Here is a 239,550-nt window from a genome sequence, read left to right as displayed (position 1 = left end):
CCCCTCCATGCTTCTTATTCCCAAGCACTCCAGATTGCTCTTGGGGCATGCCTGCGCATAAACCAGGGCTGCAGGGGGATGGGGGGACAGACGGATGGATGGACATTTTCAGCCCAGGGGCCAAATTGGTTCGAGGCAAGCACATTCCGAGCTGTGTGCCAGCAGCAGCGAGGCTACACCTCAAAGTGGGTGGGGCCACCCCAGTGCTGGCGTGCCACCCCCCTCCCCCGTGTGTAACTGCCCAGATCCCATTCGCTCTCAAAACATATTCATACCCAAATACACTTTCCCCACTGCATTCAGGCTTTTAAAAAGCCTCCGGTGCCAATAGAGGAGGGGGTGTCGCAGCATTGAGAAAGGGAGCCCTTTCCTCTCCAGCAGTCCTCCCCCCAAAAAACACCCCCACCCATTCTCCAATAAGGCTTTTAAAACCCTCCATCGGCACTAATGGAGGCTTTTAAAAAGTCTGATTGCTGCCTGGGGGGCAGGGCAGGGAAATACTTCATCCCCAGAGGGAGAGATTAGACAGTCTGCATGACAGTATCTGCGGAGATGTAACAACTTCTTTTCTTTCTTTTTTTTAATTATCATGATTTGTTAACAACTAGCAAAGCACAAGCTCCAAACAGGAGAGACAGACACAGACGTAGACGCTGAAGGGGAACGAGAGGCTTTGATTTCGTTTGGCAGAATCCAGTCGGCAATAGTTCTTAGTGGGTTTCTGGGCGTCAGCGTTTCCAGCTTCATTTCTTCTTGCCAAAGCGCTGCGGAGCGGCCATGCTCAGAAACTGCGGTGCCATGGAGTCCCACGCCCGGGGGTTGATCCGGCCACTGCTGCTGGAACTGGCCCGGGCATCACGGCCGAACCTACAGAGAAGGACAGAGGCAGAGGGCAACACGTGGCAGAAAGACGTTTGGCGCTGAAAAAGGCGGCTCACAAGGAGAGTAACTGGCATAATTTGCCCCTCGCACCTGGCCAGGTGAACCAGACTGTAGCCTTGGATGTACATTAGTCTTTCAAACAAATGAAAAGGTCAAAGCACGAGCCCCATTCATTGCTACAGGGCTTCAGTAAATGGGAATTCGAGCAGGTGATAATGGAAGAAGAAATGAAAATCCAGTTGTTTATTCATTAATCCATGGATTCCTTTCAAAAAAATTTAATAGATTGCATTGGGCTAGTTGCTTTCGCACCTAACACTAAGCCAGGATTTATCATGATTGGAAAGAAGCCTGGGCAAAGTGCTGGCCTCCTTCCCTCTCCTGCACAGCTGAGAGGAGGAATAAACCAAGATTCAGCTTCACTTTGTTCAATTCCTGGCTTGCTATGTGTGAATCAGAAACCATGACTTAAAATAAACTCCAGTCAATTGCTAAGCTAAACAAGCCAACAACAACCCCTGGCTTGTTTAACAAACTAGAGTTTATTTTAAACCTAGTTTATTCTACCTCCCAGCTACATGGGGGGAAAAGCTAGCAATCTGTGTACAGTTCACAGAACGGTCACAAGGAGTGTGGAGGGAGTAAAATTGATGGATTGGAAAGCTCTGTTTAGATAGCAATGATGCCGTAGCTGTGAGTCCGTTTAAAGACTTCTAAAATAAGAGCGCTTTGTCTCATCAGCCTGAGATTTTGTTAAGATCATATATACAAGGGGGCAGCGGTGGGGTACTAGTAGAATGCCTACAAATGCCATTTGGATGAAAAAATACAGAGGTTGCAGTCAGCAAAGAGGGGGTGTGGCTCAGTGGCAGAGCAGCTGTTTGGCATGCAGAAGGTTCCAGGTTCGATCTCTGGGCTCTCCAGGTGGGGCTGGAAAAATGACTGCCTGAAAGCCTGGGGGGAGTCTACACAATGTTCCGAAGGCGCCCCGAAGCCACTTGAGGGCGCCCCGAAAACACTTGTGTAGTACATACCTTAATCGTCCCCAGAAGAGGCGGAGGAGGAGGCGTCCTTCGGCATGGCAGACTGCGGGCAGTCTGCTCCAGGCTCCGTTTCCCTTTAGCCAGCAGGCCCTGCGAGAGCTCCCAGCAGCGGGGCTGGGTCGTGGGAGGGAAGAGAGCGGACGGGCGAGGAAAGGGGAGGGCGCCTCCCACGCCCCCGGGACCGCGCAGGGGCCTCCGCCACTGCCGCCGCCCCTTTCCTCCACCGTGCCTGGGTCCCGCTCCAGCTGAGAGCCCCCTCCCTCCTGCTACCAACTGTCACTGCAGAGGACACCAGTGAGGGAGGAAGCAGCAGGCAGGCACCTCTCCACCGTGCCTGGGTCCCGCTCCAGCTGAGAGCCCCCTCCCTCCTGCTGTCAACTGTCACTGCTGAACTTTGCAACTAAGATTGTAGTGCCTGAATTTGCTTTCCTTTCCCCCCTCTTCCTCCTCCTCCCTCCCAATCCCCTTTCCTTTTGTGTCATGTCTTTTAGATTGTAAGCCTGTGGGCAGGGACTGTCAAGAAATACTTTTGTAAGCCGCCATGAGAGCCTTTTTTGGCCGAATGGCGGCATAAAAATGCTTAAATAAATAAATAAATAAATAAATAAAACTTTGGAACGCACGCAGTTCCAACAACTGGAAAGTCAAGCAAATGAAAATTTGAAGACGAATGGAAAGGTGAAATGAACCAATTCCCCCTTGTCTGCTCCTGCTGTAGCCTGAGCACCTCGTTCAGCCTGGCCTCATCGATCCATACATCATAGCTCACCCTACCTTTGGGGCTGGAACAGAAAGGAAGGGCTGCGGCCGGGTCTCTGCACAGCATGGAGGAAGGAGCGGAGAAGGATGCCCAGCGGATGCTCCTCAGGGGGGCTCTGGGCAGCCCGTTCCTCGTTTTCTTGCTGCTGTGGGAATCAAGATAAAGCCAGGCACTCATCAGGACAAGGCCGTGGGACAGGGAGAGATAAGAAGAAGCCTAAGAAACTTGCTTAGAAAATAAAAGGAAAGAAAACTGAGATTCTTAGGCGGCTGCGTACAGGTACACGTATGTGTCGCATTGTCACAGAATACACACGACCCTGTATAAAACCTGTGAGCCCTGGCTAACCGTCAGCACGATTCAAAGCACTTTGCAGATGTTCATGGGAACCTTTTACAACAACGCTGTATGGTAGGCCTGCGTTATTACCCCCCCTAATTGCAGGTGGAGGCTGAGAGAAAAATGGCTTGCCTAAGGCCACCTACTGGGTGGAGCCTCATAGAGATTAGACTGATGCCACCCCCATGTCATCCTGTCTACTTTCGGGAGATTTCCCAGATCCTAGCAAATGTCTAGGAGAGAAAAATGAGGAAAGGCGTTTGGTTATGGATTTTCCTGGAACTTCCCAAGCTTTTCAGGTGTACCATCTAGCCAGACTTTTTACCTCACTGCTCTCAGCTAGAAATTGCCCATCACCATGAGTCAGTGTAGCATAACAGTGCGAATGTCAGGCTAGGATCATGTTAAATAGTGAAACAAAAAGTCTTGCTGCACCATTCAGACATGAATTCCTGCCTTCATCTATGCCCCCCCCTCCCCATCCCACCATAGCTCCGTGGTAGAGCAGCTGCTTTGCATGCCAGAGAAGGTCCCAGGTTCAATCTCCGGCATCTCCAGGTAGGGCTGGAAAAACTCTTGCCTGAAGTCCTGGAAAGCCATTGCTGGCTGCCAGTCAGTGTTGACAATACTGGGCTTAATGGACCAAGGCTCTGGGTCAGTCTAAGGCAGCTTCCTATGCCATGATCTGGCAGGCCAGGGTTCAACTCCCCACTCTGCTCATGGTATGACTTTGAGCCTCTCTCTCTCTCTCTCTCTCTCTCTCTCAATCTCTCTCTCTCAATCTCAATCTCAATCTCAATCTCAATCTCTCTCTCTCCCTATTATACCTCACAGAGTTGCAGTAAGGATAAAATGTGTGGGTGAGGACAATCACATATGCTATCTGAGCTTTTTGAAGGCTGGGTGGAATAAAAATGTAACAAACGGAATCAAAACCCAGTGCTGCTGCCAGATCTTTATTAGGCCAAACGAAAGATCACCCCAAATTGCGTAAGCTTTTGAGATTCTTGGATCTCTTCTTCAGGCAAGACATTTATAAACATTTTGCCTGAAGAAGGGATCTGATAACTTATACAATTTTGCATGATCTTTTGGCTGACCCAATCAAGGTCTTAGAGCAGCATGGATTTGGGGAAATTTCTTATGGTCGAGTTGGCTACCTCGGCTGCTGCTTCGTGTGTGTGTGTGTGTGTGTGTGTGTGAGAGAGAGAGAGAGAGAGAGAGAGAGAGAGAGAGAGAGAATCAAAAGACCTGCTATTTTGTACTTTGTGGCGAGGTCAAACCATGAGCCTCAAGTAACGGCAGGACACAGACAAATCAAACAACCAAATAAGAATACCTCACATTCCCCCCCCCCTCCCGGTTGCAGCCTCGGAGGTCCCAAGACCACTTACCATCCAGTCGAAGAGTCTCTCTGGGTACGGATTGGGCTCTTCAGCTAAGAGCTCCTTGTTGCTGAGTCCCTCTTCCTCCAGGCCTTGGCCTGACCTCAGGCATCCTGAGAGCAAGGCCAGCACCAGCAAGATGTGGGCGGCTTCCATGTCTGAGGCCTGGCCTGCTGTGCTCTGCGCTCCACTCCGCCGTCCCGCGTCCCTTCTCCTGGCAGTGCCTTTATATCTCCACACCGGAGCTGGGGGGACATGGGGCGGGATTGATGGCGGAGGAGGCAGTGATTTGTAAGGCAGCGCGTACGGCGAGGGCCCCTGCGGCCCCCGCCAGTGATGAGCAGAGAGGGACCGCCACGGCCCCCGACAGAAATGTCGTTGTCGTCGTCAGGGCCTGAGAGCATCTTATTGCGAGGATAAATCCACCAAAATGGTTCTTTAAGCCCTGTTGGGACCCGGCGGCTAATTGCTTGTTTATCACGGTTTGCGAGCCCACCGGGAAAATTGAGCCCAGGCCTTTCGGACGCTGACCCCCGGCCTCTCCCGCCGCGGTCTTAACTCGAACCAGATTGATGGGTCTCGGAAGCCCTGATGGTGCCAGGGATCATGGATTTGTCACGCTGCTCCCGGAGCGCCTTTCCAAGGCGCCCCCCCCCCGATCCCTGAGGCATTCACGTCGACAAAGCTGCACCGCTTACAGCTTAATGAAAACAATTTACAAAGAAGCGGAGCGGTGACGGGACAGGGGAGGGAAGCTGTCGCTGCGTGGGGAGCTTGGCAGGCTGAAATGATGTAATCCCAGGCACCTGGAGGTGGGGTGTGAGAGGGGACTCCATTTTAGGGTGGGGGAAGCTCAGGGCAATCGGAATGGCCTTGCCCCATTTGCAATTGAGAGGGCTGCCCATCCTTAAAAAAAGACAACGCCAAAAGGCCTGAGCTCTTTATAGCAGCACAACAGACACAGACAGAAATCCAAGGGGCTGGCAGCAGGAATAGCTTTGCCTGTTGGATAACTGCCCATCACAGAGCAGTTGAGAGGCACAGCATCTGTTTTTAATAACAGTGGGCAACCATACAGTATTGGGGGAGGCAAGGCTTAAGGCAGGGAAAACCGCTGGCCAAATGCGTCTTCCCCCAATTTAATGCCTTTGTGGAAATTGTGGCCTAATCAAATGAGTGGGAGAACGTGAGTCGTATCACCAGTTTGTAATGTTCCAGACGTAACACCCAGAATTTGCTTTTTGGTGCAGATTTTGAGCATCTCAGCTTTAATTTAGGAATCTCTCCGGCTCTAGGGCAGGATCTACACTAGGGTGACCATATGAAAAGGAGGACAGGGCTCCTGTATCTTTAACAGTTGCATTGAAAAGGGAATTTCAGCAGGTGTCATTTGTATATATGGGGAACCTGGTAAAATTTCCTCTTCATCACAACAGTTAAAGCTGCAGGTGCCCTGCCCTCTTTTAAATCTGGTCACTCTAGTATAGCTCCTGCACCTTTAACTCTTGTGATGAAGAGGGAATTTCACCAGGTTCCCCATATATACAAATGACACCTGCTGAAATTCCCTTTTCTATGCAACTGTTAAAGATACAGAAGCCCTGCCCTCCTTTTCATAGGGTCACCCTAATCTACACTCTCGTCTTATAACTGTTTAAAACGGTATTGACAAACATTGGGGCCCAAGACACATTCCGTATACTGTTTTCAAACCCTTTTCAAAGTGTTATACCCGGCTTGCTGTAGATCTGGCTAGGTCTCGGCCTAACAGCAAAAGCCAGAGCTGGCAACACACAGAAAGCTGACGAGGCTTTGCCAGGTCATGATAACGTTGTCCTAATATAGCATTTTAGCGAACCCTGTAAATTTATCATTTTTCTCTGCTGGGGTGTAGGGTTATTGTGTTGATGGTGGTGGGGTTGACAACACCGAGTGTTCATTACCACTCTTGGTGACTTTTTAAGCAGCACAACAGCTGTGATGAAGAAACTAGAGAAAGGAGCTTGTTGGGGAACGAGGGAGGCACGCAGTGCAGTGCAAACAATCCTAGCAACAGAGGAGCTCACACGGAAAAGGGGTCAGTGCGAATTCACCCAAGGTGTTAAAACTCATTCCGCTGCCTGGGCTGAGTGCGAGAAGCAGGTTGGCTGAACTAGAGCCAATAGCATCCCTAAAGCAACTGTACCTTCGATTGTAAGACGCCATCGATTGTAAGATGCACACTAATTTCAGTACCACCAACAGAAAAAAAAACCCTAAGACACACCCGCGATTCTAAGACGCACCCTGGTTTTAGAGATGTTTATATGGGGAAAAAAGTGGGTCTTAGAATCGAAGAAATAGGGAAATTGCGCCACCTGCTGACCGTAGGGGAATAGCCACACGATAGACTAGTGCTCTTCCTTTTACTCGAATACTTTGTTCAAAAAGCCGGTGAGTGGCACAATTGCTTCCTGCCAAGCGTTTAAGAAAAAAAGAAGAACCCCGAGGCAAGTAGAGAAAGCAAGATATCAGCAGGACTGCGTATTAATCCCCTTGTGTTCATTTCCTGGAGGCCCAGAAGGAACCATCTGATCAGCACCTGATTGATGCCCCCAATAAGAGCCAACGCCTTTCGGGCACTGGAGCCGGGGACAGGCTTGTATCCATCAGCGCATCAGCGCCTGGCAACAGGACCCATTCGTCAGCAACACGTCTCCTGGTGGGGAAGATGAGCAACTTGCATTGGGGTGAAAAAGAGGCTACGTAGCAAGCCAAGCCCTAATCCTGACAGAAGGAGAGGCCAGAATCCTTCACATTAGTGTGCATTAGCTCAAATCCTCCCCCCGCCCCATGTGAAAAACTGCTCTGCAAGCCTGCAGAATCCACATGACTTGGAAATCCACATGTCAGATTCATAGAAATCTGAACTCATTTGAATACGTTACAGATTTCTTCGATATCCCCTTGCAATGGGACAGCGTCCTCCACCATTCCTGAGGGTAGCAGGCTAGCTTATGGGGGAGATGCACAGGGCAGGCTACCCGGCACGCAGAGCTCTGTGCCCCAGTGGCTGTCTGCTGCTTCCCATTGTCCAGCATGTGCTGCCTGAGGACACCACCTCACTCTGAGCATCATCAGATGGGGGGGGGGGGGAATCACGTTTCTTTACTGTAGCTCCCCCCCCCCGCTTCTGTCCCATGATACTTCCTCTTTCTTTACACAAGAAAAGAAAGAGGAATTAAACAATGACCATGTGGCCCCTGCAGTGCCCGTTTTTGTCATGCTTTTCCTGTACACAGCAGGAAATTGCGGAACATTTTGTTTTTTTTAAAAAAAATGGGTTTACTGAGGTCTATTTTGTGACGGGAAAAAGGCCAGAAGGAGCGGGAGACATGCAGAAGGTGGACGTTGTCATCAAAAGGACCCGCAAACACCCTTAAGTAGGCAATAATGAGCATGTGATAAAATGCTCATCTGAGGATGCTCTCTGCCTAATGGGAGCCCCAGCGCTGAGTGAAGAAAGGGCCAGGAAGCAACTGGTGTAGAGTTGAGGAAGAAGGGGGCTTGCCTGCGGCCACCTGCATAACAAGAAAACTGAGCAATTGGGATAGATGTAAGAGGACTGATGGGTGAGAAATGAAGGCCAGGGACTCATTACTCCAAAATGCACACTGCTGCAAGAATCAAAGAATGAGATTTATCAGTTCATCCTCCAGAGCGGCTTTTCCCAACTAGGTGCCTGCCAGATGTATTGGATTGCAATTCCCACCATCCCCAGCCAGCATGAGGGGAATTGCAGTCCAACACATCTAGCAGGCACCCAGTTGGGAAAGGCTGCTGCAGAGCTTTTGAGACCAGTGCACGTGCACTGGGACTCTGGACAAAAGTGGCACTCCAATGCAGGCAATAGGGATATGTTAGGCTTTTCACTTTTTTGAATTACACGCCATTCCGGTGCACACTGGGGGGCAAAGTAACGTTACTGGGCCGCGGTGTGTGTACTTTGCAACTGATTGGTCCCCGCGCTCGGTAAAATGGAGAAGGACTGGCTGCCTGTTTTAGAAGGAATCTTTCTATTGGAACCGTTTTCGTTGCTCTGAATACCGGTGGAGCAATGCTGCCATCCTGTGGCTGACGGCGCAAAACGCAGGTTAAGGCAGGTGACTGAAAAGATTCCCTGCCTGACAGATCTTGAAGAGCCACACCGCCAGGCAGAGTCATCCATCCTGAGCTAGGTGAGGAAATCATCTCACCTGCTATAAGGCAGCTTCTTCTGTTCCTACCTGGCTGGACCAGATCAGGAGGCCATTTTGTTCCGCAACACCAGCCAGCCTGATGCTCGGAGAAGCTTAGAGACAGCCATGACGGCCAACTTCCTTCCTGGCTGTCAGCCTCCGAGGTCTGTCAGTGTTACTTCTGAACGTGGCCACGGACAGACATCTCCTTCAGGAGTTCTAATCCATCAGTTCTCAGACTCGGTTTTTTGCAGACCACTTGAAAATCGTTGTGGGGTCTTGGCGGGCTAAACTAGTCCGTGTTATTCTGCAAATCAAAGCACATACGTGACCCAAATATTTTTAATAACATTTCCCCCTTTAGCATTTGCATTAAAACCAGCCCCCCCCCCCACAAGCCAGCCTGCAGAGAAGGTTCGCTTTAACGCAGGGGTCTTCAACATGGCAAGCCTTCTGCATGGACCTCCAGTGGCGTCCACAAAGGTCTCCAGTCCCCGACTCCAACAATTCCGCTTCCAACCCAATAATTTGAAAATGTTAGGGTAGATGTCCTCTCCCTGCCTAGCCTTCCTCTTTCTCTCCTCTCTACTCCTTTGCCTGCCTGTTTTCCTGTCCCTCCCAGCCTCTAGCCTTGCTATTTCTCTCCCCACCCCCTCTTGAGCTCACTTTTCACTAGCCAGGTCACCATGGCAGCCATTATGTGACTTCACAGGAGCCATTTTGTGGTGGTGCCCACAGCAATCTTGCAAATTGCCAAATGTGCTCACGGATCCAGAAAGGTTGGGGACCCCCCTTTTTTTTAATGGATACATTTTAAAGGGAGAAATAGTAGAGAGTGTGAGGAAGGGGTTAAATCATACTAGGAATGGCTGTTTTAAAATGTTAAAATGTTTTATTGTTATGGTTTTTAGGAGCGGAACAGATAAGCGCCAGCTGCATGGGGGCGTTCTGGTACATCCTGGAACCGCTTGGGGCAAGGCCAACAGGCCTTGAGCGAAAATTAACATCTCAGGGGAAGGTGTGAAAGATCTTCGAAGGAAGGGGGGAAGGAGCAGGGAAAAAGTATCTATAAAGAGTATGCTTTTGAAAAGGGCTTTTGTCCTGAGCTGGATGACCGCATGGCTGGGTGAAGTATAGTTTGCAACTTAGTTATTTAGTTTGCTTGGACTGGGTTCTTATTTGTATCTGCATGTTTTATCAGTTGAATGCTAATCCTGTATTTCCTACCCCTATCCTGAATAAATTTGGGCTTAACCCTCCAAACTGGGAGCTGTGTGCGTTTGTTCTGGGGATCTGTGCAAAATCCAGTGGAAAAGCCAGCTTTGCTGGGCGTGCTTCCTTTACACAGAGCACCATTGCCATATTATGAAAATCATAGGCCCTAGGCTTCATTAGCCAGCCAGCCTTGGTCAAAGCCTTGATCTCTCAACAGAAAAACATAGTGTTAAGTGCAGGACCAATCATAGATATTCTTGACTGTTCCACAACCTTCCTGCAGATCACTTGAATGTAAGCTGCAGGAGCCCTGCCCTCTTGACCAGATAAAAAAGAGGGTAGGGCTCCTGCAGCTTTAAATGTTGTGTTGAAGAGGGAATTTCATCAGGTGCTGCATGCATACAAATGGCACCTGCTGAAATTCCCTTTTCTATACAGCTGTTAAAGATACAGGAGCCCTGTCCTCCTTTCCATATGGTCGCCCTACTTGAATGGAGCTTGTGGATACAGTTTGGTAACCTTTCCCAGGCTAATCTCATCCCAGCCTTCCCCCGACAACACCCAGGACCTGATTTTCTCAGGGTACATCACCTCTTATATGAGGCTCTCTCCATTCCCCACCCCCCACCCCCAGTGAGCACTTCAGATCTCCTGATGAGGTCCGTCCTGATCCACATTCCATCCTAGAGGGAAGAGGGGCTAGGGTAGCCACACAGAGGGCTATCTGAGGACTGACCTCTGTTTTAAAGGCATCCTTTTTAACCTGTCTTGTCCAAGTCCGGTGTAAAAGTAAAAAAACACACCAGAAAGAAGAGCTGATCTTTGAAGTTGTCCGTCAGAAGCCCCTGGATGGTGGACTGGGCAAGACACATCGGCCACCTGCTTATGTTTTTCCATGCTATTGTGAGATTATAATGATAATTATTTCTAAATTTGCATTTATACATTTAAATTACCATATGCATATTTTATGTAAATTGGTGTCCTCTTGTATCCTTCTTTTTGCCAATCCACAAGAGGCCATCCAAGGCTGGAAAAGACTTTCAATTAAGGGCAGGGCCTTCTCAGGGGCAGGCCCAGGGCTCGGGAATTCGCTGCCAAGAGAAGCAGGCAGAGCTGCCTCCTTCCACTTTTCAACTGTTTTGGCCGGCGTCCTTATTTTGCTTTCAACTTGTTTTTTGGGGTATGGCTCTTAAAGTGTTTTTGCACTCAGCTATGATTTGTGTGTGCATGCGTGTGCATCTGTCTGTTTGTGTGTACACAAACATAAAAAAGAAATATATATATAAATGTATAAAGTTATTATAAACCAGCCTTCAGCTCTTTCTCCTGTTCCACTCTTTGCCTTAAGGGCAGCTTCACTTTAGCATCTCCCACAAGGGGTGTGTGTGTGTGTGTGTGTGTGTGTGTGTGTGTGTGTATGAGAGAGAGAGAGAGAGAGAGAGAGAGAGAGAGAGAGAGAGAGAGAGTCTACCCATGGGTTATGGCAGAGATCACCTGCAGACAAGGAAACCATGGCCAATTCATCGTAGCTTTCCAGCTTCTGGCTTGGAGGCAGCTGCCTAGTAAGCTGCAGCAGAAGTGTGGCAGCTGCATGCCTGAAATGACGCTGACACCGATTTACTTTCAGGCCATCACGTGTCTCTGAAGTGCACACCAGCAGAAACACCTGGGTAACTAGATTGGCTTCTGGGGTAGGAGCAGGGACCCCTCTTCATCTGGAGAGCCACACTCGCTCATCGATAACATACCAAGGAACAGGGCAAAAGCAACGTTCCCTATTGCCCCTTCTTTCTGCCACCCCATCTCCCCCTCCCTGCCTCTCTCTCACACACACCTGGTAACCATTTACATGAATGGAACCTTTCCCCCGCCCCTAATGTGAATTGCTGTGGTGGCCTTGGCAGGGAGATCATGGGCCAGCTCTGAAGGCTCTACAGGCCACATCCAGCCCAGGGCCCTGAGGTTCCCCACCCCTGCTCTACGGCACGCAGAAACCCATACAGGCTTCACTGGGGCAAGCTCCTTGGAAGCAGCCCAGAAAGGTGCCGCATTGCTTTCCACCTGCCCAATGGGCTCTGTGGAGGTCTTTGGGGAGCTGCTCCCATCAAAGACATTAGAGGCCACATGTTGACATAGCCCTAAGGAAGCACCCCTTCATCCCATGAGGAACAGCAGGCTCCTGCAGCAGTCGCGCCGGGGTTGCGGCCCTGAGGTGTGAAGGAGGCCGTAAGGGTGCGTTTAGGAGCCCTTCCCATGTTATTTAGGCATATCTGTGACCGTCAATAATGAGGAAGCAAGAGAGCCATTTTAAATGTTCCAGCCCAGCCTTCCCCAAATTGGCACCCTCCAGATGCTCTGGGCTATGATTCCCATCACCCCATTTGCCTGTCCACTGGCTGGGGATGATGGGAGCCCTATTTGAATGCATTTGGAGGGCACCAGGTTGGGGAAGGCAGGTCCACTATTTACTTTTCAGACTTGGGAAAATGTAAAAATAATAATGAAATCCACCCGTCATGTGAGGAAACAGCCTTGGCCAAGGTCTAGGCACCAAGCCCTCTGCCTTCTGTCTCTGTGGTAAGCAATAGTCTCACCATCCAGTTGTTGTTTTTGCTAGCTTTGTGATGCTAAGGGGCAGAACATGCAACTTCTCCAGTACCTTCCCCACCTAGCTTCCAATATATAGACCACCCTTCGCTGCAGGGGAACTGCTCACATTGTTCAGTGAAACATTTCATATAAAATCAAGCCTATTCTCTCTCCCCCGCCACACACTTCAGTTGCCTTGTGTCTTTTTAAGAAGTGACCAAATGGGTTGGCTGGTGAAGGTGGCTCAGCCAGTTCTCCATTCCAGGATCCCTTCTACATTTGTTCCCCCCGCCAACAAACCCCTATGCATTTGCCACGGAACCCTTATGAAAGGCAGAGGATTCCAGGGAGTGCTTTTAGAACACACACTTTGTCTGTGCATGGGTCCGCCCTTGCCGCCCCCAGTATGAATGTGCCACGTTCCAGCATTCGTGGCACCTGTGCATTGAAGGAGAAGATCAGCAGCAGTGGGTGGACAAGGTTTCTGTGAGGGAAAAGCACTTGCCATTCCCGATCTTCTCATTACGAAACGCTTAATAAACCTCAGAGGAAGCCCAAGTGTCCCCAAAGCTTACTTGCATAGATACATGCTTGGTAGCAGACGGAAGATGTCCTGTTCAGAGATCCATGCTGATGTTTTATTTTAGTTATTAACAGCCTGGTTTGAGGGTTATCAGTTCATTTGGCCTTGGGCAATTTGTTATCCTAGTGGGGGAAAGGGCAGACCGAGTGATCTCCTTCAATTTACTTTACCAAGAGGATCTGCACTTTTTATATTTGTATTTATGTATTCACAATATTTGTACGCTGCACCACATCCAAGATTTCAGAGCGGTGAACACAATAATAATAATAATAATAATAATAATAATAATAATAATAATAATAATAATAATGTTAAAATTACTATTTTTAAAAGAAACTTGGAAATGTTTCAGCCAATAGCTATGGTCACTCCTGGGTGAAGGACTGTAGTTCAGCGGTGAGAGAGACCCCCTGCCCCACAGCAGACAATATCAGACTGGATGAATAGTCTGACCTGGTACACAGCCAGCGTGGTGAAGTGGTCAGTATTGCACTGGGAGTCGGGGGACCTGGGTTATAGTTCCCACTTGGCCATGAAGCTCACTGACTTTTGGGTCAGTCATTGGCTCTCAGCCTGACCTACCTCACTGGATTGTTGTGAGGATAAAATGGAGAGGAGGATCGTGCACGCTGCCTTGGGCTCCTTGGAGGAAAGGCTGGACATAAATGTAACCAATAAATAAATCCATAGTATAAGATAGCTGCCTATGTTATCTGTGCAATGAAAGGAGGAATAATACACAATTGAGAAAACGCATCAAGCAGGAGAGGGGAGGGTATCTCTATATTAAGAAAAACTCTGCATTCTTCTCCTGACGTCTGTCTGACTTTACAATGGGCTCTTTTAGATGCCGACCATGTAGTTTGGAATTGAAAACTTCCCTTCTCAACAATGCTCTATATGTTCAATGAAACAGTGCCATATAGTGGTGCAATGCCAGTGTTACACACGATTGTTTTAATTACTGCATTATCTCTGATCTTTTTAAAAGCGAGATTATGGGGGAAAGGCACGAGAGACGCCTGGAGGCTGATAACGTCATGTAAAGGACCCACAAATTTCTGTGAGTGGCCAATCACCAGCGTGCAATAAATCGCTCATGTAGAGAAGCTCGGAGAAAGCAGAATGTAGTAGGCGCCCTAACCTTCTGCTGTAGAGACATTCCACAAACCATACCCAGCAAAAAGAGATAGGATGCCATCAAGCTTATTCTTGTTAATATTTTAATGTTACATTTGCAGCATAAATAAAAAGGCACATTATATGTTTGGTAAGAACAGTGGCTGAAAGAACAAGTTGATAAGTGCCAGGGTTTTAATGTATTTATTCTTTTTTTTTTTAATTTTAAAAATAGCAGAATACAAAGATGAAATGCCACAGCTCACCCAGGCCCATGGTAACAAACACAGGGCCACGGGAACCACGGGACAGGCAAAATGCTAGCTTGTGAGGACCTGCTCACAGGAGCACTTAGGTGAATTATTGGTTGGCTTACCAGTTAAGAAGACACATCTCTCTCCCTTTCTCCCCCTCTCCCCTCCACTTAGCTATCAAAAGGCAGAAGAACCTAAAACAAAGTCCCTGTCGGGAGAGGGAGGAGTCTGAGACCCCTGATCTGTATACATTTCAGGAAGTGACATGTCAACAACGTCATTGCATAAGGAAAGGCAGCCATTGAGGAGAAAAGAGCTGATATATGCCTATATATTTCTATATATATTCATAGATAAGTATTTCATTTTATGAGATACTAAACCCCCTTTGTGGTTAAGCGTTCAGGGATCTCTCTCCCCCACCCTCCTCCCCTCAAATTTATTGATCGTAAAAGCTCTCCATATAATATATCTATATTTGAAACATATCCCAAAAAAACAAAAACAAAAACCAGGTGGCAACCTGTGGAAAAGGAAGGCATCACGCGGGTTCCTGCATAGCTGCAGATTTGCAACAATGGAAGGCTTTGAGAACACCGAAGGGGGCGGAGGAGAGGGTCTGCAGGAGAGAGAGATTTAGGCCATGGGGCTGGGAGGTGGAGCTACTTCAGGAAATCAGGAACGATCATACATGAGGCCTACAACCTTGGATGATTTGAGGACCACCATGGGGGCTACGAGCAAAGGGGCTGGCTCTCTTCCATAAAAAACAAGGGTGCTATGATGCTTGCCCAACATTTCTCAGATAGTGATGGGGTTTTCTCTCTCCCAGCAACATGAAGAAGGGACCCCAGACCAGACAGAGCACCTGCCTTTGGCAAAGCGGCAACAAGACACAACACCACCCCCTTTTTCTAAGGAGAGGTGGAGAAGAAAGAGGGAGAGCAGATGCGATTAGAAACATTTCAAAGATTGTCTCTGCTCTGAGGCGAGCTTATATTGGGGTCGGGAAATCAACAAACCCGCTTTTTCAGTTGTTGCAATTGGAGTTCAGCTGGCTGGACTCAAAACATGAACAATGGCTTAGCATGGGTCAAAACGGGAGAGAAGAACGAACTGGCCTCCTTCAGGGAGCCTCTTGGCCACTCTCCTGCCCTCCGTTCATTGCTAGGCCACCCCAAAATCTCAGGAGTGGGTTTCCTCCCAATATTGTCGTAGAAGGACTCCTTCCCCAAGAGAATCCAGCCCGGTTACATAACCGGCACCGCTCAACATGCAGACTTCGTGTGTACTTCAAGTATCGCCAAGTTTCCTGAGCCATCTATTTGCACTGTGGTTCTCCCTACCAATGTGTGTGCACTTGTTCAGAAACAAAGGCGGTCCCTTCAAATAATTTGACAAGGAAGTGCCTCCGTCCTGTCGTTCTAAGTGTCTCCCTCCCTAAGGCGTCAGCTCCGACTCCTCACAGAATTTAGTAGCATGTGCCAGGCCTGCAGCAAGAGGGGAAGCAAAGAAGCGGCCCTCATTCGTGGCGGCCGCTGCAAAGCCATTGGAAGGGCCACTGGACCTCATATTGCTCAGCAAGGACAATCAGCACAGTGCATCTGGATCCCTTCCCTCAGCTCCTCCTCAGAGCTCTGGTGCAGTTTGGACTCCTCAGGGCAGCTGTGCAATTTCTCCAGCAACACTAAAGAAATTGCGACCGAGAACAGGGTGTGAAATTCGGGAAACCCTTTTTGCAACGGCACGAATCTCTCCAGCCTTACAACTCGAGGGCTCCTTCCGACGCAGCCGCTGGATACACCCCTTAGAATGGTTTCCACACACTGAGGCCCGACGGCTTTTCTTTTTCACCGGAATGCGTGCTTGCACCTTACACAAAGAGGGCCCGTGATTCCTCCTAAAATTCGTTGTCTAATCCCAGCCTCATTTCGAAAGGAAGTTGAGGTGAAACGTTCGGACAAAACCTATCTTCCTACACAGCCCTGGGAGCGATGTAAAACAGCTTCCTGGAGGGTAAAGCTTCCATTAAAGGGGTTATTGGGGATGCCCATTGCTCATTCACCTGCTGCACCCTGTCTCCACCAGAGCACAAACGGGAATGGGTGGGGGGAGTCAAGATGGATGCGATGCTTTCTGAAGCACGTAGCAAGGAGACCCACAGAATCATGGAATAGTAGAGTTGGAAGGGGCCTACAAGGCCATTGAGTCCAACCCCCTGCTCAACGCAGGAATCCACCCTAAAGCATCCCTGACAGGTGGTTGTCCAGCTGCCTCTTGAATGCCTCTAGTGTGGGAGAGCCCACAACCTCCCTAGGTAACTAGTTCCATTGTTGTACTGCTCTAACAGTCAGGAAGTTTTTCCTGATGTCCAGCTGGAATCTGGCTTCCTGTAACTTGAGCCCATTATTCCGTGTCCCAAGTGAGCATGTCATTAAATTTGAACCCTGGACATGCTTTTGCAGGTGGTTAGTCAATGATCAACATTTAGGAAAAACCAGAGGATGGCAAGTTTGCTCAGCTGGCTGTAGAATGTATTTTAAATGACGGACTCTTGGATCCAGAACAATACCAATCTGAAGCCCACTCCGCATGTTCACACTGTGACCTGGTCACTGCTTGAAATGTAAATCCTGCTGGTGTAGGTCCACAGAGCATGCTTTTCATTCAAGTGGGCTCCCCATGTACGTCTGGCATTTTTCATCCTGTCAACGTAATGCACCCCTGGGTTGGCACTGGCATGATGAACAAGCCCCAGGAAACAAGAGGAGTCCTTTTACACCGACAGCTGGCCCCGCCTCTACACAGCTGTGTTTCCCACTGCAGCTACACGGGTCGCACTTCTGAATTTGGCCAGAAGCCCAACATGGAATCGGACGAAAAGACAAGGTATGGCAGCTGTGCTCGAACAGTGGCAAGAAACCTAAACATGCGAACGATACATTCACATGCTGGTTTTGCCTGGCTTTTGCGCTGCTGCGGAGTGGAGGCCAAGAGGAACAAGGTCTTTGCTAAAGAGCTGGGAAACGTTCCTTGAGCTGGAAGATGTACATGCAACAAGGAAACAGATGTAGTCTTGCATCTCTGGGTTTAAATCCGCAGAGGTCATCTACACGTATGAAAGATCTATTGGCATGTGTTAAAGGAACAGTTTCATGAAATTAGCTGCAGGAACCCAAGACATTCTGAGTGGAAAACCCCAACCTTCAGGGGTTAACAATCTTTACATAATGAGGTGACCGAGTCCCTTAGCTAGAGCAGGCAAGTCAGCCTAGGAAGCTGGACAAGACACACCACTTTTGATGAGCACTGTATGAAGGCTGGTCCAGCAACTTCCTGAAATGCGTTGGGATTCAATAGCATATTTCAACAACCTGTTTGTAGCTGTCAGAATAATCTCCTCTCCTGTTTCTTCTGCTTTTTGGTGCTGCATCTCCCCCTTTCCCCCTTTTAGAATATGGAAAGTTGCCGTGCCTGCTTTTTGGAACAGAGCAAGAAAAACTAGCTTCTCCTCCTGGTTCGTTCTAATTCTACACCTAAAGGACCAGCAAGATGTAAGAACTGCCCTGCTGGATCAGACCAAAGGCCCTAGTCCGGCATCTCACCCACCCACCCTCACATCAGTGGCTGATCAGCATTTTACCACTTGGAAGCCCTTTAAATTAAAGGGAAATCATGTTTGCTTATCGTTGCTTTGCTTCCTGCTTCTCTTCTGCATTTGAAACGAGCTGAATTTCACAGGAGGAAAGCCACAACCACATGGTCTGTAAATTAAAACTTCCAAGCTCATATAGTTCAATGGGACAACGCCCCCCCCCCCCAAGTAGGTGTTTTGTAGCGCAACTCCGACTGCACACGGCAGGAAATCCCGATATATTTCAGAAGAATCGGGTTTTCCAAGGTTTATTTTTAAGCGGAATAACCGAGGGAAGGAGGGGGAGATGCACAGGAGGCTCACGACATCATCAAAATGGCCCGCGAACTTCCATGAGCGGCCAGTCATGAGCGTGCTATAAATCGCTCATGTAAAGACGCTCTTTGTATGTGGGGTGTCCATTCACACTGTTCTTGCTTGATGTAAAACGTTTGCTTTTTCTTTGGTTTATGCACCTCGTACTAGTGGGGAACGTGGGAGGGGAGGAGGAGTGTAAAAAAACAAAACAGAAAATGCCAAACTAGTCCAGTGGAAACCTAAAACAATGGTAGGAGCACTTCAATTAATAGTTTTAGTGGTAAAGTGCTAGACAAAAGCAATCTTCTGTCTCTAAATTTTGGGTCTGGAATTTCCCCCTTGAAGCTTCGCAAAAACAACCTGCATGCAGATTAAAAGATAAAGCTGACATTTTCCACCCCCTACCCCTTGCTGAGTTTTCAGCTTTATTAGGCCATCTGGCCTCCCACCCTGAATGCTATTAACATAATAAGGGCAGTCCTTTTCAACATGGCGCCCTCCAGATGTGTTGGACTGCAACTCCCATCGTCCCCAGCCAGCATGGCGCCAGGTTGGGGAAGGCTCTATTGGAGCCACACACACACACACACACACACACAAGATAGGCACAAGTGAAGCCATTCGATGAGATTTGAGAAGTGTGCTAGTCTCATCATAACTCACCCTCCATACTATCTGGGGCAACCATGGAGCTTTCCGACTATAAAGTGACGGCCGTTTAAGAAACAAAGAGCTGTGACTGAGACATGCAGCAACCTTATTGGCATCTGGAGATTATCGCTACCTAGGCAAATGAGGTCCAACATCAGAGCCGGGCCAGATTCAGGATTTGGGGGACAACATCCACCACTGGGCAAAGGAAGTGGATGCCCTCCCTGGCCTCCCCAGAAGACTGAAGCCTCCCAGCGAATTCTAACTACTCCGGAGCTTGCTGCTCAAAGCCTTCTCAGTCGAAAACATGGAGAACGCTGCTTGTGCATACGTGGATTCAGCTCTTGCTCTTCTGAACGTATCAGAAACGCAATCTAGCTCAGAAGGAAGAACATTCCGAGTCGTATTACATTATTTGCAAGAAATAAGCCAGAAAAGCAGAGCAGTTTCCCTCCCTGAAACACAGACCGAGCACAAGGGCCAAAAATCGCACGCGCGCGCCAAGACATTCCACATCCTATCAAGAAGGAAACAATTTTGTGGACAGGGCGTGGCACGGCTGTAAATTAGCAAAGTGGATATGCCACTAAGCAGGACCTGGAGTTCCTTTCCAAGTTGCTACTCGGGGGTTGCAATGCGTGAGTGTAACTATTCCCTTCAAATTAGAGAAAGGGATTTTGGCAGATAGCTAAGATGTGGGTGGGTGGTAAAGCAGGGTGGAGGTGGGAAAGGAAAGGAAGCAAAAATGTTTCTTAAAGCAGCTGAAGACTCTTTTAAGTTGGGAAAAGTACCCTGCACTGAGAGAGGACTACACGAATCACAGGAACAGAAGACAAAGAGAAGGAAATGACCATCTTAGATGTGAAAAGGAATAGCCGAATGGGTATTGATCTTCATCAGTAAGCAAGAATGCAAGAAAGAGGAAAACTTTCTTAATAGTGTGCAGACAAGAACAAAGGGAAGAAAGCTACTCCCTTTTTTAAAAAAACATGTATATAATACAAAATCTGGCTGCTTAAAAAATAGGCAAAAAAGCATTAGCAGTTCAGGCTGTATCAAATCTTTAAAATGCACATCTGTGGCTTGGCCCCCAAACATCTGATACCAGCAAATAAGGTTAATGGTGAGAAGCAGGCCTCCATCAGACCAGCCTGTCACAAGCCCCATTGTTGTGCCATCACCACGGGGACATTGGAAACAGGAGAACCTGCTGCAGCAATGCATTTAGTTGGTGGTTCTAGCAGCTCTCTTCCTGTTTCTATTTTCCAACCCAGGGGACGGTCATTCTTTAGTCTCCATTCACTGCAAACTCCATCTAGCGGGCACACATTCCTTAGCATAGGCCCAGAGTCTAGCAAACACAAAGGCACTTATTTTCCCTTTCTATTGGCATGGAAGAACAGATCATGGAGGCGTAAGCAGCAGGATGAACAAGAAGCCAAAGTAGCAAGGCGGTACCCTGTAGCAGGCTGCTCAGTGCAATGGGTGGGGCTGTTATCTAGGCATTTGTCCTGTGGGAGGGAAGGCAGGCAGGCCCTGACCAGCGGAAGAGTTGGTGTAGTAGTAGTCTTGGTTTAGAGACAATGGACAATTCTCCTACGGAAAGGGGAAAAAAAGCTTTTTATCTCTATTCTTGACCAGTGTTAAGAATGTGATTGTCACTGCCAGTACTTCCTACATCCAATTTCCTTCTGACCTCACTGTTTACAATCCCCCCCCCCCCGCCCATGTGAGTTTGTGAGTGTGATTGAGAACTTCACACCCTGAATCACACTTCATGTATCTGATGAAATGGAAATGCCAAAAATAACTAATGCCAAAAATAACTTTGTAAGTCTCTAAGGTGCTACAAGACTCTTTGTTGTCCATGACGAAAAAGATACAGTGAAATCTATGTAGCACAAAAGTCTGCCTTTGGCCAAAAGCATCTCCTCTAATGGTAAGCCCAACTCCGTAAGGTAAAGCTTGGTTTCCACAAAGTTCTTCACATTGAACCCCTGTGGAGATCTAATTGCAACGAGGAGGTTCACTTAGGACCTGGGTGGGTCTTCAATGCTGAGAAGCACAAACCTGGTTTGCATTTTAGGAGTCATTGATTTAAAACAGAATGGGGTATTCAACTTCTTTAGGGGGCTCGTATTTTCACCTTTTCAAGTAGATTGCTCCAAGAAGCAGCCAGAGAGATATCTATGATCTACTGGAGACATTGGTTGTTGTTTTTTAACTAGTTCCGTAACATTTTAAAAGGAAAAACGTTAGATCTTGGGGAATGCGGTATGATATAGGATGCCCTACCTCTGGCCTATGCAATCCTTGAAACATCCTAGAGTGACAGGTGGCAAGTACTCAGGTCAGTTGCACCCAAGAGTGCAGATTAGCAATGGCACTCCAGCACATATCCCACAACTGGCAAAGCCCTTGTTCCTGACTCTCCCCTGGACTACATTTATTTTATGGAAGATCCTTCCTTACCTCATTATTTGCAGAAGTTAGTGTATATCTCCCTAGAGTAAAAGCATCAGCTAACCTCTTGGTCTGGCAGCTGAGAGAGCTGCAAGAGAGACTCTTTGCCACTACATCCTTGCCATCGGTCCAATTTATAGATGGTCTAAGTTGTAGTAATGTACTCATCAGCACTTTCTGACTAGTGCTGCCTATTGCCAGCTGGGTTTAGAGTAGCAGGAGCTGTGCAAGGGTTCTCCCCTCTGCCTGTGAGAACACCGCGCCCTGGCAAAACCCATGGATCGGGCCCTACGTGACATGCTTCCTCAAAATCCGATACGCCCGCAGCGTCATGATCCCAGCCACATTGCCGAGATAGGTATGTGAATACGGGAACTATGCAGACAGAGAAAATTAGTGTAGGTCTGATGTTCTTCCCTCCCAACAGGGTGACGACTGGTTGGCGGAGACCCACGCAATGTCACTCCCACATTCCTCGGCAGCATGGGATCACACCAAGGGAAAGAGGCTCCCTGCTGTTGCTGCAGGTAAATAGGAAGGGGGACTATAAGGCAGCAATTCATTTTGCAACCACCATAAGAGAACGTACCTCCTGCAAACAAATTTGGAAACGCCGACAAGTATGTTGCGTATTTGTCATTTTGTTCTATTTCAACTAGGGTGCGTATATCTTGCTCAGGAATATGGCAGATGCCAAATGACAGGTGGCGGGTTTAGAAAATACTTTTGCCGAGCACATTTCTCCATCCATAAGAGCTAAACACTGGGGTGGGCCACTCATTTGCTGGCCAGGGCTGATAGGAGCTGTAGGCCAGAACGACAGGGGGGCCACAAGTTGCCCACACCAGCTGTAAAAGAAACAAGAGCCGGGTTTTTCCAAAGTTGCAGCAAGCCCTGCATAAAAGTATGTGCATAAAAAAAAAAAAAACATGTGAAAACTATGAGTCAAATACTGCAAATATGTAACGGGTACTATTCAGTACTCCAGTCCTGCCTCCCTTCCTTCTCTCCCCAACCCTTCTGTGCCCAATTCATGCCAGAGTCACCTTGATCATGGCGAGAAATCCACGAGCAACAGAATTAATTAATACCGGATGTACGGTAATTAGTTAACACTGCGCCCCCTCTTTTTTTTTTTACAGTGCCTGATGAACTCCAGCTTGGCACTCGCCACACTTTTCCCACTATGGTTTTGGAGGCCGCAGCTCCTGGGCTCCCAGGAAATGGGATGTTTGCCTTCTTCAGCCTGGTGCCTTACAGATTTGTAGGGCTACAACTCCTTTCACCTCCAGCCAGTGGCCCTGCTGTCTGTGGATGATGGGAGTTGGAGTCACACCTCTGGAAAGCACTAGGTTGAGGAAGGTTGCTCTAGAGCCAGGACTAAATCGACATTCAATCAGAATCTCTTCTGACTAGAAGGTCCTGACGAGAAGAAAGGCCACACTATTAGGGCGCAGAGCATTGCTTTACATGCAGAAGGCTCCAGGCTCGATCCCAGGATCTCCAGTTACAGGCAGCAGGGCTGCAGAAAGCCTCGGTGGAAAGCCTCTGGCCCTTGGGGCAAATGCAGGCCTCCAGGCCTCGACTTCCCTGGACTTCCGCCATCCCTCCAGGCTACTCCACCTCACCGGCCCCACTCCACGCTACTGACATGATTTACTCCACCCTGCTCTGTCCCCGCAACTATAGGGCTGATGGGGTGGAATTTTGCACAAGTCGGGGAATTAGAACGCCTGGGTGCAACTGTCCCTTTTTTGGCATACCAAGTGAGAGTCATAGCTGTGGCTTCACCCACTTTGGCCTCTAGCCACACCCACTGCTAGAATACAAACCCCAGCCAGTTTTGACTGAGGGACTGTGAACCATGCCAGGAAAATGTTTCCCACTAAGGCCCTGGAGAGCCACTGCCAGTCTGAGTTGACAGGCATGGGCTTGGTCATCCTTCCCCAACCTGGTGCCCTTGAGATGCGTGGGGCTCTAACTCCCAGAATCCTCCAGCCAGATCCCAGCGGTGTGATTCAGATTCCAGATACTCCCAGAATCCTCCAGCCAGATCCCAGCGGTGTGATTCACTACAATCAGCTTCATACATTCTCTCTCACAACAGTGCGGTGGCTGTTCATGAGAGATGTGGATCCTATTCAGATTTCTGACTCAACCTTACTTCGACCCTCTACCTTTTTTTTAAAGAACATTTTTATTTTATTTATAAATTTATTTTATTTATTTTGTAAAGAAAAAATAAAATTGCAATCTGTCCTCTAGCCAGCAAGCTCTTTTCCTGTTCTATTATCCTTAGAGGATCCTGGCCGCACCTGCTGTGTGCTGTTATCGGAGCTGTCACTACGGAAACAGATACCCTGTTGGGACAAATTATGTTTCAAAGTACTTGCCAATGTGCATTTTCGACGTATCAAATAGGCCTGGGGGGGGGGGGGGGGAGGAGAAGTGACCGGATGTCTGAAATGCCTGCTAAAAGGAAGTCTGCAGACATTCAGAATGTGTTTCTAGCTGCTTTTAAACAAAGGGGGAAGGAAAAGGACTCCGAGAGGAGAAAGGATTAAAAAAAAAAGCTGCAGAAGAATAGAATTGAAGCAAGATCAAGTAAGACAAGGAAACGGGTCAAGAAACAATGAGGTTGGAAGCCCTGAGAAGCTAGAAAGGTACCAAGGATGCCAAGAGAGCTCACCTATTAAGGGAAATCTGCACCAGGTCTGACATGCCCACATCACACAGTGGATACTGTGATCCCTGAATTAGAATTTGTGTTCTAACGGGTGAAAATTGCTAAAATTGGGGATAAGAAGTGAAGAATGATGAACCTCATATGGTTTGGCAGCATGGAGTACAAAGCCCCGTGAAGGAAGAGAAAGCTTCAAATAGAGGAGGGCAAGAGGAGAAACATATTTAGGAAGACAAAACAGAGGAAGAATTGACATTTGGAGTGGGGGGTGGGGTTGCATGATATAGCTGCAGCGTCTTCGGCACAACACATCTTCTCTCTTCACTAGAGATTCAAGCTAATAAAGTTGACAATTATCCAGCTAGCAAGCGGTCAAGGCCAACCTTAGGAAACCACACATGAACACACGCAAGCTTTGGCAATACGCAAAGGCAAATGGAAGAAATAATTCCAAGTGCCTTTCAAGGGTTGGGTTTTGCTGTTGATAAAATCTACCTTGTGACCCTGGTGCTCAAGGAGTCCTGCGTTTGTCCTGGAAGGGGTGCATGGGAGGAGAGGCGGCCCGTGCGTATCGCCACCCAGAGAGAATGCGTGGGGGTGGAGAACATGTGAAAGAAAAGGAAAAGAGGGAAGGCAGGGTTGGAACACTCATCCAGTCCTCTTGCCCCCGAAATAGACAGGCCAAGATTTAAGGCCACGGTCTTGAGAAGTTCACTAGGTTAAATAAGACAGGCGATCCTTTGAAATGTGCAAGGTTGAAAGGGGTTTTGAAGTTGTTCAAATTCATGATTTATTGAGGGCTATTTTTTTTTATTTTTTTTTTGGGGGGGGGGGGGAAGAAAGGTGACTCCTACTTTGTCCCAGCTCAGCTCTGTATGAACCACACACTGCAGCGCGGTGCAAAGCCAAGGCTGACTGTTGAGGGCAACCCTATCCTAAGGCAGGTGTTGTATATTCTGCACACACACACACACACACACACACCAATCATGTCGCTTATTCTGCTTCTGCTACGCACGGGGGCAAGAAGGTGCACAGAGTGCAAAAGCTCAGCCTTCCGGCCACTGGAAATACTGCTTATCCCTCTCCTCCTGGCGTCTCAATCACCAGGTACTTTCCATCATGTTTTGATGGTTCACTGGAAATGCTAAAAACTACGCTAGATAAAAAGGTGATGGAGAACACACCCATTCCCGATAAGATACAAGACTATAGACTATGCAGCCAGAGATGCTCACAACAGGTTCACCGTTTCCACTGCAGCAACTGCAAACACCCATCAATCACTGGAGCCAGGAATGAAATTTCTTACTTGCTTCGCAAAAGAAGTCGGAGATGGAAGGGTGGGGTGGGGAAAGAGATCAAACCCACAAAGTTATGGAGCTCTTACCACCTTCAGCTGGAATTCTGTGCGAATGTGCAGAATCGAAGGCCGGCTACAGTGGCGACGGATATACCAGAGAGGTCTGAAAGCAGCGGGGGTGCTAAAAAAAAAAATGATTTTGAAAAAAACGGGCAGCACCAGCAAAAAAGTCACCATCTCTCCCAAGAGCTGTTTTCCTTTGCTAAAGTGGCCGGCTCAAGAAAGCACCATGAGCAGCCGTGCTAAGGGAGGCTTAGTGTTAGCATAACTTTTACCTGAACATTAACCATTTAAGACCACACTGAGCAAAGGCTAACTGACAACTGACTCTATGCGACAACTGATTGTCCCTAAGGGCTGGCGAGGTCGCCCACGCCGAAGCCATCCTTTAGAAACAAAGACAGTTTCATACGACAACTACTTCGGGCCAGAATCTGTATGGGATATACTTTGTTAGAAGCTCCATAGCTGCCCTTAACTCACTTTAAGGAAACAAAAACGAAACAAACAAACAAAAATGTATCCACCCCATATTGATCAAGGGGCTTAGTTATGATCAGTCTCTCTGGTTGCAAGTTCTCATTGGTGAGTTCTACGTCACGGGGTTTGTGACATCATCTGCCAGCAGACTGAGAATGCGGAGCCATAATGACGTGCGACTGTATGGGCACGCTCAGTTCTGTCCTTTGGCTTGCCATCTGAGTGAGGACCGAAGTGGCGACGGCTTCAGCTGCGGAGCGGACGGTCAGGCCGTTGGGGGAGGCCGTCACAGAGCTGTGCTGGATGACAGGAGCTGGGGAACCTGTAGGCTCAGAACTCTCCTTTGGGCTTTCTGATGTTTCAAAGCAAAAAAGAAGAAAAAGGAAAAGTTATGAAAACCACTGCCCATCACATTCGAGGGTTGACAGATTCTAATTCAGAACACTGGATTCTAATTCAGAACACTCCTCAGCAGACATCTGGTCCCCTCCCACCACATATGTGTTCCCTGCTCCATTCCTTAATAGAAAAATAAAGCTGCAGCATAATTGCTTACTCAGCAAAAAGCAATGCATTTTGGTTTTGCCTAAGTAACTTGTCCAAATACCTAGAAAATCAGATGTGAGGTTGGAACAATCCACACCGTTTGTCATTGTTGTGGTTCCACCTCCTGGAGAGTTTGCAAGGAAAAGTTGACCCTCTTGAAGAGGTACAAAGCTATGGCAAGTTTCCAGCATGGTGCCAATCACCCTGTCACTGAAATTATTAATTCATTCATTCATTTTTTATCTGGTCTTGTTCTGACTCTATACTGTTTAGCTTCACCCTACCCAGTGCCTGTTTACACTTCCCTGTGCCTGTTTGCATTCTCTTTCCCTCCTTATTGTTTACTACAACTTTATTAGATTGTAAGCCTATGCGGCAGGGTCTTGTTATTTACTGTGTAATCTGTACAGCACCATGTACATTGATGGTGCTATATAAATAAATAAATAAATAAATAAATAAATAAATAATAATAATAATAATGCAAGGAACTCAAGGCAGGACGAACATAGCCTTCCTTTTCTCCATTTTATCCTGTGAGGAAGGTTAGGCTGAGAGTCAGTGACTGGCCCAAAGTCACCCAGTGAGCTACATGGCAGAGTGGGGATTAGAACCCGGATCTCCCAAGGGCCAGGCTGAGGTTCTTTATCTATTATTACATTTATATCCTGCCTTTTTTCCTTCAAGGAACCCAAAGCAGCATACATAATCCTCCTCCCCCTCCCCATTTTATCCTCACAACAACAACAACCCTGTGAGGTAGACTGGGCAGAGGGTCTGTGACTGGCCCAACGTCACCCAGTGGGTTTCCATGGCTGAGTCCAGTCCAACACTCTAACCACTACACCACACTGGCTCTTAGATGCCTTAAGGTTGCCTGTTAGTTTCTTAGAGCAGGAACTAAACATGGCTACGTCACCATCCTGGAAAGCAGCTACTTCCTCACCCCTTTCACAGCAAAATCATCAAGAGGCGTGTGAGCGTATTATTATTATTATTATTATTATTATTATTATTATTATTATTATTATTTAGAGTATTTTTATCCCACACCTCATCCAAAAAGGCTCCTGGAGCAGCTTACAATTGATCAGTAAAGAAGACAGTCCCTGCCCACAGGCTTACATTCTAAAAAAGACATGAAACACAAGGAAAAGGGGATGGAGAGGGAAGAGGGAGAAAATAAAAAGAAACTAAGGCGCCTGTTCAGGCTGGTGGGAAGGCCGTGCTCTATCCTCTCATCTCCCAATGGAGGGGCAGACCAACAGCTCCTTCTTCTTCCCCACAGGGTCAAGAAGACATTTAGTCCTGTTGGGGAGGGGGGGTCAGTTTCAGGCAAGATGCTACCCACAAATCACACAGCCCATGTGAAGCCGTAGATGTCATGTGGAACATCATACGAAAAGTCTGCTCCAGTTTAAAGAAGGACTTATTCTCCCTGGAGTGAACCTGAAAGTGGAGTGTTCCCATTAGATTCCACTTGGAATCTAATAGGAACAGCACAAGCGGATCTTCAGATATATTCCAGAAAACAAGCTTGTAGACTTAGTCATCCTGCTCAAGAACAATGCCTCAAGAGTGCATGTGTACAGCCAGAAACACAAGAGTAAAATTCAGCCTTGTCACAGGTACCTTACAGTCCCATTCTCATCCAATATTCACATGCCGTTCAGTACGATTCCCCCAAATTTAAAGTGGCTTCGATTTTCAGAGTGGATTGGAAAAACCTATAGCACGGTAGACTGCAAATTCAGTGTTGTTTTGGTTCAATACCTGCTTGCAGTTTAAGATATTCTGGCATACCAACACCCCTATCCCACCCACTACCTCCAGCAATAAAAATGATTTGCAAGGTATTGCAAATAAAATAAGTCAACTGTGCATGAGGAAGCTGTAATTCCATCCATGCTCTCTGCCATTTTTGTTTATGAAGCTGCTTAGTCACAAATCTCAATAATAAAAGTGTATGTGGTGTGTGTGTGTGTGTGTGTGTGTGTGTGTGAGAGAGAGAGAGAGAGAGAGAGAGAGAGAGAGAGAGAGAAAGCACATATTTCATTTTTATTATTCAGATGCAAACCGAATTTCTATTCCTGCAGCAAGTAGAAAGCAAAGACTAATAATATGAACTATAAACTCCAGAAGTTAACAGGGAAGAAAAATCATATTGCCTTTCTGCATTGTACACAAAGGAACAGCCTTTGGGGGAAGAAGAGGGAGGAGGAGGAGATGGCTTGGTTTCACTACCACATTTCTCAAGCTGTGAGTCACTGTAGTGAATCAAAATAAACTGCATATGCCAAGAGCCCTGCAAGGCATGAATGTATGTTCACTACATGCAAGTGGCATTTCTGAATACTCAAAGAGCAATGCCTTCTGCAATGTGAATGAGCTTTTCTGTAGTCTTGTGTGCGCTCTCTCTCTCTCTCAAACACACACACACACACACACACACACACACAGAGTATTTTGCATCTGTAATAGCTAAACAAAGTTATTCTGCCAAAATGACCCTGCAAATATTATGCAAGGATGGAGCCAGCCCAAAGTCTATCCTGCTCTGAATATTAAGGAGTGACACAGCTTCCAGACCTTACTAACAGAGTTGATGCAAGAGACAAGAACAACCCATGCTGGGAAAATGGGTGGTGGTAATTGGGGTGGAGAGAGAAATGGGACAAGGGAAAAAGAAGCCGTTGGAATGAAAGGAATGGGCAGAGAAGGAACTTTGGTGGACATGGCGCCTTTTCTGTTCTTTCCTTTAGCCACGGTTAATACAGCCCAGTCAAACTTGGAGATGCAGCTGGAAAACGGGAGGCTGGCAGTTCATGCTTGAGGAGCAAATCCAGCCCACTGGAGATCCTTTTCAAGCCCTATGACTCTCATTCCCACCCACACCCCAGCTGATGGGTGGAGCCAGTCCTTATAGAATAGTTCTTAAATCCCCACTGGCTTCCTAATGACAAAGGTCATTTTGTTAGGCAGCGGAGACAGAGAATAAGACCATCTTTACATGCCTCTGTATTGGCTCGACTGTTACTGTCTCCGAGGCTGGTCTCATGATGCTCTGGATAAGCGTATAGACTTTACACAAGTGTTCCCTCCTGACATCATGTATATATAACACAGGCGGTGGCTGGTTTGTGGAGAGACGTGTGCTGTGCAAACACGATGTCAGGACAAGCCACGTGGTCAGAGGTTTTGACAAATACTCCAACCGGCATGGGGTCAACTACAAAGGTGGTACAGGCACATGTTAGGGAATGCTGTACTGTAACCTTCCAGGATCCCTCCTAAGAATAGCTTTTGTACTTATTTTGGAACTGGAAACATCATATACTGCCTGCCATCAATCTGTCTGTGGTGAGCAAACTTGCTTCCGAAGCAGGCTGCTGGTTCACAGCCGATTCACCATCCAAATTGTAGCTGAGAGGTGAGCCCACAGAAACTTTCCTGATTGCTACAGTTACAGGGCTCTCCTGGGACTGCTTCGCACCTAGGTGGCAACAAACACATCTGCTCTCACGCGCACACATGGCCGGAGCCATGGCCAAACCCGGCTCTGTGATGCATGAACCTGGACGACAAATGTGCACATCTGGCAGAATTGTGCAGGTATAACACACCTGTGAAAAATGTCATATATAAAGTGACCTTCATCAGGAAGACCAAACCAGAAACTGACCCCTCCTAGATCTCCATCCTAGCAGATTTTTAGTGCTGTTAACCACACACACACACACACACACACGCGCGCACACACACACACACACACGATTTTTGTAGAACAAATGCCCACTAAATGAGTTCATGGATGAAATTTGAACCAGGGGCTTTCACTGCTCACCCTCTTAGACACTATAGTACACCAGTTATAGCTTCTATGGTAAAAGCTTATCTGTTTCCTCAGTTATATTTGGGCACTTTTTGTTGTGAATTCCGAATTACTCTAAAACACTTTTGTAGAGCATTGAGATTCCAAAAAAACCCTATATGCCTGATCCCTTATTTAACCTGCAGTACGTTCAAAGCGCTCTGCTTACCAAGATAACCTTGTGTTTTCTTCTGTAATGCAGTGACTGGGCAGTCCTTGTGAGCCAACAAGAGCTGTTTGAGTTGAGCAACTTCGTTCCTTAATAGTGTAACTTCATTCTGCGAGAAAGGAAACGACATTGATCTTCACTGTGTGTGTTCACATGTGCAGCTTTCAACTACTGAATAAGCATTCAGAACACTTCTACCCCAACCATAGAATCATAGAATAGCAGAATTGGAAGGGGCCTACAAGGCCATCGAGTCCAACCCCCTGCTCAATGCTTGCTGCATAAAACAAGGGGTCAAAGCACGACAAGTGTGACCCTGTCAATGAATGAGCCCCTTGCAGGTTACTGAGGTCAGGAAATGCTTCTTTTTTCATGTCTTGCTTTTTGGCGTTTAAATTGTGCTGATTGATGGCTTAAACCTAAATGGTGCTTTTTGCCACTGAGCAGGGCCAAGCCAGAAAAACAACAATTTTTTGTTGGGATTTTTTTTTAATAAGATAAAGTTGCTACCTAAGTAAGATTGAATATATCGATCGTATATATCTATATATTTAAAGGAACTATTATCCTCACTTCAAGCTTATGGAATAGGTTGAGCTAAAAGTTACGCACAAATACAGAGCTGGTAGAAGGTTTAGAGATTCGAATGTGTTTTCATCAATGAAATATAAAGAGGGCCAAACCTCCACCCACGGAACCGAGCCAGAAGGACTCTGTCCAAGCAACGGGGCAGAGGAAAAGCCCTGCGAAGGTATGCAGAATGCAACTGCTGAACAGCCACACAACCAAATAGCTGGACCCAAGACACCTCCCACGCCCAGCCTTTATTAATATAGTTGAATGGAATGCTGGAGCTATTCTTAGGTTCTAGTATGCAGGAGCGGCCTGCAGGGGTTACAGGTCACAGCCTGTTTCAACATCTGAGCAGAAGCTGCTTCAGCTTGTAGCCCTGCCACAGTGGATCTGCTAGTGGCATCCCAAAGGTGCTATTCAAGTCCCTTATAAAACAGGGGTGGGGTGGGGTGAGATTGTCAACACACACAAACACGCACCCCTGGAGAGTTTGTTTCGGTGAAAAGGAAGTCCTTACCTGGTGATGCAGGGTGAATGTACTGAATCCCAACACCAGGGTCCTGTGTGTGAGGACTGTCAAAGATGCTGTGGCAAATAGCTCAACCTGGCCACAGGAAGTGCCCCGATGGCACGATGAGTAAGGGGACGAGAGACTAATTCTAAGTCATGAACAACTTCTTGGCCAGGGGCGGGGAGGAATCCCGTTGCTTCCCGTGCCTCCGACGATGCTGGGAAGTGCTAAAAGCGATCTCTGCACATTGCTCACCAACCAGAATCCAAACCATTGTGAAGGAAAAAGCAAAGTGCCATTTCCTAAGCAGCTGCAGCATGCAACGAAGGCATTCCAAGCACTGTTGTCGGCAAAGATTGTGGAAGATTTACAGGAGGCCAGGAGAGTTAGGCTCCCTCTGAAGTGGCATCTTTTGACTAGCATGGTTTGCCCTTCAACCTCAGAGCAGTCAGTGTGAAAAGTGGTGGTTGCAGGTGAAGAGCAAGCAACCACCATGGAGCCTTGATGTAGAGTGCCACTCGATACAAAAACCAAACACCCAGAGCTAATTAATGATGGTGATGATGATGATGCTTTGCTCAAATTCCAGAATCCTCCTGATGGTCTTAGAGATCAAGGGAAGGCACGCAGAAGGCCTGGAAGCTAGCAAAGTTACAGGCGTGTACTTGGCTTCTCTCCTCTTTCTCTGTGCATGTCTAGATGGGGCGATATCCTGGGGATCGCCCCGAGATCATCCCTGTGCGTCTACATGATGCACAGGGGATCCCGGTCGCAGGGAGGGATGATCCCTCCCTTCCCCCGGGATATCGCCCTACCCTTCTATCCCAACTTTTCCCGTGGTCCTGGGATGATCCCAAGACTGCGGGACGTGTGGCCGGCCATCCCATTTTCGACCTGGCTCCTTGCGAGAAAACGCGAGTAGCCGGGAACCGGACACGGAGCTCTGCAAGTGCTCCGTGCTCATTGATGGTGGGAAGCGAGGTAGGGCCTTTTTAAAAAAAGTCTTGCTGTTGTGCTCCAGCTCCTGTTTCTTTAAAAAAAAATGGCAGGCGCAAAGTCCTCTTCCTCCTGGGACGTTGCATGCTGCATGTAGACGATCTCGCGATCATCATATCGTGAGATCCTCTCCCTCCACACCCCCTCGTCTAGCCATGCACTCTGTTTCCAAACCAAGCCACAGGACTGATTGTGGTAGTTGCAAAGAGGTTGACTTGGGGAACTCTGAACCTGGATGCTACCTGCTGAAACACCCTCCAGTACAGTCCATATTATGTCTGATCTGCCAACCTTCAACTCAAACAAGTGGGAGCTCCTTCGAACGAGTGCTGCCACAATGGTGGTTGACGAAGAACCGAGGATTGGGCAGGAGCTGTTAGGACACATGCAGTAGTGCTGGAGGCAGGAGGGCCCGTCAAATGTTTTCCCTTGCTAGTGGAAGTGTCCGAAACGAGATTCCACACAGGCGCAGAGCCCATACGTGTGATGCATAGAGACCACGATGAAGAAAAGATGCTTCTCTGCCCGTTGAAAGTGGCTGATCGCTTCCTTGAAGAGATACGGGGAACGAGGTACTACCCTGTCTGTTCAGATGTTGATGTTGTTGGCATGGAACAGTACATTTCACCTGGACAGCCAGGGGCTGAAAACCTTGAAAGCTAAGTAGATCGTCGTTTTTGCAAAATATGTATTATGTATTATTATTTTGTACTTTTTACAGAGACTTCAGGAAAGAGGTGATCACTCCACTACTGTTATCTATTCCAGGGCAGTCAGTTATAGCTTCTGTGTCTTTTCTTCTTACAGACCAAAATAAGCAGGTGACAGCAAAAGCTGCAAATTTTTTTGCAGGCGCTATCAAAATAAGATCTAACATTTTATCAGAGTCATAATTTCTCACAGCTCCTTTGACTGAACAGAAGTTTATTTGTTTTATTTACTTATTCTTATTTTATGTGTCAAGACTTGTATTCGTTTTGGAATTTGTATTTAATGTAATTTTTTAGACTGCAACTTGGGTAATTTTGGTCAAGTTCAATCTTGCTTTTATTTTTTTGTACATTTCATTTCAGGCTAAGGCCTGTGGCTGATGCAAATAAAGGACTTCTCTCTGCTGTAGGCGTGCTGACCGCACACTTACGCTTAGCTGGATGTTCTGTGTCGTGAGCTCCTCCGCCTTCTTCTCCAAGGATGACACCCAGAGCTTGCGTTTCTGGCGGCAGCGGGAGGCGGCAGCACGGTTCCGCTCCAAGAAACGCTGCCTGCGTTCATCGGGATCTTCATCTACTGTGCGTCTCCGCCTGCCTCCCGTGCTGGGCGTGGGCTGCGCTGGGGAGACCTGCGGTTGAAGGACAGCAGGACGACAGAAATTGATAAATAAAAATTAAGAAGGCAGCTCATGCCATCCCAGGGCATTCCATTAAGATCTCAGCGGCGACTTGCTATTAACATAGAAGAATTCCCCCGATTCTTGATCTCATAGCCTCGCTCGTTCCCAACAGGCTATTCGGGCAAAAGAGCAATGCAAGATTTGTGTGTGTGTGCCCGTGACGTAGAACACACTCAAACATCAACTGGGTTTACTTCTTTTTATCTGACTAAGTCACACTTAATTAAAAAAGGTTTTCACAAAGATGTAAACCCTTTGAGCTTCTACACCTTATTTACTTTGGGATCCTTATTGTGTGGAACCAACGGTGTTTCAAAGAGTCTGACGCCCTTTTGCCGTTTTTAAGGAACAAAGGAAATGAGCTGCCAAGATCAGAAACAGACCTGCAGTTTTCCCACCTTAGCTCAGCCCCACCAAATGGGCTCTATAATTATGCAGACGGGTTCACACTTCACTACGACTCACTGTCAGTCAGGCAGCATATGGATAGTAAACTTCTGGAAGCCTGTCTCACTGACGGAGCAGGTGGCAATTTTGATGGAAGGCTGGCATTTGGTGAGCTGGCAGGACCAAATGGGGTGCGTTTAAACCCAAGTAATTAAAACAGGGAGAGAGACAGAGGGAGCGAAGATCTTAAAACATTGCTTCTTTATGACAGACTGTATCCCTACTGCTCCTCATGTCTAAATGGTAAATGTCTGGTAGCAACGGTGGCAGAAGCAATAGAGCATCAGATAGATCTATATGCCCATACAGGGGGATCAAATATTCAGTGCCAAAACCTCCCACATTCTGCAAATAGAAACCCCCCCCCAAAACCCCACACCTCCTATGTAAATGAGGTAAATGCACATAACATTTCCATGCTTATTTATATTTGCAGAATCTAAGATTTTAGCAATGAATTTTTTTGAGGAGGGGCAAATAGGAAAAAGGAGGGTTGGTTCTTATGGGGAGAGGAAAGAGTGTAGAAAGACAAAGGTTTTGAGGGGACATAGGGGAAGAGATTGGGAGTTGTGCAAAGGGAAGTACCGGTTATTTCCTGACACCTGGAAGACTGACTGGAGTGGAGACCGATTGCAGATTTTTCAGACCTGATGATTTCATGATTTATAGAACAGGCACCATTGCCTCAGTGTGCACGTTCTTCACACAATTATCTCTAGTAAGCAGATTAGTCAGGTTTTTATAATGTTTCAAAAACCTGCAATACCTATTTCACCAGGGAGGACAGTGAAATAAGAAGTGCATTCAACATGGGAAACAACTTTATTTCATTTATTATCTTTCTGTACTGCCCCATAGCTGAAGCTCTCCATGTGGTTCACAGCAATGCCTTTTATGTTGCCATCCTTCAGCTTTTAGCAAAAGTTTTGTATCTGGCCCTGATCTAGAAGTCACCCACACAATGTCCCTTTTATTCCTCCACAATTATAAGGTCTTGTGATTTGCTCTTTTTACACAAAGGTTCCGATTATCTGAACTCAATAGCAGCCATTGGGGCTACTTGCACGTAATGGTGGCAAATCATGGGTTAATTAGCCAACAATTTGCTGCAATGTGTGCCAGGTGCATTCCACAGCCTTTTTGATTAGCATCCCCTAATCAAGCCGATGTTCAAAGACAGATACTACAGGTTAATTGTAGATCATACAACCCACAGTTAACCTAAATACTAATTGTAGGTTAACTGGGGGTTGCTTAACCCATGATTAACCTATAGTGTCCACGTTTGGACATCACTTAGCAACTCCCAATGAGCCCGACTGAGGGTTGAATATTCAAAATGGTTGCCGAATGTGCCTGGCACGCATAGCAGCAATTCGTGGGTTAAGTAATTAACCAACAATTTGCCACCATTAAATGCAAACTTGGTTAACAGATCTTACACTAGCTGTCATATTGTGCTCCAGGGCCTGATCTACACCAAGCAGGATATAACACTTTTAAAACGGTATATGTAATGTGTTTTGGGCCTGAACAGTTGTCATAACCCTGATAAACCGTTATAAGCAGTAGTGTAGATCCCGCCCAGGTGTACAACAAAGGCCATGTAGACTTTCCGAAGGTTAGGCCAGCCTTCCCCAACCTGGCGCCCTTCACATGTGTTGGACTACAGCTCCTAGCATCCCCCAAGCCAGTATGGCTTAGAGTATGCCCCTCCCTTCCTGGAACACTGCAGTTCCCCCAAATCCCTACTTTAATCCATTCTGGCTAAAAGCAGACCTGTGGTTGGGCTGGAGAAGGTGCGTCAGGGTGCTGGATGAGTATTTGACCTTGTTCAGGGTGAGACGTCACCATTGTGCTCGCTGATCCCACCACCATGCCACTGCCATTTAGTGAGGAAGTCACTCCTTGCGTCAGGCTGGCTTTTAGCCTCTGATAAGGGAAGAAAAACAACACAACATTGACAGAGGCCCCATAGCCGTTTTCTAATTCGCGTAGGGTTTTTACTCATCTTTTCTGTTTTGCCTTAGGGATGCCGGCTTTTGAGAATGGGGGCTGGTAACCCTTTAGGGCATGGGGTTGTATCCAGTGATGACCAGTGGTGTCAAATCATTACGAACGCGGAATAAAAAGCAGGAAATAACACTGTGGTATATGGAATCCACATTCCAGGTATATGGAATGTGGATTGTGCCCCAACAGTTATCAGAGCTCTTCAAGACCGCTATAAAGCAGTAGTGTGGATCTAGTCTTAGTGGAAAGTGCTTCTGCTTGCTTAAGTCAGGGCACCCAATGGTCACTGATCCTCTCGACTACTTTTGCTCCCACTTATGCAAAACCTATTTCTGAGGGTTGGGGGAATCCTCTGAAACAGAATTGGACGGGGCGTCGAAGGCTGCAATAGCTGGGGTGGGACTGATGTCAATTGAATGTGACAAGTAAACGGAAGAACTTTCTGCTAGGGCAGCAGGGTGCAGAACCTCAGGCCTGGGGTCCCAATCCAGCATTCAAGGGGTTCCCCAGAAGCCCCCCCTTTCCTTGGCTCTACCCCCTTTCTCCCAACCATCAACTGTTCGGTGGTTTCTTGCCTTTTGCAGTCCCCACCCCCACCCCCAATCCTAAGGCTTAGTGACTGGCAATAAGAGCTTTAAATGACAATACGCTGGCATTTTTGGTGTTTGGGCACAGCCTCTTTTGCCTTCGGAGTCCCCCCCGCCCCATCACTGGAATGTGGCCCCCAAGAGTTTCTCTCAAATGGAATTCAGCTCCCAGGCTGGAAGAGGTTATGAATCCCTGGGGTAGGGCAAAGCCACCATGGGATACAACCTATGCTGGCAGGCAGAGGTTCCTATTTCTGTTCCGAGGGGAGAAAGTAAAGGCTAGTTAAGCAAATGCCAAATCTTTGAAAATGTCTAGCAAAATCTTTGTTTAGCAAATCTTAGAATAGTAATGAATTATTACTATTATTTAAAAAAGGAAAACCACTCACATTAGCATGGAATATTTAAAAAGGATCTCTCTCTCTCTAGCCCCATTCAGAAGACAACTTAAACAACATTTTTAATCATGTTGGTTAAGCCAGAAGCCAGGCCGTGTTCAGAAGACACCTTAAACCATGGCTTTAACCACAGTGACTAAGGCTTTTTGCCCGGCTTTCTGGCTTAACCAACGTGGTTAAAATGTGGTTTAAGGTGTCTTCTGAATGGGGCCAATCTCCCTCTGGCCTGGTTCAGACAACATGCTAAACCATGCTGCTTAACCACAAAATGGTTAAGGGAATGCATTAAGGTGATTGCATTCCCTGAACCATTTTGTGGGTTAAGCAGCTTGGTGTAGCATGTTGTCTGAACCAGACCTCCCCCGCCCCCCCCCCCCCCGCTCTTTCACATGCACAGTTAAGACATATGCCACCAAAATATCAGGGAAATCTGTCTTCCCCCTGAAAAGCACCTGAAAAATTCCGCACCCTCTTTTCATGGAGGATGAATAGCTTTTGTGAAGATGGAACCCCCAAATCATCCCCACGAGGCGCAGGCTGCTGGTGCTACTGTTATGTTATGCCACTCACCATTTTTGCTTCTGAGTGCATTGGAAGGCCTGATGGCGAAATGGAGCCACTGCTGATAATGGGAGGACCGGGAATACCAGGAATGTTTGGCACCATAGTCATGGGCCTTGCCAGCTATAAATTGAAAAGGGAATGGAAAACACCTTGTGTAAGTTAAGCATTTTTTACGATAAGCTCCTTCCATGAAGGAAAGGAAAAGCTTGCCTTAAATAACTGAATGTATTAGAAACCTCATCCCCAAAGAGAAAACCAACAGACTGTACAGCTGCTTCAGGAGAGTAGAGCAGTACCAGGGGCAGTTGAGAAGAAGAAGAAGAAACTTGAGGCAAAGGAGAAAACTCAAACGTCTTTTTTCCTTTCCTCTAAGCCATTCCACACCTCACGTGACAGCAGACCTCGGGAGTGAGCCACTGTCAACTCTGGGTGGAGCCAGTGTGGTATAGTGGTTAGAGTGCCCAACTGGGATTTGAGCAATCCAGGTTCCCATCCCCACTCGGACATGAAGCTCACTGGGTGACTTTTGGCCAGTCATTAACTCTCAGTCTAACTTGCCTCGCAAGGTTGTTGTGAAGGTAAAATGCAGAGGAGGAGGACCATTTAAGCCACCTTGGGTTCTTTGCAAGAGAAAAAACAAAGGTGGGATACACACGTAATGTTAAATAAACAAACCAGTCCTGGCTTCGTTACAAATGTACCTGCATGATATACTTATTTGTTGTATTCCCTTGTGAGATTTTTAGACGTACATGTATAGCATCTTAAAGGTACACCTAAAATCTCCACTGTATACTGCAGTTCTCAGGAGGCTCTTACAGTCAAATCTGGTATTGCTGGCAGCGAGCAGGAAATTATGAAAAGAAAAAAAAAAAGAGAGATTTTGCCACTAAGCTGATGACATTGTTTTAGGAGTGCTGCATTTAGAGTGTAACTGAGCCTCATGGTTAGTATGTGGGGCTTGGACTGGGGAGATGCAGGTTCACATCCCCACTCAGCCACAAAGCTCACTGGCTGGCTGGCCTTGGGCTCATCATCCTCTCTCACCTTAACCTACCTTGCAGGGTTGTTGGGATAGAATGAGGTGGGGGAAGACCATGTACACAGCCTTGAGCTCTTTAGAGGACAGGCAGGATTTAAGAAGTGCCACTAGCTATTACAACAAGGAGACAAAGCTCCCGAGGACTTGCTTGTGATTTGTCTTCCTTCCTGCAATCCTTTCTTTTTGCATTTTTACAACAGGCACAGTTAACTTCCAGAGCAGTTGAGGACAGAACATGACGGATGGCTAACGAGAATTTGTGAAACGTTTTTGAGGTATCCAGAGGAAAAGGCAGTAGGTGTGCAAACTGCACTATCAGGCACACAAGGAGATGCATTAATTGTTACGTTTATAGCCCGCCTTTCTTCCGGGGAACTCGGAATAGCATTTATGATCCCCCTCCCCTCTATTTAATCCTCACGACAACCCTGTGAGGTAGGTTAGGCTGAGAGTCAGTGACCAGCCCAAAGTCAAGCTGGGAGCTTCATGGCAAAGTGGGGACTAGAACCTGGGTCTCCCCTGTCCTAGTCCAATACCCTAACCACTATACCACCCTGTCTCTCTGCTCCTTGCCTTTTGGATTTCATAGGGCTTCCCCATACTGACTCCCGTTTCCAACACGTGGCAGAAACTTTTGAACGCTTAAACCAGACGCAAAACACACTCACAAAAGAAATGGGCACTGGATTCGCACAGGCTGTGGAGTCGGCAGCAGGAGCAACGCAAACCGCACCAGAAGGTACCCGCGTTACTCAATCGCATATCCCGAGAAAATTCATATGCAGAAATAAAAGCTAAATAACCATTTCATGCCCTGAAGAAGCCAGGGAGGGAGGTTTTTCTGGCTTGGAAAGGCCAACATGTTCCGGGCAAGCTTGAATGATTTCAGCATAGAGCTAGCTAATCAGAGAGCCCGCGGTTCCCAGCCCTGGAACCCACAGTGTCAGCCATCTGCTCAGATGAGGATTCAGTTCTGAGCCTTATTGCCCAGCAATGTGGTTGGCAAGCGCGGCTACCTTGCAGGCAGTGGCGGCCTCCACCCCCGCATCCTCCCCCTCCAGGCCCAGGCTTATCTCACACAGAGGGGTAGAGGGAGGCGTCGATTTTGCAAATTAAAGTGCCCGCATATGCTCTGCGAAGGGAAAAGCTGTCCCTTCCTTTATCAAAAGCCACCGCGCAGGAAACTTCCATTACCGATATGACAGAAGGCATCTGAACGGGAGGGCCAGGAAGGACAGGCATGGTCTGTCCGTTCACAAGGTGCATGACAAGTGGTATAGAGCTGGTGGGAGACCTGGAAGAAAACAACAAGCAATCACACACGTCACAAAATATGCCGCAGCCCAGCTTGCATGTCTTGTCAGAAAACCCTGCCCCACATGTGTCAGATGCAGGGGTTCTACTGGACACCCAGAACTCACCCCCCCCCCAACTTCCAAGCTCCCTTTGGAACAGGCTTTGCACTGGCAAATGTGACCATTAGAGAAGTATCAGGTTTCCTAACTGAACTCTTTAATTACTAGCTAAATGGCTTCTTTGACAGAGTACACACAGGCTGCAAAGGCACAGATGCTCTCAGCTTATGTTTGATCTGCTCAAGTTTAGACAGGATGTGCAAGGATATCTCTCTTCCCTGCCATCTGACCTGCGAAGAGCAATTTTGGGATCGGCACCCAACATCTGGTCCTGAGATGGATTAGAGAGGTTCTTTCAGGAGAGAGGGCCTCTGGGAGTCCCGATCCAGCCAGGTACACAGGTATTATCCTGAGCGGATGTGCAAGTACAAGAGTCAATGGTCCAAGGGCCACGCAAGGCTGGCAGCAGCATTTTGAGCAACAACGAATTAGACTGAACTGAAGAGCAGTTTCACCAAGCAAAGCAAAGAACACCCTGAAGGTTTTCCTCCAAGCGGCTGCCCCACCTCGTGGTCCTCTGGCCGAGGCCAAATAGTGGAGAAATACGGAGTATCAAGTTGCAGGGAGGAAAACCCTCCAGAGCAAGAATGGGCAACTTTGGAGGAATCTCTGCCATTCCGTGGCTCAAAAAGAGAGCTGCCCGTGGCTGCTTCTTATATGCTTTAAAAAAAAAACCACCAGGTGACTGTTATGTGCATCTACTGTAATGTCTAGGTTGGTCTCTGGAGGAAAAAGAGGAGAAGTGTGCCTCCCCCACAGGACAGAGCTGTCCCTTGGATCCAGGATCTAGTCAGGAGACGGTTCTGGCGAGTTCTGGAAGCCTGAACATACCAAATATTCAGGGAAACACGAAACCTAAAGTGAGAGGGAGAGCAGTTCAAGCAAGCGTGATAGAAGCTAGAGGTCTCTGGAGGAGAAGACAGGAGGCTTTCATTGTCCACATGAAGGTAGTGCAACAGGGACACAGACACCCTTCGACTGGGGAAGTGCAGGAGATGGAGGTTGGAGCCTGAGTTTGTGGAAGACATAGCTCAAGACAGCTTCCTCTCCCTGTTCCTCTCCCTTCTCTGCCTTTAACTGTTATTCTCCATTATCTAACTCAGCCTTCCCAAACCGGATTCCCTCCAGTTGTGTTGTACTACAACCCCCATCACCCCCTGCTCATTGGTCACAGTGGCTGGGAATGATGGGAGTCATGCTCCAACATATTTGGGGGAGGCACCGGGTTGGGGGAGGCTGGTTTACTATAACGATCAATCCAGTCTTCAGGATTTCTAGCATCCTATTTAACCCCCTCCTGCTGGCTCTTGTGTGATTTGATAGACAGCTGCCATACCCTGCGAGATTTAAAATCATGAGATCTGCAGGAAAAACCGCTGACTGTTCGATAGTGAACCGAGTGCCCAACTCTATGCCTCTGAAGGCCCCTCCTCTTCCTCCTCCTTCCCACCATCCAGGCCCCCCCATCTCCTTACTTACCCAAGCTGTCTGTTGGAAGGTGGCGCTTGGGTGATGACAGAGGTTGGAGACGGGAGAGTAGGATGGAGAGGATCGTATCCCAAGTGCAGTGGCAGTGACCCGGGACGTACAATGGTTGGAGTAGGCGTAGAAATGATGACAGGCTTTGAAGCGCTTTCCTAAGGAACATGCACAACACTCAATGCCAGAGGTTTTCATCTCGTGGGTCTACTAATTTGCCCCTCTTCCTTAACCCACATAACCTTCAGGACCGCCTCTCGTGGGAAAGCTGAAGCCCAGAAACAGGGCAACACTGGGCAACTTGCGTCAATAATTAGAGAAAAGTCAACATCTAGGTTTATAATTGAATGGAAACCTCTTACTGGCTTTCTGCGGGAATTAGAAAATTTTTTTTTTGTTTATCTGTGGATTCAACGAATAAGAAGAAAACTTTAAGATAATAAAAAGAGAGGAACTTTTTTTTTGTAATTATAGAGTAAGAGAAAATATTGCTACATATCTTTGCTGTGGAAAAAATTGGAAACCCATTTTAAGTTTGTATGTTTTGTTGTTGTTGTTTTTGTGATGTTTGTTTGTTTGTTTTTAAACAATAAAACATTTAAAATGAAAAAAAAAGTTCATAATTCCTCTGTGGAGACTCTGAATATCAGATCGATGTGATGTTTGGAACAGCCAAAGAAACCTTGTCAACATACATTAACGTATTGCCAGGACGGCCCGCTTAATTCAAAAGGCCGCATTTCTCAAGCCAGGAACCCAAATTGTTCAATTTCACTGTGACCAGAATAAATTATGAAAGTGTAACTTGATTTGATAAATGGCTCAAAATGTATTCAAACTTTGCATCAAAAGGAAGATCATGCTGGTCCGATCTGATACTTTGTCCTAATTGCAAGTTGTGCTCTAATAGCAAGTAAGGATGGATAAGACATGCAGGGAGTTGGGATTGAGCTCCTGGGCAGAGTGGGGGGAGATGGGGGTCCTGAAGAGGTTTTTTGTTTTAAAAAAAGCTCTTTCCTTTCACCAAAGTTCCCCACTGATCCTCACAATCTTGAGCAGAGTCTGCCTTTTATCTTTCTTTCAAAAGCTCTTTTCCATGCCATGAGCTGCTTCAGGAGCATCTGGGCCCCAGACAATTGCCTGTGGAAGCACATGGGGGTTCTGGCAGGCTGTGTACCGAACTGGGATTATATAGAGGTAGATACACATTCTATGTATCTGGAGAAATGGATCTTGGAGAACTCTGCAATGCATTCAACGAGCTCAGATTTCTCTGAATCTGATCTGCAGATTCCACAGCTGACCATTTCTCCCCAAGTTATGTGGGTTCTGCAGATCAGCTTTTCACTTTTGCAGGGAGGATTTGTGCTAATCAGTATGTGCACATTAGTGCTAATCCGCATTCATTAATGCACATTGACAAATGCATGCAAGAGCGCATTAACAGCAATGCAAATTAGCAGTAGAGCAAAATTTTGGTTAAAAAAAAATCTGATTCCATCAGTGAGTGGATGATGGGAGTGAAAGAAACCGGACAATCTGTGAAACAGAGACAGAATGGATTTAACAAAAACTGTACATTCCTACATGAAGACACCAGATCTTTACAACTGACCCTTCCACATGAGTACAGGTGAGTAGAGTCCTGCATTAGCTTGCCTGTGGGCAATTTTTGTGTGTGGGTCCAGGTGGCCCATTCTCTTGAGCCTATTGGATTTCCTATAGTCAGATGCGTTAATGAACACATGCCTGTCTTTTTTGATACAAGAGGAAATTTAGGAAGAGGGATGCCATTAAAAGCAGATGAAAGGACAACTCACGAAAGCTCACCTTTTCATTGGCCAGGGGGGACCGTGGACTTGCTACTGGACTGTCTGGAGGGGAGGAGTCCACTTCAACTGGTTCTTCCTCTTTTATTTTTATGTCTGGGGTAGAGGGAAGAGACATATCCAGGGCTCCAGAACACTATGGAAACACAAATATTTGTTTTAGTGTTTGGCCACCAGGCTACTTTAAAAAAAAAGAAAGGAAAAAAAGACAGCGTGTTTGCAGGCGAGACATGACAGCACTCTTCAAATACTTAAAAGGTTGTCACACAGAGGAGGGCCAGGATCTCTTCTCAATCATCCCAGAGTGCAGGATACGGAATAATGGGCTGAAGTTACAGGAAGCCAGATTCTGGCTGGACATCAGGAAAAACTTCCTGACTGTTAGAGCAGAACGACAATGGAACCAGTTACCTAGGGAGGTTGTGGGCTCTCCCACACTAGAGGCATTCAAGAGGCAGCTGGACAACCATCTGTCATATATGCTTTAAGGTGGATTCCTGCATTGAGCAGGGGGTTGGACTCGATGGCCTTGTAGGCCCCTTCCAACTCTGCTATTCTATGATTCTATGTTGCACACCACCCTCTCACACAGCCTAGAAAATAATCAGGTGTGGTCACCCATCCCTTTGCGGTGTTTGCTGTTTACATGGGTCTCCTCCACCTGCACAAATCCATCCCAGCTGTGTGTAGCAGGGGAGAAGCCATAGCTCAGGGGCAGAGCACCTGCTCTGCATGTGGAAGGTCCCAGGTTCAATTCCTGGGATCTCTAGGTAGGGCAGGAAAACCCGTGCCTGAAACGCTGGAGATTCGCTGCCAGTCATTTGCAAGAATAATGAGTTAGATGAACCAATGGTTAGCGTAGAAGGCTCTATGTTCGTACTTGTTCACACTCCCCAGCCTCAGAAGTGCCAGTACTAACTCTTCCAGGCCAGGAGAGCAAGCGTATAAAACAGTGCAATTGGGGCTGCACTGACGGCAGTCTCTGGACAGGGAGAGAGCATACGGAGTAGGGTGTAGGAGCAGTTTGCCCCTCACCAAAGCATATTGCTACTCACCCCAGTTGAACATTAGGCTACCTGGCTGTTCTAGTAGCAAATACCAAAAATGCTTATTAACTCAGGATTTTTAAATTTTTCTTTGCAAGCAATACCTACATGAACAATTCTCTTTTCTTCTTCTTTTCTTTCCTTAAAAACACACACACACACCTTTGTGAAAATAAAAAGAAAGCTGAAATGCCTGCAGGTCACAAAAGGCAGTTCCATTCATAGAAGCACTGTAATCCACTATATAAGTCATTTTTGAATTATTGCTTGATCTATCAAAAGCCAACAAGAGAGCCATACGAGTTATTACAAATCTATGACCAGCCCATTGTAATAAAACCTAACCATATGCCTGAACCTGGCAGCACGCCACCACACCTATTTTCATTTCAACTGCGCTGCGTGGCCTTTTCCAATTTGGTTAACAGCAGCTTGTTGCCTCTGTAGAGCGATGGGTCCGAGCGGCAGCAAAAGGAAGTGGCAAAACGAGGGGTACGGGGTAGTCGAAGCAAAGCAGGAAAGAGAAGGAGCCCAGAAGCAATCGGAAGCAGCAGCAGCAGCAGCACAGGGCCTCCTCAAGTCCTCGGATGGAGTTTGCCAAAATGATCAAAACGAGGCCTAATGAGCCGCTGAGAAGGAATAGGCAAAAGTCAGCATGAGCAAGCCATTCCAGGCAGGAAATTGCTGAGTGGCTATCTAGAAAAACCACGGAGGCAACACTTAACTAGATCATACATCTCTTCTCGTTTCTTATTCCTTTGCTTAGTGACAGCTTGTCTGCTAATTATCCCCACCCCCTTGTTACCTTCTCCTGCTCTCTGCTGCGCTCTTTCTAGTGTGTGGACCAACTGCTTCCTTTGAATTCCTCCTTGAACCCATTTCTACCAGCCCTTCCTCAGCCGCTGTAGAACCATCTATGTCCTGTGTTGCAGGTCGCCTGCTAGCTCTCTTCATCCCATTGTTGTTACTCCTTTTCCTTTTGCTTGTTTGAACACACACACACACACCCTTAGAGATCCCTGTGAGAACCAGAATGCACTGAAAAAAATGCTGGGCTAGGGCTGGGGAGACTTGGGTCCAAAAGTCCATTCAGCCCAGAAGCTCACCGGTCACTTATCTTTCAATCAAATAAGCTGCCTCACATGGTTGTGGTGAGGATCACGTTGGTGGGGAGAACAGTGGATCCCAGCCTTCTCGGACGTGGTGTCCTCCAGCTGTTTCGGAATGCAGCACACCCAGCATTACTGACCCTTGGTTGTGCTGGGTGGAGCTGATGGGAACTGAAATCCAAATCGACTGGAGTGCACAGGTTGGGGATGGCCGATGGATCCTCCCATCCTGAGCTCTTGGGAGGAAATGTGAGAAATGGCAGCTTTCACCCCCATAGGTATGCATCTCTAGACCGTGCTCGTCAAACTTCCTGTTGTGTAAAGGCTCAACAGCACAGGGACTGACAATCCCAAATATGTGCACCAGGATCCCCCAACCCGGCACCCTCTATGTGTATTGGATTACAGCACCCATCACCCCCAGCCAGCTGATGGGGAGTTGTAGTTCAACACATACAGAAGGCGCCAGATTGGGGGAGCCTGGTATGACTGGTACATGACTGGTACTCTAACTGAGAAGGCCCAGTCACCCACAGAACAGCATGTCTGGAAATACCCTCACTCTCTCTCTGCATTTAATTACCACAAAGTCTGTGGTTGGAACTATCCAGGACAAAAAAACCCAAAAAACAACCCCCCCCACACACAAACTAAAACTAGCACCAGCAACTGGACCCGACTCAGCCAAATGTTCAAAGCATCTCATGAATGTGCCCGGCACTGCCTGCCAAGTTTTCTGAATAGCAAACCAGCTGGATCCAACAATCCAGGCAATTCTAGCAGGGGTAATTCCTTCAGCCTGCCTGAAACTAGCCAAGCTTTGAACGGCTGCAGTCTCCAGTTGGAGGTCAGAAATATTAGGGCCGAGTCATATTTAACAAGAAATAAATTTTCTAGCGATCTAATAATCGTAGTGGTAGCTATTAAAACAGTACAACAACAGGATTATGGGTGGTCTTATCGTATAAAATGTCTGGCTAGACTGTGGGTTGTCAACCGTTTATAAAACAGACCTCAAATAAAACTAAGATTAAGAATCTGGGCTCTAATAATAATAATGATGACGATGATGTTAAGAAAACTGGAGCACACAAAGGACACTGCAGCAAAAGCAGCCTGCAATATCAAGCCATGGCTAAGAGATCCATGGGACTATTTTTTATTTATTTCAAATATTATAAGTGGGGGGGGGGGGGAAGAACAGGAAATTATAAACACACACATAGAAATAAATAAATATCCTTCATTGATGATTTGAAGGTGAGCAGTTGAAACTTTCTAATTCTGCCCAGTCTTTGGTCTATTTTTTTTAACTTGCTAAATGGATTTGGTTTTGCTCTGTTTTAATGTAATTTGGCTTTTTTTTTACTGTTTATATTGTATGATTTTAATGCTGAAAGGCTCCCAGATGAACCTTACTAGAGCAGAAAACTAGGATATATAAAATATATCTATTGCAATATAGTTCTGAATTCCCCATGTCACTATCTTTGGAAAGATATTTGTTTTTCCTCCTAAACCTTCTCCTCATCTCTCATTCTCTCTTACTGTCAATGATGTTACACTTACTCCAGTCAAGGAAGCTCGTAGTCTTGGCTTTATATTTGATTCCTCGCTCTCCTTTATTCCTCATATTGAGGCAGTAGCTAGATCCTGTCGTTTTTTCCTGTATAATATTGCCAGGATTCGATAATTTTTGTCTGTCTCTTCTGCCAAGACTCTTGTTCATGCATTGGTTATTTCTCGGTTGGACTACTGCAACCTTCTTCTCACTGGCCTTCCTTCTTCTCACATCAATCCGTTGGTTTCTGTTCACCACTCTGCTGCTAAGATCATCTTCTTGGCTCGCTGCTCTGACCATGTTACTCCACTGCTGAAATCTCTTCATTGGCTTCCAATTCACTTCAGAATCCAATATAAACTTCTCCTGTTGACCTACAAAGCTTTTCACGGTCTAGCTCTTTCCTATCTCTCCTCTCTCATCTCACACTATTGCCCCGCTCGTGCTCTTCGCTCCTCTGATGCCATGTTTCTCGCCTGCCTAAGGGTCTCTACTTCCCTTGCTCGGCTTCGTCCATTTTCTTCTGCTGCCCCTTATGCCTGGAACGCTCTTCCAGAACATTTGAGAACTACAAGTTCAACCGCGGCTTTTAAAGCTCAGCTAAAAACTTTTCTTTTTCCTAAAGCTTTTAAAACTTGATTTTGTTCTGACTTTATACTGTTAGTTTTACCTTACCCAGTGCCTGTTTACCCTACCCTGTGCCTGTTTGCATTCTCTTCCCCTCCTTATTGTTTTATTATGATTTTATTAGAATGTAAGCCTATGCGGCAGGGTCTTGCTATTTACTGTTTTACTCTGTACAGCACCATGTACACTGATGGTGCTATATAAATAATAATAATAATAATAATAATAATAATAATAATAATAATAATGTGATAGAATTTCTACCACTATTTTAGCTGAGAAACACGCTGATTGAATACAGAAGTCTATCTTTTTACCAAATGCTTTTCAGTTTAGAAAAAAAAAGCAGTTGTACTAAATGTGCACTACCCAAGGCTCCCCTGCAAGTCCTTTGGTTTTTGAACATGTACACTTAAAAACATTATAAACTCCATTTTTCAAAGCATTCTACAAAGAAAACTTGGGTAGAGCACAATTATTTTCGTGCGTGTATCTTGACTTCACTATTTCATTCATTCTTTAGATGGGCTCTATGAAATGTTACTTCAGCTGTGGCTGGGATGGGTTCCAAAACTTGCAACAACTAATCGGGCCAAAAAAAATATTTCCCTCCTTTTCTAGGTGTCCTCTTTAAGCCCTGTAATGGATGTGAGAAGATCCATTTACTTGGACAACACAGAAAAGATTCTGCTCTTTCTCAGAACGACATACTTGCAGACTGTAGCAGTCGGCAGTTTAATTTGGACAGAGATTGCAAGCCTACAGACAAAGCTTGTCTTCTGTTTATCTTTCACAAAGCTCCTAGATCATGATAGCCAATCATAATAAGTGGTGATTTCTAGGAAACAAAATAGACATCTGCTTGGAAGAAGCAAAAATTTGTTCTAAACACTAGTGGTGTGCCTGCTTCTCCATGATCTAAACACTAGTGTTGTGCCTGCTTCTCCATGATCTAAACACTAGTGGTGTGCCTGCTTCTCCATGATCTTAACACTAGTGGTGTGCCTGCTTCTCCACAACAGGGAAGGCACCAGGAAAAACAAAGCTGTAGCCATAGGGGTCATGCAAGGGTTCGGCCTCTTCAGGGACATTTCAGGCTCCTCTCTTGAATGTGCAGCTTTCATCAAGGAAACGTGGGCAGACAAAATCCTACCCAAGTGGCTCAGTAAGTTGCTCCCACCCTCCAGTATTGTGGCCAACGAGTGCCAAAGCACCAAGACGAATGACAGACACCTAGCCATTTAGCATTTATTTTTAAAGTTTTAAATAAGCTTTAAAATAGACATTATTAAGACTACCTGGTTTTAGGCTTTAGTTGCTCCACATAGGCCAGGAATATCCAAAGAAAGAGGAAACAATAGCTAAGAGGCAAACATCCCAGCGATAGAGCGCAAAGACATGGTTTATTGCGAAAGCAAGTAAGTTAATTGCCTAACTCCCTTTCCTTCTCTTGGCTTTCTCTTCAAAGCCTTTCCTGGGCCTCAGCTAAACCTAACTGGTCTAGTGAGACGGAGGATCTTGTGATATTTTTATCGTGAGATCTCCCCCTCTGTTTACACGCGGCGCGTGACAACCTCAGAGGGAGAGGATGTTGCACCCGCCATTTTGGTTTTTTCCCCTTAAAGGAGCAGAGCGCATGAACGCTCATGCGCAAAAGGTAGGGTTTTTTAAATTTAAAATTAATTTCCCTGCTCACCCCACCCCACCCCCAATGGGCGTAGAGTTCCTGAGGAGCTCTGCACCCCATGCGTGGCTCCTGGCTCTTCATGAGGAACCACGAGGAACCGGGACAAACCACAACGCCCGCACAATGTTCTGCAGTCTCGGGATCATCCCGAGACCGTGGAAAAAACGGGCTTGAAGAGGAGGGTGAGCTCCCGGGGCAAAGGAGGGATCATCCCTCCCTGCTCCCAGGATCCCCTGTACGTCATGTGGATGCACAGGGACGATCCCGGGGATCGCCTCGAGATTTCGCCCCTTCTAGGTATGGCCCTGGACTGCCATAGCTTCACCTTCTCTGGGCCTCCTTTAACACATCCCAGCTTCCTTTATTCCAGCTGTTTTCTAGGCATCCCAAGGCTCACAGGCAAACTACTGCATCCCAAGAGTGGTACCCTATTCATTTCAAGCAGGAGCAAGACATCCGAACATACTCCCCATGCCATGCCATGCTCCTCGCTACAGGAGAACAGCGGAAGAGAGCTGAGCTGCTATTTCTTGCTTCAGGGCTGATAAACAGCCTGTACGAGCAGATCAGTGGCCCGTTCCCCTCCCTGCTTTGATGGATGCATGACCCAATGCTTGGGTAAAGGTCATGCCTCAGGACTTAGGAGTAAAGCCATTTCCCGGTGCTTCGTCCTGTGCTTCAGCTCAGTGGCTCATGAGATCAGGCAGAATTTCCATGATCCATGAAGTGCCTAGCACTGCTGGTGCCCATCAGATATTTAAACATTAGTATGCATTTATAAAAAGAAAAGAAGGACAGTCTACCAGAAGAAGTGTTCCCCACCACCTATTTCCCGAAATGGTAAGGCAATCCAGGTGTTCCTACTCAAGACGCCCTTAACCATTTGGCTGCTACAACCAAGAAGTGAACAACAGTATACAAAACTCGGACTCAATACAAAGGCAGAACTCTACAACTACCATGTAGCATCTTCTGAGACATCCAATTCAGGCCAGTACTGGAGACAACTTAAGGGCACTACAGAACAAGAAATCTAGCTGCAGCTCTCAAGAGCCTAGAGAAGCCAGAGTGAAGTGTTTTGCCTCTTGCCTTTTTCTCATCATCTTCTGTGGCTTTCTTGAAGTCATGCTCAAAGGAACTTGCCAATTCATTGAAGAGGCCGACTTCCTCGCAGTTCTTCAGGAAACGCGTTGGTGTTGGCGTCTGATCTGTTCAGAGAGTGACATAAAAAAGACAATTACAATACTCAGTTCACAGATGAGGCGGCAGGAATATGCATTGATCATAGAATTTCGCAACCATGTTGTTATTAACCTTTTGATTCTAGAAAACTCGTTACCAATTTGAATGGTTATAAAAGGAGGCTTAGACAAATTCATGGAGAATAAGGTTATTGATGGCTGCTGGCCCTGATGGCTATATTCTACCTCCAGTATTGGAAGCAGTATGCCTACACCAGTTGCTGGGGTGCTGTTTCACTCATGTCCTGCTTGTGGATTTCTCGTGAGCAGCTGGTTGGCCACTGTGTGAATAAAATACTGGACTAGATGGACCCTTGGTCTGATCCATCAGGGCTCTTCTTATGTTTTTATATTAGATTATGGCAATGTGCGCTATTGAGATCATTGACAAAATACTAAAGCGGGTTGTAAGTGGTGGTGGAGCTTTCTTAAGAATATTTGGGTGAAGCTGTTGAAATGAGCCAGGATGTTGTCTTTCTTTCCCGCGACGGCTTTCCTTTACTTGCAGGAAATTTCCCTTGCGTGTGCCCCATGAGGGACGATTGCGGAAGCGGGAAACCTCACAATTATCCCTCCTCTGTTGCGAAACGGCGGTAAGTGTAGATTAGACCCAGGTGTGGTTGCACCATACGTTTTCAAAAACAAATTAACAAAAACCAGCCTACCTACTGCCCATTCATACCTATCTAAAACAATTTGTGCCACATCAAAGGCCTTAAAAAGAATCTAACTTGCTACAGAGAAGCTGCTGGAGGAATGACTACTAAAAAAAAGCACAGTGGTAGCATCAGTTTTCTGATTTCTGCTTCCGAAAGCTTATACCTAACTAATGAGTATGGAAATCATACTTACTTTCTAGCTAAACGGCTGCGTACATCCTTCACCGAAATAAATGGATTTCTATACATGTTCTGCATCAATGTTCTATGACCTGAATTATGCATTTTTCAATATATTTCCAGATCCTGCATAACACATTTTGCTTCTATGGGAAAGGGAAGGAACTACATAAAGCACTGAAGCTCGAACAGTGGGAAACAATGCTCAGCGTTCTGAACTTTCCACATGAATTGCTCACAGCTTTTCAAGTTTAACTTAAAATCCAGAAAGGACAGAAGTGTGCTCCCCGCTCCACTCCTTTTAAGTGAAATTGGACATTCTTGGGATGCTGTATTTTGCTTCCATTACTAAATTCCGTGTTTGTGCAGGGCAGCTGTAGAAGAATGGGGTGTAAACAGCCCTTGCTTAAATCTCAGTCCATGTAACTTAGATTTCACTGGAATTTTTGCTACGTTGGCTGATGCTAGCAAGCCCAGAACCTTGCACATCACATTACTTGGTGTCAGAGAGAAAAGACTGATTTGTTCTTGTTGGGAGGGACAAGCTCTGTGGGCTGAAATTTCCAGGATGTTTGCAAGGACAGGAGAGGAACTCTGGGTGACTCATCTGCTTAATCGAATAGCTGCTGCAAGAGGAATAAATGACGTGCATCTCCTACCCTTAAAACGGTCATTATACTATTGGAGATGGTGATTGTTATCAATGCTGGAGAACTGCAGACACTTTGTCTTTGACTAAAGGACATAAAAATGCAGAGGGGCACTGTGCTGTGTCCCAACTCCAGCTGCTCATACCTGGCACACTCTTCGGCATGCATAATTGCACTTGTCAGGAAGAAAGGAGTTCCAAGAGCAAGAAGCATTCTCCTTGTAACACCTTAAACACCTGGTCATAGAGAATGTGGCTACACAAAATCAATGGTGTCTCCTGATCTTTTTATAACGTCAAAATTGATGATAACAGCATTGATAAGTGCAGCTAAGGGGTATTTTACACTGATGTGGACTTCCTGTCAAGGGCATGCTTTGTATGCAGAAGATCCCAGGCCCACTCTGTGGTGCCTCCAGTTAAAAGGATCAGGTAGATGGAGATGGGGAAGATTCCTTTTGCACTCAGACCCTGGAGAACACTACTGCCAATCAGAATAGATGACAGGCTTACATCAGCTTCCCCCAACCTGGCGCCCTCCAGATGTTTTGGACTTCCTATGAACCCCAGCCAGCATGACCAAATATCGATCGGAACTGTAGTCCAGAACTTTGGGTGGGCACCAGGCTGGGAAAGGCTGGGTTAGATGAACAAATAGTCTGACCTGGTATAGAGCAGCAACCATGTTTTAACAACCTCCAATAACTCTATTTTAAGGAAGAATATCAGTAGCTAAAGCTCCCCCCCCCACCTTCGCCAGGGCTGTAGTAAAAGAAAAAACTAGATCTGCCAAAATTCTATGGGTTTTGCAATCTGATACTAAATGTATGGAAAGTACACCAAGGAATGTGAACTGTGGCATGGCGAGGACTTTTATACAGGAATCAGTTCTCCAGTGGAAACCTTGGATGTATTTATTCTTTTTTTGATATTCAACAGAGCAAAAGCCATTTCTTTCAATGACTGCCGACTCTGCCCACCCCACCCATCCCTTCTGAGGATCCACGAGGCAGGACAATTGAGAGGGTAGGAGAAGATCCCTCCATGGCAACAGCCTTCTGCCAGGGGCATTGCCCTCAAAGCTGCATTGACTGCCTGGGTTAAGGAAGACTCATCTGGGCTTTGCAAATGCACTTCCAGCCACAGCCAACCGGTGAGACTGAGTTTCAAATTTATTAACTGACAGCTTAAAAGCTTGAGAAAATTGACACCTGGGACGAGAAGAGGAAGCTGAGCTTGTCAGCTTTTGCTCCATCACCCTGAAAAAGCACACGAAGAAACCTGAAAGACCTTTTGTCTGTAAATCTTTCACTCTTAAGATGCAAAACCTGACACTGCCGCCCTAATACATTTAAAAAGGCAGAGATCTAGAAGTCTCTCACTTGGTTGCCTCCACCTCTTCCTGATTAAATGAAGGTCACAGCATTGAGTGAAGCAGACATTATTCAGTGCATCTGGTCCCTAGTATTGATCTTACAACTGGGCTGTATTAAATGTGCCGCTTTCCAAGATGACCTGGATTGCGATACGTACCTGCTATGATGACCGAATCTGTTCTGGCAGGACCGAATTTCAGTGTCATCTCATGTTTGAGTTTATGAACCGCCAGGTGGTCCTCATTTGTAAACCTCTGAAATGAAACATGGGGGGGGGACGACAATAAATGAATACATGCATTTTATACTATAGTATACATTCTGCAGCAGGATATGGCGTGGGGTGGGAGTGCCTCAAAATAGAGGCTGCAATATAATCACTACAAAGTGCTAAGTAAAAACAGAACAGGACAGATTGTGAGAGGAGTGCTGTGTGAACACATTTTCTCTAAATGGAAGGGGGGAAAGCCATAACACGCTGAGCCCCTGGCTAACAGAGGAAAATAGGTTTAATAATCAAAATTTAGAGAGGGGGAAAAAAAGGCAATGGCGTGTAGTTACTGCAACTAAACTAGGATATTTGAAATATTCTCTCTGCAGTGTTCTGCAAAATGTGCCACTTTATTATTGACTAATGGAGAGAGAAATTATTTACTATTGGCGATGGAAGGGTGGGAACGGGGGAGGATCAGTTAATAGCTTGGGTTCTGCCAAACAGAGCTGGCATTTATAAGGCGATTTGGTCCTGTAGTTTATGAAACACAACAGAGCTAGGCTGGTCCAAGATCATTGTCCAATGGCTACAAAGGCAGAGAAATGCGACAGCTCAATCATCGCTCCCAATGAACAAGGGGCTGTACATCTCATGTGCCAAAATATGCTACGTTCCACCTGCAGTATGATTGCAGGAAGGAACGAAGTGTAGCCGGTCTCTGGGACCATGCTGGCAGAAAAGGATTTCCTCCACAAAGGGTATTTATTACTGCTAGGGCTGCTAACAAATTAAAGGGATTTTTAGTTGATAACTCATCTGCCTTTTAACTGATCAATCATTAACTTTTGGTAAAACGTGCACATCATCAAAACATCAATAAAGATGCTTTTCTGCAATACTAAATGAAGCTAACAAATAAAAGCTACCAGTGATTATTAGAAGGAAAGGGCAACTTTAACATTTTCCCTATTAGAGAAAAACACACAAGAACCAAAATAGCTTTTTAAAAAATTGGAAGAATGCTCTTTATGCTCAGCCTCACTCATTAAAATTGCCCCCGTCAACTAAACTTTAGCTGTTTATTGATTAAATTGAAAAGTTCATTCTTACAACCAACAATATCAATAGGGATTAAAAAAAACAGCTCTAAAGTGCAAGTAAGGCTACTTAGATCAAGCTCATAACCATGCACCGAACTGGAATCAAAGCTCAATGCTTTATTTACTACGATTAGGGATGTATGAGAATTTTATTTCACTAATCAGCAGAACCTGCACCATTTGCAAAGCCATACATGAATGTCAACGGGTGTGCTTTTGGAGGGGGGATTTGCACATTTCTGAACTTGCAATTGCATTAGAAAAAGGCATATGTTTTGAAAAATGCACTTTAAAATGTTATTTTTTTAAAAGTATTTTCACACCTCAGTCCATGGAGAAAATGTGCACACTTTTGAAAATTCACACAGAAATTAGTACTTTTCCCATTTGAAAGGTGCACTTGCCCCATTTGAATGAAAACAAAAACGGGTCACAAATGAAAATGGTAGAGAGACAAACCAAGCTTCAACGTGGAGTTTGGAGAATCTCAGTGGGCTTGAGAATTCCTGATTGTCCCATCTCTAACTGTAATACACTACTATTCTGGATAAGACATTCTCAAATTAAAAGCCAACAGGTGTGTGTGTGTGTGTGTGTGTAGAACCTGTGCTGCAATCCAGAGTTCTCCATGTGTTCCACAGGTGAAGCTACTGCATGAGAAGGTTTTCCCATTCATTTTGATGGAGGAGCAACCACATGTGCACATTGTTTTCTTCTTGTAGGGCTGCTCATCTGAACCCCACTGAAATGAATGGAGATACCTTTGTTGTTGAGAGCCCCCCCTCCCCCCACGAAGAATAACAGATATATAGTTATAGAAAGATATGATTCATAGAATCATAGATTAAATTGACCGGAGAACCACGAGCCACTGGAAAGCTGCACCCTTTGCAAGGGAGATCATAGAATCATAGAATAGTAGAGTTGGAAGGGACCTACAAGGCCATACAGTCCAACCCCCTGCTCATTGCAGGAGACCAACCTGGAACCATACAATGGGACCATGTTTCACTCTTCCCTACCAGAAAGAACACCTATATGAACTTTGAAACTAAGAACTGCTGCCTGAGATTTGCTTTTTCCCTCCCTCCTAATCCCCTTTCCTTTTGTGACATATCTTTTAGATTATATTATTAATACAATTATTAATCTTTGTAAGCCATTCTGGGAGCCTTTTTTTGGCAGAAGAGAGGGGTAAAAATGTTGTAAATAAATAAATAAGTCTCAGGCAACACTTTTAAAAAACAGAAGCAACATGGGAGCAGACGAAAAGGACAAAAGAAACTAACAGAAAATAAGCTTGAATTGATTTCGTATCTTCTAAACATACTGTGACAGCTTTAGAACATTTTTGAGACCATGTAGCAGGATTTGTATTCAAATGGTATCTTTGGTACTGCCAAAACACTGCCTTGTCTGTAACAACAGCTACTGCATCAGAAGAATTATTAACACTTCCTTTTTTCCTTAAATAACAATTTGCTCCTGTGAATTGCCCGAGGCACGCCAATATTGTTTGGCCTCTCCTTTCTATGCAGACACACAGCAGTGAAAACACAGACTTTATGAACAGAGGATTCAAAGTCACCCCACTCCATTCTAGTCAATGCAAACACAGACTTTACGAATAGAGGATTCAAAGTCACCCTACCCCCGATTTTATTATTAAAACGTATTTTGAATGTTTTATACATATTTTAAACATATGAAGGCAAGCCTGCCATTAGATTTAGCCTACTGTGCCACCTTTTTGTGCAAGAGACCAGTGTGTAGAAGGGATGGTAAAACAAGGATTTGGTGGGAAATAACTGGTTGTCTGTGACCATATTTAACAATTGGTTCCAGAAACAAAATGATCCATAAAGTATCATAGAATAGTAGAGTTGGAAGGGGCCTATAAGGCCATCAAGTCCAACCCTCTGCTCAATGCAGGAATCCACCTCAAAGCATCCCTAACAGATGGTTGTCCAGCTGCCTCTTGAATGCCTCAAGTATGGGAGAGCCCACAACCTCCCTAGCTAATTGGTTCCATTGTCGTACTGCTCTAACAGCTTCAAAACACACACACATTTGGATATGAACACATCACCCCATTAGACTTTTCCTCTCTCTCTTGATTTGGTGGGAGAATCAATGCTAAACAATTCCTAATTGTATCATAAAACCAGTATTATGTTTTCAGGTGTAGAATTTTCCAAATATCTAGCTTCCAACACTTCAGTCTTCCAATTTTGTAATTTTGTGGCTAGGCGACTTCTTTGTTCCAAAGGAGTGTGCACAGTTATCACATCTTAATATTAGGTCTACAGGAACTGAGAAGGCAGAACACAGACATAATAGAGATAAAACCAATATCTTTCAGAAGATTTGGTCACACTTCTTTAAATTTTGTGATGCACAGAACAACACCCCCTCATTCCCCATGTCTCCCCCTTCTTCTCTCATTAGTTACCTTTATTACAGTTTCCTCATTCCTTTGCTTGATAAACTAGAACTTGTGACAGCATTTCTCCATCATCAACTGAATTGTTAAAAGTAGTGGTTGTACAGGTGAGATGGGAGAAAGGGGCTTGTCTATTCTTTATAGAAATATTGCTTAAAAAACAACCAACACTATCAATAAAGTGGAATATTAAAATACATTCTAATAGCCTGACAATTATGGGAGCTCCCTTCTGCTGACAACTTCATAAAGCAGCTCTTTTGGAGCTGAATTTAGCAATATGGGTCAAGCTGGGATCATGTTGTATTAGATGCTACCGGTGAATAATTGTATTATGCTTTCTGTTTTAAGGTTATTTATCCTAACCCCTTCAGCATGGATGGACTAAACAAGTTCATTTAAAAAACGTCTATGCAGGCAATATTTTAAAATAGATTATTGCTTTATGTTCTTCATTGGTGTGCTTCAATACAAACTGCTGAGAACCTTCCTTTTTAGACCATTCTTTTGTTTTTATGTCCTCTACTCAACATCTCAAAAAGAACTAGTATGAATTTGGAAAGTAGATAGATGGGCAAAGGCAACGAGAAAGCAATTCATTTTCTTTGGTAGGAATGGAATAGCAGTAGTAACAAAACAAACCATTTAGTAGCAAACTCACCACTATTTCAAAAGTAGCTTTAAAAATAATATATCCAATGAAGAAAATAAAATTAAAACCCACATCTACAAGTGTTGTACCTTTGACACCACAATCTGGCACGGATTAAGTGGGTGGAGATTTTACTTTGTCGGGATGGCAAGCAGTGGAAAGCAGGACTATAAAGCACTGGAATTGAAAGTCAAACTCATCTATTTGCCAGTGTGGAAGGATTTGCGGCATCAGGTTTTTGAAGTGCTGCAACACTATACTATATTACAGCAGGCACTAGTAATGATTATTATTATTATTATTATTATTATTATTATTATTATTATTATTATTTATTTATATAGCACCATCGATGTACATGGTGCTGCACAGACCACACAGTAAATAGCAAGACCCTGCCGCATAGGCTTACAATCTAATAAAGTTGTAGTAAACAATAAGGAGGGAAAGAGAATGCAAACAGGCACAGGGAAGTGTAAACAGGCACCGGGTAGGGTGAAGCTAACAGTATAGAGTCAGAACAAACTCAAAGTTTAAGCTATAGGGAAAAGAAAAGTTTTTAGCTGAGTTTTAAAAGCTGTGATTGAGTTGGTAGTTCTCAAGTGTTCTGGAAGAGCGTTCCAGGCATGAGGGGCAGCAGAGGAAAAAGGACGAAGCCGAGTAAGGGAAGTGGAGGTCCTTGGGCAGGCGAGAAGCATGGCATCAGAGGAGCGAAGAGCACGAGCGGGGCAATAGTGTGAGATGAGAGAGGAGAGATAGGCAGGAGCTAGACCGTGAAAAGCTTTGAAGGTCAACAGGAGAAGTTTATACCATGGCACATGAAGATGTAAGCCAAATCTCACAATAAAGTACAACCATGGAGAATGGAGCTTCTACTTTGATCTTCAGCTACATTTTCTTTCATCTCAGAAATCCTCTTTATGTGGTCACGTCCCAGAACCCAGAAACAGACATTCTAATGCAGAGGATACTCCAGATCCTTTGGATTTCAACTCCCAGAAGTCCTTGCCAACATGTCAAATGGCCAAAGATGCTTGGAGTTGAAGTCCAAAACATCTGGAGATCTCCTTTCTCCTTGCCCACCACCTGGGGCATGCCATATGGATGCTTCACTATTTATTGTGCATTTGAACCCAGACTGTTGCTGAAGCAGCTTCTGCCACTCCCAGGAATTTGCAGGACCTGGGAGCCAGCCCAAGTCCTGACCAGCCTTTGCTACCTGGAACTGAGATCCATGTTCTCAGAGTCATGCCGCAGATCCATCTTCTATCGGATTTGCAGGACACATGCCTTCATTCTAGATTACAGATGTGTACAAGCTTAACAGGACTTTATTTACTTTGCAATGTTTATTGTATGCAAACCAACAAAGACTCTGCTGTTTTCTAATGAATGCCAAAACCTGAAGGCTAACCTTGGCATTTCAGTCCTGAATCATGTCTCTCCCCACAGAAGGCAAAATGATGGAACAGAAAATGAAAGGGTAGGAGCTTGAACCACAACATCAGTGTTCAATTTCCTTCCCTAGCTGCCAAGTCCAGACTCTGGATGGGCTTTCCTACCTTTGGGACATGGACCGAGGGGAACATTTCATCAGATGCAGCTATTCCTGCCAAGTTTTGCAGTAATAGTAGAAAACTGCACTGGATGGCATTTTCCCTTCTATGTAACACTTAAAATGTAGTAGAGACGGGGATTGAATCCAGGATCTGACTTCTGTGGACAGAAGGGTTCTGCTTGTGGAAGGTGCCTCAGCCCCATTTTGGGGGATCTCCCCCAACTGTTCACCCAATTCAGCAGGCTCTCTGATCCATGTAGCATTTTCAGGGGGCTGGAGGGGCTGCAGTAGGAACATCTGCTTCCACCACCCTAGTTGCACTCAACTGTCCCTTGCTCTTACTTGGATGGTTGGCTCCAGAAGGTGGTGCTTGGAGAATATTTCTCAGCTTTGTGGAGTCTCCAGTATGGAGTTTCACAGAGGTCAGTTTTGTCCCCCATTCTATTGAGGTAGGTCACCCACCCAGAGGTCTGGAGTATGCTGATGACACACAGCTCTATTTGTCCTTTTCATCTCCATCAGGTGAGCTGTGGATTTGCTAGATTGGTTCTGACTGAAGCGATGAATTGGATGAGGGCTAAAGAATGAAAATCAAGACAAGGCTGAGATGCTGTTAGTGGGTGGTTCTTCTGACTGGATGGAGGGTGCTCAGCCTGTTCTGGATTGGGTTGCACACTCTCCCTGGAGTAGTCACATTTGTAGACACAGTCACATTTGCCTTCAAAAAGAGAAAACCTCTCTAAAATGAAGAAATTGGTGAAAAGGAAGTTGAAAGAGGGAGCCAAGAAGGTTAAATCCCTTCAAAATGCTTGGAAGTTAAATAAAACCACAATGATAAAAGCTCAGCTATAATGAATATCACAAGTTAGGAAAGGTAGCACCGTCCAAGAGTTCACCAGCATGGTTAATGAGCAGTGTCAATGAAGCTATTAGAGAAAAGAGGGCTTCCTTCACAAAATGGAAGTCTTGCCCAACTGAGAGATATAAAACAAAGCAGAAGCTTGCACAAAGGTGATGCAAGCAGACAATAAGAGATGCAAAAAAAAGAAAAGAAAAGCATTTTGAAGAGCATATTGCTAACAATAGCAAGGCCATATATCAATATATCAGGCAATATATCAGGAGCAGGAAACTAGCTAGAGAGGCAGTTGGACCACTGGATTACAATAGAGTTGAAAGACTACTAAAGAAGGACAAGGAAATGGTAGAGAAGCTGAACAAAATCTTCTCATCAGTCTTCACTGCAGAAGATATAGGACAGATACCTGTCCGTGAACTGATGTTTTCAGGGAGTCTGAGGACCTGGGGCAAATAGTGGTGCCAAAAGGAAGTTCTCAACCTTACTGATAATTTTACTGTCCAGGCCTAGATGGTATCCATCCTAGAGTTCTTAAAGAACGCAAATATGAAATTGCTGATCTTCTGACCAAATATGCAAAATGTCCCTGCAGTCAGCCTCTGTACCAGAAGATTGGAAGATGGCCAATTGGTTTTAAAATGCTAATTTTTAAAAAGGGAAACAGGGGGATCTGAGAAATTACAGGCCAGTTAGCTTAAAGTCTGTTCCTGGTCAATTGGTTGAGTGCATTATTAAAGATAAAATTAGTAAGCATATAGAAAAAAGAATCAAAACAGCTTCTGCAAGGCTAAGTCCTGTCTCACAAATCTTTTAGAGTTTTGAGAATTTCAATAAACATGTGTGATCCAGTAGACATTGTCTACTTAGACTTCCAAAAGGCTTTTGACAAAGTTCCTCACCAAAGACTCCTGAGAAACTTAGCATAGACTAAGAGCAGAGGACCATTTATGGATTAGTAACTGGCTAAAGAACAGAAAGCAGAGAGTAAGAATAAATGGTAAATTATCCCAATGGAGGGAAGTAAATAGTGGGGTCACACAGGGATCGGTATTGGGACCAATGCTTTTCAACCTGTTCATAAATGATCTGAAATTATGATTGAGCAGTGAAGTCGTCACATTTGCTGATGATACCAAATTATTTATGGTGGTTGAACCAAAAAGGATTGTGAGGAGGTGCAAAAGTTTCTCACCAAACTGGGAGAATGGGCATGTAACTGCCAAATATGGTTCAATGTAAGCAAGTGTAAAGTGATGCACGTTGGGGCAAAAAAAACCAACTTCAAATATAACCTGATGAGATTTGAGCTAGCAGTGACTGACCAACAAAGAGATCTTGGGATTGTGCTGGGCAGCTCGATCAAAATATCAAGTAAAAAAAGGCAAACTCTATGTGAGGCATAATTTGAAAGTAACTGAAAATAAAACTGCCAATATCACACTGCCTTTGTACAAATCTATGGTGTGACCACACTTAGAATACTGTGTAAAGTTCTGGTCACCACATTTAAAAAGGATATTATTCTTGCAGGAAAAGTGCCATCATCGACTAGGTTTGACTCAAGTGCTGTTTTTCACATGTAGCAACATTGAGCTTCATTCTACCAAAGGAAATATTCTCTTTGCCACTTCATTTCATTTATTACAGTTCTATTCCGCCCAATATCAAAAGCTTTCTGGGTAGTTTACAATTTTAAAAAACCTTACAAATACATTACACCAAGTATAAAAACCATTTACATACCATATATAAACAGATAGCGCATGCATAGACACATATAACTAAACAATTTTAAACTATCATTAGTAAGAAAAAACCAGGACCTGGTGCCAAAAGGATAACAATGTTGACACCAGGCTGGCCTTTTTGGGGAGACCGTTCCATAGTTGGAGGGCCACCACCAAGAAGGCTCTCTCCCTTTTTGCGTCCTTCCAAGCCTCCCTGGGAGACGACCTTGGACGATGAATGTAATGTATGGACAGGTTCATGCCAGGAGAGGTGCTATGTCAAGTACTGCAGTTCCAAGTCATGTAAGGCTTTATAGGTTAAAGCCAACACCTTGAATCAGGCTTGGAAATATCTAGGCAGCCAGTGCAAGCGGGACAGAACCGTTGTTATAAATTTGGTCCTTCTTGTCCCTGTTATCAATTTGCCTGCCAGATTTTGCATGAGCTGCAGCTTCTGAAACATCTTCAAAGGCTGCCCCACAAAGAGCACATTGCAGTAATCTAACGTTAAGTACCATGCTAGATCACACCAAGATCTGCTGTGGCACCCCGGTTGTGGAATGAGCTCCCCAGAGAGGTCCGCCTGGCGCCTACACTGTACTCCTTTCGTTGCCAGCTGAAGACCTTTTTATTGTCTCAGTGTTTTAACACTTAATTTTAACTTAAATTTAAATTTTACTGTTTTAACTCTGTATTTTAATTTTATATCAATTTTGCTGCGTGGTTTTTATCCTGGTTGTGCTTTTTAGACTGTATTTTGTATTTGTGCTTTTAACCTCTTGGTTGTTTTATTATGGTTTTAATTTTTGTGAACCGCCCAGAGAGCTTCGGCTATTGGGCGGTATAAAAATGTAATAAATAAATAAATAAATAAGATTCCGTCCAGTCCAGCATTCTGTTCACACAGTAGCCAACCAGCTGCTTACCAATAACCCATAATCAGGACACAAATGCAGCAGCACCTTATTATTATTATTATTATTTATTTATATAGCACCATCAATGTACATGGTGCTGTACAGAGTAAAACAGTAAATAGCAAGACTCTGCCGCATAGGCTTACCACCCATGTTCCCCAGCAGCTGATGTATATAGGCATACTGCCTCTGATTCTGGAACTAGCACATGACCACCAGGACCAGTAGCCATTGATAGTCTTATCCTTCTCCAGGAATTTGTCTAAGCCCCTTTTAAAGCCATCCAAATTGGTGGCCATCACCACATCTTATGGTAGCGAATTCCATAGTTTAACTATGTGCTATGTGGAGAAGTACTTCCTTTTATCTGTCCTGAATCTCCCACCAATCGTTAGTGGTATTAAGTGACGTCCTCATGCAATCGAAAGGGATGGGGAACTATTTGAGTCCTTTTGGCTGTAAGAGGTGTAGGCTTGAGTTCTGGAAAGGTAGATGTACAGCATCCGAGACAGCAGAAGCATGGGTCAGAGAAAGGAACAAGAAAAAGAAAAAAAGAAAAGAAAGAAGAAAAAGAGCAAGGTTTTACTATGTTTTTGTTTGTGAATTTTGTTGTTCTTTTTGTAATTTGCCGTGATTGGCTTTTCCAAAAGGTGGTATAGAAATATTTTAAATAAATAACATGACAGGGCAATTCAAAATAACACAAAGAGGCATAGGAGGGTGTGTGCCACACTTCACAGAGATGATATGGTCTATCCAATAGGTATCTGTGACAATGGCACAATTATGAAAACAAAACAAGACAACTTATGAATTGCACTTGCTGTAGAAAGAATCACAGTTTACCAAAAACTTGGGATGGCACTTTGAAGGCTCAAGAACTTGCTGGGAAGACATGGTCTCACTAATTCAGTCACAGGAACATAGGCCCAGCCCCCACTATGGAAGGCCTACAGTGTAGATTCTAGGAATAATACTCAACATCTGGACAGGAGCTGACCATAACCAGCAACGCCATAAGGGTTCCCATTGCTGGTGTTCAGTTGACTTGAGAGATCATTGTAAAAAGCCAGTGTGGGAATGAAGGCAGAAGGAGAGTAGCTTAAATTTTCTAATGCAAGTTTTTGGAAGAATAAATGACCATTTTGGTCAATAAGCTACTACAACTGCCAAACGTCATCTCTGGAACAAAACATTTTATGACACGAGTTTACATGAATACACTTTGTAGCTGGCATGTGTGTTTCTAAAAGAGACAGTAACTTGGAGGAGAGTGTTTGATCCTCTTTAGAGTAGCAGCTGTTTTCAAGGATAGCATGTGAAAAGGAGAAACACACCGGGCCTTTATTAGAATACTAATCTTTTAAAAGTGTTATCCCACTTTTAGAAAGTCTCAGAGAAGGCAGCAGTTCATAAAAAACATTGGTTTCTCTCCCTAACACCCCCATGCAATGTACCTTTAGGGTGCATTGCCGGGTAGGTTGCTACAGGCCTTCTTAGCTAAGGCAAAGATGTGGAAGCAAAAGCAAAGTTCTACTCTCCCTATCTTTGGAAAGGGGTCGCCTACATTGGGGGGGGGGGGGGAGAGGATGATTCAATTGATGCTCTGTACATCACAGCTTTTACTAAAGTTGCATTCTTAAGGATGCTGGCCGGGGAATGTTGGGAGTTGTACAACTTTTTCTGTGTAAACATGCATAGCATTGCACCCTAACTTGCTTAAGCTACTGTTGCCTCTTTAGCCTATGGGCAAAATATATACATATATGTTAATGGTACAGTACTACTAAAGCTCAACACTTTGCAATATGTGAACTGCGAGCCTCCTGAAAGTAAACCACTGGCGGATGACTGATTTCCAGAATATTTTTTTGAAAGGATTTAGACCTTCGCTATAAATAAATAGTTCACTTAAAATACAGGTGCTGCCCTCCAATGGCAACTGGCCCTCCCCACATGCCCAACTTAAAAAATACCCTCCCCCAAGTCTTCAAACAACTGAAGAGTAGGTAAGTAAGGGGCATCTCAGCTTGATGATGGGAAGAGTGTCTTGCTGTGTCTTACATTCTCCAAATCCTTGTGAAAACGAGAAAGACTCTGCTACTCTTCTAAGTTCACGGCATATACCAGAGGAATGGGTGGAAGGGGGAGGAGGGTTGATGGCAACCACAAAAATGGCTTGGGGCCAAGCAAAGTTTGTTGACCCCTGGGTGCAGTGTTGCTAAGAATGGGAGGAGGTTTTCAGGTTCTATTCCTGGCCTTATCACTAACCTATCACAGAAGTTATGACCAACTATTAATGCTCTCTGCAACTGACGACCTGCCCTGCCTCTCTTTTCCAGAAGGATTCTCAGCAAATTGAGGAAAGCTGTAGTAAAGTCTGCTTTCTTTGTTCCTTTACATCACTTCCAACTAAACCTGTTTTCGGGGCTAGAGCCTATGAGCAAACTGAGGGATAACGTGATGCCTATCTGATACTCTTTCGCTTGGATGAGATGCAGACAGGAAGGGAGAGAGCTTTATCCCTGCTCTCTGCCTGAGCAGAGTAGTAAGTCCTTTTCCAACTTCACTGGCTGCCAGTCCAGGTCCGGCCCGATTCAAAGTGCTGGTTTTAACATTTAAAACCCTAAACGGCTTGGGGCCAGGCTGTCTGACGGAACACCTCCTCCCATATGTACCTGCCCGGACCCTAAGGTCATCCTCTGGGGTCATTCTCCATGAGCCCCTGCAAAAGGAGGTGGGGCAGGTGGCTACCAGGTGGAGGGCCTTCTCTGCTGTGGCACCCCAGCTGTGGAATGAGTTCCCTAAGGAGATTCACCTGGCATCTACACTATATTCTTTCAGATGCCAGGTGAAGACCTTTTTATTCTCTCAGAATTTTAACAGTCTATAAATTTAATTTAAAATTTGCTAGTTTAAATTTGTATTTCAAATTTGTATTTCTGCACTGCTGCTGCTTTTATCCTGGTTGTGCTTTTATATTGTATTTTATATCATGTTTTTATACTGTTTGTTTTATACTTTGAATGTTTTTAATTTTTGTGAACCACCCAGGGAGCTTTGGCTATTGGGCAGTATAAAAATGCAATAAATAAATAAATGTCACTTTCTATCGCTGCACAAATGGCAATATAAAGCAAAGAGCAGGAGTAACTAATTTGGGATGACTTTTTAGAGCCCAAAGGCCCTAGTGTGGTCAGGGACAATTTCAGAGGTAATTATTCTTCAAATTCTTCCTTTTCTCTCCTTCGTAATCAAGAGCGATAGTTCAAATGTAGAACACTCCTTGCAACACAATAAGAGTCAATTCATGCAAGGCTTTGAAATAATGCAATTGATTACTACACTGTGCATGGAAAATTATTCAGCAGCTGCCATCACGTTAATATCATTGTATTATTAGTCTTTGTTGATGATGGTTATTGGCCCCTTTTTTTACATTTAGCGACTTGGTTTTGACTCCTTTATGCAATCAATTGATTTTTATTGGTGCTGGCATTTGTTTTATCCCTTTAAGCTGGATTTTATCGTTAATTGTTGAATTTTTTATTGTTTTAATTTTGTTTTTATATTTGACCTTGTCACTTTGAGTGTTGTATTTTATAAAGTAACTAACAAATATAATAAATAAATAAATAAATAAGTGCCACAACAGAAGGGAGCACCAAACCATAACGAGCAAATTTTTTATTATTATTAAAGCACCTATTTCGTTTAACACATCTGCTAGATGGCGAACACAAAAATACACCGATGAATAATCTATGGTTGGAAAGAATCTGTACTGGGGCAATATATTGAAACAACTTCCTTTTGTTTCCTTTCCAAGCCCACCATTTCCATCTCCACTGCAACAGGATGTCTGTATCAGAAAACATTTGGGTATAAAATATACGGTGCCTTTCTGAAATTTCAGATCAGCATTACAGAAAAGAGAGACTTATTTTTCCTTCCAATTTTATTAGCAGCTTGCTGAAATCAGGAAACCCACAACTAGACATGCTCCCTTGGGAAGCAGGGGTTGCAATGCATTTGCGTGATACAGAGTCTCAGAATGTTACCTCCTGCTTAAATCTTAAAATGTTATTTTTGGCTCTGACAATCTTCAGGGACCCATGTGGATATATGCCTTTTACTTTAAAAAATGTGCTTACATCCTGAAGTATGATTAATCCATGTTCTTTTGTTTTTATAAACTAAATCAGAAATACAAGCTACATTCTTGGGCAACACTTATTTACGTTATGACCAAGCCAAGTCCCAGTATCTGAAAATGTATGCAACTTTAAACTTAGCCCACTGCCTAAGCTCAAGCCAGGAATAACAAAATTAAAAATAGCTAGTTTTTTTGTGTTTTTTAAAGCAGCAAGCTGGAAAAATACATTCAACACATGCCCATCATACTCCTCCTCGTTTACATAAGCCAGGTTTAAAATGCTTGACCTAATTTTTAAGCTCTTTCGTTTGAGCTACAGGAACTATCGTTAGCTCGCCCACTAGAAAAGGTCATCACATTTATTGTCTAGTAGTATTACAAGCCAAAGTAATATTATAAGCCATAGTAATATTAGCAGTGTGCCTGAACAACCTTTGGGTCTGTTGTTCTGAAACACCCTGCTTTCCTTCTCCACTGAGACTCTACACGTTCTCTATGCATAAAGCTGTGTAGCACCACTTCATATTCAGTACTGGAGCAAGTCTCTGCATGTAAGGAAGAGAAGTGAAATGTACATATCTCTAATATGTATAGTCTAAACTAAAATTTAGGCAGATGCACCTTCCCCTGTCAAAATGCTATGCTAAAAAGCAGCCAAACTCTCCCTTCTGCACAACTATTATACACATAGTAGTTCTATGCCAAACAGGATCTGTGGACATTACAGGGTAGAGGAGATAATGAATTGGAGTTCTCTTTCCTTTGAAATGCTCCCACCAGTAACATATGAATGGGTTACATATATTCCGTGCCTTAATCCCTAACAATTGGAGGTCACTTTCCCTATTATCCAGACCCCCCAAAAGAACAGGCCATCCTGGTTATGGGTGAAAGCAGTCCTGCCTACTTGGAAAAGGCAGCTAGATGACCTGGGACAAGAATCTTGCCCATCCATTGGGCAGCCCACTTAACTCTGAAGATGCAATACCAGGAATACATCCGAAAAATGCAGTGTGAGAATGTGGCAAATATCTTACCCAGTTGGAAGTGACTAATGGTGACTAACACTCTTTTCCAAACACAGCTGTGCCACAGAATTATCGCCTAACCTTGAACAACCCAATTTCAGCTGTGCGCTTATGGGCCCACTAGCATCTTATCACCTGAGTCTTGCATTTAATTAATGAATTTCATTTTATCATCCTATTAACCAAACAAATTGCATCCTTATTTAATGGATGGGGATATGAGGTACAACAGACTGCATGCAAGGTGCATGCCTTCAGTGCACAATCAGATCTACTACCCAAGATCCCCCCTGCCCCTACATTCAAAAGCATTCTCACTCTTACTTCATAGGAACACTTACATACGAACTCAGGAAATAGAATAATAGAATATGTTCCATGACTGCACCACCGACAGCCCTGCACTGACATGTAGTTACGACAGGCTTAACCCACCCTCTCACACCCTGGCTGCTTGATACAGATACATTACGTGAGGGATTCTCATGTATAAATATGGAGTAACTAACCAAAAGGTATGAGCTATGTTAGAGGTGAAACACTGAAATTAATGGCTGAGGCAGGACTTGCAGTAAAGTGTCACAAACAGCAAGACTATTTTTGGCCTCTTGGCCAAGACTCTACTTCTCAGATTCTGAGTCAAAAAAGCTTCTAAATTCAGAACTGCTTGCTTGCTTAACTTGTGGAGAAAACATGTTCAGAGAGAAAATGCTGCAGAAGAAAGGTAACTATGGCGTTATTCCCTATAAGTCACCTCAGGCAAATCAATAGTTTTCAGGACCATCTAGATGCAACAATCATGTTTGCTGCTCATATATTTAAACCTGAATGGGAGAGAAAACGGAGTGTGTGGAGGTCTAATTTTAACATCAAAAGTGGTGTGTCGGTGAATTGTAGGAGTTTCTTCTGTTTGCCATTTTGAAGTAAACAAAATTGTTGCTGATATGGGAATCCAAATTAAGATATGATGCTCCATATTAACAAATCAATATAACCCTACAAATCAATCAATATGTCCCTACAAAATGTGAACAGGATTAAATGTAATATTGCAATTGGTTATATTTTAATTGTATAACAACCCCAACACACACACACACACACACACACACACACACACGAATAAATCTTCAGGCAGGTGCTCCACACTTCAATGGTCAGCTGCTAGGTTACTGCAACATCAATATTTACCCTAACCATTTTAATACATTTATTTAACCAATATGATATATGATACTGTCTACACAGAACCATATAAATTATTTTCATTGAAATTGATACAGGGAGATGTTGCTGGACCTGTAATAGAAATATGATTCCATATATCCTCTGCTATATTTTGACAGCCATTTTTTCCTCCCTTTTTCTTCTTAGAAGTATTCCCCAACTCACTTTCTGAATCTAAGATGGAAGTATATTTTTGATAGCATTCCTTTTAATTCATCACTTATAATAATCTCATTTCAAATTTTGTTGCATTCCTTAAATTCATTATGTCTTTCCTTAACTGAAAACATTTGTACTAAGGAATATTGATACTTCAGATCTTCATAATCTTTACCACCTTTCCTAGATCTATTCTTATTTACTTTAATGGAGCTGCCTTCCAGCAGCGCTATGTTCAACTTCGTTAGGCCATGCATTAGCAAAATGTTTGTGCCTAGGCACAATCAAAACTATGGTTAAACTTCAAGTCTCAGAATATTATTTAATTTATCACATGTTAAATAGAGGGCCTATTCAGACAACATGCCATGGTTAGGCTGCTAACCCTTTTGCAGCAAATGGTTAGTGAGCGTGTTTAAACTGTGGTTATATAGCCACCATGGTTAGGAATGGTTCACATGTCAAACTAAGCCAAACTAAGCCAATACTTAACCACTATGGTTTAGCCGGTCATCTGAACAGGGTCAGCATTATTATTTTTTAAAAAGGATTTTATCATTCCCTCTATTTCAGATGTTCAGGCTGTGAATGCTGTTGCTTATGCCGCTGAAACAGCATCACCAATGCATAAAAAGGCAAGCTTAGGGGAACTCCACAGTTTGCAGAAACTCAAAGAAGTTTGTAGAAAAGAAATCCTAAAGGGCAGAACTCTCCCCCCACACACACACACAAAAAGCAACACAAAAACAACCAGTTGGAGCATGCCCAGTAACCATAGAATTTTGACACTGTTGGGATGGGCTTGGGATGGAATGGGACGGATAGGAAACCAGTCAGAATGCCATTGTAAATGTTCAAAAGGGATTAAAAAGAAATCTTGTTCTAAAATTCACCATGCTTTCATATCAACCATTAACCACTGGGACAAAACTTTAAAACAACAAGCAAAATAGTATGAAAAAAATATCAGGAACATTCAGATCTCCTTTATCATAAGGTTTTTTGCAATGTTGTCATTGCTGCCCTTTTATGATTTCTCCTTCCACACAAAATTTGTCCGCAGGTTTTTGCCACTTCAAATTCAGAGAAAACTGTATCAGTACAAGTACTCATTTTTAACATCAAACATCTCCAGCTAGAAAGTATTGCTATTTAGCCCCATCTTTAAGCCTCTTGATACGTTATTTGCAAGTGGTCCACAATTATTTAAAGACAATACACCAAAGACAGTGAATAGGATTTTCAAACCAGACTATACAAATACAATTTAAAATTGCTCCTTTTGTATGGTCAGCAAGATTAATATTCAGTTCTTTGTCTTCCTCTTAGTCTTGTATCTAGAAAAATTTCTATATTAACTTTTAAAATTTAGTACTTCTCTTAGGGACAATCTTTACGCTTAGCCATCTCTCTCAAAACACCTTTGTTTATGGCTTTTGCTTCTTATTAACTTCGTTTCATTATCTGGATTCTTTTTATTATGTTGTTATAATTCTTTGACCTTCTGAATTAACTCTGTCTTGTTTTTGTCGCTCAGTTTATTTATATAGGAAGGCAAGCTTATGATAAAACCCCTTACATAAACCTTACTATCTGGCATGCAAGTAAACGAGGGTATTCAAGAAGTAGTGGTAATACTGAAACACTTTGCTAAATTAGCATTTATTAGACTATTACAATTATCACATGTCCCCCTTTCAGTAACTCTGAAGTGTAGGTCAACAACCTTTAAAATAAAATAAGCCAATGAAATTTACTAGTCCACAAACATTTTTACTGGTTTGCTTGCCCAGACATACTTATGTTAAACGTTCCTGGCACATCAGTGGCTTGAGGCGAAATAAGCATCCTCGCTCATTTAGAAATCTTTCCTTGCTTGGTGTTCGCATGCAAATTTTACTCACCACAGATGAATAGGCAAGTCGCCATTTACAGACTGAATCAGCATGTTTAAGCCTCCAATATTGGAACTTAACATTATCCACAGCATGGGTATTGGCCATACAAAGATATTTTGAAGATACAAAAGAGTGAAAATGGGCGGGTGGAGAAAATAGAGTATTAATTTTCAAAAATTTCAAAATAAAATAAAATTTGAAAAAAAAGAGTGAAAAGCTGTCATCCTGTGAATTAGAAATAGCATAATAATTCTACTTTGTTTTTACAGGGTGTTTTAGTGCACTTGAAGTGAGTTATGCACGCCAACTTGTAAGATAGCCTGGTATTACACTAGTTTTAAAATCTCTTCACTGGCTGCCAATTAGTTTCCGGGTGAAGTATAAAGTGTTGGTTATCACCTTTATGGTTTGGGTCCAGGCTACCTGCGGGACCGCCTTCTCCCATACAATCCGCCCCACACACTCAGGTCCTCTGGGAAGAATTTACTCCAGCCAACAAAAACAATTCTGACAACTATTACCCAGAGGACCTTTTCTTCTGCCACTCCCAGTTTGTGGAATGGCTTGCCAGGAGAGATGCGTCAACTTAACAGTCTTCCGGAATTTAAGAAAGCCATAAAGACTGATCTCTTCCGGCAGGTCTACCCAGTTGAATTTTAAATTTGCCTTTTAATAATGTGCTGCGTTTAATAATGTATTAGTTTTAAATGTTTTAATTAGTTATATGATCGCATTCTTGTTTTATCCCGCCTCGATCCAGAGGGAGAGGCGGGTAACAAATAAAGTTATTATTATTATTATCGCCATATTATTTAGTGACCTAATGGCTGAGGTGAAAGTTGAACTGGCGTCTTCCTGCCTCACAGCTCACACTCTTAGCTATAATGCTACACCAACTCTAAAGGCCATTTCAGACGTTATAATTTTTTCCTGAACATATGAAATACTTTGGTGTAGGAGAAAGCTTATAGTATATGAATCCATATGTATTTCATATCTTCAGGGGGGAAATATATAACATTTGAAGTGACCTTTATTGCTGGTGTAGCATTATAGCTAAGAGTGTGAGCTGTGAGGCAAAGTGAGCCAAGTGTCTCAGGCACCAGAGGCTGGGCACTGGCAGCCCCCAAATTGTTCCTTCTGAGCCCTCCACCCAATCTCCTTTCTTAGAGGACAGAGCTTTGTGTGCTACAGAACCTTGAATTAGCCTTCTGACCTCGGGTGGAGGACTGTCCCATCGTCAATGCTCAAGTAAGATGCAACTGCCAGTCCAGTACATAGAATGACATGGGAAGACACCATCTTGTCCTTTGCCGTAGGCAGCAGAATGTCTTGGGTCAATCCTGCCACATCAGTATGCATACATGAGTTGGAAAGCTGTATCCAGCTTCCCAGAATAAATGCATGCACTAAAAGACACACGAGTGATTGTGACATGGGATGATGTACACATGATGATCATATTCTCGCCTCTGCCTTCCCATACACTGCTGAAATAGTGCTGCAATCTCAACAACTTAGGGCCAAACTAGACATGACATGTTTGTTTATTCGGTATCTTCCCTGTTTGTGTATGCAGGAACATAGAAAGCTGCCTTATAATGAGTCAGACCACCTCGCCCAGTATTGTCAACACTGACTGGCAATGGAGTCTTATGCTGGAATTTTCCAGTCCTAACTAGAGCCACTGGAGATTGAATTTGGGACCTTCTGCACAAAAATCAGGTGTTCTACCGCTAAGCTATGACTTCTTCCATGTAACTGACGCAAAGGGCCTAATTTTAACAACAACAAAATGCATGCGGGTGGTGAGGGAGGACTTCCCTCTTTCCCCAGCCTTGCCTTGCAGGACTTGGTCACTGGAAGTTTCTCTCCTCTCCAGGAAGGGTCAACCAATATGGTGCAGCAATACAAGATGGGGAGCTGGGGGAGAAAGTTCAGCTCCCTTTCCCTGCACATACCTTTTGTTGCAAAATGAAGACACACACCCCTTCTACTTTATCCAGGGAGCAGACATGTGAATTAGCAAACATGGCTGCTCATAATGGGCCTGTTCAGAAGACACCTTAAACCCTGCTAATTACGGCTTTTGGTTAGCAGCAGGGTTTAAGATGTCTTGTGAGATGCATTTTACTAAACCCTGCTCACTCACTAACCACAGATGGACCATCTGTAGCAGTTAGCTCTAACCATGGCTCAAAGTGTTGTGTGCGACAGCACGACTTGTAGTTAGTGCTAACTCCAGAGAACCACAGTTTTGCTAACCACAGAGCCTGAAGTGTCTTCTGAACAGGCCATCATATCCAGTTTGACCATAAGGCATCTCAATAATCAAAAGACTGTCTCACTATGGAGAAAAGAATAGTAACAAGGTAACTGGCCATTTGCACAGTCTTGATGAGACCATCTGCATTCAATTGCAAGGGTGTGTGTTGTTGTTCAGAAGTGGGGGCGGGGGGAGAGACACAGAATTCAGATGCAGATCCACCACAGAATCACAGGACTGTATTCTGTCCTTCCTGGAAGCTCTGTCTGCTTATTAAATGAATCATGGTTGCAAATGTTTCACAGCTCCTGAATTCTAGTCTCAAGGAAGGATTCTTCTCAAGTAAGCTTCATGTTAGACAATATAGTCTGTTAAAGTGAAAAAATGGATAGCGCAAAACAGCTAACCCTTCTGCAAGATGCCCAGAATAATTCAAACACGATGGAAATCAATTAATTTGTCTACAGCTCTGAGTATTTGTGCTGTGGGAGGCTATATAGTTCTCTTAAAACATCTCTGGCATCCAGCCTGGCCTTGTCAGTTATACACAAGCAAGAAAAGATTTGCCAGCAGGTGCTAAGGGAAGCAGTTGATGGTTACAAATCATCTTGATTCTGAGTTGCTCTGGCAAACACTGCATTTAACTTTTAAATGCTCTCTCTCTCTCACACACACTCCTTATGGAAGATCTTGAACTTTTGGCAACGAAGGAAGGGCTTGTGGTGTCTGTACTCACACAAACACACATACACACCTTTGGAGAAAAAATAGCATACTCAGCCAGTTTCGCAGATTCAACGTTTCTAAATCAGTTGTTTCTGGAACCATGCAAGCTTAGAGTGCGCACGCGTGTACACACACACGTGCATGTGTTCTGCCAAAAACAAAATGTGGTTATATTCTTCTTATTCTTCATAAGACCTGGTAAGTGATTAACTGCTTTCAAAAATGGTGCTGGAGAGATGAAGTTAAATAATCATGAATTTGAACACTTTTCTCCACATTCCCTCATATCAACGACTAAAGAACAAGAATGTATTATGAATCTGAACAAGAATTACTTTTAGAGTCCTGCCTGCATCTGACTGACAAGTCATTTTTAGGGCTGCTCACACTTAACCAGAAAGCAGCTTATGGATTCTGCACACATCGAATTTACACATACTATACTAAGAAGTGCCTTCTGCAATTACTTCTACACCGTTGTACATCTACTTTTCATATATACTTTATTATGGAGAAATGGCATACATGCCAACATTTAAAAAAAAATCTACAGAGGATATTTAGGTTATGTAGTACAGACTATCATTCTTTAATAGATCTCTACTCCATGATTTGCAAAAGTAAATCCATAAAATTATTTTTAGAAGATATTGTAAATATTTGAATTCAATTGACATTCCTCAATAAAGCCAAAACAACGCTATTTTTACACTGCCAAGTGTTAAGGATTAACAGGCAACTTGAAAGGTTTGTTTGCTCTATTCATAAGTGATAATCTTATTGACTAGCAGCTGTACTCTTTCAAACTTTGTTATCTTTAGGGGAGCTACAAGTTTTAAAGAGTACCGTCTAGCAGCTCACCTCTTACAAAGCTTATCCTGTTTCTCTTACAGCACAGTACTATGCATGTTTATCCATAACTAAACCCCTTTATGATCAAATGGGTTTACTCTCAATGCATAGGATTGCAGCCTTAATAGCCAACAATATCATCTCGGAAAGATTAAGGGCAATATAGCGGTAACACAATTAAAATCAAAACAGCAAAAGTACCAGGAAGTAGATAAAATCCAGAATTTTGTAGAGAGGAACAGTTAGCAAGTCTATCACAATAAACTGAAGCCCAATATAAAAGATGGAAAATACCTAAGTTTAAAACATAACAAGAAAGTAATATAAGCTCCCCACCAACTTCCGCCAATGAAATTCTAATTATAAAATCAAGGCTCCTGCACCCTGCATACAATGAGAAATGTATCATCCTGTTTATCTAATGAGCTGGTATACTTTCCTTTGCTTTTCTGCAAGCTATAGCATTTTTAAAATTCTTAATTTAGATTTGGCTTTCGAAAATAATGTGATATGTACACTGAAGTCAGATTCATGCTGCTAAGTATATTCCCCCAACCTAACCCAAGCAAGTCCTGTAACCTCCTTGAGCAAGAATAGTATTAACCTCTTTGGTTGGTGTAACACCTACTGCATTGTTGCTGCTTAAAACATTAAGTAGCAGCAGCATGGATGGGGATGTTCACATTGTACAATCGTTGCAGAGTTCCTGGAAGTCAGGCACTGATGCAATTTGAGTTATATAGAAACATGTCCAAAGCATTCTTCAAGTACTCAACAAAACTCATCACCTCTCAACTTAAGTAGAATACTTAAGTCATAGCTTGCATGATAACTCTTTACTTCTTCAACCACAATGACCACAACTTACCACTAGCCATCTGCAGGAGTGTTATGCAAACCCATAAACTTTTCAAAACAAAGAAGTTGATACTTGCTTCACTACAAATCCAGGAAGGACGAAATGCGTGTATTTTAAATACTTCCTAGTCTTTTTCTAAATCTTTATGTTTGTCATGGTCATGATTCACAACCTGGGAGGAAAAAGGATTTCGACTAGAAGAGAATTAAATCTGGCAAGTCCATTAGTGAACTCCCAATGCACCCATACTAACAGCATACTTAGCAGGCTGATCAAGTCCTCACCCAAAAGTCTCCTCATGCTCATTGCATCCGAATTCCCAGATGCAATTCTGCGCCTGGTGCTTCTCTAATTTACAGTTCTAATTGCTTTTTGAAACTAGCCCTGAGCAGTGGCCAAGGCTTTTAAGCATTTTACTTTCCAGCTGCAGCCTCTTAATAAAAAAGAGTGAGTGGTGACGAGATCAGTGTGGATAGCCACAATGGGAACAAGCCATGTAGACGCTTTTGTCCATCGAGTTTTGCCAATGGACCTATATTTTCATCTTCAAGTAACCGCTTTCCCTTCCAGGCTTCTACAGGTCCTGCCTGTCCCAAGCTGAAATAGACCAGCTGATAGGGCAAATGCATTTGTGGATTTCAGACAAATATTCAGGATATCAAAAGAGGTTTCAAGCGGGAAGAATAAGTAAGTTAAGCCCCCAAATCCCTATTGGAGGAAAGAGATAAATTCCTCTCTAGGTTTTCTGCAGCCTTCTTGTTTGAAGTTTATGAACATAAAAATGGATAAAACCACAAAATTAGTGCAATAATCCTAGCTTAGTCTGTGTTGTTCTAAAATACTGATAAATACACAATAAGCAGCCTATTGGTGATCAGAGAGGAACATAGAGATTTCCCTCATAATAAAAATGACTAAGGGTGCAATCCTATGCTTGTTTAGACAGGAAAAAAGTCCTACAACTTCCAATGTTGGGAGTTGTGGACTTTTTTCTGTCTAAACAGGCATAGGATTGCACCCTAATACACTGAAATGTTGAATTAAGGCAACAGAAGATCATCCATAGTTAAAAGGCCACCTCTGCATCTCCAAAACTCAAAGCATCTAGTGACCAACTGGTACCGCCACTTAACTGATTCCTAGGATGCCGGAGGAAGAACAGGCAAGGATCCAAAGCAGCCTCATACTGGCAGCATGAAGAAAGTCAGATACTCTAGAGAAAATTATCCAGCTGGCATCAGGCTTCAATAGCTACTGTAAAGTGGTTTAGCAAGTGACCCACTGTGACACCAATCTATGACAAGACTACATACATAATTAAAATTTAAGGGTCTTCTTTTCCTTTGTGTAGTAGCCTGGATCATGCCTTCAGTTTATAACCCAAAGCAGATTTCTTTAAAAAGACAATATCCCTGCTATTAACCAAAGGCATATATTTACTATTAATTAAATTGCTTTTCAATGTTCAGGGCCTCCAGTCAGCCTGGAAAAAGGAACCTTATGCTGTTCAGGTCTGGGTGGGAGCAGAGCACGGGGGAAAGCCAATTTTCAGTAAGCATTCTATTTTCAAACTGCTCTCAAGCATAAGGCTAAATTTATAGACTCATTCAGTTTACTCAACTTCTTGTTCGTGTGTATGTGTGTGTGTATGTGTAAACGCAGAGATCCTTATCAGGTTTTTTTTGCTGGTTTTTGTTGTTGTTGTTAATCTTTTACATTTACAAGAGTCCCTACTTCTGCATTCTTCCTAGGTCCAACAACAGCACTCTTCCTCCCCAATTTGGCCAAATTCTCAAACCCTCATCTCCAGGCATAAAGTCACCCACTGGAAGGTAATGAGGAGTTAGGAGAAGAGCTGACTGCAGCCCCAGGCACACTGCACCATGATGCCATCATGTCACATGTTGAAGATGTAACTTCTGCTGACGTGAGGTGGCCTATGTGGAGTCCCCTCCCCCCGCCACCACCACCCAGCTATGGTGTAATATCACTTGCATCATACAAGGAGGGCAGGCCTACTCGATGCATCACAATGTACAATATCACAACGTGCAAGTCATATGCAGCACTATCCATTCTTGCACCATTTCAGTTTCCTCTTCTAATTAATCACAAACAGCCCAGAGTTGCAGTGAGGCCCCCTGCTAGCAAAAGGAACCTTTCCTTGAGTGCCTGTGGCTTGCCGGATCTTTTGCTAAAGCTGATACATAGATGCATCTACCTTGCTGCCTTCCCCATCCCACTCTGCCTTTTAACATCCTTTTTACTCATCCTGGAGTAGTGCAGTAGGTTTAACAAGCATTTGCAGCCACGAATGATCAAAGACTTGAAAGCGATGGTTTTCAAAATGTTCTTCTGCCATGGAAACACTTCCACATTGGCTTGTCTAAGAAGGAACCCCTGCACATTTGCCAAAACACCCCTGAATACTGCAGAGCTTCTAGGTGGCAAATTCCCAGTTCCAATGATTGAGAACTAGCTCAGCGAGCCTTGGGAAGTTACATTCCTCTCCCTCTCCTCTCCTTCCATTCACAAGAGAAGGGGAGCAAAAACAAACTTGAGGTTTATGGTCACAGAAACATAGAATAGTAGAGTTGGAAGAGGCCTATAAGGACATCCAACCCTATGCTCAGTGCTGGAATCCACCTTAAAGCATCCCTGACAGATGGTTGTCCAGCTGCCTCTTGAAGGCCTCTAGGGTAGGAGAAACCACGGCCTCCCTAGATCATTGGTTCCATTGTCGTACTGCTCTAACAGTTTGGAAAGCCTGTCTTAAAGGTTTGAACCTGCCATGAAAGTATAGGGTGACCATATGAAAGGGAGGACAGGGCTCCTGTATCTTCAACAGTTGCATAGAAAAGGGAATTTCAGCAGGGGTCATTTGTATATATGGAAAACCTGATGACATTCCGTCTTCATCACAATAGTTAAAGCTGCAGGAGCTATACTAGAGTGACCAGATTTAAAAGAGGGCAGGGCACCTGCAGCTTTAACTGGTGTGATGAAGAGGAAATTTCACCAGATTCCCCATATATACAAATGACACCTGCTGAAATTTCTTTTTTAATACAACTGTTAAAGATACAGGAGCCCTGTCCTCCTTTTCATATGGTCACCCTAGAAAATAGCCACACAGCCTTCATGTTTCTGAATCCAAAACAAAATCAAACATATCTGCCCAAGGAAGTTTAAACCACTTCTTATTAGCCAAATTCATTGACGCTTGGGCCCAGGTTAGCAAAGGGCCGTTTTCTCCCACTCCAGGCTGCTTGATCCTTAAGATCCGTAGGGGAGGCTCTTCTCTATATCCCAATGGTGGACGAGGTCCGACTAGTTAGGACAAGGGAGAGGGCTTTCTCTACAACTGTACGTAAACTGTGGCAGGAAGACCTTTTGGTTCCCTTCTGGCATTCTGACACCTAGTTAATATGTTTTTATTCTGGCAAGCATTCGGCCGGCTGGGCTTAGGTGTTTAAGTGCCAACCCCTTGTTTATTAAAGTTGTTTTTGTCTGCTGCATTTGTCCCTGCTTTACAGTTACTGATTTTACTGTATTGCTACATTTTTATTATTTATTTATTTATTTATTTTATTACATTTATATACTGCCCCACAGCCGAAGCTCTCTGGGCGGTAGGGGAGGCTCTTCTCCATATCCCAATGGTGGACGAAGTAAATTTTTATTACTTTTTCTGTAGTTTTAAACTGTTCTGAGCTGCCCTGAGCATTGTAGCTGTGGTAGAAGGACAGGATATAAATCAACTTAAATAAAACAGACATGTGAAGGAGCAGACATATATGCAGCTCAGTACATGGTAGGGATGGAGAACTTCTTTCAGCCCAAGGGCTGAATTCAATTTCGGAGAAGCTCACAGGGGCTGCATTCCAGTGCTTGGGCGGGACTGAACACAAAGTGGGTGGAACCAAGGGCAAAAGGGGTGCGGGGGGGGGGGGGAGAAATACAAAATAATACCAGCATATTTTCATTTAAAGTTCTTACTGCCAGTATCTAAGGAGAGGCAATTTGACCTTTAGAATGGGGAGAAAAACTGCATAAAAGCCAGAAATCACCAAACCATAAGTCGTTGGGGGAAGGGGTTAAGGGGGGAAGGGTGTGACCATCTGGGCTCCAGAGGCTGCATTGAGATTTTAGCTGGGCCAGATTTGCCCCTTGGCCCCCTGGGCCATTTCGCAAGATGAAACAGCCCACCATAGCTTATTTAAGCTATGATGGGTTGTGGTGCGTGCCGAGGGGCGGATTTTTAATACTCAAGCTGCGGCCATGGCTTGTTGCATCATCCCAACCTGGGCAGTGGGGTTTGTGTGAGGGTTAAACAACCCTTGCATAACCCATGGACTGTTTAACCCTCACACAATCCCTGCAGCCTGGGTTTGGATATGTTTAGCCGTAGCTTGAATAATTAAAAAAAAGTTTGGCACACGCTGCAGCCCACCATGGTTTAAACAAGCCATGGTCAGTTGTGTGACTGTGCAAACTGGGTCACTGCATCCTCACACTAATAGCTACTAAGTGTACTTTATGATATCAAAGTGCCATGGATCGTTTTAGCCTTCGGCAAGCATATCAATATGCTCCCAAGAGATACAAAGATAACTTCGCCTTTCCAAATAACCCTTAACCACAGGAGCCCAAAGCTCGGGAACTATAGCAATTTTAAAAAGCAGCAGCTATTTAAAGCCTTGCCCTAGCTCCACATTACAAAGTGGTTTTATTTAACATGGTTTTATTACTGTGCTTAATTTATAGCTTTGTTTTGCTGGGCTTTCTGAGTCCCCTATACCCCATTCCTTTTACACAAACAGTTCTTAATTTGTTGATGTTTACTCTCAAGGGAATCTTAGAACCATGATTTCCTTTTAACACACACACTGTTTTTTAGCCAGCATATAAAGCTTATTCAAGAGAAACAGCTGGTAGCTCTAAAACACAGTGGCTTGGTTTGTCAGCAAGTCTCATTAAGACCGCGTAAGATGCAAACAAGATGCCACATTTCTCAAGAGATTCGCCTTCAAACAGTCCTCTGGGGCTCCGTTCAGAACAGCAAGATCCATCAAATCCCAGTTGCTGATCTTCTACACGTCTCTACCTATCTCCCAATACTCTATTAGCTGTAAGAACATACATCCCTATTTGCATAGTCACCAGCTTCTAGAAAAGACAACACAGTTGCTTCGATTCAGTGACTCTCTTGAGATGCTGGTACACAGGTCTTGGCCTTACAATGTGCAAACATGAGCTCTATGTTAAGGGGCATTTTCTGTGTACAAGACATACAGATTCTTTATTTATTTGTTACATTTATAGCCCACCTTTCCTCCAAGGAGCCCAAGGTGGCATACATGATCCTCCTCCTCTCCATTTTATTCTCACAACAATCCTTTGCGGTCAGTTAGGCTGAGAGTCAAAGTCATCCAGTGAGCTTCACGACCAAGTGGGGACTAGAACTCAGGTCTCCTGTTTCCACTTTAACCACTACACCACACTGGCTCTCAAATGAGCTGTATGTCCACATCAGAACCCTGGGGAGGTCTGGATGATAGCCACTGTCATTCTACATACCTTTGTCCTTAAATTTGGGTGGGAAGCTTGATAATTTCTGAGCCACATCAGAAATACATCATAGGTTGAATTTGCACATTTACGAATACGTAATTTGCATAATTTTAGGGAATTGGTATAACTTGCATCATTTTACCTTGCTCTGTGGGAAAATCATTACTCATGCATGCATAATACTGGAATTATCCCTTGATAAATCTCAATATACAGCCCCAAAGGATGAGCAATAAATGAGTTAGATCTCTTTCAGCTGGATTCTTCACTTCTAGTACTTCAGAATTTTGCCATTTTGTTTTCCAAAGGGATTCTGTCTTATACTTATTATCACATTTATATCCCACCTTTTTTCCTCTTTCAAGGAATCCAAGGTTGCTTACATGGTCCTCCTACCCACCCCCACCCCAAATTTTATCCACATGAAAACCCCGTGAGGCAGATTAAGTTGAGAATCAGTGACTGGCCCAAAGCCATCCAGTGAGCTTCATGGCAGAGGCAACTCAGGTCTCCTGTGTCCCAGTCCAATAGTCTAATCACTACACCATACTGGTTCTCAATGTGGTTCCAATAGGTAGCAAGAGAACACTCTGCATGCCTGAAAAAGCCAAGAAAGACCTGAACTGCCAGGCAAACGCGGCAGCAGTGTCTCCAGCTCACCTATGGAAACACGCACAATACTACCACCACCACCACAATATTCTGAAAGAAACCCCTTTGTACATTAAGTTCTCAGAAGCGTGGAGGGGCCTCATGGAAGAGATGGGATGCTGTCACGCTGCTTATGGAAACAGGAAAATATCAGTGGCAGGAGGGCATTCTGCACTCCAGGTTGTACAAAAGCAATGCCAAACTCAGACCCTGCACACACTATTTATTAGAATGTAAGCCTATGCGGCAGGGTCTTGCTATTTACTGTTTTACTCTGTACAGCACCATGTACATTGATGGTGCTATATAAATAAATAAATAATAATAATAATAATATTTACCACCCCCACAATAGCAATAGGCACTGTAATAAGAAAAGCCTGGTTGCAGGACCACTTGCCTACAGTTTGCATCTGCAGAAGCTAGCCTTGCAACACCTAATAAATCATGTGTGTATGGAATACATGTATTAATACCATATAGACTTACAAGTTTCCTTTTAGCATAGGGCCACTGAGATAATAGCATCCTCACCCAACTCTCACATATTCACATGCTGGCCTCATGAGTGAACTGGCCCATTGTAGCATCCCTTCCACTCTCTGCAGAGGGTTCCTGGTAATGAGGTCCCCAGCCATTAAGGCCAGCATCAGTTGTCAAATCAGTTCCTCTGCTGGCATTTCCTGGAGGGGCCTGTGCAGCAGTGCCAGGATGACTCAACCTCTTCAGGCACTACCACCTTCCACGGACTTTCTGCCATTAATCACCTCATGGAATGTTCGGAGAAACCAAGACCACCCCATGCCTTGCACAAAGACTTTGGGATCCATGCCATTATTAAATATCGCAGTAATAGAGGACTCTGTGATGGATGCCTCCTGATCAGGATATGAAGATGAGCTTGTTAGGACAACAGATGGCAGAAGTATTTGTCTACCATAGCATCCCACAAGGACATACAGTGTTCACTACATTGTAAATCTGAACTAATCAGTTGAAATCTTCAATCTCTTGAGAAAGACGAAATTCAGTCTTAAAATATGCTGGACAATCTCTGGAAAAATACTGCCTCTATGGCCTGTAATGTAACGCCCTGGACTGATTCTCATGAAACATTTCCAATCCTTTAAACCAGTCTTCTTCAACCTGGGGTGCCTTCCAGATGTTTTTGAGTACAACTTTGAGCATTCTTGAACACTGACCACGCTGGCTGGGCTTATGGGAGTTGGAGGGCACCAGGTTGGGGAAAGCTGGTCTAAACCATGGCTTGGAGGATAAGGAACAGGTTTATCCAACAAACCAGGATGGGAAATCACCATTTGAAGCTGGTTACCAATCCTGGTTTGGAGGGCAAACGCAAACCACAGCATGCTAGTAATTATGTTCAGTCACAAACTACTGTATACTTCATTGGAATAAGAACCCAAAGCTTGATCATTATCCTCCAAACCACAGGTTTAAGGATTGAGAAGTCATGCATGAATTAGTTCAGTGCCCAAGATTCCTTCAGAAACAAAATCTCAGAAATTTTGCCTGCCCCTCTATTAAGGCTGCTGGAGCTGATTTGGAAGCACAAACTTCTAATTTTCACGTATCTACTATGGACTCCAGTCAATATATGAGGCACTGCTCCCTGTTCCTATACCTTTGGAAGGGAGGTGAGTGGTACAAAAGACAAGAGTTTTGGGATGTTGATGCTGGATATTGCTGAACACTATTTTATCATGAAGCTGCTGGGACTACATTTTATGTATTTTTATTCTGTTTATTTTTTATATTTTGTCATTTCAATTCATTTTGAAAGCCCCCCTTGAAAGAAAAGGGTATCAAATACAGCAATTACTTAAGCACGAAAGAGCAGATAAAATTGTAAATCTGTACCTGGACAGTTCCACTTCAGCTCATAATTTACTATTTCGTCATATTCCCCCCACCTTCTCCAAATATTCACTGCATATAGAAACTAGCACATAAGGGAGAATGCCATATTAGAACCTCTCTCCCTGACATGCTAGCTCCCTCTGTGTATAGATTTTAAATTTTTTTGCATGGAAGAGCATTTAGTCATGTAATTCAAAGTGGCACACGCCAGAAACAGTTTTATTATCTCTTCAGCTGTTTGGGACAATGAGGCTGCAGTCGTCTCCTGGGTCTATTGGTGGTTTCACTAAGGAAAGGGCAACCTGGAACACAAAATGCTCTCCCATCACCGAATGACCTTACAGCTTAAACCAGAAAGGCTTTTTTTCTTCTTCAATATTATTCTGAAAAAGTGAAAGCTGGGATTTTCAAAAGAGTGTCTCGTGGTCATATTTTCTGACCAGAATGAAAAGGACATAAGGTCAGTTTCACTGTTTTGTATATCTATCAAACGAGTTTCCATAGCATAGAATAGCAGTTCTGCCAAGTCAGTAGAACATTAAAATGAAGTAGAGCTTGTTCTGGTATGACACCAGGAGAGATTTTAAATGCCCCTGGAAGCCTCAACACCAGTTAGTTAAAAACTCAACTCCTTAATGAGTAGGGCGGGATTTTTAAAGAGATGTGTCATTTCTTAAAGCACATGAAACAAAATGTGGAGTTCTCAAGTATCAACTTATCTATACCCTGTTCCCAATGTTCCTTTTGCTATTATCACTTTTGTTCATACACATAGGCTCTTGAGACATCCAAAAACTTTCCTGCCTTTGCAAGAAAGATGCTGCCAACCCTAAAGTGTTCAGAAGTTAAATCAGACTCCCATAAGACAGATCACAAGGCCTTTTTGTTTTTAAATAAAGAAAAGATCACAGCTTTTCTTGTTTCTCTCTTTGTTCAAGAATACTGTAGTCAAATTTGCTAGCTTTGAACAAGAACCACAAAAGGACAAAATATTAATAACGTCATTTGACGTTAGACTAAATCACAAGTTATGTGATGGGTCTTAGGCTTCTCTTTGAATTTATGTAAAACTGAAGGAAACCCCAATCATTCCAGTCCTTGCATATTAGCAAAGCAAATCCTAGTGGCCTCTTCCCATGGTATGGATAGCACAGCTGAAGATGACCCACAAGATATGAATACAGAGGGGAAATTCATACGATAATTTATTTTGGCCAAAACCAGTTTTCAGTGGTTTTGACATGTGGACATGGTCTTGTAATGGGCTAGTATGCCATATCTGCTTCAAATCATCTCTGAAGACTTTTCAGAGCATGATGCATCAGACCTCTCACAAAACCACTTGGTCACTCTAAAATCCACTGATATTAATTCTTAATTAATCAACATTGTTAAAAAATAAGTCCCATCAGCCAACCATGTATTGGGGATCTCTCTCTCTCTCTAACTCTCACTCACTCACACACACACAGAGCAAGAGAGCGAGAGCTCATTTAAGATAGCTTCTAACTCAAAAATCAACATTTTCATCTCCAATTAGGATAATTCAAGCCACTCTTTGCCTTAGGCCTAAACCCAACAGCTCAGTTTAGCTCTTTCCAATAAAGACAGATGGCAAATGGAAATGAAGTTAGAATTCACAAATGGATAATTAACTCATTTCCTTTGCTTAGTGAGCAACAGATGACAGGTTAGGAGCAAAATGTACCATTTTTCATAAATAAAAGCAAAGGATGGGGATTAGGAAGAAAATGCCCCCGCCCCAAACTCCAGAAAGCTTCCATTAAAATAGGCTGGTGGCAGGCATGAGAAGTTGTCACAGGAGTGGAGAGTAACAGTACAACAGCATAATAATGGCTACTTTCCATAACAAACAACATAATGTGTTACCTAGTCCTACATCGTATTTTAGACATAGAAGTAACACATGGGAGACGAATAGGATCACTTCTTCCCACAAAGAAGTGTGATGTGGGAAATGATTGTAGAAAGAAACACAAGCATGCAGGCATACCAAAAACAAACAAACAAACAAACCCTTTTTGAAGATTCCCAGAGAAACATTATAATAAAAGGAAATGTGGGAAAGAACACAGCTTTAAAACGAAATAAAGTCACAGGTTTGTGGGCGTGATACATTCAGAACAAGGTACTCTACTGATTAATTTGATATGACGGTAAAGATAGTAGTTTAATTTTGAGATCATTAAAAACAGAAAACCTTGGCAGAAACAGATGAGAAATCCAACCTTTTAATCTATTAGCCACTCTGGCCTAACAGAACTGTTCTTACAGCCCAACCAACTGCCGCTGCAGGTGTGAAATGTGTGTGGTGGGATCTCCCTCATAACCCTTATGTTGGGAAAACGTTAATATCTTCTTTTCAATTGTTACAGCCCAAGAAAACCACATCCAATGGCCAATACATCTTCAAAGCCTCCATCCCAGTTTATTTTAGAAATCCAGTTGGAGGGGGAGGCAAGACAGTAGAAAGCATTTGATTTAATCTATAGACAGACGTATGACAACAGCCTATATTTATCTGAGCTTCTCTTCCCAGTTAATGTTAATACGACACCAGAAATGCTCGAAGAAGAGAGGCCATAGCTAACTCACACTTGACGGAAGTAAAACTCCAACGGCCTGAACATAAAACAACATATTTCTTTGCATTAACCCCCCCCCCCATACACAAATACGAAAGGGGGGGGGGAGGAGGAAGGGGTACAGTCCAAAATGGGGAAAGGAATGTTTAAACAGCTCGTATTCAAATATGTGTAGGAAACAAAATACATTTCAACCCCCAATTTGCACTGACCTGTGTACCAAATTCCCCTTCATCCCTGTACAAATAAAGATCTCATTGAACTTTTCACTCATGGGGTTTCTGACTTGGTATGCATGGCCAAAAATATCCCAGAGGCCCTACCATGTTCTTACACGCTTTAGAGCAGTTGGCTGCATTTCAGAGGTCTTGTACAGATGCAGTTGGTGAAAGGTTTCTGAATCCTTTCAGACAAGAAGAGGGAATGCAAAGGTGTATTTATATAAAATTGCTTGTCATGCTCTGTTGCTCACACGTATAACACAATAAGGCAGGGTGGGATATGCGAAAACTCAGATTCACAAACACATTAAGCTGGCGTATTTGTACTGAAACATGTTTTCTCAAGACTGGACAAATTTACTTTACAAGAACCCCACTGATTTCACTGAAACTCCTGAGTAAGCAGTTTCTAGTTTGTAGTCTTGTTCACACTAGTCAACAGGAGTATAATGTGTATATTGCAGTTCTGCTATCCATATACAGGTTTTGGTATGGATATGCAGCATCTAGCATCCTACGAATCTGGAGGTGATTTAACAATTGGGTTTCTAATGACTAGTCCTTAAGGTTGTCAGATTTAAAGCATTTGTAGGTAATGCCTAGTGAGGTCCTAGAAGCTCTTAGAAGGGCAGAGAAGAGAGAAACTAGAAAGAACAGGATTTGTAGCAGTCAGGGTGAGACTCTAATGTCCTGTGTACATCTTTGCTTTTTCCCATAACTAGCAGAAGAGCAGAATAAGCTCTGCAAAGCAAACATATATACAGGTTTCCTTAATTTGCACTATATAGTCATTCTTTTCTCAGCACTAGTATCAAGAACTGGGCTACCAGCACGGAATACCTCTATCTCTCTGTCTGTCTCTCAAGCACAGAATACACATAGCAATGGTCAATAAAATGAAGTAATGATGGAACAGAATAATGAACAGTCAAGGAATTGACTAGAGTCAATGAGAGAGGGGGTGTAATTATGCAGGGCACAACACACTCCAGGCTCCTGAACTCCAGGGCCATATATAGACACCAAGAATCCAGGTCCTCAGTGAAATCAGCTAACCTTTAAATCCAGGATCTGAAGGGTTCTGTATGGGTAGCTATGTTCCAACCAATGTAAACCTTGCAACATGCTGCATTGCACTGATGTCATAAACTGATCCGGAACATTGCATTGGTGCTGTACAGGGTGCTGTGATGCCACTTTACCTGTACTGCACTGAATAGAGCACTTGTATGGCAAATAAATGGATTTTTTTTAATTAGGCCTATCCAGTGGAATTTTAGGATGTTTTAAGGATGTTTTAACAATGTATATTATGTTTTAATTCAGTTTTATGTATTTTATATTTACTGTTGTTCCCCGCTTTGATCAAAATGGAGAGGCAGGTAAGAAATTTATGTACATTGTACATTGATGTACATTGATGGTGCTATATAAATTATTATTATTATTATTATTATTATTATTATTATTATTATTATGATGTGTAAGCAAAATATCAAGCATGCCATGTATGCACTTATCCTAAAAGGTACTCTCTGGCAATCTCACCATCTTCAACAACCAGCACAAATCCAATTATATGTTATAAGCAGCTACAAGGATAATGGTATCAACATAACAAGAAGAATGTGGATCATTTTTCTCACACAAAATGCTATGCTGACAGTGCTTGCATAGGGCTCTACAACTTTTGCCTACTGATGCCAGACCACAGTTCTCCAGGAGCTAGATAAGTCACCCACTTTTGCTGCCTGCCTAGGATTGCAAAAGAAAAAAGAAAAGAAAAACCACCACATGAAATGACACAAAACACAAGGGGTGAGGAGGACTGTCCAGTACGTGACAAGCCACAATACATTGCTGGTGGACTGTGTTCAGCTTCATCCTTCAAGCTGTGCAGGAGTGCACTAGCAATCAACCATTTCTAGACATTATAACCCAGGCTACTAGTTGGCTGTGCATTTGCATGTGTGGAATCCGTTTTCAAAGTGCTGAGATACTCTGCCTTCATTGTTTGACATTCAAAGCTAGAAGTTCTGTACTCTGCATGATTACATTCCTCCTGCTCAATATTCAGAAACCTCTTGCAACAGACAGAAACCTGGTCTGCATGATCACTGCAGCCCACCATGGCTTATTATAAACGGTGGGTTATGACACCCATGAATGCCAGGCTGCCAATCCAAGCCCCTGCCACAGCTTCTTGTTGCATGCAAAGTGGTTTGTTCGGGTGGTTGACAAGGCCCTCAGAAGCCATGAGCTGTTGAGAGTTGTGGGTGGCTTGTCAACCACTCGAACAGCCCACCGTCACCAGGCCTGCACATAGGAAGCAGTGACGCCATGCCCCTGCTGCACCCTGAATACTCAAAATGGCTGCTGCTGCCAGAACGACAAGCTGTATGGGGGAATTCACTCACGGTGGCTTCTCATTACATGCGAATCGGGCCAGACTGGTGAGCATTTCCTTTGGGAGGAGGAGGGGAAAAAAACAGATTGCTTGAATGAATAAAAGATTAGCAAACAGCATTTATAATTTAATACTTTCAAATATTTCATACAGAATTTGGGTTTCTTGGCATGCAATGTGGTATTTGTTGCCCAGCATATTACCTGCCCATCCCATAAAAATCTGCAATGCATCGCAGTAGGACTAGGGCGTTAGCTGCCTTACAGAAGGTCACTGTTGTGCCACCATGCTTGTTGTAACAGGCAACATTCAGATTTTTATATGCTCATTATATCATTCTGCAGCCTTTCATTGGCTAAGATTCCATTTAAAGCCAATGCCTGCAGTTTCCAATTTGCAAAATGGTAGTATACGAAATCAGCCTATTTCCAAGGGTGCTGCAGGGTATGGTAAAGTACAGAGATCCCTGCAACTGTTTTCATAGAGATAATTAAACTGCTCTAAATTACTAAAGGCAGCTTGAAGCAGCCAAAAGAACTAGAAGTTCTCTCTATTCTGTTATTAAATGGGATTGATTTAAAATGGCAGTTCGCAAGAACGGATGGCCATTTTATAAAATAAGAACTGCACTATTGCAGCAGTCGTCAGTCACCTTCACACTCTTGCCTCTGCACTGAAAAATCGGTAATGGTATTACATCCAGTTTTGACATTTCTGAGGATATTCTCTGCACCAATAACCCGGATAGGAATCCAAAGTGCTTTTCTTAACAAAAATGTGTTGGATTCATGTGTTATTAATCATTCATATTGCCACTAGAAGGAGGTGGTTAGGGAATTGATTTCTAGTTCAAAATGGAGCTATTTTGATTAAGTGTATTTTCTTCCCTTTTTAAAATTGTGGTTCTAGAATGAGTGTGAACTCTTTTTATCAGGAATGTGTCCACAGTAGCTAACAGTAGCTCATGTTTTGAACCAGCAAGATGTATTATGCCATAACAGGGTAGCTATAAACCATCAGGCAAGTTGAATTCAAGAAAAGCAGCAAACTGGGACATACTGTATTAACTTTCTCTTTTTTTAAGCATACCCTCCTAAGGATAAATATCCTTTGTAAATAGAAGTTAATCCCAAATTAGAAGAGCATGGCACCTTCTTTCAGACTAGGTCTCCCAAGTCTTCATATGCCCAGGGTGACCGTATGAAAATGAGCACAGGGCTCCTGTATCTTTAACAGTTGTAATGAAAAGGGAATTTCAGCAGGTGTCATTTGTATGCATGCAGCACCTGGTGATCCCCTCTTCATCACAACAGTTAAAGCTGCAGGAGCTATGCTAGAGAGATCAGATACAAAAGAGGGCAGTGCCCCTGCAGCTTTAATTGTTGCAATAAAGAGGGAATTTTGCCAGGTGCTGCATTTATTATTATTATTTATTAAAACATTTATATCCCACCCTATATCACAAGGATCTCAGGACGATGTACAGATAAAATCATACATATAAAGTAGAATAAATATACAATTCTAAAACAAATTAAATCATTAATATGTTAAATCCAATATGAAATTTTAAAACAGTAAAATCCAATTTAAATAAGATAATGTGCAGACTGGTAGATTAATCTATCAAAGATTTTGTTAAAAAGCCATGTCTTAACCTGGTGCCAAAATGAAGTTAGTGCCGGCACCAGTCGGGCCTCCAGGAAGAGGGCATTCCACAGCCAGGGTGCCACAACAGAAAAAGCCCTCTCCCATGTCCCCCCATAGCGTATGTGTTGCATTGGTGGGATGCGGAGGAGGGCTTCTCCAACAGATCCCAAGTCTTGTGCGGGCATATATAAGGAGAGGCACTCCCTCAAGTATCGAGGTCCCAAGCTATTTAAGGCTTTAAACGTCATTACCAACACCTTCAATTTCGACCAAAAATGTATTGGCAGCCAGTGCAATTCCTTTAAGACTGGTATTATATGGTCTCTATAAGATGTTCCAGTCAGCAGATGTTCCAGTCAGCAAGGCCAAATCCTACACATTCAGTGGGAAGTGAACTTTGTTCCGGAGACGAGCATCCTGACAAGCTGGCTGATGCTAGAGTCCGCCGGAAGCTCAAACGCACGGGGCGGAAGGAAGGCGTGAGAAAATTGGTTCGATTATGCCAGAACCTGCCTCCGTACCAAAGTGGCTTCTTATTCTTCTTGAGCGGACAATTGTCTTGCTTAGTTTGCATAGTTTTGCCTAGGGGGACGTTTCCAAGAGATTAAACTCTCTTCAGGTAGAAGAGACATTTGTTGCTTAATAAAAGCTTTGTAGATTACTTAGCAAGCCTTGTCATTTGCCTCCCATAGAAAGCAAGAGTTTTCTGAGAAACACGACAGCAGTCCAGCTGCTGCAGTTTGCACTAGCTACAACTTCTGAGTCGTCCTCAAGGGCAGCCCGTGCATTGCAGTAGTCTAATCAGGAAGTTATACAAATGACACCTGCAGAAATTTGCTTTTCTAAGCAACTGTTAAAGATGCAGGAACACTGTGTTCCTTTCCATATGGTCACCCGACATAAGCCATCAAAATGAATGCTCCCCCCTTACACACTATGTGTTTACATTTACAGATTTTGCCATTTCCAGATTCTTTCCTCACTGTAGTGATCAGCTTGTGGTGCTATTTTAGTTATTTGGAGATATCTTTATTGTTCCAAAAAGTAGATCATGGTTCTTAGAGACATTCTACTTCCGGGAAGCCTTTCCATATTATCTAACGAAGAACTCATCATATATGTCTGACATGGAACCCCTGAATGTTAACACTCCCGGGAGATGTTCTAGATAGTGTGTGCATGCAAAGTATATGAGGAATTGTTCATTGGCCTCCCCGCCCCTCCCAACACCACACTTTCTGCAGTTGCCTATTAGAGGTGGTATCTTTTTAGGGATTCTTATCTGCCATGGTACATCATCAATAAGCCTACATTAAGAATTGGAAAACTGAAGCTGGTAGCAACTTTCCTGAGACCAATCTATTAACAGCTGGAGCATTGCGACTGCCAGCTGGCTGCTTATTCTTTTCCACTAAAGCAGCGGTTCTCAACTTGTGGGTCGGGACCCCTTTGGGGGTTGAATGACCCTTTCACAGGGGTCGCCTAAGACCATCAGAAAACACATATTTCCGATGGTCTTAGGAAACTGTATTGACTGAACTATGTCATGTATCATCTTTTGTATTATTAAAGCTATTGTTATGTATTATTTTCATTAGCAAACCATCCCACGACAATGGATCGTGTAGAGAAGAACGAAAATAATTTTATGGTTGGGGGGTCACCACAACATGAGGAACTGTATTAAAGGGTTGCGGCATTAGGAAGGTTGAGAACCACTGCACTAAAGGAACCTTTCATGGAGCTATGAAAACCCAAGCATCAACAAAATGCGTGTTCCAATATTGTTAACCTGTAAATGCCACGTAATAATGCCACACAACAGAAAGGCATCTGTTTCAGTGTGAGTCACTTCATTGGTGACTAGTTTTGATGGCTTCAGGTTGATTTGAAAACCGAAGTATCTTTACATCTCCTCCAGGGGAGACCATTTTAGTGCTCAAATGTCGTGTGTGTGCGCATGCGTGTGTTTGCATGTGCACAGAGGACCTCATACCCCTCATTTTTTGTGTGACAACCTGTCGTGTTTCTCAAAAACTCCCACCTTCTTGGGAGACAATAACGAGGCCTGCTAAGTAATCCACAAACCTTTATTCAAGCAATAAACATCTCTTCCCACCTGAAGAAAATCTAATCTCTAGGAACTTTCCCCTAGGCAAAACTATGCAAACTAAGCAAGACAATTCTCCTTTCAAGAAGAATGGAAAGCCCTTTCTCAAAACACATTAACTTCAGAGAGACTAGTTCTGAGGCAGCTTCTGATGGGATGCCAGCCGATCCGACTTCCTCTCGCCTTCCTTTAGCTCCACCCATTTTAGTCTGCGGCGTACTCTAGGATCGGCTAACCTCTTGTCCTCTCCCCCTCGGAAGACAATTGGCTTCCCATTGACTGTGTACGGTTTGCTGTTGAGGAGATCAGCTCTGGAGGGGGTTCACTTCCAGCTGGTGAAGAGCCCGTGAAAGAGCTTTCTCCCCCACTGGTTTAGGCAGGCCTGTTTCTGGCACCGACTCTTACTTACTTTCTTTATTGCGATCTATAGATCCATAAAAAGAAAACAAACAAACAACAAACAACCAAACACAAGAATCAGACATGAAATCATACAATTAGAGCTATTATCAACTTTAGTCTAACACACAAAGAGCTCTAATCTTGGCCGCCACTGTAAGAAATTTAGCAACAGCCAAAGTTACACTTGAAGACTTATCTTCCAACAGAAACTTAACATAAAATTTGCCTGAAGTTCTGGACAGTTTGCTCAACAATGGGGTAATCCTCTACTTCAGAGTCTGATTCTGATTGATCACCTGAAACACCTTCTTCCAACCCAGGGGAAGCAGGGCTAGACATGACACATCCCTCTTAACTACTGTTTTTAGAAGGTGGGGGATAATTTGGCTAAATCAGGGGGGGCTTGTATATTTCATTAAGCTATTTTACCTTTCCCCCCATAATTCTAGCATTGAACTAATTACTCATAATACTGGATAAGGGTAAGGGATAAATGAAGAAAATATCAATGCTGTGTCCCACATTCAGGCTGAGATTAGAAACAAGCCCTGGGAGGATTGAAAATGACTGCACTGCATCAGTTTCCATATCAAACATATTTTTAAAATGCTGCATGTTTGATTTAAACTGTCCCAAAATCCTCTGAAGTTGGATATTGAGTTGGAAGTGCTAAGCCTTGTTATTTGATTAACACACAGCTGGTCGTGGCTTGCCTGAGAAACAGTGCAAAGCAGGCATTCACTGCTGGGTCTCCTTCAATTGAGTATTTGCCCCAAGCCAAGGATAATCACTCATAAATATAGAACATTTGACTTTATGGGCTTTTGATAGCTTCCAACTCTGGTAATGAACAACAGAGTTGCAAACACAGAACTGGAAGATACCAATAAGGTCATTGAGTCAAATAAACCTCCTCTTCGTCTATTATCACCACTTCTTCCCTCTCATGACCACCCTTGAGCCTGTATGTTTCAGAGCAAGCAGTACCAGGTTATCTCAAGCTGGCGAGCCAAAACTCCAATTATAAAGTCAAACACAACACATTCAGCTACCCTAAAACATTAATGCTTCAGTACCACACGAAACAAATATGCCCAATTCAAGCTGACTGCTACTCCGAAGTTGCAAGTGCTAGATTGTGACAGTGGTAGCCATACAAATAGTACTTTAACCTCCACCCTACCCTAATACTAAATTTCTAACCATAATTTGGCATTACTCCCAAATTAGCTTGAATGATTTAATCAACTCTAGACAAAGTAAGAAGTGCTGTTGGTGGAGAAACCACCTGATAGAGGTTTACAGGTACAGTCGACTTCTGGGTTTCACTCCCCTGAAATATCACGTAGGTAATTCCTTGATCCAGTACTGCTGTCACCATCATCTTGTAAAGTTGGCATTTGAAAATGTGGTACAATGTATTATATTGATTTTAAATACTTTGGGTTTATCTGATAAATAAATACAAAATATAAATGGTTACATTTGTTTAAGTAAGCAAAGAAGCCAGACTGTCTCTCAAGCCCTAAAATGAAATGTCAGTACATTGCATAAGATTGTCATTCACAGTTACTCACTGATGCCAAGAGTAAAAGACCTGTCATTGAAGCAATCCCCAGAAGGAGCCACAAACCACACATCAAGTCAAATCACTATTACAAGCAACACGAAGTCCAGAAAGCAAAGACAGAAAAGCCAGCTTTCTCTTTACTAAGTGCAGCAAATGTATTAAGTCAGCAGCCATTAGGACAAAAAGTTATGAACAAAACTTGCCTTTCAAGCTCTCACCTCTAAGTACTAGCAACTGATCCCAGGGACTCTGATTGAGGAACATACACAGTCCAGGTCTGGATTTGGGTACAGTAGTTCTGGGCCCTAGCCTGGACACCACACCTACATCTTGAGGTGAGGGAATGCAGCTATGGCTTTTTGTTCCCTTTTCCATGGAGACACAGAGCCTTCTCTGTGGTGGTACCCATCCTAGACAGATCTACCGAAATACTTACCATTCCCCACCCACTTGCAGATTTGATTATTGCTATCATATGCGTAATATAGCATTTAATTATATATTTATTCTAGACTTTTTTAGCATTGTGATGGGTGCTTTCTATTTTTATGTAAAAACAACAAAAAAGATTTTAAAAGGAGGAAGGAAAAAAGACCTATGGCTAAGTGCCTTCTGTGTAAAAACTCCGCCACTTATGAAGTGATCCACAGATCTACAGCAGAACCTTTTGCAAGTATCTTGCAAAGAACTACAGTAGAAATGTTCAGCCTGAACAAGATGCTGTTAAAAATGCTTCTCTAGTAGAAGTAACCTACTTCTGCTCTCCTTGGATAGAAGCTGAAGCTAAACCCCATAAATCAAGCCTGTTGCCTGTGTTCTACATTGATCTCTCAGCGTGGGGATAGGCTTTCAAGAAGGCAACCTGCTTAGCACTGCAGTGTGCATGTACCTCCTTGGATCATGGCCTAAAGGTTTAGGTTTCATGTTATCAAAAGGACTGGCTCTTATTTAGAAGAGGAAGGGATTTGGAGAGCTGTCCAGAGCAATTTACATTTGACAGACAAGTGCTTGTGTTGATACAGTCACAGCATGGGGGGCTCAACTGGTTCTTAAGGTCTGCAATGAATCCTCACTGTAAGAATGATTAAGCTTTCAGGTTACTGGAAGTGCAGCTATTAAACAATATTTAAGCCTTTAATTATATTTTAGAGCACAGAACATGTTATAGTGGTTTTGTAGTTAAAGGTCTGTCAACATTTCCATTTTAAACCCCCATTTCTAAGGGGTTTATAATTTGGTTGTAAAAATTCATTCTAGGCTGGAACTTGGCATACAGGAGCTTTAGCCCAGGAGCTTTTTCTTTATTATCCAATTTGGTTTAAATTGGTTTGGCCATTTTTAAGTTATAGGCGTGTTAAAAAATAAACGTTCACTGGCTTCAGATGACTTTTCAAACTTATTATTCAAAAATTAGCTTACTGCACTCTCACATAGATACCCTTTGAGCAAAATACAAAAGGAAAAAAAATACCACAAACACTGTTGTGTTGTGTTCCAGATATAAGATGCTAACCATTCCTAGTCGATGATGACTGCAGCCTTAAGAGTTAAGCTGATGAGTCCTGTGACTGCAATTTCAGAGTATGTATGCCATACAAAAAATGAATTTTCTAGACTTGGGATGCAGGCACCACTGTGATGGGTTGAAGCAAATCTGACTTTTCTGACATGAGGGTGCTCATGTCCTGCTCATGGGCTTTCCGTAGACATCTGGTTGGCCTCTGTGAGAACAGAATGCTGGACTAGATAGGCATTGGGTGTGATGCAGCATGGCTCTTCCTATCCAGACCATCATCAACTCCAGACATTGGTTCTGTACTTTCACTACCTCAACTGACTTAGATAAAAGTGAGAAACAGAGATGGGTATTAACATCTCAGATTCTCAGATGATCTCACCCTGCAGTTTCATGTAGATGTCATAAAGCAAGGGGAGGCAAGATGGAACCCTGCAGGACCCCATAGCATCAGTCACTTCAGTTGGTGGCCCAATTATCCCCAATCTAGACAAAGATAACCTGGATTCAGTATTCTATGTTCTAGTAATCCACAAATTAGATTACTGCAATGCCCTTGAAGACTGTTCAGAAACTGGAGCTTGTGCAAAATGTGACTGCCAGATCAATAACTGGGACCAGAAGGTCTGAGAATATAAAACCAATTTTGGCCCGCTTTCATTGGCTGCCTGTATGTTTCTGAAGTCGATTCAAGGAGCTATTTTTAACCTATAAAGCCTTACATGGCTTGGGACCATAATACCCAATGGAAAGCATCTCCCAGCCTGAACATACCTGGACACTACAATCAACATCTGTGGCTTCCTTCAAAGTGTCACCTCCAAGGGAGGCTCAGAAGGTGGTCACAAGGGAGAGGGCCTTCTTAGTAGATGCCCCGAGTATGGAATGAGCTTTGCACTGAGGCTTGCTTAGAGCCGACACTGGCATCTTTTGTGGCACCAGGAAAAGACCACCCTCTACTTCCAGGAACGTCTGGAGTTGTTTAGTCACCACTTGCTAGTAGTTATTACAGTCTGTAGCTCAGTGGTTGGGGAAAGACCATAACTCAATAATAAGAGTACACACTTTGCATGCACATCTCTCAGGTTCAATCCTGGACATCTCTAGGTATGGCTGAGAAAGATTCCTCTCTCAAACCCAAGAGGGCTGCTGCCAGTTAGTGTGGACCAGGGGTGTTGAACCTCAGACTTGTGGGCCATGCCCCCGTCTCTCCTCACCCCTTTCCCATCCACTTGCTGGATTCTCAGCTTCTGCATGTTTTTTCCCCATTCTAAAATGTTACGATGCTTCTCCTCAGGTTTAGTTACTGGCAGTAAGGGCTTTAATCTAAAATATTCTAGTATTGGGGGTATTTCTGAACTGCCCCTTTGGCCACATCCACCACTGAAATGTGGCCCCAAAAGCTTCTCTGAAAGCCCTCGGGTTGAAAGAGGTTCGGCTATTGGGCGGTATAAAAATATAATAATAATAATAATAATAATAATAATAATAATAATAATAAGAAGAAGAAGAAGAAGAAGAAGAAGAAGAAGAAGAAGAAGGAGGAGGAGGTTCAATAGCCCTGGTATAGACAACAATAAGTTAGATGGGCCAGTGACCAGGTTGCCACTGTCCAGGGATGCTTTCTTTAGGAACACTATCAGAACCTCCTGTTGCAAGGTGGTCAGGACCACCCACTCTTGCAAGGAGGAATTAATTACTATCTGGATCTAGTTGGGTAATCTCTCCCTCCCTCGTCCCTAAGACCATCCCTTGTAAGATGTTACCAGCCTTGAAGAGCAACTGTTGAGCAAGTATGTGGAGGGGTTTGGCCTACCAAAACACCCTGTCCATGTCCTCAGGCTGCAACTGAAAGTTATTCCAAGGACTGTTCTCATGTCCACAGGCCCAAGAGCAACACAGATCAAAGGAGATGAGGAAATGTAGGGCAATATGGCTCACAAAAACACCTGCACTGACACAAGAGTAAAGAACATAGCCTCTTGCACGATTCCAAGTAGGAGGGGATGCCAGGTGGGATTAGCCCTTTGTTTTCTGTTCTAATTAAGCTATCCATGTTGTGTGTGTTTGTGTGTGTGTGTGTGTGTGAGGGGGAGGAACCAGGGAAAAGCCTGCATCTCTCTTGGCACCTGTCCACCTTCCCTTAGGGGACCCTGCCTCAAACATGGGGAACACTGCAGATGGTAGCCGAGAAACCTTTATTTCAAATATACTGGTTGCCTATAGCAATATTCAGAAAATTAAAGGATTTAAAAGCAAAAGGAAGATGGTTCCCTTTCACAGGCACTTTTTATTTTGGGCTTCAGCGGATAGTCAGGAGGAAAGCATCCATGGGGCATACTTTACACACCTGCTTGAAAACGGGCTTGGGGGCTATAATCAATCTTCAATGACCAACTACCAAACACTGTCACCTTAATGCAGATGGAAAAGAAATCTCTAAATGGATGCAAGGTTTTGTGTTTGAATGCGCCAGTGTGCAGACTTGAGGTCTTTTCTACAATCAGGTGATTTGCCACCGAAAAGTCAAAGACAGCAAGGGCAGCCCGCCACTGGAAAGCTTCCTGAAAAGAGAGGGCACCTTCTGCATCCCCCCTCCCCATCTTTTTAATACAAGAGCTTGTATAACAGGAATAATCTATATTGGTTTGTATTATACCAGCTATAAAACACACCTTAGCTTCAGTGCCATGTTTAACCAATCACAGAAGCCATTTGTTGGCTCGTATATTACAAAGCAATAGAGATTTAAGGGATAATGGTTATAGTGGCAGAGTATACAAAGCAATAAACTACTTTTGAGGTTGGTTAAATGCCAAGTGATGCTGAGGCTTCAATGCCATAAACATTATTTCTATTATATGACAAGATAAGAGGATACAATAAAGCACAAAGAAGGAGAGTCATTTTCTGGCCTCATGGAGGTTCTGAGCTTTTGATTTCTTGGATGTTCTACAGATGACACCTTAGCAGCATAGGCTTAAGGGGAATAAATTGTTAGAGAGGTAGGTTTAAAAAGCAGACAATTGTTTGAGGAAATGGCTTGTATAAAAGTAGTGATGCGATCAGACTCTAAGTGGTGATTTGTGGGAAGTATTAAAAAGTGAAATGCTCTGATCACCCCCACCCCTTGGTAGTGGTCTGAAGTCACTGCCTTGCAGAATATAGCCAATGTTATTGCACCAGCCCGCAAAGAAGTCTCTGCTACAAGACAGCTGTACTGGATATAGCAGACTAACGACAGCCTTCCATTTTAAATACTTCATAATATTATCTACAAATGCCATATGTTTGGAATTTAATAAAGTGAGTGGAAATGGAAGGGAATGCATAGCACTAACAACGAGCCACTATATTTTGTGACAGCCAGGCAAGGATTGAATTGCACCTTTCAAATGAGAATTTTAAAACAGCTTCAAAAAGGAAAGTGATTTTGTTTTGAGTTTTATGGTACTGCAACATGCTCGGTATCACCTGTTAAGTCTGTCACAGAACTCTGAAGCTATGCCATTGCATCTTGGCCATCTGAAGAACTGGGTTGAGTGCACCTAGCCTAGGGTTGCACTGATGGCACAAAAGTTATGCAAGCATCCTACCAGGTGCCCAGTTCAATTTGGTTTTGCCAACCAACCTCTGATGTTTACGCCTGTATAAAGCTTCTCCAAGCAGACTGGAAAGTGTGCACTCAATGGTGGCAGGTAAAGCTGTGAAATGGACATATGGTGCTTCTCCATGAGCAAAAATAATAAACTGACTGAACCCACGCTAACCACATGCCTGACATGGCAGTTTGATTGTGTAAAATGGCCCTCAGTCCCTCTCTCTAGCGACACCAATTTATGTCTCCGAGACAGTTAATATAAGAGCGTATTTCAGCGAGTCTATTGAGAAGGTTGCATCATTATACATTTTTAGTCAATACCTTTCTGCTTTAACGACATTGCTAAATTTTATTGCTCACATTCAGCTCCATTGAGGATGTGCTTTATTATCTCTGAGTATTTTAAATAGCTTTAGAAGATTATTTTAAGTAGCCATTGGGGATGCCCAGTACCTTGGCCAACAGGACTATTTGGATCAATTGCAATTGACACTTTCAGCTAAACTCTAAGGCTTCTTCTTGCAAGACCTCTACTTCCTGTAAAATAATGAGAGGCAATTTCATCAGTCTTATGTAACAAATAGAATTTGGGTAATAGCAAACTCTGCCAATCCAGTTAAATGACTATATTTTTCTGAATATATATGAGATAAATATCCTGAGCAAAGAGATCTAAGCACTTGAGAGAACTATTTAGGCATAGTTTGATTATCTCAGTTTCTCTTAAATATCCAAGCATGTTACATCCAAATGTGTCAATGAGAGAAAAACTATGTTTAGTACCTTGCAGAGTTTAGTCTATTTAATTGCATACATTTAGGGATCAACAGAAAATTGATTTCCTTAAAATAAAACCCCAACTCGTGTGTGTGTGTGTCTGTGTGTGTCTGTGTGTGTGTCTGTTAGTACAGAACCTTCCAAAGGTTAGCAAAGAACCTTCCACAAGTGGACGATGGAATCCCTTTCTTAGAGAACTTTAAGGCAAGGATGGACAAGCATCTGTCCGGGTGGCTTTTGGCAGCAGATATACTGTCCCAGAGCAGGAACCACAGCCAATGGGCTTCTAGGTTCATTCCATTGTGGCATCTTCAGTGTAGAAGGCTTGGGCAGCTCTTGAAAAAATCTTGAAGGACAATAGTCTTGAGCCATGCCTCATTTCTCTCATTGGCTGGGTTCAAGCATCCAGTTGGTTGAGAGAGCCATAACCTGACCAAATAATCTCTCAGCCAAAAAGTTCACAGGCTGAACTCTTGAATCAGTGTTTCTCAGTGTAACCTACGTCATAGGATTGTTGCAAACATAAGAGGTGGGGATCATGACCATGTATGGTGCCCTGGAGCTCTCCAGGACTTTTAAAACGGTAGAAGTATATACCGTATTTCTTCGATTCTAAGACGCACTTTTTCCCCAATATAAACATCTCTAAAAACGGGCTGCATCTTAGAATCGATGACGTCTTAGAATCGCCTGCAAAGTGCGCTGTTCTCCCTCCACCCTGCTCTCGATGCCCAGGCGGCTCAAGGGCTTGTTGAGCACCTAAGCAGCTCTGCACTCACCATGTAGGCTGGGGAATGTGCTTGGCCTGATTGGGGGCCTCAGCGACGATCCGCGGCTGCCCTGGGCCTATTTGTGCTCCCCAGAGCTAACCGGGCTCACACACACACCAACGGAGCTCCGAGCCCTAAGCGGGCCCCGCCCACCGCACCACGAGCACAGCCGGCCCGGTTGGGCCTAGTGGGCATGGCTATGCGGCTCCGTTTGGGTCGGGCCTGGCGCACGCCTTGCTTTGCGCATAGGGCCGGGGCGGACGGGCAGGAGCTGCAGGGCTCGCGGAGGGTTGTGTGAGGCGGGCGGGCAGGCGCCGCTGGCTTCTTGTGGCTGCTGGTTCTGTGCAGCAGAGGAGGAGCAGCAGCGCCGGCCAGGAAGATGGAGGCGACGCCCGGGAGGTGAGTTGCTGGGCTGGGGTGTGGGCGGGACGTGCTCCGGGACTCGCAGCTGTGCCTCGCGAACTACCCCCTCCCGCTCCCTTCTTGCTCCCTGCAAGAAGTGGTGGCAGCTGGTAAAGCCTCCGGGCCCTTGCACGTGCTCCTCGGTTGGCCCCCACCCACATCTCTTCCCTTACCTGCCTGCAATCCGCTCCCCATGCATGGCAGAATATTTTCCCCCCATATAAACATCTCTAAAATGGGGTGCGCCTTAGAATCGATGGCGTCTTAGAATCGAAGAAATACGGTAATACAAATTTGTCTCAAGCAGGTATAACACATTTGTTATCACTAATTTGTGGGAATCAGAAAGAAGTGAGGATGTCTAAGGGACAGAATGTGTGCAACATCCACTAACACCACCTCGATTGTCATCTCAATTCTTAAACACTTGATGTCTGAAAACTCTAATTGAGAACACACTGGCCAACTGGCTCTTCGAACAAAAAAGCGGCTTATCTGAGTTTTTTTAAAATGGATTTTCATATTCTATTTGTAGGGGGAGGGGGTACATTAACAACAATTGGGCAGCTACATGGATTTCTTTTTAAAGTAAACAGAAAATAATAGATTATTCACTAGGAGGGCACACAGTTCTTCCTAGCTCTTAAATCACAGGGTACCTTGATAAACAGACATCATTGCTCTTCAGGTTATCTTTGGTAGCTTTAATGTTATATAAGGGATTTCACTTTAAACTCCATTAGAAGGCACACTTTGCACAGGAATTGGAAAATCCATTCAATTTTGGGATGAAAGGTTTTTGTTTTAACTTTTTGAATTTTACTCTGAGAAAGGCCTCCTAATTATCCAGGAAGTAGTTGATTGTACCTGCAACTTCTGTTTTCCTGCATTTTCCTTCTAGTGAAAGAACATTCTTTCTTGCACTTGTACAGGTGGTCTCCTCTTATGTCACAGTGAGCATTGACAGATGTCCAACCCCCTCAAGCTACGTGCCATTTACTAATTAGATGTCACATAGGGAGGGCAGTCTTTGGTTAGGCAGCAGAGTGCTAAAGGAAAAATTGGGAGACCTTTGAACTGGGATTCTGAGGCTGCAATCCTATGCACACTTACTAGAATGTAAGTCCTATTGAAATCAGAGGGACATACGTCTGAGTAAACATGTATAGGATTGCGCTGTAAGACAGCAAAAAATTAAACTGGATCCATCATGTAAATCCAAACTGAAATGCTTCAAAGCTATTCCAAGGCAGGCACTTGCTGGTTAATATGATTTCTTTGCAACCATGAAGGCTAGGCATTTTCCCTAAAATAAATAAATAAAAGAAAAGATTTTTCAGGCTCTGAAATAAAAGTGCATGCCACATAAATGTGACTCAGGAGTGTACATAGTCTCACCCATAGCATTTAAGAAAGCTATAAAGACTGATCTATTCAAGCAGGCCTACCCAGTGGAATTTTAGGATGTTTTTAGGATGTTTTAATAATGTATATTATGTTTTTAATTCAGTTTTATGTATTTTATACTTGTTGTTGTTCCCTGCCTAAATCCAAATGGAGAGGAGGGTAAGAAATCATCATCATCATCATCATCATCATCATCATCTTTGATACCCCCTGCACCAACTCCCTGTTAAGGGGCACATTTTTGTTGAGCAACCACTTCAGAGTAGAGGTGGGGAGGGGGGAATGTAGAGAGGAATGGAAAGACTTGTCACCTGTCCTCTTAGGAAAGAAACTAGATAAACGACCTTCAGCAGAATCTTTTTAAAAGAAGTATATGCAGCACATTTAGAACTCAGCTGTGTCACACCAAGCTTACTGCTGGGAAGTGATCATGTACAGAATCCAAAAATAACAGCCATTAAAGACCTAGCAACCAAAAACATGTTTACAGGCCCATTAAAATCCCAGTAGTTTGGATTATAGGGTGGAACGATAAGAAGATCACCTAAACCAGTTTTAGATCATCATACCCCAAATGACCACGACATGATAAATATATATGGAAAGAAATCAGGAATAAAGTAATCAGCATATAGCAAGAACACACATACCCCTCAAACATGTAATACTGAATGGACATTTCATATTGTTATCCTTTTTTTCAGACTGAAAAGGCTTGGCAGAAATTCTTTGCATCTTGCATTTCAAACTTGTTTCACTTGCTCTCCCCCTCCCCCACTTTTTAATTTTCACACCAGTAAGAAAGAATCCCAGGGGACATAAGTGGATCTGCTCTTGGTGTCTTACAAATTCCAAACACAATTTTGTTTCATTTTGTCACATTATCAGGTGAAGTGACAGCAGAAGACGGCGTTTGTTCCTTTCAGTCTAAAGTCAGGACCCTATGTAAGAGCATATTGATGGATATGATGAAATCACTTTCATCTTTAAAGCATTAGGTACATTCCTAAGCTCCCACCCCTAACACACCATACTTTGGGAAATAATACATTAGTTTCCAACTAAAGGAAAATAAAAGGATATGCATGAATTGCATTAGGATAGATTTCTTTCTGCCTTTCTTTCAGAAAGGAAAGAGGTAAATAGAAGACAATCTCTCTTTAAATGCAGACAAGGAAGTTCCATCAATGAACATACCACCTTGAAAGCTGCTATGTGCTTCATGAAGCAGATGCATTTCCAAAGTGCCCAGGCTATGAAAATCGCAACATTTGAAAAGAAAGGAACCACACACACACACACATACACACACACATATTTGCAAATACAATATGGTGGTGAGCTTCTATTGGCTATGTCTTCCTGGTTCATCTGACCAGCTAGATGAAGGTTAACCAGTTCTGGGGTTGGGGGTGCACTCCCCCTAAAGGATCAGGTCTGTAGTTTGGGGGTGCTCTTGTATCCAGAACTGTCACTTCAGGCACAGGTGGACTTGGTGGCAAGTAGCACCTTTTATCAGCTTAAGCTGATATACTATGTCCTTATCTGGACAGAGTTAGCCTAGCTACAGTTATCCATGCTCTGATAATCTCTCTTCTAGATTACTGCAATGAGTTATAAGTGGGGCTGCCTCTGAAATAGGTTCGGAAACTTCAGCTGGTGCAAAACAGGTCAGCAAGATTGTTAACGGGGACTGGTCAATGAGACCACATTATGCCAGTACTTTTCTAGCTTCACTGGCTGCCAATCCAGGTCCGGGCCTGTTTCAAACTGTTAGTATTAAAGTTCAAAGCCCTAAATGGCCTGGGCCAGTGGGCCAGGTTTTCTAAAGGAACACCTCCTCCCATATGTACCTGCCCAGACCCTAAGACCATCTTCAGGGGTCCTTCTCCGTGAGCCCCTGCCAAAGGAAGTGAGGCGGGTGGCTACCAGGAGAAGGGCCTCTTCTGCTGTGGCACTCCGGCTGTGGAATGAGCTCCCTAGAGAGGTTCGCTTGGCACCTACATTATCCACTTTCCTATGCCAGGTGAAGAGCTTATTTTCTCAGAATTTTAATGTTTTATCATCCTAGTCTTTTAACTTGCTGTTTTAAATTCATATTTTAAATCTCTGCATTGCTGCTTGGTTTTATTCTGCTTGTACTTTTATATTGTGATTTAAGTTTTATACTTGTTATAAAGGATACTGTTGCTTGTACATTGATGGTGCTATATAAATAAATAATAATAAAATAATAATAATAATAATTTTATGTTTTTAAACTTTGTATATTTGTTTTTAATGTTTACTGTTTTTAACTTTTGTAAACCTCCCAGAGAGCTTCGGCTATGGAGCGGTATATAAATGCAATAAATAAATAAATAAACTTGCACTTCATGGTTTTAATTCTTGTGAACCGCCCAAAGAGCTTTGGCTAATAAGCAGTATAGAAATGCATTAAATAAATAAATAAATAAATAAATGTAGGCAATTGCATGTCCTTGACATGCATGTACTCTTTCCCCTATTTATTTCCAGATGTGTCTCTCTGCTACAAAATATATGCAACAGACATGTTGGAAACACACATATAGCAGCCCTGGCTTTTCTGTGAAACCTTGCGATACAGACAAGTCTGTCAAACCACGTTACCAACTACTTACAGTCTAACAATTTCCAGAACATTAGCTGTGTTTGTTGTTTTTGCTGCAGCAGACCAATGGCTCATCTACACCAAGCAGGATATTCCACTATGAATGCTGTATAAAAGCGGTATATAAAAGGCAGGAGCCACACTACTGCTTTATAGCAGTATTGAAGTGCACTGACAACTGTTGGGGCCCATTGACACATACCATATCCTACTTGGTGTAGATGTGTCATGCACCATCTGTTGGGGATGGGCAAGCTCTGGATTTCCTTCATCCATCAGGGGGTTGGACTAGATGGCCTACAAGGACACCCTCCATCTCTAGGGTTATATTAATGTTCAGTTTCTTGGCATTGGTTGAGATGTTGTTTCTTGGCCCTTTGAGCCACATTACTGAGTAGCAGCAACTTCTATGACAGTGGTAGGTGGAACATCCATTACAGCTTACATTTAAAAAGCATATCCAGGAAAGCTAGCATGCCACCTAGGCAGCATTAATGGAGGCCTCCGACTAGCTTGCTGCTGTGGAACGCATGGCCAGGACACACAACACAAATCATCAGGTTAACTTCATTTAACAACCTTAGCAAACATTGATCCAGTTTCCCTTTCCTTCCTTCCCCTCCCTTCCTTAGCACCCCTTCCAAGGCCATCCCTTCCCCTTCAGTTGTGGATTTAGTGACATGTGTTTTTTGATTCCAACTACTGACAAATTGCAAATTGCCAATGATCTGACAAATTGTCGACATTTTTATGTGTGACCACATATAATGGCTCACACAGATTTTTAAAAAATGTGATGGCTGAACTGACCTAGATTTTTCAAAGTATGCCCATAGACAAGTGCACACAGATTACAAGATGATTAATCCACGAAAATGCAGAAGGGTATTCCACTGGTGCAGACCCCTCTCCCTGCCACCAGAGGGGAAACTGAATCCTGGCAAAAGGTTTCATTGGAAAGTTTTCTGTCTTTGGGTTTGTTTGTTTGTTTGTTTGTTTTTGATGGGGAAAGATTTATAGTTCAGACTTGGAATAAGCATCACAAGTGCTTCATTCTTCTTCCAATTTCTTTTCTCCATCACAGATCAATATACTGTGAGGACCATATAAGGAAAACGTCATGAGGATGGGGCAATAAAAATTCTATTGCACACCTGTATTCTGCAAGGAGGCTTCAGGGTCTTACAAGTTTCAACCCAGCATAAGCTCAGCTTGACTACCATGCAAGCAGTAAGATCAGATTCATGTTTACCCAGGTGTAAGCTTCACTGTTTTTAATGGGACTTACTTCTAGGTGAGTGAGTGTAGGACCATCGTTTTTAAGAGCTGCTTCAGCTGTGCATTTTCCTATACCAAAGTCCACCATTTTGTGCTATTTTTAGTGAATTATGGACCCCATTACATAAACAGGCGCACTCACATAGAGGAATTATTTCTGGGCAAAGTATCTTACGCACATAGCTTGAACTGATTTCTTTGGATTTGTGCTTTATATGAGTGGTGAGGAGTACCACATGTGCACACACAAGGCACCATGAATGTATTAAGAACCCAGATGAAGTCATCACCTCTCCAGTCACAGAATATTACTTATCCACTCTTGAATATAAACGAGAAGGTTTATTTCTTCATTTGAAAATGAACACACTTACCCAGGAGTGAATGTCAAAAGAATCTGAGTCCCTGAGCTACTTAAACAAGCAGAAAAGCCCGAAGCGTTATCCTTAAATCTTTCAGACCCCTGAAATTTAGGGGCTTACATAGCAGCATCACCTTAAACTGAATTCAGTTTCTGAGCTGGAGAGTTTTGTCTTTTATTCTTTGCCCTTGCCATTTGATCATTTGTACATTCGGTATTTTATTGTAAACCACTACGGAAGAATATATACATTTAATAAATAGATAAAAGTAAGGTAATTACAAGCTGCTATGCTACTCTAGCTAACAAACACTATAGCTCTTCTTTGGTTAAATAAGCTTAAAAAAAAAAATGAACTACAGATCAGAATAGGGTTTTCCTCTTCTGAATTCCATGGATATTATGGGGTGGGTGGGGAATACCAGCAGAACACCAATATGGCACAAAAGCCAGGCAAATTTCATTACTTTGGAGCCCTTGCACTTGCTCGTAACTTGGATTTACACACTGCAAATCCTTCGATCTGATTACCTCCAGTGATCACGTAAAACACTGGCTTTAAACTCTTTGCCTTAGTGATAAAACAGCCACTTTGATTCACAATGACATGCTCGCCATAAAGTATACTGTAAACGTACCTGTCCGCAGCCTGGGGCATTGCACACAAATGGCCTGTCGTCTCCCATATTTTTCCACAGCTGAGCTACACAGGACAACAACAACAAAAAAGGGAGGGAAGAAGGAAGAGAGAAAATTATTAAATAAACTGAAGAAGATGAAGGGGGGATACCAATTGTGTAGCATTTTTCAGGAATGCAGTTCATTATCAGGAATTCTATGGGTATTTGGGTGGACCATCCATTGAGGAGGCAAGGAAGGCAAAGATAATTCCTAGGGGAGAGCATTTTCCTTACTCTTGCCAAGCAAGGGTGGATAAAAAGGAGCAGTTCTTGCCTGCTACCTTGTCCCAGAGCTACAGTCCTAGAACTGGGAACCACTGCAGACATACCTCCTTTTTCACAGAGTAAAAAGGCAGGTCGATGGGGGTGGGTGGGGAATAGAGGTTTATGGAGGATTGGCATCGCCAAGTTTCTCCTGGAGAGTTCTGTTCCCAAGATATGTTAACACAGCACTCCCCTTGCCCGCCCACCAGCTATGTTCTCTGTACTTTATTACGTGCATGGAAATTCGTGGCACACCCTTTACTCTCAAGAGGTCCCTGTACAACAACACCATCTCTGGGAAGCAAGCCATGAAGGCTACACAGGCTGCACCATTACACAGGAGATTTCCATCCACCACCCAAGTGGCAACGGAGGAGAACCGTCTTAAGTCCCCCAATGCATTTGGACCAGAGTCACTGTGAATACACTAACCCAGCCCAACCCAACCTGATATTAAGTAACCAACTGATATGAGGATCAACTCAGAAGGGACGGACGGACAGGTTATTAATGAGTTTCAGAAAGACGCAATGGTCCAGGCAGTAAAAACACTGTAAAAGCCAGGACAGTCTCAGCACTCCTGGCTTTTATCCCCTCCATGTTGCTTTACAGATCTCAGCCCCCAATTCTGAATGCAGAGTGAAGACAGCTGATATTTAATGTAATTCACTTTTTATCGTCCTTGTGAAGAAGGTGGGTGGAACTCTTATACCAATTTCTTGATTCCCGTCAACACCACAAAACAAATGTACACAGTCTACAGATACACAGTCATGTACAGCCAAGGCATGAGGTGATAAATCCCAAGCCTTCTTGATGCACAAGCAATATTTTCAGTGGGAGAGAGCTAAAAAATTGTAATTAATTAAGGGATTATAAGAGTGGTGCTCCATTTTACAAGGCCATAATCTAGCTCCCTAGTGGAAAAACTACAAGACCGATGGCAAGAGTAGTTTGTCATTGACTCTAAACAAGAACAACAAAGCATCTATCCTATTATGCTGTAAGTGAAGCTATTCTTATTAATAAAAAGAGTAAATAAAAAAAAACCTACCATGTAAATTCCAGAAATGATGGTTCTGTCCACCCACTGTTTTTTAACAGTGAAATTTAAAAAGCTGTAATAAAGGAAGCATTATCTCTTCAGGGAATTTGCTACATTAACATATTGCAGCTGTTCATGTTGTTCCCAATCATCTCTGAATTTGAACTGAGGCACTTGTCTGTTGGAAGCCGGCAAATGTTACTGCTGAAGCAGAATGCGGCTGTTGTGGAATAAAATCAAGTTCACAAACACAAGTTCTCCGAGGTCTACTTAATATGCAAATGCTTCTAGCATGTGTGAATTCAAGAGGCAGAATACCCTAGTTTGTACCAGGTTAGATGCGTGACAGAGTATGTGATGCATGGTGAAACACACACACACACACACACACACACACACAGGATAACAGTAACTGCTGCAGGATTGTTTTTTGTAGAGCTCACACTGGCCAATTCAGGAGGCCGTATTCCCAATCAAGGATTGGAAGACTGAGAATAAGCAGTGAGTCCTAGGGTTACCTTCTCTCCTTCCTCTTCCCCCTCCACTCTCACGTATGCCTCATAGTGCCATCTGCTGCTACATCTGAACTGCCTAGCAATGGTTTGAGCTATCCCTTCATACAAGGATCAAATCATGACATGCAAACTTGGTTTGGAGGGATCGCTCAAAGCACAGTTAGCCAGCATGGAAGTCATGGCAAATTGAAATTTGGAGGATTGCAATGTGATGTCCGAATGCCACAGCTGTGAACTGAATGCACCTCCCAAGTTACAGTGGGTGGGTGTTAAACAGCTCTTTGTAAAACACAGTTATCCATTCAAAAGGCAGTACTAACATGGAGTGAAATGTTACTGGGGGACCAATAAAAGTAAAGCACTCTAGAGATGTAGCAGTTAGTCTTTTCAGGGCCTGGACCCACCTTTAGTCCCCATATGAATCCCCCCTTAGCCTTTTACCATATAACTATAGGATGACAGTACTGCTGTTAGCTGTGTTTGGACAAAACAATAGTGAATGGCGGGGTAATAATAAACTCAACAGATATTTATCTATAGGGTACTCCCCACACCACATGATAATAATCAACTGTGGTGTGGATTAGGATCAGTGTTGAGTTGACTATTAGTTCAAACAGAGTTTACTCACTCATCCCCTGCCCTCTCTCCCTGCCTCAGTCCTCCTGCAAGTATCCCATCAGCCATTGTTGCCGAAAACCTATCCTGCTGCTGGACTAGAGCAGCAGCCACCACTTTGACTGCTCTTGCCTTATGACCTTATGCCTGAAAAAACAACCAATGGTGCCCTCCACACAACGTGATAACCAACGGTGGTTCAAATAGCCAACTCTGCACAGCACTGGTTATTTCCGCTAATTATCCAACCGTTGGTTAAAAACTCCCGCCATACAACACAATAACCCACGGTGTGTTAAATAACCAACCATCGACTATTTAAACCAATGCTGGTTATCGTATTGTCTGAACCCAGTCAATGTGACTTAGTAGTGGGTCTTGACCCATCAGTTGAGACCAATGCTCTAGAATAGAGGTGGGCAGAAGATCGATTACTGGTTCACCAGTGGACCATCAGAAAATTGCAATTCCTTCTGGCTGTGGGGATTCTTGCAAAAATTGCTGGACTGGCTTGACTATGCAATACACTTTATATGTCCTTAAGTTAGAGTACATGTTAAGAAATTCAGAATATATGGCCCTATATGGCTTATTTGAAAGACCGTATTCTCCCTTATGAGCCTGCCCATGCTTTAAGATCTTCCGGAGAAGCCCTTCTTTCAGTCCCACCATCTTCACAGGCGTGCTTGGTGGGAACATGGGAGAGGGCCTTCTCGGTGGTTGCTCCAGTGCTTTGGAACTCTCTTCCCAGGGAAGCTAGACTGGCTCCCTCTTTGATGGGTTTTTGGAAGCAGGCTAAAACTTGTTTGTTCCACCAGGCCTTTGGAGAATAATCTGCCCGCCCCCGCCCCTGTATGACTTATAATTTTGTTGTGTTTTTTAAACTTTTTTTTATATATATATATATATACAATGTATGTTTTAAACTTTGTAAGGTCGCCTTGAGGCCCAGTATCGGGCAAAAGGTGGGATACTACTACTACTACTACTACTACTACTACTAATAAGCATTCTGCATTCTCATTTCATCATGTTAAAAGTATCAGCACACTATATGGATAGTTGTTTTTTAAATAGTCCATGCAGTCTGAACCTGGAGTAACTGTTAGCATGTGCAAAGTCATCAAAGAACTAGAGAAAGGTTCCTGTGACACTTATTTGAATAGACCAGAGAGGATACAAAGGTATGGAATGGAACAGCTGGAATAGAAAAATCTAGGTGAATATGGAGTTCACTCAATCACAAGGCAACAGGGACTGAAATCTTACCAATTTCGATCTTAACACATTTTGACCACACAGAGCCTGCAATCTGCACGGCCTCAAGATTTCATATATAAAATGCCAAAATCTGGTACTTCTATACCAGAGCTAGATAAAATATTTTGAACTCATAGGTGATTAGGACCTTTTCAGAGACCCCACTAGAAAGATGCAGATAATGGCCAGATGAGCTAAAAATTCCTCCTGATAAGTGTGTTCACTGGGTCAGGTGGTAATGTAGTGGTAGTTCATCCCATCCACCATTACCATTGCTGCTGTATCCACCAGGTAGCCTATTATATAGGATTTTTAAAAATGCAATAAATTAGGTCCTCTCCAACAGGGATTTCAAAGAATGCTGCATCTAGTCTAACACATCTTTGCTGTCTTCTTTTTCCTTCAATATGTTTATCCCTAGGCTTGAGGCAAGAATGGGCACTGCCAAACAAGCTACCAGTGTTATGTTGCTCCATCATGCAACAATTACCTTGCCTTGGAGAAAGAAGGGCCTCTCCAAAAGATCTTAAGAACAGGACAGGCTCATAGGGGATTAAGCAGTCTTTCAAGAAGTCTGGTCCCAAACCATATAGGGCTTCATAGGTCATAACCAGCGCTTTGACTTCCGCCCGTGAAGCTGCTGTAACAAGGAAGTCACTATGGTGAGATGTGTGGTGTTTCTATTTAAATTATAGCTATTATTTCTAAATGTGCATATATCCATATATGTTAACGTATGTGAGTGTTGTGCACATTGTTGACAGCTCTTTTGGTGTAGCATTTCCTGTTATTGGGGGTGATGTACAATTGGCCACCTTAGTTCCCAAGTCTTCCTGGGGAAAGGGCAAGGCTATGAAACCCTTCCAGATGGAGGCAGGTTTGACTGACTTTTAAGAAGTGTTTATATCTCCACCTGGTTTTGCAAGCCCAGAGGGCACCTGGATTATTCACGGTCTTACATGACAACACATGCCCCCACTATAAAAGCGTAGCTGCAGACATCTGGAAGTGCGGCCCTCAGAACACACAGCGCATTTAGCTTGCAGCATTTTTATTTTAGGTAAGAACTCGTCTGAAGAGGAACTCATGTAGGGGACAAGCACAGTCTGGAGAAGCACGTTTACATGCATCTTGCGCATGCCTCCTTCAGAGGCGAAGGGAAGCCTCAGCCATCAGACAGGGTACCCAGGGCCACTGTGTGTATGTTGGATTGAAAGGTGGGTTATAGATCTTCTAAATAAATAAAATACGTAAACAAACAAGTCTCTACTCAGGCCACCTGCTCTCTGATGGAGTGTGAATATACTATTGAATGTATACTCTGCCTCATCACTCCTCTAGGGCTTTCAAGGCAACTAGGTTTCTTCTTCTTCTTCTTCTTCTTCTTCTTCTTCTTCTTCTTCTTCTTCTTCTTCTTCTTCTATTATTATTATTATTATTATTATTATTATTATTATTATTATTATTATTATCCCGCCTTTTTCCTCCAAGGAACCCAAGGTGGCGTATATAATCCTCCTCCTCTCCATTTTATCCTCACAACAACAACCCTGTGAGGTAGGTTGGGCTGAGAGTCGACTGATCCAAAGTTACCCAATGGGTTTCCATGGCCGAGTGGGGACTAGAACCAGGATCTCCCGACTCCCAGTCCAACATTTTAGCCTCTACACCGCACTGGCTTTCCTATAAAAAGAAAACAAATTTAAATTCACTCTTAAAACAAACAAGAGAGCTAAATATCACAGCAAGGGAGATCAATCTGGGGTAGTAAGATGGTGTGGCATCTCAGGTATATTGCCCCAAACACCTGAGTACATTCCAAGCCATCACCTATAAGTTTCCATTCGATTACAGCAAGGGAGAATGCATAACATATCCGAGTTCACCTACTATTCCAAAGGAGCTCTTGACCTTAACTGATCTAAAAGTTTAACTGTCCAAGCCTGACAGGCCTTTCCAAGGAGGGAACTCAACTAAGAGGCCACCACAATGAATGGCAGGTATGGTTCATGGAGTGAGGGGCAGGGGGAACTAGGGCAACCTGATGAAAACTACAATTGTGGCCATGCTTCAACTTGTAGCTCCAGCTACAAACGTCTTGCTCATACTACTCCACCCTTTTCATGTAGTACAACCAATTGTGCATAAAGATATCCCTACTTCAGATTTTTTTAAAAATCACATCCACACTGTACACTGTATACCCAAATTAGACCCAAAGTCAAACTATTGTATTGCAGTGGTTCCGCTCCTACTTGGCTGGTCGGCTCCAGAAGGTGGTGCTTGGGGGACATTACTCAACTCCGTGGATTCTCCAGTATGGGGTTCTGCAGGGGTCAGTCTTGTCCCCCATGCACATGAAACCGCTGGGTGCGGTAATCCAGTTTTGGAGTGTGCTGTCATCAGTACATTGATGACAACATAGCTCTATTGCTCCTTTTCATCTGCAACAAATGATGGTTTCTTCAATCACCTACCAGACAAACCCAGGGAAGGGCAATAATCCTTGAGTTAAATAAACCATAGGTTGTATTATGTGTGAACCAGATCACTGGGATCCTCCCAGTCTTAATCCAACACTCTAACCACTATATCATTGCATATTTCTTTTATGAGAAATCTACCTTCACCTGTTTCATAAATGGGAAAGGATTCATTATTTCAGCATCTGGAAGATTTAAAAACCCCAAACATGATCCTGAAGAATTAGGGCAGGTTTAAAATTAGAAAAGAAAGGAAAAATAAAAAGTTGCAAAACAAAACCAGTTTGCTTGCTTGGAGGAGACAGGAAGGAGAAATTAAGGCAACCTAATACTTCACTAGTCTAAGTGAATAAAGAACCTTTAAAGGTAATCACAAATCACACATATCTGTCACATGCATGATCATCTCATTTATCAAGAAAACCACACTCAAGCCTCAAAGCTCAGAAAAGCAGCCACAAAGCCCTCCCAAACCTCAATCTGTGACTAAGCGCAGAGATACACTTTGCTGGGCTGTAGAATGGTATCTCCTGTCTCTGCACTACTGTGTTACCCCCTGATAGTTTACAACCGTCTCTTTCCCCCAACATTTCTACATCCCACTCTCTTTCACATATGCTCAGATTTTATCTTGCAGAGAGCAAGAGGGGGTGAATACAGCAGCAACACATAAAGGCAGCACCATTCCTACACTGCAGGTATTATGTCTCCTCCTCCTCTACTGCTGTATTCTCCCTTTCCCTTCACAGGCTGTGTTTTTGGTTTGTTCAAAATGATTCAAAATCCTCTTGCTGCTAGCAAGAGCCTTCAAAACAGGAGTTGCAAAAGCAACACGGAATACCTTCACCCTCCACCCCCCAAGCCCCAACCAGTGGGATGAATGAGAATACTGGAACCACATGGACCAACAGCATAGTTCTTTTGCTCCAGCCATGAGGTGGGGAGAACTATCTATATTTGGGTCTGCCTCCCCGAAAAGGAGGCTGCCAAGTTGACAGTTTCTTTTAAAAGCCACGTTTTAAAGAAAAATTCAAAACTTCTCTCATCATGTTGGGAGGTTTCAATTCAAATGCAAAACATATGAAATATGACCGGTACACACACACATTTGAGCATGCAGTCAGATTCTATTACATTTAATCTGATTAAATTGCTTCAATGAAGTCTAAATTTAGTATCACAGAGAACAAGACTATGACTGGATACTTCAGAATATAACTATTTGCTCCCACAGCATCAAGTCACTTTTTTAAAAAAACAACAACCTGCGTTCACTATGTCTAACATATTGAAACTGCAAAAACTAGATATGGACTGGGATCTCCCCGAGTATTTTTGGAATATACCTACTCACTTGACTAAGGTAAAAGTTCTGCATCTAACAAATGTGGCTTTTTCCATCTACTTAGGAAAGAACAGCAGCCTACCATTTTACTGATTTATTGATTGACAGAAGAGCAACAAAAATCTCTTAACTGTACTATTGAGACAGCAAATTTGATATTATCATTTAACCAAAAGGGAAAAGAAAATGAAGGCATTTCCCCCCCCTGGCTAGGGAAAGAACAGTGGAAGAAATGGACCCTTCTGAAGATAGTGTTCACGCAGGGTGAGGCAGGCCTCTGTGAGGCGCCAGCCAGTGTTGCTGGGGGAAGCACAACCGTTCTTTGATTGTCCCACACCAGTGTCTGTATATATACGTCAGGACAAGAAAATGCAGGTTGCTTACCTGTAACTGTAGTTCTTCGAGTGGTCATCTATGCATTCACACATATGGGCTTTGCGCCTGCGCAGAGACCAGACCGGAACCTTCTATAGCTGAGTGGAACGTTTTTGGCGGGAACCCCTCCCCCACGCTACCGCGCATGTCCATGGGGTTCCCGCCCTTACCTCAGTTTACAGGAGTCCGACACTGTGCCCCCATAAACATGAGTGTAATTTCAATAAAGTACATTCCACATATAACTGTGTCATTTGTAAGTCTCACACCACCAAGTGGGGATGGTGGGTGGGTTGTGTGAATGCATAGATGACCACTCGAAGAATTACAGTTACAGGTAAGCAACCTGCATTTCTTCTTCGTGGTCTCTATGCATCACACATATGGGCGAGTAGCAAGCTGACATACCTTTGGAGGTGGGTTGGTGCATCATCTGAAGATCTCCGAGAGCACTGTCCTTCCAAACGAGCAGTCCTGCCTCACACGGGTGTCCAAACTGTAGTGCCTAACGAACGAGGACGGAGTGGACCACGTTGCAGCTCTACAGACTTCTGTCAAGGGAACACCCCTGCTGAAGGCAACAGATGTTGCGACAGCCCTGGTAGAATGGGCTGTCACAGGTTTCACAAGCTCTAGTTTAGAGATAGAGTAGGCAAGTTCAATTGTCTCTACAATCCAGCGTGACAGACGCTGGCATGAAACAGGGAGTCCCTTAGAAGGCTCTCCATAACAAATAAACAATTGCTTTGTTTTTCTAAAATTCTCTGTCCTAGCCTTGTAAAAGGCAAGCGCTCTCCTTACATCAAGTGTATGTAAAGCAGATTCGACAGGTGTTGTAGGATTCGGAAAGAAAGCTGGTAGAGTGATATATTGGGACAGATGAAAGGTTGACACTACCTTAGGCAAGAAGGTAGGGTCTGTGCTAACACAACCTTATCTTTGTGAAAGATAGTGTAAGGAGCATCTATCCTGAGAGCTCTAAGCTCACTTGCACGTCTAGCAGAAGTGATGGCTACTAAAAAGACAGTCTTGAATGTCAGAAGCCTAAGGTCAGATAAGGCCATGGGCTCGAAGGGCTTCTTTGTCAATGCCTGTAACACCACTGACAAGCTCCATAAAGGAATGATACTCTTTATCGTCGGTATCGTATTCTTGAGCCCCTTTAAAAATTTCCTTGATGTTGGATGTGCAAAAGGTGTAAAACCATCCATGCCTCGATGAAAAGACGTAATAGCCGCTAGGTGAACTCTGATGGAAGTGAGTTTGAGTCCCTGCTGATAAAGTGCCAATAGGTATTTGAGAATCAATGACAAAGGGCAAGATTCAGGTGCTTGATCGTTTTCCAAGGCAAAAGTTTGAAATTTCTGCCACTTTGCCGCGTAAGATTTTCTTGTTGAAGGCTTTAGCGATGCCAACAATATATGGTCTACAGTTAAATTTGTGATACGAGGGGAGGAGTGGATGATATCCTCCATGCTGTCATCTTGAGGGTCAACAGGTTTGCGTGTCGAACCTTGCCCTGGTGTTGAGACAACAGTGTCGGTATCGACGGGAGTCTGATGTAATTCCCGTTCGACAGTCGAAGGGCGTGGGAGAACCACGTCTGTCGAGGCCACCACAGTGTGATAAGGATGCAGTCCGACCTGTCCGACTGGATCTTGGCCAGTACCTTCATCAACAGTGGAAACGGTGGAAAGATGTAAAGGAGATTTCCTTTCCAGGTCCTGGTGAAAGCATCTCCTAGCGAGTGCTTTCCTCTTCCTGCTCTGCTGCAGAACTTGGAGCAGGCTGCGCTTTCTTCGGTAGCGAAGACATCGACAGTAGGGAGGCCCCAATACCGAAAGAGATTGTCCCTTACTTCGGTATCGAGCTCCCATTCGTGGTCGACGTGGAAAGACCTGCTGAGGGCGTCCGCGATGATATTTTCCTTGCCCGCTACATGGATCGCCGTCAGGTAAGTATTTCTCTTTAAGCACCAGTTCCAAATTCTGAGTGCCGATCGATTCAGAGGATGAGACCTTGTCCCACCTTGTCTGTTGATGTACGCCACTACAGTGGTGTTGTCCGTCGCGATCAGGACGTTTCAGCCCTCGATCATTTGTGAAAAAGTTTTTATTGCATTCTCCACCGCTAGCAGTTCTAGGTGGTTGATATGATGTTCCCTCTGGGAAGGAGGCCAACGACCCTGAGCAGTGAGGCGGTCGCAGTGTGCTCCCCATCCGATCAACGATGCATCCGTCGTGATCGTTACCGAAGGAATTTGTTGTTGGAACGGAACTCCTTCTAGGAGCGTCAACATCGAAAACCACCATTTCAGGGATGCCCGTACTTGCTTCGGGATCGACAGGTAAGTTCGTCGGGCGTCGTGTCGAAGGTCGAAAGCTCTTAAAAACCAGGCCTGCAATATTCTCATTCTGAGTCTTGCAAACCTGATGACTGCAGTTGTAGCTGCCATCAAGCCTAATAGCCTCTGAATTGTCCATGCCGAGACCTTTTGGCGGCTCTCGGTAGCGATGGCTAAATCTTGAAGTGTACTTGCTCTGGTCAAAGGCAGGTACGCTCTCCCGTCTCGAGACGATAGGGTCACCCCTATAAAGTCCAATCTCTGCTGTGGGGTCAAGATGGATTTCTCCTCGTTGACCCACAGACCCAACGAGTCCAACAGGTTGAGGGTGATTGAAATGTCTCTCTGGAGCGTGTCGCTGTTGTCCGCTACCAAAAGCCAATCGTCCAGGTACGGATATATGTAAATCCCTTTCTGTCTTAGGTGGGCGCACACCACCGCCATCACCTTCGTGAAGACCCTCGGTGCCGTGGCCAAGCCAAAAGGAAGAACGGTGAACTGGTATTGAGATGCCCCGATCGAAAAAACGAAGGTAAGCTTGATGCGACTTCCTGATGCAGATGTGGAAATACGCATCCTTCAGATCCACCACAGCGAACCAGACTCCTCTGTGTAGGAGCTGCAGAATAGAATAACCGTTGTCATACGGAACTTCCTTGGGGTGATGAATTTGTTTAATTGCCTTAGGTCCATGATCGGTCGAAGACCTCCATCTTTTTTCGGGACCGTGAAGTATCGGGAGAAAAAACCCTGGTTGAGTTCCTCTGCAGGTACGGGAGAGATAGCTCCCTTCGATAACAGGGTCTGTACCTCGAGAAGCAGAGGAGGGGATGGCGCCATTACTTTCACCCCCGAAGAAGGAGGAAGGACATCGAGCTCGATGGCATACCCCGAGTTGATGATAGTGAGCACCCAGGAGTCCGATGTTATTGACTCCCATTGATGGTAATGTGGTGCCAGGCGGTTCGCAAAGGGTAGTGGATCTGGGATAAAGAAGTCAAACCCGCTGCTTCTTAGAGAAGTCGGGCTGACGTTTGTCTTGCTGGAATCTGCCCTGGTAGGGTCGCTTCCTTTGGAGCTGTTGTTGCTGCTGCCTCTGCTGACCTTGATAGAATGGCCACTGCTGTCGTTGTTGGGAAGGTGGCCTAGACCATTGCCTTGGTTTGTACTGCATAGGAGGCGCACCGAACCCCATCTTTTTGGCCGTTGTATGAGCCTTGTATATGGAGTCCAAGGTCTCGTCCGTCTTGCTATTAAACAAGCCCTCGCCATCGAAAGGCATGTTTTCAATCCTGGCTTTGGTGTCATGAGCCAGATTGGCGGAGCGTAGCCAAGCATGTCTCCTCAAGGACACGGCTCCCATCATCGACTTGGAATGGCAATCAACTTGGTGTCGCGCTGTCGACAATTGTTGCCTGGCTATGGCTGAAGCTTCACTTTGGAACACTCGTGCCAGCTCCTTTTTGTCCTCTGGAAGATGTTCACATAGTGATCCTATTTTCTCCCAGAGGAAGAGCTGGTATTGTGCCATGGTAGCCTCGTAGGCTGATGCCCTGATGCCCAAAGAAGATGAGGAGTAAATCCTCCTGCCGGTGTGGTCCAACTTTCTGCCTTCTCTGTCCACGGGCGCAGAATGAGCCTTCTGGGACTGACCTTGCGCCGACTCCACCACTATTGAATTTGGCTTAGGATGTGTGACCAAAAACTGTACATCTTCCTCTTGGACTCGATAGAGGGTCTCTAGCCTTTTCGATGTAGCTTGAGTCATAGCCGGTGTCTTCCAAGACAATTGTGCTGTTTGACGCAAAGCATGTGGAATAGGGATGGCAAGCCGTTGGTTAGTGGTGGACTGGAACATGTCGTATATTGGATCGACGACCGATTCGTCCGTTTGCTGGATCTCCAGTCCCAATGCCTGAGCCATTCTAAGCATATGGTCTGAAAATCTGACCATATCGTCGGAAGGGGAAGAAGGGTCCTTGTCATGAACCTCATCTTCTGGTGAAGGCATCGATGGAGTAGCCGACACCCCCGACTCAGAATCCGACGGATAATTATCCTCAGGCGAGGGTAACGTAACCACTTGCAGGTCTAGTTGTTGCATCGGTACCGTGGTAACTGCGGCGGCCGATGCCGATAGCTGCGTACGGTGTCGAGGCGTTGACACCGTGGACATTTGATGGACAGGCGGCAGAGGCAGCGGTAAATGACACACCCTCGATGTAGGTGGAGGTTGAGCATAATATTCTTCCTGTGGGTATTGGTGGTCACCCTGGAAGTATCGTTGTGGGCGATATCGATCCCAGTCATAGTCGCCACATCTTGATTGGGGATCGAAGTAATGAGAAACTCCGTCCCATTCACGCCGTGGTGTGCGTCTTGGTGAGGGTTGGAAAGGGATTAATCCCTGAAGCTCTTGAGGCCTGGCAGGCTCCCGAAAGGAGGCAGCTGAAGCCGAATCACGCAGCTCGCCCTCCGATAGACTGGGAGGGTGCGCCGGTAGCGTAGCTGTCGGTAGCGACTGTGATCTCGATACCGAGGGAGGCCTCGGTATCGAAGCGGTCGGTAAGGCGGGAGGAGTAGAGTGACTCCTAGCCGGTTCCGCCGTGCGGGATGACCCCAAAGAGGGTTTTTCCCCGTCTCTCTTCTTCTTCTTCTTCTTTTTCTCCATTTCAGAAGAAGATTTGGGAGTCCGGGCCTTTTTGGAAATTTTCCTGGCCGCGGAACTCGCCAGTGACCGTCCAGGCGTTAGGGGTATCTGAGCCCTATTAGCCGCTCTGGAATTTTCAGGCACCTCAGTGCAACGGTCATCAACGGTCTTACTGGTTGCCGTTTTGTCCATCGTTGTGGCGTTGGAGGCCTTGTCCGTGGCCCTGAGGACTTTTTCCCAGAGTATAGAGCGAAGACGGTCGGCTCTGTTTTTCCTGGTTTGTTTGGTGAAGGCCATGCAATGATGGCAAGCCTCTACCTTATGGCCTTCACCCAAGCACAAAACACATAGCGAGTGCCCGTCAGTTGGAGGGAGCTTAGCTCCGCATTTCACACATTTACGAAATGGGGCCTTAACTGCCATACAGCTAGGCACCGCAACCGAAGTCGCTGAGGAAAATCTAACTCCTATAAATATATATATATATATATATATATATATATATATATAGGATAGAATAGAAGAGAAACGTTAAGAAGCAAGAAATGAGCGAAAAGAGAAAAGATTTGGAGTAAAAGAAGGATTTAAAAGAGAAAAACGCTAAGAGGTTTGGTTCTATGGTCTAAGCACAATGGCGGACGACGAAGAACTGAGGTAAGGGCGGGAACCCCATGGACATGCGCGGTAGCGTGGGGGAGGGGTTCCTGCCAAAAACGTTCCACTCAGCTATAGAAGGTTCCGGTCTGGTCTCTGCGCAGGCGCAAAGCCCATATGTGTGATGCATAGAGACCACGAAGAAGAACCAGAGTACTCTCCCCATACCCATCAGCACAACACCCTTGTAACGAAGTGGACTGTAATGATTTTCTTAAGCTTGTTAAGGACTCAGGGGTTTTCTTTAAACAGTAGTAAGAGCAGGCTCCCTTGAGGCTGATCTACATTTGCACAGGAGTCATGCATGAACAGCCTCTCTGGAACGGCATCATTTCATTTAAGGTGGGGTACCACATGCTTCTGTGGTCCCATAAGGCTGAAATAGGAATCATCATCTCCTTCTCCCCAGGAGCAAGGGAGCACTTATTTTATTTATTTATTTAAAGCATTTTTATAGCGCCGCCTCACCATTTCTGGCATCGAGGTGCTTTACAATAACATATAAAACAATTCCATTAAAACCCTCAACCCACATTAAGACAATTCCATTAAAACCCTCACCCTCAAACTAAACATGCAATGTGTCCCCTGCAATCTGAAGTGGTACACTTTTAGGATAATCACCCCCAGTGACTTCTCTACATATATAGGTTATTCCCAAATAAAGAGATATGAAGGCCCAGAAAAGTTTGAGAGAAAAACAGTTTTCCATTCCTACACCCACCTACCTGGACCTTTAAACCATTTTTCCAATGGAAATTTGGAGGAAAAGAGAGAGAAAAATCCTATGAAATATTCTCTGCTAGAACGACTAAGTGCTTCATAAAGACAAGGTTTTAGTTACTCAAAATGTATAGTATGTACATTTTTATGTAAGATAATCTACAGCATTAGAGAATGATAACACGCTATAGAAATGTTCGAAGTTTTCAATGATGTTATAAAGTTCAATTCAATATCCGAGCATACAGGTAGCCCTTAATATTGTAACTGCATTAATATCACATTTGTAGCCCATCTTTTTTCGTCATGCAAAGAATCTAAGACAGCTTGGTCCTGCTCTGCTCTATTTTATTCTCACAACAACTCTGTGAGGTAGGTTAGGCTGAGACTGAGGCCATAGCTAGACGTAAGGTTTATCCCTGGATCATCCAGGGGTCAAACCTGTTCATCTAGGTGACACACAGGGGATCCAGTGCTCAGGCAGGGGTGAACCCTGGATGATCCCAGGATAAACCTTAGGTCTAGCTGTGGCCTGAGACAAGCCTAAAATCACCCAGTGATTTTAGAATCCAGATGAGTCCCAGCTGAGGACTCTAACCTCTGCATTATACTGGTTCTCCATGTACGATACCATTTCTATCTAAACACAGTATTACTTACTACAAAGAATTCTAGATCCTATTTTCAACTTGCATTTTCTCCCAAGTTCCCAGATGGCAACCCCCCCCACCCCCAAAACAAACAAACAAAACCCTATTACATGTGCTTACCATACTGTGCAACAGTTTGCAGCTCTCTCTCACTCTAGTACTGGGTATATTCACACTTTTGTTTGTACAAGAATTAAGATGTTCATACTTTTAAGGCTAAAATCTTATGCTGATCTGAGAGTAAGGTCCAATAAACAGTTTGGAGCTTACTTCTGAGTAAACATAAATAGGATTCTTTAATGTAAGCCGCCTTGGGAGGGGGGTTTCACCCTAAAACGTGGCCTAAAAAAAGAATAAATAAAATGACTGAAAATTTCATAAATATGCCAAATAGTACAATTTATATACAAAGTTATATATCATGCACTTAATGTTGTTAAAGCAGTAAACTGAGTTTAGGTTTGATAAGAAGTAAATGCTGTATATACTTTGTTTTCCCTCCAAATTTCTATCCCCTGCACAAAAACCATGGAAATACAAATTCCCCCAACCCCTGTGGCTTCAAGATTTCCAGACATTTTACATCTCTATCCCAAAGGGGAACTGCATTCCTGCCATTTATGTGTTTTGTTTAGCTAGGGTGATTCTGACCTGCTTCATTAAATCTGGAACTCTTTAGTTGGTTCACAAGTACCATGGGTGCTTTTAATGTACCCTTCACCTTTAGATTTCATAAGGGCAATTTTCCCCCCAATTAGTATTTCTACTTTATTTAACCATATTAATATCCAACCTTTTCAAAGCTCAGAGAACTGGGAGAACTTACTGTTATCTGAATGCTGAATCCCGCCTGAGCCTAGATTAACAGTGCAATCCCATGCATGTCTACTGAGAAGTGAACTCCATTGAGTCCAATGAGGCTTACTCTCATGTAGGTGGGTATACGGTCACAGCCTAAACCCTCAAGAATTTAGTCTAATTTTGCAGAGGAAAGGAACTTCCCATATTCAAACAACTGCAGCAGCAGCACCTCCCGTGGTTGTCCACTTTTCCCCATTGCTAAAAAAGTGGGAAAGGGAACATAGAAGCTCAAGACTTTTTATTTATTTCTACCCAAAGAGTCAAATGCCTTTGTGCACGGGTGGGGATTGGGGGTGGGAAAAATAACATCCCAGCAAGACTTCAAAAGAATGTTACCATCACATAAAGAAAAACGTTAAAACCCCAGTTTATAAAACATGGGAAAGTTAACACTTCCTATTTTAAAAAGGGATGAGAAGGCAAGATGCTGGTTTTGACCTATAAAGCCTTACATGGGACTACAATACCTGATGGAATGCCTCTCCTGGCATGAACTGACCCATACACATCCAATGCCCTCCTCTGGATGCCTCCTCTGAGGGAGGCTTGGACAGCAGCAAAAAGGGAGAGGGCCTTCTCAGTAGTGGCCCTCATTTATGGAATGATCTCCCTGATGAGGCAAGCCTAGTAACAACATTCACTGGGTTCAGATGACACGATAACATACGATGGGTTAATAACCCACTGTGGGTTATCATGTCATGAGGTGGGATATTTTTAACCCATGGTGTTAAAAATATCATTCAGCAAAATAACCCATGCAAGCGATATGCAGAGTGAGTTATTTAAACCACTGTTGGTTATTGTGTTGTGTGGAGGGCACTGTTGGTTATTCTTTTGTCAGCTACAGAGTTGCTAGGCAAGAGCAGTCAAAGTGGCAGCTGCCGCTCTACTCAAGCCATCAGAACTCTATTTTCAGCAGCAAGGGATGATGGGATACAAGCAGGAGCATTGAGAGGAAGAGGGAGAGATGGGGACGAGTTAGTCAAAGCACTTGGATTAATAATCCACTCACAATTGCTTATAAATAACAGTTGGTTATTTCTCTGATTATGTGGGGTTTACCCACAAAATAACCAACTGTGAATTGACTAGTTCACCGTTGACTATTGTGGTGCCCGAATGCTGTGGCTGTCATCTTTTCATCATCCAGTTAAAACTGCCCTCTTCTCTCGGGCATTTGGCAGCATATAACAAGTCTTTCTGATCAGGTCGTGGATTGTCTCTGGCTGATAGTTTTAAATTGTTTTAGATATGGGTTGATGTGGTGTGCTAGCTGTTTTATGTCCTTACGTAAATGGCTTTTATACTTTACATAATGAATTTTAATGGATTTTAATTTGTGAACTGCCCAGAAAGCTTCAGCTATGTGACACATGGAAATATAACGAATGACTAGTGCCTGATTCTGAGACAGAAGAAGGCAGCATCCTGGGACAAACTTGACACTCAGTTTGTTTACACTTTCAGGGATGATTCAGAGGCTGAAGCAAATGTAGGAGAGAGGGGGTGGGGGAAATACTCCTGGTAAAGAGACTCCTGACTCATTTTCCTTTCCTCTCTTGTGAAGGGCCCTGTAAATTATAGCAGAATTAATAATCTCAGTTTTCCATGGTAGCTCATCACATCACATAAAATAGTCAAAAACAGACATCAGTTATACTACCAACCCTAACGCAAGAACCTATTTGTGCACATTTGGGGACGGACGGACACTATTCAGCCATAGAAAATCTAAAATGAAGGGTGTTTTCTTTTTCTTTGAGAGGAAACTTAGCTTGCTTAGTGTTTTATATCATTAACGCTTCAAGGATAATTTATCACTCTTTCTAATAGTGAATGGGTGGTGAGTGCCAATAGGACTGTTGCCAAAACAGAACCACTGAGAGGAAGGTCTAAGCATACTTGAGTGAACCTTGAGGTTTGCAGAAGTACAGCTTTGAAAAAAAAACCTACAGGAGCAAAATACTCAAAACACAGCATATCCAATGAGGATACACTGCAACATATAAAAACTTACACAGCTTGGGACCACAATACCTGCCAGAACGCCTCTCTCGACATGAACCTACCCGTACACTACGCTCAACATCTAAGGTCCTCCTCCAGGTGCCTACTCCGAAGGAAGCTTGGAGGACGGTAACAAGGGAGAGGGCCTTCTCAGTGGTGCTCCCCATTATGGAATGTTCTCCCCAACGAGGCCCTCCTGGTGCCAACATTGTTATCTTTTTGGTGCCAGGTCAAGATTTTTCTCTTCTCCAAGGCATTTAGCAGCATATATTGAGTTTGTAATTGATCCTAGATCTATCTTTAGTTTTGGCTGAGAGCTCAAAGCTGTTTTTAAATGCATGCTGTCTTTGCATGCTGTCTATGTTTTCATGGTTTTAAATTCTATATATCAATTTTTAATGTTTAATGTTTTAATCTTTTGTAAATCCCCCAGAGAGCTTTGGCAATGGGACAGTATAGAAATGTAATAAATAACATTTCGTGGCCCTGCTTGTTCATTTCTATAGCCTACTATTCTCTTCTTAGAATACTGACTAGATAAGGGGTCTCTAAAACGCTTAGGGTAACCATTAGTAACCAGAATAACACTATTGTTATCAACCCATGTAGACCTACACTTTATTCAAGAGGCATGATCAATTGCCTTGGCTACCATTTATACATTGTCAACCTGAGCTGAGAATTGTCCTTAGTGATGTGGGGTGGAAAATATTCCAGTGCTTTATTTTTTTGCAGAAAATTTTCCATTTCATAAATGCATTATTAACAATGACTGGATGCCAACTGCAAATACATTATTGGGCAAGCTTGGCAGGTTCAATTAATGATTTTTCAGGTGATCACCCCTGGCAAGTATATGCGAGAATACATATATGTCTCAGTGGGAAATAGAACTATTAAGTAGTGACAGTGAAAATGAAGGTATCACAACAACAATATTGGAAGAGAGTTGAACTCTACTGAAATAGCTGAGTGGTTGTCAGTATATTGTGTACAGTTCTTTGAGTTACTAAAGTTAATTTAGTAACAGCATAGCTGAAGGGCACCAGGCTGGGGGAGGACTGAATTGTTTCTTTCTTACATTTAAACAATGTAAGGAAGCACATGCCAATTCCTTTAAATTTTTACAAATATTCCAATAAAATGTCTACATTATATAACATTAAATCACAATGTGTGCTTTAATTTCCCCCCGAAATATTTGTGATGTATTGGGACAAAAAATTAACATGGGGTACTTTTTTTTAAAGCTTTTTTGTCAAAACATGGGAGAACAGGTCTAAATATAACATTACGTTCACAAGCTCCAGACACTGGCGAACTATCATGAAACTCTACATTTACACAGGTTAAATCTTACAAGAGCAGGACCACCCCAAGACATTTTTGGAACCTGGGAGAAGATCCAGATGACACTCTCTCACCCTAATTACTATGGGGCCCAATCTACCTGGAAGCTCTTGTGTAAGCTCAATGAAATAAGCAGAAGCTTTGCAGGAGCCCAGGAGAAATGGCCACTGAATTGTTCTCAGATGCTATGTTTAATGACAGCAAAAGACATTCTTTAAAATACAAACTGTGCCATTAAAAGCCTTACTGTTTAAAAAGTAAAAGGAACAAATAAATGGATCTATGCAAAGAAGGAAGAGGATGAAGGCAAAAGAAGAAACTAATGAACAGAAGAAGAAAAAATAATCCAAAAACTGAAGAAACTGAAGAACTTTCAGAAAGATTTTATTAGCTGTGGCAGTCTAGGCAAAGAGGTGAATTCTGCTGCTCCGTTCAGTCAGAATATTGGAAGGTGGTATACAATTTCTTAATGTCTCCAGTAGTCTATTAACTGGTTCACAAGGCAGCAATCAGAGAAACTTCACCTCATAAATCACATTAAAATAGCTTTTTTATTATGGATTTATTATGGATATTCTTAAAATATCCAGTTTTTCCAAGAAGTGTGACATTTTAAGTAAACCCAGCTTTGATATATGAAACATACAGCAAGTGAAACTGCACTTCCATTGTTTGAGATAATACCTACAGCATGCTATTTATTAGCAAGGTTAATCTGTGGTTAGATGTTAACTTCTGAACATTATATTGTCAGAAAAGGGAAGCTGAGGAACAAGAATGGAACACAGATTCTAGGTTCAGGATTCTCCTTAGCAAGGCCCATTTCTTTTTAAGAGAAAAACTAGCCAAGGGGTGAAAATGCTTCTCATAGAATTTTTGGGCTAGAAAGTACCTGGAGGCAATCAGGGGGAGGGGGGATACACACAGACATATTAAACTAACAGATTAGAAGGCATTGCTTACGTTATCCCAAATATAAAGTAGGAATGAGTAAGGTTCACTAAACTAGAAGAACCTTCAAAGAATACACTAACTGAAAAAGAAGGGTCTCAGAATTTTGTGGAGATTTCTTTCTTTCTTTTTTAAATTGCTCATTGTTTTAGAAAACTAATGCTCATTACTGCAGAAATGGGAGGGAACAGGCTTAAAAACATAAACACGTGACAGTGACATGACTCGGAATTAGACTAATACAACCATCACTATCTCATATACGATGCCCTGAGTTCCTTGAAGGAAGAACTGTGTACATTTTCTGTAAATAACGTTTTTCAAATGAAGGCATAACATAAGTTGCCATTTGCTCCACAGAGCCCAACCAGTTTAACACACACTTGTAGCAGACAAATCAGATCCCATAGCAGGGTATGGCTAGCAAATGGAATGAGAGAAGAATAGAAGCAAAAAGAGGAAGGGGGTGGGGAATCTCAGGAAGTTGACTTCTCAATAGTTTCCTTGGCACCCCCTCCTTACAGCTACCACTCTTTTGGAGAGACAAAGTCTAACATCTCTATATATAAAACGCTTAGGTATGTTTCCGTACAGGCTTCAGCTGATACAGGTTGCTAAGCAACAGTAACAACGTGTAATGTCATCTGGTACAGGTTACTAAGCCCCTCGCCCGACTTCTCCGGGCTTTCCAAGCTAATCCTACCCCTCTTTCTGCCTCTTCGCTCCCCCCCACACAAAAGGGGCAGCGCTACGGTCTGGAGCATGAGCGAGGCACAGCCGGAGCCCTTGGTGGCCGGGCAGGAGGCTGCTCACCCACTGCGAGAACAGGCCCTGGCCTAATCTCATGCGAGCTGGGCGGCTGGCCCAAGGCTGACAGGAACCCCGGGGAGAGGGGGACACCTGCTCCCCCTCCCCCCAAGTCTGATATTTAATTAATAAACTTTAAGATATGCTACAATGGCGTATGTTATGCCCGGTACAGCTAGTTGAAATATAAAGCTGCACTTCAAATCAAAAGTGCTTTCATGTAGCAAACAAGAAGTGCATTTTGAAATAGAACTTTCAAACCCAACATCACATTTTACAGTAAGAAAGGCCAGTTTTTCATTCCAATAAAAACACATGTGAAAATAAGCAAAACTACCTACTTCAAAGTGTTGCACACAATGCTCTCCTCAGACATTTCAATGGCTGCCTCTGGTTGGGCCAAGACATGACCTAAGGATCGCTCATCAAGCCTATCCTTCGAAGAACTGCTTTTAAGCTAACCGGGAGTAACTGGTGGGCAGAGCAGAAAGTCCCAACTATGTGAGAATTCAGAACACACTCAAAACTGTTGCCAATTGTCAGCCATCCCATTTACAACTTCAAGGCTCACGGATTTTCTTTCATTTGATTTTGTACTTCTTAATACAGACTTCATAATAGTGATATGGGAACTTTTATAATGTCTCTTTCAAGTAACTTTTCTTTCAAGAGAATCCAAACTCTTGCCTGCAGGGTTGTATCCAATGTTGGCTTTGCACTAGTGGAAAGGATGTAAGCTCTCAGAAGGCCCAGAGAACTTTGGTTACTGAGTGGTCTGTAATAAATAAAGGTGGGGTATCTAATTTTCACTGATCTTCCCACCTCTGCACCATACCCCATACAGCCCTCTGCACCATATCCCATAGAAAAGATCACCTATGTTAAATGAGGCACATACGAAGACCCATTAAAGGAGTCAGGAAATAAAAAGGAAGGACCCATTAGTTGTATTAGTTGAAACCAACTTGATGGGCTTCCCTGGAAAAAAGTGTGTATAAGCCAGGGGTAGTTCCTTCATTTCCAGTGGTCAGTCCCTCTGGTCCTCCTCTTATGGCAGGGGTTGGTAACCTGGTGCCCTCCAGATATTTTGGAATACAATTCTCATCGTCCCTGACTATTGGCTGTGCTAGCTAGGAGTTATGCACTCCAAAATATCTGGTGGGCATCAGGTTTCCTATCCCTGCATAATTTGTTTTAATTGTTAGTCCTCATTGTGTAAGCTTAGGCTGATATACCAACTGCACCATTATATGGACAGAGATAGCCTAGCTACAGTTATCCATGCTCTCATAACCTCTCGTTTGGATTACTGCAATGCGTTATACGTGGGGCTGCCTTTGAAAACGGTCTGGAAACTTCAACTGGTACAAAACATGGCAGCACGGTTACTAACAGGGACTGGCCGACGAGACCACATCACACCAGTCCTTTTCCAGCTTCATTGGCTGCCAGTCCAGGTCCGGGCCCGATTCAAAGTGCTGGTATTAACATTTAAAGCCCTAAACGGCTTGGGGCCAGGTTATCTGAAGGAACGCCTCCTCCCGTATGTACCTGCCCGGACCCTAAGGTCATCCTCAGGGGTCCTTCTCCGAGAGCCCTTGCCAAAGGAAATGAGGCAGGTGGCTACCTGGAGGAGGACCTTCTCTGCTGTGGCACCCTGGCTGTGGAATGAGCTCCCTAAGGAGGTTCGCTTGGCACCTACGTTATATGCTTTTAGATGCCAGGTGAAGACCTTTTTATTCTTCCAGCATTTTGACAGTCTATAAATACATTTTAACATGGTGTTTTAAATTTGTAATTTTGTATTGCTGCTGTTTTTATCTGGTTGAGCTTTTATATTGTATTTTATATTATGGTTTTATATTTTTGTTTTATACTTTGAATGTTTTAATTTTTGTGAACCGCCCAGAGAGCTCCAGGTATTGGGCGGTATAGAAATGTAATTAATAAATAAATAAATTGTATGTATTTTATTGCCCTTGATGACCACGTTGGGATTCCTAGGCAACCAAAGGCTGGCAACCTACATTAGTCTGAAAATCCCTAAGCAGCACTTCTTAAAGTGTTCATTTCTTTGGTGTTCACAAGTCCTACAAAATATTTTAAGAGGTTAATATCAAATACACAAGCTGACCTTTAACTAGCAGCTTTTAGTTGACTTCACTCAAATATTATTGATATTTCATCCACTCATGCCCCCTCACCATGAAGTACTGTTTTATGATTTGTCAAGGAGCCACAAAGAATAATATTTTTATAATGTTTTCTGAGAATCGTGTTTCCTAAAAATCATGTTATATAGGCCTTATTATGGCTACACTATTTTTAGGTTTATTGTTTCCCTTTCTACAGATAAGAATAATCAATACTCAAGGTGACCAAAATAATAAAAAAAAATGAAAATACAAGAAAAAGAAAACTGCTGAGCTGTGTATCTAAGCAAACAGAAGAAGAAATAGGTCAGCCAAATAGTGGGAAAGCTTAAGAGTAAAAGTAGGTTTTGAAAGGAATACAAGGATGTTCCTTGGCAGAACATCATTAGGTGGGTTGTTCAATGAAACACTAGAAAAACCCTAACTAGCAGTGGGAAAACCCTGCTCTACATCCCTGTTCATCCATCTTCCAAGGAAGAAGGTACACCGATCAACTCCAAGTGGCAGGAGAAGGTGCTCCTTGAAGGTTTGCAGGGTGTAGGCCATTTCAAGAAAATATCAGCAGACTATGAATTGGAGCTGGAAGAAAAAAAGAGAGACGACAGTGCAGAGAAACATGAACTGGTTTATTGCCCTTTTCCTGTGACCTCCCCAAACTAAAAGCCAAGCTGTAGAATTCTGAGGTTGCTGAAGCTTCGGTGTGGTCTCCAATGATTTCCCATACTAGGCACATTATGGTAAGAGTCCGGAAGTTACAGGTGGATGGATGCCACTGGCCAGATCAGGAGGCAGAAACTACCTGCAATGATCCAGCCAAACCCCATTGATTTCAAAGTTTAAACCATTGTTGAAATCAATGCAATTTGTGCTAATTTTTAAGAGACAAATTCACAAAGTTGCATTTTTTTGTTTTGTTTTTTCTTTTAATTTTTATTTTGGTTCTTTAGTTCTGGTTACATAGTTCAAGTATTACATCATACAGATACATTCAGTTTTGATACAGATTCCCACCTGGATTTAATATTATTTAATGTTAACTTGTTTATCTTATTTAGTTTCCTTACCACCACCACCACCAGCTATACTCTCCTTAACTCTATATATGCTGATGGAGGCATTCTCCCGTCTTCTTCTTTATTCATGAAATCAATAAATTTCCTCCATACCCCTTCAAATTTGCCTTCACTTAGTTGTACTCACACTATCCATAATTTCTGAGTCAAATTTTCTGAGAGATAATCTGCCATACCCTCTGGTACCAATTATCAATATGGAGCTCTCTGCCATCTTTCCAATGCTTGGCTATCAACCATCTAGCTGCCAACAGTAGATGGGTTATTAATTCCTTACTTAACAATTTATTTATTTATTACATTTTTATACCACCCCAATAGCCGAAGCTCTCTGGGTGGTTCACAAAAATTAAAATCATGAAGAGCATAAAAATAACCAACAATCTAAAAACAAGTTACTATCTAGTCTTCTATATAAATTTAACAATGCTAGATGAGAAGATGGGTGAACCCATTGTCCAGTTATTCAGCTAATCTCTTGGAACAGTGATTTCCAAAAAATATTAGCCTTAGGGCAAGACTACCACATATGTATATATGTTCCTGTGCCTCAGCATCCCCACCAACATTCTGGGGATGTCTTTGGACTCATCACTGATATTTTCCTAGGTGTGAGATACCATCTGTGGGTCAGTTTTAACATTAATTCCTTATTTTTAATTGATATTGTTTTAAATGGACATCTGTCCCACAAAACATTCCAATCTTTTTTTTCCAATTTGGATTCCTAAATCTGTTTCCCAGACCATCCAAGGGAATTATTTGTACCAGTTTTCTGAGCCACTATTCACTTATATAAATTGGAGGCCAATTGCTCCTTTATATCCCACCACGTCACGTTCAAACACCGTTAAGTTCCTGGTAGCCGCAGTTTGTATTTCTGGCTAAGAGAGAAAGGCACATGCCCATGTGATTTTTATCCACTGTCCCCTCTCCTGACCTAATTTTTCTATCAGATGCTCCTGCTTAATCAATTGCCCATTTTTAAAGAAATCAGTAAGGCGGTAGAATCCTTTAGATTTCCACCTAGTTATTTCCACCGCTGTTAATCTACCTTCAAACGCTGGGTGATGAGCCATCAGGATTAACGGTGAGCGTCCTGGTGATAATATTTCCATCCTCACTTTCAATGTAGTTAATGTGAATGGTTCTGCACCTGCTCTACTCGTCTAAACGTATGTTTCCAATATGGCCAAGTGCTGATAGGAGCTCCTTCACACCTTATTCTTTCCATCTTTGGAAGTGTCTTTTTCCATCAAAGGGATTATATGTTTAAGTTGATTAGCCTCATAATAACATGTCAGGTTTGGGATTCCCCATTTGCCATTCTCCTGATGTTTATATAGGAGTGTTTTACGTATCTTATGTTTTTTTGTGCAAAATATGAACAAATTTAATTGCTTCTGCCAATGTTGTAGTTGGTTTTTTAGAATCCAGACTGCCAATGTTTGAATCAAAAATAAAAGTTTTGGGACTGATATCATTTTAATAGCAATTAAGTGATTTGAAATACTTAATTGCTGCTTCTTTCACCTCCTTATTTCAAAACTAATGAACTTCCATACTTTCTTATAGTTTACTTCATATAATTTGTTTAAATGTTTAGTAATTTGGATCCCTAAATACCTAAAACTTACATGACAAGTGGTATCCCCATGCTTTCAGAGAGTTGTTTTTGTACAGATGGGGAGAAGTTAAACACATTATCTCATAATTGTTGTAATTTACCTTCAAACCGGCCACTAAACTAAACTTCTCTAATTCTTTTTTCAGATATGGTGCTGAACTAAGTGGTTGATCTATGGTCAAAACCATATCGTTTGCATAGAGCCCTAAGAGATGTACTTCTTTTTCTATTTTAACTCACTTAATATCTGAATTATCCCAAAAGTTTTGTGACAGAGGTTCCAATGCCAGAATAAACAATAATGGTGAAAGAGAGCAGCCTTGCTTTGTGCCTCACCTCAAATCTATTGTATATGAATTGTTGCATTTGTCATAAGCAGTGATGTCAGGAGGAAAATTTTATAAAATGGAAAACATTCCAATGCTCTATTTTTCATCATAAAATATTCTATTTCATAAGATCAGCAGTAACAATGAATGGATGCCAATTGCAAAGGCAAGCTTGGCAGTTCTAGGTGAGTGATTGTGAGCCTATCATGCACAGTTCTTTGGGTTCCAAAAATGTATTAGCATGCCAATTTCATTACCTTCCCTCCCCAATAACATTTTAAAAACGTAAAGTAAGTACGTGCGATTGTCTTTTTTCCTAAGTATTCCAATAAAAATCCTGACATAACATTTAAATCACACTAAGTATACTTTAATCCCCCCCCCACACCTCAAATATTTCAGGGTAAAAATGTGTAGTGTATTGAGACAAAAAATTAACATGGGATTCTGTTCTTTAGCTTTGTTGTTTAATAAATATAAGTAAAACAAACACGCTAGTTTAGGTTTAGGGCAGTGGATCCCACATTTTTTCAGGTAACCGCCCCCTTGGTTCCACAAACTCATGCCCAGTGCCCCCTACCCTACACTATAAAAATCATTATTCAGAATAGCAGTTTTCAACGACCCACTAAGGAAGATAATAACAATAAAATTCAAAACAGTAACAATTAATTGACTATTTATTCAAAATCCAATTACATCTTTTCCCACCCTCCCTCGGCAAGCCCGGGGCGGGTGCCTCCCATTCAAAGGGGCCACGCTTCTCTGGATCCTGCTGGTCCGGGAGCCTGGGCTGAGTAGCGGTGGCCAGGCAGAGGAGCTGAGCTGAGAATGAAAAAGGGGCTGTACTGCACTCTGCCCCTTTAAATGTGAAGCACCTGATGCAGGCTTGCCAAGGGAGGGAGGGAAAAGAGAGCGAACGCCTCTGTTTTGCAGCCGGCGTGGCGGGGCACACCAAGCATCGTATGTCTCGTCATTAGCGTTTTGGTGCTTTTGAAACATTTCAATTCACAGTTAAAAGGACTCTTCTTAAATGATATTAATACATGTGTAGATTCTTCCCTTGGGACCAAACTACCTTCTCCCATAAAAAATGTCCCTGGGTTTTAAGACCTTCTGGAGAGGTGCTTCTCAGAAAAGACCACCTCGAGTGCCCCCCTGCTGCCCCTTTGCCTCTTAGTGCCCCCCTATGCAATCCAACCGCCCACTTTGGGAACCACTGTTCTAGGGCATCAGAAAGTTGTTCGAAGCAAACTGAGTATTTTCTGATGGAAATTACCCCATCCTAATTTGCACAGGAACATTTTCTGGAAAATGTTCCAATTCAAAATTTTGCAGAAAACCTATGTGCCTACTCTCAAATGCACAATAGCTAACTGCACCGTCTGTCAACACCGTTGGCAATCAGATCCACGATACAAACAAACAAACCTACTCTTCAAATTATTCAAGGTACTGTAGCAAAATTTAAAGAGACCCAACATGCTGCTTCCAGTAACATCTTTGAAGACCAGTTAGGCTGCTACAATTAAGCTAAAGATTCTTCATGTCAGGAGACACCTTCATACTATGGCGCATGCCACAGGACCTACTCTTTCTAGAAAGAAAAATGGCAAGTCAGCAGAATGGAAAAAGTTACTGTTTCCCTGCAAGCTAAGAAAGCATCGACTACAATGAGCCATAAAAAGCCCCCTTCCTATTTCGCTGTCAAAAATGCAAGTACTTGCAGACACAACCCATCTTGCAAGAGCAGTAAAATCTCTCCCAGCAAAAATGCAAGGAAGGAAGTGAGTGCTTTGAAATGGTTCCAAAAGAATATCACTCCTTAACAATGTTTCAGAGGAAACACAGTTCAGCAGAATGTTCAGTGAACCGTCTGAAGTACATAGGAAGAGATATTAGCCAGGAGCAGCTAATCCATGGATAGAGCCAACTGCAAACCTACCTACAGGGGAGTCCCCAATTTTGAGTCTCTCCTCTGCCCCAAAGAAGCATTATGCATCTTACCATTTCAGAAGCATTATGCATCTTAACAATAAGCATCTTATCATCTGTCATGTAACCCCTTCTGTTACTCCTGATTATGCTAAAAGGAGAAGCATTCTCACCTAGTAATGAAATTACGTTCTACTTAGCAGAATGAGGAACATTTTGAAGCCTTCGACAATACCTGCGCAGTGTCCAACTTTTCTCACCCCTAAACTATAAGGGATAAGAAAGCTCCGGCTATTGGGCGGTATAGAAATGTAATAAATAAATAAATAAATAAATAAATAAATAAGGGATAGGAACTTGTTTCCTGCACAACCATTCTCAGAACAATGTCACCAGTTTTCAAATCCTACTTTTGATTAAGATTATTATAACCATTAAAATGGAAAGCAGGTATCTGGCTGATTGAGAGGTCTGGCAACAGTTTATTATTTCCAGTTCGGTGCCTTTTATTATTTTTATTTTTTAACTATGCTGTAAACAGCAGATGACTCTGCCTTCAATGCTAAAAACCACGAGTAGATGGAAGCTTATGGAAGGGGGCTTTCCTGCCCTATCTACCCTCAAAAAAGACTCTCTGGGTAGAGTGGGGTGGGAGGACCTTCTTCAGTAAAATGGGTTAGAGCGCTGGAGGCTGCAGTTGGGAAAGGGAAACTGCCCTGAATGAGGCAGAGCCATTGCCCATCACATAAGGTGCCTCCACTCAATTTTGGGCTATTCCTCTTCCCAATGAAACTCTCCACAATCAATCCTGTACTGTTCCTCTGATGAAGCTTTGAGGGTAGGGAGGGCAGTGAAAGGGGAAGACAATTCTTCTTCTGTTCACAGTGCTTAGGATCCAAGAAAATGTTTTTGTGTTATTTTAAAAAAAGGAAATAAACACTATTCTTTAGAATTGTTTTAAAGCTGCCCTTCTGAAAGGGCCATGGGTGCCAATTTGATGGCCTCCCTTAGGGGGCAATTTCATAAAACAAGAAACTCCGCTGAGAAGGCGTTGCTTCTTTGCAGATGACAATCTTGCTTCCCTCAGTGGAGGAAGGCAAGATTTGTGGCCCTTATTTAGTTTTATCGAGCATGCAGCCACATGTTACAAAGTCTTCATAATACCATTTTTGTTCATACAACCAATTCAGGGGTTCTATGGTCCAATAGGATTGGAGAGCCATTATTATTTTTTAAGATCCTTTGCAAACATTCCATCCCTGAAGTATTGTTTTCCCAGTATTAGGATTCTTGCCAGTTTTCTTTAGCAAGCTCTTTGTCTGTTATAACATGCCTGCCAACTTTTGCAGTACTATCCCCTGCATAAAAGCACAAGACCGATCGAAAAACCAATGCCTATTCCCAAAAACCCTATGCGCAAAGTTTATCAGTGGCTTCTTCTACAAAAGTAGACAATGTTTTCCAGAAACAGTAGTAAGTGGGCCAGAGCCAAAGGTGGGCAGCCCCCCTTCTCTCTCTCTAAAGTTCAGAGTACTGGTGGGCAATCTTGGGCTGTCTCTGGGCCAATTCCACACCCCCAAAGCAATGTGGGGAATCAATGGTTACAGATGTTTACTAATGTCTTCTTTCTTTTTTGGCACTGAATATCAGTGGCACAGTGGCAGGGGACAATGGGGTATATCAGTCTGCACTGTAGGGAGGCAGAGACTGCATGCAGCTCATGGTCCATGTGCTGCCCATCCCTACTTCAGAGCTGTTTCCCTGCTTTTATTTGTCATCTGTTCACCACTCTAGTCTCTAGATGCAGTAATCTCTGGAAGTGGAGCAATGGCCATAACTAGATGTCACAATGCCACTTCAAACACAGTTTCATACTCTTATTTTGCTGGCCAATTACAACCATGAATTGTCAATTCAGACATACTGCCAACCAATAAATCGCGTTCACACAACACGCTAACCCATGGTGGATCTATGACTGATAGATCCTCACCCAATGTATTTTAGTGTGTCATGATTCAGAAGATTGGCTTTACTTAGCGACTTGTGGGATAGCTTCAGAGCTTCTCATGTGCTGGACCAAACTGATGACCCAGTTCCCACTATGTGGTAACAGCAAAAACAAGCGAATTAATCACAGTTCTTTTTAAGATTCTAACTTTTGTTTTCAGAAATAATAGTCCAGAGCAACTAAAGTACCAATTGCTATAATGTACTGCCCATGTCTGTTGCAGCAGAATTTCCCTCAGTCATTCAAAACCTCAACTAGTTGAAACGGTTCTGTCATTGCAGCACTAGGATAATTAAAACAGGACGTTAGACTTTGCCACAAGAGCTGAAAACCTTTACGGTTCAGCAAAACATAATGTTCCACCTTAATGTGTTGAAATATAAGTGGTGAAAACAAACAATATTTCTTTCTTCTTGGAATGTTTCCTATTATAGGGCTGAAAAAATTCTTTTCTAGGAAGAAACTTTTCCCAACCTTTTTTTGGATCAGTGGGCATATTTGAAATTTTGAGTATTGCGGGCATTCTCACAAAATGGCTATCATGGGGTGTGGTGTCACAAAACACCCATTTCACAGAAAGCAAACTGATAAGGCTCAGAGATTAGTAACTTGGCCAAGAAACTGAGTACAGGCAGAGGGGTGTGGACTGAGTCCCAAATGCCAAATCATTTACTTGGACCCACACCCTCTAGCTCAGTGGTTCTCAACCTTCCTAATGCCGTGACCCTTTAATACAGTTCCTCATGTTGTGGTGACCCCCAACCATAAAATTATTTTCGTTCTTCTCTACACGATCCATTGTCATGGGATAGTTTGCTAATGAAAATAATACATAACAATAGCTTTAATAATACAAAAGATGATACATGACATAGTTCAGTCAATACAGTTTCCTAAGACCATCGGAAATATGTGTTTTCCGATGGTCTTAGGCGACCCCTGTGAAAGGTTCATTCGACCCCCAAAGGGGTCCCGACCCACAGGTTGAGAACCGCTGCTCTAGCTGCTCCCCGAGGGCACTCTTTACCACCACCACTAAGCAGCTGGCCACACGTAAAAATGAGGTGTAACTTTCCACCATGTTTATTTTTGAAGAATGCCTCTGATGCCCAAGTGGGGGGGGGGGAGAAGTATTCTTGGAAATAAAGGTGGCACCAAAGGCCAGCGCTTTGCTTTGCAGCATGCCAGCCTCTCAGGATTTTTTTTTAAAAAAGTAAACATTCTAAAAATAAAATAAAAATTGGGAAGGGTGAAGAGGCCTGGACGATGCCAAGACCGCAGGCACAGTTGTGGCCATGGGCACCATGTTGGAAACCCCAAAATTATGGTCTGGAATTGGCTTGTTTTTCCTAACCATATCCAAGACCAACTTCGGTTTTTTGGGTCTGGACATCATGGAAAGCTGCAGTTAGTCTAAAACAGAAGCAGAAGCTTCCAACCTCCTCCTCGCAACCACGCGGAAGGAAGGAGGGAGGGATGCATATGCCCAAGACTCACTGTGGCTTCAAACATTAAGCCATGGTTTAGCATTAGGTGCTAACTCAACATGCTTTTACCATTTACGTTCCTGGCTTTGATACATTCCACCATAGCCATAACAAGCTTTTACATTACATTTCTCATGTAATGAGGATCCATGCTTATCATGGTGTTCCAAATGAGAACTGTAGACTGGGACAAACTGATGTTGAAGATCTAAGTAGAAGTTCATCCTCAAAAAGGTCATCTGCCGGTATCTACCCAAAAGACATGAACTGAGCAACTCCCTCTTCCAGCTGCTGCCTGCAGAATTCTTGTCCCATGCCTTTCTTGGATAAGTAGGAGGTGGGGTTTTCCTCAGCCAATGTTTGCCATCCAGCAACTGATCACTCCCTGTGAGTTCCAACATTTACAACCTTTGGCAGGTATCTCTCAGTACCAGAGGGTCTGAACCCCCAAACCGCAGTATGACAATTTAGGATCTAATCTGGCATAGTCACCCTCAAAACTAAACATAAACACTTGGGGGGAAAATACATCACAAGATTTGGCTTTCGAACTTGCAAGTTTTCAGCAGTGAAAGTAGGTTTCTTGCTTGCTTCCCTGCTGTTGATCGATTAACGTTTCATTAACTGCACTTCCAAACATCTTTGTAACTAGGAGGGCCACAAAAACCTACACATATGAAAGCGGGAATCTGTGGAATTTTAAGATGATCCTGTGAATCCAAAAAAACTGGGTTCGGACAATACGATAACCAATGGTGGGTTAAATAGTCAACAGTAGATGAAATAATCAACTGTCAGTTATTATGTCATCTGTCAGTACTTTTTCACAACATGGTTGGTTATTCGGCCAAAATAACCAAAGCAAATAACCAGCGCTGTGCAGAGTTGATTATATGAACAATCGTTGGTTAGTGTGTCATGCGTCAGGCACTCTTGATTATTTCATCGCGCAAAGTTGATTATTTTCGGTGACTCGAGTACCCTGGCAAGAGCGACCAAGGTGGTGGTTGCCACTCTAGTCCAGCTGCCAGAACTCACAATGGCTGATGGGATACCAGTGGGAGGACTGGGGGGGAGAGGGGGGATGTGTCAATCAAACACACCGTTGACTATCAGTCAACTTGAAGCTTCACATTGTGGTTGATTATAATCATGCCGTGTGGGGAGTACCCCCTTGATGATCAACCGTGGAATTGACTATTAACCCACCATTGACTATGGTGCTGTCCAAATGCAAAGTGTGCTTTGCAAGACAGGCATGAAGGCCCCAGCATGTGCTCTCCAATACAGCTGCACGCACACACCCCTTTGTAAAGGTGTCACACATAAAACTACTCACTGCAAAACCATGTGCTAAAATTATTTTGATTTATGTGTGAGGTTATTTCAACTTTAACTCAACAAAACTGGGTTTAACCCAAAACAATGTGTCAAAACCAAATGCAAGAGGCCATCTGAACTAAATTGTGTTCACAATTATGTTTTTCATTTATTGTAATTTTGTGTGCAAACAAGCCCTAATTCTTTCAGCCATATGGAAAACTAAATGGGAGGGAAGAGGCAGTAACAGAAGAATTCCACATAAATTTGATTATCCAAGGTCTTAGCAACACCTAAGAAATATTGAAATCCAAGACTAGTAAATTCATTGAAATGGGAAGGACAGACTTCAAACTCAGCTCTAATTGTTCCCTAGAGTCAACTTCCTGAACAAATCCACCCTGAATAATCACTGTTCTCAAATGAGAGTCTATCTCCTTTGTTTACACCACTGTTATTATTCAGCATCTTGAAATATCTCCAAATCCAAGGGAAAACGTATAATGGTTCCAAGGCAAAACTGAATGGAAGCATAAACTAGCCCCATTATGCTCCAAGAGAATTCATTTCTTACCCGTCATTCTATACCATTTATACCCCCTCCCCCACTGCCCACTACTGCTGAAGAGTGTCAGCAGCCATTTGTAGATAGACACAGTTGCTCTAGGTGAGGAATTTCTACCCAGGAAGGAAGGCTCATGTGCATTCTTCTATCCACTTACTGCTTGGGGGACGTAAGGCTCGCCACAGGTAGTGTCACTTCTGAAAGGGTGACCGCCCCTTTGCGTTGCCCCTTCAAAGCCCCATTTCAGCCTACTGCGAAAGTGGGGTGCTTTTGAAGATTCTGAGGTTTTAAAGTCTGCTTGCTGTATACCAACAGGTTGTCAGCAGCAGGGCAATTGAGGGTAAGGGCCACCTCTTTTTTTGTATGTATGCACGTATGTCTTATTACATTTATATCCCGCCTCTTCTCCTCCAAGGAACCCAAGGCGGTGTACATAATCCTCCTCCTCTCCATTTTATCCTCACAACAACAACCCTGTGAGGTGGGTTGGGCTGAGAGTCTGTGACTGGCCCAAAGTCACCCAGTGGGTTTCCATGGCCAAGTGGAGACTAGAACCCGGATCTCCCGACTCCCAGTCTGATACTTCAGCCACTACACCATACTGTCTCTTTTTATCTTCTGTGCCAAGGCAGGGTGGAACCCATAGCATGAGGGTAGATCTTGCCCCAGAGACAGCGTATCCATTAGCCTTCACTTTCCGATTAGATAAAGGGATAAACTTTTTATCGGGCATTTTATTTATTTATTTAGAATATCTATATATAACTTAACATTAAAAAAAACGCTAAGTGATTTACACTAAAAATACATCTATAATATAAAAACAATGTAAAATATTTACAAATATTAAAGCATAGATTAAAAAAAACCACAATAAAACAGAGCAGTGTCATAGTCCATTACAAGCCAGGGAAAGACTATAAAAGTAAGTTTTCAAAAGGTGTTTTGAAAGTTTCTGTCTCATGGGAGAATGTTCTAGAGGGTGGGTGCCACTACTGGGAAGGCCAACTTTCATGATATTACATGGCAACATTTTACTGGTCACGGAACAACCAATAAAGCTTCCTTTGAGAAAGTCAAAGCTAGGTGTATAATACAGGAGAAAAGTGGTCTGCTAGGTATTTTGGTCCTGAGTTATTTAGGGTTTTGTATGTCAACATGGCATGGTAGCTAAAAGTCAGCCAGTGCAGATCTATTAACACAGATGCCCCACTGAGCATCTTAGCTGCTGCATTTTGCACTTGCTGCAGCTTCTGAACCAGGCACATGCACAGCTCCACATAGACCGCATTACAGTAGTCTAATCATGAGGTTGCTAGTTCATGAACCAGTGGCTAGGCTATTCCTAACCACAAGTAGGCATAGTTGGTGCACCAGCCGAAATTGGTAACAGGTGCTCCAGGCCACTGAAGTCCATCCAAGATGACATTATGGATTTTTCGCTTAGAATCAGTTTGCCTGCTGTCTGTCTTTTTATTTGCCCAGCTGTACTCGTATGAATTGCTTATACTTTTCTTAACATTTTAATGTATTGTTAGGTCTCTTTCTTTGCTTATATTGTTGCTATTTTGATACTGTGATACCTACTGTTTTGGCTTGATGTTGTTGGTCATTTTAGGTCTTTGGAACAAAACAGGCTACAAGTTCTAAATAATCATCATAACAAAATTATAGCAAAGCTAACAAAGGTGTTAGAGACACCAGAAATGTTAGATAGTTGCACAAATAACCCTGTTATAGTTATCTGTAGACCAATAGCATACCAGTAGTAAAATACTAACTACATACGAGTTAGGTACCAGTCTCTCTCACTTTTCTTTCTTAAAAGAAGGAGCCAAAATCTCATTTTTAGGCAACAGCCCACATAGACTACAACACATATTTGAAATTCTTAAGGCAACAGTAACAAATTTATAGCCATCTGAGAAACAAGGCACCTTGCATTTTTCCAGGCCCACCCATAACAACAACTATCAGTCACTGCAGTCCAGTTCTTCCTGCTGACTCCATACAGAACATACTATAGTAAAACCTCTGATAGATCTCTCTCCTCTGCCCCACACCCCATGCCATGGGGAAAGGAAGGTATGTCTGTAAAACCAAGACTTTTAACTACCTCTATGGCAGAAGATCAATGTAGTGCAGCTACTGTCTGTTATCCAATCATAGTTATTACTACTAACATGAATAACTATGATCACAGTGTTCACATGAACACCAGTTCACATGAGGCTACACAGCAAACCAAACATCGTTCTATAGCTGGACCACCACGTCAGGGTGTACAATTCAGCAGTCTAATGCTACGCAAGGTGAGGCAAATGTTCCCCTTTGCCTAGTGAGCTAGGAAACTAATAGCCAAAGGCTAAATATATTTCTTCAGAAGTCCCAACGAATTCAATGGGGCTTACATCATGATAAATACGCTCAGTCCAGGAGCCGTACTGCATCTTACAGTGGAGTGCAAGTATGAGTGGGAACATAATGCAGCGATGGGAGGGCATGCCGAATCAGAAGGCTTAGCATTGCAAGTGTTTCAAAGTGCTTCACATAAATTCTCCCAGTAATCCCTGGAACATTTATGTAAGGTAGACCTTTTATGCAAATGGAGGGCTGAGGAGGGAGAGAACAGTGGCTTGTCTAAGTTCATGAGATTTGACTTGGGGACTTTCTGGTTCTTAGCTCATACTCTTAGTCATTCTTCTAGACCAGCTCTAGACACTAGCCTTGTTCCCCCATCCCCAGCCAATGTTACTTACCAGCAAAACATTTCACTTACTTGCTTTTTACTCAAAAAAGCAAGCTAGTAAAATAAAGTTGCAGGCAAGAAGTAAAATAAAGTTGCAGGGAAGACTGGCAAAGGAGAAACATTGTGTTCCGTTTCTTCTTTGCCAGCTCACTCTGCTTCTGTACTGGCCATGGAGGAAGTGAAGCGTCTCTCTCTGCAGCTATTACGGAAGCCAAGTGGGCTGGCAAAGAAGGGACAAAGTAATTGGTCACTCCTTTGCCAGCCCACCCACTCAACTAGACGAAATTTCATGTGCTTCCTGCATAGAATTCCAGGACAGTGAACTATTCTACACCCTACTATCAGGCTTTGTGACACCCAAACGGCACTGGCAAAAGACAAGGAGGCTTTTCTCATCACTTTCTAGGACTTAAATCAACCAAAGTCAAGCACAGATATTAGAGCAAACTTTTAAATAAGCCTACAAAAGTTACAAGCCTGGGCCCCCGCCCCCGCCCCCCGCCCCCACCCCCGCCCGCCCGCACACACACACACACACACACACACACACCAGAGAAAAACCTGCCTCCTGGGAGCAGCAGAAAAGGCATGAAGAACGAGTCCTGGCACCAACAACTGGAATCTTTGGCACCCTTTAGGTTTTTTATCCTGACCCGAAGCAGTGCTCGGTGGCTGGGTCTAGTCACTATTTCAATTTCCCACAATGCCCCACATAGCATCACTTTGGGGAATTATGGGAAATCAAAATAGTGCCTTCCCTGTCACCTTGCTCTGCTGCTGCCTCTCACTGCTGTTGGAAAGAGCAGCGCGGGGCATCAGAGAATATTTTGCCAGGGCTCCCTCAGACTTATGTAGAGCCAGCACTGCAGAGAGCTCTGCTCCTCTTTCAGCAACCTGCGGTATTTCTGATAAGTGCGGAGGAGGGCACTTTCTTCCTCCGACAGCTTGCTTGGTTTCTATACTCCATCACTCAATTTCTAGCCTGCTCACTCACCTGCATAGAATTCCATGTACTTGCCTGAAAATACAAAGCCATGTAGAAGCACATGTTTTATGTATTTATTTCTCTGTTCTATACATATCATGTCCTCTATGGTCTGCATAATTGCATGTGGAGGGGATATATATGTCACAGGCTTTTAAATAGCTGCTTACAAATAGCCATTTGCCTCCCCTCCTATGGTGATTAAAACTATCTCTAGATGATCAGCAAGGAAGATTTTGTGAACTGAAAGAGAACCAGTACATTGATGACCTACCTTGGAACGTATTACTCAAACTAGTAAAAATGGTCAACTAACACTTTTTAACTGAGCCAAACTCTGGACAAAACCAGACCTGAATTTCTAGTTTCATAGCCAGGACCCAACTGACATGGCTCAGCATTACCAGAGGGACAACTTTTTTAAAGCATTGTTTTCTATGCTCTTAAACAAAACAAAAAGGCATGAAGAGGAAACTTGCATCTTATATACCCCTTTACAGCTCTAGATGGAGATAGCGCCTAGCAGCAAAGTACCCTCATATTTCCTTTTTATTATTTAGAAATAAGTTATATACAACAGGCAAATACACACTGAGTATCAAGGCTATGTAGCACTGAAACAGGAGATTTCTTTTCATGTGCCATAATTGAAGCCTGTGGTTTCTTTCCTTCATCCAGTAAATATATTCTACCAGCTGGACAAAGAGGCAAATATGTGTCAATAATAGTCACCATGCAGACTAATGGTAGCCAATGGCACCCTAGTCATGTTCTTTTACTCAGCAAGTTGAGAACCACAGAAACATTAAGATTTAACCAGAGCATCAAAGAACATCCAATTAACAGTATTGCTGGATAATTAATAGGAATTTTAAAATATTTTGCCAGTTCTGGGTAGATTGAAGGAAATTTGACTTCAATTCTAGAATTTTGACTTCTAGATAATATCACCAAACAAGCCCCTGAGATTTCTCCCACTCTCCCTAATCTGGTGCCCTCTAGATGCATAGGATTACAACTCTCATCATCCCAGTTAGTTCAAAAGTGCTGTCAAGTGCATAACAAATGTACAGATGAAACTTTCAAGTACTCACAACCAGTCATCAGATCTATGATTTTCAATTCTTAAGTAGAACCAAACAAGCAATTTCTAGGAAAGTGGTATGTTGTTTTCTACCCAATGTCAGCTCAGTTTGTGTATCTGTCTCTTTAGACCCACGCAGAGTTGTGCAGGTGACTTTTATAGGAGTTTGAAAGCCATGCGGATCTTGGTCAAAAGGATGGGAAATCATCTAACTTTCTAAGAATTTGCTTCCTGCTTTACTGAGGGCTTTAAAATGTCCTGTAGACAAACATGGTCTTTGATTTGTCTTCAGTCTGCCAGCCAGGAGTCTCGGTATGAGAGGAACATCAACAGTCAAACCACCTGTCTTTGTCTGTGGTGCATTTGGGGAGGCTTTGAGCAGCTTCTTCAGTGTAGCAAGTGTGAGAGCTCCAGATCCAATACATAACTGTATCCAGTAAGTAGGGGCTGGTCTACATGAACACTTTTCATGCATCATATGGTCCCTGTCCAGAAGACACTTTAAACCACAGGTTTGACCATGATGAATAAGGCAAAAAGCCTTATTCACTGTGGTTAAAGGTGTCTTCTGAACAGGGCCATTCTTTCTGACAAAAATTGCATTAACGTTTAAGCTATCTTTTCAAAATCTGAAAGATATTACTCCAGTTTTCAGAACTCCACTCTTTTATTTAGAAGTGTACATGATTTCATTTCCCATGTGGACAAGTAATGAAGAAGTAAGCAGTGTAACATAACTACTGGCATACAGGAAATGTTTGGCTTTAACCCTTGAAGTTACAAGACAAACAAGTGATGACCGCTATGAGAGTGAGCTCCCAGAGGGCCCCAGTTCAAATCTCACCTCAGCTCTGAGCTAACTACATGGCCTTAGGAAAGCCATCCTCCCTCAACCTACTTGGGGTGGATAAGAATACAGAACTGTTGGTACTAAGATCACATGTGCAACATTTTGAACTCTCAAAGCAAGCTACATAAATGCTAAGCAGTATAATAAACACAGTAGCTTGGATCAAGAATCCTCATGCTGCCAGTGGAAGAATACGGGACAGCCACAACTTCTCCTCCCACAACCTTTCAGAGCAGATTTGGAGGGTGCTTGGGACTGCAGGAATGGGGAAGAGGAGGGGACACAGAGGTCCCATTACGCAAGCGGTATTCTTCTGGGTTCAACGTGGTGTGTAAATACCACTATGTAAATATATAGCTACCACCACTAAAATGATGTCGCTACTTCATTGTTAATGAAACAAAAATACTTCCAATCAAATTGGTTGAGACAATACATGTAATACGGGACCCATAACAATTTTACATAATAACTTTTATAACATTACGGACTTCTCAAACTGTTGCTAAGTCAGTTATGCTCATTTTCTATCTGAACGAAGAACTCATTCTTTTCTTTCTTTCAGTTGGAGCACGGGAAGAACAGATGGGCTGCCTTAGTTGACAATTAAATGCTACCTGATGCCAGCATCCTGAGATAAACCATTTGATCAACTGAAGATACCATTTCAATAAAGTGCTATGGATATGAAGGAAACAGAATAAATTGTTTGCTTCAAAGTGTTCTCAGCAAAACCAGTCAGCAAGAATCATATATTTCCTGCATTCCTTAAATGTAGTTAAAGATTGCTACATTGAAGTTTTATACTTAATTCACAAGGCTTGCAAAGGTAGGATCAATAATAACAGTCCTCACACGGACACTTCCTTTTCCGGTCCATTTGCTTGTAGGATAATTAGGTGTTTTTGCCAGCTATTCAACATCTAAAACCTCCTGACAAAATCCATGGGACTCTCCATATGAAATTCCTCACCCAGGTGCATGCACAAAAATCCAGGGCTAGAATTGGAGGTCAACCTCAACGGACAGCTGCCGAGGCCACCAACCTTGAGAGGTCTCACAAACTATTCTCCCTGACTGCTGCTCTGCAGGGACAGCTAGTTATCACCCCCTCCTCTATGCTGTGTGACTGTCACCTGCACTGACATCAACATCACATCCTCCTCCCTGCTCAAAATAGGCAAGTGAGTGGGTTTTTTAAGGAGCAGCCACCTCCTCCACTCACTTGCCTGCTCTTTCCCTCTGTTTGGGCATAACACCTCCACCCAGAAAGAGCAGGCAAGCAAGTGGAGATGGCCGCTCCATGTGTGAGCAAGCAATGCTAGCAAGGAAGAGACATGATCTCCACTATTACCCTCTCGGTGTGTGGCATGTAGGATGGGCCTCCCAAGTGCCATGATGGCCAGAGACAGAGTAGGGCTGGCAGCAGCTGCTCTTTGTAGCCACCTTCAATGTTTTGGTTGCCAACTTGGGTGAGTGAGAAGGTGCTGCCTCTACTCGCTCAGTCATCCACCACCTTGAGTGGGGTGGGAGAGACCAACCCAAGCACCACATTGCTCAGAGAGAGAGAGAGACCATCCTTGCAGCACCTCTAATGCTCTCTTACTCACTTGGTTAAGAGAGCAGCAGAACTGACTGCAAAGAGCAGCAGCCCCTCTCTGGTGTGGCTGGCAGGGCCCACTAATCCAGACTTCTGATTAGTTGCCATCAAGGAGCAGCAGCCACCACTATTACTGGGAAGGCACCCTATCCTGCCCAAAGTAGGCAAGCAAGTGGCATTTCAAAAGGAAGAGCTCCAGCACTGGCCATCTTCCTTGGGCAGTACTGGGAATCATGTTCACCACTACCCAGAGGAAAAAGGCATGCAAGAGGAAACAGCTGCTACCTGGATGAACAACGACATGAGAGATGTGGCCCGGCGCTACTCACTCACCTGCTTGCAAGGGACAGCCCTGGCTGTGGGCCACACTGCCCAGAAAGAAAGAGCAGAGGGCGCATCACCTGTTTCCTGGTGCCACATCTGCATCTTGGGGGACCTTGGAGACAACTAAACGAGCAGCACTTGCTCTGCTCGCTTGCCCTCTCCCCTGGGCAACACGGATGGGACCATTGTGCTCACTGAAACGGTGAGGAAGTGGGATAAACAGCAGGGCCTATGAAGGGCATGTTGGCAAGGGCTCTCCAAAGCCTGGATCTGGCCTTGCAGAGACCACTCCAACCCCGACCGACCCAACAAGAGCATGCACTTATATAACAGCCATCACCCCACCCCAGTCATTGCTTTCCCCTTTCTGCTAGGACATCACTTCTAAAAAGTCAACCTCTGCAAAGACCGCAAGCGCCCACACCACCCAGGTTTCCTTCCCCGCCCCTCCATGAAGATGGGGATTCCTCCTTATACCCACATTAATCGCAGCCCCTTCTTCAATAGCCTCCTCCCTTTTCATGCTCACTCCACACCCACCCCCCGCACGCAAGCATCAGCACTCCGCACATGCCTCTCGGCCCGCGTCGCGACCTCCTTCCTCCACCCCCGCACGCCCATCACCCGGGCTTCTGGGCGCGCGCACGCCCCTCCCCCTCCCGGCCACCGCCCGGGCCCCCTTCTCAGCGGTTCCTCGCAGCCCCTAAAGTCCCGCCCATCCCCAGGAGACGGGGAGGGGTCTCCTTCCAACCCTGCGCCCTGATTGGCTGCGCCGCTCGCCACTCGCCCCCGACGCCGGCGCCAATTGGCGCAGCTGAACTGCCAATCACGGCGAGGCGGAACCCACCTCGCAAGTCTTGGAGGAGTTCGGGTTTTCTTGAGGGGAGGGCGGGTGAGAGGAGCAGAGGCAATGGCCAAACTCACCTCAGGACCGGAGAAGGGAGGGGGTGAATGCACGAGACCGGGGGATTTTCCCCCCTCCCTGAGTGTCCCGTATCCCTCCGCCTCGCGCCGCCACTAACGGGGCTCTCCCCACTCTCGAGCCGCGGCCCCCAAGTCTTGCTGTGGTGTAGGGCTGCCCCCCCTCCTCGCTTTCTGTGCGCTCGAGATTGTCGCGAGACTTGGCGGAGAGGCGGGGACGTAAAGCTGCGGAGCCAATGAAAGGAGGAGGGGCGGAGTTATGGAAATGAGGAGGTGGGGTCGAGCAAGCGGACAGTATCAATGGCCTGCAAGTCTTTCCCTCCTCCTCTTCGTCCCCTCATGAGGGAAGGCAGAGGGTGCGCGCGCGCCGGAGAACTTCGACGGAACTCAAGGCGATGAGCTACCATAACAACTTGCTCCCCCAACCTGGTGCCTCCAGATACGTGGGACTACAAGTCCCACAGTCCCCAGTTGGGGGCTTGTAGTCCTACACTTCTGGAGAGCACCAAGTTGGAGAAGGCTGCTCTGTATTGACATGCCACAACTTATTCTCGCAAAGAGCATATGGGAAGAAGGGTCAGATGCCAGGAGAACTTAGGCAGCCGTGAAGAATTTAGGGGCAGCGTGCTCCGCTCCAGCCCATCCAAGAACTGCTTACTCAGACTGCAGCCTTGAAGCTTTACTCAGCTAGGACTTGAGTTCAAATCTCTTGGCAGGGGCAGGGCTCTGCAGCCCGAGACAGAATATTAATAACAACAACAGCCCTGCGCCTGGAGTTTGAATTAGCACTGCCCAGAATTCTACCAGGTTATTCTGCTGTAATGTGTAGATCTCAGAATAAGAGAGTGTTGGCTGTTGGCCATTCTGATCCAGCAGGAAGACATCAAAATCGCACACACAGAGAAAGAGGAGCTTCTGTCTGCCTTTCTCAGTCCATTTTTTTAAAAAAATCCCCCCTTCTCAAGCTGAGTGTCAAAGGTCAGCAGAATCAGGCAGCTATCCATGCTCCAGATTGCTGACTCCTGAAATCTCTAAAACAGTAGCTATTACCACCTGCCCATGTCTAAATGGCACAGCATCAGTGAGATGCTGATGCAGCATGCAGCCACCCACCCACCCCTTCCATCTCTAGATATGTGTGATGTACCCTTGCTACCCCACCTGCCACTGGGCAGTGATGGTTGCCAGGAGCAGCTACTACTGCTGCCATCACCCCCACTGCCAAGAGCAGGCAACCAAGCAGTCGCTGTGTCTGCTACTCTCTCCTTGCTATTGCCATCCACCAATTTGTGTCAATGGTGGGTGAGCAAAGCAAGCACGCAAGCAGCTCGCCTCTGCTTCTTCAGCAGAAGGAAGAGGAAGCGGCTCCCCGACGTGAGCTAGCTGGTGGAGGAAGGGGTGGGTAAGTTCAGTCTGTGTCCTTTGACGTATGCCACACATCGCCTGCAACATGGGGGACTCCTCATCTTCCCAAGGAGTAAAAGGAAGTTGCAACAGAGCAAGCAGCAAAGGCTGAGAGAAGCTGGTGCTGAGTATGAGGGTGGAAGAGCAGGCTGTCATGGCTCCTAATAACTGCTGGCCACTTGTTTGCTCAGTCGCCTGGGTGGGCAAGCAGCAATAGCCTCTAAAAAGAACCACTGCCTTCATAGGCATGCACAACAGGTGTGCCAGTGTGCTCAGGCATACCCTAATATCTCAAGCAAAAAGTGCTGAATTGAGGGGGGCGTTGAGTAGGGATCCAGATGCAGCAGGAATGGTCCTCTGGTGGCCCCCTGGCTGCTCCACTACTGCTGCCCTCCCCCAACAGTACGCCAGGAATGACTGCCTTTCAGCAGTGGGGGCATCTCCCAGCAGCCCTCGCTGCTTGTTTGCTCTTTGGCAGGCACCAAATAGGACAGGGAGAGCATGTTTCTGAGGGGACCCCAAAATCTGGAGCTGGCTATAACCCTTATTTTTCTTCTTAGCGGCTAATTTTCCCAGATCCTTCCCCTCCAAAATTGTTGAGAACATTAGTCACCAAGAAGAGAATGAAGGGGAGATAAACAGTGGACAGAGAAAGGTCACCATAGTCTCCCTTTCATGAAGTGGGTGATTTATTTATGTATTTCCTTTTTATTAGAAATATTTATATGCCGCTCATTTGAAACAAATCCCGAAGGGGGTTACAAAAGAATAAAAACAGATACACACACTCGGAGAGAAAATAAGTACTAGTTCCATGCTTGGGGAAAGTCAAAACAAACAGGTATGTTCAGTAAACACCTAAACATTCCTGTGTTGAGGCCTGACGTACCTCAGAGGGAAGATCATTCCACAGGGTGGGCACAGAGGCCTGTCTCTGTGTTGTTGCGAAACAGAAATCGGTAGGATTTTCTCTGACTGTTCAGAACTGAGAACTCTCAGCAGACCTTATGGCAGGGCTGCAGTCATGAAAGTGGAACATGTAGCCTTGCTCTTATTAGGGGCATGTAACTATATGCAGAGGTGCCTATTTAACATTATTTGAATAACCACCACAGCCAGTACCCAATAAGGCAGGGTTAAGAAGGGCTTCCAGGCAGGCTTGAGTCATGGCACATCGCTAAAAAGTCCTGCATGAGTCCATTTCTATTCTGATAAAAGGAAGCAACATAGCAATAATCTGCCAGCTAAGCTGTCTCTTCTTCTCACCCACGTTCAGCCTTCCCCAACCTGGTACCCTCCAGATGTGTTGAGCTAAATTTCTGGAAGGAATGGGTAATTTCATGGAAGACAAAAGTGTTTCTGAAATAAGCTGTCCTGTTTTGGCCCACCACTGGTCTTTAGCTTTCCTTCTCTCCATCAGTTTTCTTGCCAGTGGCCATACTGGCTGTGGATAATGGGAGTTGTAATCCAGCACACCTGGAAGGTGCCAGGTTGGGATAGGCAGCATGAAAAGATTGGCATAAATCACAAGTAATAGGCCATATCCTGCCAAAACAGTGGCCTAAATCCAAGTCCCACCGAGTGCAATAGATAGGGTTTATTTATTTACAGTATGTATATACCATTCCCCATTCAAAATTGCAGAGCGGTGTACAAGATAAAATAAAATAAAAACAGAATAAAACACCTTAAAATAGATGTTTAAAAGAAGCAAAATGTTAAGTTAGTCATGGTTGACTTGTTGCATTGGATTTGATGGAACTTTTTCTAATATGTATTGGTTGGATCCAACTGAAGTCAGCCACAGCTATGTCAAATAGGAAAATTTGCAGCAGAGCCCTTTGTATGTCTGCTTAAAAGTACATCCCATCAGCTTCCATGGTGCTTACTCCCATGTAAACACATATGAGATTGCAGCCGTAATTGTCAGATTCCTGATCAACCCGAGTGACTGTGCTCATTCTTGATCTGAATTTTTCTGAAATTTAACTGGCTCTTAAACAAATTCACTTCTGCCAAATTTCAAATCACACCTAGGCTCTAAGACTAGGCAGTGAAACAAAAGAATGGAGCAAATTTAGCACTGGACTTGGAAAACTATCTTCAGCAACTTGAAGTCTGTAGGCTCAAAGGATAGCATTTACAGCAATGCCTAATGTTGGACTCTGTAGCCAACAGAGTCCAGCAGGGATGGGCAGAAAGTAGATCTCCAGATCTTTTGGACTTCCACTCCCAGCATTCCTGACCAACGGTCATGCTGGCAAGGCCTTCTGGGAGAGGAAGTCCAAAACCTATGGAGTTATTATTATTATTATTTATTTATATAGCACCATCAATGTACATGGTGCTGTACAGAGTAAAACAATAAAATAGCTTTCTGCCCACCTGTGCTTAACATTAAAGCTCTGTACATGTACACCCATCAGTAAATCCACTGAGTTGAATGGGGCTTACTTCCCATGAAAGTGGGTATATAGAACTATTGTCTCAAGACCTCACCCCTGTGGCCAATAAATTTGTTGTACCCCCCTCACTGAAGACGTTCCATATTACACTTTGGATGGTTCTCTTGAAAATTAGGGAGAAACTATTATCCTCCATTTTTGGCTAAAAGTGTTGCCTGGGGTTTAAATAGCAAGATTATTTGTCTGCTAAATGGAAATAATGCATTGGTAACCATCAGGTTGCTTTATTCATCTTATCAATCTGGTGAATATAGTGCAGAATTAATCTTTGGTGGTGGTGATGGTGGTGGTAGTGGTGGGGCAAACTGGCCTCCACCAGGCCCTCTGTAGGCCAAATAAGATCAGTGGGTGTAGCTATGGCCACTGACATCATTTTCACTTTATCTGTGCTGAGAGGCATAGAGTTCCATATTTATTTTTATTTATTTTATTACATTTATATACCGCCCCCCAGCCAAAGCTCTCTGGGCGGTTGCCTCTCTCTCCATGCCTCTCTCAGCTCAGAGAAAAGGACTCAGCCAGGAGGAGAAGGCAAGTCCCTGGCTATGTGTACGTTTGTTGTCCCAATGGGGAAGGCAAGCAGTGTGCAAATGGACTCTGCTGGTGATTTGAGGAGTGGCTCCGCCCAGCACTTCCCAAGTTGGACACTCCCTCCGCATACCTTTCACTGTCCAAATTGAGGGTGGCAAGAAGTGCACGAAGGCAGCAGCTGCTCTTCCCAGCGCCAGTTGGGCCTCTGGGTCAGCTGGATCCTCCAGGGAAGTAACCCAAGAAGACTCCGTAGGCCGGATTTGTTCTGCGGGCTAGGGGTTCTGCAGCCCTGGGCTGGAATCTGACTGAACCTCAGTTCATGGAATTCACTAGGTGATCTTGAGCCAGTCACTATCTTTCAGCCTAACCTATTTCAAAGGGTATATTGAGTTTGGTCTTGTTCCCTGCCTCAATCCAGAGGGAGGGGCAGGTAATAAACAAAATTATTATTATTATTATTATTATTATTGGGTTATTGTGAAGATAAAGTGGGGGAGAACCATGTACACCACTTTGACCTCCTTAGAGGAAAGGGAGATATAAATGTAATCTTATATAAGAATACGGTAGTGTAAGGCTTCTTACTCGAGAGCTACGTGACCGATTTTGCTCATTTGTTTCTGAACTGAAGCTTCAGCAGTGTAGATGTGCAGAAAAAACTGAAAAGGCTCAAAGCTCGAGCTTTAATAGCAATTTGTTTCCTCTGTGCCAGACAGGCAGGGAAGCCCCTCCATCAGCAGGATGATGGACAGCCCTGCTCGGCCAATCAGTGTGACGTGATGGGAGTCCCCGGATGCACGGCGAGGGGAAGAGGATGGAAGGGGACAGCGCCAGCCAATCAGGGCATGTGAGGGAGAGTGCGGGGGCTGAGCCACATGCAAATTTCAGAGGGGGATTCAGTATAGATGGGACAAATTTGCATTATTCACGAGCCCCTCCGTAGTGAGGGGGCTGAGAGGGAAAAAACAGGAAAGGAGGCAACATGGGCTTTACACTAGTAAATAAATAGTATGTTATTTGCAGGGAAAAGACTCCTCTTGGTGGGGCTGTTTGGCAGTGCTTAAATGTTCATATTAACAACCAAATTATTGGATACTTTTGGCTCGTTTGTTATGGAGTAGATTGAAATGGCCAACACCACTCATACCGGCTTGCTCCTTTGTTAATTATTGTGCAATTTGTTATGACCTCCAGCTTAGACAAGAAACTTGTCGTGCTAATGCTTTGTTGGTCACGGAGCAACTGAACCCACGTAAGGTGAATCATTTATACCCATCCACAGTTGTGGTGATACACTGTCATGATTTCCAACTGATTCACTGTTTGCTATTGCGGGGGTAGGAGGAGAAAAAGAAATAAGTTATCTAAATGTGAAATGGTATTCTAGCGAAAACCCATCTCTCTGCATCTGTACTTTCTATACCAGCTTTTCCATGAACCCAGTTTGCACATAACGACAGCAAATAATGTATTGATTAACGCACTATTAATTTACCCATGATTTGCTGGGTTGCATGCCATACATGTGCTACTGTCTATTTAAATATGCAACCTCCAATCGACCCAGTCACAGGTTGCTCTGTGATGTGCAAACCCAGACACTTTGGGCTGTTCATAAGTAAAACACAAAGTTAACCTATGATTAACCCATTAAAACCCCAAAGTGGTCAAGTTTGCAAGTCACAGAGCAACCCTCAATCAGGCCAATCAGAAGCTGCATATTTAAAGAGACAGCAGCACATGTGCAGCATACAACCCAGCCAATCATGGGTTAATTAACCCCAGCTAAAGCTGCAGGAGCTATACTAGTGTGATCAGATACAAAGAGGGCAGGGCTCATGCAGCTTTAGCTGTTGTGATGAAGAGGGAATTTCACCAGGTGCTGCATGTATACAAATGACAACTGCTGAAATTCCCTTTAGTACACAACTGTTTAAGATACAGGATCCCTGTCCTCCTTTTCATATGGTCACCCTACACAAAATACTTAACCACTGTGGCTTAGTTTGTTGAATGAACAGGGTCAATGTGTCATGTGAACCATTCCTAACCATGGTGGCTACATAGCCACAGTTTAAACACACTAGCCATTTTCTGCAACAGGGTTAGCAGCCTAACCCTTAGTGTGTTATCTGGACAGGCCCATTGTTTAGCTCAAAATGCTTAACCACCATGGCTTAGGGTCATTTAGGAAAAGGGGGTCTTAGTAACACATTGTTTCTATGAATGTGCACTTTTAAAGTCCCTTCTTGCCACTTGTTCACCACATCCTTCCTAAAACTCTGCTTCTGATTAGTCATTTTCCAGTTTCTGTTGAGCTTAGTTCACAATAAGAGTGTTTAGGATCACAGGGCAAGGCTTTAAGGAGAGAAATACCCATTTCTAAAAGTAATGAAGTATAGAGCACCTAAGTTACAGGGCCATCTGCACTCATGAACCAACCTGGTTCATGAGATCGGCCTCTGAAGCCCTGCTCTCTGTCTCGTCACCAAGGGCACGACCTTTGCATTGGTACCTCCACCTAGAATTGCAAATGACCATCTCCCTGCAGCTTTTAGGCAGATTTTTGTTGGGCCTGTTCAGAAGACACCTTAAATCATGGTTTTCACCCTGGTGGTTAAGCCAGAAAAACAGGCTGTGTTCAGAAGACACCTTAAACCATAGCTTTAACCATGGTGAATAAGGCCTTTTGCTTTATTCACTGTGGTTAAAGCCATGGTCTGTGAACCACCCAAAGAGCTTTGGCTATTGGACGGTATAAAAATGTAATAAATAAATAAATAAATAAAGGTTTAAGGTGTCTTCTGAATGGGGCAAAAATGTGCTCAGTTTTTTTTTAAAAAAAATCAGTGACTTCATATGGTTTCAGTGTTTCAGTTCCCGCTGTTTTACAATGGTTAATTTACTGGTTTGGTTTTTAATGTTTTTATTTGTTTATATGTAATATTCATTAGTCGATATAAGTCACCTTGGGACAGTTTGACCCTAAAGGGCAGGATAAAAGGCTTCAAATCCTCACCTGCTCCTCAGACTGGCTGAGCTGGTAGGATGTCAGCAGCAGAATGCTGAAAGACAGTGCAGCTTCTGTGAGCTAAGTGAAAATTCACTTTTGGTAGAAAGACCCCAATACTGGGCCTAGGGAGAAGAAGAGCTGTAGGTAGGGGCAGAGCAGAGACAGGCACGCAGGTGAATATACAGCTGGGTTCAGGAAAGAGAAAGGTTGGCATAGGCTGGAAATAAAGATAGAGAAAGTAAAGGACTACGGGAAAGCAAGTGAATGAGACAACAACAAAAAAGAAAACTGGGGGGGGTGAATTTTCCTGCAGGAGAGGAGATGGTGTGAGCTGAGGAGGAGGAAATAAGGCTGTAGAGAGGTAAGGGCACCCTTGAGTTATGCAGTCAAAGCAAGCAGGGAAAGGCTACATTTCCTGAGTTGATTTGATTTTTAACCGCACAAGTCTTCAGCTGCTGTGTTTTCTAGCAGCCTTCAAAAACAGAGTTGCCCAAGACTGAACGGCTGACTCTCGCCGTGGAAGACGTGTGCTCTGCAACCAAGGCATGGCCCTTCCCCCAGCTTGGTAGCAAGAGTTCTTGCCACAGTTTGCACGTGGACACTTCTTCTGTGCCAAATATCACCAGCTTTGACACAGAGGCCCTACGGGGACTGTGTTTGCTTCCTGGTTCAACATGTTGAAGCGAGCGATGCCACCAGATTTCGTAACTAGTCGGCTCGTTGGTCGAAACTCATCTGTCGGTAATGCTCACCTTTGTAGCAAACCTGGATCAATGCCTTGCGAAGTTGCTATGAAGTTTGGAATGGATTGTAAGATTTGGAGTAAAATAGTACACAGATCACACCCACCCCCCAAGGAGGTAAAACAGTTTTCAATCGTCCTACTACCCAGACCCCCTCCCCCCCAAAAAAACATACTCGAAGCAGTCTCAGTAGCTGCTTCCCTTGATGTTGCTGCCACAGCTCTGGCTCTGAGGAGGACAACGACTCTGCAGGTCCATCTTCATACTGGCGAAAGTGAGTCAACACCCCATTACATCACCACGCAGGCAGATCGTGTGAAAACAGAGTACTCTTGTCCGAGCTTGCATGGACCAATTTGTTACTATCCGAGTAATTAACACATTCACTTGGGGTAAGTTCGCTCAGCTCTAGTTGAAGCCCAAGAGTCCTTCAGTGCAGAGCTTGGTGGCAATGCCATGGTGTGTGTATGTGTGTATAGGAGGGGGGTCAATTAACCTGGCACCAGATGTAAAGAAAAGAGAGAGCGCAATTGCCTTGTTAACAATAATGTGCCACTGGAAGCAATAAGCACAAAATTGACACAAGATTAAGCAAATGGTATGTAAGTGAACTCGATAATATTTGCTGCCATTTCCATTAATTAAATTTATGAGCCGTACGGCTATTTAAACCGCAGCATTCTCCCTGCCTGCTGGTGAATGAGCGACTGAATACCCCTGCATCCCGCCAGCTCGAGAGGAGTTGATTGAAAGGGGAACTATATGGGCTCCAACGACCTCTCCCAACCTGGTGCCCTCCAGATGTTTTAGACTACAACAGCTATGCTGGCTGGCAGATGCTGGGAATTGTAGTCCAACACATCTGGAGGGCAACAGGTTGGAGAACGTTGCTATAAAGGTACCCTTGGCAGCTAGGGGTGGTGAAAAGAGCTGCTCTCACTCCGGCCTCAGCTAGACCTAGCGGTGTTGCTCAACAGAGGGGTGAAGATCCAATGATATTTTCATCACAATATCTCCCCTTCTGTTCACACGCGGCGCGCAATGGCCTCAGAGGGAGAGGCATCACGCCCACCATTTTTTTTAAAGCGACAGGAGCACACAAGCTCTCATATGCTCAAAGGTAGGGATTTTTTTAAAAAAAAAATCCCTGCTCCCACCACCCTACCCCAGATGGGTGCAGAGCTCCTGAGGAGCTCTGCACCCTGTGACAGGGTCCCGGCTCCTCGTGAGGAACTGTGAGGAGCCGGGACAAACTGCGATGCTCAGGCACACGGGCTCAGCCCGAGACCACGGAAAAACCAGGCCTATAGCAGAAGGCGATATCCCGCGGCAAGGGAGGGATCACCCTCCCTGATCCCGGGATCCCCTGTGCGACATGTGGACGCACAGGGACGATTCCGGGGATCGCCCCAGGATAAAGCCCTGTCTAGCTAAGGCGTCTGTCTCAGCTCCAGCCTCTAGCTGTGACTTGCAATGTCTTAGCTAGGCTGAGAACACCACCCTCCCCATGCTCACCTATCTCTGTTGCTAGAGACTGCACGCTTGCATAGCTGTGGCAGCCAATGGTGCAAGGGGGGGAGGAGGAGGAGGATAAAATGAACAACAGGAACCAAGTGCTGTTGCCAGTGGGGTCAACCCTGCTTTTCTGGAAATGTTCTTTGCTCCTTTAACGTGATGGGCAGCATGGTGACTTTTGTGCGGCCCAGAGGTGCACCTGTTGAAATGGCTTGTCGCGCAGCTATTAATGGCACAGGAACCCTGCCAGGAAAAAACCTATACACACGCACAGGCAACAACCACAGTGGTCATCAGCATAGGGCCAGATAGGGCATTTGCTCCAACTAGGGTTGCCAGCTTTTGTCTTGTGTGGTTTATGTCTGTCTGTCTGTGTCTGTCTATCTGCCCCTACTGCACCTTGTACTGTTTCACAGAACTGCAATAGGTGAAAAAGTAGAAAAGCAGTGATCCAAAAGCATCTCCTTCCTAGTATAAGATCCACTTCCTAAAATGTGTATGATGGGCTGCTATTAAAAGGCACAGGGTTGCATTTTCTTGGGCATATGTATGGAGATTGCATGCCAGTAGGGGTGAAGGCTGCACACACAATCTCTCTCTCTCTCTCAATGCACGCACGCACACAGGCACACACACATGTCCTCCCCCCCAAAGGGAGGTTTTATCCAAATGCAATTTGCACCAGCAGAGGGTTCTAGCCAATCCAAATTGAGATCCTGGTTTGTGAGGTAGGAGCCTTTAACTAGAGTGACCCTATGGAAAGGAGTATCCTGTATCTTTAACAGTTGTATAGAAATTTGTATGCATGCAGTACCTGGTGAAATCCCCTCTTCATAACAACAGTTAAAGCTGCTGAAGACCTGCCCTCTTTTGTATTTGGACAAGAGGGCAGGGCTCCTGCAACTTTAACTGTTGTGATGAAGAGGGAATTTCCTCTTCAATACAACTGTTAAAGATACAGAAGCCCTATTATTATTATTATTATTATTATTATTATTATTATTATTTATTTATTTATTTATATAGCACCATCAATGTACATGGTGTTCTCCTTTCCATATGGTCACCCTAGGTAGAGGCCTTTAACCCTTTGCCTTGTGTGCCTTGATTGGGCTGGACTCCCAATCAAGATCAGTCCCCTCACCTGCCATGCCTGCAATTTGCATTGGGGACCCCCCTTCCCCATGCAAATTGAAGGGAAATGAGGCCTGATTTGGATCTGGTCATTACTAAGTCCCACTGAATAGAATATGACTTCTTAGTCCTAGTAAAGCTTCCATACAACAGGGTCCTAATCCAAATCGGACCTCTCACCTGCAATTTGCTGTACTTCAATGCCAGCTGGAGAAGAGAAGCCCCTCCCTCCCAAAGCCAGCATGGAAGTTGGACAGTTGGGACCGAGAATAGGCCGTGAGAACCTGATGGGAAGCTTTTAAGAGCTGCACGGCTGGAGGTTATCCATTCATGGGATAGCTGCATATTAGCATCTTGCATGATGGCCCACTGCAGAGTGGGGAATTCAAAGGCATTAAGAAGAGACACAAATCTGGGCCCTACGTCACAGACTGTTAACAGGCCCATTGCAGATGAGGCCATCAGAAGTTATTTTATACTAGCCGCCTCCAACTGACAACCTCCAGATGGGTTGGACTACAATTCCTATCATCCCCAGCCAGCCAGCATGTTAGTCTGCCCATATTATTTAATGAGTTAACCAACCTTACGGAAAGCACAGCCTGTCAGAAAATGGGCCATCTTCACACCACCTTACCCTTAGCAGCAGGCTCAGCACTTTACATGGAAATCAAGTCCCACCCTGAAAACAAGAGCGCTATGTGGAAGAGAATATTGACCCTTCAGTTGAAGAGCAACAATATAACTGGCCGTTTTGGTTGTTTCATGGATGTTTAAGGGAGTTCTTCTGCCGCTGGGTTTTAGGCCATAGAAGCCAGCCATAAAATGCATGCGGTCACTTTCAAAAGAACTGTGGCAGGTATGGTTGCCAAATGCCAATTGATCAGTAGGAGCTTGACCTGTCCTTTACCTTTGACAGTAAGCTTGATCTGCAGGAGTCGACAGGTGAAGCTCACCTCCTTGTCTCAACGAGCTTTAGCATCTGCCAATTGCAGTTTGCTGCTAAAGGCTCAGCTGCAGGGGTGATTAGAAGTTGGCAATCCAAGTTACAGGCAGGCACAACTTTTTTCTTGAAAGGTCCTTGTCTTGAAAGGCTGCATGTTCCTGATGGCAGAGTGAAGGGATATAGGTTGCCATCAGAACAAGCAGAGTTCCACAGAACAGGTCTCTTCCGATCTTAAATGTGATCCCTTGTGAAGTTTTCCATCTGGCAGAGCAAAACATTAAGGTTTGATCTAGCTGAAGTTCTAAGCACAGGCTTAAACTTGAAGCGTTTGCTTTTACTTTGCTAGCTGGAGAGAGACCACCATGGATCTGTGCCCAACTTCATTTTTCTGGCTTGTGTTTGAAAGCAGGCCAGCTCTCCGCTTTTGCCAAGTGAAGAGGGAACCTTCCTTTGTTCCTAAAATCGACACAAATGAATGGAAAACTTGGATCCCGGAGCTAGTGCAATGCATTCCTCGCATCAAAAAATTGCGAAATATCTTACTTGTAGCTGGAGATGGCTTTGAAAATGCAAAATAAGATCCAGAGAGACCGTGTTGCAAACATCTCCTCCCACCTCGAGAACAACTCTCTAGGGCCTTAACCTGGCTCCACGTGGATCTGGGAGGCAGAACTGCTTACATTACATTTGGTTTATTTACACAGTCTTTAACGCCATGGCACTTTACTGGAAAAAATAAACCTTAGCGAGTTACGTGCAACATCACTGCTTCAATGCCTGGTTGGTGAATCAGAGTGTGGCAACTCCACTGCCAGAAGCATGAGTGACCAGAGTAGAATTGACAGAGTCTAGCACAATGAACAACATCATGTTTCAGAGTTAAAAAACACAAACTTTTAAGTGCAAGCAACCAGCTCCAGAAGTTATTCAGATGGAGAGATATTGCCAAGGAGTTCTGTAGTGACGGGCCCTTTTCCCCATGAAGTCACTGTATTTATTCGGTTACTGGTCATGATCCATGATCCAACCATTAAATTAGGGTGGATTTTACACAAAATGGTCAAGGGTATAGGAGACAGCAAACCCCCTTCTAACATTTCACTCACACACGAACGGGGCAATTCCAAAGACATCATCTACCATTCAGTTTTGCCAGCTGAGAAAGGCTGCAGGCAGCATTGCCCCAATTCAGTTCCCAAGGACAGGGAGGTGGGGAGAAGAGGACTGGAGAACAGTTGCATGCGTGCTGCTACAGCTCTCACCTGCCCAAGCAAATGCTTCCCATGTCCCAGACGTAAGAACACAAGAAGAGCCCTGCTAGATTAGGCCGAGGGTCCATCTAGTCCAGCACTCTGATCACACAGCAGCCAACCAGCTGTCGGCCAGGGACCCATAAGCAGGACATGAGTGCAGCAGCACCTTCCCACCCATGCTCCCCAGCAACTGGTGCACACAGGCTTACTGCCTCGGATACTAGAGGTATATAATCATCAGGGCTAGTAGCCATTGATAGCCTTCTCCTCCAGGAATTTATTCAATCCACTTTTAAAGCCATCCAAATGAAGATACAAATGAAGACAAGCAAGGAAGGGTGGTGCCATAGAGGGTGTCCACCTGCTACTTCAGCACCTTGATACCCCAGAAAGCCAAGAGATGTAGGAAGATTAGCTACCCCCAATTTACGGGCTTCTATACAGACGTAGCAGTAGCACAGTTGGTGGGGAGGGGGGTGAAGACCTGATGTCAGAGGAAGGCAACCTGGTGCCCTCCAGATGTTTTGGACTGCCCCATAAGCCCCAACTAGCATGGCCAATGGTTGAGGATGATGGGACACACAGTCTAAAACTTCTGGAATGGACCAGGTTGGGAATCCCTGATCTACTTCTCTTAATCCCAACTGCTTTACAATCAGGAGTCTGGAGCAGGGGCTCTTCATTGTGAACCCTCCCCATCAAGGGCAAGCACTCTAGTGGCCTTGATATTTTGGATTACAACTCCTATAACCCACTGGCCATGCTGGCAGGGGCTTCTGGGAATTGTAGTCCAAAACAACTAGACAGCCTCCTAATCAAAGAATTACTCATTTAAGCAATCCACCAGCATGAATTTCCTCCCCCCTGCAGCCCGAGGCCGCTTCTCCCGGACATGGCGTTTGCACAGTTCAGATGCAGAATTGCTCACATTCCCTTGATCATTTCACACCCGTCCCTGAAGCTACTTTTGCTTCCCTGGCCAGTCTGGCATGGACAGCAGGTTTCCAAAACACAGGCACAACTGTAACACACACCCAGCTCATCTGGTTCCCTAGCAACCCCAACAGCAAAATGCCAGGACCAGCTGTGGGCCTTACAACAGGCAGCAACTCTGACAGATAACAGGCCAGGCTCCTTAGAACCTCCAAAATAGTTCCCCGGCCATTTGCTCCCCCAGCAGTCATATTCAGGGCATATGTGCAGGACAGGTGATCTAGCTTGTGGCCTTTGCTAATCATAGACCTGGGAAACACAGGGTAGTAGCCAATGATAGTCGTATGTGGAGGAGGAGACCCATTGAAATGAATGAGACTTAAATTAGTCACAACTAATATGTCACATTCATTTCAATGGGTCAACTCGATGTAGACCCCAAAATGGAGAGAAATGTCTCAAATAATTTTTGTTTTGGCATCCTGAGATGTTTCTTTCCATTTGGGGGTCAGTTTTGAATGATCTCCTTTGTGTATACTCTTATCTATGTAGGACTAACATTGGATACTACCCAAACAGAAATGCACAATTAAAAAAGACCAATGAGCTGCAGCGCATTTCCTCTGAGAAAAGAACACATTTAGGGCTTTTTAAGCTCAGGGAAAAAAAGAACTAAATCGATTGAATAAAATAAAGCTTTTTTCTTTCTTTTAAAGGAGGGACAAAAGAGGCTTTTAAGTTATGAACTGTGGAAATTATTCCCCGCATGTAACGTGGGCAGAACAATTCACCACTGTCAGAACGAAGCACTTCTTTGTGGACTGTGTATTTAAGCTTAAGGAATTCATGCCATGTGGTGATGGACACTAGCTCAGGTGACTGCTAAAAAAAATTTCATTCCACGCCCCCCCCCCCCACAAATGCGCCTCTGAATAGCTTAAAGTTCCAATGTGGTTTATATTCGCAAAAACAAGTCCCAAGTCGTCCAAGAGCCCATGTCAAAATACTTACGTCCTAAGGTACAAAAGGTTTGGCTATCTAATCATCTTATAAAAGTTGTGGCATCTCAAAAACTGCCAGTCTTATGAGCAAGTGCTGGGGCATTTAAGGGGGTGGTGGCACTCCCCCAAAAACCTTTCCGTGGACAATAGTTACGTCATAATGTACATCAATGAAGCAAGCAGTATCTGTTGGGGAAGAGCGTACATGATTCCAGTGTCTCCAGTCTTCCTTGCATTGCTTGCTACCATCCAGTGTGGAAAATGTAACATTTTGACATGGCTCTTGGACTATAGAGGTGAGGTGTTGAAACTCTCTCAGCCCAGTGGCTGAATTCAGTTCTGGAGCTTAGGGAAGGGAAGGGCTGAAGGCAAAGGGCAGGGCCAAAATACTAGCATATTTTAGCTCTTGCTGCCAGTAACTAACCCTTAGGAGAGGCATTTGAACCTTTTAGAATGAGAAAAACACGTAAAAGCCAGGAAACCACCAGAAGATCAGTGATTGGGGGAAAGGGAGGCAGGGCAGGGCAAGGGGCATTGCCCTCCTGAGAAACCAGGAGGGCTGGATTGGGACCCCAGGTGGGTTCAACACACCTGTACTAGTGGAATAAGCAACACATGGAATAGTATGACCTTCGTACTTTGTTCCTGAGCTTCTCAGAAACGTTTGGCTGACTCTTGTAGCCCACGCCAAGTTGGTCTGAGCTACCAAGCCAATTCTGATGTTTGCTAGTCTGTAGTCAGTGCTTCTAAACTGCTATTTTGTAGAAGGACCACACTGCAAACTCCCAGAAACACTGCAAGGGAGACGTGAGCATTGCTTCTGAAGGAGGGAAGGAAACTAGATGTGCTGCACATGAACTAATGACCATCCAGTTGGAACGCTCTGGCCTGGAACGCTCTGGCTTTCTGTGGCTGCCTACATGGACAGAGGGGCTGAAGGATGCTTTGGCTGCCCCACATTTAGAAACACAGCCTTAACTTCGAGGGCTACAAGCACAGATGGCAAATATGTGTAGCTTTAATTACTAGGCAACGAATCAATAGAAGTATGCACCACCTTAGCACATCCTTATCCAATCTGATGCCCTCCAATTTCAATACTTCTTCAAATTTCTGCCCTCTAGATGTTTTGGATTACTCCCATCTTCCCCAGCCAGCTTGGGCAATGGCCAGGGATGATGGGAGTTTTAGTCCAACACTTTTGGTGTGCACCATGTTGGGAAAGGCTGCCTTAGCAGAAAAGGGCCTCCCCTGGTTTGCTGCTGACATGGTATCTTTTTTGCCCTTCCCAAAGGCAAAGCACTGCCAGTGGGGCAGACACAGCAGCTCAAACGTCCTGCCACTAGGGAGGGCCTTCACAAGGCGGCCTCCCTTGCCATCTGCAGGGTGGGCTGGGGTTGCAATATCCTATGGCCACTGAGACGCCTTCACAGAGACCAAGTGGGAATGGAATTTGCTACCATTTAAAGCTGTGTAGGTTGCTTTAGCACTCTATTGTACAGACGAAACCTCCAGCCTGTGGGCTAAATTTGGCCCTCCAGGCCTAACCAGCCTGCAGTGTCTTGGATGAGGCCCCTGCCCCAAGCCCCATCCATTGAAGGATCGCAGGGAGAGGACTGGTCAGATGAAACAGCCGGGATTCCCCTGAGCTTTGCCTACCTCACATCCTTTCCTATAAGGGAAGGTGGGAAAAGCCAAGTCACCATGACCGAAGCACCAACTGGAGGAATGCCTCCTCCCATATGTACCGGCCCAGATCCTAAGGTCATCCTCAGGGGTCCTTCTCCGTGAGTCCCTGCCAAAGGAAATAAGGCAGGTACCCAACCAGGAGGAGGGCCTTCTCTGCTGTGGCACCCCAGCTGTGGAATGAGCTCCCTAAGGTTTGCCTGGCACCTACACTATATTCTTTCAGACGCCAGGTGAAGACCTTTTTATTCTCTCAGCATTTTAACAGTCTATAAATTTAATTTTAACGTTGCTGTTTTAAATTTGTATTTTAAATTTGTATTTCTGCACTGCTGCTGCTTTTATCCTGGTTGTGCTTTTATATTGTATTTTATATCATGTTTTTATACTGTTTGTTTTATACTTTGAATGGTTTTAATTTTTGTGAATGACCCAGGGAGCTTCGGCTATTGGGCGGTATAAAAATGCAACAAATAAATAAATGCTCCTCCAACTATCACCATGCTTGGGGGGGGGGGGCTGCACATGCTTGGCCAGGGATAACCCACGCACAGTGTAGCGGACACACCAGCTGGATGAGGCCCAGCCAACACTTCGGCTAAGCACTGGATTATGTCTGGGGTGAGTGGCCCTCCTCCCTGATGCCATCATCCAGGCCTCATTGAAGAATTATCTGCCTCCCCACCCAAAACTACTTTATCACACTGATGTACTCTGTAAGCTCTTCTTAGCACCTATCTGGCCAGTTAATACTTTCTAGTAAAGGGATAACATCTAAACCTGGTAGATTCCATCTTTCAGCTATTCCAATGTTCTACCTTAGAATGAAAACTTTGGCAACAGAAGTAACCAATAATCACTGCCTCCTCAGCTTAAGTTCACCAAATGCCTTGCCATCTACCAATAAATGACCTTTAAAGCAAGAGAGAAGCTTGAAAGGATGGTTCCGGGCCATATTTTAATTTACTAGAATCCAGATAGCCAAATTCTATAAATTCACCGGGAGCAGAGATATACAGAGTTTTACTTAAATGCTACTTGATTCTGTAAGCTAAAGACTTAACTTTCATGGAGCTCTGTTCAGCACCAGCAGTAATATGCAGCACAGGGCTGCAATCCTATGCATACTTACTGAGAACAAGTCCCACTAAATTAACTTTGAGTAAACGTGTGGGATGAAGATACTGGTTAGGAACTCCATTCTATTTGAAAACTATTGAAGAAGAAACAGAGGGAGAAGAGAACCAGGTTCAGATTCCTGGAGCATTGTAGGGCTAAGGTTTTCAGCAATCTAATGGATGCACTGAATACATTTTTTGATGCTGTACAATTGGCTGGTGCCATAGAGTGAAACTGGAGTCCCCAAGCATTCACCGGCCAAAATGAGGGGGAAAATATTAGGGCCCAGCTGCTTGTCAAGAAACCAAATACACATCAAGAAACCAGGAATGTATACCAATACAGTATTTATTCACTTGCCCCCTCCGAACCGGACGGATTTGGTTAACAGACGGGCTTCCCCTATCTGCCACAGAACAATCAGGTCGGCGTACACACTGGACTAAACACAGGGGGAAGAGAGGGGAACACATGACAGGCGGCACATCTGGTTCTTTCACATAGCAAAGAGAATGAGGAATGCCACCATCAAGCAGAACAGTCCCATGGCCTCGGAGAGTGCAAAACCCAGGATGGCGTAAGAAAAGAGCTGTTGCTTCAGGGAGGGGTTTCTGCAAGAGAGAGAGAGAGAGAGAGAGAGAGAGAGAGAGATACGCACACACATTGATCAGTGAACACAGGAGCAGTGGACGTGCAGTGCTTCTGTAGCCCCAGCATCTCCCTAAAGACAGCCCATTGAGCCAAGCAGTGTTTAAAGGAGTCAGAATGCCTAGCTGCACGGCATAGCTGTCAGCCAGCTTTGCAAGGAAATCTACAAAATTTATGAGTCCATAAAGCATTTATTAGGCTTGCTTCCACACTGTTCTTTAGCACTGTTGAGGCTCTGCTTTTCCATGATCAAGTGGAAGCAGAATTAGAACAGTGGTTATACTTGGTATTTAATATAGCACTGTATTAACTGGCAATGCCCACCCCAATGTCCAAGATCCTTCAATAATGTTTACTCGGAAGTCATTCAGGTCCCCTGCAATTTCAATTAGTAGCTTCCCTTGGTGGCTTTTGTCCCTCATGTCACAGCCATGGCATTATTGATGAATAGCCCTTTAATCAGTTCCTGTTTTCTGCAAAGGGTGTGTGTTAATTACTGGTTTCTCCCCCCCCCCCCTTTTTAAATGAAAAGTAGTGCAATTTCACAATAAACAAATATAATAATTAAGAGGATGGCAGTAATTAAATCTCCATTCCTCTACACAAAAATAACTGAGTAATTAAGGGACAATCAAATCTGTAACATTGCAGCCACACTGAACAAAAAGCAACTAGAGGCAAAAGCCGCAGAGTAAACTTCTAACTAAAAGGCACAGTAGCCCTGAAAAATCTTCAATACCGTTTTGCCTGTCTACACTGGTGCTACAAATGTGATTTCAGTGAAAAAGGTGACAAATCAGGTTTGAAAAGTGGAATGCAAATAGTTGGAAACATCACCTGGATTCTATGTAAGAAGCAAATAAATGGATGGCAATTCCAGACTATGCAGAAGCAACCCAGTTTGCTTTACTACACACAAGGTTATTTGTGCCCAAATCAACTTTTTTAGAGCATGCCATTTATTTTACCTAGAAATCCAGGTAAGTCTCTATTTACAATCCTGCCTGGAGTTAGTCCAGTGACTAGGTCTTGACTTCTGAAAGATGCGTCTTACAAGCAATGGCGTTTCAAATGTCAGATTCACTTTGAGAAACGCCCCTTCTCTCAATATCATACTTCTGACAAACAGGGTCAGCACTTGAACCAAGCCTGCAAGCTACTAACGTCCCTTCCCAGATATGCATTGCTACACTGCTTAATAATCCTAACATACCTGGCATAGCCAATGATGAGACTACCGAATACGGTCCCGATGCCCGCGCCGGAGCCGGCTACACCTACAGTGGCAGCACCAGCACCAATAAACTTGGCGGCAGTGTCAATGTCCCTGGAAACCGTGCTAGTTTGGAACGCCCGGCGCAAGACTGGCAACAGTTCATTCTGAGCAGCTGAGATGCAGCGGGGCTGGAAGGAACAGAGAAAATGTGGGATTAGAAAAGGAAACGACAAGGGTACATTGTAGATTATTATTATTATATTTATATCCCGCCCTTTCCGTAATACTGGGACTCAAGGCAGCTTTACAGATTAAAACATGTACAGTTAAAACCTATAGGTATACAAAAATTTAAAATATAATTAAACATGCTATAATATTAAAACTTGTAAAAACATTTAAAATACAAATATTTTTTTAAAAATCCAGACTACTCCCCAAAGGCCTGCCGGAAGAAAAAAAAGTTTCATCATCTTTCTTGCTGATGCTTGGCACCATCCTAGCAGGGTTCTACTTCCAAGCCAGCCTTTCCCTAACCTGGGGCCCTCCAGATGTTTGGGGCATCAACTCCCATCAGCCCTAGTCAGTTTAGCCTATGGTCAAGTATGCTGGGAGCTGTAGTCCAAAACATCTGGAGGGCACTAGGTCAGGAAAGGTTGCTCCAAGCAAACCAGAATTTAATTAAACAGATTTTCAAACTGTTCCAGAGAACGGTCAGGTTCCTGAAATGGACCAATACATGGCACAGGTGAGGCTAATGGGACAACTGTACCTGGTCCTAGAGATGTCTGGTCCAGTCACAGACATGCATGCTGTAGTTACATCCTGTTTGGACTACTGTAATGCATTCTTCATGGGGCTACCTTTGAAAACGGTTTGGAAACTTAAGCAGATCCAGAATGCTGTGGCCAGAGAGTTGATTGGAGCTGCTTAAAAAGGGCGGCTCCCTTCTTACAGCAGTTTCACTGGCTACCGGCCCGTTTCTAGCCAGAATTCAACGTTATGACTTATAAAACCCTATAAGGCTTGGGACCAGGCTACCTGAAAGGACGCCTTCTCCCATACGAACCTGCCCAGTAGTCATGAAGATCGCCACCTTCAGATGTGCATTTGGTGGCAACTTGAAGATTGTGTGTGGCTGGACACAGGCTGTGGAGCTTCCTCCCAAGGGAGGCCATGTTCACCCCCTCTCTGTTGTCCTGCTGCTGGCAGGTAAAGAGTAGTTTATTCAAGAAGGCCTTTGGCCTGTAAGTGGATCTGTTGGGTTGAATGCTGTTTTTTATTCTGTAATTATTTTTATTTTAATGTATTGTTTTAATCAATTTTAATTGTGCCTGTAAGCTGCCTTGAGTGCCATGTTTTGGTAGAAAGGCGGGGCACAAATCAAATCAATAATGGCTGACAAGTTCCCAGGGGAGGGGTAGAGATGGGGGAGGAGAGCACTTGCTCACCAATGTCACTCGATCCCCATGATGTTCAGCCACAGTGGAGGCTGGTGCGCTCCGTTCATGCAGAGCAACCGAGAAGCCCAAGAGGCCTGACCTGCAAAAACTGCAACATGCAGAGGGACCTCAAAAAACAAGTGTGCTGTGTTGGCCAGTATCAAACTAGGATCAGATTTGGAATTAAATACCCATTCAGCCATGAAGCTCAATGAATGACCCTGAGCCAGTCATTGAGCCCGTTCAGAAGACACCTTAAACCATGGCTTTAACCACAGTGGTTAAGCCAGAAAGCCAGGCTGTGTTCAGAAGACACCCGAAACCACGGCTTTAACCATGGTGAATAAAGCAAAAAGCCTTATTCGTTGCGGTTAAAGCCATGGTTTAAGGTGCCTTCTGAACGGGCCCACCCTCTCAAAGGCTAACCTACCACACAGGGTTGTTGTGTGAGAATTAACTCTGTGTGTGAGCACGTGTGTGTGTGAGAGAATCATGAATGCTGCCCTGAGCATTGTGAGAGAATGGGATAAGAATGGGATAAAAATGTATGTCGAGGGCTCTTCAAAGCTAGAAAAGTTTGAAAACACACCAACTTAGAAATTCTAATTACGTAAGTTGGTAGTTAATTTCACTGCTAATTCCTTGCTGTTACGAGAAGAAGATGGAACCACTCTGAGCTCCCTGGAGGAAACGCAGCATAAAAATGTGATAAACATGAACGAGTTTAACATAAAAATGTTCACTGATCTCTGGACTGGTGCCTCAATTTTACAGTTTTAGAAAGACAACCCCATAGCATCATGATGCCTCCTAGTGACGCACTGCAATTAAAAACATAAATCATAGATAAGAGCGTGCTGCTCCTAATCCAAAAGGCCCAGCAGAGACAGCTGTTCTGGAAAGGATCTTCCTCTTCCTCTTTTCCCTTCCTTAACAGGTGCTGACTATTTCCCTGCACAGCCTTGCTGGACACACAAGCCATACTTCCTGGAGATCCAGGGGCTTTTCTCGCTTTGGTAAAGCACCTAGAAGCTATGCCACACCAATTTACCTCATCCATCCTGGCCTCAGGCCTGTTCAGCACTGAGGCAGAGATGGGCCTGCAGAACAGCCGGGAACAGTTCTTCACCTGCAAAAGGGAAAACATCCAAGCTGAAGACACAGAGCAGAGGGAAATCCCCACTAGCTAAAGATATTTCCTTGTGAATACATTCTAGTTTTGAAGGTATAGTCCAAAGCTGCTAGACACAACCATGACTTGAACATGTCTTCATCAGCAGAGTAACAGTTCTGGCTAGTGATGTCTTCCCTCCCATTGCTAGCCAAATATCCCTCACAGCTAAGGATCGGGGCTACGTGCCTTGAGAAATTTATTTCTTTATTTATTGCATTTCTATACCGCCCAATAGCCAAACCTTTCTGGGCGGTTCACAAAAATTAAAACCATGAAGACAATTCAAAGTATAGAACAAACCAGAGTATAAAAACCACAGTATAAAAGTACAATATAAAAGTACAACCAGGATAAAAACAAGCAGCAATGCAGAGATTTATACAGATTTAAAATAAAGATTTAAAACAGCAAAGTTAAACAAACTAAGATGATAAACTGTTAAAATACTGGGGAAATAAAAAGGTTTTCACCTGGCGTCGAAAAGAGTATAACGTAGGTGCCAGGCGAACCTCTCTAGGGAGCTCATTCCACAGCCGGGATGCCACAGCAGAGAAGAACTGGTTTTTAAAATGAGATTAGGAGGCCTAGGGGTCTAGGTGAGCTGATAAGACCAGACCTCCCAAACCCAATTCTTTCCAGATGTGTTGGATTGCAATTCTCATGATTCCCAGCCAGCGTGGACAATAGTCTAAACCAGGCATACTTACTTATGCTGAACTATGTGTTGTGCAGCCGCATAGCCTGAACTTTGCTCTCTGCTTGCTCCACAGCCCAGTAGCCCCATAGAGGAAGGCATCCTCCTTTTGCCCCATCCATTTCACACCTGGGCTGTGATGCTGCAGGGAACTGCCCGGCCCTTCCAAATATCATCACTGCCTACAGCCACCAGCAAAGGCAGCAAGATAAGGCCTATATCCAGGCTTAGAGAGCAATCCTACAGCCCCTAGACAAGGAATGCGCCAGGCTCCTTCCGTCCCCGATCACCGCTGCACTCCTCGCGCTCTCCATAGGATTCCTATGAGCCTCCAAGTTCAGAGGCTGATGGGAATTCCGACAGGATTGCACCCTTTTAATTCAGTTTTTGTTTTAATCCTGGTTTTATTATCATTGAACACCCTTTTGGTGGAAAGGCAGAATATAAATCAAATAAATAAATAAAATACTTCTCAGAAGGTCGAACAAAGAATACGAGGTGTTTAGGAACTCCTGCAAGAAGAGAGGAGTGCATCTCTCCTGTTCCGACATCACTAGCTGTAGCAACTCACAGACATAATTGGGAAGAGGTGAATGGAATACTGCAGGGGCTGGAGCAAAGCACCACACTCTCTCAGTAGGAAGGGTATCTCCCTGGTGCTGCTGTGTTCACTTTTGCCCATCCCTGACTGACAGCAGCAACTTCCAGTGGGCTGCAAAGGGAAGAGAATCGCCTTCGTTCTACTGCATTTTTGTTGTTGTAGTAGTGCTGGGAAAGAATGGGATGTGACCAAGTTCTGCCCCAGGAAAAAGAGAGGTGGGAGTTTCACTTAAGAGTGCATGGTCTGTCTGCCAGACAGCTTTTAAAGAATGTTGGTGTTATGTGCTCAAATGTTGGTGGGAAACTTTAGACTCATGGAAGAACAAGGAAGGATAGATTTTCAAGGGCAGGAACACCAAGTCAAGGGCCACACACTCACCACAAAATGTCTCTCCATCCCACTCTGATTTTATTGCTCAATGACCCTGTTCAGACAACACGCTAAACCACGGTGGTTAAGCACTTTGAACTAAACATTATGGCTTAGCGTGTCATATGAACCATGAATTAGTGCATTGTGTGAACTATTCCTAACCATGGTGGTGGTTACATAACCATGGTTTAAACACGCTCACTAACCATTTGCTGCAAAAGGGTTAGCGGCCCAACCATGGCTTAGCGTGTTGTCTGAACAGGCCCAATGGCAACAGCTGTCAAGATATTTTCTGATTTTTCTTTGCTGTGCCAAAGACTAGAAATGGAAGCTAAAAGTATCTGCAGAACTTACTTCATGGCCAATTAGCCATATTCCATCCTTGACAGCATAGATACACTTACCCAGATTATTAATCTTTTGAAACTACTTGCCAGCACAGGCAGATAATACTTGAACTGGTGCTTTGAAAATCAATGCACTATAAAAATAAACAAACCCAAGATGTCACATCTCAGTTACTCACGAGGGTGGGAGCAGAGACGAACTTTGCACAGGCATACATATTCAGGGATGTTGGGGGGTGGCCACACTCAACAGCTGGAAAAGAACCAAACATCATGGCATTAGGAGAAAGTATTTGCAGCTTCTATTGCTTGCTACCAATAGAAACCCACTATACTAGATAGGTCTGTGGTGGGGCTGATTTATGGAGGACAACATGATCCGATGCACAGCAATAAAAAATGGGGAAAAAATGACCGTGATGTAGGTGATCAGGCAAAACCAAAACACAGTACAGAACATGAAATCTACGGAGCGGAAAGATTTAACTCATCATCACAAGCAGGGTGGACAAATCCCAGGTGCTTGGCTGCCCAGAGGGTTTCCATCTTTCTTTCCTAATCAGGGTGCCCCAAAATTTGATGCTCTCTCTTCCAGATTTGATTTTGGCATCTAGATTACTTTGAATTTTATATCATACTCAACTCAGAGGACGCAGTGAGCTTTATAAAACAGAACCAGTACAATTCCTTAAAAGTCCATAAGATTCACCACTAGAATAAGCACTGCTGTTCTATTATACTAGATACCTAATTTTAAAAGACATTTTACATATCTAGTGCTGTAGGTATATAATATTTTGTTGAAATATCACCTCTGGAGGATGCCCCGGTTGGACATTTAGAGACCCTCAACAAGGAAATGACAGATGAACAGCTGTCAAAATTGCCACTCTGTTCTTGTTAATCATGTGTATGTTATAGTTGAGAGCAAGCTCTCTGATGAAATTAGGTGTCATCTATTACATCAGCGTTCCCACACCTAGTGCCTTCCAGGTGTTTTGGACCTCAACTCCTATATGCCCCAGCCAGCAGGGCCTATGGTCAAGATGGCTAGGAGTTGTATTCGAAAACACCTGGAGAGCACCAGGATAGGGAAGGCAGTATTACATCAACACAGATCAGCTACACAGGCAATCCTAGTATGATCATGTTTTCAGCATCAGCAGAAGCAGCATTTTGCACTAAGCTGTCCCAATGGCACTCTACACTCCTTTAAAGAACTACATATTGGCCCCTAGACTGCCCCAGGTTGGAGACAGGGCAAATCGCATAGCAATTCCTATAGGCTTCAGAGACACAGTTGAAGCACATTTTATCCCCGCAATATACATATGCATTATTCAACCCTAGCTTGACTCTGACCTGTACACAAGCCACTGTGCAAGGTACAACTAATAAATTGTGGCATTTGCTATCTCAAGAAGGGATGGTAGCCACTAGCTGAGGCATCATCATCATTATGGCAGTATATCGACGAGTACCAGATGTTGGGGTAAAATAGAGAGGGACGGCATCTTTCTAACTTGTTTGTGAGTTTCCAAGAGACATGTAGCTGGTCACAATTGGAAACAATGCAGGACTAGATGGACCTGTGTCCAATTTAGCATGGCAGCTCTTATGTTCAGCTCCGCCTGCAGAGTCAGCATGGCTTACGTCATCCTCTGCCTGCAGAGTCCCAAAGAAAAACAAGAGCTTCTTTTTTCTACAGGTCTTCCCTGTGCTGCTACTTGTTCCCAATATAGGGCTGTAAGATATACATAGCTATGCCCTAGCTTTTAGGGCAGCCTTCCCCAACTCTGTGTCCTCCAAATGTTTTGGACTACAACTCCCAGTATTCCTGACCACTGGCCATGCTGACTGGGGCTGATAAGTCCAAAGCATATGGAGGGCTGGGGGAGGGTAGTCCAGTCAGTGGATGTTCAGTGGTTAGAATTCCCCATCTTCTATTTGCCCCAGTTGATAGAGCATATTCTCAAATCCTAATTTGTTCTTATGCTTTTGCCTATTCCATCCACAGAACAGTAAGCTGGTTGTGGTTAAACAAGAGAGAGAACACAAACATCAGAATGACCTCAAAGCTGTTATCAATCTGCCTTCCAGACCATTAACCTTTTCTGAACTCCCATAGAGGACATCTTACCTTTGATTATGAGTAGCTCCAAGGAATCGTCTAGGAGCCCTGTGACCAGAGATGCAAAGGTCTCGAAAAGCCCCAGGAAAATTCAGGAAATGCCCCCCCCCCCCGGTTTTTCTATAAACTACTTAATAAGAAGACTTGAACATAAGACTAGAGATATCAAATTTCTGGAAATTTTAAACCCGTGGGGGAAAATGTGGCTTCAAAATTTCCAGAAATTTGGCATCTTTTGCCTGTGATCTCTGGTGTGATGACACTTTGGCTAACGCAGATGGAGCTACTCATAAATAAAAGGAAAGTTATTTCCACCCACTCCTCTTCATCCACAGCTCTACAGAGGTGCATTCAAAGCATTTTAAACCAGGGTGGCAATGCAGTCAGGGCACTGATGTGCCAACTCCTTTACAGTCTTGTCCCTTTTTCTCCACTATCTCAGCCTTCCCCAACCTGGTGGGGCCCCCCTTGATGTGTTGGACTACCACTCCCAGCATCCCCCAACCAGCCAAATCAGGGAAGGCGACTCTATCTGCTCTTAAGATTCTTTGGGCCAGAGCCATCAAACTGCTCTTTAACATAGGGTGGCCAGATACAAAAGAGGACAGGGCTCCTGCAGCTTTATTTGTTGTGATGAAGAGGGAATTTCACCAGGTGCTGCATGCATACAAATGACACCTGCTGAAATTCCCTTTTCTAGACAACTGTTAAAGATACAGGAGCCCTGTTTTCCTTTCCATAAGGTCACCCTACTTTAACACTGACAATGATTAGACCTCAGATTGCCAACTGACCAGGAAGACAGCCAGGTCTGTTCCTGTAACTTTCAAAAGTTTGAGCTGAATGAACCAGACGATTTTTTTCACTGAGACAAGGTATGTTTTTTTTAAAAATCAATGTATTGTTTATTGCACAGGGGAAAAAATGGCTCACAACACATAATATTGCAATAAACAAAATATTATTTTTTAAAAAAAAAATGCACAAAGGAGAAAATCTGCCACACAAAAATGTGGCTTTCAGGGTGTCGAGTTACAGCCAACTAACACACACATTAGAATAATAGTCACTAACGCACACTTCAGAACAATCACCACAATCTACTTGTTTGTTATTCATAATGTGGGATCAAATCTCACCTGCACCCAATGTAAGTAAGGCTACTCTAAAGCAATTCAATAGAGATCAGTTTGAATGTTGATGGTTATCCAGCCATTTTGGTCACCCACATTCAATAGAGTCTCCTGTGGCATGTTATACAAGAGACAGTCAAAAGAGATTTTTTTTTAAAAAAAGCGAAAATACACATGCTGGTCCATGAGGGGGAACAGAAAAAGAATGGATGTGAAAGGAGTCCTGTCCTGTAGCATTTAATATTGCTACCTTTTTTCTGGTCTTATTCTTTCACTTTTAAGAGGAGATATAAACAGTATCAAGTGAAATTTTCCTCTCCTTCTCCCTCCCTTGCTCCTTGCTAGGAAAAGCTTTCTCTCTCTTCTTTGTTAGTAAAACCTTCTCCTGTTTAACTTCTCCACATCAAGGTTGTTATAAAAAAAGTTTCACAGCAAACAGTAGCAACCCCAAAACCTAAGGACTAGCAACTTTTGGACAGGCAACGGCCCGTTTCCTCACATACATCAGCTTTGCAGTGCAGCAATAGTGCTGTGCGCCATCAGGCAACTCGTGGAGTCGAGAGTCCACGTTGGCCACCTATGGACCTTGCTTTCTTTCCACTGGAAAAAAAAAAGAGCCTTGAGCTTTAAGTCCCACCCACGTGCCAGCGAAGAACGTTCCAAGGGTGGCTCCGCCCATCACAGGCTCCTCCTCCCCCCCGTACCCCGCCAATACGGTGCAGCATGCCCCGGCCAACCCCGCTATCTGTCAACGCGACGAAAGGAAGCATGAGGAAAGGGGTGGAAAGGCGGGACACCGGGAAAAGGGAGGCCGGGGCTGGGTAAGGCAGGAGACTGAAGACCATCCCTAGGCCGCTGCGGCCGGGACTCCAAGACCCTACCTGCTGCTCGGGGGAAGAGAGCGAGAGAAGGGCCACGTGTCGCGCATGCGCCAGCGGAAGGACGATTGACGCGACATCCGCATGGCGGCCGGAAAAGCTGGACGGTGGAGCGAGCGCGGTGGCTAGAGCGCCCATCATGCTCAAAGCCGGGAAGGGTCTTTTAGTACGGTACAGCGCCATCTGCTGGTGCGGGCGGTGGTATTGCAGGTGGCAGTTCCGACGAGTCAGCTGGGGAAGAACGGACTAGCCGATTCCCTTATTACCAGGAGGAGAGGCGCGGCGGAGGTTGGGGAGGAGGGCACCATTTGAGGAGTTGTGCTTGTGCCGCTATTGGAAGGAGCGGGCAAGCGGCCCGCCCCATCTTAGGCTCGATTGCCCGAAAGCCAGTTCCGTAGGAGCTGTCTAAACAATCACGCCTTAGGCGTGGCTTACTTAAAAGGCAGGGCCGGGAGATTTCGCTAATACGCGATGGTTGTGCGCACTTGTGGGGGGGACGTTATTTAGTGGAGGCTGGTGGATCCGATGCCAGTGGAGCTGTTAACCCATTCTGGGTTTCAGTCAGAACTAGCCAGAACTCTAAATGAGCTGTTCAAGGTGCGGAACCCTGGGGTGCGACGCCGCCAAACTGAGTTCAGCACCTTGGACAGCTCCAATAGAGTTCTAACTGAAACCCAGAGCGGATTCACTGCCCCACTGACATTGGAGCCACCAGCCTCCACTCGCTTTATTGCAGGTGTGTTGGCATCATAAGGGCAGCCTCTGAAACAAAAGCTCCCTTGAAGTGTCACTCAGACAGTCTAGGTTTCTGTGCCAGACAGGGTGTTGCTAGGGACCTGGCACCTACAGTGTAAATCTGCCTAAAATCGGCACACATTTATAGCAAAATAGGCGCATTTAGAAATAATTCTGAGGATTTATTTAAAGTTCACAGGAGAGAAAGGCAATTAATTTTTCACCCAACTCATCTCAAATAATTGAAGATTTTATTTTAATTTGCACCCTGCCCAAGTTTGTCCCAAACCAAAGGAAAAAGTCCCTCCACCCTGCCAAGCTTACCTGTCATGCTAACAGAAACGGGGTATGTGTGTTGCATCATGTGAAGCAATCTCCCTTGAAAGTTATCCCTGCAGGGCAATCAAGCTAAGCAACCCTCCTTCCATTAGTACTGATGGATACTCAGGGCCTTTAGAAATGAATCCAGGGCCCTAGGAAATAGATTCAGGCTCAGGGCCCCAGGCTTAACAATGCTCTTGGTGCCACAGCCTCATGGATACTGAAGCATATGCCTTCTGTTTATTGATTACATTTATATTCCAATTATCTTCCAATGAAATCAAGGCAGTGTATATAGTGCTCCCACTCCCTATTTTATTCTCACAACCACCCTGTGAGGTAGGTTAGGCTGAGAAGGTGACTCACCCAAGGTGAGCTTCATTGCTTGTTGGAGATTTGAACCTGGGTCTCTCCAACCCTAGTCCAACGCCCTGAGCCAGCCTACTTCAACTTGGTTCTAGTTAAAAGAATCCAATTCTGTCAATAAGTGGGTGACAGAACAAAAGATACCTGACCATCCACTAAACAGATGGAATGGTTTCCCCAAATCCATATATCTCTAGTGTTTACGCAACAATGGGTATCCCATACCACCAAGGTTGCTCTTCTCTCTCCTTCCTCCTTCAAAACTGGCTAGTGTAGCCTCTTCCCATGTCTGTTGGTGGAGAGAGGAGGGGAATCGCTCTTCCATCAAGCCTATATCAAAACTTCTGTGAACAAAAGGGGAAACGTTTCATTTGGGGCATGCAACATGGCTTCATGATGGCTCTCAAAGTTTGGTTTTCACAGGAGGAAAAAAGAGAGGCAGCCTGTTAGACCCTGGAGAATTTTATGGGAAGAACCTGATGCCAAGGGGACCATTGGGACACAGATCCTGGGTGTGTGGTGGCGGCGGGGAGAGAAACATATTTTGGTTCTAACCTTTGGAAAGGCTCCTCTTCAGATGTAAACAGCAGTATCTAAAGTTGGGAGATACATTCTCAGGACTCTGGTGGTGGGAAAGGAAAGGGTTACATGCTCTCTCATGCTCAGGCTTTGTCCGATGGGTGTGCCTGTGTACTGCTTCGGGGTTAGAACCGCCTGTGTGCTTGCTCCTGCAACCTCCTCCTTTCTTCTCAACTGTAGGGTTTGTAAATCAACATGATTTTGAACAATGAGCCCCGCTTTCTTCAAACGGAACTTGACCCTGCAAAAAGCTGCTGTTTGAACTTGCCACTACAAGAAGTGGGGTGTGGGGTGGGGGAGTGACAGTGGAGGCTGATGGCTCTGATGTCAGTGGGGCAGTGAATCCGCTCCGGATCTCAGTCGGAAGTCTAAAGGAGCTCTCCAAGGTAGCTTTAGAGTTCTGAAACTTGGAACAAATTCATCACTCCACTGACATCAGAGCCACCAGTCTCTCCTGGGTGTGTGTGTGTGTGTGAGAGAGAGAGAGAGAGAGAGAGAGACACTAAGTATGGTTTCTAAGCTAGTCGAAGGTTTGGGTACCAACCACTCCTGCTGCAGCCTGGTCTTGTGGTGGCGGCACTTGTAAATCAGGAGCACAGTTCAGACTCTTTGTCTGGCTGCTGGGTTTTGCACCCTCTTTTGTCCTGGTGGCTCTCCATCCCCCGCCCCCCGCAGCACTCCCAGTCCTGACAAAATCCTGACTGTAATCGGCTTGGGGAAGAAGGCTGCCGTAAATCATGCACGGCAGTTTTAGTGTCTCCGAGGAGGGAACCGGCTCTCTGCAAGGCAGGCACACCCAGGTGGGCGATAAAACGCCGCTGCCGGCCCGGGGAGCAATTTGCCAGGCCCCGAGCCGAGATGCGCCATCCGCCGCGCCAGCCCTGCAAGGCCGTAATTTAGCGCCGGGGCCCTGCCCGCTTTAATTATCACTGCAGCGGAATTTCAATGGGGGCCGATCCATCTTGCGGCTTGCCGGAGAGCGATTTATACGCCCGCGTGCCATTTCATCTCTGGGCCCCGATCTGCATTTTTATGGGCCGGCTTGGCGCTTCTTCCCTCGGCAGCCTTAGAGGTGGGGGTGAGCAGAGAGAGGAAGAGGGAAAGCGGGAGAGTGTGTGAGAGTGAGTGTCCAGGCTTGGCTGTGCAGCAAAGTTCAGAAGAGATGTTTGTGCCTGTATGGAAGAGGAAGGCTATGGCGGCAGAAGATGTGTGCACGGGGCAGCAAAGAATAATCAGAGGAATACTCTCTCTCTCTCTCTCTCTCTCTCACACACACACACACACACACACACACACACACATTACGCCATATGCCAACCCAAAATATTTATAGTTAGTGCAGAAGGTGGAAAAAAACAACTCTATAAAAATCAGTGCCTATATATATATTCTGTTTTTGGCTGCAGTGTGTGTGTGTGAAACGATTTTGAATGGGGGACTTTATTTTTATTTATTACATTTCTATCCTGCTTTTCTGCTAACAATGGTGCTCAAGGCGGCTGATAATAATAATAATAATAATAATAATAATAATAATAATAATAATAATAATAATAAAATAGGGACAGAACCAGAATCTCCCTTAAAATGAATCCATTTCTTAAAAAATCCCACCACAATTAAAAATGCAGCAGTAACAAGAAACAGTTTAAAAAAATACCCTCTGGCAACAAACTTGTTTATGTGCTGAAGGCCGGCTGGAATATAAATGCGTCTTCGCCTGCTGGCAGAAGGAAAACAAAGAGAGACAACCTGGCTGCCCTTGGCAGGGAGTTTCAGCACCTGGAAACGACCACTGAGAAGTGAGGCGTGAGGCTCCAGGGCTCCCGTTCAGTTCTGTGGGGCAAAGAAAACAGACTGCGCGCGAAAGAGGCCTAAATCCGGCCCTTGCTTTGTGGGGGTGTCACAAAGCCTGGAGTCTTTGGCGGACAGCACACTGTCGGGAGATAAGGAAAGGTGGAAATGACAAAACCCCGTATTTCAGTAATTGGCTAATGTCTTGCACTCAGTGCGTCAGCATCCTGGTCAACTTCCAGGTAATCCCAGGGACAAACAGGGTAAGAGAACTAGCTAGCAAACTCCGGTAATGAGAAAAGTTAATCCCCTCAAACCTGACAATGGGCATTGACTCACCCAGGAGGGAGGGGGGAAAAGGAGCAGGGATTTTACTACAAAAACTCTGTGTATGCTCAATAAACTTCACTCAAGTGGCTTCGGGCACTTCGAGTCACTTCAACCCTCAGTGTGTGCGTGAGTATTACTACACTTGCTTGAGATGTTGGGGGCTAGTGGGGTCATTCTGAAGTGCAGGAGTGCATCATGCCAGCCCCTCACAGCTGTACCCCAAGGAGAGTCCCAAAAGTCTAGGCAGCCCTGTTGATCCATAGACAGGTTCTGTACATGCGATGGGGAGACCTGGGTGCAAATACCTGATCAGCCATGGCATTTGCCTCGGGCCAGTCCTTGTCAGAGTCTAGACTGTCTAACAGAGGGGTTATGCGGCGCCAGGCAGGACCTGTCCTCCCTCCCTTCCCAGTTCGAAACCCTGGCAAATACCATTCCGGCAAATGACGTCATCTCTCCTGATTGGAAAAAAAAAGATTGGAGCTGTGCTCTACCCCATGTTCCTGCTCCAGCACACCCCTGTTGAGGGCGCTCTTGAACTCAAGAAAGTGCCTTATCCCCTATCAACCTGCCCTGTCATTGAGGTCATCTGAGGGCATGCTCCTGGTGGTTCCACATGGACCTATGGTCCAATTGGAGTCTACCAGGAGAAGAGCCTTCAGTGTGGTGGCCCTCTTCCTATGGAATTCCCTGTCTCTGGAAGTCAAGCAGGCATCAACTTTATATTCCTTCCAGTGCCTCCTAAAAATGTCGTTGTTCCAGGAAGCCTTCCCTTAATGACCAGCAGCGGTTTTATTTGCACTTTAGTTTTATATTTTATATATCGATGATTTGATGATCAGATTTTTATTATGCAGTCACAGACCCAATAAAAGCAATACCAACAATCATTAATTTAAAACCATAAAATCACAGTCTTTTGTTCAACAGGCTAAAAGAGTTATTTAAAACATACACATATTTAAAATATATAGGCATAGTTAGTAAAATTGGGAAAGTGGGCCCCATGCTAATAATAATAATAATAAAATTTTATATATCATCATCCATGTATATTGGCATTTACAAGAATGAGTGGACAGGTCCCTGCCCCAAGGAGGATACAATCTAGATATAAGCACTAGGGCAGGGATGGGGAACCTCCAGCCTGGAATCAAATCCAGCCCTCTGGGTTCCCCAGATGGCCACACCCCTTCCCCTAGCTCCTCCCCTTTCCCCCAACTACTAATGGTTTGGAGGCTTCCTGGCTTTTGTGCAGTCCTCCCCCACCCTTGTTCTAACATGATGAAATACCTCTCCTAAGGCTGAGTGTCTGGCAGTAAGAGGTTTAAGATGCAATAGGCTGGGATTTTCTTGTATTATTTGACCCTACCCCCTTTTTGCCTTTGGCCCCACCCACTACTGGAATGCAACTACAAGCGCATCTTGGAAATTGAATTCGGCCCTCAGGTTGAAAGAGGTTCTGCACCTCTGCATGTTATGCATACTTCAGTTTAATTACAGCAGAGTTTAGAGACCAGAGGATTGTGTCGAATGCTTCATGGAAAGTGCTGGATACGAGGAGGGATTTGAAGAAAGGTAGAAGAGCTTCATCTATGGGGTGGAATAGAAATAATAATAATAATAATAATAATAATAATAATAATAATAATAATAATAATAATGACATAAAAAATAAGCAACAATGGGCCATCAAATTCAACCTCATCAAACATCTACACCATACTATACATACTCACCTGAAACAACCTTGGAAAATGCAAAACATAAAAGATACTGGGACAGAACACCTCATATGGACAAGACAATATCTTGCAACCGACCAGACATAACAGTTACAGACAAAAAAGAAAAACACACTTACCTCATCGACATAGCAATACCTAATGACAAAATGTTGTAGAAAAGGAAGAGGAAAAGAGAGAGAAATATATGCCTCTGGCCATGGAAGTTAAAGAACTATGGCAATAAGAAAAGGTTACAATTATTCCATTAGTCACATCAATCACCGGCATCATATCTTTTTTTTTTTTTTTTTTTTACAGAAAACCTTCAGAAACTGGGCCTACCAAAATGCATCCACACCAACATCCAGAAAGCAATCATATTTAAAACATGTTCAATAGTCAGGAAATTCGTGAAACAGTAAAAGACAAAAGCCTATCGTGTCCATCTAGAAAAACTGCCACAAGCAAGAAAATTTCTTCTTCTTCTTCTTCTTCTTCTTCTTCTTCTTCTTCTTCTTCTTCTTCTTCTTCTTCTTCTTCTTCTTCTTCTTCTTCTTCTTCTTCTTCTTCTTCTTCTTCTTCTTCTTCTTCTTCGTTCCAAGCATATGGGGCAGCAAGGGAAAAAGTGTGGAGTCCATTGAAGGAATAGAAGATATGTGTACAGAAAGGGCAGCGGAGCTGACTACATGAAGGTCACAGGCACCCCAGACAGAGACTCCTGAAACATGTTCAGCTTATCCAGGGAGCAGCCCATGCCAGAAGTGCAAGCACGCGGCCCTTACCCACTTTCCTGCACTGCAGGCAGCCTTCAGTTATACCAATCTAAAAAGCTGCCTGGTTTGCTTGCAATACAATATCCATGGGACTTCCTTCAGCGTAAGTGTGGATAAGTTTATGGTGAATGATTGGTCACTTAGATAGGGCAGGGGGTGGGCAGAAGGTAGGTCTCCAGATGTTTGGGACCAACTCCCAGAAGCCCTTGCCAACATGGCCAATGGTCAGGAATGCTGGGAACTGCAGTCTGGTGATCTACTTTCTGTCCACCCCTGACTTAAAAGACACTGTTAGATTGCAGAGTGTTTTACTATCTTCACTCTGCTTGCCCTCGCCACAATCCTCGGGCCACTCTTTTACACATGGGGAAACTGAGGCTGGCTCAAAACTACACAACGAATCCATGGCAGCTCGTGGGACTTGAACTCGGATCACATAGAGTGAACATCAATTAGGATTTTAACCGTGGAGTGACCTTTATGACAGTACCTAACGGCACGATTCACCTTAATTCTCGCTGTCAAAATCCACACTGAGACTCCCCAAGAGTTTCTCAGGTACACATACATGCAGTAAATTCTCCATAAACACATGCACGCACACGCTAGCACAAGAAGGGAAAATAAACCCTTCCCCTCCCTTAAACAAAAACGCAGGTTTGTAATAAACACTCATTCTTTCCCTGAGCACACCTCCCATTAACTTTTCAGCCACCCCTCGCTGCTTTTCTCCCCCCGCCCTTGCAGTGGCCTGGCAGTCTTACTCCCCAGGGGGGAGGCTGGGAGCCAGGCACCGTATCAAGTTGTCTTTGCTTAACCCAAGGTTTCGGCAGTTGTAATTTATACACCTGCTCTTTGGGCCAAGAAAAGCCGTTAACTCATCTTTATTGCTGAGGGGAAAAACCCAGGATGCAGCTTAAAGTATTTCATCGCTTGCAGGGTCAAGTTTCCTGGGATAATTGGTTTGTGATCAGGTGAAGTGTGTGTGTGTGTCTTGGAGGTGGGGAGGGCGGACATTGCTGCTTTGGAGCCAGGGGCAATGCGCTATTGGCTGCAGTGCTCCTGTGGCATGGAGACCAGAAAAATATCATAGCCCTCTTCCATTGTGTGCCTTAACCACACTCTCTCTAACATCATACATCCCCTTCCGTTTAGCACCTAGGAACCTGCTTTCCACAAGGTCAGTCCATTTGACTCTTTAGCCCAATATTGTGAACTCCAGGGGGGGTAGAACCTCAATCCAGTCTGCCGGGGCCAAATTCAGCCCTCTAGTTTGCCCAGATGGCCACATACCCTTTCCCTGGACCACCAATTGTTTAGTGGTTTCCTGGCTTTTGTGCAGTTCCCTGCCCCATGCAAAAAGGCTGAAATGCTTCTGATAAGGCTTAGTTACTGGCAGTAAGAGCTATAGGGTATAGAGTGACCATATAGAAAGGAGGACAAGGCTTCTGTATCTTTAACAGTTGTCTAGAAAAGGGAATTTCAGCAGGTGTCGTTTGTATGCATACAGCACCTGGTGAAATTCACTTAAAGCTGCAGGAGCTATACTAGAGTGACCCAATACAAAAGAGGGCAGGGCTCCTGCAGCTTTAACTGTTGTGATGAAGTGGGAATTTCATCAGCTTTTGTGCAGTCCCCCCCACTATTCTAAGGCTAGATCCACACTACTGCTTTATAGCAGTATTGAAGTGCATTGATAACTGTTGGGGCTCCTTACAAATCCCATATATCACTTTCATAGTATGCCACCCTGAGGTCTTAATGATATAGGGCAGGATATAAATGTTTTAAATAAATACAATTTTAAGTAATAATACATTTCCTGCTTTTTATTCCAAATTTGTAATGATTTGATACAAGGTGTAGATTTGGTCTAAAAGATTGAAATATCTCTCCCAAAGTTTAATGATGGGCAGAAAGAGCTGGTGTTTATATCGGTCTCAGCCCCTTTTCCTCCGCCTACCACTGGAACCACCAGAAGGAAGAGCCTTCGAAGTTGCCCATCCACAGTCAGCACCTGGACAGCAGACTGAGCAGGCACATAGCTCACCTGCACAGTCTTACACTATGGTGAGATGTACTGTACTTCTATTTAAATTATAGCCATAATTTCTAAACTTCCATCTATACATACCAACAAGCACATGCAAATGAAATGATTGCTGTGCATACCAAAGAACTGAACATTGGCTCATCTGTCAGTCTTGTCTGTCCCTCATCTTTCAGGTGAGCTGTTTGCTTTCTCTCTCTCTCTCTCTCTCTCTCTCTCTCTCTTTTTGGGAAGTGCTACAGGTCAGTCATTTGTCACCTTCTTAATTTTTTTTAAAAAAAGGCAAAGCAAAAGCAAACTACTCTGGAAATTGCAAGAGATGTTTATTGGTGACATTCCAGGCACCAGCCAATCAGTGCTGTACACAACTAGTTTCTGGTTCAAACTTGTAGAACACACCAAAAATTGATGAGAGAGAGAGAGAGAGAGAGAGAGAGAGAGAGAGAGAGAGAGAGAGAGAGAATAAAGGTATATTTGGACTGAATGCAATGCAAGGGCTTAGAAAATGCTTCCACAGCTCTAAAAAGCCATGTCTGTCTCCCCCTACCCCACCCCATTCTACTCGCCCCTCTCACCATCTGCATTTACTTGCCAGGCCCAGCATTTCAGGACATAGCTCCAACAATTTAAAATCAAACAAGTGGAGAACAGGAATGCATTTCCCCGTCCAGCTTGAGGAGATGGGATTCATACTGCCGCTGATGGTATGAACAAAATCTTTTTTTAATCATCGGGAATGTCTCTCAGACGTCTGTCCACTGAAACAGGATAATGTGTGCTCAATGGAGCATTCAAATTAAATAGCCACATTCCAGAACACTATTAAAGACTGTTGGTATGTGTGTGAGAACAATATTCATGTGGTTGCTGTTGTTGTTATTATTATTATTACTACTGTATTTCTTCGATTCGAAGACATACTTCTTCCCCCATATAAACATCTCTAAAAACGGGGTGTGTCTTAGAATCGCAGGTTGTTTATTATTTCTTAGAATCAAAGCTTTTTTTTTCTGTTGGTGGTGCTGAAATTAGTGTGCGTCTTACAATCGATGGCGTCTTAGAATCGAAGAAATATGGTATTTTAAAAAGCAGCACTGAAGACAAAAACATGCTATTGAAAGCAGCCTCTATGTTCCTAGCCTCTTAGCCACCTTTCTAGCTTCCTCTCCCTCCGCCCCCATATCTATCTATCCATCCATCTATCTATCCACCCACCCATCCATTCTCCAGCTAGATTTTTATCGCCTGCCACAAACCTCTCACTCACTCACTCTGAAAAGCTTCATCATGTGCCGATTAGAGGGCACAGTGTCCCTTCTTCTTGGATGATTACAGATTTGCCCGGGCCTGCTTCTCACCGCCAAACTGAAGTGGAGCTGTGCTTACAGAACAGAGGGGATGAGGAGCGAGGACAGAGCGCCCAGCTGCATTGAAATGCCCTCAGCGATCCATCTCCCCCAAGTCGGCAGGAGAATGGTGTCTGATCGTTATGATGTGTTCCGCTCCCGGGGCCTGCGCCTCTTGAGTTATGAGGAACATAGTAAAAATCAGTTTGAATTAGCCTCAGCAGATAAGCACCAGCATCCCTTCTCTGCCCAGAGACAGAGGCTGTAAGTCCTAGTTCTGAGAGGAGAGTGGGACCTAATAGTTAGAGCTGGGTCCCCACCTCCTCAGAATTGGCTTTTGCTTGTTCCCAGTATGACCTTGCAATGTGCGTGTTTTAAACATGTGTCACATTTCTCCGGCCAATAATGCTGGGCTTACTAGATGTAGGATGCAGAGAGCTTACAGAAGGCTAATTTGCTTTCTCTAAGGTCAGAAAGGCTGTGTTTAGACCAGTGGAAGCTGGTGGCTCCAATGTCAGTGGGGTGGTAAATCTGCTCTGGGTTTCAGTCAGGACTCTAAAGGAGCTATTGAAGAGCACCTTGGACAGCTGCTTTTGAGTTGTGACTGGTTCTGGCTGAAACCCGGAGCGGATTCACTGCGCCACTGACATTGGAGTTACCAGCTTCCACTGACTTAGGTCCCGTTTCACTGAGGCAGGGGCTCGGATAAGGGACTGTGGAATGGGGACCTGGAGGCAACGGTGCAGAACGAGGCTCTAGTCCAGGGCTCTGCAGTCTAGGGTCCCTCCACATGACCACCCTGAGAGCGTCAGGGAATGAAGGCAGTGGCAAGCGGCCTATGTCACAACCTGGGCCTGCATTGGCATGGCGAGGCCCACCGAAGCTGATGGCACTTCCCACCCATCACCCTTCCTCGTTATTTTAGTGACCACTTTATAGTTGGTGGGCAGGCAGGCAGGCAAGCGCACAGTTATAGATACCCATTTTTCATTGAATTTTACTTTCAAAAATATGTTATCTCTTTATGTGAGGAAACGGTGGTTATTCCCAAGTAAATGTGTTCAGCATCAGGCCAGCAGAAGCAAACTCCATTTTATCCCTGTGGAGTCATGAGGGTGCTATGATTCAAGTGAGCTCAAAATGCAAAACTGCACATGCTCAGAGTATGCCTATAAATAAATAAATAAGCAAGCAAGCAAGCAGGCTTGGCAAACGCATTATTTTTTGTTCTGTTCCAATATGTCAAGAATGGAGACGCAGCCATCGAGCATGGAATGATATGGCGTAGGAGTACATGAGAAGTGTTAGCGGTAATATATATATGGCTGTGTAAAGCTCCCCGCTCCCTCCTATAATACCATTAAGGATGCACTCCTATGCATGTTTAGACAGAAAAAAGTCCTACAACTCCAAGCATTCCCCTGGCTGGGGAATGCAGGGAGTTGTAGGACTTCCCCCCCTGTCTAACCATGCATGGGATTGCACCTTAAGTCCAGGATCTCAAATCACCTAGCTGCACCACTGCACAGAGAGAGCGTCCTCTCCCCACCTCCTCCCAAGAGAGGCGACACTCCCTCCATCTGTGCTGTCTTTCCAATGGCAGGCAAAGACTATTTTATCCAAGAAGGTCTTTGACCTGTACATGGGGTCTGTGGGTTGGTCGTTGTTTTTATTCTGTAATTGTTATGTTTTTATGGTATTTCAACATGTTTTTATTGTTTTCCTGTATTTCAAATTGTTTTTGTAATCCACCCCGTGTGTCCTTGTTTGGCAGACAGGTGGGGTATAAATCAAATAAATTAATAAATAAATAAGGGAAAAGACAGAAGAAGCAGTAAGAAAACACAGGATGATGTGGAAGAAAACAAACCTTCATTTTGCAGATTCCACAATGGTCATGAATAGAAGATGATGACGTCCCGAACCCCAGTAAACATCTGTGAGTGGTTCCATAGAAGCCACGTCTGGAAACACCCAAGATCACCCTGGGTGCCTAGTGTGCTATTACCTATTGTCTTCTTGGGGGTGGGGATGCTTATTTCTGTGAACCGCCCAGAGAGCTCCGGCTATTGGGCGGTATAGAAATGTAATAAATAAAAAAATGAATGAATGAATGAATGCTGGAAGCCAATTGTGACAGTGAGATGGAGTGGAGGCACTGTGTCTGGAGCTCACAGCAGCACATGGCCTCCACCCTAAAGAAAGCCCTGGCAAAGAGGAGTTTGTGTCCTTTTCCGGGTGCAGCTTGAGTGTTGTCTCCCTTAACACACTTACTGAAATCTCTCAGGGCAGAAGAAACCTCAGCTTTGTCAGATCTTCGTTTTATTACTAGAACCGAAATCTACCAACCAAAGCCAGGTGCAAAACTCCACACACTTAGAATGAAAGAACAGTGTGCCGTTAAGCACTTGGTGAGCCTAGGAATTGGTTCCCAGTACCCGAACTGAATTTGCACAAAAGTTCACTCCTGCTGGTTATGCCAATCCTTCTTCATTGCAGCAGTCTAGTTTAGATGGGGAAAAGTCATGTTGTTGTTAAATTCTGGGAGTTGGAAATCTTCGCCGATCTACAGCCAGTCACCCAGAGATCTAACAATAGATCCTGATCTATCATCTCCCCATCCCTGTCCTTCTAAACCACTATGGGCCTGTTCAGACAACACGCTAAGCCATGGGTAGGCTCCTAACCCTTTTGCAGCAAATGGTTAGCGAGCATGTTTAAACCATGGTTATGTAGCCATTGCGGTTAGGAATGGTTCACACGACCTGTTAAGTCATGGTTCACGTAACACGCTAAGCCATAATTTTTAGTTCAAAATGCTTAACCACTGTGGCTTAGCGTGTCATATGAACAGGGTCAACGAAAGATACAGGAACCTTGTCCTCCTGTGCATCTGATCACCCTAAAGACATCATTACATTGGGCACCAATTCCAAGCACGGCAGTGTCTCTATGTGATGAAAACTGCATTCGTGGCCACCTGAAAGTAACTTTTGCACACACTTGAAATACGGCATGGCAATGCTTTGACATTTCAACCTCAGCATCTTAAGTCTTGTTAATACTTTATAATGGTTATAACATTAACATGAAACATCTAATACTATGCAACCATCCACTTCCAACATTACATCAGGACATTTATCATATCTATAGGATTAGTCGATGGATGAGCTTTTAAACCAGCATAGTGCTTGTGTAAAAATTAAAGCATCGCAGCTATATGGTGGCGCTGAGAACAAAATTCAAGCCTTTGGCATAGCTGGTTAATAAGCTCATAATTGATTTGGTCTGATCCAGGTAAGATTCCAACTGTCTTTTTTGTATTTTATTTATTTATTTATTTTGCTATTTATAGACAGCATTTGATGAATGTGCCATGCTCTTGTTTAATTGTTACTGCTCATTTTAACGAGGTATCACGGGGTTTAAAATTTGGGGGTGGTTCTAGATGGTATTGTGTTTTGTATGGATTTGTTTGGGCACTGCTTTGTGAGGACAATGTGCCCTGAAAGGCGGTTTAAAAATCTTTCAATTGATAAAATAAATAAATACATGTTCATCCAAATGGCCCTCAAGTGGCTAACAATGTTTAAAATAAAAGCATCAGTAACAGTTCAAATGCCTCTTTAAAATCAACAGTAATAAAACAACAAGACATAAATGCAAAAGAAAAAAAAAGTACAATAAAGCAGCATGAGATAACATAAAAATGGCAGCATCAAATTGAAAAGGCCGGTATCATAAAAACTGGCTTAAGTGCCCTTCTAAAAAGGGCTCATAGAATGGCCCTGGCTAGCTTCTCTCTGGAGAGAATCCTACCAGATAGGTGCCTTCATTGAGGGAAGCATTCCTCTCCCTTTCTATCCTCCCTCATGAGTTGTATTGCCTCTTCTGATCCATTCCAGAACTCCCGCAAGGCTCTGTCACAACCTCATGGGCCAGTGTCAAGGGTAGGGATGCTCAGGCCCACACTCTAGCAGGGGCACGCAGTCTGGTGCCAGACTATTTTGCACCCTAGGCAAGGAGAGCTACTTGTACCGCCCGCCCCCAAATTGCCAACTTCGATTCAGCTGTTCAAGAAGAGTTTCTGAACTATTATATTTTCCTTTTAGTATGGTTTTTTTTCTTAAAACGGCTAATTTGTATAAAACTGTGGCCCTTAAAGGGCAGTACTGCGCCCCTCTGACGTCTGCGCCCTAGGCGGCTGCCTAGTTGGCCTAATGGTAGTGCCGGCCCTGCACACAGACAAGAGGCCCCTGGAGTTGTTCCTCCTCTTCACCATGGCAACAGTCACCTGCCTCTTGCCCTGGCCCAGACAACAGTGGCTGTGGCAAGCAGGGGCAATAGAAGCCACAGCCTACTTGCTTCCTGGCCCTCTGCTTGTCAAGCCAGCAAGTGGTAGCAATGATGCGCAAGTGGGCCAGTCACAGACTCTCAGCCCAACCTCCCTCACAGGGTTGTTGTTCTGAGGATAACATGGAGAGGAGGAGGATTATGTACGCCGCCTTGGGTTCCTTGGAGGAAAAAAGACGGGATATAAATGATAATAATAATAATAATAATAATAATAATAATAATAATAATAATGTGGATCAGGAGCAAGAGCAGCTGGTGGCAAAAAGTTAGATTCGCTGAGGGAGGGGACCCATTGCAGGTGTCGTATCCAAGGGCCCTCCAAAGCCTGGAGCCGGCACTGCTCCTGATATAAAGGACCACAGGGGAGGTGCAGTGGAAGACTTGGGGATGCCAATACACCGCCCTCTCCCGAGTTAAATGACGGGGATTGGGATACGTCAGTTCCAGCATGCCCCAGCTGTTCTGCTAGAGTCACAGCTGTCGGCTGCTTGTGGGGGTGGGTGGGGGTGTTGGTGGATCTCACTGCTCTCTGAGGGCCCAGTGTCTCCCTGCTGCTTCCTGGTCTGCACAGCCACCGTCTGCCTTGAGAGAGCAGGGGGAGAGGCGGGTGGGGTGGAGTCAGCTGTAAATCCAGCGGAGCGCCTAATCGCCGCCATAAATAACCATCTGAAATAGCCATTAAGAGGGTCGGAGTTCAGGTTGGCATGACAACAGCCGGCTGGTGGTGACTCAGATGTTGGAGAAGCGAGGGGTTGGAGAAGCAACTGGGCAAAGCTGGAGCAGGAGGGGAAGCGGTGTGGGTTGGCCTGGCATGGGGCTTGAGACAGAGCGGTCCCGGTATGAGGGCAGGAGGTCAAGCCACCGGTTCAACCCACTACCAGATTGGCCTCCTGGAAAGGAAGCTTTCAGTCTATGCCTGTGACACATCCCCTTGAATACATGATGGAGGAAAACAGCCACTCATTTCACATTAGGCCCAAGAAAGGATCGTGGGATGGTAGCGGGGAAACTGAGGAGCAAACTGCTTCTACAGGGATGGCTAGCTGTGTGGCCCACCAAAGCATTTTGCTTTGAAATACAAAATTCACAACACACAGTTCTTGGCAACCCAGAATGCTAGAGTTCCCCACCCCCTCCATTTTAAGAAGAACATTTTTTGTCGTCCTACAGCATCCTTCCTCAAACTGATGCCCTCTGCATGGATTGGACTACAACTCCCATGCTGGCTGGGGGATGATAGGAGTTGTAGTCCAACCCATGCAAAGGGTGCCAGGTTGGGGAAGGCAGTCTTACAAACTCAGAACATACTCTGCAGGTGGAGAAACGAATAGATGATAACTAACTCTTAACAATCCTTTTACCCTCTCTTAAAAAATAAATATGAAAGGTGGCAGCTGCAGCAACTGGGCGGGGGGGGGGGGGCGGCGGTATTGTATGGACGATATATGCATGCACTGTCTGATTCACACATTGCTAAATATATGCAGTGCTGTGATGCACAAGCCCAGCCCTGTCCCCCACTGTTTATAGAGAATCGCTAGATTGGTTATGCAACCTGGTGCCCTCCAGATATACTGGACTACAACTCCCATCATCCTCGACCACTGGCCATGCCAATGAGGCTCATGAGAGTTGTAGTCCAAAACCACCTGGAGAGCAGCAGCTTGCCTAACCTTGAACTACATCCACGAGCTTTGGACCAGTCCTCAAGAATATTAAATGGATCATGAAAATTGGGCATATAGAGAGAAGTAGTTCTAGCTGCACATACAGAGAACGACATATTACCTGTTGTGTGAGGCTGTGGGTGGTGGATGGGAGTCACACGTGGGCCTGCTGCGCAACCACATGTATGGGTTGTTGTTGTTGTTGTAGTTGTTGTTGTATCAATTGACATCCCTCCTTTCCTCCTGGGCTGCTCATGGAAGCAAATAGGCTCCTCACTGTTTTATCTTCACAGCAATTCTGTGAGCCAAGCTAGGCTGAGAGACTAGCCCCATATCACTCAGTGAGCTTCATGGCTGTGTAGGGATTTGAACCTGGGCATTCTGGCTTCTAGTCTAAACATTGCACCACACTCTGATCACCTCTGATCACCGTCATCGGTGTGTGGCTGCCTCAACCAACCCCTAGTAAAGTTATATATGTCATGCAGAGGCCACCAGTGAGGGAGGAAGCAGCCGCCAGGCACCTCTCCACCTTGCCTGGGTCCAGCTCCAGCTGAGAGGCCCCTCCCTCCTGCTACCAACTGTCTCTGCAGAGGCCACAAGTGAGGGAGGAAGCAGCAGCCAGGCACCTCTCCACCGTGCCTGGGTCCAGCTCCAGCTGAGAGGCCCCTCCCTCCTGCTACCAACTGTCTCTGCAGAGGCCACCAGTGAGGGAGGAAGCAGCAGCCAGGCACCTCTCCACCGTGCCTGGGTCCAGCTCCAGCTGAGAGCCCCCTCCCTCCTGCTACCAACTGTCTCTGCAGAGGCCACCAGTGAGGGAGGAAGCAGCAGCCAGGCACCTCTCCACCGTGCCTGGATCCAGCTCCAGCTGAGAGCCCCCTCCCTCCTGCTGTCAACTGTAACTGCTGAACTTTCCAACTAAGATTGTAGTGCCTGAATTTCCTTTCCTTTCCCCCCCTCCTCCTCCCCCCAATCCCCTTTCCTTTTGTGTCATGTCTTTTAGATTGTAAGCCTGTGGGCAGGGACTGTCAAGAAATACTTTTGTAAGCCGCCGTGAGAGCCTTTTTTGGCTGAATGGCGGCATAAAAATCCTTAAATAAATAAAAAATAAATAAATAAAATACAAAAGCAATATTGCTCAGCAGAGAGAACCTTGAGCTTGGGTTCAAATCCTACCTCAGCTTTGGACTCACGAAAGGCTCAGGCAAGCCAAGCCACCCACTTCTCTGTCTGTAAAATGAGGAAAACAGAGATCTGTTTAATGGAGGAGGAGGAGGAGGAGAAGAGTGGCAACGTCAACATTTACCTTTCTTTGCCAGCCCTTGGGCACACTGAACCTGTGCTAGCACCCCCTCGTGGGTGGGGGTGGTCATGTGTGTGTTTGGCTGGCATCCATGTCTCTCTGAAGACCTCATATACATCCCTCCCGGGGCCATTGACCTATGAGGGAGCGCCATTTCTGAGCAACCAAGCCGAGTGTCTCTTTTAGCTGAGAGATGGAATAGCTTCTCCTACAGTTTAATCGCAGCAGCCTGCGGTGCAGCTTCCTGCCTTTGGAGACTCAGGGGTCGCCTTTATGGGTTGGAACAAAGCATGTGTAAAAAGTGTAATTGAATCAAAGATGGCAGGGGGCCCGGCTAAGTTGAGAAGACGCAGCAGGGGCATTCGCCTCTGCCCAGCGGAGGATGCCATCACATTTCACCTCCCACTGAGCAGATGCACAGCAGTCGTTGACTTGGGATACCGGCCTCATCAGCTCTGGGGCAAAGGTATTGCAGGGTAACTCTCCTGATTAGGCTGGGATGGCAGTAAACAGCAGTCATAACAGATCCACACTTTGCACGCTCCCATCAACGGCTGGATGCCAGGAGTACCATAAGTAGTTATTTCTGTTCCCAGGGCAGGGTGTACATTCTATGTCACCCCCTCCCCTCGTATCCAGCATCACACAAATCACAACCATTCATCTGGGTGCTTATACATAAATTGGTCAACAGAAGAAATATACAAACAGGAGTTATTCCTGTGGGGAGTCATTGGTAAAACCTGGTGCAAGTGAAGAATGCCAAGGGGGTCTTTAAGGAGGCTGCTGCTGAAATCCTGAGTTCCTATTGCTCAGGAAAGGAAATACAGCTCAGATGCTCTTAAACCACAGATACAGAGGCTGGTTGAAGAGTTGGCAACCTAAAGGAAAGTTGAATAGAAAGCTGGGAGAAAAGTAGAGAAATGTCCCCATATCCCCAAGTGCTACTGCTGCAGGGTGTGTGTGTGTGTGTGTTAGGGTGACAACAGTTAAAGCTGCAGGAGCCCTGACATTGTGAACAGATATGAAAGAAGGCAGGGCTCTTCCAGCATTAACTGTTGTGATGAAAAGGGAATTTCACCAGGTGCTGCATGCATACAAATGACACCAGCTGAAATTCCCTTTTCTAGACTACTGTTAAAGATACAGGAGCCCTCTGTCCTCCTTTCCATGTGGTCACCCTATGTGTATGATATGCTCCACTTACTAGCACTATGAGGATTCACCACAACACTGGCATGGGGCCAGAGTGGAGATCTCAACTCACTACCTGTTATGTGATCAGGATGGGAAGGGAGTTGACTGGCATGTGACAAACTGGCTTCCATCAGCCACAGCCAAGTGGTGCCGTGGAATCCCCAGCTTATCTCTGATGGGCGGTAGCACGGGGTTTCCTTTTCCTCAGGGAGTGGGCCCCATGGAGGGTGCTCAACCCTCCTGGGCCTGACGGGATCCCAGCATGGGCCGGATTAGGCCTGCAGGGCAGAGGTTGCCCTCCCCTGCCTTATCAGGAGACTTCCACGTCACCTAAGAAGAAGTATGGCATTCAATAAGGCACAGAGCAGGCGCAATGCCACAGGAAAATCCCCATGCCTTCTTCTTGGGCAAAGGCACTTTGCAGTCTCTTGAGCCCTCCCGCTTGAAGGGCCAATCGCAATCTTGCTATCTATCATCACTTCCAGGAAAGGAGCAGTTCACAGTCACAGTCCTTTCACCTACATTATTATTATTATTATTATTATTATTATTATTATTATTATTATTGTTATTGTTATTATTATTATTATTATTATTAATAATAATAATAATAATAATAATAATATTTATTTATATAGCGCCATCAAGTTTTCATGGTGCTGTACAGTTCCCCAACTTTGCTTTTATTCTTCATCATGCCTTAGATGGTTCAGGCTCTGCACTTTATTTCCTGTATGTACACACACACACACACACACACACACACACACACACATACACACACACACACTGTACACACAAATCGGTGCATAACTCAGCTCTGATGGACACATTTTCTGATGAGAAGCAGCTTGAGGGTGGGGAGTATTTTGAGTCAGGAAGTGGCCGGTGTGGAGAGGGACTTAACCCTCCTCTGCTGGAGATTTTCAGCTCCAAATCCCACCTCCAAGCTACTCACTCCCCAATTCCCCCCCCCCCCAGCAGTCCAGATGTAGGCAAACACATGCTTGGAATACCATGGTGGAAAGGAAGCAAAAAGGGCAATGTTTCTTCTCTCTCATCAGAATTACTGAGCTTCTCCACATGAGCTATTGGTCACTCACGGAGTTTTGCGGGTCCTTTATATAACGTCATCGATCGCCAGGACATCTCCCATGTTTTCCCTTTATCCCACTATCAAAAACATCGGAGATAAGCTGAAATAAAAAATAAACACAGCATATCGGCAGCACGTAATGCCACCATAGTGCTATAAAACAGCCACTAGATGGTGCAGTTTCATTGAATATATAGATCATTGCAGAGAAAGGAAGTTTTCAATTCCAAATCAAGTGTTTGTCGTCTAAACCCGGGACAATCCTGGAAGAAGAAAGCCTGATAAAGGTGCGGGATTTTGTTTAGTATAGAGACACTCACTGTTTTCAGAAAAAAGCAGCCATTACCCACATTTTTCATTAAAAGATGTCATCTGTCCCTTCATACATACATACATACATTTCCTGTCAGCTACTGATTTTATATAAATGCTTTTCTTGACAGGGAGAGAAGGTGGGGTGTAGGGGAGGTGCCGTAGCTCAGCGACAGAGCAAATGCTTTGCCTGCAGAAGGTCCCAGGTTAGATCCCTCAGCATCTCCAGGTAGAGCAGGAAAAACTCCTCCCTGAAACCCTGGGGAGCTGCTGCCAGTCAGTGTCAACAATACTGGGCTAGGTGGACCAATTGTCTGACTCAGTATAAGGCAGCTTCCTATATTTAGAGGAAGCTTCTGAATGATTCAGGCCCACTAATGGTTGAGGCTTGCTGTGCTTGCTTGTAAATAGATGTGCAGAGCCTTGCCCTGCTTATTTGTGAGTAGAATGCTGTTTGTGCTTACTTGTGAATGGACCTGCAGAAGCTTATCCTTCTTACTTATGAGGGGGCATGCAAAGGCATATCTCCCTTACTTGTGAGTAGACATGGAGCAGCCTTGTCCTGCAATGCATGCCTAATTTTGTCCTCATCCACTCTGCTTTTGGCAACATCCACCTTGTCTTTGGCCATGCCTACAGATGGAATACAGCCCCTGAGACCTTTTCCACTTTGGAATTTGGCCCTCGGCGTGGAAAAGATTCCTCATCCCTGCTTTAAAGGTTGTGTAAGCTAGGGTGACCATATGGAAAAGAGGAGCCCTGCCCTCTTGACTAGATATCTGGTCACTAGCTAAAGAGGGCAGGGCTCCTGTAGCTTTAACTGTTGTGATGAAGAGGGAATTTCACCAGGTGCTGCATACATACAAATGACACTTGTCCTCCTTTCCATATGGTCACTCTATGTAAGTGAAGGAATTGAAATTGGTGCCACTGTTCTCTCACCCTTTTCTGAGCAGTTGCATCAGCAAAAATCCTTCTTCTGCATTAAAGGCTGAGGAGTCCTGCCTTTGCTCCTCACATTCTCATTCTTCTCTGTGTCCCTCCTCCCCCTCTAGGCATTTGGGCTAGCCATGGGCAGAAACAGCTTCTCCCTGCCATCATGATGCTGAACTTCCCTCTCTACCACAACTATGGCAATCTTGTCACCCTTTGGAAATGTTTGAAAAAAGCACCAATAAATCATCACCATCCACTGATTTCCACAGGAGCTTCCTGTACTTCCTGTTGCTTTTAATGGATCTTACTTCTGAGGTTGTGTCCATGCTAAGGCCGTTTAGTGTTGCTGAAGCATTGCTGCACTACAATCAGCTGGAAGTGGAGTTATAGCTACCGTTTCACACAACAGTTAACATAAGCGTGCTCAGGATCACATCCTTAGTGGGTATTCAACCTTGGGCCTGAATAACAAATGCCTTCTTCAGCATATTATGCATGGGAAGACATTTTTGAACGATTCCCATGGAAAATTCTATTGGAATTAGCTATTAATATGATTTTTTTGTTTTGTTTATGTGCCCTATTTGTGCATTTCCTCTGAAATATCGTCCAGAGGGGCAGCTGGATTAGTCTGTTGCAGCAAAAGCAACCAAGAATATTGTAGCACCTTCCACTTCATCGGATGCATTTCCCCTGAAATATGCACACCACTGGCCAATTCAAATGTAATGTTTTCCTGTGGGGGAAAGAATGTTCTGAATGCGCTACTATGCAAGCAAATGTCCAGTTAGATCAAGTCTTCACTAGGGTGGCCACTTACTCATTGTGAAAAAAAAGGAAAAAGAAGAGAGGAATGTATCACCACAAAGAGGACACAGATTTGCATAAAATGTGCATATGCGTATTTATATATGAAAATAATTACTATGATTGAAATAGATATACAATCCATCTCAACCAGGTGGGGAAGACTATGACCAGGTGAGCTGTGTGCCTGCTCAGTTTGCTGTCCAGGTGCTCATTGTGGATGGGCAACTTCAGGGCCCCTCCCTGCTCTGCCTTCTTAGGTTCTTTATCTTTAAACAGGCTTTGGATTGGTCAGCCCTTTGATAGACCCAGGGAGAGATTTCATCTCTGATGAATATAATGTGCCAAGGGTTAAAGATGGCTTCTTTGCCAAAGGGTGGCTACAGGTGGCTACATGCCAGATTTGCATTCCTTAATGGTGGACATCATGTGCTGGCAGACAAAGGGGAAAACTTTCAACCAATGGAGCATCGAATGTAACCTCATTGAGATTGTGCACCTGAACTTGAAAATTGAATGTAACTTAACTTGCTAATCCAGAACTGACCAATAGAAAGGTTAGAAAGAGACTAACACCCTTTTGTAGTCAGGGCCTATATATACGGTGAGATTCCCTTCTTCTTGTTGCCTCCATTTTGCAGAACGGGAGAGCACCCCTATACTGAAATATCGGAAGTAAATAGATTAAGTGTATTCTCCAGCCTTGTGTGTTTGATTGGCTACTAATGCGCCGGGGCAGTGACCCTTTAATCCCTTGTTGAGGGGCAACACATTCAAACAGAAAATTGTTTGTAAATTAGGCCATATAGGGTAGTATCCAATGCTGCTGCTCCACTTATGCCATTGACATAGCACTAGCGTGTGCGACCTTTAACACAACACCGCTGGAGCAATGCTTTTTTGTGGGGAAACCCGTTGTTCCAGAACACACTAGTGGCGTTGTGCTAGCATGAACGATCCCTAGTGCAACATCAATGGCATAAGCGGCGCAGCAGAGTTGGATACTGCCCATGGCTACCCTATGTGATGTTCCGAAATGTATTGTCATCATCATCATCATCATCATCATTATTTTATCATTAATAATAAAGATCAATATATCACTTACCATATTTTTTAAAAAATTGTGTCCTGTTTTTTTTTTTTAAAAAAAGTAGCCATGGTATCCTGGTATGTCACATGGCATCCCCTTGTCAATTTGGACCTTCCCTCTTAATGCCTGATGATAATTCCTGGCTACTAACTGCATTGAACTAGGGTGTAAGTCAGCCTTCCCCCCACCTGGTGACCTTCAGATGTTTTGGACATCATCTCCCAGCATTCCTGACTATTGGCCATGATGGCCGGGGCTGTTGGGAGTTGAAGTCCAAAACATCTGCAGGGTACCTGGCTGGAAGTTCTTCACTGCTTCAAGTGTTCTTTAACATTTAGCATGGAACTACATAGGCTTATGAGGACCTGCTACCTGCTCCTCGCCCCCCCCCCCCTCCAACTATCTGTCTCTGATAATTTCTTGATGTCCTTTCAAAACCAATTACTAGATTAATTGACTCGGGAAAGGATGCGGTTGAGGCCTGGAGCTGCCCAGATTTATTTTCTAATAGGCCGCAGCGTACATGGCTTGTGCCATGGGAGATTTACCACCATCTCCCTAATTCAATGACAGTTCAAATCTGTGATTAATTTTTTTTCCTAACAGGCTCATAATTTACCTCCTTTTTTTTTTTAATCAGCCGAACCAGCAACCGGCCCCTCATCATCCTCAATTATGAAAATATTAAAGTAGCGCATGTGGTTGAGCGGTTGCTGCCAAGCTGGGGAATGTTTTCTTTAAATCACAGCTAAATTAACATAACAAGAACTAGTATTTGCATTTGAATGGAAGCAGCTTACTGTTGTCTGGGGATTGTTAGGCCTCAAAGGCCTGGTTTGGCTTATTCATAGGGTTGCCTCCAGGGGCAGCAAACAAACCGCACTAGGTGGGCTCTTTCCCTTTGGTGGGTGGCTGGATGGTGCCAGGTCTTTCCCTCCCCCCTCCCCCCAATGAAAAAAGAATTAACCCTGCTAGGAGAGTTAAATTACTCCCCATGGGGGCTAAACTATGCTAAATACATAGTGTGCAGCTGATCCCCATTGTAGTTTTATTTTGCTTTTACCTCAGAGTATGCATGCAGGCCTTTCTTATAATTATCCTGCTTAAAGTGGATTGGGTGACCGTATGGAAGGAGGACAGGGCTCCTGTGTCTTTAACAGTTGTATTGAAAAGGGAATTTCAGTAGGTGTCGTTTGGATGCATGCAGCACCTGGTGAAATTCCCTCTTCGTCACAACTGTTAAAGCTGCAGGAGCTATAATAGAATGAAAGCAGGGCTCCTGCAGCTTTAACGGTTGTGATGAAGTGGGAATTTCACCAGGTGCTGCATGCATGCAAAGGACACCTGCTGAAATCCCCCTTTCAATACAACTGTGAAAGATACAGGAGCCCTGTCCTCCTTTCTACATGGCCACCCTAAAAGTGGAGGGAATGCACTAGGACAGGAACAGCGAGTTGGCCAGCAATGGGCCACCTCAGGTCCAGCTCTGATTTCAGCTGGCTTCTTCTGGTGATTCTATTGTCTTTTGCTGTTGGGCCAGAAGCAGTAGTAATGTTCGGTCCCTCCTCTGTTTTTGCCCCTTCTTTTGTTTTGTTTTGTTTTTTAACCTGTAGAACATAGCTACATAATAGACCACCAAAAACAGCAGGGCTCCATCCTAGTTCCACTATCCCCTCCCAGAATGTATGTTTTCAAGAACTGGCAACTCAGATGCCTGACCCATAACAGTGAGATTTGTCATTATAGATTCAAAAAGGCCCTCTTCCAGCCTTTCCCAACCTGATGCCCTCCGGGTATTCTGGATTTATGGATGTATTGAAAAGGGAATTTCAGCAGGTGTCCTTTGTATGCAAGCAGCTCCTTGTGCAATTCCCTCTTCATCACAACAGTTAAAGATACAGGAGCCCTGCCCTCTTTTGTATCTGGTCACTCTAGTAGAGTTCCTGCAGCTTTACCTGTTGTGATGAAGAGGGAATTTCCCCAGGTGCTGCATGTATGCACAAAAGACACTTGCTGAAATCCCCCTTTCAACACAACTGTTAAAGATACAGGAGCCCTGTCCTACTTTCCATATGGTCACCTTAGAAGGGCCCACTTTGCGTTCAGAAGGTACCTGGTTCTGTCCCCAGTACGTCCAGGTAGGACTGGAAAAACCTCTGTCTGAAACCCTGCCGGTGAATTTAGACCAAGTTCCTCCAACTTAGTGCCCTCCAGATGTTTCTGGACTGTAACTCCCATCAGCTCCTAACCAGCATAGCCAATAGTGAGGGATGATGGGAGTTGCAGTTCAATAGCATCTGTAAGCCCACATATTCCCCATCCCTGATGGAAAGCACGGCCTACCATCCGGGTATTTTTAAAAATTATTATTATTATTATTGAAGAAAGGAAAGCAAGGACCTGTAAGCAGAATGGGGAACATAGCCTCAAGCTGGGAGCACCATGCATGCTGCTGTTCAACTCTGAACGAGATGGAAGACAAGCCCTCTGCGGGGCTCCCGCAGCTGGTGGAGTGGACTGGAGTGGCCGTTGAAGGAGAGCAACATTGCAGGGTTCAGTTCACTGTCTCTTCATCCAGCCCTTCATCGGAGAGCAAAGTTGGCATTTATTGGCCAATAAAAAAATCCACTGGAACCTGGCCAGCACCACTCACCCAGAAAAATCTTCAGAAGAGATGGCTGGGAGCTAGGCCTGGACTGCCAGCCTGCTCTTTGTAGCTGAGAGGGATCATGGCCCTTTCCTGCTCGGCTGCCTTCTCCTTGCGCCATTAGTTTCTGTTTCTTAAATATGATAAATGCTCATGCTTTGTTATGCAAAGTCCACACCTCTTTCCTTACGGTTGTTTAGGGTGACTATATGAAAAGGAGGACAGGGCTCCTGTATCTTTAACAGTTGCATTGAAAAGGGAATTTCAGCAGGTGTCATTTGTATGTATGGAGAACCTGGGGAAATTCCTTCTTCATCACAACAGTTAAAGCTGCAGGAGCTATACTAGAGTGATCAGATTTAAAAGAGGGCAAGGCACCTGCAGCTTTAACTGTTGTGATGAAGAGGGAATTTCACCAGGTTCTCCATATATACAAATGACACCTGCTGAAATTTCCTTTTCAATACAACTGTTAAAGATACAGGAGTCCTGTCCTGCTTTTCATATGGTCAGCCTACGGTTGTTCTTGTGCTGTTGACACTTTGCACATGGAGAGCATGTGTCCCAGAGCAGCCTTCCCCAAACTGGTGCCCTCCAGATATGTTGGACTACAACTCCCAGCTGCCCCAACCAGTAGGACCATTGGTGAAAAGTGATCTGGAGTTCACCTGGATGGGGAAGGTTGCTCCACGGAGTGCATGTACTGCCATTGAACCTGTCATGAAGAACGTGGTTGTATGGGTGTCAGGAGTAGAAATTCGTTCTCCTTTTAATGCCAACATAGCTAATTTTGCACCTTTGAACCAATACACGAATTGAAACTCTGTTATACTTCAAAATTTGCTCTTCTCTGAATCTTGTGACGGAGTTTCCAGTTGTTTTTAAAATGCATACCAAAATGCATGTATTAAGAAAAGTGTGCGCACACACGCACACACACACGCACACGCACACACACACACACACACACACACAAGCTTATATTAATGAAAATATTGTTAAAAATGCACTATATTAGGAAAACATCTTGCAAAACTGTGTATTGCAGGCAAAACTGTGTATAAAACTGCATGCATTTGGAGAAATGCACATGAAAATGCACATGTATTTTCATACATATTTTAAACAAAAATTCTAAAAGTTCAGGATAAAATGAATTTAAGACTGGAAAAATGAAAAATGGAAAGAAAATGAAACTCATAGATTTGCCCATTGCTAGTCAGGTGCTCCTATTCAGTATATGGTGGCATTAGAAGCTTCATAATACCTATTCACTATAAGGTATGATGCACCTTCTTCCTCTCCGTGCCCCTATGATTGCAAAATGTGTGAATTTCCTTTTGAAAATGAAATATGAAGCTGCTCAAACCCAGTGCTGGACCACTCATAGAATCCTAGAATAGTAGAGTTGGAAGGGGCCTATAAGGCCATCAAGTCCAACCCCCTGCTCAATGTAGGAATCCACCTTAAAGCATAACCTATATTCAACCAAGAATATCTTAGAAGTGATAAAGAGCAGCAAGGCTATATTGTCTTCCCTCCACCCTACTTCCACAACATTTATTGACTTGTTTGTTTAGTCTTTTAAAATATTAGCTGGAAGCCATGTCTGTCCTCCCATTCTCCTCTGCTGGCACACACAACCAGTGATGTTTTTATAAAGGAAGATGATTCAGTAGTGGCTGGTGGCTCTGATGTCAGTGGGGCAGTAAATCTGCTCCGGGTTTCAGTCAGAACCATTCAGAACTCTAAAGGAGCTATCTAAAGTACGAAGCACCCCACTGATGTTGGAGCCATCAGCCTCCACTGATTCAGGCACATGCATTTGACACTCAGCTTGAAAAGTGATGTTTGTAAGGGCATTCCAAAAACAAACCCGGCAGCAGATTGGTTCTCCATGGGCTGGGAAGAAACACGCGTAGGACTTTCCTTCATAGCCTGGCATGCACCAGATGGCCATGTGAAATAGGTCTTCACTCTCTGAGTTTGTCTGGGCAGGGCAACTACTCTGTGCCAGAATATTAGCTCTGCAAGCTTTTGTCAGTTAAAAGTTTGCATTGATAAGCACATTTCAATCAGTAGGACTGAAAATTAAGGCCACACTTGTTTGTTCTTTGAAGCTATTTTGGTTCTGGCACGTTACCGCCAAATGGAATTAAAAATATATAGCCTTTCTTTCTAAGAATAAGTAGCTAGTTTTATTAGATTGTAAGATTTTATACTTCCTTCAATAGGTCAGAAAAGCACCAGTGATATGGTGGGGCTGAGGCAAAATACTGGTACTGTGCACATTTAATCAATTGATGACTCAGTTAAAAGGCAAATGGTGATTAACTAACCAAATTGGTGTGCAGCTCTACAAAAACCTATATTTACATGAACATAATACCTCCCAGAGGCAGAAAACTGTTGTTTGTGATTATACCCTTAGCTGTCTTTATTACATCAGCATGTGGGCATGTCCATGTCCACACCAGATGACTTTATTACATCAGCATGTGGGTGTGGCCATGCCCACTAGGTGACTGCATGGATCTTCTATAACCACAAGACTTATGGACTTGCTACAAGAGGCTGAGCTAGTTTGTGGGGTCTTGATCTATAGGTTTCAGGTGATGTGAGGATTCTTCACCCCCAACCTAGTGGGCCATTCAGAAAGAGAGCAAATTCAACCAGGGTAAGAGAAAAGACTGGGCAATTTATTTTTTGAACTCACAGCTAGAAAATTCTTTCCAGTCTATACATTACCGGAGGTATAATGCACAGGAAAGGTCTTGCTCTTCCTGCCCCCTTGCTAAAAGTTCGGGGCCTCTTGGGGGAAAAAGAAAAAGGATCTGGTTCTTTGGGTCTCCTCCAAAGAGATGGTTGGGCCAAGGTAAAATAGTCCAGGCAGGTGGAGAGAGAGTGAAGTGGGTAGGTTGGACTCTGTGGATTCATAGTGTAGGCATGGATCAGGAAGAAAACAAGGAACAGGTTTTGATGAGACAAGAAGCAGTTCAGGTAGAAATCCCAGCCCCTGGGAAGACTGTGGCTTGAGTCAGCTTGTGGTTGTTCGTCTTGACACTGGGTTCCTTTCACAGCCATGCCAACCGGCTTCAATTTTAGCTTTATTTCCCAGTGGCAGTATTTATACGCAGGGCCAAACAACTGCCATGAACTGATGCAGTAATCCTGATGATGATGATGATGATGATGATGATGATGATTAGAAACCAACATCAGAGTCATGCTCCTCTGGTGTGCAAATGAAATTAAAAACATTTCTTTCCAAGAATAAATCTTCAAATCTAACTGAAGACAGATTAGGGCACTTGTGCAGACTTAAAACTTGTTTCCAGTGGCGCTTATCCTCATGAACTCAGAGTTTGGTCAGCTGTATAAACCCAAACTGGCAATGCAGATTGGTTTAAAAATAAATAAATGTTAGCTAGTTTCAAAAGGTTGTGTCCAGATTTAACCGTACTTCAAGAAGTCCCATTGAAATTAATGGGACAATGTAGGGTGACCATATTTGGGAAACCAAAAAAGAGGACACCTAGTGTGTGTGTGGGGAAGCAGCTTTCTGAGTCCTGCAGAAAGTACGCTATTCCCCCGCCACCTTAAAGAACCCAATTGGAGTGGAGGAAGGGAAAGGATTTCATTCTGTACCACCACCATCCACTCCAATTGGGGCCTTTTCTATAATGTCCACGAATGACCCACTTTCCCCTTTAAGACCTCAATTGGAGTTCGGGGTGGGGGAATGATGTGCCTGAAGAAAGCATGTCATTCCCTCCTGCCATGCTAATGGCAGCCTTAAAGGGGAAGGTGTGTCATTCCAGGACATTATTGAAAATTATAGAAAATCCCCCCTGACACCATGGAAAGAACAAAAACCAGGACAAATCCGGGGAAATCCTGACAGTTGGTCCCCCTAGGACAATGGGACTTTGAGGCCCAACTGGCGCCGACACTGGCTTCATTTCGGTGCTGAGTTAAAACATGGCTCTTTATCAAAGCCTTTGAGGGCTAAATTCACCATGGTCATGCATCATTTTAATTGTTTTTAACTGTTTTTATGGCTTTTGAATTTTTTCTACTGGTTTTGATTTGTTAACAAATTAATACTTTTTTTAGCTGTATATATTTATGTTTATACTGTTCTGATTTTATACTGCTGCTAATTTTATCCTGGTTGTGCTTTTATATTGTATTTTATGTTATGGTTTTACACTGTTGTTTTTTATACTTTAAACCGTTTTAATTTTTGTGAACTGCCCAGAGAGCTTTGGCTATTGGGCGGTATAGAAATGCAATTAAATAAATAAATAAATAAATAAATAAAATTTATCTGTATGCTGCCCTGAGATCCCAGTGCTATAGGGTGGGATATGAAAGGCATTTATTATGCGCCCATCATTCCCTACTCATGGTTACTTACTGGTACTTTAGATGATGACATGACCCTCCAGTTTCACTTCTGTATCCAAAGAGCACTTCCCATGTTTTTTTTTAGACCAGGGAAAATGTGGTTTTCATTTGTGAAAGCGAAACACTTTTCCCACTTGTGTGATTGCACTGTTCTGCCATACCATAGTGCCATCTAGAGGTTATGTAGCAGAAGAGCAGGAAAGGAAATGCTCTTCCTGTAGTGCTCGGATCTCAGTTCTGCGACAAAACCGAAGGTAGAAACAGTGGATTAGAAAAGCTGTTCTTTGGAAGTAAAGCAGGGAAGGATATCCTAGGGAACAAATTGCAGCAGGATGGAAGTGTGGATAGAAGAGAGAAAGAAAGGAGGAGGAGGGAGGGAGAGAATGTGTGTATGGGGAAGTGATGAGTCAGAATGTGGGACTCATGGAGGTGTGAGAATGGGAGGCGTCTGTGGAGTGGAGGTGTGAGAATGGAGTATTTAGGTATAGATGTGGTTTTGTTTTGGTCATTGCCACTAAACGATGTGAGAAGGATGCATCCTTCTTCATACTCCACAGCTCTAGGTGCTGCTGGTGATACTGCATAGGGAAGGGATGCACAACAAAGCAGCCCTGGCTGGGGCAACCCACAAACACTGAGGAAACCCACTTCTCTGTAGCCATCCACCACATGTTTACATCCCCTTTCTTGCTTGAGACTGTTTGGCCACACTAAGGACAGTTCCAAATTATGCCTTTGTCAGTGCTCCAATGAGCACCTCCCCACCCCACCCACAATTTTCATATATTTGTATTGCTGAATGCAAAGGGAGCTTATCTCAGACAAAGGCCCCTCATTCTTGTACATGTTTGTATGAGAACTGCCATGGTTTGTCAGGTACCTGAGCTTCAGTTAGGATTGCAAGGCAAATGTAAGACCTACAGCATTTTACATTTACAGTCCCTCCAGAACAGTATAGCGTAATGGTTAGAGTGTTGAACAATGACCGGGGAGACAAGGTTTTAAATCTAAGGTCAGCCAGGAAGCTGAAGTTATTTATTTATTTAAAATATTTATATACCGCTCCCCATTCAAGAATTTCGGAGCGGTGGACAAATCGAATAAAAGAATAAAACAGAATAAAAACATGTTAAAAATACATTTTTAAAAGAAACAAAGTGCAAAATAAACTGTGGGTGGTCTTAAGGGAAGGCTTCCTGGAATAACATTTTCAGGAGGCGCTGGAAGGAATTCAAAGTTGGCACCTGCCTGACTTTCAGAGGCAAGGAATTCCAAAGGAGGGGAGCCACCACACTGAAGGCCCTTCCCCTGGCCCTGGTGGACTCCAATCGGACGATAAGTCTATGTGGAACCACCAGGAGCATACCCTCAGATGACCTCAGTAACCAGGCAGGTTGATAGGGGAGAAGGCACTCTCTCAGGTATCCTGGTCCCAAGTTATTTAGGGCTTTGTACACTAGTACAAGAACCTTAAACCTGGCCCGGTAGTGAATAGGCAGTGAGTGTAGTTCCCTCAGCAAAGGAGTTGCATGCTGGAAAGGGACAGCTCCCGACAACAGCTGGGCTGCTGCATTTTGCCCTAGCTCCAGCTGTCGGAGCAGCTTTAAGGGCAGCCCCACATAGAGTGCATTGCAGTAATCCAGTCTTGAGGTTACTAATGCCTGTACCACCATGGCCAAGCTATCCCTGTCCAGGAGAGGTCATAGCTTGCGAACCAGCCGAAGCTAGTAAAAGGCAATCTGAGCCACTGTGGCCACTTGAGCCTGCAGCGACAGAGATGGAGTGAAGAGTACCCCCAAACTATGAACCTGATCTTTGAGGGAGTTCAACCCCATCCAGAACAGACATGTTATGCCAGTCACTCTCCCTCAGCCTCACAAGATTGGTGTGTGTGTCAGATGGGACCAAGAGCTCTTTGGAGGAAGGGTAGGATAAATTTGTCCAGAATTCTCATTGGCATTACAAATGTGTCTATTCGGTTTTCTCTTCTGCATTCGCAACTATCATGTTAACATAAATAAAGTGCACGAGAGAGGCACAAAACCTATACAAGTCTCAAATGTGAAAATGTTCTGATGGTTGTGGATGGGGCAGAGAATGTGGAAAAGAGCCATTTGTCATGTGAATGACCATTTTGGCCAATATAAGCTGAACATTTACTTTGCAAACCTGATTGAGGATCCAACATTAGAACATCTTTAGTATAAATTGGCTTTTGCTCAGTCTATGTAATGAGAAATAACCAAAGCCCAGCTATGTGATTATTGAGTTGGTGAGCATGGAATATTGACTTGTGAGCATTGATTTAACGACTGTGTGAAATGGTTTATGGCTTTTAATTTCCAATTGGTGCACAGGTGAAGCACACATGAATGGGCGAGAAGGCAAGGAGGGACTGCTCATCAGAGTCTAGGTCTCACAAAGGCATAACGGGGATACTCTGTATGCCTTGGGAGTGCAATAGGATGGGGACTCTCGGGCAATTTGTAGGAATCTGGGAGTGCAGAGGGCCGTATTGAGAGTCAACAGCAAGTCATAGACCCAGAAAGAAGGATGCTAGGCTCAAGTACACCACAGCATGGCGTGAAGACACATGATGCAGCCAACTTGCTGGAGCTAAGCAGGGGGCTGTCTAAATGCACAGAAAGCCCCGGGGTGGATGTGTAGTGGCGCTATGTTGATTATATGTCGCAGCACCCACCACGGGGCTTTCCAACAAAGCTGCGTAGAAAAAAAGCTGGGGACTTATCCTGACTGTTTACTCCAGAGTGAGGCAAGTATGGTGCATCTGCCATCTAGCCTCACTCTGATATCATGGCGGAGGCATGACTGGGCAGATGGCGCCCCATGATTGGTCACTATCCACCTGGGCAGAAGGCAGGGCGTGGGCCCAGCAAGCCTAATGGTTGCTGGAAAGCCTGCTGTGCCTCCCTCAGTGGGGATTACTCGCTGTCACCCAACACCAGAGATACCGTGGGGTTTGGCGGTTGAGCGGTGCTAGGGTGACCGTATGAAAAGGAGGACAGGGCTCCTGTATCTTAACAGTTGTATTGAAAAGGAAAATTCAGCAGGTGTCATTTGTATATATGGGGAACCTGGTGAAATTCCCTCTTCATCACACAGTTAAAGCTGCAGGTGCCCTGCCCTCTTTTAAATCTGGTCACTCTAGTATAGCTCCTGCAGCTTTAACTGTTGTGATGAAAAGGGAATTTCACCAGGTTCCCCATATATGCAAATGACACCTGCTGAAATTCCTTTTTCTGTGCACCTGTTAAAGATACAGGAGCCCTGTCCTCCTTTTCTTATGGTCACCCTAAGATAGAGAAAATGTTGAAAGTCAGGAAGGGTCATCCGAACCTCTGGAACAAATTTCCATTGGAAGTCCGCCATGCACCTTCCTTGTGGGCTTTCAAGAAGGCCTTAAAAACATCTTATTTTACCATGGCTTTCACATGATGAGTATTGTTATTGCTGTTATTGTTATTATTGCTATTGTTATTCTTGTTGGTTTTATTGTTTTAATTGCTGTTTTATTACTTTAATATTTTATTGCTGTTAATATTTTGTGGCTCGAGGAGGCATGTCCCTCTCACACTGTCTGTCTCCTGCGCGCCTTCTGGCCTTCCTTGAGCCACAAAAAAAAAAAAAAAAAAAAAAAAAAAAAACACCCCCAGAAAGTCCAATACATTTTTTAAAAAACGGAAGTTGCTGCTATCTCCTGCTGTGTGCAGGAGAAGCAGCGTGATCAGAACGGCCACATGCACGTTGTTTACTTCCTCTTTTGAGGAAGTATCAAGCAACGGAAGTAGGGGCAGAGAACCAACGATAGGAAAGCGTGATCCCCCCCCGTCTGATGGAGCGCCTTGTGCCAAATCATTACCAATGTGGAATAAAAAGTTCAGAAATAACACTATGAACGCAGTATATGGAATGTGTCCTGTGTGTGCTCCAACAGTTATCCGTGCACTTTAATACCGCTATAAAGCAGTAACACAAATCTATCCATAGTCAAATTGTGTGTGGTTGAGTAACTGGGGTGGACGATTTGCCAGCCTGCCTTAAAGCAAGCTTCCTTTATTTTGCAAGCTGAGATGGGAGACCTGACTGATGTCTCACACACTCTGGATGGGGCATGGTTGACGCCAGCAACAGTTTGCTTGGTACAAACAGACGCTCATGGGGAAAAGAGGCTGATGGAGCTGGAGGGGGAGGATTTTTTTTTACAATTTTTTTTTTATTCAAGCCTCCATGAGGCGATAGAGCCATTCCTCCAAGTCTCACACCAAAGATGGAGAAGAGGAACCTCCGGAATCCTAACCGGCAAGGATGAAATCTCGAACCTCATCCCACCTCCATTCCCAGAGGTCCCTCACTCATCTTTTCAGTCCCCCCCCTCTCCTTTTTTCTTCTACTGCCAGACCTGCCTGTGAAAACTATCCAGACTTAAAGCCAATCAATTTCCAACGAGTAGCAGAGTTTGACGGGAAATTCATTCCAACTGGGGGCCTTGATTTATCTTTCAAATATACGGACAAGCGTGCGCATGATGGAGCCCATTAAAATGTTGGAAGATTGTTTTTATGATTGAAGTCTGTATTACACTCGCCATAAAGAAAGGCAGCGCGGAGTCATTAGCATTTCCATGATGTTATATTTCTGCCTGTCGCGGGCCAATAACTCATCTTTACGGCTTGTCCCACCGCTAGCTCTTTGATACAATGAGTATAGAGTTAAGCAAAACTACAACAGGGAAGGAGAATCCGGCGAGGCGCCTGCCCTTCACGCCGCTATCGCCTCCTCTACTAGAGACATTTTTCAGAGCGCTGAAAGAACACATATGCAGAGAGTCACTCTGCCCCGTTGCTATTCTTCATCTCTCTCTTTCTCTCTCTGTCTCTCTCTCTGTCTGTCTCTGCTGGCCCGGTGCCCCCTCCTTTCTTCTGCTCACCCATCCAGCTAAATGAAACTTATCTTGCCATTTCTCCCCCTTCTTCCTCTTGCCTCCTCCTCTTCCCAGGCTCCCTGGGTTGTTATCACTGAACCAAAGAGAAAGAGGATTTTTTTAAAAAAAGAAAAAAAAGCAATGACCTTTTCTCTTCATCTCTTCCAGTTTTAGCAGGATTTTTTTAAAAAAAGAAAAGGAAGAGAGAACATTACAACTGGAGGGTTAGAACGCCTAGCTTTCTGCGGACAGCTTTCTTTGGCTTGATGCGGAGATGTTTGAATGCATTAATGGCTGTGACCGGGGAAGGTTGACTTCTGGTTGCATTCTGTGACACGATGGATACACCTGCTGATGTCTCTGCTGTGTGAGATTCCATGAGCAAACAAAACAAAACAAAACAAAGCCAGAAAGCATTATTTCCCACCATATAGTGGGCATATCTTAATGATCTCCCATCTGCTGGGTTTTTTTGTGTGTGTGTGTGATTGTCCACGATATTGAGGAATGAGGTTATCTGTAATATGGGATTGATTGAGTGACTGACTGATCGTTGTTGTCTTTTCGCTCAGGAATATGCATCATGCAACAGCTTTTGCATGGCCCGAAAGCTCTTTATAGATTCCTTTAAAAACATCCCAGCTTTCATTTTTAAAAAGTAAATCTCTGGTGTTCATCATGGCCCAGAGATATGTTTGAACATAAGACGGACCCACATTTTCTTTTAAAAATCTACTAAAATAAGGACGTAGGTTTAAAGAAGCCCTGGAATTTATTAGATTTCAGCCTCAATGATTCCTTGTTTTACGTTGTTTTTTCAGAGGCTAAATCAAAACCTTGCATTTCAAGGCAAACCCTTTCCTATGCAAAAAAAAAAACACCCTGTGTGGGAGTCACTTCCCCAGAGTGTCATTCAGAAAGGGTATATAACAATGGTGTGTGTGTGTGTGTGTGTGTGTGTGTGTGTGTGTGTGTATGTATGTATGTATGTGAGTGAAGATGCGTTCAGTATAGGTTGACTTGCATATGTGTGAAGAAAATATGTCTACACACACACACACGGTTAGACAATAGTGTGTACATCAGCATTTATATGTCAGTGTTATGTCTGCTGTGCATGTATGTGTTGTGTGCTGTTTTCTTTGTTTACATTATAGATCAGGTGTAGGAACCCCAGTCTGGCAGGGTGGGGTGGGGTGGATGGACAAATTTGGCCTTCCTGGGGTCCCAATTCCTAGGTTTCCCAGATGGCCACACCCCTTTCCTCCAACCACTGATCTTTTGGTTTCCCCCAGCTTTTGTGCAGTTTTCCTCCAATCTAAAAGGTTGAAATGCTTCTCCTTAATAGCATTAAGAGCTTTAAGCTACAATATGCTGGGGGTTCTGGTATTTTTATTTTTTTTTGTAGTTTTGTGTCCCCCCCACCCTGGAAATGCAGCCTCCGAGAGCTTCTTGAAATTGAATCTGGCCCTTGGGCTGAAATGAAAGAAGTTGCCCACCCTTTCCCTAGATTATAAGAACATAAGAAGAGCCCTGCTAGATCAGACTGAGGGTCAATCTAGTCCAGCACCCTGTTCACACAGTGGCCAACCAGCTGTTGGCCAGGGACCAACAAAGCAGGACATGGTGTAAGAGCACCCTCCCACCCATGTTCCCCAGCAGCTTGGTTTGTGGGATATACCTCTCTCCGGTCTGAGCATGTGGTCTGGTATGCAATGCTAAACAAACAAAATGGACAGGGCTGGGTGAGCACCCATGGAGTTTTGAGAAACTCATGGCATTGTCTGAGTGCAACACTCGGGACATTGCATTAGATCAGGGCAGTGGATTTCACCGTGCCGAACCTTGGGTGAGTCCATGTGGTTGTGGAAGAGATGCAGCCAGGCATTATGGGGAAAGGCACTAAGGACAATCTTATCCCCATCTGGTGGTCCAAGCTTTCTCCTTGTTGTACTGGAGCACTGTGGTTAGGAAAGTGCGAAGGACAGCAAGATTTCAGGGGGGCAGAGGTTGAGGCATGGAAATGACAGCAGTATGCTTCACACTGACCTAGGAACATGCTGTTGTGGTCAAGCACAGTGTTACAATGGCTGAGTGCTATAGCCCTCTCTTGCAGTTGTTCCCCAGTGGCTGGCATTCAGAGGCAAGTTGGCTCTGATCCTGAGTGGTCATCTGTGACTGCACAGATGACCACTTGAAGAACTACAGTTACAGGTAAGCAACCTGTCTATCCTGGAGGTAGTATAAAGCCATCAGGACTAGAAGCCATTGATATATGTATAATGCATAAATTGGTCTAATTTCCTTTTGAAGCTTTTTAAATCTTAAATTGGTGGCCATGATTATGTAGTTTTAACTATGTACTGTAGGAAAAAGTCTGTCAGTCCTTGATCACCCACCATTCAGCTTCATTGGACGGCCAAGCCGTGGGTTCTAGCATTATGAGAGAAAAAGTTATTTCTGTTCGCTTTCTCCATACTGTAACAAAGTTAGTTTATGCTTCATGTACCTTTAAGAGCATTCCCTTGTAGGAGAGCAGCCTGTGGAGAGTCAGGGTCTGAAAGTGAGAGAGATTTCTGGAAGAAGGTTTGTGTGTGTATGGAATGGAATTTCAAGGCCTAGATTTTGTTCCAAAAGAAGAATCCAAATAAAGCAGCTGTTGTGTTCCTAAAATGGATCACAGTTCTGCCTGGCTAAGCTGCTGGAGTAGGCCAAAATGTTACATAATAATGCCCATGCATTATTTTATACACTTGTATCGTGTACACCCCTGCCCCACCTTACTTGTTTTCTTTCTAAATGAAATTCTCAAATTTTTAAGAGAGAATTAGAAATGGACTGAAAATTATGACATTTACAGTAAATGTCAAATCCAACTGAGTACCTTCGGAAAATATTCAAATATCAAACCCATTTCCATTATTTACCAGTAAAGGAGATGTTTTGTGGTGTTGCTGTAAATGTAAAACAAAAACAAATAGCCACATGACATTTCTGATATTTCCCACTAGCCAGTAAATGTTAACATCCACCGAGTTTTTGACATGCGTGATACAGTGAATATCCAAAATTTGGGGAGTGCTGTCATTCATGTATAAATGTTGTTAATCCTAGATGAATTTTGTAAATGTCAGCAATTTTCTGCTAGCGTACTATTGAATGCCTTCACTTGTCCAACATAAACTGGCAAAAACTAATAATCTCATTTAAGCAGCTGTTAGCATTTACTGGTGTATCTCAGTTTTTGGACCGGTAATGTCAACATTACATTTATGTGACCTCACCTCCTACAGAAACTGAGGGCGCATAAAGACCTATCATGCTATGTGCAGTGGGAAAAGTGTAAATGTGTGTATTCACCATTCAGAATCACAATATGTACCTTCTTGCTGTAGTAGCGCACATGTCAGTAGCACGCATGTCAGTGTGATTCATGCAAATGTGGTATATATTTATAGGGTGTGAATCTATCTATCACTCCTGTTATCCTTGAATAGGTATATGGATCACATAGTGAAAGTTAGCTACAAGAAAGGGTACTGAATGGGTCTTTTACTGTGCAGTCGCCTTGACTCATTCATGGAATGTTATGGGAGAACCAGACATTGTCATTTTCCATTGTTATCCCTTTCATGTTTTCCACCGCTTTGTCCAACTTCTCTCTTCCCATTGAAAACCCATAAAGGAGGAGAAGACATAGCAGCTCCACAATGCCTTTTAATTGGTAACCCAGGCCCACGAGCCCCATTGAAATCAATAGGTTATCATGACTTATAGGCTGAGCCTAAACTTGTTTACTCAGTGTGACCAATAGGGCTTGTTCCAATGGACTGCAGCCTTAATCCCATTCTACGACTTTGAAAGTGACACATAGTTGTAACCACCTTTTTCTGAATTGTGGTCAGAATATTTTGCATTTTGAATCTACTCTAATTCTAAAGGATGGGGTGGGGAACCTCAGGCCCAGGGGCTAAATCTGGCCATCTAGGATTTTCCAGATGGCCACTCCCCCTTTCCCCTGGTCACCAAACATTTGATGGTACCCTGCCTTTAGTGGAGTTCCTCCCCACCCATCCCAATTCTCAAAGGTTGAAATGCTTCTCTTAAGCTTAATTACTGGCAGTAAGAGCTTTAAGATACAATAAACTGGTATTTTTTGTATTTTGCCCCCCATCCTTTCGCCTTTGGCCCTGTACACCACTGGAACGCACCTCCCCGATTCCCAGAGTTCCACCAAAATGGAATTTGACTATGGGGCTGAAAGAGATTCAACACCTGTCCTCTAAAGATTCAGGGCTGGAGATAAAATGGAAAGCCAGAGAACGGGAAATACAAGAAAACAACAAACAAAACTTCATCCGCAGTTGAAGGCTAACATATATTAAATATGAGCCTCCCATTAAAATAATTGCTTAACTGCAGGAGTATCTTGTTTGCAGAGACATTTCTCTCTCTCCATGTGTGTGAGACAATGAACAAGTGCAAGCAGATTAGTCAGCCTGCGTATGAGGCCGCTGTCTGTGTCTGACCGTCTCTCTTATGTGTGCACGTTCATGTGTGGTTGTGTGCTCCATCACTGCCTCATTCAGGCTTTGCTTTTGCAGGGCCTTAAACCTGCCAATGACTGGCGTACGTGCTGTGAAATCCGAGTGGGCTCGGCCCGCTCATGTTGCTGGTGGCGTGTGCAACCGGAATGCTAAGCAGGCCCCCGGAGACAGTCCTCACTTAGCGTCTGACATTGGTTGCTTCTTTCTTGCTGCAAGCTGTAGCTCTCAGGGCACGACACGGCCTTCCAGCAGTCAGCCCTAACTGGATTTCTTCTTGACCGTGTGTGCGTGTGCGTCTATAAACGAGTACTTTCTCATAAACGTGGGCCTCTCTGTCTCCTGTTATTCTTCTTTCCTAATGTTCAGGCTGGGAGCAAACCCCTCAATTTATGGGTCCTGTGCGAAGCATTCGCCACCTCGCCTGGCACTGCTTTCCCTCAGAGCTGACAAGATGCAGGTTGTTTAGACAGACTCGGGCGATAAAATAACAACCTGCCGCTCTCCTGCAACACAGGCCCGCAGGTGGGATCTGCTGCCTTTTGTATGAGGGTGCAGTTTTAGGGAAGCCACAAATTTGGGAGGGGGGGAGAGGAAAGAGGTGATGGAGCGCGGAGTGAGGAGAGGGATGGAAGGCTTGAAGGCTTTATTACCCCTCCCAGGGGAAAGTTTAAGGCGAGGTGCTCAAATAGATAAGTTGCCGTTTGTGCACATTTGGATTATGCATAAATTAGACACCGCGTTGGATAAACTGGCTGCAGCTGTGGGGAAAAGAAGGTCAGCGAAGGGGGTGGGATGGGGGCAGAGGGAATGTTTCGGTTGGAATGTGCAGCTTAAAGAGAAAAGCAGGTGAGTGTGTTGGGGGGAGGGGAACAAAGAGCAGGTTGTTGAGACTTAGCACAGGTAGAGAGAGGAAAGCGGAGGATGAATGCCCAGGAATTGATTTCCCTGGAACGCTCAGATAATTTGCTTGCCGCCTCTCCAAAGCCTTTGAAACGGAGAGGAAAATGGCTTGTGGCGCGGGAGGCGGGAGCTGTGGTCTTAGAGTCTGCACACTTTGAGCCTCTTCTGTTGCTGAGAAAAAAGGCTGCAAATGAGAGGCACACAGAAGTACAGACTACGTCAACTCAGCGCCCACCCAGATGTTTTGAACTACAATTTCAATCATCCCCTACCTTCGACCATTCTGGTAGGGGCTGGGAGTGTGGGCGTAATTTGTAACCTTTCTTCTCAGCCAACAGCCCCCTCAAATGCCCCTCCCTCCTTAGAGTAATGGGTTCCCTCCGCATTGGGGCCATATTGGTGCCTTTGTGACGTCAGCAGCTATTTCACCAATCACCACCCTAATGTCAGGCCAATTTGTATTGCTAGCAACCCACACATCTCACTCTAAGAAAAAAGGACAAAACCATAGATGCTTAATAATCTTGGAAGCATCTTAAATCTGTCCTATCATCCTGATGGGGAATTGGGAATCTGGGCTGACATGTATGTCCATCTCATCTCATTACCTGATGACTTTTGCCTAAATGAGTGAAGTGGCCCCACTGAAAAATATTATTTGAAGTGGTGATAGAGTGGTGTGGTGGCTAGAGTGTTGGGCTGGGAGATCTGGAATCTAGTCCCCATTCGGCCATCGAAACACACTGGGTGACTTTGGGCCAGTCACAGACTCTCAGCCCAACCCACCTCACAGGGTTGTTGTTGTGTGGATAAAATGGAGAAGAGGATTATGAACGTCGCCTTGGGTTCCTTGGAGGAAAGAAGGCGGGATATAAATGCGATAAATATATGATATGAAGAAGGCTTGGTTTGTGGAGTTTTTCATGTGATCGCTGTTTGAACGGGAAGAAGACCATATAATTCAGTGGCAGCGTACATACTTTGCATGTGCAGGGTCCCAAGTTCAACTCCCTGATAACCCTAGTTGGAAAGATCAGTGAACCCTGAGACTCTGGAAAGATGCTGCCAATCAGAACAGACAAAACTGGCCTGGATGGACAAAGAGTCTGACTTGGTATAAGCCAGCTTCTTATGTTCTGCAGTATTCAAAGCATTAGAGGCTGGTGGCTCAGATTTCAGCGGGGCTGTGAATCTGCTCTGGGTTACAGTCAAAAGCAGCCAAAACTCTAAAGGAGCTATCCAGAATTCTGACCCCTTGCTCCAAAAGTGGTCTTAGCACCTTGGATAGCTCCTTTAGAATTCTGGCTGGTTCTGACTAAAACCCAGAATGGATTCACAGCTCCACCAATATCAGAGCTACCAGCCTCCACTGGTTTTTTAATTTGTGGAATTTGCGCAAATTGCACCTGCAGTTTGCACAAATTACAGCCAAAATTTGCACAAATTACGCAGAACGCAGCTGCAATTTGCACAAATGTCTATTTTCACAAATACATTTTAAAACTCAGAAAATCCACTAGCTGGCCTGGTTCACTACAGACCGAGTTGAGACAGCGGAAGATGAGTTGAAGTCCGGGGTGGGTGGGAACCAAGCTAATGAAAGCTCTTCAGGCTCCATTCCACAACTGAATTCCTCTGATATCCCTAATCTTTGTAAAGCTCCCAGAGAGCTTCGGCTATGGGGCGGTATATAAATGCAATACATACATACATACAAACATAAATAAATAAATAAATCCCTATTCCTAGATAAGTGGGTGCAGGACTGCAGCCTTAGAGGCAGTTGACATTTATTTTCACACTTGTAGTTTGGTAGAATCAAAGAATGACTTGCATGGGTGCAAAAGAAAGATCTTGATGCTCCTTATAGATTGATGAATTTATCATGGCCTAAGGTTTTGTCAATTAGAGCCTGCTTCATCAAATGCATGACCCATTATCCTCACTTGGCCCATATAGCTGTAGTTAAAATACACACACACACACACACACACACACACACAGAGAGAGAAAGGAACATTGTAAACATTGCAGTGGGGCCACAACGCAAGAGCTAGTTGGATATTTCCATGCAAAGTTCAAACGTATAGGATAGGATAAACACAGTCACCATTTTACAATAATGGTGAAAGGTACCAGTAGCGGCTTGGCCTCAAGTGTTAGTTAATGGGCACTTTAAAATTTGTATACATTTAAATGAATTAATATATGTCAGAGATCAATTGCTGTTGTTTCCTTTGATGTATATAAGGATAATAATTAAATTATATGGAATATTAACTTTAATACAGTACTTTTAATGGTTATCAAGATTTCTTATTTAGTTAATAAGTATGTTTCCTCAATGATGTTTCTTCAGTGGTTTTGATGGGTGTTTGCTGCTGGACACACCAGCCACTCAAGGTACCAGATGCTGGCTGAGAGACTAGTGTTTTCTGCCTATGCTTGTATATGTCTGGGGATGTGGCTACAGCAGCCTTCTCATCCTGGTATCCTCCAGATAGGTGGGATTACAACCCACATCAGCCCCAGTCAACTGGCTTGGGCTGATGGTTGTGGTAGTCCAACACACCTGGATGATGCCAGATTGGGGGACGCTGGTCAGAGAGAAACAGTTTGGGAGCTATCATGTAGGCAGCAAAGGAACACCCCCCCCAGCTCTATATGAACAGATATTCCCAAAAAACTATCAGGATGCAATCCTATACACACTTACCTGGGAGTAAGTCCTATTGAACTCAGTGTGACTTACTTCTGCGCAGACATGCATGGGCTCGCACTGCAAGCCTCCAGCGAGCTGTCTTCCAACGGAAGCCTCCCCTCCCTAGGGCTGTGACTTCCTTGAACGTCGCTATTCAGGCCATTTGGGAGAAGCAAAAACAATACGGCCATCGATGGATTAAAATGTATCAGTGCATCAAAGCCCTCATGAGGGGCCAGCATGGGGAATACAGCGCTAGGGGGAATGTTTGAGTAATGTAGAAAGGGGGCAGGGTAAGCATGCTGTGGGGAGGGCCAGGTTTTGCTCTTTTCCCAGTGAAGATTGGATGTTGGATGGCTGCAGCGATCTTTATGACTCAGAGAAAACAAAGTGGGGGAGAGACATCAACACTCTCTTCCTGCCCTCCTGCCACAACTCCATCCAATCTTGGCTGGCTCCCAAGTGAAATCACAGCACCGGAGACAGCACTGAGCGTCGCATGGTTGGGCCTGTGCCAGAGACATTCCCCAATGGCTGCCACAGGAATCTGTCTAATGACATTCCCGGCTGTTCCCCGGAGCCACAGAGCTCCGGATGCTTATTACGAGCCATCAAGGCAGCCCCCATCCTCCTCCTTTGCAATGGGGCGAAGGGAATGCAAGAAAAGGCTTTTAGATGGCAAAGACAGGGCATGCTCCATGACTGTGCCTTGATTCCAGACGAGGCGGAGGGTCCAAGTCAGAAGCTAGATTCGAGAGAGGAAGAATAGGCCTCCTCCCATATCCCAGGCCAGCATGGGAGCGAGCACACCAAATGCTGCTTTCACAGGGTCCGGTTTTGCGACGCACATCACAAAATAGATTTCCCTGGAGTCCAGGAAGCACATTTTGACATTTAAATGTCACACATTTGCATGGCAGTAAAGATGTGCCCCCGCCGTCTTCCGAAAATACAAATATTTGGTTGGTTCCCCCCCCCCCACTTCAGAATTTCGGAAGGGAACAAGTGAAAGAGGTGGAGGAAGGGAATGTGAATTGGCAGAGATGCGGGCAAGCGGCTGAAGTGGCATTGTTAAGGGACCCACCCTCCTGTCGTGCAAAATGAAACTGAGGAAGCACTGGGCCGCCTAGCTTTGTATTGTCTACAGCAGGGGGTGGTAGAAACTTAGGCCTAGGAGTTGGATCATAGAATAGTGGAAGGGGCCTAAAAGGCCATCGAGTCCAACCCCCTAAGTTCCCAGTTCAGCCCTCACCAGGCAGCCACATCCCTTTCCCTTTGGTGGTTCCCTGTGGTTTTTGCATCCCCTTTCCATTTTAAAAGGTTGAAATATCTCCCCTAAGGCTCAGTGACTGACAATAAGAGCTATGAGCTAAAATATGCTAGTTATTTTGGTATGTTTGTCAGCTGGACAGAACCAGCCTTGGGAAGAAGCTGCAAAGGCATGCAGTTGCATGCTGTGTCAAGATGAATACTGCTTGTTTGGTGGCTCCGTCAGCTCCTGGCTGCTTAAAAATGTAAATTTGTAGATTTTTTGAAATTTAAAATCGCTAGTTTCCAAGGCTCTTTCTTCACAAGGGACACACTGCTGTGAAACTCCCTTCCAATTGGGTTCTGGAGGTCTATACCGAGTTTTCGGAAAGTTTTTGGAAAGGGCTTGGCTGAGGTGGGAGAGGTTGTCAGGTGTCTCTTGCGGGGAAGCTGCCGTGGCTCCAAGTGCTTCCAGGTCAGGCTAATAAATTGTATCTGGTTTATTATCTGTGTGTGGAGGTGAATCTGGGCTTTGTCAAACCAAGGGTGTGTGTGTGTGTGTGTGCGTGCGTGCGTGCGTGCATTTATAAAGCGGGCTGTACAATGTCACTGGGAAAGCTGCTGGTGAGTCTTATGAGGGGCCCTCCAAAGTAGATCAAAGGGTTGAGGAAAGGAGGGGGCAGCTCGGTTCCCCCCTCCCGGCTATGTTGGGAGCTGGCTTAATGATTTATGAGAGGAGCTGACCCTCCTGATAATTTCCTCACTAAAGAGCAATGGTGTTTTAGCAATGGTTGATTTCCCCAGATTTAAAAACAGCCAGTGAGCACTGGCTAGGAGATGTAGCTGATCTTTCTAGGTCTTGGTCAGCAGCTAATTCTATGGAAGGGTCATGTCGAGGAGGAGATGGAGGGTGGTGGGGGTCAATAACACCCTCCCCCTCATGGCCACCAATTTCAATGGCTTTAAAAGGAGATTAGATAAATTCGCAGAGGAGAGGGCTATCAATGGCTCCTAGGCCTGATGGCTATGTGCTACCTCCAGTAGCACAGGCAGTAAGCCTATGTACACCAGTTGCTGGGAAACATGGGCTGGGGGATGCTGTTGCACCCATGTCCTGCTTTGTTGGTCCCTGGTTGACAGTGGGCTGGCCACTGTGTGAACAGAGAGCTGGACTAGATGGACCCTTGGTCTGATCCAGCAGGGCTCTTCTTATGGTCTTATGTTCTTCTGTTGTTGCAGCCACTGTTCCATCCATGTGCCTCTCTTGCCTCTGCATTGGAAACTGGTGCTTCTCAGGAGTGGTAGGAGGCGATGGATTTGGCCCTGGGGCTTCTAGTTGCCATTCTCAGTTCTAAGGTGGGTGTAGGCTATTACCTTTATCAGAAAGAGATCTGGCTTTGCTTAGAAAGATTTAGCTCAGGGGTGGGGTATCTGGGGTCCTGCAGATATTGCTGGACTTGGAAGCAGCAGCCTCACATTGTTCTTTGGATTGTCTTTGTAGTACACAAGAAGAGGCAGATAATTCTTCATGCCATCAATGCCACAGAAGTAGGTGCTACAAAACTCTCTATATTTGTTTGTTGTTTATTTGTTCAGTCGCTTCCGACTCTTCGTGACTTCATGGACCAGCCCATGCCAGAGCTTTCTGTCGGACGTTGCCACCCCTAGCTCCCCCAAGGTCAAGTCTGTCCCCTCCAGAATATCATCCCTCCATCTTGCCCTTGGTCGGCCCCTCTTCCTTTTGCCTTCCACTTTCCCTAGCATCAGCCTCTTCTCCAGGGTATCCTGTCTTCTCATTATGTGGCCAAAGTACTTAAGTTTTGCCTTTAATACCATTCCCTCAAGTGAGCAGTCTGGCTTTATTTCCTGGAGTATGGACTGGTTTGATCTTCTTGCAGTCCAAGGCACTCTCAGAATTTTGCTCCAACACCACAGTTCAAAAGCATCTATCTTCCTTCGCTCAGCTTTCTTTATGGTCCAGCTCTCGCAGCCATAGGTTACTACGGGGAATACCATTGCTTTAACTATGCGGACCTTTGTTGTCAGTGTGGTGTCTCTGCTCTTAACTATTTTATCAAGATTTGTTATTGCTCTCCTCCCAAGAAGTAAACGTCTTCTGATTTCCTGGCTGCAGTCAGCGTCTGCAGTAATCTTTGCGCCCAGAAATACAAAGTCTGTCACTGCCTCCACGTTTTCTCCCTCTATTTGCCAGTTATCAATCAAGCTGGTTGCCATAATCTTGGTTTTTTTTGAGGTTTAACTGCAACCCAGCTTTTGCACTTTCTTCTTTCACCTTTGTCATAAGGCTCCTCAGCTCCTCCTCGCTTTCAGCCATCAAAGTGGTGTCATCTGTATATCTGAGATTGTTAATGTTTCTTCCTGCGATTTTAACTCCAGCCTTGGATTCGTCAAGTCCAGCACGTCGCATGATGTGTTCTGCATACAAGTTGAATAGGTAAGGTGAGAGTATACAACCCTGCTGTACTCCTTTCTCAATCTTAAACCAGTCCGTTGTTCCGTGGTCTGTTCTTACTGTTGCTACTTGTTTGTTATACAGATTCCTCAGGAGGCAGACAAGATGACTTGGTATCTCCATACCACCAAGAACTTGCCACAGTTTGTTATGATCCACACAGTCAAAGGCTTTAGAATAGTCAATAAAACAGAAATAGATGTTTTTCTGGAACTCCCTGGCTTTCTCCATTATCCAGCGGATATTGGCAATTTGGTCTCTAGTTCCTCTGCCTTTTCTAAACCCAGCTTGTACATCTGGCAATTCTCTTGAGCATTTACCTTGCTGGCATGTGAAATAAGTGCCACTGTCCGATAGTTTGAACATTCTTTAGTGTTTCCCTTTTTTGGTATGGGGATATAAGTTGATTTTTGTACAGGACACAAATGTTTTCATTCTTGCTATAAGATGGCATCCCAAACTTCCACTTGAGTCTTACATTGTGCCTACTTCAAGAAACATTTTTTCATTGCAGAGATATTCCAATCCCTAGGCTCCTTAAACGAGTCTGCATTGCCTGCATTTCACGCCTTGTCTGGATCTGATCGCATGGGTACTTTGTCAGGGAAAGGTAAACATTTCATAATGGAAAGCATTCAGTACAGTGACTGAAGACAACCTTTTTGACACTTAATTTGCTAGGAGCACCAGAAGCAATTCCTGAACAGGTACTGGATAAACTGGAAGCATTCATTTGCCAAGTCTATCAGCCCAGAAGCAGTGTAATTAAACTTGCAGAGATGCCTATGGTTTCTAAGAAACAGCTGCTCTGGGAAAAGTTACCACTTATAAGAAGTGTCTTTGTACCTGCAATGAAAAGAGTCAACTACCAGGTCATGAACTGGAACCAAGCTGACCAATCACGGCCAGTAATTCCATTTCCCACTGGACATGGATGGAACATGGAAGATGGTCCAGGAGCTCCTGTTCCCTGTGAAATGCTGTGTGCTCCAGACTCCATTCTGCAGTTATTAAGATATTTGTGTGTGAAGAAGAGATGTAGTCCACCATGTAAATGTTTAGCAAACAACTTTCCTTGCACACATATGTGTGAGTGTGGAGGAAATGATGAACTCTGTGATAATGATTATCACACTGTACCGGACTTAACAAACTCTGACAGTGAAGATAATTTTGATCACAATTAGACACCTATTAAAGGACACTATATAATTATGTTATCTCAAGCTTAAGTAGTTTTACCAGTTCATACCTAGTATATAATCAAATTTCACTACTTAAAATGAAGTTGCAATAGCACAAATGTCATTTTTATATTTTTTATTTCCTGTGGAACATCCCCCCCCCAAAAAGAAGTACAAATAAGGTTAAATACTATAAATATGCAAATATCTGAGAAACCATTGACTTCACAGTAAATGTTGTACAGGCCACTTTTTGGGCCTAGGAAATATCTTTAAAATGAGACTGTAACATTTAAAGTATGTACATAAATAATGGAAATATTGATGATTTTATGAATTTTGTTGGCAGCCATTTTGATGACATCAGTACTACACGCCACACACCATAGAATGACACCATGGAAATTATTCATTTATAGGTAGTTTCCGATGACAGAAAACAAGTCCCACCTTTTCTTCACTAAAACTGTCTCAGCGCATGATTTTTCTACATATGTTCCTGAACTACAAGGGGGAGTTTAAATTTTGCGGTGTTAGACTTGCTGTAATGATGAAAGATTATTTTCTCCTTTTAAAAACAAACAAACACAGACTTTTTCTTTAGTGCTAAAGAGGTAGAAACTATTGAATCCATTAATTTTTTTTTTTAAAAAAAAGATTTTTAATTTGTGGAGCAATGGTGTTTCGTGGTACACACACACACACAGAGCGAGCGAGCGAGGGAGCGAGAGCATCTCTGCGTTTTGCACATATATGTTCACCTTTCACTTTTCCTTAAAAATGTATAAACATTTTAAAAAACGGGAGATATGTTGTGATGGTACTGGCACAAACCAATACATCCCAGCTGTAATACAGTCAGCATCCATTTCCCTTTCATAGAAGGAACCAGACGTCTCTACTTCTCACTTTTTCTTTTTTTAACCCCCCTCAAAGGCACACACATACAGTACCCCAATCAAATCCTCATTTAAGAAATTGTAAACAGATGGATCTTTAGGGCTCACTGCAAGGCCTGCAATGATGAGGGTTTTTAAAGTATTCCAACTGGAACAGAGTTCACAGGCCTGAAGCCAAAAACACACTATCCCTTTAAATTGATCTGTGTGCAAGGGGCCTCTCAAAATTCTCCACTCTATTTGTGGGCAGAGAAATGGGGGGACGGGACAATTTCACCGAATTTCTCCAGGGGGAGGAGAAATTCTCCAGCGATTTCTCACAGGTAGGCATCGCCATTGTCGAGGGCTGGAGAACAGTTTCTTTCTTTCTTGAAGGATTTTTGGGTTTTCTGCACTGCCACTGCAAACGGCAACAGCATCGACTGTGTTGGCCGACTGGCCCCCGTTTTGCACCCTCCACAATGCCCCCGAGACCGAGCATCACTCCAGGGCACTGAGGGGGGGGGGAACGTAGCCACCACAAAAAACAATTGTGAAGAAAATGTGGAGAAAATTCTGAAAAGTGTCCTTTAATTTCTAGGAGGCAAGAAAAGAAAAAGCTCAGAAATTTGCTGGAAGTTTTCTTCCCATGAAAGGTACTTCCATTTTTCTGCATCATTCTCAGGGCAGATTATAATTTATTTTGAATGTGTGTTGGTGGAGCTTTTGCCCTTAACTAATCACTGTGAGGTGGCTGAGGGTGCTATCTATATTTTTCTTTCTATTACACATCTCACCATGGCTCTGCAGTCTCCCAGGCTGCCTGCACTTCCTGATCTGAAAAGGCCCCATGAGAGGAATAACTCATGATGTCTTCCCCCTGGGCAGGAAGTGCAGGAAGCCAAGGAGGCCGCAGGCTGTCTGAGAAGTGACTTTACAATGAAAGACAACACACACACACACACACACACACACCCCTCAGTCATCTCATAAGTAAGGTAAGCAAAAGAACCCTGGACCAAACCCATGGGAATTTCTCTGAAATTTATTCTCCTTTGAATTTCTTTTCAACAGCAATTTCTTTTCTATCAAATCAAATGAGAATGGTCAAAATTTTTGGCACAGCCTTGGTTTTAAAGGGTATGTGCAAGCACCTTCTCTACCCCTCCCCCCAAAGAGCACTGTATTTTAGAAGCAGTTGTTGTGACTCCTTTTAATAATAGCTCATAGTAGCTATAGGAAGGTTATCAACTAGGGCTGTACCAAAATTTCACATAGAACAATTTTCAACATGAGAGGAGGGATGGAGGGGGTGGGGAGACAACATATTCCCCCAAATTGCCCATTGCACACCTTCCATCATTGTTTTACTTCATTGTCCTCACAATCAGCACAAATAAAAAAAAAAGAATCCTTAGCTTCTTTTGTGTGGCTGGGAGCCCGTTGAATGGCTGACAACACATCATAACAATCCAATCCCACCCAGCCAGATCTAGCTATATAATGCTGTTGCAAAGCCAAAACAGAGTGAGGGTAGGAAGAATTGCTCTCACTCTGAGTAGGCTGTGAGGGTTAGACCAGAGTTGTCCACATAGACCAGGGGCTTCTCAGATGTTTCAGCCTACAAGTCCCATAATTCCTGGCAAGCATAGCCAATGGTGAGGGACTATGGGAGAAGAAGGACAAAACATCTAGAGGACCACAAATAGCCCACCCCTGATTTAGTTGATCAGAATAATTACAGAAAGTGGGTGCTTTTAGCGGACTGTAAATATTTCCCCCCCAAAAGTATCCGTATTGGCCTGACCTATTATCACGCCCCCTCCTCCTCCTCCTCCTCCTCCTCCTCCTCCTCCTTCTTCTTCTTCTTAAGCAAAGGGATGTGTACCTTTGGCATGCAGACCTAATACATAGGCACGCTTCATTTTTGGTAACAACAATCACTCCATGTGTAAAACATTTGAGCTGATATGGGATTGAGGCATGGGGGATGCTACCCCATCCTTCCAAAATGGCATCCTTGCCAGGAAAATACAATGAGCAATGATTCCCACCTACCAGAGACATCCCACTCCTCAATTTTCTCTGTGATTTATAGCAAGCTTAGTCCCTGGTACTATAAAATGAAATGATTCTTCTCACCGCTAATTTCTGTGTAATTAGATCACCGCTGGTGTGGAAAATGGGCAGCATTGGAACGACCCCACAGCCAGATTTCACGGGGCTCCGATATGTGGGATATGGGGTCAGAAAGATTCAGACACTTGCACAGACTGAGGAGATGAAGGGTAGATTTCACACAAACAAAATTCTATGGTCTCAGGCACCTGTGCATACATGTTTGTTTGCTTCTTTAAAATCATTATACTTAACTTCAATAATTACTTACACATCAACAGTCCTACAGTTACCAGTGTTTCTATACCATTCATGGGGATGTACATAAAGGCTTTTTTGCACAAACCTAGGTATAAACTTACACACAGATCCATGAACAAAGGCATTAATTTGTTTTGTTTTGTTTTGATCAATAAATTACTTGGTTTTATAAAAAGCAGTATTTCCTAAACATCAAAAAACATTGCTTAAAGAGCACTTCAGCAAATCTATTCTATTTCTATTTATTTGTTACATTCCTCCAAGAAGCCCAAGCTGGCAGGCATGAGCCTCCTCTTCTCCATTTTACCCTCACAACAATCCTATAAGATCGGTTAGGTTGCGAGTCCGTGACTGGTGCAAAGTCACCCAGTGTGCTTCAGGGCCAAGTGGGGATTAGAACCCGAGTCCCAGTCCAATACATGACACCAGTGGTCTTCAACTGGTGGGTCACAACTCAAAAGTGGATTACGAGATCATTCCAGATGAGTCACGGCAAAGCTGTTGCTGCCATGTTGGGCAATTGTGAGATGGTGGAAGTGGGTCCCGTGTTTAGGTTGGGAATCAGAGGCGGGTCTGGAGCAGTTGAAGACCCCTGCGCTACATCACACTGGCTCTCTATATTAAGTTCTCCAGTACATACAGGAGAACTTCTCCTACACCAAGGGTGAGCAACCTGCTGCCATAGGGGCCGCATGTGGCTCTCAGCCTAATTTCAAAAGCCGTCTGCATATGATCAGTTTCAGGCCTCTGGCGAGCAGGATCTGTCCCTTCCCTGGCTGCCTGCTGAGCGGCAAGGAAGATGGTAAAGGAGAAATGAGGGTGGCACAGAGAGAGAGAGAGAGAGAGAGAGAGAAAGAGTGGCCCATCCTCTTTTGGCTTTGGCCCTGCCTACAATGGCTCTGACCCCGCCCACCACTGACATGTGGCCCCTGACAGATGACCCACGAGAGAATGTGGCCCTCCACAGAAAAAGTCCACTTCCTTTGCCCTACATGCTCTCTTCATCAAAACAGTTAAAGCTGCAGGAGCCCTGTCCTCTTTTGTATCTGGTCAAGAGGGCAGGGCTCCTGCAGCTTTAACTATTGGGATGAAGAGGGAATTTCACCAGGTGCTGCAGGCATACAAAGGACACCTGCTGAAATTCCCTTTTCTATACAACTGTTAAAGAGACAGGAGCCCTTGTCCTCCTTTTCCTATGGTCACCCTAACCCTAAGAAGGGAGAGCAGGGAAGGCTTTGAAGTTGCCCTACAGTTGACTGAGCAGGCACGTAGGCGACCTGGTCACAGTCTTCCTTAACATACTCATATGTATTGGATGTCTATTTAAATATAGTAATTAAAATCTGCATTTATCTATATAAATTATCATATGCAAATGTTATGCAAATCTGTATCCTATTTCCCCCTGTTCTTTTGGCAATGCCTAAGCAGCCATTATATAACTTGCCCTTAACCACTGCGATACACCAGCTTGAATAGGCCAGTTCAGACGACACGCTAAACCATGGTTAGGCCACTAACCCTTTTGCAGCAAGTGGTTAGTAAGCATGTTTAAAGCATAGTTATGTATGTTTAGGAATGGTTCACCTAACGCACTTAGCCATAATATTTAGCTCAAAATGCTTAACCACCGTGGCTTAGCGTGTCATCTAAACAGGGTCAGTGTTACCCAGCATTAAGAACTCCATGGGATATCAGCACAGGCCACAATCCAACGCACAGTTATGTGTAGTGTTTATGTTCCACTGAAATCAACAGGGCAGCACATCTGCACCCAAGGACAAAACATTGCTGGTTGGACTTCCTGTGGCTGCTCATTGACAAAAGGTAGCAAGGGAAAGTATGGCCCTTGTGTCTGTGCGTTTGTGTGTGTGAAACCAGGTTAAAAAAGAGGGCTGCTCTTTCGTTCAATCTTCCTGTCTCTTCCCTTCCTCCACCTCCCTCTGACCTGGATTTACCAGGCTGCACAGCACAAGCTGTATAGAAGACCCTCGAGTCCTTTTACAACCTTGATCATAAAAAAGGCCATCAACTCAAACTAAGTAAATATACATATACTGTACATATGCATAAAGAAGTGGATAGGAATTATGCAGCTGCCAAGGGTTTATGCTTCGAGGGGAGTGAACTTCGCTGGGTAGGTAATTGGTTGGTGTAGAAGTAATGGTGGAGAAATCATTTCAATAAACTTTCCCCAGCTAATTTAGCGGGAGAGGCTGGGCAGGCATGTTCCTTGAACTACAGAGCATCAAGTTTGTCAGGTGCTTGAGCCCAAGGCACATAACTGGAGTAGACAGACAGGTGGCAATCAGGAAGGGATGTCGGTCCATCCATCCGGAGGTGTCCCTCAGCAACATTACCCAGATGTATTCTGTATATGTTCTGGCATTCAGTTTGGGAGCTCATATCCTGGAGGCTGTCTATAAGCGGGGGTAGCCCTGCGGTGGCTGCAAATTGGTGCTCTGTCAGTTATATGACACAGCCACAGATCTGCAGCCACCGTGGGGCTTTCCCGCAAAGCTGCGCATTGAAAAAGTCAGGGACTTACCCCAACTTTTTCATTGGGAGTAAGGTCCGTACAGCTCTTCCGCTGTCTGACCTTGTTCCTGGGGACAATCCAGGGGGCGGTTCTGGTATGTTAGCATTCATACTCTTCGCACGCTCATCGAATTGTCCTCTTGCTGGTGGTCACTGTGAATCTGACAGTTTTGAGCCGTGTTCCCCCCTTCTCATAAATCATTCCTGCTTGGTATTTTAATAACAATTTCACTGCCACTTGAAGCCAGCCGATGCTGACGCTGGGAACTCAAGTTTGCAGCTGTGGCAGATTAAGGTCTTTCTCTGCAGGTGAGGTCTCTTCAAGCTCAGATGTAGGGACGCCCTTCGAGGGAGCTTGTACCTAAAGGCCCATGAGGCTCAGCACACCAGCTGGTGACAGATCAGGTGCCCCCTTAGCTGCGGAAAACCCAGCAGTGGGAATTCTTAAAGGACAGAGGGTCAAAAGGAACTAGAGAAATTGCAAACAACTACTGTACCAAGCCCCTACTGGGCAGAAGCAGCTGGAAAGATTTTTTTCTGATCCTGAAATATTCATTATAACATCTGCAGCCCATATTCTTTGGAATGGAGATCTGGGCTAGGGGGAATAAGTCTCAAGGGGCTTAAGACTTTCTTGATAGGGCCATTAAATGAGGTTACAGTGACTTAAGAATTTGTTTCACTGGCATTTGGGTGGAGTGAGGGGGGAAGAGAGGCCGTTTTTGAGCTCTTGTTCCTCTGCATTTGTTTTTGAAGGATGACCCTCGGTTTTGCTTCCAAACCTCAAAGAAATCAGCAAGAAGAGGACACGGCAGTTACTTACTCAGCTAGCATCTCCCACATTTGAAGATAAATAAAGGAAGAAATGAGAAGGCTGTGCCATTAGACATACACACATACTGTTTGTCCTGCTCTTGCTCAACCACTTCGTTTTATTTATATTTTTAAACGCAAGCCAGGTTCTACTGTTGTGTTGAATTTGCTTTGCATTCTGGGCCAAGGACATAGTGTGAGCAGGCATTTTGAGTTCTGCCTTGATCATTAAAAAAAAAAAAAGGATCATAACTGAATTACAAAGCAGACTCACTCAAGTTACAATTTGGAAGAAGGAGATTTATGTTTAAATAATAGATGTGACCCAGCCAAAGTCACACACATTAAGTCTCAACGACTTCAGTAGGAGAATTTAGCACATACTTAAAAATCTTCCATTGAAGTCAGGTGGTATACTATGGTTGGATTTCAAATAATAATAATAATAATGATGTAATTAATAATGGAACCCATGGAAACTCAAGAAAATGAACACAGTTTACTTTTCAATATAGGAACCATCTTGAATACTTTGACGCAAAACATTGAGAAAATACACATCGTCTTTCCTGCTCAACACAACAGAAAATGATTTCATCTCTCCAGACTTGGCACAGAAGCAGGAAATCCCAAGCTATTGACAATCCAGATAGAAAGAGGTCTTGGATACCAGCAAGCACTGAAACAATGGAATCATCATCATCATCATCGGATTGACTGAGTTTTCTTTCTTGAAAAACTCTAACTTTATGGATTACTTTTGATGGTATGCCTCTCCGTGTTGTCAGAACGATTGGAAACTGTATATAACTGGGAGTCGGGAGATCCGGGTTCTAGTCCCCACTTGGCCATGGAAACCCACTGGATGACTTTGGGTCAGTCACAGACTCTCAGCCCAACCCATTTCACAGGGTTGTTGTGAGAATAAAGTGGAGAGGAAGATGTATTATGTACGCTGCCTTGGGTTCCTTGGAGGAAAAAAGGCAGGATATAAATGCAATAATAAATAAATAAAGATAAAGATATAGGGCTAAATGACATGCTATCTTAAATACGTAGTGTGCAGTCGATCCTAGCAAATAAAAAAGAAACCCTCCATTAACTCGTCATAGGATGCTTCTGGACAAGGCTTTTATTGTGCAATTGCCCTGACTCATTGTAGAGTGACCAGATACAAAAGAGGGCAGGGCTCCTGCAGCTCTAACTGTTGTGATGAAGAGGGAATTTCACCAGGTGCGGCAATGCATACAAGTGACACTTGCTGAAATTCCCTTTTCCATACAACAGTTAAAGATACAAGAACCCTGTCCTCCTTTCCGTATGGTTAATGTCATGAACCTGTGTTAGGGATGGGACCTGCAGTCATGAACCTGTGTTAGGGATGGGACCTGCAGTCATGAACCTGTGTTAGGGATGGGACCTGCAGTAGGTCAACTTGAAATGGTGACCTGATGGGTAGTAAACAGGAACTTAAGCAGTGTGCTACAAACAACCAGATCTGGCTGAAGGAGAGAACTTGCTGGGTATAATTATCAGCTAACAATGCAACAGCTCCTTGCATTCATAGCTCAGAGCAGGCCTGGTGGTACTGTCCGTCCCTATAAGATGAGTAGCAAACCTTTTGGATACTAAGGGTTGAATTTAGAATGTTTTTAGAATGTTTTAACAATGTATATTATGTTCTTAAGTCAGTTTTATGTATTTTATATTTACTGTTGCTCCCCGCCTCGATCAAAATTATTATTATTATTATTATTATTATTATTATTATTATTATTATTTTATTATTATTATTGAATTCCAGTCTGGGAATGGTCTGAGGGTGAGGCACATTCCATCCGTGGGAAGGGGCCCAAGGCAATACGAACAGGGCCAAAATGTGATGCTTATTTTTTTAAAAAAAAAAAACTTACGTGACTGAATCAAGACTGAATACCTTGGCCCTGCATGTCTACTCACAAGTAAGCAGTATAAGAGCTTCCAGATCAGGTCTGCCAAAACTCTTATTGCCTGCATTTCTGGCCTTGGCTTTGAGCCTTTCCTGCCTTTGCCTCATCCCACCGTATCGGATACTCTGCCATGTGTCTTGGAGCAGATGCTGTAATGTGTGTGTATGTGTAAAAGAGCAGTTCAAGTTGGACCATCCATTCCAATGTAAATTTCCATAGGCATAGTTGGGAGCACATGACAGCTTTTAGAATGGATTTTTAAATTATCCTCAAACATGGTTAGGGAATGGCCCTGAAGGCCTTCAAGTGGATGCCTTTTCAGAGTGTGGTCTCTCATTCTCTCTTATCTTTCCCATTCACATCTTTTCCCATCCCATCCTCTTCCCCCTCCCCTGCCCGCAGCCTCAGTGCTACATTCCACAGGCCAGGAGCAGAAGATCTCACATCACGACCCAACAGCTGAAGCTACAAGGGATTTAGTTCCCTGGGTTTCCAAGAACAGCTGGTGAAGGCAGAAGTTGGTCAGGGCTGTGCCTATATGTGACCCCCCCCCCCATCTCCCACTCCGATCTGGAAACTGTGGGAACATAAAGCAGGGTCCTAAATTAGTAATCCCCCAACACACACATAGAGGCCCTGCATACAAACGTTATACCTGAAAGAACACAGGAAAATGATATTCAAGTGACATATTTGCAGCCTGGGCCTATGCAAATTTACTCAGAAACATAGCATTCAGTAAAACGTACCTTGAAGTAAAAGTACACATACATTTTCAATCACTTTAATGATCATTCAGGAATCTCCCCCTGTTCCACTTAATGTGCATTATCACCATAATCCCCCCCTTTCTTGCTTTAAATGTTACCACAGCCCCACTGGCTACTGGTTGGGAGTGGGGAAAGACCCTTGAATCCCAGAATATTAACCTGTAGTGCAGTGGTGGGGAACATGTAGCCCTTCAGATATTTGGACTGCAACTACCATCAGCCCTAACCAGCATAGTTAAAGTGAAGGATGATGGGAGTTGTAGTCCAACAACATCTGGAGGGTCACCTGTACCCCATCCCTGCCGCAGTGCCTTGCAGTCTCAGGCAGAAATCCCAAGTGATGTGGTTGGGGACAGTGTCTGGCCACTCTTTCTACATGCCCTGCCTTACTGCCATTTCCTTGACTCTTCCTTTCTGGCCTCCAGTGAAACTGACAAGGTTGAAGACACTTCTATCCAGTTTCACCAAAACCTCTCCTCTCTTTCAACCTTGCTGATGAAACTGACAAGGTCAGGGGAAAGCCTTGACAGTTTCAGGGATGCCCCTTGGTAGCAGTGCCAGGGAGCATACCTGCTCTTTTGAAGAAACAGAACACCAGTATGTTGGTGAAACTGACCAGGCTTTCACCTGACCAGGCTATTTCTTGCCACCTCCTCTACCACCATCCTGAGATGAGAGCTGGACTGTGTACTGCGGCCCAATGGCAAATATCCAAATGACTGCAAGGGCACTAAATGGGGAAAGAGGGGTTCAGTTGTACTCCCCCCCCCCTCAATGCAAGGTCCTCAGGCTCTTGTGCTCAGCAGCAATATTCCTCCCCCTCCCCACTTCTATGCCTGGCAGCCAAGCCACAGCAACCCCTCTGTTTGTTTCATTAACTCCCCGCTTTAAGCATTGCCTTTATCCTGGTGGTTTATTGCTCTTTTACGATGCTTTACAAGATGTCATATTGAAGCTGCCTCCAATGCTTTCGCTGAAACAGGCGAGCCTGCATGTGAATATTGATATATGAGTATTCATGCAAGTGTGTGATAATTGCTGTGCTTTTGTTTGTGCAAGCAGCTGTAACGCCTGCCTGCAGCGGAAGGCATCACAGAGGGGTGACAAAGGGAGCTGAGATGGATCTCCTGCAACTTGGTCCAATTGCTTCTATTGTTCGTCCCTGCTGGAGGATTAAGGGGTTCCCTGTGGCTGCCTGGTAGGTTAGGGGAAGCTCATCAGGGGAATAGGCTAAAACAGCCTTACTCCTCCAGACACTTTAGACTACAACTCCCATCAGCCCCAGACGGCACAGCCAAAGGACAAGATGCCCGCTCGCCCAGAATTTCATAGACAGAAGCTGACTGGACTGGCGGTTGAGGCTGGCCTGGCAACAGGATGGCATCTTCCACCACACCTGAAGGCAGCAGGCTAGTTTAGAGGGTGCAGAACAGGCTGTGTGGCACACACAACTCCGTACTCCAAGAGAGGGGAAGGGCCATGGGACTCAGGAGGAACAGCTGGTGGGCTGACGCTGTCGCCCCCTCAGCATCTGCCGCCTGAGGCTGTTGCCTCACTGTGTCTAATGCTATGCCTCCCTTTTGCCCCATGCACCAATGGGGTTAGCCCCTGAGAGCTTCTCTGAAATTGAATTTGGCCCATGGTTGTCACCTCTGAACTAAAAGCTTAAAGCCAAAAAAAGTGAGGCTTGAGTCCACGATGAAAACACAGGTAAAAAGCTGGCTTTGACAGCTGGGCAGACTGGCTGAAAACAAAGATGATAATTTAGCTTTTTACCTGTGTTTTCATTGTGGACTCAAACCTCACTTTATTTTTTGGTTTAACCTTTTCGTTCAGAGATGACAACCATGGGCCAAATTCAGTTTCAGACTTTGGAACATGTGGGTCGTGGGTGGGGGGAAGAGTGTCTTTAAGCATTCACCTCCTAACTGTGCAAATGCAACCAGCCACTGTGCATGTGCTATTAGGACAAGGCAGGTTAAAAGGCACAACTTGCTAGGCATCAAACGTAAGCCCTGGCACCTCTCCATCTGGGCATTAACCGGGAACAGCACAATCATATGCGTGTTCTGTGTGGCTTACTCAAATAGTCCAAGTTCCCAAACTCCTCCCATACACGTTTCTAGCAGCCATTTAACAAAACAATGGAACAATTCCGCATTGATAGCATAGAGCATATATGTTACTCATGCAGTAGTTCCGTGAGGTAATTTTAGATGCTGGACCTAATGGCGGTGCTGGTGGCGCCAATGTCAGCGGAGCAGTGAATTCATGCCGAGTGTCCCCAACTTTTTTGGGGACAGAGTTCAGTACTGGGTTCAGCACCTTGGATAGGTCATTCAGAGTTCTGACTGGTTCTCACTGAAATCTGGAGTGGATCCACTGCCTCACTGACATAGGAGCCACCAGCTCCTATGGTCTTATGGACGGCCGCTCTTTAGATGGTCACATGTATTAACTACCTCCTTCAAAGTGTGGAAAGGTAGCCAGGTTGCGCGTAGGGACCCTCCTGCTGCTCCTTCTGCTGAGTGGGGCCCTGCTCATTTACTCCAAAGTTCTACCTTGACGGCACCACTGGCAACATTTCCCCCTGCCCAGCACTGCCTTAGGTAGCCACCTACAGTCATCCAATCAAAAAGCCAGCAACCCGTGGCTGAATTTCCCAGCTGGTCTAGTTTTGGATTGTCGCCCAAATGACAAAGCCACAGGCTGAACCGGATTGCCTGTTCAGTTTTGATCTCATGCCAGGTCATTTGGAAATGGGAATGCATTACACTAACAATCCCAATGCAGCCGCAGGCCCCCATTACACGAACATGCCTCTAACAATCTCAGGAAATACCAGCAGAAAATGGTGGATTCTGAAAGAAGAGGGAAGCAGAGAAAAGAGTGTCTGTCTTTCCTCCTCCTCCTCCTCCTCCTCCTAATTTTCTTATCCATGCACCCGCTAAACATTCTTTAACTAACAATGGGGTTATTTTTAGTGGGCAACTGAAA

At 44.3% G+C, this 239,550-nt stretch overlaps 3 protein-coding genes across 3 annotated transcripts; all 3 read right to left on the bottom strand.

Annotated features, from left to right (window-relative positions):
* Nucleotides 1-642: 642 nt before the first annotated feature.
* Nucleotides 643-4,590, bottom strand: NPFF (neuropeptide FF-amide peptide precursor). Its single transcript, XM_063123118.1, has 3 exons — nt 4,419-4,590; nt 2,700-2,830; nt 643-867 (listed from the first exon to the last, which is right to left on the bottom strand). Exons 1-3 carry the CDS (start codon nt 4,563-4,565, stop codon nt 744-746), a joined length of 402 nt encoding a protein of 133 aa, XP_062979188.1. The 5' UTR covers nt 4,566-4,590; the 3' UTR covers nt 643-743.
* Nucleotides 4,591-23,883: 19,293 nt separating this feature from the next.
* LOC134394320 (cyclic AMP-dependent transcription factor ATF-7) lies at nt 23,884-151,185 on the bottom strand. The gene is made up of 12 exons (XM_063119682.1): nt 151,008-151,185; nt 109,045-109,109; nt 54,107-54,203; nt 50,934-51,052; nt 43,816-43,950; nt 41,986-42,143; nt 40,286-40,385; nt 38,056-38,169; nt 36,267-36,419; nt 33,792-33,989; nt 30,571-30,679; nt 23,884-26,336 (listed from the first exon to the last, which is right to left on the bottom strand). The coding sequence occupies exons 2-12, from the start codon at nt 109,090-109,092 to the stop codon at nt 26,119-26,121; spliced, it is 1,449 nt and encodes a 482-aa protein (XP_062975752.1). The 5' UTR covers nt 109,093-109,109; nt 151,008-151,185; the 3' UTR covers nt 23,884-26,118.
* A 17,894-nt stretch (nt 151,186-169,079) lies between these two features.
* ATP5MC2 (ATP synthase membrane subunit c locus 2) lies at nt 169,080-179,447 on the bottom strand. The gene is made up of 5 exons (XM_063119627.1): nt 179,387-179,447; nt 175,421-175,494; nt 173,105-173,182; nt 170,609-170,799; nt 169,080-169,358 (listed from the first exon to the last, which is right to left on the bottom strand). Exons 2-5 carry the CDS (start codon nt 175,457-175,459, stop codon nt 169,244-169,246), a joined length of 423 nt encoding a protein of 140 aa, XP_062975697.1. The 5' UTR covers nt 175,460-175,494; nt 179,387-179,447; the 3' UTR covers nt 169,080-169,243.
* Between the last annotated feature and the right edge of the window lie 60,103 nt (nt 179,448-239,550).

Source organism: Elgaria multicarinata, chromosome 3 (genome assembly GCF_023053635.1).
Source record: "Elgaria multicarinata webbii isolate HBS135686 ecotype San Diego chromosome 3, rElgMul1.1.pri, whole genome shotgun sequence".
NCBI lineage: Eukaryota > Metazoa > Chordata > Lepidosauria > Squamata > Anguidae > Elgaria > Elgaria multicarinata.
This window is presented reverse-complemented; position numbering and strand designations above follow the sequence as displayed.

Excerpts from the sequence above, each read along its gene's own strand:
- ATP5MC2 (XM_063119627.1), bottom strand. The coding sequence starts at position 175,459 with ATGTATGCCTGTGCAAAGTTCGTCTCTGCTCCCACCCTC. Across the intron at positions 170,800-173,104 it reads CTGAGGCCAGGATGGATGAG|CCCCGCTGCATCTCAGCTGC; the intron begins GTAAATTGGTGT and ends TGTTCCTTCCAG. Across the intron at positions 169,359-170,608 it reads CTCATCATTGGCTATGCCAG|AAACCCCTCCCTGAAGCAAC; the intron begins GTATGTTAGGAT and ends TCTCTCTTGCAG.
- LOC134394320 (XM_063119682.1), bottom strand. The coding sequence starts at position 109,092 with ATGGGAGACGACAGGCCATTTGTGTGCAATGCCCCAGGCTGCGGACAG. Across the intron at positions 51,053-54,106 it reads AGATTCGGTCATCATAGCAG|ATCAGACGCCAACACCAACG; the intron begins GTACGTATCGCA and ends CTCTCTGAACAG. Across the intron at positions 42,144-43,815 it reads CCCCCCTGGCCAATGAAAAG|GAAAGCGCTTCAAAGCCTGT; the intron begins GTGAGCTTTCGT and ends CATGTTCCTTAG.
- NPFF (XM_063123118.1), bottom strand. The coding sequence starts at position 4,565 with ATGGAAGCCGCCCACATCTTGCTGGTGCTGGCCTTGCTCTCAGGATGC. Across the intron at positions 2,831-4,418 it reads AGAGACTCTTCGACTGGATG|CAGCAAGAAAACGAGGAACG; the intron begins GTAAGTGGTCTT and ends TGATTCCCACAG. Across the intron at positions 868-2,699 it reads TTTCTGTTCCAGCCCCAAAG|GTTCGGCCGTGATGCCCGGG; the intron begins GTAGGGTGAGCT and ends CCTTCTCTGTAG.